This window comes from Anas platyrhynchos, chromosome 11, assembly GCF_047663525.1.
Source record: "Anas platyrhynchos isolate ZD024472 breed Pekin duck chromosome 11, IASCAAS_PekinDuck_T2T, whole genome shotgun sequence".
Lineage (NCBI taxonomy): Eukaryota > Metazoa > Chordata > Aves > Anseriformes > Anatidae > Anas > Anas platyrhynchos.
Window position 1 is genome coordinate 11,960,367 of NC_092597.1, and position 281,389 is coordinate 12,241,755.

General features: G+C 43.2%; 4 protein-coding genes and 4 long non-coding RNA genes across 28 annotated transcripts in view; 5 read left to right on the forward strand and 3 right to left on the reverse strand.

Moving 5' to 3' along the window:
• Positions 1–8,886, reverse strand: part of TSPAN3 (tetraspanin 3) — a 22,602-nt gene extending 13,716 nt beyond the window's left edge. Inside the window, exon 1 of the mRNA XM_027465609.1 lies at positions 8,727–8,886. Within this exon, the coding sequence (XP_027321410.1) occupies positions 8,727–8,789 (63 nt within the window). The 5' untranslated portion in view covers positions 8,790–8,886. The remainder of the gene's footprint in view (positions 1–8,726) is intronic.
• An 11,544-nt stretch (positions 8,887–20,430) lies between these two features.
• On the reverse strand, positions 20,431–24,325 carry LOC106018814 (uncharacterized). Of its 3 annotated transcripts, XR_001193197.5 has the most exons (4): positions 23,614–23,729; positions 22,657–23,329; positions 21,213–21,333; positions 20,431–21,030 (listed from the first exon to the last, which is right to left on the reverse strand). It is a non-coding gene; the product is annotated as an uncharacterized lncRNA (long non-coding RNA). The 3 variants fall into 3 exon arrangements; XR_001193196.5 differs by lacking the exons at positions 20,431–21,030; positions 21,213–21,333 and having other exon boundaries at positions 21,539–23,329; positions 23,717–24,325; XR_011812010.1 differs by lacking the exons at positions 20,431–21,030; positions 21,213–21,333 and having other exon boundaries at positions 21,539–23,329.
• A 9,115-nt stretch (positions 24,326–33,440) lies between these two features.
• PEAK1 (pseudopodium enriched atypical kinase 1) lies at positions 33,441–151,743 on the reverse strand. 6 transcript variants are annotated; one of them, XM_027466105.3, is made up of 8 exons: positions 151,531–151,743; positions 129,825–130,057; positions 123,230–123,299; positions 67,431–70,694; positions 60,784–60,900; positions 58,664–58,860; positions 49,645–50,393; positions 33,441–40,864 (listed from the first exon to the last, which is right to left on the reverse strand). In XM_027466105.3, exons 4-8 carry the CDS (start codon positions 70,580–70,582, stop codon positions 39,704–39,706), a joined length of 5,376 nt encoding a protein of 1,791 aa, XP_027321906.2. In that variant the 5' UTR covers positions 70,583–70,694; positions 123,230–123,299; positions 129,825–130,057; positions 151,531–151,743; the 3' UTR covers positions 33,441–39,703. The 6 variants fall into 6 exon arrangements, with proteins under 6 accessions (XP_027321906.2, XP_071899420.1, XP_027321904.2 ...); XM_072043319.1 differs by lacking the exon at positions 123,230–123,299 and adding an exon at positions 146,784–146,874; XM_027466103.3 differs by lacking the exon at positions 123,230–123,299.
• LOC140003392 (uncharacterized) lies at positions 52,585–113,063 on the forward strand. Its single transcript, XR_011811921.1, has 3 exons — positions 52,585–52,797; positions 109,462–109,554; positions 111,813–113,063. It is a non-coding gene; the product is annotated as an uncharacterized lncRNA (long non-coding RNA).
• Positions 124,450–131,733, forward strand: LOC140003391 (uncharacterized). Its single transcript, XR_011811920.1, has 3 exons — positions 124,450–124,576; positions 128,944–128,981; positions 130,497–131,733. It is a non-coding gene; the product is annotated as an uncharacterized lncRNA (long non-coding RNA).
• Positions 151,744–151,892: 149 nt separating the features above from the next.
• On the forward strand, positions 151,893–223,432 carry HMG20A (high mobility group 20A). 12 transcript variants are annotated; one of them, XR_011811914.1, is made up of 17 exons: positions 152,103–152,238; positions 153,414–153,523; positions 156,944–157,079; positions 168,953–169,045; positions 171,045–171,192; positions 172,523–172,738; positions 175,172–175,304; positions 175,647–175,678; positions 178,750–178,825; positions 179,658–179,873; positions 180,502–180,645; positions 202,548–202,710; positions 208,407–208,511; positions 214,710–215,261; positions 215,789–215,937; positions 217,179–217,272; positions 221,268–223,432. XR_011811914.1 is itself a non-coding variant. In XM_072043321.1 (12 exons), the coding sequence occupies exons 3-11, from the start codon at positions 157,051–157,053 to the stop codon at positions 180,636–180,638; spliced, it is 1,080 nt and encodes a 359-aa protein (XP_071899422.1). In that variant the 5' UTR covers positions 152,103–152,238; positions 153,414–153,523; positions 156,944–157,050; the 3' UTR covers positions 180,639–180,645; positions 183,046–187,279. The 12 variants fall into 12 exon arrangements, 4 of the variants coding, with proteins under 4 accessions (XP_038040920.1, XP_038040921.1, XP_071899422.1 ...); XR_011811913.1 differs by having other exon boundaries at positions 217,179–223,432; XR_011811912.1 differs by lacking the exon at positions 217,179–217,272.
• A 3,978-nt stretch (positions 223,433–227,410) lies between these two features.
• LOC140003390 (maestro heat-like repeat-containing protein family member 7) lies at positions 227,411–238,597 on the forward strand. The gene is made up of 19 exons (XM_072043320.1): positions 227,411–229,064; positions 229,672–229,745; positions 229,888–230,016; positions 230,158–230,237; positions 230,397–230,520; positions 230,802–230,891; positions 230,978–231,082; positions 231,304–231,481; positions 232,208–232,314; positions 232,674–232,823; positions 233,045–233,199; positions 233,561–233,699; positions 233,974–234,111; positions 234,290–234,466; positions 234,823–234,978; positions 235,248–235,349; positions 235,559–235,661; positions 235,855–235,914; positions 236,571–238,597. The coding sequence occupies exons 1-19, from the start codon at positions 228,758–228,760 to the stop codon at positions 236,696–236,698; spliced, it is 2,502 nt and encodes an 833-aa protein (XP_071899421.1). The 5' UTR covers positions 227,411–228,757; the 3' UTR covers positions 236,699–238,597.
• Positions 238,598–247,056: 8,459 nt separating this feature from the next.
• On the forward strand, positions 247,057–277,485 carry LOC119718092 (uncharacterized). 3 transcript variants are annotated; one of them, XR_011812024.1, is made up of 4 exons: positions 247,057–247,141; positions 247,646–247,808; positions 266,651–266,743; positions 267,480–272,098. It is a non-coding gene; the product is annotated as an uncharacterized lncRNA (long non-coding RNA). The 3 variants fall into 3 exon arrangements; XR_005268725.2 differs by having other exon boundaries at positions 247,064–247,290; XR_005268726.2 differs by lacking the exons at positions 266,651–266,743; positions 267,480–272,098 and adding an exon at positions 275,835–277,485 and having other exon boundaries at positions 247,064–247,290.
• Positions 277,486–281,389: the final 3,904 nt, after the last annotated feature.

Sequence of the window (281,389 nt, forward strand, 5' to 3'; positions counted from 1 at the left end):
AAGGAGGCTGCAGTGAGGTGGGGGTTGGTCTATTCTCCCATATGCCTGGTGACAGCACAAGGGGGGAACAGGCTAAAGTTGCACCAGGGGTGTTTTCGGTTGGATGTTAGGAAGAACTTTAGCGAAAGGGTTGTGAGGCATCAGAATGAGCTGCCCAGGGAAGTGGTTGAGTCACTATCCCTGGAGGTCTTTAAAAAGACATTTAGATGTTGAACTTAGTGATATGGTTTAGTGGAGGAGGACTGGTTAGTGTTAGGTCAGAGGTTGGACTCTATGATATTGAGGTCTCTTCCAACCTAGACAATTCTGTGATTCTGTGAAAACGCAGACATGCAATTTCTGTAGACAAAGCAAAGATTCAAAGTAGTGTCACTGAGCAATGGCATTGCATTAACTGTAGCCTAGCAACAAAGCATGTGAATGACAAGCCAGTGAGGTAATCTGTCACTTCGAAGAATTAAAATGCTTCTTAGAAATATGGTATTTTGTAAGGTGGAAGAGAAACAGCTGCAGCTGGCACGAGCCATAGAAAATATACCACAAAAGTGTAATCAGACCCACTTGTGAGCCCCTTTGTCTTTCTCCACAGGAGGATGTTTAAGCAGCTCCCCTCTTTTCTAAGAAAAATCTGGATCATAAAGGAAGACTTAAGATTCCTGATAACTGGATGTGCAAGTACATTAAAAAAATATATTTGAAAGAAAAAAATTAAACATTAAGAAGCCGTCTACACGTTAACTTTCCATCCCTGCTTTGAGATGCATACATTTTTGAGAAACTTTTTCCTTTCCAGTATTATGCTTAAGATGAGTCTAGCTAATACAGTCTAAGATACTAACAAGCATCAAGTGCATTTTTTTCTTAAAGAAATTATTATTTTATAAGAGCTGGCAATGCATGTTCCTCTTTAGACTCCTCATCTTATATGAACGTGGTCTGAAGATATCACTAAAACCTTTTCACACGTGGAACTAGAGTGACTGACCAACCATGACAGCATTTGTCCTTCGGTTTTGCTTCTGAAGGCTGTACAACTGGCCTTTCTGTAGATAAAGCTGCAGAATTTTGGAAGCAGCAGGGTGGATTCATCTGTCTGAAAACTGTGTGCTAGAGTCATGAAGCAGAAAGTAAAGACATGGCCTCTTTGCTTGAAGCGGCCACCTAGTCAATGAAGTCAGAATTGTAACTACCCCTTCCTCACTTCAACAAATAATCTTCTAGAGAAAAAAGGCACCTGAAAACAAAGCCTGCCAGAGTTTTCATACTCAGATCAGTTTTAAAAGCTATGAAGATTCAAATTCTTTTCCTCCATGTATTACAGTTGAGCACTATTACTGAACAGGTAAAGTGGCCTGGTCTCTTGCAGTACTATGAAAAAAATGCAGTGCTGCCCTTCTCATTCACAGGAAAAAAGTTTCAAAGCCTTCCCTTCTCATTCCATGTCAGATATGTGATGCTTAGTGCTTTTCTGAGCATGCCCTAGATCAACAAGGGAGGGTAAGGAGAGGTACCTGTATCAGCATTTTGGCTAGAATTAGGAGAGTCCTTTTGGAGCAATCCTTTTCTCATCTTCTGACAATTTTCATTAACTATCTTTTAGCCAGCATCATTAAATGGGCTTGCCATGTACAACAGGACCCCATTTAAATGAAACTAAGCCAGAAGATTAGTGCTTCTACTGTGCTACTAACTACTAGGGGATGTTGAATTACTGTGACCAGTGGTGATTCCTTCCACTACTCAGTAGTTTCAAAATCTGGTCCTTAGCACAAAAGGTTTTGCTCCATTTCTATAGTATAGCACTGTGTTGTACGTTCAGATAAATAAAGCATAAATAGTGTGATAGGCAAAGAGCTAGGTTTACCTATAGCAAGTATATATTCTACATTGGTCAGTGCTGTACCAGTTGAGCTGCACATTTCCCTCTTGAAGTCCAAGAATGGTAAAGTTGAACCTATGCTTACTGTTTGCAGCTTCTATCTAATCTGAAGCTGATCTGAGCTTGTCATTTGCTTCTCAAAAAGGGAATAATGCAGAGAAACTAAGATCTCTATCACAAGGATAATTAAAAAACATAAACCAATCCAATTCTCAATGCTTATTATTCTGAAGAATAAAAGGTAAATCCACAGAATACTAAGCATGCTCAAATTAAACAAAGATGTGAATAAAAAGCCACCATATATTTACAATCATGCATTTCTCCTATCATTAAATACATGAACAGCATACAATTCAAGTAAGTCTTTGATAAGCAAGACCTGAAAGAAGAATTCTCTAATAAACTGCTCAAGGCTCTGAATAGAGATGGCAACAGCTCCTGAATCTGCGCCAGGTCACATGCATGCTCCAGGGAGCCGGCTGGTTATTCAGCATTCACACATCCCTTCCGAGCTGTCTGCAGCTAACTTCAGTACTGAACCTGACATGGCATATGCTTATTTTAGGATGAATTAACCTTTAAAAAGACTGCTGAGGCAAGTACAGTCAATGAAAACAGTTTGCTGCAAAAGGCTAGAACACGTAGATACCCCTTTCATAAAATTTACCGGTAGACCTCAGAGATCAGAAAAGCTTTGTATAGTTGCTTTGGCATGGGCCTCTAAGGAACTACTGAAAACATCATAAGCATGCAAGTAACTGGAGGGAAAACTGGTAGATCTCATGTGCAATGCATACAACAACAAAAAGAGAAGTATTATAGGTAAGAATATTTAGAATCTGGGAGTTCTCCCTGTCTTTGGGCTGGTGCAATAACATCCTCCAAAACCCATGTCTGTTTTCCAGAAGTCAGCTTTCACCTTTCACATGCACTGAGTTGTACAAGCCTACTCATTGTCTAGACAAACCCTGAATCATTTTAAGTAGGCTGCAAATTAAGAACTGCCTTCATACTTCCAGTAATCCTCATGCATAGCAGCAGATTGAAAGCTGAAGTTTTTGCTGCTTAGGAAGATGCCTGGAAAATAACAGATCCAGACTACTGGTTCTGCTGATCATTTGTTTATCAACAGGAAACGCAGCTCCATTTACATACTAATGCTTTCCTATACTACCCCACTCATGTTCTTCCCCAACAAATCTGGAGGGAACTCAAAAGACTTATCTCTACAAAGCACTGTCCTTCATGTTACTTTTGCTATTGGACACTCCGGGGACACAGTAAAACCCAAACAGACTTTTTTTTTTGTACTCTTTCATTTACCTGGGCTAAAGAACACTCGTCTCTCTGGAATCCTCATTTTATTCACTGTTTTTCTTAAAACAGTCTCTGAACAAGCAAATGAAGGTAGCAGCAAAGTATCATATGCTAGGAGAAACCATTTTCACCTGATATCTGATTAGGTAAGAAGGTATTTCACCCTTTTTGATAAGGACACTGAGACCTGAAAGACAATAATAAGTGCTTAGAACTGCCAACCCTGCCATCACTGATGGGTAAGTTTCGGTGGTTATACAGATACCACTCAGCCCAAAGACTTGTCATTCCACTCCCAAAGTATCTGTCAAGACTGTGATTGTAAAACATACCTATGGTGTACTCTGACATGCTATGTTCCCAACCTATTGCTTTATGTTCAGGCTTCAGTGAATCTTTTAATTCTCACTGCCCTGCTAGTATGTTGGGAATGTGCATTTTTAAGAAAATGCCATGCACTCAAGACTTTAGGGGTCTACAGTTGTATCTGTTTCATTCTTCTCAACACCTCCTTTTCTCCATGCACGCCAATGACAACATTTTCTGCCTGCACATATATACGGGCATTGACATCATGGGTTACTATCCAGTTTTCAGACTTCTTGCAACAGCACACTACAAATTGTTTCTTTTTCACACTACTTTTTTCTCCATTTGACTTCTACTGTATTTCTCCATCATTTTCTGACCTGTTCAACACACTAGGATATTCACAGCCTGATTACTTTCAGATACAAAACATTTTCCTTATGTTTAATTTTTTTTCACCTTTCTCTCCTTCAAAGTTGAGTTTCTCAGTTTTAACCTCAAAGACCCTAAAGAATAAGGCCCTCTACTGTTTATTTCTCTTTAGGTTCCTCTCAGCACTTTGCTACTCTTTATCTCCCTCTCCAGTTCCTTCTGAAACAAATACACACTCACTTGACATTCTTTTCTCTACTTGCTTAAATTGGTATCCATCCACCATAAAACCCAATGGCTTCCAGACCACTCCTCTACTTCTTTCTCATCAATAATTGTTTACAGAGAAAACTGGGCTATGGCTCCGTCTCAAAACCCTTTGGGAGAAGAAAATTAGCAATTCCATCTAATCTTTCCAAGAAGGGCAAGTTTGAACTGATGCTCCCTATCGCTGCATTTATGAAGTACCTTTAGGCTTAAGTATTCTTTGCCAAGTTATGCAAAATTCAAATGAACGTTTCATAAGATCTACATCATACTATTCTTGATGACTACCACTTTTTTTTTTTAAAGTCAGCTGCATGTCCACAGCAGATATCCAACTTTCTATATGATAAACTATGTCCTGCTGTGAGAAGGCAGTTTCTTCAGCTCATTTAAAAAAACAGGCCACAAAATAGTTTTCATAAGACTATATAGAAACAAGATTTTTTTTAATGATGTCAACTAGAAAACTTAATAAATATCAGAACAGGACTTCACAGAATGTGTAGAACCACTAGCAAATTCAGGGGAGTTTGGGTTATTAAAGTTAGAAGTCACAGACTATGAATGTGTACAGCTATGACCCAGTAGCATGCTGCCTTTTTCAGAAGCCTTGAAAGACAAACATGGAGCAGCCGTAAAATTATTAGAAATGACAACCTATTTGACTCCAATACTGAAAAACAAGAGAACCTTATTCTTAATGATTTATGAAGGTTTGTGGGTATAACTGAAAGCACTTCTCTTTATGCCTGCTGCCACAAACAGGGACAGCTTGTCTTGGCAGAAGTCTTTGGCAGTACCATTTAAGCTAGCTTGCTTCTCCCCGCAACAATTTGTAGCAGCAAAAAGAACTTGCTATTGCCAACATGCTTTTCTGTATTAATTTTACAGAAACAGCCTTGTCAACTGCAGGATTTGTTAATATGAAATCATACCTGCACAAACAAAACTTCATGTTTTTTCTTGTTGCCAGTATTTCTAAACCCTAGACATTACCAAACGGTACCATCTGAGAACTTCTGAATTAAAAGAAATGATGTGAGCTACTGCAATACATACTCAGAAGCCCGAGGTAAACATCTCAGAGCACACTGCAATAGATTCATACTGAATAGGAATAGTATTGTGGCTTCACACAAGCAGAAGTTCCATCAACAAAACAGTAGAACAAACCAACAATCTTTAGATATAAGAAAGCATCACAATTTAAGCTGCTTCTTCTGTTCTTAAACACTTCTTCAAAACTGAGGTGTTTTTTGACACTGCTGTCATACCGATCTAACAGATCTAGCTGTTGCTTAGATGTGTGGTTCCACAGTGCTGTGCTCCTAAGCTTTCTCTTGTTTCTTGCCCTTACCTTATATCACTGTGTTCATTTGATAGCTGTTCAACCAGGATCATCGAATTAAATACACTTAAGTTCATGCCCAGCTTTTCCAAGGATTAGTTTTCTCCTGGAAACAGGACTAAAGCAGTTAATCGCAAAGTTAAATGAACACTGAGGCCTGCCCAAGTAAGCAGCAGTAACACAGGCCTTTCTGGTAACAGCCATAGCACTTCATACCCCACAACTACAAATTACCTTATGGATGGCAGAGATCAACTGATAATAGCATCAAAAATACTTGAAGACTTACGGTAGATATCTTAGATTTTCTCATCTATATATCATTAGGTTCACAGTATCCAAACAACAGCTGATACTAAGCAATTTCCCAACTCTCTTCTAGACTAACAGCCCATCAAGTTAAACATAACATAGAAAATAGAACTAAAGGAAAAAAAGGACCAACATGTTTAGTAGTCATGAACTCAGAATGCATATCATCATTATTATTTTTAACAAGCTGCATTCTAGACTACAGAGCATAACAAGAGAAGTCTCTGCTTTTTCTTCAGGCAGCAGAAGTGGTAATTTTCTGAGCATCTCACATTCATAAGACTCAACTATAAAAGCATTCTGAACATTCACACCCTCCCACAAATTTCAGACTCATGGTAAGGGAGAAGAAGTTACAATCATATAATGATAAAATATCCTGAGTTGAAAGGGACACACAAGAATCAAGTCCAACTTCTGGCTCCACACAGGATCACTCCCAAAAAAGGATCAAACCGTATTTCTAAAAGCATTATCCAAACACTCCTTGAATCCTGATTTGCCTGGCTAGTCTAACAGATCTTTCAATGACTTCATCAAAATAATCTTAAATTTAAATGCAGAAGCAACTTGATATATCTACAGACCATGAAGATGACGATGATCATGGTGATGAGATTTATATATGAAACTCTAAAGAGACATATTAAGTTTATAAAGGAAATTAAATGAGGTTTCGGAGTTACTTGACAAATTATAGGCTATTGATTATTGTCATAAGTCTCACTGCAAATCTTAATGATCTAATTACCAGAACTGGAACTATGTATAAATGACAATCAAAAGATTTCTGTAACAGCACAGAAGCAATTAATGTTTAGTGACCATCTAGTTGACAATGCAACATAGACATTCAGCTCAAACACCAAATGAAACATGCTAGATCAAGAATTCAAATGCTTCCTTTCTCTTCTGCTATTTAAAATGAAGATGTGCTACTTTTGCTCAAAGTATGCAAGAAAGACAAATGAATTCTTTTCCTATTTTTAGCATGTAGCTTGGCTAAAGAGGCAAAATACGGATTTTGTGATTTTCACTTTTTAGGAAACATGCTTTTATCATTCTACATGCAACTTAGCAGTATGGCTGTTCCAGCTGCTTGCCTGTCAGAAAACTATCCGCATAAGCTGACTTGTCACTTATGGTTTGCAGAATACATCAATGGCATTTTAATTTGACATGACGTACTTTGTATCTAAATACAATCTGTCCCAAATCAAGTTTGTCTCAAAACTAAAGCCATTAAAAATGGAAAAGCACTCCATTCAGCATTACACAAAATAACTTCTGCACTTATCTCTGTTTAAGCTGGATAACTGCACTTGCAATTAAATTATTAAACCCAGCAAATAGCAAGCAATACTTTTCAAATTTATAAAACATGAAAACTCACTAAAGTTTGGGGGGGTGGATGAGAAATTGCATGCAGAACGCATTCATTTATTAGACACAATCTAATATAAACCAGCAACCAAGGTGAAAAAAACACCACTTCAAGATGCAACTTCGACTACCTACATTTCCTGTGAAAAACTAAGTATTCTGTAGCAGCCACCAAATTACCTTTTTTTAATGCCATTTGCACATAACAAAAAGCCACACCCTTCAGAGCAGATTCCAAACAAATGGCTGTGCTAAAAGATTGATGCAGCTACATGATACTTCAAAGGTAAATAACGGAGCTAATACACCTTAGTGAAAACGAGCTATTCCTAACATGCTCCACTTAAAGTCAAATATGCCTCACACTTACTGTTCATGTCTCTGAACAGCTGTATACACAGATGTCAGTGAGACTGCACAGGCATGCATTTTGCCTGACCATGATTCGTGTTTAGGCACCCAAGAGAGACATTCCTTTGTAAAAATTTAGACAAGAACATTTATCCTCTAACATTTGTTAGCTTTCATATGGCTTTCACTATTAGCTATTCTGCTAAATATAGCTACTTTTTTATGTTCTAATATCTTGTTACCCACTATCCCTTTTTCAAAGCTGAAATCTTTGAGCAGCTGGGACAACAAATCTTCTGTTCCTGGAGCTGGGATTACAGGATGAGAAACACAGGATCTAAAACCAGAAAAGGAATTCTTAAAATACACAGACAGCCTTAAATGTGGTTTCATTTATGCACGTTGTTCTGAGAGGGCACTTGTGACAGTGAGTAAGATGTCAAATTACAGCTTGTCATGTTAAGTTCATCCTCAGAAAGGGGTTTACAGCAGCCTACTGTTGCACCAAGCCAGCACAGCCAGCTTACAGGGTTGTCTTGCTGGCTGTAGTTGCGGCAGGTTTAAGCAATGTGTAAATAGCACGATGCAGCTGTGCTCACTGGAAGAAACAAACCACAAGACTCGCTGTTAGACTATTAAGTTACATGTGTATCACAGAGCTGTCCTAAACCGCTGGGGAAACAAAAAAAAAAAGCAACATACTACATAGTTACCACTAAGTACTTAGAACAGTCGTGTTAGGTAGAAGGCCAAAAGCTAGGTGGCTGTAACAGCTCTTTAAAGTCTAAGCCGGCAGTCCTGAAAGCCTCAATAACGCGGCTCAAGGTGCATTCAGTTACACAAGCGTCTCTCGTGTTCTTTACACCCTCGCTGCCAGGCTGCCGAGGCTCCCTCCACCTCTCAACTTCGGAGGCGAGGGCGGCTCGGCAGGGACGGGCTGCGCACAGCGCTCCGGCACAGGTCCCCAAGGAGAGGGCACGAAGCGCCTGCCACACGGCCTTGACCCAACCACGGCACGGGCACAGCGGCACGGGGCCGCTCCCAGCCGCCCCTTACCGAGGCCGGGACGGCGCCCAAGAGACGCGGCCCCCTCAGGGCCCCCGGCCCGCGGCGCCCCGGCCCAGGCCCAAGGCCTCCCCCCTCCCCGCAGCAGCTCCCCCCGGCCCCGGAGGCGCCCAGACTCACCCAGAAGATGAGGTTGAGGAAGACCAGGACGGTTTTGGAGGAGGTGATGCCGCACTGCCCCATGGCGCCGCCGCCGCCGCCCCTCAGCCCCCGGCCCCGCTCCGCGCCCCTCGGCTCCGCTCCGCCGCCGGCCCCGCCCCCACGTGACCCGGGCAAGCCGAGGCAGTGGCTTGCGGAGCCTAAGATGGCGGCCGGCTGCGTCACGTGGCGGGAGGGGGGCGGGGGAACCTAAGATGGCGACCGCTCCCCCTTAAAGGAGCCTGCGGCCTGCAGCCGCGAGGTGCCTGACGCGAGAGCTCTGGTCAGCTTTCGCCGTCCCTTTGGAAAAGGGACGCGCTTTGTCAGCCCCATTAGCAGCTTAGGCTGAAGTGGCCCTTGGAAATCCCCCGTGCAAATAATGACTTCTTTCAGTGGATGTTTAGATTGTGAGGAAAAAAGAAAAAAAAAAGCGCTCAAAGATTGCCCCAGTCAGAGGTATGGACAGTTTCAGGGACTACCTACAAATCTCAGTTGAGCTAAAAGTAAACGTTTCAGGAATTACAGCTGCGCCCTGAGTGCTGCTTAACCTCTCAGAACAGTGCTGAGAGCGCTGGGACACAAAAGCTAAGCTCTGTCCCAACAGGAGAAGCAGCCTGAGACATCTCTTCCTAAATGACCGCTGTCAGGATCTCCCTGGCTGGGTTGCCTTGCTAACTATCCTGCTATCAACAGTGTGTGTAAAGGTGAAGCTTGACGTGTTTTCCCATGAGGAACCTTCCAAGCGCTTTCCAAGGATGCTGCAGGTTGCCAGGCCCGGTTCCCCAGCTGGCAGGCATTCTCTGCTGCCAGGCTTTTAGGAGACTTTTGCTGTCAGCCTTTTTCCCAGTCGGGCCAGGTCACCTTTGGTGCTGCTCCCATCCCCACCACTCTCCCATTCCCATGATGACTTCTTGTCCCCAAGTCTCACTTGGGGACCCGCCTCCCACAGCCATTCCCCGTCAACAGCCGACATCCCCAAACCACTTTGTGGTGCGGACAGCAGGAGAGGGCTGCGTTCAGCCTCCCGCTGACCTATGCAGGAAGAAGTGCAGGCAGAGGCTTTGTAGGGTGGAAAAGTCCTAATTTAATAGGTGGGTAATTGTGGCTGCCACCCCCAGCCAACCCCCAGCTGAGGTCCTTTCAGATCCAGGAATGGGCCCGGCAGCCCGCGTGGTCGCCAGATCCCGGATCCTCTTCTTGGACCCGACGCAGCCAGGAGACGTCATTGAGGTCGTCGTACCAGACGTCCTCGTTCAGTCTGTGCCCAGAGTGCCTTCGGACCATCCCCTGTTCTTCAAAGGGGCTTGCCGGGGCGAGGCACTGCGGGAGCAGTAGTTGGGGCTCCTCTACCACTGCTGCTGTCACGTCATCCCCATGTTGCGCTCCAGTCTTTGGCGGGTTGAGGCGTCGCGTTGGGCGCGTGGCTCCAAGCGCTCGATGGCCTCAATACGCCCATGGCACATTGGGCAGGTGAACCTCTGAGTGGCCCAGGGCTGGATGCACTGCCGGCAGAAGCAGTGCCCGCAGGGGTGCATCCGAGACGCGTCGGACAGCTGGCCCAGACAGATGGCGCATGTCTCGTCCCCAGGGGCCTCCTCGTCTGGCTGCTCCCGCTGTTGCTGGTTCATTGTCCTTGCAGCTGCCCCGGCGTCAAGATGGTCTTGTGTGGGAAGGTGCCCCGGTGCCGGGTGGTTGTCAGCAGACTCCGGTCTTCAGCACCTCCCCTGCGGGTCGCCGGCACGATCTCGACGCTTCACGACTCCCTGGCTGGACCTCAGCACCTCGCATGCCACGAGCAGGACTACTACAGAAAGAAGCAGGAAGAAAACATTCTAGCAGCAAATCCACATTAGCTTTCTAGGTTCAGCCAAGTTGTCTAGAGTACTAGAGCAGTAAATGTTCTTCGTATGGACTACAACCAATGCTATTAATAACGGCAGCTCTGCTTCTGATAGAAGAATGGCTTCGTGTGTGCTTCACGCAACACCTATGCCTCTCGTCTTCCAGCAATGGCACCTCGAGCTATACAGCCACAAGCTGTACTGGCCGCAGGCATGCCACTCAGGGCTTTTATAGCCAGCCACCTTTTGGAGGCCGTAGGGTGACGGTGACTCTGTAGTTACATCACAAGGGTCTCGGGGTGCCCCTGATGGCAGCACTGACAGACGTCACCTGACGGTTGTGGGACAAGGCTGAGGTGAGATGGCTGCTCCACGCTGACAGGAGCCATGTCTGCCAGGCTGGGGTCCTGGCCAGGAGGTCGGTCTGCGGCCTGGGAACTGTCCCTGGGAGCCGGGGATGTCCTTGACGTGCAGCTGGACACCCGAGCATTGGAGGCATCCTGAAAAGACCATGGAAACAACGAGTATAAAACACAAAATATGAAACAAAAACCTGAAGGGATGTCTGAAACGGCTCTAGCGTTGAGCTCACTTGCCTGGTGATAAAATGAGTGGGAATGGACTAAAGTTGCACAAGGGGAGGTTTAGGGTGGATGTTAGGAAGAATTTCTTTTCAGAAAGTGTTGTGAGGCATTGGAATGGGCTTCCCAGGGAAGTGTTTGAGTCACCATCCCTGGAGGTCTTTAAAAGACGTTTAGATGTAGAGCTTAGGGATATGGTTTAGTGGAGGAGGACTGGTTAGTGTTGGGTCAGAGGTTGGACTAGATGATCTTGGAGGTCTCTTCCAACCTAGATGATTCTGTGATTCTGTTTATACATTACAATTCTGTGTCATATGGTATTTTAAAAGTACATAAAGGATATATTATCAAAAATGCCATGAAGAGTTGGTGGAAAAAAAAGCCTAAGACTAGTCTGACAGAAGAAAAATGCACAGGATTCATGATGATATTTAAAAACTCAAAGATTTTAGTACAACAACGCTGTTATGAAGTTTCAATGGTGAAAGTTAAATGTAACAGCCTGATGATCTGATTTAATTTTCTCTACAGTGCATATTTTGTGACAGATTAATAGGACTTGCTGTTCAGCAAACACATTTCAGTTACTTTTTTTTTTTTTTTTTTTTTTTTTTTTTTTTTGTGGCCAGTTTGGAGAACTGGTAAAAAGGATGTAAGGAAGGACTGGGACTTTGTGCATTCTGGGGACTGGGGAGAAGTGCTGATACGTGAGGCCCTGATGGGGCTGTCATTTTACATATGTGAGGAACAAAAGGGGCATGTGGGTAGGATGGAGAAGAGCGGGAATGGAGAGACTGGTTAGTTTTTGAGGGATTGTGTGACCTGGACTCACATTACCTGGGATGGCAACATCAAACACCAAGACAAAAATAAGCGTCAAGTGTACCTCTAAGCATGTCACCTATAGAAAAGTAAGTATAATGGTGCCTGGCATTCTTCTTTGCAGTACTGTCCCTCTGCTCATGTGCATAGAAAGATAGCTGATTGGACGGAAAAGATGAGCTATGTCCCCACAGGAGAAGCAGCCTGAGACATCTCTTCCTAAATGACCACTGTCAGGATCTCCCTGGCTGGGTTGCCTTGCTAACTATCCCACTATCAACAGTCTGTGTAAAGGTGAAGCATGAAGTGTTTTCCTGTGAGGAACTCTCTGTGCGCATTGATGGATTTTAAGATGAACTTGAACCTCTGCTACTGGCTCTCAATGGCTATGTTATTTGTGCACTAAGGCATGGCAGGCCTAGAGGAGATCAAATGTATAAATGAAGAGTGCCAAGCATTTTACAAACAGGACGTTTGTCTAACAGGAAGAAGTAAAGCTTCCAGTGAAGCAAGAGAATATGACTTTTTGTCCCACAAGTGAACAAACAGTGAGGAAGGTGCAAACCTGGGTGATTTTTAGAACATTTTTGAGAGTGGGTTTTCCCTGTGAAGAATGAAGGAAACATTAAGAAATGATGAGAAAACATGCACATTTTCCACAAGATGCACGTCTCTGAGATGGCACCAGCACTGAGGGAGCTAGGGCAAGGTAACATCTACCTAATATTTGCTGCTTATAACTTTAGCACAATCAAGATAGAACTGCTCATTATCAAGGCCTTGTTTGGTATCTCACTAGTCAACCCAAACACCTTCTCCCCCATTTCTTTTGGAATCATGATATTTTCTCAATCTTTCTTTTATTCCATTTCTCCTCTTTGTAACCCTCCACTTGTCACGGAAATACCTGTCATCCCTCAACTGTTCTCCCCAGGCTTGGTGAGCTCATTGAATAGCTTCACCTTGTTCCTTTTGTAGCAGATTTGCTTCACCGCTGGAAAAGAAATTACCCATGTTACTGAGGGCCTTAACATTTTAGGGAGCAGTTTTGTAAATGGAGACAAGTAATAACCAGTTACGTTGCACTGTTCAGTTCCCATGGTAGCAAAGTTAGTTTTTTTCCTCATACAATTATGGGAAGTTATATCCAGAACCTTTTTCTTGATACCATGGAGATAGGAAGTCTTTTTTCAGGCTTCTTTTAAAGTCCGTATATGCTCTTGAATGAAACTTGCCAATCTTTTAAGCCTTATCAGAGCATTTTCTGTCTCTACAAATGAATTCATGTACACAGAAGGTTTGCTCAAAATTGGTTGCACTACTAATATAGTTTTGCAATGAATTTCTGTCAATTACAGTGTGTTTATGTCTTGTAATTTTTTTTTTGTTTGTTTGTTTTTTTTTTGTGTGCCATTCGAGCTCTCGAGTACCACCATTTTGGGTAGAAAAGGAGTCTTTTTCTCTCAAAAGAGACAGAAGAGGGCATAGAACACCATCTCCTTTGAGCAGCCGAAAGACACTGCTGATTTCTGTGTTTCACCTGAGACAGGCGATAGACCCCAATGCTTCCTAGTCTCTGAGAACAGCACCTTTCCCAGAGCAATTCGTCCTCAGACAGCCCATTGCTCTTGTAGTTCCTTGCTTTTGCCCTTGGTGGTGGTATCCTGAGGAAATCTCTGGTTTTGAGGTACCCTCAGGCTGCCCTTGCAGGAGGCCAGCAGCGCCTTCCAAGGATGCTGCAGGTTGCCAGGCCCGGTTCCCCAGCTGGCAGGCATTCTGTGCTGCCAGGCTTTTAGGAGACTTTTGCTGTCAGCCTTTTTCCCAGTCGGGCCAGGTCACCTTTGGTGCTGCTCCCATCCCCACCACTCTCCCGTTCCCATGATGACTTCTCGTCCCCAAGTCTCACTTGGGGACCCGCCACCCGCAGCCATTCCCCGTCAACAGCCGACATCCCCAAACCACTTTGTGGTGCGGACAGCAGGAGAGGGCTGCGTTCAGCCTCCCGCTGACCTACGCCGGAAGAAGTGCAGGCAGAGGCTTTGTAGGGTGGAAAAGTCCTAATTTAATAGGGGAGTAATTGTGGCTGCCACCCCCAGCCAACCCCCAGCTGAGGTCATTTCAGATCCAGGAATGGGCCTAGCGGCCTACACATGGTCGCCGGACCCCGGATCCTCTTCTTGGACCCGACGCAGCCAGGAGATATCGTCGAGGTCGACGTACCAGACGTCCTCATTCAGTCTGTGCCCGGAGCGCCTTCGGGCCATCCCCCGTTCTTGAAAGGGGCTGCGCTCCCTGCGCCGGGGCGAGGCACTGCGGGAGCGGTAGTTGGGGCTCCTCTGCCGCCGCCGCTGCTGCTGCCGCTGCTGCCGCCGCCCCATCCCCGCGTTGCGCTCCAGTCCTCGGCGGGGATGGGGGGGTGAGGCCTCGCGTCGGGGGGGTGAGGCGTCGCGTTGGGCGGGTGCCTCCAACCGTTCGATGGCCACAATACGCCTACGGCACATTGGGCACGTGAACCTCTGAGTGGCCCAGGGCTGGATGCACTGCCGGCAGAAGCAGTGCCCGCAGGGGTGCATCCGAGACGCGTCGGACAGCTGGCCCAGACAGATGGGGCAGGTCTGGTCCCCAGGGGCCTCCTCATCTGGCTGCTCCCGCTGTTGCTGGTTCATTGTTCCTGCAGCTGCCCCGGCGTCGAGATGGTCTTCTGTGGGAAGGTGCCCCGGTGCCGGGTGGTTGTCAGCAGACTCCGGTCTTCAGCACCTCCCCTGCGGGTCGCCGGCACGATCTCGACGCTTCACGTCTCCCTGGCTGGACCTCAGCGCCTTGCTTGCCACCAGCAGGACCACTAGAGAGAGAAGCAGGAAGAAAACATTCTAGAAGCAAATCCGCATTAGCTTTCTAGGTTCAGCCAAGTTGTCTAGAGTACTAGAGCAGTAAATGTTCTTCGTATGGACTACAACCAATGCTATTATAACGGCAGCTCTGCTTCTGAGAGGTTATACTTCGAAGGCAAGACTATACTTAGGATAGGTGAGGACCATGTAGGTATAGATGTTTGATAACATTACCGAAGGACCTTGATGGCTGGCGTGCAAGAAGAATGGCTTCGAGTGTGCTTCGCACAACACCTCCGCCTCCTGTCTTCCAGCAGTGGGACCTCGAGCAATTGAGTGCCACGAGCTGGACTGGCCGCAGGCGCACCGCTCAGGGCTTTTATAGCCAGCCACCTTTTGTGAGGTCGTAGGGTGACAGTGACTCTGTGGTTCCATCACAAGGGTCTCGGGGTGCCCCTGATGGCAGCACTGACAGACGTCACCTGACGGTTGTGGGACAAGGCTGAGGTGAGATGGCTGCTCCACGCTGACAGGAGCCATGTCTGCCAGGCTGGGGTCCTGGCCAGGAGGTCGGTCTGCGGCCTGGGAACTGTCCCTGGGAGCCGGGGATGTCCTTGATGTGCAGCTGGACACCCGAGCATTGGAGGCATCCTGAAAAGGCCATGGAAACAACGAGTATAAATGTTCAAGTGTTGTATCAGATTTGCGTCATGAGAAGATTCGGCTCTATTCACAAAATCCAGGGTGAAGGTGGGATTGTTCAGCCTGGAGAAGAGGAGGCTCATGGGCTACCTTATCTCAGCTTCCTTAAAGGAGGCTGTAGTGAGGTGGGGGTTGGTCTATTCTCCCACGTGCCTGTTGACAGGACGAGGAGGAATGGGCTAAAGTTGTGCCAGGGGAGTTTTACGGTGGATGTTAGGAAGAACTTCTTTTCTGAAAGGGTTGTGAGGCACTGGAACGGGCTGCCCAGGGAAGTGGTTGAGTCACCATCCCTGGAGGTCTTTAAAAGACGTTTAGATGTAGAGCTTAGGGATATGGTTTAGTGGAGGAGGACTGGTTAGTGTTGGGTCAGAGGTTGGACTAGATGATCTTGGAGGTCTCTTCCAACCTAGATGATTCTGTGATTCTGTTTATACATTACAATTCTGTGTCATATGGTATTTTAAAAGCACATACAGGATGTATCATCAAAAATGCCATAAAGAGTTGGTGGAAAATAAAGCCTAAGACTATTCTGACAGAAGAAAAATGCACAGGATTAATGATGATATTTAAAAACTCAAAGATTTTAGTACAACAACGCTGTTATGAAGTTTCAATGGTGAAAGTTAAATGTAACAGCCTGATGATCTGATTTAATTTTCTCTACAGTGCATATTTTGTGACAGATTAATAGGACTTGCTGTTCAGCAAACACATTTCAGTTACTTTTTTTTTGTGGCTAGTTTGGAGAACTGATAAAAAGGATGTAAGGAAGGACTGGGACTTTGTGCGTTCTGGGGACTGGGGAGAAGTGCTGATACGTGAGGCCCTGATAGGGCTGTCATTTTACATATGTGAGGAACAAAAGGGGCATGTGGGTAGGATGGAGAAGAGCGGGAATGGAGAGACTGGTTAGTTTTCGAGGGATTGTGTGAGCTGGACTCACATTACCTGGGATGGCAACATCAAACATCAAGACAAAAATAAGCGTCAAGTGTACCTCTAAGCATGTCACCTATAGAAAAGTAAGTATAATGGTGCCTGGCATTCTTCTTTGCAGTACTGTCCCACTGCTCATGTGTATATAAGGATTGCTGATCGTGACTGCCAGTGTTGGGGTTTGCCACGGCTTTTGTCAAACTCATATGCAGTGAAATCCTCCTGGTTCTTTGGAGAATCCATTCAAATCTTATGTGTCTCACTGTTCTCTGTAACTTCAAATCCAAAGACTGTCTTTGGTATGTTCCTGTGCTGCATCTCATACTAAGCAGGGCATGCCAATCAAGTGACATATTGGGAAAGATAGGACCAGTAGTAGGATGCCATTAGAAATTTGCCCTCCTCCCTACACAGGAATGTAGTCAGGACATAGTAGCTCTTTGTCTGTACAGATAGAGGAGGAGAGACAGCTTGCTGAACTGAGCATAGACATTGCAGTTCCCAGGAGGGCAGGGAGCAAGGCGTGTTTGAGACTGGTTGTGAGAAGTGATTTAAAAACAGGCTGTAATTTCAAGAGTTAGCTTGACTGAATTGGACTGAACTGTCTCCAGCACAGCCCTGATACTTAGATCCCCACCTTTCTTGTTGTGGACAGGTAGCTTGACTGCTGAGGTGTGCTTTTATTTTTAATACAGTTTACGTCTCTCTGAAATTCTTCAAAGACTGTTTACTGAGCATTTCACAACATTTGGCTTGTAACTATCATCACAACAATATTTTCAGAAATGTGTACATGGATAGAAGGATATCCTGCACTTCCACTTCTTTTGAGAGAATGAGAGGATCAAAGACTAAGGGCAAGAGTGGCTCACAGTTCTCAATTGCAGAAAGCAAGTATACTAGCAAGGCGTTTACCACACAGTTTGTGAAACTCACAGACACCCAGTCTGACTGAGCTCTGGCATTTAATGAGACCCCATTGCAGCAGCAAAGACTGCACAGGTTGGCTGCGTGGCTGGTTAAGGTAAGTGCCATGAGAAGTTGTTTTGCAGACCAGCAGCAGACTTGAAATTGCAGACAAATGTGCAGGCATGTATAACTATGATCTAGTTTGCCCTTAAGTATTATTATGCCTGATTCAACTCTTCACTTTTTATATAAGCACTGGGAGTCAAATTCTGCGGGTATGGTGCACTTTGCATTTATGCAATTAAGTCTAGACTGTTACAGATCACTGAGCTAGACAAGTCTGCATACAATACCACAGCAGTGATTAATTTGCAGGCATGCATTAGAAAAGTAAAATGTTTTTCTTTCTTTTGGGACAAACAATATAGTAAACGTAATAGAAATAGAAATAAGTTAACTCAGTTTGAATGATTTAGGTGATATGGAAGAATTTCATTATTTTTATCAGCTTATGAGGAGATAATTAGAAGCTTCTTCAATACTTTGAAGAGTGTAAGAACATGGAAAGATCCATGAAAATTGAAAGATGCATAGTAACAATGCCTGATTATCTGACAAACATTTCCCTGATGTGTATTTTTAGTTGTTATTTGGAATTACAGTTACCTAAAGAGAACATCCATTGGTCACAGTATTGTAAATCATTGATGGGGGAGCTGGGACTGTCAGTGTTAAGTAGAGAGGACAGCAATACTGAAATTCAATCTTTCATGTGTTATGGAACAGAAGAGATCTCTTACCTATCTGATTTCATAGATACCAGGAACGCCAGTCACAACTTACAATCCATTAATTGCCCTTCACTGGTAGGAAATGATCTCACTGGAGTCATTCCATGCATTTTGTCACTTTTGGATAGACTTGCACGTTGTGAGCTTTCAGGCCATGATCAACTGTTGGAGGAAAGGTACATTTTATTGCCCCAGAAGACTGTAGAAGGAATCATCTCTCATGGTTCACTCATCATTCATGACTAAGGGGAAAAAAAAAAAAGTTGAGATTAATTTATTATCTATTTTTAATATGATCTCTGTCATCTGAATGAACCTACATAAAATACAGTTTTCAGTAATGCAGGCATGTATATACACACACACATAGAGTGCATTTGAATACATTTTTCATTAACTAATTATGTAATAATATGCTCTTGTTCAAATACACTGAATGGCATGAAAAATGTTTATGTGCTGTAATTTGATTTGTTCTAAGACACATTTTTTGCCAGTCATTGTGGTGTCATGTTAAGTGTTGGCATGATGAAAGGAGGCTTTTTGTATTTGAGCAGCAGGAAATCAGTATGTGAAGATAAAAGCCTGACACTAGACAGAATCCAAAACAATTCTGCATATGGATCCAAAAACCTGATACAATAGTTCAGCAAGATACAAAAAAAAAAAAAATAATAATCCGTTGACAAACATGTCACTGCTATTGGCGTCCTACCCAGGTGCATGAACATTGATTTTATTAAGAAGTGTGGGTTGGCCTCAAAATGCACCCAGGTGCTGGAGAGCAACTGACTATGTGTAGTTGACCCATTCCATGCTATGAAAAAAGGGAGAAGTCCTGGCACTGCCCATTCTGCTCTTTGGAGTCGTTAACACTGAACTGCAGATAGCTCCTTCTCACTCCCCCACCCTTACATTTTCTGTGCGAGCTCTGTGCCAGCTCCAATCAGTTCACTTTTCAGGATCTACATCCTGGAAAATGGCTTCAGTGTAACATTACTTTGCCTTTGGCAGCGGAGGCTGTTACCACAGCTCTTCTGTCTCTGCACCTGCAGGAATATGCCACCTCCCAGTGCTGCCCTCCTCCCTTTCCAGCTGGGCCAATGCAACTACTTTGAAGAGAGGCTGGTGCTTTTTTACTCACAAACAGCTCTGCACTGCTGAAGAAGTGACTGGGGGATGGGAATTTCTTAAATCAAGGAGAGGTTTGTGAAATCTCAGACCATAGTTTGATGAGATTTCCCTTTCTGCAGTAGTGCTGGCTTTAGCAGCCTTCTGTTGGTTTCTCCCTTTTCTTTAACTCTTCTTCACATAGCAGTAACAAATGTACCAGCATAAATATTTATGTAACCATGGAGACCAAGAGACAGGAACAGATTATGGTAAAAAAATAACTCGTGAAGAAAAATTGTATTTTTAACCTGGATTGTCTGTTCAGTGGATGTACCAACCCAGGTGCGAGGGCTGCGCACACACAGAAATGACCAGCAGGCAAGTGTGGGGTGCGTAACTGCTTTTACCACCAACGCTACTGAGACTTCACTCTCCAAGAACTTGAGACTTCTGGAACATGTTTCACCTTACCTAATATTCTCCAGATTCTGCCTCATCTGGGCTGGAAATATAAGCTACCTCCCCAGGTTGCTGCTGTAACCAATAGAAAGTGAAAAAGGATGGCTCATCCTATCCTGAGACGAAATGGATCACATCCTGGAGGGACCTCTCTCCGTCGATGCCTTTTCCCTTCTGCGGTATCCAGTTCAAGCCAATTCACAAGTCACCCTAGCTATTTAAGTTAGTGTTTTACCCACTAAGACAGCGTTTCACAAAGAAAACAGGAGATTTTAAGGCCAATGTAAAGATAAGACAGTAAGTCAGTGACAGGCAGAAAGACCAATCAAATAAATAGGCTTCCTTCACACTTTGGCCTGCATAAGCACTGCCTGGGCACATCAACCAACAGGCACGGCCCTGTTTCCCCATAAGGGGATGGGTAAGCCTTCATCCTGGGTGTGTGGTGGCATGCCTTGGGTGACACGCAGCCCTTAGGTGCCTCCATAAGGTGCTGTGGGGCCTCACTCTCTAAGACACTGAGCACCATTGCTGGAATTCATTACAAAATCTGCAGCTGAAGTGGTTTTGCAGAAAATACCATTAAAATATTGCATCCTTTTAACTGCTGTTGCTCTATCTTATTGTTTGGAAAATTGACTAATCTTGGGGGGGGGGGGGGGGAGAGGGGAGGGGGAGGAGGGGGGGAGCAACAAAAAACCCTCCCTAAAAACAAGCTACAATTCCAAACCAGTTTGCTGGGCTGCTTTTGCAACACAGCCCTACCAAACTGTTCTGTTGGTGCCATCTGTAGCTGAGAAGAGCTGCTCCAAGATTTAGCATCTGAGTTTGTACACTCACCTTTTAACAAAGATCCTTGCAGTTTATTAATGGGTAACCCTATTGTACCGAGAAGAATGAGAATGTTGCATTTAAAAGAAAACTTCATGGGTGGAAAACTGTACCTGAATTTACTTTGCAGTGCTAGAGAATTTATGTAACCTCTCTTTGTGATTTTCTCTCAATTTTTGGAGGTTGTTGGTTTGCCTCATAAGTGTATTACAAGTCTTGAGTTGATATCTATGAGGCCTGGAGCTTCTGGAAGGAAGAGCTACTACTGTAACTGTTGGACTGCCTCCCATGGGTATTCTGCCTACCCTGCTATGAACAGTGAGGATGTTATCATCATGGTTGTCATTGGGTGGCTTGGAGCAGGCGCTCAGCGTAATCCTGCCAGGTGTTAAGTGCTGTGACATAGCTCTAGAGGGGTGTTTGAACATATCCATACATTCAGCTGCGGTTCCAGTAGAGCGAAAGATCTGGAAAAAAAAACACACACTTGGTACATTCCAAAAGGGCAGGGTAATTAGAGGGACAGTAACTTGTAAACATCGGTTACAAAAACAATGTTTACTTCTGCACTCTGTAAATGCCTCTTTTCCCTTCTAAGCTTAGTCCTCCTCAGCTGTTTAAAGCATGGTCAATGACACATTTTCCTTACCAGTTGCAGTTTGCTGAGTCACACTCCAAAATCAGCCCTCTGTGTAGTTCTAGCAAGCCAGCTGTGGCACAGTATCCAGAAGGAGCAACAAAACAAACTGGTATCGAATAGGTGAATTCAGCTAGGAAAAAAATAATAATAATAAAAAAGTTGAGCTTTGTGTAGTACTGTAGGCCAGTTTTTTCAGGGAAATAATTGATGTCATCCAATATTATGTGTATCTTAGCACTCACTTAACGATGACCTAATATTTCAAACAAAATACAACTTCTGTAATGAGATACCTCGTTTCTGCCAGGATGTTATTAAGATACCTGCTACCATGATCTAATGAGATTGACCTTCATTTCATAACAAATTGCTCTTCTCCAGAAACTATTTTTAATGGTCTTCATGATTTATGCAAAAGGACCTATAGCGATAGCCTTAATTTGGGGGAATAAATGATTCAAATAATTATAAATTTTATGAAAATGACAAGTTACTTTAAAGTGCTACTAAATTTTTACTGTGTTATGCACCAGTTGAGGACAAAATTGTGAAAATCTCATACGGCTTTGTTCTCTCTGCAAAGAGCAAAATAAATGAGTTTAGCTCATAACGGGTAGAAGAGAAAAACCACCTAATTGCTAACACTGACTGTTTTAGCAGCTCGCAGGCTTTCACCTTCAGGCTATTGTACTCCCTGGAGTGCCATTTGCTGCCATCTACTGGTTATTTCTCAACATCTCAAGGAGACGGTCAAATCTGTGCTCTAATGTATTTCGGTTCTCCCGATAGTCAGAGCTGCAGTGCATGTGACTTCTGATACCCGTTGTAATGAGAGCAACCGTGCTCTAAAGGGTGATGAAGGGGAAAAAGGGGAATCTGTATTCTGAATATTTGTGCTGATTGTCTTAAAATTATTGATTAGTTGAAGCAGGATGGTTAAAGCATTTCAGAGGGAAGATGCTTAGGAGATGGATACAGTTGGCGTTTTATTAATAATAGATAAGAATGCTTTGCTCTTCTGTAGTTATTTTAATCCCAAAAGCCTAAGTACCGTACTAGCATTATTTAATCCTCACCACATCCTTGGAAGGTTTCTTTTATTACATGGTAGCAATTTTATGGACTATGTCTTTTACCCACTGTGAGGCAGATTTTCAGGCTTCATTTTTCACAGGTATGGCTGCAACTATCATGCTTGTAAATACCCCTTCAAAAATGCCAATACCAAGACTGTTCTGAATAAACAGCACTACCCAAAACGTAATTGGAGGTGAAAAGACTAAGATACAAATTAAACTTGAAAGGAAAGGCTTCACAAAAGTAAAAAGAACAAAATATTTCCTCAAAGGCCGTATATGTTCCCATGTAAAGACAAAGAACTTTGAAGTCTGTACGTATGGCATCATTTGGTGACTTCTGCACCAGCAGGATCCCAAAGGAGGGGTTTATGTACCTTGCACATTGTGAGTCAGTCAATATTCCCCAGCAGACTTTCTCCTTACATTCTCATTGCCAGGCACAACCTCCTCACCAACACAGAGATACACCACCATTCCTCTTTCCAGACTTTGGCTTCTGTCATTGTTATTTGTGAAGATGAACCAGAGGATTTGCTCATGCTTGTGGCCTCTTTCTCATGTCTTAACAGTATGGGCATGCTTTCCTCTTAGCGTCTGACAAAGGCTCCACAGGCAGAGCTCCATATTCACTGTTCCAACCTTGACAGTCACAAGACAAGCATGTAGATTGTTATCTGGCACCCAGCTTTTCTTGGCTGTCCCTGCTTTCTTCCTGCCTGGCTGAGACAGCAGTTCAGTCTGCGCCTTTCAGTGTTGCTGCCCACTTCTGTTCCATTCAGTCATCTACTTTATTTTGCAGCCGTCCTCTGTAAAGCCACATTCACTTTGCTGCAGAACAAATACAGGGGACATCTGGTTAGTTTTGCAGATGGCCACTTTGCTGTAGGGTGCGGGTGCTGTAGGGTGCAGTTGTTAGTGTTTACATCCACAACACCAATGAATTGGGTGATCCATTTGTAAGCATCCTCCAGTGCCTTAACTGTGGATACATGAATTCTGAGCAGTCTTGTCACAGAAGCTGTTAAGCTACAAGAGGTTTTCATTTTCCTGCAAACAAAGAACAAGTAAAAAGCTATGGAGCTTAACTCTCCAGTGTGTTACACAGTCGTACCATTGATTCCAGTAAAGTTCTATTTCATCTTAAACCCAATGTAATCGACTGGTACATCGGGTTTTTAACTCAGAAATCCTCTATATCCCACACATCTCAGGCAATCACCGCAGCTGCTATGGATCTCTATCACATAGATATTTCCATACCACAAAATAAAATACATTTCTGTTGCTTCAGCCAGAAAGTACTTTTTCTGTAGAACAGCCTATGGACTTACAGAAAACATTGCACATCTATGTCTAGTTACAGCATACGAGGTTCTTCCTCTAGCAGTAATCACACATGCTGCAGGAATGAAATCCTCTTACTAAGTCTCCTACCTTTTTCTTTTCCTTTTTCTCTCTTCATGGAGCAGCTGTCTTAATTCATTAGAGAACAGTTTCTTATAATTTGTCACAGTGTAATGAGCTAGTTACAAAATCAATCAATATTCCAGGTGAGAAATAGTAGGGTAACAGCAGTTTATCTGATGACCTGTTCTGATAAAGCAGACAGGTGTATATATTTTAGCAGAACATGAGGGATGAGGTTAGAGATCACACATTTGCTGATGATACTGTATTGTATAAAATCTCCCTCCTACAGTGTCCAAATCCCTTTGCTTTCTGATGAAACAATGCAGTATGGCATACATGTCAAATTTTGGGGCTGTGAAGTCTGTGAGGCTATTTTTGGAAAGGTAGAGAACTTGCTGAATGTTAAAGTATAGCTTTGTACTGAGATTTTATTCAATAAAGGGTGAACACAATTGTAAATACAGAAGCCAGTAGCTCTGTAAGCCACTGAGGAAATCTGTATTTCGGCATTTGAAAACCCATATTTTCATCTTTTGTTGTTTTAATCCCTTTGGGAACCTCTCTGTAGTGAATAACATGGCGTATATTAATGTAGGCTTTTAAAATATATTTATATATAAGCAATAGGGAGAATGTGCTATACAACTGTTATTACTGATTTTTGGTTAAAAAGAAAAAAAAAAGTAACAATAAAACCCAGTGAAAAACAGAGGCAAAAAACTGGGTTAGGAAATTCCTAACAGGGCCCCTTTGAAATGTACTTAGAAGGAAAGTCCTGCCTGTGCTGGATGTGTCCAGTAAACCTTCCTTCTCTTTTATTTTTTTGGCATTTGGACTACTAATGCTGCCAATAACTTGAGTGGTACAAAGGGACAGGAATCCTGTTACTCTTTTCTCAAGGGTAACAAGTCTTTCCTTTTACCCACACCTACGGAAAGTGACAGGTCAGTGTGAGGAGAGACACATTTTACTTACCCTGTAGGAAAAGCAGTGCCAGGCTGGTCAGGTTGTTTCTCACTCTTTCCAATTCTGAACAACCAGAACATGGAGAGAAGGCAGTATTGATACAGCACATCTGAAGCTTTCTGTTCACAGCAATCACCTTGCTCACTGCCGAACCTTTGGTGCGAGGGAGCCCTTTTCTCATCACAGTTTGGACAGCTTTGCCAGGGATCTGCAGCCTTTTATTACAATCTCCTAATTGCTGAGGTTTTATAGTTAAGTAATTTAACTGTCTAGGGGTTCCTAGGCTCATTACCCTCCTGTTTTACCATCTGACACATTCACCACATATCTAAGAATATGTTACAGCTCTCCTTTCATGTCTTTCATCTGATTTCTGTTAATGGGACTCAGAGATGTTTTAAATTGGCACAGCTTTGTGACCTTCAATGGAACTATCTTAACCAATATTCAGAACACACCCCAAGAAAAAAAGATGCGCCTTTGTAAAACACAGGTCTTCACCCAAAATGCAGCTGCCTATTTGCATGTGAACTCCTGCAAAAGCAGAGTTCTGCCACGTACCTGATAGGATGATTCTCAGAGCCTGGAGTCCAGCGAGTTGCACACTGAACTTGAATATATTTCCTGACAGTAATTGCAATTGATTTTTCAAATCAACAGGGTAAAGTCATTCTGTCTTTGATGTAAAACACAGCCGCATTTTCCACAAGAAAGGCCTTTTCCAGAGATGTGAAGCATCCTAGAGCCTAGTTATTGCTGCTTGGGTAAGCTCTGTGGCAATTCTGTCTTTCAGAGGGTTATGTGCAGTTACTGCCTTTATTCTTTACGTGACCTATCTGAGCAGAAAGAAGTGTTTGGAATAAGGGCAGCTATTTTGAACTTACGATGTGTTGGAGATGAGGGGAAACAGAGTGAGGGATAGAATTAGGTCACAACTTCAAGATGCCAACATTTTCCTCTTGATTTGCTTATTGCTTTTGTAAGGCAGGCTCTCACATTTACCACAGTGGAAGGAATAATATTTTCTCTGCACTCATTGGATCAAAGTACAAAGCAAATCCAGTGAAGTCATCAAAAATTTAATTTTCTGCATTTCTAGGAGAAAGTCTGGCCAAGAAGACAAACCAATCTTCTCAGCTATGTAATTAAGCATTTACTGTCAGGAGATAATAAACAATCAATCGAGGTTGGTTAAAGCATTTCTCAAGAGCAGTTTAGAACCTCACTGAAATGACAAACACAGTGCAACACAAGCATTTCTGTGATGAAGTCAGACCCAGGGCAGGAACAGCAATGGGATTGTTAACGATTAGTAGGAGAAGAAGTAGGATCACAAAGGCCACTTTTAAGGCTGAAGAACTCAATTCAGTTCAGGCAATGTCCTGAGCCCACTGATTGCTCCCTTTAGAGAGCAAGTTTGCAATCTTCATTCCCTGTGCTCTTCAGAACTAGTAAGTGCATCCAAATAAGCCACTAGTAAAGTGTTATCACAAAATACCCTTCATTAAAACACTTTGGGAATTGTGGGAAAATAATATTATTGAAAAGCAATCTTAATAACTGTAAAACTATATTCAATTTGCTTGCAACCTTACAGTTTTGCCTTCAGAGGCTATGTGCAGCCACGTCTCCTGTTCTCTACCACAGCAATCATGTGCACATGTGGATGTTGGATGTGGGCAGGCATGGGTGAGCAAATAGTGCTTCGGAAATGCAGCCCACGTTGGGCAAAATAAGAAATTAGCAATGACCTTGTGGCTAATACTGATAGGATCTTTTCTATTATATTTTATCCCCTTTCAAAATTGCCATGGATTGTGAGCATTTATCTAACTGTAATGAGGATAAGGCCCACTTCCCAGATGCAGTTAAAACAAACTGTTCTTTCTACCTTTAGAGGGGATAACAAATTCACAACCACACCACTGTCTTCTCTTAAATTCTGAAGGCAATTAGAAGATGTAGGAAACCTTGCCATCAGATGTTTCTAATTTAATTCAATCCCATGTTATATTGAGCTCTACTTCAGTCTCAGCCTCAGGACCTAAATCGTTTGTATTAAAAATAACATAATAGCCACCCTTTTGTTTAATCAATGTTGACTGCTTTAGGCAGGCATTAGCAGATAATCTGACTACCAAATACACAGTGAGTTGGCATTTAGTTAATAACTGATGAGGAAAATTTGGAAAAGAATCAAGGGAGAAAAGGAAAGGAGAAAAAAAATAGAAAAAGAAAGCCTTACAAAGACTTACAACATTAGAGGAAATACTATGGAAAATTTATTTTTGCCAGTGACTGGTATTGGCACAGGCCTCAAAGATGCACAGCCAGTGGTCTCAGCCATGGGTGACAGGCTCAGCCCACAAGGGAGAGCACTGACAGGACTCCAAGCCGAATGAGGTCTATGGTAAAGCTAACATCATTTCCTCTTAGACTTATTTAAACTTACTAATGGGATTTATAGGTTAGACGCTTAGTGCTATAAGCTGGCATAACTCCACTGAGCTCTGACTGCATCGTCTCCACCCTTCTCTTTCTGTAAATGGAGGTGGACACCGTTTACCTGTGCACTAGCCCTTTTATGGGAAAATGACGCTTCTTGTCCAGTGTTTTTCTGGGGCTTGTGTGCTCCCAGATTTTTGCCTTGATGTGTGGAGCTGTTTCTTCATTCAGATGGTTCAGCTGGTAAGAGAACCAAAGCACGTGGTGTTGTTCTCGGGGTGTTCCATGCACTCGCTACATCTGTGATTCAGCTTCGTGAAGTTCCCCTCTGTGCCTGGGGAACGTCCTGTTTGGGGACATGGATGGGCAGTGGCAGACTGCCTTGGGACAGGAGGCAGGTTCTGTCAAGGAGGAGCTGATGCCTGGTACCTCAGAAAAGCCAGGCTTTCTGGCAGCCCTGGCACAGAGCAGGAGCCAGGGCTGGCAAGAAAAGCTCTGGTGTGTAACTTAATGCAAGCCATGCACTGAGCAGCGTGGAGCAGCTCTGCTATCACATCATACCAGCTTATGGGTAAGTCACCGGTCAGGCTCCCCGGCCAGTTCTCTGATCATCCTGGCCTGATTTATCTCACAAGGCCCCAGTTCTCTGGAGCCTGAGAGCTGCCAGCTCTGATAGCACTTAACAGAGGCTGACAGGGACTTACTTTGAGGGGACTGTGCTGCATCCCTCTTTTTTCTTAAAACACTGTCCTGGAAACACGTCTGAGGTAGGTAGCTTATTGCCCACTATCCTTTTCTCTGTAAATCCGCAATACTGTTGTAACAACAGCCCTTCTGGTCAGCCTGCAGCTCCAGAGGAGACGTGGACTGGTTATTTTCCACCCGCGTCCCCTGTGTCTGCTCCTGATGCCTGAGTGATCGTGCAGAATGGAGCCCAGGGCTGCTGCTCAGCAGATGGCACCTTTCCAGCGCATCAGTACTGGAATGATAGCCAGCGCAGTATGAGGCAACCCAAGCTGTTAGAGCCTGCCTTTCAACTAAAGCAGGAGAGCAAGCCGTGGCAGTTCGCTGTTCTGCAAGTTACCCAGTAGCAAAGCGATGGTTTACACAGTGTCCTGACGTGTTCTACTATGCCCTTACTCTCTGCCCAAGCTCCCAGGGCTCTCACTGAAGCTCCACTCAGCGGATTTCACACCGATTTGGTAATGAGAGGTGCCACACACCATCTCAGAAGGGACCACACTGCGCTATTCTTGGGAATAACATGAACTGTACGTGCTAATCACACAAGGGCTTTGAAGCTTGCAGTAGAGACGGCTTAAAGTCATCAGCATAATAATAGAGCAGATTTGGGACTTAAAGAGAAGAGGATGGTGAAGTGGCAGAGGGCACAAAGTTCTAGTCTCAGTCTGGATGACTGTTTGGGCTGAAATGGATGTCAAAGCAGCTTGATCTGCCACTTCAGTGCTATAGCTGAGAATTCCTTTCTTTTCAGAAGCTATGCAATCTTGTCACTTTCTTGTTCGTTTTGTGACAGATTTAAATTGATTGAGGCTCCCAAATCTTAGCGGACAGTTGTGAATCAATGGTGAATAGCGTGTGAGTAGAAATACTGTGGGAGATGGTTTAGCTGAATGGGCACTGAACCCTGGATCAAGATTTTTCCATCCTTTTCACATTCAGCGCAAAACTCACTTTGTATTCTTAGTGAGTGGGACAAAAGAAAACCTTTTTAATCATAGGTAGGGAACAAAACTTCCATAACAAGTACAAATTCTTCAGAGAAGACAGACAACTTTGTCCAAGAACTAGTTGTAGTACAACATTTCCAATTGCTGGTTTGCAGGAAGAAGTGATTAATCAAAAAGTGAAATCTTTTCAAGACTAGCATAAATTGCAGGAGATTGTAAAAGACTCCAGACGGATTTGAAAATTTTGAAAAAGCAGACGAAAACAGCAAAACAAATTTGAGTTGAATAAACATGGTCTAATCCCTATTACCAAAAAATAAACCATGTGTTCTGGTGTGAGCATCCACCAGGATTTTCAGAACACAAAGCTGTAGGCCTAGAAATGTCTGCCCAGGACAAGCAAATAGGGTGCTGATCTGCTAGAGATAAAAACGTTCTGACATTTCTACAGAATGCCCATATCTTTACTCCCGTTCCCTCAGTTTGGGCCATATCAGCTCAGAGACAGACCAAAAAGGTCTCTCAGCAGTGCAGGCAGGGAGCAGGACTGTATGCTGAGGTTTCTATGGACAGAGACATTCAGAGAAGTCTTCAAGATGATACACAGAGGGAAATGCTTCATGCCACGGGGAAATGACTTGAGTGCTTCATTTCTGCAAACACGTCAGGAATGATCAAACTGCGGGTTTTATGAAGCAGGGATGGCATTGTAACATTTATAACTAATGCAATAAACAAATCGTCATGCGGTACCCCACAGCATCATCTGATATCCTGGTGCTCCTGCTTGTCTGAAGCCTAGTCAAACCCCATGTCTTGTGATGGCAGCTTCAACAATAACGTCCATACAAACCCAAATACATGAGCTGGATTAATATTGCAGAGCATAAACCACCTTTTCGGTAATAAAATGGAGAAAGTTTAGGTGGAGACAGGCTCCCCTGGACAGCAGAAGCTGCATGACTGGCTCCCCAGTCATGGGGTGTCCCTTTTCTTTTGGTGGTTGAGGTAGTGGCTGTTAACACAGGCAGACTACTGGCCCATCTCCAACAGTAACTTGATATAAATTTAGTGCCTATGTAGGAACTAGGATAATTTTACCATCTTGATTTAATTTTCCATTTTCTTTAGAAGAACATTTATGTCCTTTTGCATTTTGGATAGGTGCAAAGTAAGTAGTTGCTTCTCACATATAAACTGCAGGGATTTCCTGTTATTTTTCAAAGTTAACCTGCTGTTCATTGCAGTTAATCTAGGCCACTAAGAGTCCCGTGAAATCAGGAAAAACCCAGGATCTGACATTAGACCTGTAACTGCCCCCTGCCCTTGGGACCTTTCTGTCTCTAAATGGCAGCATGCAGGGGAGCGGGGGCTCTCCTGACCCCAGGGTGCAAAGTCAGGTGCCTTAGAATAGACCAGAGCAGCACAGAATAGAATAGAATAGTTCAGTTGGACCTACAATGATCATCGAATCCAACTGCCTGCCCTCTTCATGGCTAACCAAAAGTGACAGCATATTAGTGAGGGCATTGTCCAAAGGCCTTGTGAACATCACAGCCATGGGCCATCAACCACTTTGCTAGGAAGCTTGTTCCAGTGTTTCACCACCCTCATGGTAAAGATTTTTTCCTGATATTTACTCTGAACTTCGCCTGGCACAGCTCTGAGCTGTTCCCATGAGTCCTTTTGTTGGTTCCCAGGGAGCAGAGACCGGCATTGCCCCCTCTTCTTCCCCTCCTCAGGAAGCTGCAAGAGAGCACCAAGGTTACCTCTTAGTTTCATTTCCTTTCCTCCAGACTAGACAAACCACGCGTCCTCAGCCTCTCCTCACAGGACATGCCTTCTAACCCTTTTGCCAGTGTTGTTGCCACCCCCTGGATGCCATCAAGCACCTTTGCATCCTCTTTACATTACGGAGCCTGGAACTGCACACAATATTCAGGGGAAGGCCTCACCAGCACTAAACACAGTGGGAGAATCCCCTCGTGTGACCGGCTGGCTACGCTGTGTTTAATGCACCCCCAAAAATTGGTTTGCCCTCTTGGTGGCCAGGGCTCACTGCTGGCTCATGCGGAGCCTGCTGTCAACCAGCACCCCCAGATCCCTCTCTGCAGGGCTGCTCTCCGGTCACTCACCTCCCTGTCCGTACCTGTGTCTGGCATTACTCTGTCCTGGGGCAGAACACAGCATTTACCTTTGCTGAATGTCACGCTGCTGCTGTCCGTCTAGACCCCTCTGCCTGGGGTGACAGCAGGGGCACGGCACATCCCAGTACCTGTAAAACAGCAGGCGGCAGCTTGAGGCAGCAGCTTCGTACGGGTCTGTTGAACACAGACTACAGTTAAGACTGGCTGGTACTGAAAAAAACAGAGTGGTAAATAACTTGGCAATAAGCTTCTCCATTCCCATTTCTCACCTTTTTGGAGTCTAAGATGTAGCAGAGGATTTTGTGGCTTCACCTTAAATGATTGTGTTACTTCCAGCATCTGCTTTTGTATGTCTTGACTCTGCCAGCTGCAGTGTGACAAAATAACACCTCAATGACAGCAAAACAAAGAGGTCTCATTGGGGTGTGTGTGGTGTAAGAACAGGATATGCTGACAGAAAATGTTCACTAGCCGTAGTTTTTTGTTCTCTGGTTTAATACTCATAAATCTGCTTTGCACTCCTCCAGCTGCTCTCCCAGGGCTCCCTCAGTGCCTTGTTTTCCAGACAATAGATGCTGCTACTCACTTGACTTCTGTTCTCATCTAAAAGAGATGAGCTGATAGCAAGAATCCTGCCTCCATCTTCCGAGTGGCTGGGCTAAGCACTAGGCTGTGGCATTGCCTGCTGAGATAGCAGCAGCACTACTAAGTGAAGTGCAGCAGATTTGAAGGCCAAACAGGTTGTTTTAATGCATGCCTTTCTCCACAGAGCTAGGAGTCTTAGCTCAGAATTAAACTGAGATGAGACTTTCCCTGCAGGATGGATTGCACAAAATGTTTAACTTGTGCCTTGTGAGCTGGCTGCTCCGATGTAATTCTGGTTGAGGCCACTGCTGGGTAAGGAGGACGGCGTGATTCATGTATGGCAGCACAGATGCTTACTAACTTGGCAAAACAGGCAGCCTGCATAGCATGAAGATTTTCTAGAAAATAAAGGTTTGCCATTTATAGGAACAAAGCTTCTTAGGGCCTGTTTACAATTAAGGTGAACTTCTGGGCAGGTGAAAAACCTGAAAATTCTTGCATCAGCCTGAACTAGGCATCTGCTGGCTTCACTTATATTCACGTCTGCCACAAGCTGCAATGAGCCAGACTGTGACCACTTAAGGACACCCACCAGAGAGTCTGCACTGATATAACAAAATTCATTTCAAACAGATTTTAGTAAAGCTAGTAAAACTATCGTGTCTTGTCAAGGTTGCAGTCTATTTTTCAGTATCTTTTCCCTCTGGCATGGTGATTGCCACTGACAAACGGCATAATCTGTTTAGCTGAGTCCTTGGCACTTTGTTGAAGTGAGGAGGGATTGCTCTGGCAGAGCCGAAATATTTATCAGGCTGTTAAATGTCTTGCATATTTACTGGTATCTCTGGAGTCAGTTAGCTTTGTATTTTTACAAAGGATGAGGACACCAGCTTTAGCTGGTTTTGAAAGGCTTTGAAACTGTGTCTGAGGAATAAACGTGAAAGAAAAGACGTGTAGTAGTTACACTAGACTAATTGTGATCCCACTGCAATTGATGACATTACCTGTGCAAAGCCATTGGAACCGTGGGAAGAATCGAGCCCTCAGGATGTTGGCTCTTTTAAAAGAGTAGTTACAAGCAGCACAATTGTCATGCAGAACCACAGCATTGCTCCAACGTATGCGGTGTCATCTGTTCTATGCTAATAAATTAGCATCTGCAGCTAGCATTGCTGCCTATCAACTCTGGGAACAAAATTGAGCTGTTTGATCTCGCTACCACTGAAGTGTGTCTGCACGATCACGGAAGATGCATATTATCCCATCTGTTTCTCACAGACCCTCCATCAGGCTGTATGCTTCAAGGTAACGGATCAGACAAAATGAATTCCACTGCAGATGACTGCCTTGGAGGCATCCGACTTTGTCACAGCATATAAAAATTTCCCTCAGAGCCATTTTATTCCTTCACATCAGGCCATTTAAGCCCCGTCCACACTGGGGAAATGGCTAACTTTGGCTCAGCTCCTTTAGTGATAACAGTTGCCCCAGCGCGGACACGTGGCTGTCTTCATTTTCATTAATGTGTCAAGTCACCTCTCTCTAAGAAGGCTTTACCAGACAGTTGTTCAGTCAGCAGCAGTTGCTGGTGGAGTTTATTTTTGGGCTGCCGCTGCTGCTTGTCAGCATGGAGCTGAACCAGAGCCAGCCATGGTGAGACTTCTGGGGAAACACCATCAGAGGTGGCAGGCAGCTCTGCGTCCTGAGCCCTGGGCAGCGGGGGTGCTTGGCCAGAGGTGCCAAGTGTCACTTGTCAACCAAAGCTCCTATCTGTTGCACTCACACACTAGCTGCTGCTGCAAACCAGCCCACTTTTCTTGGAGGAAAACCTTTTTTTCTGGACTTGCCACGTGTGTTTTCCTCAGAAGGACAGATTTTAGGCTAATTTCCTATGAAGAAAAACACAAACAAAAGTTTGAGTGTAATAAAACTAGTTTATTTACACAGTAACATGAATGCCACAGAGTACACAGCAAAGTACCACAGCAAACCAGAGTGTAACTGCCCCTGATCACAAAGGAAGGCTTGAAGTTTATATACTTACTTATATAAAAATGTGTAAATGTCAATATGAAGCACCAGATAAAGCAATGCAACCAGGAATTGCAAATACAAATTACCCACAAGAATGGAGTTGAAATTAAAGAAAAATAAATCCCTTATTCAAGGTCTTTTAAAGAAATCCCGTTTATAAAAGATCATCAATTTTGGAATCCCTAATTAAAAATAACTTCCCCCCCCTTCTATTAAAAACAAGAACATATTCTTAAATGCTCAGCATAATTAAGTTTTAAAAGAAAAAAACCCAAGGATTTCAACTGCAAAACCTGCTATTACCAACAAGCCAAATGATAAAGAAACAGAGGTTAGTCAATTTTGAAAGTGTTCTTTATGAAATGACTAGATTCAAACTGACACAGCCCTAAATATATATTATATATACAATATATAATATATATATTTGCAAATGGGAAGGGGCAAAGAATATTTTTAGGATACAAAATTTCATATACATACATACATATATGAATGTGCCCACACACACTCATATATTCATGTATATATGTGAACATATATTTCTTCCACATAAAAAAAAATTCCATCCTTTTCTAAATCCCTGAAATTTTCCCCTTGGGTGTATGCAAAAAGTAATTTTTGCAATCTGAAGTTCAGTCCAAATTCTTAAATTCTGTAGAATGGTAAAATGCTAATGTACAGGTAAGCTGAGTATTTCATTTCTGACTGGCAACTCTGCTTGATCTGAAAGCATTCTGTGGTTTCCAACTAAATGCTGAGTGGAGCACCAACGCAAGGAGGCTTATAGGAAATTATTTAAATTACATTCTACGTCTGTTCAAAACCACCATCCTTCTAATACTGCATCCAGGTGAATAGTAAAATCTATACAAATATCTATCAGAAATTCACTGCAACTCAGCAGCAGCAAAGACTCGTTCCTCCTTTTGGAGTTGAGGCTCCCCTAAAGAAACGTCTCCTTAGTATTTCTTCTGAAAAGTATTTTTTGTGTGTTAGGAATCCAGATGATTGTTTACAGAGTATTTCCACAGGCCTGTTATTAAAGAGGTATTTAAAATTCTATTCTGCGCTTCTTTGATGTTATCTTACTGCATAACTAAATCATCATCACATCTCTCTACACATGGACTGAAGGGCTCTGATCGTGCTCGAAGTTTTATAGGTGTTTTAGCAGAACCAACACTACCTTTGCAAAATCAGAGCTAAATAGATGGCCCAGTCACGCACCAAGTAACAGTTTAACAGTCATAGGCTGTTTCTACAGAGAAACAGACATTTTAATTCTTGTTTGGGGTAAAGGGGAAATGAAAGTGCATTAAAAGGTCTGATTCAGTTTCCATTGTATCCCTCACTAAAGTTGCAACTGATTTAAATAATAACAGGATTATTTAATTTATATTTACATATGAATTTGTTATTACAAACAAAAAATATATTAATTTAGGTGGGGCTTCTCAGCACAAGAATTGAGAAACATACATTTCATTCAGCAGCAAATACTATTTTTACATACTAAAGTTAGGGCCCTACAGTGGGAAGCTGCTGAATGAATTCTCCAAGCAGCTGATTGCTAGCACACATCTGATTTATTTAAATAATACATTTTTCTCTCTAGTACGTTGGAATTCCCCTGTGTTAAAATGCCAAGATGATCCATTCATACCTTGTGGGTGCTGCTGGGATGTGTGGAGCATACAAGATTTAAGGTGGGGTATTTTTGTAAATGATATGTGCATTCTTGTCTGCAGGCCAGCAGCACAGTATCCTAGTTTGAGTTGTTGATTTAATCAGGTCTGAATATTGAAAAGAGACCAGGCCTCTTTACTGGACAGTCTTGAGGCTCCAGAACAAAATTCTGGATTCCCTCATTCCTGAAACTTTCTAGCTAAGGTTTTACTAATTGATTCTCTTTATCTCAGCTGGTTCTGCTTCTGCGTACTGACTGGAGCAGATCTGAGGCCTGAAAGCTAATTAGTGAATAAGTAATTCCAATTTAAGAAATACAGAACAAACCCATTTTCCATAACACCTCAGGAATATTTTTTTCAGAACTCCTCTTTTACTAGAGATTTGCATTTCACACCACAGTGCGGTGTGCAGCACATCCACTACTTACATCAGGAGCAGCACACCTTACCTCCTTCTGATTCCTCCTCTCCTAGAAGCCGAGCGCGTGCAGTAGATTGTCAAAGCATTAGACTTGTTTTGATGCAGGAGTCAGTCTGGACCAATTAACTTGGTATATTATTCTCCCTGTGCAGATTACGTTCCAAACTTGAAAGCCCACAATTTCGGTGGTTATTCAGGTTTCTGCTGTACTACAAGCAATTTAAAGGAACCTGTTCAAATAACTGAAACTCCAGAAAAAGATTTTATTGAAAAGGTCAGCTCAGTATTGTATGAAGTACAGCTTTTAATTTTTTCAAGTCTTTTGCATCTTAACATAGGCAGTATTATTTATAGGGCTATTATGGGAAGAATAAGATTTCTACCAACTGACCAGCTTCATTTTAATTTTTTTTGACAAGGCACTAAATGTTGTGAATCCAATCACTGTGCTCTCTCTGTAACATTAGAGAGGTTTTTAATGGCTCTAATAGGATCAGAAACCACTCAACATAGTTCAAGCAAGCATTTGATTTTCCAGAAATTAGTTTCCACTGGAAAAAACTTTAGAGTTCATGTTAAAAATATGTGAACGACAGCTTTTATTAATAGAAAAATATATATTTACAGTCAATACTGTTATCTGAGATTTGCAGCTCTTCCTATTTCTTGAGATCAACTGAAAGTGCGACACTGCTAAAAAAAATTCAAGATCTGTGCACATAGTCATGGAAGTTAAAGCATGCACAGCCAGGGGTTTTGTTCCTGTCCTACACAGGATCCCAACTACAGAGCGGGTTTTTTTCCTTTTGCTTAGCAATTATGCTGTAGCATTCTTAGGATTTGTTTACAATCAGTTTAATGCATACATTCTCAGATATTTATGTGGCATAATCTGTTGCTAGGATGGAGGACTACCACAAACAGTTACAATCATCAGTTATGGGCACATCTGCAAAGTCAGCCGCTAGCTCCCCTGAGGAATACCTCAGGCCAGATTGTGTTTGACTTCTTTGATCATTCTTTCTTTTTTAAAGAAAACACACACAACATTACAAATTACTAAAGTTTACCCAGTGCTGCACAAGAAAGAGATTGGTAGTGAACATCTATCCATGCTTGATTATACTGCAGAGTTAAAATGAGTATTGGTTCATCACAAAAAACACTAACTGAAATTAGATAGCTAGAGATACGAAGGCTTTGGACCAGCTGCATTAAATACGTATGGTTGTAAAACATTCAAAATTCAACTTTGCATGTGCGTGTTGACATGAAAGTGAGACTGAGAACACATGTCCGTAAACACGGAAACCTACCAGCCTCAGGGAACGAGCCCACTACAACGGCAAGTGGTCCAAGAACTGCTCATACAGCCTATATGAGCTAGGTGAGAAGTTGTGTGCACACAGGCACTACGAAACGAACACAAAACCAGACTACAGAGAACAAGAAGCCCTACTCTTAGCTCAACACATTGTGACTAGTAGCTAGCAGATAGTACGCGTGTGACTTGTCATGCTCAGTGTACTTAAGCTGTGAGGGTATTGCCCTCCTGTCTCCAGAGAAAGCAAAGCTGCACTGAACACATGCGTGATTCTTTTAAAGGTTCTACAAGCTGCTCAGCAGTAGTATAGAAACTTTCTTTCCTGATGTAGTGAAGTACCTCAACTACACACATTGCACTTGGGCTTTTAAAGCACTGTCCTCTTCCTCCCTTCCCTCCCCCCCCAGTCAATGCTGCCATCCTGACCTTCTTGCCAAAAAGAGAAAGAAAAAAATATATATCACATGAAAATATATTATCCTTATCCTTGCCTGATCCTTCACTGATACAGGTGAATCAAACACAAGAATAATCATCAGAAGTTTCAAAAAGTCTTTAGAAAGGTCACAGAGACTGTCTACATACTATGGCACAATCGATGTAGGCTTCTACACGCTATTCCGCTTAGCTCTGATAGATGCCAGAGAAGATTAATACGGAAATTTCAACCCCTCCGAGTGAATGGTGTGGATCCAGAGCTAGTTTCGCTGACCTTAAGCCTGCAGGACTGTTTGTTCAGTTTCCATGCATCTGGTCCAAACATGCATATGCTGTATAAAGTGGCTATTTGTTTCAAGGCTGAAGTGAATTGATTCCTCACAGTTTTAACAATTAAAATGAAATATCAATCCATAAAAAGAACACATGGATATCTGTGCATTTATGTGCCGGGAAAGTAAAAGGAAGGGGCTGCAGATCTAGCATCAGGTAAAGGCTGGTGTGTAAAGTGAACACTGTAATGTACAGCTTTAAAAAATACATACAAGAATTGCACATAGATCCATAGAAGAGAAGCACAGGCTCATAACTAGGGCTGTCTGCTTTCCATCCCCTGGGTCAGAATATTCAGTATCGCTTTTTCTTCTGCATCCAAATGAATTCTTCAGAGTGATTCAGGAAACAATTCAGAGCCTAGCAATACTGAGCAAAAATAATGTCTGTACAACTGCAGCGGTTCTGTAGGAAACATCCATTAGGCCAGGGAAGAAAGTCAGCAGCTGCCTCTAAAAGTGAAAAGCTCCTTCAGGTTGATTTTTTTTTTTTTAATTTTGTCTCTTTAATACTCAATTATTCCTGCTCTAGTCCAAAACCTGTCTGCAATGCTCTTTGAGCTATTTTGACAACATGCCATTTTTAGGGTGTTGTCTGTAGCAACATGAGAAAACACTAGTTACAGCAGACAGGAGACAGGCAGCCAAACACCACTGTGGGAAAAATGGATCACGATACTGTTATAGTTGTGGCTGCCAAACTTAACAGCTCCCTCAATAATTAAACAACAGTGTTTTTGCCCCCTTGTTTTTACCCTTCAGAGAACTGTGTCTGCAGTAAAAGTGTTTCCATGTGGCCTGTGAGCTACACACAGACAAGCTCTAAGCATTTCTAACTCCTGCCAACATACCAGCAGAGCCAATTTCAGTCCCATTTTGCAATATGGCACAAGTGACAAGAGCAAAACAAAATAAAACAGAAAAGGTGGTTGTTATTTTCAACCCCAGTTCACAGCAGTGATTGTCAGAGAAGGTTATGTACATCTTATCCATTTCAAGTCAGGCGTTAGTGCCGTTTGCGATGGAAGGGGAATTTCAATTGCCCACTGTGTGTTGCATTTTTCTGGTATAAACAGAATTATAGCTACAGTACATCAACTGTCCAGACTGGCAAGTGTCACGTAGGGGAAATGGGAAAGACCAAGCGTGCATATTCTGCTTCTTAATGCAGAGGTCTTAAGCTAAGGATAATGGTCCAATTAAGGCAGCATGGTTGAAATCAAGGATCTGTGATTAGAAAGGATATGGGTAGGCAGCAAGTCAGGGACAGAGGAGGGAAGAGGACAGAACACAGATGCTTACTGTCCGCCAACATTGCTGCAATCAGCAGGATAACCATATCTGCAAGGAAAAAAGAAGGCATAAAACGTAACAGAAAGATCAGAAACCATTTGGTTGAGACCAAAGGGAAGAGGAGTCCAGCCCCACGGTAAGGGGTCTAAGGTGAGAGAAAATTTTGCCTGGGATGGGGATTGAAGGCAGTGGAGTGTTTTGTGGCACGGGGCAACGTGGGTCATTTATCTCCCATGTACAACTCCCATCTCTGCTAATGGTCACTGCTACTCACTACCAATGCTACATACAGAAATGACAGAAACTACCCAGAAGAGGAGGGCGATTTGTTTACTGCAGTGATAGAAATAGTGGTATCAAAGTTTGCTCTCCTTTTCATCCAGATATTAATCTAGTTACAAAGTGTCTGATACAAATGCAGTCGAGTGTATAAAATTAATCCCTAAGAGGCCTGGCAAAAAAGTAAAGTTTCTGCCACATTGGGTACGGGATGCAATTTCTCCAATCAGAACTTATTTGCTCAGAGTTGCTGGCTTTGATATCTAGGCCTTTGTTGAAACACTTGTTCAAAGTGTGAGCCCTAGCGCAGGTTAGAGTGTGGGCTGGGGTGGAGGTGCTTCACGAAAAGCAACAGGTTCTACAAACTAGTGCTGCTGCATGATTCTCACAATGCGATGAAGTGAGTCTATAGTGGCAAAAGCCAGATATTGACAACAAAGCCAGTCTTCCAGAATAACTCCACAGTCCCTGTCAAAGGACTTCTCTGCAAACTTGATCATCAGCAGCGTCCTTTTGATGTCCAGCCAGTTCTGAAGGACAGCATCTCTCCGAGCTGGGTTGGAAGATGTTCTCAGAGCATGAAATAAGTCCTCACGTGGACCCCAAAGCAAACACTGAAGGATTCCCTTGGCTTCTGATATCAGGATCCTCTCTGAAGGGTTGGGATTTAGCAGGCAGCTGGCAAGTTGTTGAAGCCCTTGAGAGTAGAGAGAACGGCAAGGGATCTTGGGGAGATCAGCACGAGTGTATTCCTTCTCCTTCAGCTCTGGATTCTCATCAAAGGGATTGGGTAAGTGCAGCATTTCGTAGATAAGGATGCCAGTCTGGAATTCATCACACTTTTTGTACTGTGTGGCAGTGATGATTTCTGGAGCCAGGCGGGACTGATCCCTTAGGACCTCAGGATCCACCATATGACTCTTCTGCTTGGCCTGCGAGAAGTTGCTCACTATTAACCTGGCGGGGCAAGCCGTGTTGGGACCGGGCTCCATGGACTCAGAGCCCAGGGGGCTGCCTCCTGGCCTGGAATGAACCAGCAGCAGGTTCTCTAGCCGCAGATCACAGTGTGTGATATGATAAGGCTTCAGGTGTTCCAGCCCCAAACACAGCTGTAAAAGGAGGAGACAGACCTGCCTCTCATACAAATCTGGGCTTTTTGCATGGCGGGGTGCAGACTCTCGCACGAAGTCAGCCACAGTTAAGTACGGAACCTCCCGCGTGATGACTACGACACGGCTGCGAGGCTTGCTGATGGTCCCCTGATTACTTGAGCTGTCCTTCTGTGAAGCCTCTGTATTGGAAGAAGCATCTCTGTTCTTTTGCTCAGGTTCTTTCTCTTCTTCTTCTTGATCTTCTTCTTCTTCAACCTCTGGTGCATCAGGATCCTCCCATGGAAGGAGGCGAACTGGGACTTCAGCAAGGAAATGGCCACAGTCCTGCTGGATGTTAAAGTTGATAGCCAGACTCTGCCGGATAGACAGGCTGTGATAATACTGCTGGGACTCCTTAGCTTTGCTCTTACAAATCTGGGGAAAGAAAATAAACAGAACAGACATAACTCTTAATATGCAAGTTCTATATCCTGTTTTATTCCATGTACCCATAGTCCAAATACAAGGACCGAAACATTTTTTACTGAACTGACCTTGGCATGTGAACAGTTTTGCACTGGATTGGAACTGCAACTGCAGATCAATACTTGCAAGCAGCTCTCCTGTGCATCTATTGGTCTACAGAAAATACTGCTCAGGCAGGTTCTGCTTTCAGTCAGAGGAGCAGTGACACAAGGTAACTTCACAAGGAAGCTTACTGCACAGTTACTTGTTTATCTGTATCATTTTATTTCCTGAACTTCTCTCAGATTTGTGTGAAGCTTGAAGAAAATAAGAATTATCAAGAGCAATAGGATATATAAAGAAATAAGCGTAGAATATCGGAGGATATGATCAGATGATTGCACACGAGTGAACCAGCATGGCATAACCAGTTACCAGCTGTCAGCTGAGCTAAATGACTGGATGCATGCTCCTTGCCCACTGTAATTGGAAACTGAAATCTATTAGCTGAAGCAGTGTGGACCTAACACACATCATATCTTCAGTGAGGTACAGACAGGGGAATGTGCTGTGGCTCAGGTGATGAATGGAAACTCGTTAGAACATGGTACCTTAATTGCTTTCAATCATTTGTCAACATCCTAAGTATGGGATATTTTGTCCTATCTACCTATATTTCATTGCTGTCCAGAAATACCTTGCTATGTACATTATCACCATAATTACTATCCTCATTAATTGCCTGCACTGTCATAACAACTGGCAGCTCTGACCGCCTTATGACAGCCATGGGACAATCTCTACTAGGGCTTCTGTTCTACGGCATTTACCAATTAAATTTGCAGCCCTACAAAGACTGAGCTGTGTTGACCGTTGCGCATTAACCTTACTTCTGCTGACTTCACTGAGATTGTTCAGAGCCTGTAAGGTTAAGTGCATGTTTTAATCTTTACAAGGTTAGAGCCTAACTATTCAGTTGGTGTAAAGCACCAACAGGTTTTTACTGCAAAGCTCAAAGGAAGAGAAGATAGGAAGGTATCTCATTCCAGATGAAGTTACAGCCTCCCTTAGCTCCTTTCTGAAAACAAAGGAAAGGCTGATCTCTAAGAATGAGGTTAGAAAAGTCAGCACTAGTTCTGCACAGTCACAGCAATTAAGGAGCCCAAATCTCAGACTAGCCCTAGATGGAAGCAAAAGGTGGCTTTTCTCCTGGTTTTTCCTTTTTTGCCTTCTCAGGAACTCATGTAGGGCTAGTTGTGAACTCATCTTCCACTAAACAAACACACAAACTGTACATTTAGTCTTCTATGCTTGTTGAGAAGTGCGTTGTCAGACAGTCATATGAAGTAGATACATGAGGTGACGATGCACATTTCTATATGAAATGACAATGACAGTCCCCCCCATCTCTCAAGGGTTACAAGTTTAAACTAAAAGTAAAAATACAGCATGAATCCTTGAATTATGTATGTCAGCTGATCGTCTTGGAGACTGAAGTCCCTGGGTTTATCAAATACTTAATACTGCACAAAAGACAGAGGTAGAAAAGTGTTGTATAGACTACCCTTGCTACATGTATCAAATCTGACTGGGAGAACGATTAATGAAAATTAAAATAATTTTGCTTTCCATGCCCTTCAAGTCCCTGGCCTTTTTCTTGAACAGCCAGCCATGGAGACCATCAATTCCAGCTGTAGAAAATTCTGTAAGTTGCAAGCCAGCTTTTCTTGTTTTGTTATTACTTAAAGGACCTAATCCGAAATATTAACTAATCACAGAATTGTAGGGGTCGGAAGGGACCTCTGGAGATCATCAATACCAACCTCCCTGCTAAAAACAGGTTCCCTACAGTAGGTTTAGCAGGAAAGCGTCCAGGTGGATACTCTTACAATATATATATATAAAATTAAGCGCTCTTTAATGTCAAGAAAAGCATTAAAAAAAGGCAGTTGCCCTTAGCAACCACACTGTACCTCATGTTACCCCCAGAGGAGTTCTAATGCCACCTGCCAGATAAAAATGATAGTCTATCAGGAAAAGAAAATCTGCAGAGTATTTGCTCTTAAAGCAATCAACACTTTCCAGTTTGGTGAATAGCATTTTGGTGAAAGGCATTTTTTCAAAAGTTCATGAGAATTACTTCTCCTTGCCTATAAAAACGGAAAAGAAAAGGAATCAAAACTGATTTCTAGTTCTTAATGATAGTCCTAGGCAGCCCCATTTTCCTACTTACTTCAAAAAAGCACTCTCAAATGTATTACTGAAATTTCAGTTAAAATAACAGAATACTAGTACTTTGCATGTCTCAAACATCAGCCTCAGTTCACTCATTTTTAGAAAATATCCCCAGTCCTAGAATTGTACTAGTACAAAAGCACAACTTCAGTAGGTCTCTCTGTGGATGTGGCAATGCTCCCTTGGAATTTAGGAACGACCGGTCATGCAAGATATCTGCACCAAAAGGCATGTGGCTGTTAGGGCACAGTACGCTGCCTCTGCCCTTTTCTTCTGATTTAGCAGAACAGGCCTGCAAGGCAATTGTATCTGTATGTTGCCAGCTGGATCATCCTTAAGAAGTGCCTTCCCAGCCTGTTAAAAAACACCCTGAAAGGGAGTTGTCCTTCTCCATCGTCTCCCTTTTTCCTACCATTTAATCTTATTTCACTCTTTTCTTCATTCCTAACCCTCTGATTCTTGTTACTCTTTTCTGGTTTCTTGCATATTTATTACATCTTTCTGAAGAATGGTACCCTATAATGAATACAATATTCCAGTTAAGACCTCTTCAGCATCAAGCAGAACAGAAACATATATATAATCATCCAAGGGTGAAAAAATCACTGATTCCACTATTCCTGTTGTTTATGAAAACCTTCAAGTCACTGTCAACTCTACAGTCTGAATCCACAGCAGAGCCAAAGGTTTCCAAACATCACCTCTCAAACATGAGATTTTGTTTCAGACGCCTCTCAAACAAGAATGGAGATGCTAATTCCATGCTTGCTACAGTGACTTCAGAGGTTATCTTTGTATCAACGAAACAGACATTGAAGACTAAATGGTATTTTGATTACCATCAATACTAATGTGATTGCACTCATCAGAACAGATTTTCCATCCTTATTCTGTTGTTGAAGAAGATAAACAAAAAAAAAAATCTAATCTCTTAAATGCCCAACAATGATGGCTACCAGACACTTTTCTTACTTCTGTTCAATACATGCAAGTGTATGGATACACCAACATGCATGCAGTAGCTTCCAGAACAAGACAGCTGAAATCTGATTAGGGATGTATTTTCTGCTTCTTGCTTTTTGTTTACAAACAACATGATGTGAGAAGTAGAAGAGGCAGCTGCCTTATTTAAACTTGGTTAAATTGGTGACTATACAAGCACTAAAATTTGTACACTAGATATTCTGTAACTGACAAAGGGGAATGGAAAGCTAGGCTGTCTAGGAACAGCATCCAAAGGCTGAAGTATGAGTCAGACACCCGTCTGAATTAATAAAACTGTTTCTAAAAGGAAGACCTGCAGTAATCCGATGGTCCTTTAAGCGTTTGATTACTCTTCAGACTTCTGCTGTGAAATACAGCTGCATGAGCCCAGGTAAGTACTGGGCTTTGAGACTGTAGAGTTCAGATTCCCATTGTACTAGTATCTTATTAGAACGGGGAAAATGTACTGCAAGCAGTAGAGACAAACTACAGTTTCTTATTGATCTGTTCTGAGACAGTTCATAGAATGAAATTTCATTTACTGACTTACACTGGATTACCTGGAATCAGAAAAAATACGGGCCAAGAATCTTTGTGCTATTTTATCATTTTCTGTGCTGTACTTTCTATTAGGAACTGTATTTTATATTGAAGTTTTGCAAGAGTAGTGAATGCTACTCTTTAATACCATTAATGGGTAATAATGCTTACCTTTGCATTTTGTATTGGCATAACCCCACTATCACCTAAACTATAACCTGAATGACCAAGATTTAAAATTTTTAAGATGGGTTGAGTTCTGGTAAGTTAAGCAAAGTCTATCTTTACCTTTAAAAACATTTAGGGGACAGGTTGTGAAATTTGATGCCCTCATTGACAGTTAGCAGTTATGGGCTGCTTGTGATAAAGTGCAAAAGAAACTGATATAGAGCTTCTTTTCTGTCAGTGACAGTTAATGCTATCTAAAAACTGTGAGCAAATATACAACCCAATTTTCTTTGCATGATATTTAAAGCTTTTGTCTGTTCCAGTCATCAACTCTAAAAAAAAAAAAATAAATACAGAAATCCTGTGGCCTTTTCTGAGAGCTATGATGAAAGGAGTTGGTTGATCTGGGTTTGGCAAGCCTGATTTCTAGTGCTGATAACAGGATGGTTGTTCAAAAGATGAAGCAACAACAGTAAAAAGTCCTTCCATATGATGCAAGAAAGCAATGCGAAGAGAGATTTGAGTATGAAGGAATAGAAATTTTCCACCTTCTTTTCACTGGCATGCATTGTCATCCTGTGACTTTCCTTTAGTGCATCCATAGGACAAGGTTCTCTATATCCTGCCATTTCAAAATCTTTTTTTTTTCCTCCCCCATTCACAAAGAAGCAAGATTTTAATGTTTCAGGGCTTCTAAAAACTTCTACATTAGCTTCTGTTTTTCCATTATGTGTCCAGTAGCCTACTGTGCCATCAGCTGACTTCCATTTTACCAGCAGGGAATCTCATTTCCACTCTGTCCTATGCATTTTACGGGACATCGGTGAACTTAAAGATGAATGTAGTGGGAAATGAATTTACAAGTGCTGAAAATGAGAAACACAGAAGATCACAGAGACTGCACCATCTGTGCTACTTTGTTGTATTACACACAGGGACAACTGCAAATGAAATTCTGTGTAGAATGAAAGCTTGCTAATCCCAAATTGATAGCTTGTTCTTGGCACGATTTTTTTTTTTTTTCTCCAAGAAGGCCAGTTTGATCTCAGATTGACCTCATTTTCTTGATCTGGCCTTGGAACAGAGTGACTGACTTTTTAACAATGTGCCAAAACACAGAATTCTGTGCTGCTATGACTGAACTTGGAACGGGCTAAAAGTTTAACGTATATAGCTTTATTTTGATCATGACATTCAGGGATGACTTCTGAGAACAGTTCTGCCAGGCGCCACTAGGGAACTGTATTAATCAAAAAAAACCAACAAATATTAACACAATAAGTCACAATCTAAACAAAACCAGGAAATAGTTTCCTAGTTGCAGCTGACAATGATCAGCTATATTCAGCCCAATACTATTTAATTCTGCATTGCTCTATTTTATACTTGGATTGGGAACCCTAGCAAAAATCTTAAGGTTTTAATGCATGAAGAATTTCTGCTATCAAAGCAATACATTTTTTTAACTGCTCCTTTTGAGCTGTTTGTACCTTTGCAAGTCCCACTAACCTACCTAAATTACACTGCAGCATGTGCCTGTGTCCAGAAATCACATGGTACAGGTACCTCAGCACATTGTTTTCTTTACGTCTGCGTTGTTCTGTATGGACTCTGAACCATGACTTCTGTGTCATATATCTATGACATCATGCAGTAACTTCCTTGAGAGTTTGATACTGAAAGTAGAAGTAGTTTCCTCCCCTTGACTGACACAGTAATTAATCTTGCCTAACCATTACTCATCCAGAGTAATCACATTCTTCCTCTTTCTTTTTTTTTTCTCTGAAGATCCCCATCATATTGCTGCCATATTAAGTCTCCTTAGGGATACTAAGAAGTGGATGTGTCCAGTCCACTCTGTACAAAAAATTGGTAGTCACTTCTGCTTTTACTGTAGTATAACCTTTTCCCTACATATTTGGAATGACTGATCTACCGGCTACTTAGAAGATGATAGTTGTACTGAGTGAAGGAAAAATACCTCAAAGACTGGAATTTTATGAAAACCTTTCTTGTAAGGGAACATCTATTTTTGCTATTTGGAAAAGTAGTTCTCTAATGGTGATTTGTTTTTATTTGCAATGTTTCAATCAAAATAATTTCCACATGGCTTCCTGCAACACTTTGGCACAGGTTGTTTACTAACAGATTAGGTGAAAGAGAAGAAGCACAATACAATGCTTTGAAACTACACACTCCTATAAACCATGTTTCCTCTAATATCCACACCAAATGGAAAAAGCTGCACTTGTTCTGCACCAAATTTATCAGATCATCTTCAGTGATAGCACCAGATTTTGAAGGGTGCATGGGCATATTCACCTGCACAAAAGGTTCGTTCTTCTAAATTTAACTCAGCAGTAGTCAAACGGTTAAAGCTTACATTTTAACAGTGCTTTTATAATTATACTTTTGGAGATAAGAAATTAACATTACTTTTTTTTGGCTTGTGCATTAAGATCCATAATCCCTTCTGGGGGCAAATCTCTTGTTTCCTACAAATTGAGAAATAATAATAATAAAACACATTATTACAATGTTTCTCAAATCTAACGTGAAAACTGGAGAACTTAAAAAGCATCTGAATTGTTAGGCAGTGTTGCTTGGCTTTTGCTACTTTCCCACGATCAAAAGTAATAGGAAGGCTATAGTTTGGATTCACTATGCACACCATTAATTTTCATCTCGCTGTTCTTGCCATCCTGTTTTGGGGATGAGGGGGTTAAAATGACAGAAATACATAGCGTATTTGTTGGAGGTAGATGATTATGTAATTTGGCTTATATAAGAATTACCCATGGTAGTAAATCTGGTACATTTGTTGAAGCTAAATGCACAAAATCTCCATGTAATCTAAGAGCAATCTGTTGTTAGGAGATATTGTAAAAATTGTTCCGGATCAATGACCTACAAGTCAAAGTTCAACTTAGCAGCAAATGTTAAGACAAAACCAGTGTTAGTACATTTCAACTTCAAGGGGAAAATCCGATAAATCCAGTTTAAAGATGGCTATATAAATCAGTACATTGGTGTAGGGAATACAACAATAAAATCAAGCACTAGAGAAACAAGGAACTAAAGAGAACCCAACTTAACTGGATGTGAAAATGAATGTGAAATAGTTTAGGTATGTGAAAAAGAAAATGAAAACAAAACAGTAATCCTATATGCTGATCCTGCCTGGTTTGTACAGAAGTCAGAGTACACCTGTAGAGAGAGTATCTTCCAATATCACATTAACTGGAAGAGAGCGTATTTCCAAGAATAACTTTTTCTTTTAACACGACAGCACAACAGTTCACTGTGACCTCCCACTCAATGATATTTTTATGGATACTTCACTCACACTTGAGACTATCACACCTATTATACTGTAATAAATTTTCTTAGTCTGAGAACTACTTAAGACAATATCTGAAGTGTAACAGAAAATAACATGGCACATATTTTTGACGATGCTACGTTGCTGTGCTCTCTTCTTACTAGCTTTGTACAAGAGCTCTATTCTCCTAAATATCTTGTAGAAAACAAAAGCATCAGTCCTGCCTGTGCAGACAGGAATCATAGTAGTGGTAACCCAAACCTGTACATATAAAAAATACTACCTGGGATCCCAGAAGCCATGATTTTGGCATCACTGTATTAAAAACAAAACAAAAAGAACCCGAGTCAGACCAGACTTGATTCTGCAACTAGACTAGATTAGCAGATAGATTCGTGATCTGTTTCTCAGCTGTTTAGTACCACTGGTCATGGCATCCATATTTCATTTCAAATCTTTTCAAAAAGAGAGCCTTGGTAAACTGAAGAAATATAAGTGACTATTGCCCACAAATCTGCCTTAAAAAGATGCCGCTTCAGGAGAAAATATCAGTTGAAACAAGCTTACCCTTCATTTATTTATTTTTATATCTTTCTTGTAAGCAATAATGCAGGAGCAATAGTGACATTTTATTCCTGTAAAACTCCACCTTTCTGAGAACACCAACAGGCTCTATTTGGAATAATGGATTACACCTCACACCTGCGCTGGGTAATAGCTGTTGTATCTCAGTTTCCACAGGGAGGAGTCAGAAGTTCAGTGATTTGCTCAAGGTCACACAGGAAGTCTGACAGGGCTATGACTCTCAGCTGTCTTTCTTCCTATCATCCTACCAGAAAACCCTTGAGAACTGCAGAGATGCAGCGCTCAGAAAAAATTACCTATATAAACCTCATCAAGTTACAACACCTAGCGAGATAGCTGCCAACTATTCATTAATATATTAGCAGTAAGTCTAGTAAATCTTACTTCTTTTATGCTCTAGCTGAACAATAACCTAGACACAAATCAATTGTTTCTTTAGTAAAAGGCAACAAAACCAACACTGATAAATTCCACTTTTTTAGTATAGCTTATAAAGCAGCGCCGATGGCTAGAAGGGAGATTTTGAAAGGCTGGTAATGAATGCTGGTGACAATGTAAGGCTTTGTATGGGAACATAAAGACACACTACTCTAGAGGTTACGTTTAAAATTACAAAGCTCTGAAAATGTAAAACTTGAAAAATATTATGTCATTAAGAGCGATGATTTAGTATCATCTGATTAAGTATTTGAACATAGGTTCTTCTGCATGCAGATGAACTTTTAGTATTGCAAACGTGGTTCTTTATAGAAGGAAATGCCTGTATGTTGGGGATTCTTACATTTCACACAGCGCTACAAGCAGCACTGACTTTTATTTGTAGGACCAACCACAAGTGGGAGTGTTGCTGATTACGGTTATTGTCATTACATTCTGTCCCTGATATCTAGGGTTCCCATTATTCAACCCCTCTTACCTTGACTGCATAATTGTTGAGAGGATCTTTTGCGTAAGAAGCTGGGTAGTAAACTGCATCGCCTGCCTCACAACACGGCTTGTCACTGGTTAGCCTGAAATCTGACCAGCTGTCAACTCCAAACCGCAGCTGGTCTTTTTGTCCGGCCATGAACAAGTCTTCACATTTAAGTGCCAGCTTCTTCAGTGAATCGGTGTGAAGGCTTCGGATTTTACCTACCACTTCTTCTCGGTTTTCAATTCCTCGATAAAGTGCTTGCCTTTGCGGCTTCTGGACACCCTTGCCCTGCTTAGTCTGCGAGATGCGTCTCCCCGTCAGAGACTCCATGCTATTGGAACACCGGTCCCTAATACTGATAGTGGTTAGGCTGGAAACACTGTTAGTTGCTGAGGTGGTCGTCCTTAACTTTTCTGTAGGCCTGTCCAAGGAATCTCCCGACTCGTTGTCCAGCACCTTGAGCTCCAAGCTGACTGAAGAGCAGGCACTGCTTGCTTCCCAGTGGGTGTCGATGTCGTAGGTGGGGTTGGCCACAATGCACAGATTGTTCTCAAGAGCCTGCTTCTGGAGATCTCTGGGACTTGGCTCTGTGTTAGCTCTCAAAATTGTTTTTTTCGGCAGTGGAGGTGGTGTTGGCTGTAAGCTGTTTGTTGTCTCCTGATCTACTAGTCCTCCAAAGGCAATGGCATCATCCAATGCTCCCTTCGGTTGCCTTGGCTGTTTTGGAGGTATCATGGCTGCTCTGGATTGTCCTGTGTAATGAGAAAGCAATTGGATCAGAAGATTTAAGTACTTTGCTGCTCATATCTGCACTTTTCAACAAAATTTATGAAGGCAAAAGAAAAAAACTGAGTAGGACACCCCCACACCCCAATATTGCAAAAACCTAAATACATACCTGAAATGGTGAACTAATCAGAAAGCAAAATGACTAATCAGCATCATGCAGGGATTACTACATACAGCCTGCCTTTATTTGACCTTGGCCTATAGATTAAAATCAGTTTCAGTGCTGACAATGCTGGCATTTTATATCACATGGCATTAATGACAAAAAAGTGCAAGCAAAAACGAAAAGTCAGTTTTGGCACTCGGTCCAAATTTCTGTTTCAGTAACGATGCTCAGCTTCCCTTAATTCTGCCTGCAGTCAATCAAGTATAGTGGTGTTCTTTACTTTCTATTTAAATGCGCTGAACTATGGGTGGATACTGTTAAGTGGCTTTGTGAGCTATTTCTCTGAGAGATGCACTTCTCTGGCAGGTGAGATGATCTTTTTTATATATCCTCATAATCGTCTGTAAAGCTCTTGATCACTTTGATTTGAAATGTGCTAAAGAGGCTGAAAGCATTGTTCCTGAAGTTTTCTGGTTTAAATTCTGATACAAATAACATAATTCAGATACTTCAGCAGTCACATCAGAAAGGCAAGATTGCCCTTGCAGATTCCTTAGCTGAAAACAAGGAAGTTACACCTACTTCACTGAAGCTGACAAGTGCATTGCCACTGGCTTCAGTGAGAGTAGGATTATATTTTGAGATTACCCAATAATTTAAAAGAGTCACCCAACCACAACTATCTAATAAATTTCCCTTACTCATTTGCCACAGGCACCTTTGCTGACAGTGCTGAGTTCATAGATAACGTGATGGAGATTAAGTCAAGATTCCAAACAGTGGGTCATGTGTACAAAAACATGGGATTTCCTCTGAGAGGGTGGTTACATTTGAGTGTGTGTGCTTCTAGGCAAGATAAACATCCCATCCTGTGTTTTGGATGAATTTTAGAGAGGGCTATTATGTTTTGTAACTGCCAGAGTTCTCGGAAATAAAGAATAAATAAATGACAGCAATATAAGAGAGAATTGAAAACAAACAAACAATAAACAGACAATACAAGTGATCAACTGGCTGCTGTTTGGGACAATTAAGCAGTTATTACTCATAATAATATGAGACTTTTCCACTCTTAATAATCAACTGTCATTTTCAGAGAAGTTATTTTATATATTTTCTACTATTCCTGTTTTTGCAGCTATAGCACAGCAGACATGAAATGGATGCTCTGCATAATTGCAGTTGAGCATCTTTACCAAAAAGGATAAGCCAGCAGAAAGATGCCACAAATGTTTGACTATTCTAGTAAGATACATTTGGAATCCCTGTAAAGAGAGGACTACATCCACACACAGAATAACCTCGAGCCTTGAATTCCTAACGATTGTTCTCTTCTCAACCATTCCAAGGAGAAAACATCACAAGTGGAAGTTGTATCTCTATCTTTTGTTTAAGCTCAAGAAACACTCAGAAAAGCCTTATGGATTTTGTGGTAAGCCTGGATATTCCGATGTTTAAAAACTGAATTTTGAGCAGGAAATTCTATTACCTTTGTCTGTGCACTGACAGTGGATCTTTAGAACCTGATCATTGGGGAAAACTGCAGAGGGCTACTCCCCTGTGTCATCACTTCTTAGCTCGCACAAAAATGCTCGAAGGCTAGAAATACTGCAGAATTCCTGTGTGTCTCTTTCAAACCATTGTAAAGGTCGCTTAAAAAAATACAGCACTCTGTACCCTCTACTGCTCCTTTCTGATACCAGTTCTGCAGCGAACGTGCTCTACAGAGGCTGCTCTTCCTGTCAGCTTTTGATGTGCTGCAACACTTATGTGGTGTTGGTGCCAGTTGAGCATTACAGAAACTGTATTAGAAATGTACTTTTTGCAGACACGAAGAGTGGCATGATTCATAGTCAAAAGCAGAATTGATATCTGCATGCCAGAATCACACACCCAAATGCCACAGTCTTTTGCACAACCTCGAGACCAGTTCATTTCTGCTTGCCCGTTTTTCTGACTCATCCAAACACATGTCATCTTCCATACTAATTCCTTACTCTTACAAAATCCGTGACCTATGTACTTCTCCTCCTGGCAACATTCTGTGTTACAGATCACTCGTCTGTTCTATAATTCTTCCCCTCTTCCCCACTATGCTAAAATAGACTAAGTGTTGGGGCTTGGAGAAAGGCTCCGATTTCAGTAGGCAGTTTCCTAATACGCCTTGTCTGTGTGATTTTCTAATCTTGTAACAGCAAGAAAACGCGTTAGAGCAAGATGCACATTTCAAGCAGTAGCAGGCAAAACCCTCTCCAAGAAAGGTAAGATTTGTATGTTTCTTGTTGATTCTCTTTTCTGTCTGCTTTAATGGCCCTGTTCCAAAAGCCATTCATACCGGGGGATTGTTGCGACTGCAACCAGTGACTTTCACTAGTTGTGGCTTTTGCATAACTTTTGGAACTGACATCAAGACATAATTGGAGAAGCTCTTCATAACCAGAAATTGTCTTTGCAGATGTCTGGTGGAGGTGGCAAGATCCAGAGAACTGCATTCATTGGCAGTGTTTATGTAGTTTCTTTTTCAAGTATTCTCAACTGAGGAAAGTGAGTTTATAAAATGTGTCATGTTACAGTGTAGTTTATCCCCACAAGAACTAGGTTTTCCATACTGAAATCTATCCACCTGGATTACGTGTTTGAAAAACTTCATATCTGAACTGTTTTTATGCTGACTTCTTAACCTTGTACACTTCTTTCATGCCCATACGACCAGGCCTTCCAACTCAGCCTTTCCCAAGCATGGTATGGCTACTGCATGCCTTTTTTTTTTTTAATCAATGCCTAGGATAAAAAGTTTGTCTTAAATTTTGAAGACACGAGAACATTCTTTTGCACCCAAGCAGTACCAAAGCATTTTATTTTTCTTGCCTGACACTTCCTTCTCTCCTTGCACACTTGAAAAACTCCATTTCCTTACCTACTGTACAGACTTTCTGATATTACAACATTACAAGGTGAAAAGGAGAAATGGGCACAATATTAAGCAACTGCTTACAAAGATCTTTGAGGCAGCTTCTAGGCTGTTCAAGAAAGAAAAAAATTAACTCCTTATAGAGAACCTTAAGCAATTCTACAGTATATCATCTTGCACGGTAGAATACTGCTGCACTATTTTTATATTAATACTCCAGACACCACACAGAGGTATGAAACTCTAAATCAGACCTAAAAAAATATAAATCACTTTATTTCTCTAGGTAACTCACTTATCATCAGAGCTTGGCATTGCAACCTGTTTATATTAGCTCATTAAACTATCAAATCTGACACACTGTGCTCAGATTTAACTCAATTTTGTATCTCAGAGGCATGTTTTTCATATAGTAACAATGTTCAGATTTCTTGCTACCACCATGTATCTATATTTTTTGGCTTAGATCAGATCAGCAGCATGCATTGTTGAGAAATTTCAAAACTGTGAAGGAAAATGCTTCTTTAATTGGAAAAACAACTCTTGGTCAATCAGGCAAGCCAAGTAGGTGACGTGCTGCGTGCTTCCATTCTTCCTTGAATAGAACTGCTCCTGAGACACATATCGTTCTACAATACATGATGTATGTAAGTTCAGTACTACAACTTCAACAGGCCGCTTCTGTGCATTCTCCAAACTCTTCTTGCTCTTGACGTTGTAACCTGTCCTACATTTTCCTTTATTCTTGAAAGCAATCTTTTCTGATTTTATGACATTGCCATCTCTGATCCAAGGATAACTTCCCTTGTGGGAACATATGAATTAGAAAATGCCTGAAAACAATATTCTAGTATTCACTATAGTGACTACACTATCACCATGGTTTTTAACTGTGTTCTCAGTTTTAGTGACCACTCTGGTGCTCTTTAATCTCTAGCTCCCCAGAGGAGGGACTTAGATGAATGAACAGGACCCACAGGGCTAAAATGACTCACACCTCTGCTGCTGTCCAACTTACCACACCAGCTTGACAAAGATTTCACATTTTGCATTGCCAAGGAAAACAAAAATGAACAATCATCCACATGCAACATGGGTAACCAACCTTCCAAGACCAAGTCTATCAAAACCCCAACAGAATAAAGTCAAAACTGTGGACTCTGTACACTGCAGACCATTGAGGAAGAGGAATTTTCGAATGGCTTCTTACATGTCTGCAGGAAACTCCCTGTAAGACAGGGCTGGGCCAACCACACGGCCGGATCTTGGAGTGGTCCAACAGTGTTAGCTCTGGCAACCTCAGCTTACTTGTTTCCATAGCCAGGAATGGAGTCAGATGTCCTAGTAATTTCCATGTCAGTATATCCCCATTTCATATTACAAAACACAGCCATAAAGGCTGATTAGAGTATTCATTAAGTAAAATCCTTGAGCGCTACAGGTTGGCCATCTCCAATGTACACATTATCCCTTCTCTGGCCTTGTTTCTTTGCGCTTAGATATTGATCATCCTTTACAATCTACATGTTCATTATAGAATAGATGTGATTGGAAAAGTAGAAAGTTTGTATAAGTAGATCAGTTATACTGATCTTTCAAACTAGTAAAAATACATCACTCCTTAATGAACTCTCACCCTAATACAGATAACCAAATCATGAAAAAAAACACACAGATGCATAAAAGCATCTTCCAGCCACTGCAAAAGCATCCAACAATTCTGGTAAGTGCAGTACATGTGCACTATTCTATAAAATTATTCAATACACAGATTTACATGGATGTAATAGTTAATAGTAATAGTTTGATATTCAGTTGTTTACAGTTAATTTGATAAACATCTTACTAGAATGACAATTTACTGAACAGAAAGAAAAAATGACATTTGTTAACTAACATTCATGGTGTAACTTCAGTTTCTCGTCAACACTTTGAGATTGCTCAGTACTACTCTATCCTGAGATGGGAGGTGGGTACTAAATAAATAAAAGCTCCAGCTCATCTGCCTTGGTGACTTCTCAGCTCCTGCTGCTCCCCGCCCTTACACCATGTTAAAGGTACTACCTGTACTAATACACGTTACATAAAATGCATCACATGGATTCTGTAATGACCGTTTGTCACTGAACCATCCAGTTTTAGTCAACAATGACTTCATCACCTTGTTTATAGCCTTGCTGAAGTACACTGCCCTGCTTGGACTTACTGACTGCGGCAATACTCCACGTACATGCTGTGATTTGTTATTTTTTCCAGTGTCAGCAAACATAAAACTGAGAAACTTAGCCTCTTTTTTCCCCTTTTCTTTAGATGCAACGAGTAAAATAGTTGATAATGAGACCACTTATTCTTTTTTAAAGGATAGAAATGCTACTCGGAATTTATTTAGAATATTTTAACCTATCTACAGTGATGCAAATTCAATCAAGTCAATTTCCGTAATGAATTTTAAACAAGAAAAACTTAAAGATTTGTCAACGAAAGGATTTTAATCATCTAGTTCATTGCCTCCCTTATCATAAACCACAGGGCTTACCTGAATTTACTTCTGTTACAATTATGGGCACACCTTAAAACAGAAACATCCAGGTCCCACCTTACAGGTTTGAACATTTGTGTGTTTCTACTTTGAGATTCAACTGGCTGCTCTGGATTTTATTTAGTCTATTGTTTGTTGATACCAAAGGTATCCCTCATAAAATAAGATATGGGTATGTATTAAAGTAGTATTTAAAAAGTCAATCTTGTGCATTATGCTGCAAATTGCTATGTTCACGATATATTCTCCAAAGTACTACACAAACTGTAGTATGTAACCATAAAAAGGTAACTGTAGATACAACTGCAGCTGAAGCAAAAGGCAAATGTAATCCAACTTGGTTATCTTACATTTTTTCTTACTATCCTTTCTTTCAGTTAAACACATCGGTTTTTGTTAACTGTACAAAGTGTATGATTTTGTTGCTTGGGTGATGTACGATGTGAGAACAAGTAAGAGTTACTCAGTGTCCCTACCTAGTTGTTTCTTGATAGCTATCTGAATTAGAAAGTGAGCTTGCTCGAATAAACCAGAAAAAAGTTTGAACAGCAGCCAGAGAACTCAGTGCCATTTAGGGTAGCATTGCTTTTAACAACTAGCAGCAAGCTTGCCAAGCCAGACCAAAAAGAGACTAAAAGTTCATTTAACTCTTTCATATCTAAAACTTACTCTGGTGACAGTGAGTCTGAAAAAGACCCAAAGACGAGGGTAAGATTTTGAATAAAACGCAAAGGGTTCAGAGTTTTGTATGGTTTTACAAAGGAACATTCACACAGAGGAATAATGCTGACAGAAGTGATCACAGAATCACAAAAACTCTTAGGCTGAAAGGAACATCTTGAGGTGCTCGAGTGCCCCCACGCACAGCTCAGGCAGGCAGGGTCAGCTGGAGCAGACTGTCCATGATCGTGGCCGGTTGGGTTTTGTGCATCTCTACTAACAGACACTCCACAACTTCTCTGGGCAACCTGTTCCAGTGTTTAATGATGTGTTATTACATTTCCCATGAGTTTACTACTCCCACTTTCTGAGATACTGTGGGAGGTCTACAAATGGAAGCGCATTAGCTGTGTTGAAGCAGCTGCCATCAGGGTAATATCTTGCAGGAGAAAAGCGAGCTAAACTGAGTAAAGATTTAAATAAAACATTCACAATGTCATTGCTTTGGGTATGAAATGCAAGTAATCCCTTCACCACAGGAACACTACGGCTACAAAACAGCAATCTCACCACAAGAAATAAGTGGTATTTCACACATTAAATTATATAGTAGAAGCCATAAAAACTTCATCCTTTTATGTATCAGTCTAATTAGGAACATGGACTAATCAGGTTTTAAATAGATTTGGTGTAGCTAGATCTACTGTCTGGACTGTATCTGTAATGTAGGTATGTCATAAATACAGAAAATATATAGATACACACATATACATATATCACAATGAACAGAAAATAATTCATTAGGTCTTTTAATTCATTAAAGACCTGATTTAAATTCATTAATTCATTAGGTCTAAATTCCACCATAAAGGTCTAAATTTTAGTTCTTCTTGAGTTACAATTTCTTGGTAGATGTTCCTATAATTCTTGGGCAGGATATTTTCCTCTTTATTCTATCCAAACAATAAATTTAAACCTAATTCATGCTTTATTAGCAGAACACACTACATGTCAACCACTAACTCACATTTAAACAAAAAAAAATCAACAATATTGCTAAATGTCTAAGGAACGTATGCACATGAGGGTTTAAAAACATGGACCTCAATCCCTCAAACATGTGTGGATATACCAAACTTATACTTGTGAGCCATCTCAATGCAGTCAGTTTGTTCTCGTCCAAATGCTTAATGTGCCAGTATGCTTGGAGCCTTACTGAAAAACTTGTATTTACACATTCTTGAAAATAAATAAATGAGGGATTTTTGCCCTTCTAGAAGACCTGGCTATAGACACTCCTAAATTCACAGTACTCCACATCAAAATGCTTCAGAACAGGAGGCTCACAATATTGGGAGATGCTTATTTGTCTTGTTCACTTGTATTCCAGAGAAGGGCTGCATACATGCACCTTTTTCATATGATTCTGGAATTCAGTGATAGTTGAATAGATTGTGCAGTACCTTTGGGATATTCCTATTTTAAACTTTCCTGAAAGAGCAAAAGTAAATTCTGAAACTAGGACAAGAAAGATTTTAGTCAACAAAAGAGGACTGCAAGTATTTTAACAGTTACTGATGAAATAAAATAAAAAGTCCTATCTTACGCTGCTTGGAAAACTACTGAAATCCAATTATAATTCTAAAAGCATTAGATAATTTAGTCTGTATTTTAAAGCTGCTTTTTGATAAAAAAATCCTCCAAATAGATGAAACAATGTGTCTCTGAAAAGCATCTCTGAGATATTTATCACTAAGGGCAATTAAAAGACTGCCTGGACATAGTTTTAAAATCATAGAAGAGAAAACCTTTGTGTTTGTTGAATCTTCACTTTCTTGGTTGTATCTCTCAGAATGAGTCAAGAGAATTTAATTTTCTATAGATACTAAAGAAGTGTGTCCAAAAACTAACTTTGTGAAAGTATATTGAGAAGTTACAAAGACAAGGTACTTCACAGCCTAGAAAGATACCCAAATTTTGATCTAACTTACATTTTTCTCTATGAGTATACACTTACCTAAGTTGCTGTATGTAGCACTGCAAGGATTTAAGTCGGGAGATTGTGAAGCTTCTTCCTTGTCTTCCTCCCCCAGTGGGACACGGACAGTCGATACAGGTATGACCGAGGCGCTGCCGCCATTGTCCTGCTTCACAAACACGGCTCTAGGAACACGAGGGGACAAATCCTCCAGTGTCGTGTCATCGGGCACTTGGCTGAAACAAACAAAACAAAATCACCTGGAGATCAAAGCTATGTACACTAGATCCTAATGGCAAAACACTGGATTTTCCATTATGTATCTTTAGTAGAGGGAATGAAATAAAAAAATAACCTTTTTGCCCCCCTAAAGCCCCTTTTAAGAATAACTTTCTAAAATATTTATTCTTCTTAATAAGAAGAAACAACTTTTGACTCAAACAGTAGCAATAGTTCATACCTTTCATTAAAAAAAGGATAATAAAATCTTTTCCGTCTGGCTACAATCAGCATACGTACGCAGGAATGATTCTGCATAAAACATGCGTAGAACTCATAGAACATCAGCAGGGATTAAGGTGCTTTTTACCAATGAAAACAAATTTAGCTTAATCAAAAGTACCAGGGTATAGCCAGGGGACTGTAAATCTTAAAAAATGCGTATCATTTTAATGATACATTTTCATATACTGGTAGGATTTGGGGAACTGACACTTTGGGAAACAGATCAGCAGCCCATTTAACCTAGTAATCTGTTTCCCATATAAAATTCTCCAAGATTAAAACCCATCTGCTAATGTATTAGGGCAGCCACAGAAAGCCATGAAGACATTCCTCTGTATTTGCTCTTAGCTATGGTGTTTTAATCGAACTATGATTACTTATAGCGCAGAACTGTGAACATCATGGATTCAATCAGCTTCCTGTGTATATTTACAGCAGTATGATTTAAAAATTTTGCATAATATATTAAAAAATACTCTGTTCAGGCTTTAAAAAGTCCTGTTGAAAACACAGCAGCAATTATCAATAATTTGCCAGATAAAACATTCAGAGAGACCAAAAATATTTCCATGCCTTTATGCTCTCTCATTGACAGAAACAAATACTGATTATAGCCAAATCTCAAGAGCATATGTCCTATTCACTAGTTCTCATTATTCCAGTCTGCTCTAATAGAATGGCAACATTTTTAAGTATTTGTGACTTCCAGAAGGGATAGGGGTGAGGCACTTCCTCCAAAAAGATGGTCGCCACAGGTGATATCTGTACAGGTGTTTAATTTTCATGGTACAGATTTAAAACAAGACAACTTCTGATAAACAGAAACAAAAATTGTGCTTTTTTAAACAGGCAGAGCAGCTGAGTTTCCATGATAGAAATCCTTATAGGTGGGAAGAGAGATAATATCCCCAAAGAGTTAACATACATTATAGGCACAGGTCTTTCTATTCTAATCTAAAACCAAACTACTGAAAATCCTGGTACACAGTCTTCTTGCAATCCCAAACAGACTTCAAAGATTACAACATGCCAATAGTTTGCATAACACAAGACCCCGTGTACGGTGCAGCACACACATGCTGTTTCTACTCTCAGACTCATGAATTTTAACTGCAGGCTGATACAAACAAAACTCATTAGAACTTGTTAGTAAAGGAGAAAAAATGGCATGACTTCAAATAGCTGTAGTCTTTAATCAGCATTAACAATCTTGTTCATTTTTAGTACCATGCATAGCAATGGTGTGAAGAACATTCCAAGTACCCTAAATATATCCACATTAAAGAGTTAACCTAAGACAACTTCAGAGTAAGGCATACATAAATATAAGCAGTGAAAAGGCTCTTAAGTTGATGAGAAATTAAACTAAAAACCCGTAGTTGCTGTGAATCATACATTTACCTGCATTCCTCAATAAGAACATTTTCTTTCAGAAAAAAATAGTTTCTATTAGCTTTATGGTTCTGTCATGGCCACATACCAGAATAATCACATTTCAAAGTAATTTTTTAGTATCGATTGGTGAGGTACAGAACAGACCCATTCTCCATACGAGACACATGCAAGCACATACACTAAACCTAAGCTCAAAAGCATTTTGCCAAACAACGTAAACCAACAGCTACAAAGGAAGAAAGAAAAAAAAAACAACTCACCCACTATACTCACTCACACAATTCCCCATTAAAGGAAATTCTTTCAGGGCCTTCTTGAGTCTTTTAATCATGTCTTGAAACTCTGGCGAGCCATTGATTCCACAGTGTTCTGATGTGCTACAAGTTGTGCAAGCTGTAAGCAACAGGCTGAACTCTGCACAGAGTGATACACCTACTGCACCTTAATGTTTACCTTAGGGGGTTGGTCCAGGGGCTTGCCAAAGCGCCCCGGGACACCAGTTGGTTACAGCCCTGCCCTCTTAACTCTTCCACTGCCTTCGTGGATGAAAAACAGGTCACACACTGCTACATCACTGTTTTGGTATGACAACTATGGTCTTAGTCATGGTAATTAGCTACGGAAAAGGAGGTTCAAATTTCCAGAGAGGTTTGAAGCACTTAGACTAGCCTGCTGTTAAAAGTAAGGGGACATCTTGAACCTGGATCCAACCCATTTTAGTGTCTGAAATAAATACATATTAAGCTACAACGAAAAGATGTCAGGCCATGAAATCGGTGAGGAAATGCTTCCATGTAGCTTAACAGTGAACTGGGAGAGATCCTGAGACCAAGCACACACACAGGGTGTACTGACTCAACAAGCAACAAAAAGCCAACCTGTAATCATCTCTGACATAACACAGAGAGAACAAAAGGGGAAAACCTCCTCACTCATTAAGCTACAAGGACCAAATGAACAACTGCTTTTGTTCATGCAGTAGTCTAAACAGTTAAAAAATATATTAGCGTCTGAGAAAAGCAGACAGAGCAGCTGATAAACAAGCCCTTCTTTGAGATTAGAACCATTTAAGCCCCATTTTGTATAAATGTATATCTCCTTGTTGACTGCAAATGATACTGAAGCTATCCCCTTATTTGGGATATTTATAGCTATTTTGCCAGGGTGGATTCCTTGATGCCGTGCGTAAGAGCACATATTTAGCTTCTGTCATCGTGGGCACAGTCTGCTCTGTCCAAGCCCTTTTCTTTTTTCCCTTTCTTATTTCGGAAAGAAACTTCAGAGGAAATGAATTAATTACCTTTGAGAACTCTGCTCCTCAAGCACATGTGGCTGAAACTAAACAACGTCCAGGTAACAGACAGAGAAGCCCTCCATGCACGGAGAGCACATTTGCTTTCCGAAGGAGCTGAATTATGCATAGCAAAAAGCCTGCATTAAAAAGGACTGTCCTTCAGATAACATGCCCCTGGATTCATATGCTTGTGATTCACATGTGTACAAGCTCAAAATCATTTTAAAAGCAGTCTTCTACAGGGCCAAATGCCTCTACTTCTTCCCTCAGGTTATCCTCCTCCAGTTTTTGGAAGATGATGTGGTCTAAAACTTTACTTAATTTTTTGGAATAGTAAGAATCCGGAAAGCAGACTGTGCAGTGTGTTATTTTTTATAAGGACAGTGGAATTACAGCTATCGTGTGACCTATATTCTCTTCTGTTCAGTGCACACCTTCTCAATCAGAGTGATTACTAAACAGCAATGAATATTAGGGCGATAAAGAGGTGAAATACTTGAAAAGAGTGATTCTGAAACGGTGTTCCTGCAGTAGGGTCAGATCTCAAGGCCAAGCTGAGGCAGTACAGTTCTGGTAAGGCAGCACTTAAGCCCAAGTGGCAGAAATTTGTGACGGAAACTTAGAAAAGAGCTGACATGGCCTCAGAGCCTGCTCAGACTCTGATCTGCTCTGATGTCTACTCCACCAAGTGGACATCAACAAAGCAATAACCAATGGTAGTCATACAGCTTGAGATGAGAGAGCCTGATAAGGAAAAATATTTTTCTTTTATACAAGACATCTGTGGAACCTGTAGACATATTTAGTTTCAAAGAGATCCCTTTGAGACTCCCTCAGGCCCTACCTGTTTTAAGCTAATAAAGCTAAAAATAAAGCATAAATTTATTGAATAATGCTTGAGGAAAAATGCAGAGAGGTTAATGGCTTGGGAGGTGGTAAAAGGCCACCTTACAGAGGAACTTTCATTCAGAACCCAGACCCCTGCGTTTTTGCAAAACACTGAGCAGGGATGATCAGTGCTCAGGGTTAAATCATAACACACTACGGGCACGGAAAACCCTTTCCAGTGGCTCACACAGTTCAGTTTCTCCACCCTTATTAGCCACACACAGTCAAGAGGAAAGTGAAAGAAACTTCACCAACTGGCAGTTCGCAATAACTAAGCCATAAAGTTTATTCCTAATTCCTATTATATAGAAGTTGGCTTATTCCTGAAGCATGAGAATTGATATTCCATTATTATTATTTTTAAAATCTTTTATCATGCAATGTTGGCATGGATAATGGGAATACATTTCATAATCCAGGAAAGACATCCTGCTAAGCTCTTTAGTGTCAGTGAAAAAAAACGGCAACAAGTTCTGCAGATTAACTGCAAATTATAAAAATTGTTTATCGATTTTATGTTTTCAGTCTTTCCATTTTACAGACTGTATTGGAGAAGTTAAGAACAATAATGCACGATTTACCATCTCCATCTAAATTTATGAAATAATGAACAATAAAATCGCTTCCACTTGGTTCTTTAACTGTTCTCAAGACTTACAAAAATCTTCTTCACATAAAACTTCATCTAACTTTTCACTTACTGAACGTACATAAATTCTGAATCTCTTAGCTTATAGTCGTTCTGGGGAAAGAGTCTTGTGGCAATTTTTCCCTGATGAAACAAGGTGAGGTAGGTGGCTAACACTTATAAAACATTGTTGGGCACTTGATTAAAGTAAATAAACCTTTCTGATACCTAGAAAAAGCAAATAAAGGTAGATTCAGAGGGAAGGGGGAGTTGATAGTTCTACCTGAGCTTTCTGGGTAGAAATTCCTTCCACTTCAGCATGCTTGCTTGTGAAAAAGCTTTATTTTCAGCAAAAACATCCTTGAATTCTCCCCACCAATTTATGCAAGCTACATTTAAAAGGTTTTGGATTCAGGTGAGAACCTTAGTTTAAAACCAGTACAAGGGGTCCTGCAAACTGGGAAGGAGGACTCTTTTTTAAAACATATCCTTACAGTGATATTAAATCTTAAAATTATTTGTATAACAAGAGTGGCACTAGGGTAAGATTTGAAGGATAATAAGACATTATCAAAAGCTTTGATATTGCTGCCCTCTGATATGTATAGAACCCATTAACGTGCCCAGTAAAACACCCATTGGCTATTTTCACAAATAATAGCCTTAAAAGAACCCAAATTGCTGATGTACAAATATACTTTTTAAGGAAAATGTTTAAAAACAAATCTTCAAAACATATACATCTGTAGACATAATAGATGTTTCACTCATTTTGGAAGATAAATCAGGATAGTGATCTTTTCTATCTATGGGTCAACAGAACTCATGCCTGTTGGCTGCCAGCTTAGTTTCAAGTCCTACTGACAAAGTTAACATCAGTTTAGGAATTAGATTCATGATCCCATGAGGTCAGTTTTAGCATTTGCCTGGCAAGACCTTCTGCATCATAAAAAATGAACCTTAAGAGTTCTGAGAACGCCTCATTTCCATTCCAATTACAATACGGCTGACATTATTGCTCATTTTTAGCAAAAACTAATCCATCTACAAATTTTTGGTACAGTTAATACATTAGTATTTGCTATCTCCTTTGGAACCACCTTATATGCAACCTGGCTCCAAACAGAAAGAAACTACTGCATGGATAAAACCACACCAAGTTCTTTGATACAGTTTTCAGCTTTCCAAACAACTGTGCCTTTTGCTGGTGCTGTTCAAAGGGATGAACTGACCTTTCTTGGTGATAACTTTAAATACCTTCAGACCTGTTTTGTGGTTATGTTATCAATCTCTAGCAGCTTTGTAATCCATTGCAAAGTAAAGAAATATTGTATATTAATTTAAATTACTTTCAAGATCCCCTAGTAATCTGACATTTTTAAAGCTTATCTTATTTTCCAGGTCATCAGTTTGTTTTTTTCAGTGAGCTTACTTGTGTTGGCATTCTCAGGCAAGTGTCACGTTCATTGATTGCTATCTTCATCTCTCCAGTTTTCCTCTATGCCTCTGCAAGCTTAACTGAAGATTTAAAAAGTATTTTCCAGGCACATACATGTATCTTAGCCTGAATTAACACTAAACTAACCTCTTAATAACATCTGATGAGTTAACACAAAACAAGTATAGCATCACCTGTTATGTCTCCTGCATGTGCAAAAATGTCAGTTGACAACCCTGATTCTCACCTACTGGAATATTAAAAAGAGAAGTCAAAACCCTTTAACTAAATTCCTTCATTTTCTGGCAGTCTAAGGTTTCTTTCTGTCTCTTCAACAGTATTTAAAATTAAGGAAAAAAACAAAACTACTTTAAGGCTTTAAATTGCACCAAGGTAATAAAAAATATAATCCACTGCCTAGTGTTCTAACAATGTATTTCTCAGTATTTCATTTTTTACTTTTATTTTTTAATTTGTAGAAATTTGCCATGGAACAATATTGTTAGGAAGAAGAAATTCCAGTTCTAGCATTCAGAGAATTCTGATTTGCACCAGGAAAAATGGTGAGATATGATTTTAGCCAATATCACCATGACTTGCAGAAAAATTAAAAGTAAAAATACTTTTTGGAATAAATGAGTCAGATGGGACATGACCAACTGCCTTCAATAGTAAGGGCCAAAGGGAGTCCAGTAACAGTGGAAAATACAAAACAGGATAACAGCACCATCTCTAGGGTAGTCTAAGAACAAGTGCCAACGATCAGTTTGTTACAGCTGTTTACCACTGAGATAAGCTGCTTCTCCTTTCTGTCTTCCCTTGTGAGATCAGAGAATTAATCTGGCTGAAAAATACCTCTGCAGTTACTTTTCCTTGGATCACTTCCCCAGTCTGTTCACCAGAGGTGACCACACAAACTGCACAAGAGTGTGAGCGAACCTGCTGATGGCAATATATTCAGTAAGGCTGCTGGAAAGATGTTGACACAAAGTCACTTTCTTCAGGTTTCCCTGGAGATAATGCAAAGAACGTGTTCCTCTGTAGGGACAACTGAGAGCACAAATTTTCCAGATTCTTTAACTTGTTCTCTAAAGCTGCCTACTTCTCCCCATTTAATTTAGAGTAAGTCTAAAGAGACTAGTCTCTTGTAAAGAGTTATTCCACCCCTAGGTACATTCTCCACAGTCTTCAGCCTTAAACTGTAATATGCACTGTATTTGGGGGCAATTAATTCAAATTGAAACCTACAGAAACCAGCTTTACATCATACTATGATAAACCCTATCACCAGCGTAACACCCCAAGGGGTTCCAGGTCTGACAAAGGGCAAACAATCTGAACGTAGTCCTGACCTCCATGAGAACGCTATACCACTCTTCCCAAGATGTGATATTAAGGGATTTAATTCCACTCCATGCAATGGTCATTTTTCATCAGTTTAAAACATTTAACTAAAAGTCACTGTGATTTTCTTTAACAGACAAGACAATAGAGAAAAAAAATATATTTTTTTCCACGATACATTTGTGAAATTCCCACATAGGTGATAAAGTTGAAAAAAATTGAATTTCCTACCAGTAGGTTATTGTTGCAATGAATCAAATAATGCAAATTTGAAGTTATTTTGGAATCAGTTTGTATAATAACCCTAGAAGACCTAGTCTCATACATCTACAGCTGTGGTCTATACTCAGTGAAATGCATACTATGCCCACGCCGTAGCCTGCAATGAATATCTCCAGCACCCCAGGTTATGCACTGTCATGCACTGTAGGAACTCTGTGGTGCATTGAAAACAACGTGTATCTGGAACAAGTGTATTTCTTTGTGTTTGGAGACATCCAAAAAAGCATGTGTATCCTTGAGAATGAAATAAACAGGCCTTTAAACCAAGACCTAAAACATTCAACTACCTGGAATTTATAGAGTAAGATAAATAATCTGACCAAATATTCCTAGAGAAAACAACACATGATTTTAGCAAATTATGATTTAAAAAATATTAAAAATGAAATCACTGAACAAAATTGTCAGGCAGAAATGGAGCAATGGGCTCTGCTGAATCCAGCACTGTTAGGGGGCAGAGTGTATTCATTGCTAAAGGCCTTGCAAAATGTAGATTTATTATTTTATAGATAATTTAATTCTACTATTACTTTTCACATGGCTTATTTTAGGAGTGCAGCAGTGATGTTGCAGTGTAGCATCAAGTTAATTAGCCTATCTTGTTTTCATGGGTATGTGAGATAAAGTTAGCACACCACCTTTTATGCGTCACAGATCTTTTAACTTCTATTCTTCTTTTAAATAGTAGCCTTCTATTTCCACAGAGGAATTATTTAGCTCTCGTATAACATAAGAAGTATTTCTTTAACTAGGAATTCAGGAAAATCTGATTCAATGGAACATGACTATCACAATGTATTAATGAACCTGCAAATACCAACTCCAAATAGCAGTTACTGTTCCCAGTAATTTTTTTTTTTATTCTTTCTGATATCCAATATAAAGCAAAGATTTTTAGAATATATTTTAAGATACCTAAAATAAATATATTTGGAAAAAAATTACACTTAATAAAACCCCTTGATTTCTTCCCTTTTTGGTAGTACATACAATACAGTTCACAGCAGAATGAATAAAAAGACAAGCGGATTACCTGGGGATTTTCTTCGGAATCAGAGGTGGTGATGAATGGCTCATTATTTTCTGTTCCAAGCTCTCCGGAGACTTTTCCTGTATTTCTCCTTTGTCTTTTGCTAGTGCATCAGCAATAGCAGACTCCACTCCGCTCTTGTATTGCTGGTCAACCTTTGGTTCAGTCTGTGCTGGATCACACCTATACATGAAAACAATTGATGGCTTCTCACTGGTCTCTGATTTTGCCTCGCTGAACCACTGATGACGCTGAACTGGAGGAGGAGGGAGCATATGTATTACAGTTCCATCAAGACCCACCAATTTTCCTTTTTCTCTTTCTTTCTCTTTGTCTTCCTCCTCATCAGTTTTTCTGCGGCGGAAGAAGCTCTTAAACGATATCCAGCGCTTGGGTTTTGCGTCAGCAGCTCGTCGACCTTCCGAATGAAGGATTGACTCAGCCTCCGTTGACCTGGTGGGACTATTTGGTTTGGTCCAGTTGCTGAAATGTCTTTGCAACAAGTTACTTGCGTGATAGGGTGAAGATGTGGACCGTGGAGGAGGAAATGGCGGTGCTTGCTCTGTTTTGGGACTTGTGGTATTTGGGGTGCCTCTCACTGGCTTTGGAGAATGGGTGGCGACCGGCTGTGATAGCGTATCTTTCTGCATTTTAACGGCTGTGTTTTCCGTTGTCTTGGATGGCTCTATTTCAGGCTGTGATGTAAAAAGAGATTTGGGTCGTACCAGGGTGTTTTTAGTAGCATCTGCATCAGGGGGTAAGGAATACAGTTCTTCTGCACTGCAAGACTTGGGTCCAGACTGAGGCGTTTCTGGCGGAGACTGCGGAGGCTGGATGGAAGCCACAATCTGTGAAAGCACCGTGCTTGCATTCTCTCTACTGCTGTTGCCAACAGAAGCCTCCGATGTCACATCTGCTGGCTCTTGGGTTGTCTTTTGAATTCTTGATGGGGAGCTGTGGTCAGAACTATGACTTCTCTGTGGTGATATCTGACTTTTACTGAGGCAGCTATTAAACTCTTGGACCTTCTGAGCCACAGAACCCAGCCTGCATTCGGTGTTACTAGTTACCCCCTTCGCTTGGGAAAATTCACTGGGTTTGCTCCCTATAGCTTCAGTCATTTTGCTTTCTGTTTCTATTTCTTCATATGTGTGGCTTATTACACTGGTAGTTTTATCTTTGATGGATAGCTCTCCGCTGGTCCCTAGAAAACTTTTATAGATAGCCAGGTTATCGTATGCATTTGGATTGATTACAATAGGAACCTTAATAGCATTTTTGGAACTCTTAGCATAAGTGGGCTCATCATGAATGATAATAGGAAAAGGCGGCATGCCAGCGTTATTGTAGCTGTTGAATTTTATCTCAGATAAATTTGGAGACTTAACTGGGATAGTTTTTGAGGAAAGGTTTGTAGCTGTAGGCGAAGTAGGAGCTGACTTGTAGCTTGTCTTCCTGGGAGGAACAGAAGGTCCTGAGCTGTTAGCAATTAACTCTACCTTAGGTATCTTCTGTCTTGGACTAGTACTAGAAGTCCACACTTCTTGATATCTGATTGCACTGGATTTTTTCAGATTAGCATTGACTCGTGCAGGTGATGCTGCAGAGGATGCAACAGGCGTGCCTGGAGTTACTGGTGAACTTGGGTTAGATGATGCATTTTTGGTTTCTGAGGTTTCAGTTGGACTCTCCTTACATTCATTGGTCATGGCAGCTGATACATCCACTACAGTATATGGCTTGCAAACTGGTTGTTCCATGTTCACCACCCTGTAAGGTTTAGCTTGCTCTTCCACAGGCACCAAGTTGATAGTTACAGCTTGACCAGTAACATCTGAAGAACTTTTATTCTCTTGCTTATCTGTCTGTACAGCAATTTTGCCATCTTTCTCTTCCAGTCGAAGAGCAAGGACTGCCTTGTGGGTTTCTAGGCTCTTTGGAATATTTCTGGAAGGTTTTGACGCATCCTTCACTTGCTGACTAACACAGAGACTTTCATATTCTGGTTCGATCAATTTGAGGTCCTGAGGAGTGCTAGGAGATAATCCTCCATTACAGAGTTTCTGTGAAGAACTGCTGGTTGTTCCAGAACGAGACTCTTCTGTCAGCGAAGAATCAGGAGATGTAGAATCAGAAGATACCATGCTCTGCATGCTCTCTTGCCCATAAAGAATCACAGTCTCTTCCCCATAACCATTTAAAATTTCATCATAACTATCATCGTAATCGACCGCACAGATCCGCTGAAGAGACTTGTTCCTAAGGGGCACAGTGTTCCATTTTTTGTCAACACAGAACTGAACAGGAGACAGGGTGTTAGCACGAAAATTAGCAAAGCGAGGTTGGCCCCTCATACGAATTTCCATTGCTAGCAACTCTTCATCACTTTCATCCCAGCTCTCATGCTCTTCCTGCATGCTGCCAAAAAACGTGTCATCCTCACTCTCATCTCCACTGGAGAATTCAGGGTAACAGAAACGTCCACCTTCATTACTTATTACTTCAGTGCTTCCACTCAGAATAACATGCTTACTGTGCGAATCCTTCATTCCACCCATCATGCAGCTTGGAGGGATCTTTCTTTCTAATGATCTTTTATAACAATTATTTATTCTTCCCAAGAAGGTTTCTCTCGAGTTCATTTTGTTTCCAGTTAGCTGAGGTGTGGTATCCAAACCTGCAATCTCCTTCAAAACTTCTGTCAGTCCATTATTATTATTATTTGGTATCTTACCTACACCATCGTTGTTGCCATAAGGCCTGTGAACATGGCTATAACCTTCGATTTCATCTTCATTATTATTGTTCAGTGGTTTTTTGTTCAAGACAGCTTTGTTTCGGTTCCAGCCTGGGGGCACCGATTTGTTCTCACAATGATCCGTCGCGCTGATTTCGCCACATACACCCTGCCCATCTACCACCATCATGGTGGGCTTCACAGCTATCGTGGGTTTCTTTGCCACAGGCGGTCGGAAGTTTCCTTTGTTTCCACCACGATGGCTGTTACTTTGGTTTGCGTTGGTTTTCAGATTGCCATGCGAGAGGGTTTTTTTCTCAGATACTGGGGGTAACTGATGCAAGCTTTTTGGCTTGAAGCAGTTCTTACATTCACCAGGTTTCCAGACGTGTTCAGTGAAAGTGTTGCAAGCAGACATTTTCCCAGAGCTTGGCGCTTGATGCTGTGCTGTTCAGTGCATGGTCACAATTTCATTCATGTGTTTCCTCTTTGTTCCCTTGGTATGGCTACTGTTTTGAGCAGTGATCATTCTGAAACACAAAAGAGAGAAGGAGGATAAGAATGGGGAAAAAACAGGATGATCTTTATACTTTTTTGAATACTGCTAACAACAACTCAGAAAAAACAAGTAGCCCTTTGCTGATGCCTTAAGCTCTTTTTACTTAAATTTACAAAACCACAGTCCCGGTTTCAGCTGGGATTGAGTTAATTTTCTTCCTAGTAGCTGGTATGGTGCCATGTTTTGTATTTAGGCTGAGAATAACACCAGTAACACACGGATGTTCTAGATGTTGCTGAGCTGTGCTTACACTGAGTCAAGGACTGTTCAGCTTCTCATACTGCCCTGCCAGCAAGGTACCTGGGGGTGCACAAGGAGCTGGGAAGGGACAAAACCAGGACAGCTGACCCCAACCGGCCAAAGAGATGTCCCATGCCATGTGCTGAGCAATAAAACCTGGGGGGATGATGCTCAGGGACAGGCTGGGCATTGGACAGCAGGTGGTAAGCAACTGCATTGTGCACCACTTGAGCTGCAAATTCTTTTATCATTGTTTTCCCTTCCTTGTCTGTCCTGTTAAACCATCTTATTCTCAACCCATGAGTTTTTACCTTTTTTTCCCCTCCAATTACCAATTCTTTCCCCTATCCCACTGAGAGGCAGAAGGAGAAGGGGCAGTGAGTGAGGGCTGTGCGGTGCTTAGCTGCCTGCCAGATTACACCACTGCGCTACTTAGATGAAATGCAAAAAAATGTGGCAAGTATTCTTCTCGGACATAAAGAATTAAAACTTTGTCAGTGAAGCCCTATATTACTCAGAGCAGAGAGAGAAAAATGGCAATGACTGAGAACATAGAATAATTCTCTTGACTAGTTCAGGACCATTGACCTTAATTTTTGCCCAATAAATCACATGCCAGGAAAAGGACATAAAAGCAAAGATTAGTGCATATTGTCTTCAAAATAACCATTTAAATGTGTGACAAGAAAGTAAAAGAATATACTTTACTCTATCAAATGCAATTTAGATCACTCGTTTCAGCTTCAAATGTTGAATGAGCTGAGCTTAAGTGGCAAAATATGTTCAACCAATTCCAAACTCTGCCATTTAAGCACTTTTTCAGCAGAGTCAAATTATAACTAGACAGATACTTTGTTTGACAAGACAGGCTGGACTTTATGCTGAAAAATCAGATAAAATGCTGGGGCAGCCTTTATAGAAAGTCAGTTTCTTCTTTAGCTTGCTATAGTGGCAATAAACCATTCTTATATCCTCAAAACAAAGCTATGGATGACTTTTAGTTCCTGATTTGTTTCACAAGTAGCTTTTCCACCTAACCCCGCCCCACGCCAAAACAATTGAAATATAATTGTAAATCTATTTCAAAATGAGTTGTCTTTTTTCCTGAAATGATCAACCTTGAGTAAAAATCAGGCATGAATCTGTTATACTTCACAGTCATTGGAGTATCCCAGATCAGTGTTTTATGAATTAATGCCTGAAGATTTTAAGCCTTCTAAGCCAAAACCACAGCTCTGGTCTCTTCATCATTGTTGCATAACTCAGAAACGATCTGACATTTTACCGAGGTGAAAGAAGCTCTCTGTTGCTGCTTCTGCTAATGCAGGCATTGATAGATAAGTAATTTTATATTTTTACAGGCTTTGGATAAAAACATACTTGCTGTTCACATAGGTACGTTGAAAGTGTAGTACCAAACCCACTCAGTTAAAGATGCAGCTTTCATTAAAGGCAGAGGTTAGTAACAGCAGGACACTTATGCTGGAATTCACCACGGGCACAACTGGTTTACATTAGTGGAGCAAACAATAGAAATCATTAGTAAAATTGACACTTGTCTGACTTTGTCAGTCTCCTCACGTACTGCTCTGTGTTTTGGCAAAGGGCTAGCCTACGCTGGAAAACTCTGAAATAGGAATTCTGTTCCAACACCAGATGGGGCTGAAGTCTAACTGTATTATAACAGAGTACATTCAGACACAGTCATGGTACCAGCACTATCATATTTCATACACTGACTGAATATGTTTCCAGACACAGCTTTTTGCCAAAAACTCAGTGCCAAAAGCTTTTTCTTTGTATGACCTAAGAGATAGAAAGTCTGCCAGATAGAGTTCTGCCCAAACTTCAGCCTCTGTTTTAAATATACACTCAGTAAAAAGGCCTTTGCATTGTTTTGATCTTTGCAAAGATTTGTTGGTTCAACACTTTGTCAGCCTGGGCATTGTAACCAGAAAAATCACATTAAGAAGTAATTCTCCTAAAATATGAGAGAGAAGGAAACAGAGAATACTAGAATTTTATACTGTGGTTAACTCTTTCTTTTCATGTTAACAACTAAAAGGAGAAAAGTTGCACTAAAAGTTGCACAGCCGAAATAAATCTTCTTTTGGAAAATATATTTCTCCATTACATAAAATCTCCAAGCAGACAATTTAAACAAAGAGATTACCGCACCTGCGTATGGTTTTTAGGATTTAACTGGGTGATATTATTTCTTAGAAATGGCACAAAGTGCACTTAAATCCTATCACAGAACAGACAGTTTTATGGCCTTCTAGGCTATGCATTTTCTGCTAATAAGGTTGGGATAAAATGAGAAAGCACTCTCTTGCTCACTGTCACATGAAAATATTTTAGTGTTTTACCACCAGCTGTACTTATTTGCATTTGCACAGACACACTGTTACGGATCAGTTTTCCTCTAACCCAGGTAAGTGCTACACAAAACGTGTGACTGCAGACTACAGGAGGCTTGCCAGACCTACAACCCAAGGCTCCAGTAACAGCCGAAGTATGGCAGGGTCACAGTTCTGTGCATACTTCATGTCCCAGGAGTACTAATGCAGTAACTGAATTTCAAATGCTACACACACAGACCTGCGTATGTAAATGCAGGCATGTATCAATACGCAGACAGAAAATACGTAAGATGCATACAGATATTTTAAATCTTTTGCATTTCAGCACCAAATGGAAATGGTTTAAACTCAACATGCTCTAAACATGACTTTTGACACAGTCTGTGAAACAGGCAAGAGTCACTGACTTCTCGCCTTTGTAAACTACAGACAGGTTTCCAATTGGATTTGGCACTTCCAGGATGAGCAGTGCCTGTAAAATGCTTTACACTGCCTGCAGCTGTAACGAAGAGGAAATATGCACCTTCACACAAGAGGAAATGTACATTAAGAAAAAAAAAAATCCAATGGTGAACTATTTTCATCCTTCAAAATCAAAAGCAATCTACTGTAACAGATTAAATTCAGTGACTTTTATATGTCTAAACAGGTATTTGCACTCTCCAAAAAAATCTAGCATTTTTTTAATGGTTGTATAACTAAAATTGATTTTTCTGATGCTTTCCTCTGCCTTTAAAGAAAACACATTTACTGTTTCAACCACATAATCACTCCTATGAGTGATAATAGCAGTAAAAGTGAATATGAGTGAAATGAATGTAATCTTTCAATACAAAAAAAATTCAAACATTCTTCACATGTTCAGGATATTGCTTCCATTGCTGTTAACGACAGCTGCAGCTGGATAGGGGGCAGCAGAGTCCATTGAAGGTAATGAAAACACACACAAATTTACAAAGAAAAAATCTTTGGCTCTGATATCCAGACAGTGTTCATTTCTAGACTCTTGCCCTACTCTTCAAAACTAAGGAGGGTCCAGGCAGTCACACATCAGATCGTTTGGGCTTAACGGTGCTCCTGGTATCTCTTCCTCTGTAGCCTCCCTGCAGCCAGTGACTGCCCATTTACCTGCTAGGGAACTGCTAACTCTGCAGAGCTGCTCCTTCCTCTGAAATGAGTAGTTTGGACAACAGAACTTATTTGAAGATACTCAATTAGGCTTCTAAAGTGTTAACAGTAAACACGTAATAACATGGTACATTTCACCCTGCACCTCAAAGCTTTTTATGCAAGTTGATAAACATACCTATTCACAATTTATACACAGAAACACTGCAGTGCAATGACATTAAGCAACTAAAATTCACCAAGCGAGTCAGTGACAGGAACAAGTACAGACAGACAAGTTCTGCTCCTAACGTGGTGCTGCAGCCAGCAGCTTGTGATACTTCATTCACTAGGTGGTTGAGTCAGCACAGTTAGTTTATCAGCTTTAAAGGCTAAATCACTCTTTGTATAAATGAGAAACAGTGCTCTTGTTTCAGCAGATACACAACTGCACACAGAAGGGCTCAGTCAGGCCCCGTTAAGATGATATTTCACTTTCCAGGTCAGAGTCAGGGGATGACGGGTTCAGAGTTGCAGTGCAGAGCTGAAGCAGTTATCAGCAGAGGCATCCTCATGTCAGGAAACTGCACAGAAATGCAGCAGTATTATTTGTTGACATCATCTCTGTTGAGTGCACCAAGATGGGAATAAACATGCATTTCAGGCATTTTCCCTTTGTTCTAAGTAATTTCAGGCTGGCGGGTCTCCCTTAGATGCATGCTGGCTGAATCACAATGAAGGCCTTTGCCAGTAATACTTTATACTAACATAATCCAATTAAAAGGAACTTAATTGGTGTGCAACATTCCCTACAATTTCAACATTTTAAAAATGAATAGTCTCAGTAAGTACCAGATGGTGACACGCACTAATTAATCAGGCCTGCTCAATGAATGAGCGTATTAAAATGAATGCACCTATTAGACATGTGTTTTCAATGCTGTATGCTGCAAAAACTCCCCTTAAATGAATGCCTACTATATTACTGAGCAATATGCACAAGTGTGCATTTCATCATTTGTAATTGTAATTCTATCACTCTTTGGTTTCTTCTTAGATCACTAGATACTTGGAACAGGAAAAGGCATTTAACTTCAGCATTGCTGTTCATGAAAATGGGCCTACGATTTTTATGCTGCAGAATAAATTGCATTGATTAGTCTTCTTAACAGACAACAGCCCATTAAATTGCTAGTGAACAACCCACGAACCTCTCACCATTGACAGGCATGTCCTCAGACTGAAAAATCAGCCATGGGAATCCAGCCTGGTTTCCTATATAGGAGCACCTAAACACCACAAAACCACTACGGCTTCGTGGTTTTGTCTGAAGTACTTATAGGCATCTGGACACTCACTGATTGTCACGAAGAACAGTGTAAGTCTAACATAACAAGACTAAAATCATGGTTATTTTTGTCGGTGTCTGGTCTTTTTTTTATTGTTATATATACATTTTTTTAATATAATCAAAAATATTTTAAGAAATTTTTTGAAAAAACAAAACCAACTCAAATATGAAATGCTCCGCCTTCATACATACTGTCCTGCTTGGGTGGCAATGGGCTGTGAAAACATCTCTCAGCATCAATGTGTACTGATACCAGGCCACCGATCTACGAATACATCTAGCACAGAAAACTGGGACTACAAATGCGATGTGCCAATTAGGTTTTGTCTTTCATGCCAAAAAAGAAAAGAAAACACATACACACACACACACACACAAAAAAAAAAAACTAAAAAGAAACAAACAACTTCTCAAATTTTACATCCTTTGTTCAACTTCAAAGGAGAACAAATCCCAAGTGAAGCTAACTGCACCATCTGTTAGGTACATGAAATGTAACACGGAGAGAGGAGTCTCACAGCCAGGGAAGTCAGGGTCCCAAGTTGCAGGCATGTTGAGAAACACACTTGTTGACATTCAGTGCCCAGAAGCACTGTGCTTTGAACAATCTTGCAGCAGTTATTAATGAAAGTCAAATCAAGCAAAAAATCTTATGAGATGATACAAAGTATTACAGCAGAGTTTGGAAATAAAACTTAATGTATCGATATTTAAAAATGTGAGAAGTGCACCCATCAATGTCACAGGACTTCACAAAGGTGGGCAAGTGTTTAACAATATAGATTTTGTTGCCTGAAACAGTGACTCAGAGTCTCACTTGACATCCTAATTTGGTGGAATATCAAGATTAGAACCCAAATTTCCTGCCTCTTAAGTGTGGCACCATGCTCAGTCACAGCACTTATTTCTCAAGAGGTGTGCCAGAAAAGAACATGAAATTAAGCAATGGCACTGTGGTCTACCACAGTTTTATTCCCAAAGTGGACTAATTGGACCAGTATTTAGCACGTATCTGATCATTGTAATAAGCCAGAACTGAGCTGTGGCAGGCAGCACAGATGGACATTTACAGAAGTGTTAAGCATCATTATAATTTTTGTTAAAAAATAAATTTTGTTTCAGGTATTTTTTTTTAGTCAGAACTTTGACTGCTGACACCAGTCCAGTGCCATAAAATGACAGTCCTACAGAAAATGTAATGAATCTTCCAGTGGATATCGAGGAGGCAATGACCTAAACTTCAGGTCCATATAATCTATAAAGTTACCAACTTACTTTAGAACCACTCTGCAGCATGATGTACTATGCTGCTGACATTAAGGGCATGCTTTGGATGGAGAAGACAACAGAATCACTGCTAAACACAGTTCTGTAAAAAAAAAAAAAAAGTTGCAAAATTGCTGCAAGACAGCATGAAACAATCAGGAAAACAACTTGGAACTATTCCTGTTTTTAAGCTCCCATGCTGTATTATCGCTCAGTTAAAGAGTGCTTAAATGACATGAATATTTCATAAAACCAAGTGAGTGAAGGAAACCCTTTAATATGTTTTTTCCACCTAAAACCTCTAAGAAAAAACATGATAGAAATAAGCAACGAACTGCAAAAGCAAAAACCTGCCTAAGGCTAGACAACCTGTAATGCTTCAGAATAAAACACGCATTGCTTTACAATTTACCTAACCCAAACAGATAATGCCATACAGCAAGGAAAAGGCAAGAAATATCCTCAGGATCTGTGCAAGTAACCTGATTAGATTCTGCATCATCACACTGACAATACACAAAACTATAACAAGGACAAGCTCTCACATTTAGTTTTGAGGCCCAGTAGACCAGCAAAGGCATGCATTTGAATATGAACTCTTCTGACTTCCAAAGAGAACAGATTCTTACCTTGAGAAAACTATTAAAAAATGTAATTCCTTTTGGAAAAATCATATTTTATCATTAATATACTTCAAGTCTCTAACAACCAGTTATCATTTAGACAATTCTGCAGAGTATATTCTTTTGGGATACTTTTTACTTGCACAAGAAATTAGATTCCCCCCCCTCTTTCTCCCCATGCACATCCCTCCAGTAAAAACTCTAAGACCTTTCAATCTGTAAAATACTTTGTTTACCTTGATTCCTAAAAATGGCTATGCACAACATTCCAAGATCTTTTAGCAAATTAAGGATAAGCACAGAAGTACATTAGCTGAGAGATACTAGCACGATAATGAAAAAAACATCCTCAGGTTTGAATTTGTCTCAACTCTGTTTAAGCCAAATTATGAGAATTAAGCCCTTCATAGCATTCTGAGAACGCATCAGTATGACAATACCTTCCATCATGTAATTACCTTTGAATTACTCTTCCTAGGCTCAATTCAAATCCTGCCCTTTTATCTTTTTGGTCAGTTGTTTAAGCACATGAACGTATCTAGAAGAATAAATACTACAAAACTGTTAAACCTGTACAGAATGTGAGTAGTCACAATATGTAACAATGAATTACCTGAAAAACATTACGCTGCTGCTGCAGCTACAAAACCTGGGAATGGTTGTGGTTAGCCTTCTGCTGAGCACAGCTTGAGAATGAAAACAGTGTGCATTATTACTATAGTATTGAAACCATCAATTCCACGACTACAACTTAAAACTCTCTGCCTTGCACTACTGCTACGTCCAGCTCCAAAGATCCCCACGCAGAACCCTGATGCAGCAAAACGCACCAGTGCCAAACAGGTATCACTTGGAGTTTAGCAATGTAACTATTGGATAGCAAAATACAGAATAGCATTCAAAAACCTATCAACATTATGATACTCGTGAAAAAAGTTGCCAAAGACAAACAGGATACTGCAGTATCAGAAGATAAATAACTTGTTATTAGTGGATTGCAGCCACAGTGCGTGAGGTCAGCTGTAATACAGAAGATAAAGCACACTACAGAGAAAGAAGCCAGATGATTACTCTCCATCAATCTCAATCCCCTCCCCAAGATCCTTTTAAGTTATTTAATAAAGACTCAAGAGCATTAAGTTAAAAAATAAAACACAATCAGCCATTATATATATATAAAAGATATTAAAAATAGTGGATAAATTAAGAGCAATAGCTCAGTGGGACTGGACTGGGTAAAGCCAACAACTGGGGAGAAAGTTGAAGTAGCTGAGCTGCACACAAAATGACGTGGTCGCTTATCAGAACCACGCAACGGTACAGCAATGAGCTAAGCACAGGATGAACAGGATATCATTTCTTTTTATGACTTCTGTGAAGAAAACTTGCTCACCTTCCTACCAGACAAGGAAGTAATGGGCAAAAGAGAAACATTATTTTATTTCTATTCTTTCAGAAGCTCTCACAAATCACTAACTGCAAGGCATGCAAATGGTGCAACAGAATATGCACAACAATCAGTAGATTACATGCTTTCAGTGCAAGAAAATCAGAGTAAATCCACATAAAGATATGTTAGGAGATGAGAAGCTTTACCTATTAAGTGAAACAGATAGACTGGGTGTTCCCGTTTAGCCTCTCATGAAACAAGAGCAACAAACCCAAGAGGCAGCATATTTAAACTTGTGAAAATAAAATAGTTCCATATAAAACGCTTTCTGAAACAAGATGGCTCTGAGATCAAGAGGTAGGCTGGATTCAGAAAAGGATTAGACACTTATACAGATGCTGAGACATTCGTTGTTAGGTGGGGTAAATTCAAACCTTCCCATCTCCAAAGGGATATGGTTTAGTGGGGACTGTTAGTGTTAGGTTAGAGGTTGGACTCGATGATCTTGAGGTCTCTTCCAACCTAGAAATTCTGTGATTCTGTGATCTCAGTGTTTAAATGAAGCAGGAACTATTTGGGTTAAGAAGAAAATCCTTGCAGTGGCAGACTGTTCCTTTATTGTCCATTTCAGAAATTTTGGCAGAAAAATGGACACAGCCACCACTGGAATCAGGGTGCCAGAGCACCGCCAGCACTGAGTCACTGCAGAGCGCTTTCCGTTTCTATGCTGCGTACGAGTTCTCTGTCTCATGAAATCATACATCAGCTGTCAGCCTTCCCACTCTCACAGATCCAGTTCTCCCACTCCCCAGCATCAGATCTGATGTGCAGAAGAGCTGCAGAATCCTAGACATCATCTGAAAGATTCCCACTCTTCTCATCCAATCTGCTCCACACACCGTTTCCACCTCTGTGTCACATCTCTTTTGTTTAGGATTTACCTCTTTAAGCCTTCCATTGGCAAGGCTCTTCTCAAAATTAACCTCTTGGGTAACAACATGATTTTGTCTTTCCCTTTTTATTAATTCTCACCATTTTGCTAGAGTTAACTACATGTTTTGAGAATACTAACATCCCATTATCTCTCAGTGGTAAGGCCTCTTCCTTCCCCCCTCATTGTTTTGTCACTCTTAAGTCAGGCTTATATCTCAGCCCTGGAAACGTTTTCTGTGTTCATTTCTATTTTTTATGACCAAGTTTTCATGTTTGATATGGGGCTACAAAGACCGCAGGCTATACTACTTGGGTCAAGTAACTGTATGTAACTCTATCATGTCTCTTGCAACGATCCATACAATCCATAGTAGTGCATAGATAAGATAGTGGTAATTACAAAGGTAAGGAAGCCAGCTGAAAGCCTTGTAAAAGATGAGTACTCTTTGAATGTTGTCATACTACAGGACAGAAAAATCAGTATAAGATGACAAATTGTATGAAAGGGATTTCTCTCTACAAGCAATTTGACTCTTGAAGAAATACACATTACTAGTTTCTGGTAGGAAAACACAGATGAAAATAAACCACCTACTAATATATCTCATTCACTACTTGGTGCAGCAGGTGGCTAGAAAGAGCTTGAATCTTTGTAAAAACTCTTTCAGCTTCTCATTCCCGAATAACCATCTCCTCCCACCTTGTGCAGTCATTTTGCCTTGTTCCTTGCATCTATGATCAAAGAAAAACACTAATTTGAGGACTTCTTTGATAATCTGGAGAAACTAGCTACAGGTAATTTTCTGGTCATCAAAGCTAGTTCAAGCAGCTCATTCTCACTCAGACCGTTCTTCTAATTAGTATGTCATTTAAGCATCCCAATAAACCATTTCACCAGACATGATGAATGCAGTAAATTTTAATCCCCAGTCATAAGACACAGCAGTGAAATGAGTGACGAGCTCCAAGTCAGAAGGTTAAACATTATTGTTTACTAATGCTGAAGTTAAAAAGAAAACAACGATACATTATAATAGATATTCCTAGGCACTCTTAGTTATTCTTATCCTTTGCCTAGAATCCATCTCCATAAAATCAGCAACTGCTGATGAGAATGCTATTAGGGATAAAAAGCACCATCACAGGTGACATTTTATTTAGAAAAGGAACCAGCAGATAGTAAAATTGTGTACTTCTTAGCATTCACAAAAAAACCAAACAAAAAAAAAAGAATTGATTTTTTAAAAAATATATGATTAAATGTTGTGTCTGACTGTGTTTTAGGATTTCTGATCCTTCCCAGCATTCCACAATAACAAAGACCAGGATTCTGTTCCCTGCAGTTTCTCTGTGCATTACATTGTATAAATTTCAACCACGCAATCCTGCTTGCAAAGCAGTATCAGGGGTACGAAAGATGCTGCTCCCCTACCTGTGTTTGCACAGGTTCTCACAGAGAACTCAGCTGTACATACAAAACTAGGCTTTTGCTAATATAGAGCCTTCTGCTTGTATTCACCGTTTGGTACCAAAATGGGTTTTACCATAGCGGTATCCAATACAACTACCTACGTTATAAATGATTCACCAGTTTAAAATCTTGTTACTCTTGTAACAGCAGTGTAGAGGCACAGGCCCAAAAGCCAAGCAAATCAATACCTTAATTCATGTAAAACATTGTGTTGTGGACCACTGTGAAGAACCCAGTCATTTTCATGCTCTTCAGTCTCACTATAGGGGTTAGCAAAGTCATCAGCCCCTGAAAAATGTTGAAGTCCACAATACCTGAGTTTTCCAGGCCTCTTCAGGGGGGCTCTGTGATGCAGCTGTATCCCCCCATGGTGAGGGAAAAGGCCTAACAGCGTGACCAAGGGCATCTAACAGTTGGCACTCATGTTTTTAGGCTACTGAAACAGACATGATACAGTGCAGGAAAAAACAAACCAAACCAAAACACCAAAACACAACAGTAATTTTAGTCCACAAAAAATCTGATTCCATACTTGAAAATAGTCCAGGCATAGAGGATCGATGCAGCGAAGGCATCACTAAATATAATCAAGAACAGAATCAGAAAGGCAATTTAACAGAAATTCTGTATTAGCCTTTTCTTTTGCATTCAAAGACTTTTTTGTAGCTAAGGAATTTGCTTAATGTACTCCATGAGAAGACAAACAGCCTTCATTTGCAAAGATGGAGGTGTAAACCTATCAAGTATGTAAACCACTATAATCTTTGCATCAACACTGTAAGAGGAGGAAAGGCAAAGAGGGATGTCATGCAGGCAAACATACCCTAAGAACCCGCCTGCTTGTGGGCAGCAGGAATAGGCAACCACAGCTGAATTCCGACACTCAAAAACCAGGGGAGGCTGTCACAGAGAGCAGCTGCAGCCCGAGTACAGCACAGTATCGTCCCCCCCGCCCCCTTCCCACTGCTCTGAGCGTTCCTGCAAGCCCAGGGTGCCCACTTTGCTGTTCCTTCCACCTATGAACAGAAATGCTATCAGAGCTCGCAGGTACTAATTAAGAGGCTGCTGATCACACTTGAAAATCACAAGCTGGAAAACTAGCCAGTGCTCACTCATTGGGTCAGGACACAGTATGGAGCAACAAAACCAAAGCACTGTAAACAACGCTTATCAAAGGAAGGAGAAAGAAAATCAACAGGAATGGTTGTTCTCAGAAATGGTACTCTGGATTTTTTTTATTTTTTTTTAATGACAAGTATTTCCTAAAAGAGCTGATTGACAAATATACATTTTGCTACTTGTGCTTGTCAGAGTTTTTAGAATTCAAAGCTTTTTCTATCCAGAAAAAAACACAATGTGAATTTTCTAGTCTTGTACTACTACGATGACTCAACACTAACCCACAGGGATTTGCAGATAAAAGCAGAATGACATTCATCTGCATCCTTTAACTTTTGAACAAGGTTTCATGACGGTATCTTTACTGCCATATAGGACCATGATGTGTCCACCATTGCACAGGGATGGGTTTCACAAAAAACACGTCAAGCCCAGGGCAATTAGAGTCTGCCACTACAAACCCCAATAAAATGCAAGGCTGCTATTACTGGCCCCCTTAGACTGTGTCAGGGGGCTTTTATTCCTGCTGCATGCAATACTATGCTATTTTGAACAAAATCGTTAACAACTAAGAACTAGTCTAACGTGGACTAAGAGAAACGGAGAGACTGAGACCTACTCCTTGTCCAGGGAAGAGGCACTAAGTTGTAAGGCAGTAGTAACACCTCTCCTGCTGCCCCCTTCTGAGGTCATGGGCTCCATCTCTACAGACAGCTCATGGGATGACATCAATACTCCATCTGATTAGGAAAATTGCTAAGGAATACAAGTCACACTGCCCAGTTAGTGCTTCATAACTGTTAGGCACAACAGAGTGATGTGTGCCAGGTCTCAAGAGCAGAGCCCGTGGAAGAGGCTACAGGCTCTCTGCAGTACTTCACCTTTCAATTTATACAGAAAAGTCTGTACTGTGGATTTTAAGGTTGTGGGCTCACATTTGTCTTAATAACACATGCTGGCAGCGGGAAATTAATTACGTAAACAGTACATGGGATTCCAACTGTTAGTCAAATGGTGAATTATGATGGTAATTGCAACAGCTATGCAACAGTGGTAAATCACTTCTTTTGCTCCTATACTTAGAAAGTGCTATTGGTTTCTACTTTGACTTTCAAAATTAAAAAAATGAGCAAATTGAGCACTTGAGTCCTCTCTTTAAAAAGTACTGTTCAAACCTTTAATCCCTAGTGACTTTTGTGAATTGTTATTAGCACCCTTTGACTGTTGCTCTCCAGAAGACAAGACAGCATTCCTGGAGTTTCCCACCGGTGACAACCACAATGGAAACAAACCCTTCCTACTCTGGAAATAGATTCCTCTGCACATGGAGTCAACGCAGTCCTTTTAAGTCCAGGCTGCTGTCCTATCCCGATGATAAACAGTCGCAACTTCCACAAGCTTTTGAGGATGCTTGCTTCTCTCAGTTAATCAGGCAGCCCTGCCTATACTGCTTATTCCCAGTTTACAGTTGTACACAGTAAATACTAATTATTTGTTCGAGCCCTTTTTCAATGTAATCAGTAGATCTCTCTGCTTTTAAATTAACTGCTCTCCTAACCTTTGTTAGCTGTAATTTTTTTTATTTCCTTTCAGACTAGTGATAAAAAACTTGCCCGATTTTAGGACAAAATCAATGCATGGCATCACATGCCAAGTTGGTAACAATCTCCTGCTTACAATCAGGTTCAGACCTATCACGTAGCCAGGCCTAATCCACATAATATACACAACACATATTTTAGTTTCTGAAAAACATAGCAAAATCTGAAATGTGAATCTAGCCTTCTGTGTACTTGTTAACAGACGATACACATTCATAGCTCAGTAAAATCAAACTCACTATCTAGAAAGAAGATGCAAAGAGATATGATGAAGAGAGGACTCCTGGTTTTGCCAAGACACTGAATTGGGGTTTTTATCTTTAAAGCCATTTAAAAAAGGCCAAACCTTTTGGTTTGCAACTTTACAGCCCTTTTACAATAATATCAGGCAGTTATTCAACAGAAAACAAACAGTCTGACTAATGTGCATAAAGATTCAAAGTTTTGTTTCTCAGGTTTCTACAGAGATTTGTGGAAGTATACATACATTTTTTTATTTTTTTGCACAACTGAAGAGTTAATCACTACGAAACTTCACTTTTGTCGGCTGCTTTGAGTACCCCCTACTCAAATCATCACTCAGATACCAGTCACTTGGAAAAGTGTCAGCTGTTTTAAAAAGCCTTTTGTTGAATCTGGGCATGTTAATAGTGCTTCCAAAGCCTCAATTTTGATAGGAATTGCAGTACGTCAAATTCAATAAAAGCACACGAACTTTGCTTTGATGCCAGAATGTGGTATGTGGAAAAAAACCCAAACCCAACAAATGATGAACATCCGTGATAGGGTATTTATGAACTGCTTACCACATCTGCATGCAGTTGTTGTAGGACTTGGCTGCTGCATGGCTTGATACAGGCATGCCGAGAAACCGAAGCTCTCACTGAAGTGCATTTGCTCTGCACTGTGCACATTTCCCGAATATATATTAATGCAAGTATTTTCACTACTTTTTTTTTTTTTTCTGTAAAGAGCAAAATAATTCTTTTACTTACATACAGTATTGCAGGGACCAGTAGATCAAGGAGAAAAATGGAAATAAGCAACATAAAAACTTACAGTATTTCTCAGAAAATACCAGTTATAAGGAGCAGCCTCTTGAACAACCCTCATTTATGTTCACCTCTAGTTCTACAAAAGCAAGATGCTACTTTATAAAGTACTGAAGCATTCAGCAGACACCACCCTAGCAGAGCCAACCCGCTCTGTTTTACCCCCCTCCTTTTCTTTCCTCTGTGGCAGGAGGCAGGTGCACAGCCAGTTACACTCGCACCATGTCAGTGGAGCTTCTGATTTGCTCCACTTGACTGTCATCCTGCTGCCAACCCCACTGCACGGTGCCAAATGCAGCGCAGTACCAACATACACCGCACTTCTGTTCCAGCAGAGAATTCCTCCAACTTTGATATAATTCAACATGATTAACAAAAGGACAGTTTCATAATGCTAATTAACATCGTGTAGTCAGAAGACAGACTGTAGGCCTGTATCTCTAATGTCCTATGTTAAGCTTGTTCTCTAGACATAAAAAGACTGGTACATTAACCATATCTTATTTTCACATTCTTCTTTTCAGAGAAGCCCAGATCAATCGTAATGCATGCAGATAGTCTGAAACACTCAGCAGATGATTTCGCTTAAATTTCAGTAAGACAAATTAGACGAGATCTTCAATCACTGCCTTGGGATGTGTGGGCGATGTATTATATTTTACAGGCAGCAGCAGCTGAAAATCCAGTTTTCACTCGTCAGCCAATGTACGCTTTTAATTACACGCTAAAACTTGAAGACCTAAGAACTGGAAAGGAAAAGAGCAGAAGAGAGACTTCACAGAGATAATGAGATGGCTGCTTACTGAAATTAGGGAACATCATTGTTAATGTCTGCAGTGTTAAGCTAAAGAAGGAAAAAAAAAGATTCCTTGTCTTGCCCAATGCATTTCCTGTTAGAAGCATAGTTCAGTAGTAACAAATTTTAAGACTTGAAGCCCTAGCAAGTTGACTATTTGAGTGAGGGGGTTTATTTTATAAGGCACAATGGAAGAGCTAGTTTGAGGCTAAGTAATAAATTCTGCCTCCTATTTCTATGAACCCTTAATATGCTGTGATCCATAGACAAATGGAAGTCTAAGGTCCCTGGAAACTTACTGCTTGATATGGCCATTCATTTCCTGGTGCCCACTTGATTTTTATGCCCCAAAAATAAAGCTCCAAAAGAGAAATTAGGAAAAAAATGTCAAACTTTTTTTCTAAGCCCAATTTCAATCTTCCTTATGAAGAATGTCATTCAAACACTTCATTATCAGTATGCTTACTCATAGTATTTTTTTTAAAGCTGTCTAGATGGATTTGATATGTTATCCCACAACAATTGGACAATTCCTCTGTTTTCTTGCATATGAAAATCTTGGATTGTTGCAGTTTCAGCATTACTACTTGTACACTCACTCAAACAGACCTCAGGTGAGCACATACTTTTCTCACACCTGTACACAAGTTATGCACTTAACATGTTCAAAGGTTATGCACATGTGGCTCAAGTGTTACTGGCTTAGAAGTCTTTCAAATAGAACTAAAGCACAACATCACGTTATTTTCCTTTAATCCTTTTATTGTAATATATGCGGATAACTGTAATATAGCAAGTATACAAGTTTAATTCAAAGATCAACTACTTGTTGACATTGTCTCTTTAGGTTTTCCTTCTTTAATCATGACAGGGATGCTAAAAACTGCTGTGCCCAAAACATTTAGGAAAGATTAGAATCAGTACGTGAAAATTAAGAATTTTCATAACTGATGACTTCTTTGAAAATACACATATATTATCTGCATATTCTGTATACTGTAGCAGCTGAGAAGGATATATTATAAATGCATACACATATATAAAAGGGAACAAATTTACTATTGTGAAGTACACTGGTATATTCCTGAGATCTTCATATATGAGACTATCTATGTAAAATGTATGTTTCACAGCCAGAAAGCTAAAAATGCATGACCAAATAAAAGTGGACTCAAAGATAAATTATAATAAAAAATGAAAAAAAAAAGTATTGGTAATGAATTTAAGGAAAAAATAATTTAGACAGACAGCTTATCCCAGTGAAAGATGCAAACCTACTGACTGTTTAAGACAAGTCTTTATAGAAGCTGGTCTGTCGGAATACAGCTCAGAACACAGCAAGCAATGATACACGAAAGCCCAGCTAGACATTCTGGATACCTATTGTAGCTGACTCCACGTGAGCTTATACAGCTTTGCTGACAGCAATGTTTTTATTAGGAATGATTCTCATGGTTGCCTTAGCTGTGGGTCTGCTGTACCTGTCTGTGTTAACACTGTGAACATTTTACTACCACACCGCTTGAACTGTTCAAAGCAGAATTTTAGCCAGTGGTGAATGTAAGCAGTGACGGCTGTCTGCTGTAGCACTTTGGCTGGTAAGGGTGGCTAAGGGGGTTCTTTTTTGTGTGGTATTTACCAAAATACATGCATTCATGTAGACCTCCATAATAGTTACAAAGTTCCAATAAATAACTTCAAACGCAGAAAATACAACATAGTTTTTAAATAAACACTCTAAACATTTAATGTAGTAAATTTGTGGACATGAGCACATGCTCATTACGGCAATCTATTTGATTTATTTTTAAAGAGGAAGAGGTTATAATAATGTTACGAGCAAGAAACTTCCAAGTACAGTTCTAAAATTATCTATCATCTTCAGCTTTGGTAAGCCAAAAAAAATGCATTTCCCCCTACCATAATCTCACAGAATTTCACAGAATTTCTAGGTTGGAAGAGACCTCAAGATCATCGAGTCCAACCTCTAACCTAACACTAACAGTCCCCACTAAACCATATCCCTAAGCTCTACATCTAAACGTCTTTTGAAGACTTCCAGGGATGGTGACTCCACCACCTCCCTGGGCAGCCCGTTCCAGTGCCTCACAACCCTTTCAGTAAAGAAATTCTTCCTAACATCTAACCTAAAACTCCCCTGGCGTAACTTTAGCCCATTTCCCCTCGTCCTGTCACCAGGCACATGGGAGAACAGGCCAACCCCCACCTCTCTACAGCCTCCTTTAATGTACTTATACAGAGCAATAAGGTCACCCCTGAGCCTCCTCTTCTCTAGGCTGAACAAGCCCAGCTCCTTCAGCCGCTCCTCATAGGACTTGCTCTCCAGGCCCCTCACCAGCTTCGTCGCCCTTCTTTGGACCCGCTCAAGCACCTCGATGTCCTTCTTGTAGCGAGGGGCCCAAAACTGAACACAGTACTCGAGGTGCGGCCTCACCAGAGCCGAGTACAGGGGGACGATCACCTCCCTAGCCCTGCTGGTCACAGTGTTTCTGATACAAGCCAGGATGCCGTTGGCCTTCTTGGCCACCTGAGCACACTGCTGGCTCATATTCAGCCGACTGTCCACCATCACTCCCAGGTCCTTCTCTGCCTGGCAGCTCTCCAACCATTCCTCTCCCAGCCTGTAGTTCTGCTTGGGGTTATTGCGCCCCAGGTGCAGGACCCGGCACTTGGCCTTGTTGAACTTCATGCAGTTGACCTCAGCCCATCGGTGCAGCCTATCCAGATCCTCCTGCAGAGCCTTCCTACCCTCGAGCAGATCGACACACGCACCTAGCTTGGTGTCATCTGCGAACTTACTGAGGGTGCACTCAATGCCGTCATCCAGATCATTGATGAAGATGTTAAAGAGGACCGGCCCCAGCACCGAGCCCTGGGGGAGAAATCTGCCTATTTCTGAAGCCTTTCTCCTCCACATTAAAACACTCAAGTGCTTAAACTGATTAATATTCTTTAGGATGTCAAGGGGATAAATACTGCTATTAACAGATACCAGTTTCCATTTGCTTTTTCAAAAGGGGTGAATTGCACTTTGAGGCCTCATATGCCCTATTCGTCATTCACAGGATGCAGTATTACTGAGAGTTAATACGCAGAGGAAGAAGTGGAGACTAAAACATTTTTTTTTTATTTTTTTGCATTAACAGGAGGATTCTCCAAGTGGTTTGCAGAGCGTGCTCCAGGGCCATTCAGTTTTTCTAGTGTATTTCAGGCAGATGTTCAGCTCTTTTTCTTCCAGAACCCAAGTATAAATGCAGTGAATCAGGTATTTATCCAATGGAGGTAACAGATTCTTAGATAGTAATTTTCTGCAACTTAAACGTAAATGTTGCATAAAAAATTTATTCTAACTAAATGTTAAATGCAAGTGTTTCAACAGAGAGAAGTAGGGAACATGGCACTGATCTCTGCATTCTGTCATCACCAACAACTGCGGCCCATCTGCCCCCAAGGAGCATACAGCTCCTATCAATCTGTGATCAAATTAAAAAAGAGCAAGTGTAGCTTCAAAGAAATGATGGGTACTTTATTATGTGCATTCAGAAAAAGACAGCCATGAAGCATCGCCCTGTTGAATGTTATAAAAGTTCCTATAAATATTCATGCACAGCATTTGTACTCTAAGCATTTAATAATTTCTTTACAAAAAAAAAAAAGTGAATGGGGGATGGGGAGAGAAGAAATTACTGTTTCCCTCTGTTCCAAGGAGTTCAAGGTAACAGAAAAGATGAACTCGTGCACAAGTGCTCTATAAACCAAAAAGCTCCAAAACAAGAAACATACAGATTAGAATTTTTTCAGGTATGTATTTTTTAAATCACTCACACTTGATCCACTGATGCACATCTGTTGTGAGCTGAAATAGCAGCATTTAAAATCCTACCATCACCCTTTGAAAGCATTGCATTTCTTACTACATTCTAGGACATGGAGTCTCTTGAGATTAAGCCTCTCTGACTTGAAGTTTATCAATACTACAATGAGTTAATATAGATTACTACAATAAAGCCTGTTTGCAAATGGTATGTGCACAAAAGAGGAAAGATAAAGCAAAAAAAAAAATCACAATAGAATTATAAACCTAAAATAAAGGTAAAAGATGCAGAGGAATAACACATGAATTCCTCAAGATGGAAACATGGAATTCCAAAGATGGAATTCCTGCAAGATGGAAATAAAAGGGCTTACTGCTATGGTACTTCAGGTTCCCTCCTGGGTCAGTTAAGTCAGATGCTATCAGATGTACCTGAGTCTGCTCTCAGGTGTGTCAGACAAATCTCTGTGGAGCTATTCCAGACATACATACACCAGTTTAGAAATACAAAGCAAAAGAGGAGGAAAAAAAGTGCACTGATGCCTTTTATATCCCTCAGGAAAACTGCCTCTTGCAAATGGTTTTTATCATTTCCATCATTTTCATTACACCTCGTTTGATTTGCTTTACCATCTTGACTGGAACAACAGCTAAGACGTGATAGAGAAACATTTTTCCACAGGCTGGTTCTAATTACATTAAATCTCAAGTGAGATAGGACATTTAAATAAGAAACAACAACTGCAGCAGAGCTAAGATAATAACATACCACGACAGTAGGCTTTTTTAGGGTAATGTTAAAATGATGCATTAAACATTAGAGTGCTCCAATCACATCTCAACACGAGAGCCGTTGCTCCAGCGGCACACCGCTGCAGAAGGGGGGTTAGCAGTTCCTGCAGTCAACATTCAGCTCGGAACAATTATGAGATGTTGTTGCTCATGCTGAAAGTGACACGGATTTTTGTAACATGAAGTGCAAGATGCATGCTTTAACTTCTCCGTGAGGGGAGGCAGTTGGGAAAGCAAGGGCATGGTGGGATTAGTGGCCTCATGAAATGGATGCAACACAAAACTCAGGAAGTTTTTAAGAGCTCCTGGATTTTGTTGAAAGTTGAACCTTTAACATTTTGTTATGATAACTGAATTCTCTTTTAACATGCTTGGAAAACACAAACCTTAGATTGCTGAAAACAGAGAAATATAAACATGCTCAACGGAGATTGAGGATAGGTGGTCCATAAACACAGTAGAAGCCGTCACAGTTCCCCAGTTTGTGTGTTTAGTGTTACGAGCCACTGCTCAGCTGTGCCTCTGGTACTGGTGGCAAACTCCCCTGCAGGGAACCAAAATGGGAGAAAGGAAATGCACGTCCTGTGTCTTCCTTCTCCCACCTTTTCTTTGGGGTAAGCCTAGCACAGGCTGAGGGAAGCAGAAGGGCTGGCCTGGGAGAAGGCAGGGAGGAGCACAGTTTATTGACTCCCTCTGACTGCAGTTAGTTACTAGGCTGACTGAACTAACATGAAACCACATGTAAACAATTCCAGTGTAGTTTACCAGTGTATGGCTAGAGCTGAAACAGGTAGGCATGTAGTTTTGCTTGTAAGTTACATGCCTGTTCAGCTACTTTTCCAAAGTCATCATAATAAAGTTTCAAGGAAACTATCTTGCCACTTGAGTATTAAGACTTATCTTCAGTCAATAAACAGAATCCATGATTATAAATTCTGTGCTTAAGAGAATACTAATTTTCACAGCAGTTCAGTAAATAAAATATTCTTGTCTAAATAGCAGAATGTATATTTATGCTCTATTAAAAAGGTAATCAAGGACACAAGAGAAAGTTGAAAAAGTTAATTTCCATGCACAAAATAATTTTTTGTGTGCATACATTATGCACTTCTGACTTGCTGCACTAAGTGTACTTATGCACTAATTACCCATGTTAGTCTAGTGAATAGCATCAAGGCACCGAGGAATGATTACATGCAGAAAGTTGAACAATAACAATTATGTGACCACACTGCAAAAACATATTCTAAATGCTGCTCAGAGGTATCTGTGCAGCCACTGCTGACGATGCCTGTCTGAATTAAACCTGAAAATAAAATACATATAGATAAGAAAGTAATCAGTAGAAGATGTGCAACTATAAAAATATTTTGCATTTAATAAGCAAAGAAGGAATTTAACTTGTACATCTTTATCAATGCTTGTTTTTGTTTAGAAATAAGTTCTTTTAGGCTCTTATGCTCTTAAGACTTTTGTAAACTAAAATTAGTTGGAGATGCTAACCTTCATGTTCCCTCATTGCTGCTCTTCTCCTGACCACCTCTCAACCAACTCAACTTTCAAACAGCAGCAAAGTAACCTGTGAATGGAGAGGGGGGAAGAAGAGTTTTCTGCCAGGTTAGCAAATTGAACGGGCACATGAAGATTAGCAGTAAGCACCAAACATTCAGCCACAGAAGGATGACACTGCATGGATCGAGCAGCCATGAAGAAGCTGTTGTACCTCTATCATCCTCTGCATCCCAGAAGCAATGGTCAGTAGAGATTTCAGCAGGTAAACAGTAGCACGTTTCATCTAGGCACCATGGCAGGACAGATGATACTTTTCTGAGGCTCCTGGCCTCACAAGGACTTATTCTAGTTGCACAAAAACTTTGAATTCTGTTCCAGCATCTCTTTGAGAAGCCTTCAGTTACTGACAATTATCGGAGCTGTCTGTCACAACCTCTGCTGCTAGGGCCACACTAGCACTGTTTTTTTTTTTTTTTTTTTGTTTGTTTTTTTGTTTTGTTTTGTTTTGTTTTGTTTGTTTGTTTTTCCTCCCTAGGGCCAAACTTTTTCCTCGAGAACCACAAGTAGCTAAGGTAAATCACAAAAGACATGACCATGTTTTACCTATTCTGAAGGTACAGACAGGCATACTTCACCTGGGGATATGGATTGGTATTACCTATTTACAGCTGGTCTTATAATAATTATGTTAATTGCCTTATTTTTTGGCACAGTTTCTGGCATATACCTTCCAAATTGGATATCAATGAATTATTAATGAGCAACTTTACACATAAATTAAACAAAGGCTACTTCTTTCCCCAAAGAGAGTAATAATTGGAAAACGTGCTAGTCTTGCTCATGAGCTGCAATAAAGGCTGGTAACAGCAGAGGCTGCACAGAGCACAGGCCATGATGACCTGAACACTGAAGGGAGAAAGCAAGCTGAGCAGTGTTTCCTGAAAGTAGGGCATCTATAAAAGCAAGTGCCAGTAATGCAATGCTAGTAATTCTGCAGCATACGGCCACAAAATCAGGGAGACTTATTTCAACAAATTGGATGTAATGGATTGCACTTGTAGGGTTTTATCCCATGGCTACTGAATTACTGAATCTTCATTGATGCTTTTTTAGGTCACATGCACTCCTGATCTGCTGTCCAAGTTTTTCCCTATGCAGGCTGGTGGTCTTTAAGACCAAGCTTTACAAATCACAGATTTCAGATTTTATGGAATACACTGGGCTTGCTGGAGATCCATACTTTCTTCTATTTGACTGAAATACCATTTTTTGTCTACAAGTCCTGTTCTTTTTGATACTTGCATTGTGCATTCCCCAGTCAGACCTCTAAGGATCTAATGGTAAGAGTCACCAGTACAGTGCATCTCTCACTGCTTGCCTCCCCTTCAGTTCTCTGCGATACAAGTACTTTTATGTTACAGGAAATGAGGACAACGGAAAGCTGTGGAACCCATGAATATACAAACTGTCTTGAAGGCATGGAACAATCCAGCCCTAATTACAGCCAGCTGGAGTCTGATCTCTTTGCAGCAATACTTAGATAATTAACCAAATACTGACTGGTGCAAGACTAAAGGATGTCACAACTATTCAGACACTTAAGGTTAATTTTTGTATCAATCACTGGAACCAAACTTAATGAATATTATCAGCCAGCCTTCAAAATTGATCAGTGACACACAGATGTATAATTTGGGAAAAATATTTCTTCTTGCTTTGGCACTATCATTTTTTAGCTGCAGAAAAAATGTCTTTTCCATTTAAAAGGCAAATTCATAAATTTTGATTAATTTCATGTCCCTTTAATAACATGAATTTTTAGACAGATTCAATCCCTTTGACTTCAGGTTACTTTCATAGAGCTAATTAGTCTTGCACTGATCAGAAGAAAACATTTTTGTCACTGCTTTTTACTGAGTGGTAGCTGCTGAAGCTTTTTTTTCCTAGTCAGTCATTCAAGAAATCTATTGAGAAAAATCTGAAACATTTTAGCTTGGCAAAATGACAACAACAAAAAAAATATCTGGAACAGAAGTGCAGAGAAACCTTTGGTATAGACACAGTGCAATGAGAAACACAACTGTTCAGTAACTGTTAGATCCTGGGTAGAGTTATACAGAAGAAAAACATCGTGCATCTCAGTAGCATACTTGGAGTGTTTTACAAAAGCTGGGTGGGGAGGTAAGAATGTAAAGAATTTAGAACAGGGACTCTTTTCATTTTTATTTTTCCCACACCTTCTTATCTAGTACTGAAAAATAAACAATTCCAATTATGTTTGCACACTGCCTAGCATAGTCCTTCAGTAGGAAGAGTCTGAATTTTGTTGAGTATCTTCAAAATGTCACCCTAACGCAAACCACAAAGCGTCACCACAGCAGTTCAATACTGTGTGCAGTTTCTCTCTGAAGAAAACAGAGTTTATTACCAAGAATGGAAAATAATGGAGTAAAAATAAAAAAGCTTTGAACAGACTCTCATATAAAGAGTAACACAAGACACTGCTGAAAAACAAAAACAAAAAACAAGCCAGGTATTTCTGGAATGATTCTGAAGTCAATTAAAGCCCCTACTTATTCTTCTATGAACCTTGTTTGCTTAGAATATATATATGTTAATGTTTGCATTTAAGATAGCGATGATTAGGCTGAAAGAATTCTAATTTGTAAGAACAAAGGAAGAAAGACTACGTATCATCAGCCATAATTGTTTCTGAAAGCATTTTCAGAAAGCTATGCTAAGAATTAAGGAAAATTCATGTTTGAAAGGAAAAGTTGCATTGTGGATAAATTGCTAGCAAAACCCTTTGAATCTGAGGAGCCTCCACTGTTTCTATTATTCTGTGTTAAAAGGCAAGAGAACAAAACCCAATTATACCTTCAGAGTAATTTTCTAGATGCGTGCAGCTGCTGCAGAGAGTCGGGGCACCCGAGTGAGCTTTAGGCACGGTCCCATGGCACTCAATTCCTGCTGCTGCTGAAACAACCCAGGGTGTGAAGGGGAGACTGCAGCATCCGGGGTCAAATCTGCCTCTGGCCACAAGCAGGAGACAGCGGGATGGGTGACCCGCATGGCACAAGGCGCTGACACTGCCACATGCACCTGGGGGGCTTCACGAACTGCAGGACACGCAGGCATCCCGTCCATGCCACATGCAGCACTGCTCTCTTACTGCCGCTTCTCAGGTATATTTTTAGATGCATCTGCTTTCTGTTCGCTCGTTCCCTCACTCTGCTCTTAATGGTAACAGACAAGCCAGAAGCATGGTATTTACATAATTGCATATATGCCATTTCCTAATTGGGATAATATGGAGCTAACGTAACGTCTTTGATTTATAAGTTGTAGCAAAAAATAGCACCGATACTACAGGCTACTCCTGGGTATCTGGATAGCATTCTTAAAAATATATCTTTTTATGGCAACTACGTAAGTAATCTTTTCCAACCCAATAAGAAAGTTATTCCTATTCATACATAATGATTTTTGTCTGCAGCAGGGATAAGTGTGGAGATCATCTTTTCCAGCCCTAGAAACTGATCATTTTGTTAGCAGAATCTGAAATATGTTCAGTGCTTTTTTTTCTTTTCCAAAAGAATGGGAATGCATTTCTTGCCAATGCAACCCAGCATGAAAAATAAAATCTAATAATCACCAACTCAACAGCTGATGAATCAAAATGACAAAAAGTATGCTATTTTCAAACGAAAGAAACTAAGGGAGGGTGAATCTGTTAACAAATATTGGTCAAATGAAGATTGGAGACCTCAGCATAAACAAAAGGCTTCTAATCTCCCAGTCACCGGAAATTTACTGCTCCCACAACAAGCATTCCCATCAGAAAAAGAGCGAAAAGATCCAATATCCAGAAGCATAGAAGTTTTGATATAAAGAAAACAGGAATCTGTTCAAAATTAGGAGCTGTAGTGGTTTGGAGCTTTACAACGTTTGTAAGATGATTCTTCCGCTTTGCCAGTCCTGCTTAGCTGAAGTTTCCAGGGACAGCCATCACACCACCAGGAATTCAACACATTCAAGCATCAATCTTCTTTTATCAGATGAACCAGCAGGAAGATAATTTTAACGTACCTGTGATGGGACTGATTGCACAGATAAGCGTTAGTGAGACTAATGGAGACTAAAGCAAGCTAGTGAAAAATCAGAACTGCCTTTCGGAAAGAATTGTGTCCAGGGACATTTAATAAGTGTATTTTTATGTTATTGTTGCTTCCTCTGTCAATGTTTCCATTTTGAATCATCATCTTTGGCCAATTAAACTTCAACTGAAAAAGCATGGTTGGACCTGAGAAAACAGCACGCCACGTCTCAGGGGAAGAGCAGACTTGTCTTAACCCCCCAAGCCAAGCACATCCTCAATTTCCTACCTCCAGCTACTCCTGAGATGGAGCTAAGAGCCTTAGCTGCGAGTCTTGGTTTCGTTTACACCCAGCTGAAGTTACAAGGTTCCGGTATCCTTTCCTGGCGAAGCGATGCAGTTCTGCAGTTCCTCACACAACGGTGGGGAAGGCAGCCCAGCAGCCTGCTGGGGCCAGGAAGTACGTGGGGCGCAGCCTCCCTGCTCCAAATGGTTTTTTGCAAGTATGGAGCAGCTGATACAGCTGCTCAACTTTGGCAAATTGTTCAGGAACACACAAAGGAAACACGCTATGCAAATGTAAAACCACTAAAGGAGTCTTTTCACAGTTATCATGTAATGTTACCATGTAATGTTATCATTTTTAAGAACTACATTTAAGCCCATAGCCCCACCTCCTCTTATGCAGGTACTTGGCTATATCTATAGTGTTCACCAGCACACCGGACTGCTTCGGTGCCAGTATTTTATGTTTCTTCCTTGTTCGTACATGCCAAATCAAAGAGAAGAAACAAAAGCTGGTGTTGTTTCTGTGAAGAAATGGGTTCTGTATCAATGAGCAGGCAGTTCCTTTTCATGCACACATCGGCCCTCATGCTATGTAAAGAGGTAGCCTGTGGAAACCCTTGTAGCCTAATATCTTCTCAACAGAAAGCATCCCTACAGAGGTGCCTGTGGGCATGGGACATGAGAGAGGCGGCTCCTGGCACTTTCAGGAAATCTTGCTGATGCTAAATCACTGCATGGCTGGAGAGAGGGGCAGGCTGTCGAGCAGAGGTGTGCTCAGCTGCTTACAGCCGCGCATTGTCACTGAGGTGGTGGTCATTTCCTCTTCACTGAATCTTTCCCCTTGTTTTGCTCTTCCTTCCTGATGATAAATGCACCTTTTATTATTCTAACCAATTCAACATTAATTTTAGAAATTTTATCACTCATTGAGATTTCAGTCAGTGAGTCAAGCGGAAAAAATGTGTTCTGGAGCCGAGAGAGAACCCTCCCATCTGAATTCCCCGAGCCAAGAGCACCTCCCAGGCAGCGTCCTCCGGCTGCTCCCAGAGACAGAAAGTGCCCAGCCACGTGGCACCCGTGGTGCCTCCGTCAGGGAAAGGAGACGGGCCCAAAGCCCGACCCCAGCTCTGCCCCAGCCTCCTCTCACACGGCCCATCCAGCGTGTCCTTGTGCTGCGCACACCTCCCAGTGCTCAGCCCACGAGGTCTGCCCCTGCCAACAGAGAAACGTCTTGCGCAGCATTGCTGCTCCTGTTCCAGCACTGCTGAACGTCACTTTCATCAGCGAAATAATAGTAATTTGAATACAGGAACAATTATGGGAGACTACTGCCCCGGCTGGAGCCTTTAGCCCTGACAGATTTACAGTTACTGCTGTTTTGGCAAAGGCTGGTTGCAGAAAGAAAAGGTTGCTCTGCTCAGCAGCGCTGTACAAGGCAGCAAGCAAAACACGACCTTTCAGCCCCCTAAAAAGAAGACGTTTGTAAGCTACCTGCATCTCCATCCTACTGACTAGGATGTTCCATGGTGGTACTTTTTCCTTAGTAAGGATGAGTAGGAGCTTGCAATTAGTATTGCTTTTTAATTTGCCCTGCCAATATTTCTGGGCTGTTAAGCATCTTCTAGAAATTCAAAAGCACACTGAAGAGCCCCAGTTCCACAGCTTTTGCAAAATGCAGATGTGAGAACCCAAACCTCTGTTCCTCTTGTTCATTAGGCACGTCAATAAACTGCAGGCCTACGAGCAATGCATGTGCATGCATTCAAAGAAGAAGGACCACAGAGGTAGGGAGAGGAACAAAGAAAGAACATTAAAAAGAGCCTGGTAAGTTTGAAAACTTGAAAGAACACTTTTTTTCTTACCGTTCTTTGGGCTTCATTTGTTGCCGTAAGAAATTAGTATTCATAAAAAGCTGAGACACACATAATAGTAAGAAGATACCCCGTGCCTTTAAGTACAGGCAAAGTATTTGAACATACAAATCTCTATAATTTTCATATAATAAATAAAAGCATAAAGAAGCTAGCATATTCCTGCTCCAACTTTTAAAAGGCATGGCATTTTTTGTATTCCTGACTAGTACACTGACAAGGTGAAGACAATAGTATAGTCTTCATATAGAATTTAAATGTATTTTAGATGTTTCATGCCCAATGATAAATAAATGAAGGGCAGAGAATGTGTTTAAGTGAGAACAGCAAAGAGAAAATGAAGGAAAAGGGTGACTTTTAAGGAAACATTCATCATTAACAGAAATAAGCAACCCTCACAGCGTACTATATACATGTGGCTTTTAGTATGCTTTGTAAGTTACAGAAATTACTTGCCAGATACATGAAAATAGCTACAGAGATGTTTCTACAACTTGTTCTGAACTGCACTTTTATGAGGCATTTGGTAGAAAGAGTCAGTAACGCAGCAAAAGCGAAATCTACTGCTGCTTTTCAGCCATGAAGAGAGGCTGAAATTTCTCTAATTCACCAAGCAAGCCAGTAATCCAACTTCTCGACGATAAATTAACCTCACAACTACAAAACTCAGCATTAGACTCTGTTGAATTGCTCAGTCTCAATCCTGCCAGTAATAAAGCAATACGCTCTACACCCCATGTACGTTATCTTACACGGCTGCGTTAGGGAAATAAGTGGCCATCCGGAGGATCAATTACTGCCCAGGACTGGGGCGCTTTGTTCACGGCAAGGCTTCGTGCAGCCACCTGCAGCGGATCCCATGGGACCCTGCCTTCCAGGGCACCAGCGCGTGCAACACGCTCATGCAGGAATGGCCTTGTGTGCTGCTAGGCCTGCTGGCACACACATGTGCCACTTCCCTATGTGGGGCCGTACTCGCACGCCCACGTGGCCAGCAGCACACGTGCATGTTGCTACCTCCTACTGAACAAGCCTCACGCGGCAAGCTTCAAAACATGCGCAATGCAGCTCCTCCAAAGTGAACAGAAGAACTGGAGAACTATCATGTGTACTGTACATAATGCACGTCACAGAGAGCTGAAAATAATCTGCCTCTTACACACTCAGAAATTATGGCATTTTGAAGTGGCATTACCTCACTGTTGATCAGGGAGTGAGAGAAGCTTTCAGAGGGCAATATTTATTTCACTCCGGAATTAGCTCCTCGGGTGAAGGAATACTGTAGCCACACTACACCTTGTTTTAAAGGAAAGGAACAAATCAGTGCAGGGAACGTGCCTTCCTTTCTGGATATATTTATGCTGTTAACACACACGTTTATATACTGGAATATAGACTCAAAACTAGAGTTTAAAAGTCAAAACTTTTTTTGCTTTTAAAGATATGAAGTATAGAATAAATACAGTATTTAAAATAGAACTGATTCATGGAGAGAAGGGAAGTACTTAATGACTTGCTCATACTAAAGGACTCTTAAAAACAAGTATCTGTTACTCATGCATTTGAAGGATTTGCTCCTCCCGAGCTACTGATTTGAAAAGCTTTTGACACTGCAAGATGAAGACTCATCCCAAAGGGCTGCTGTGTGTAGGCTGAATGAACGTCTGTGTGCTCTCAGAACACTTTCTTCCTTTCATTGAAGAAAAGGAAAGATTAGAGAGGACAGTGTGTGTGTGTCTGCCCATGTATGCACACGTGTTAATCGCTTTGGCTCTGAAAGTGAGGTCAAACTAAAGTTGTCTGCCCAGAGAAAGAGCAAGCCATCCTTCTTGCAGTCTGATCATTCAGGTACATGTTAAGACCAAGCTCCAAATATCCATCTACCTATAATTCTGTGACTGCCTCTGGCTGACCCTTTCAATGACCCAAAACAATCGTATACCCATAGGAACAATCCTAAAGGCTGGAAAAAATAATTATAATAAAAAATACTATCTAAATCTCAAAACACACAAATTGCACAAGTGACACCACTGTGGGTATATTCATTGAGATCGTATTTTCTTTTACCACATAAAATAGTTTGCCATGGGCTACGAAGATAAAAATCCAAGACCAGATATTAAACATGGCATACCTGAATTCAAATGGCTAAAACCAAAACCTGTCCTCTCACCAGGAAACCTCAATGCTTCGTGTCTTGAAGAACTACTGATCAGACACTGACACCACAAGGGACTACCCAGGCCCTAAGCCCTCAGGGTTAAAGCTACAACTTCTTGCAATTTTTATTCATTAATTTTTGACTTAATATTACACACCTAATATGTAACAAGGGTACAAAGGCAGCTGAAAGTGGAAAGAAGGCAATACTAGTCATCCATCCTTATGAATGAACTATGTGGTACAAACTCTTACAGCTTACGGAAATACGTGGTTTATTAAAGCTTGGAAGAGAGTTTCAAAATCATCCTAAAGGAGCTTACTACGGTCACAGCCAGCTGCACCTTTGTGCATGGCAGGCGGGAACAGGAGCAGCACCTGCCAGCACAGCAACACAAGTCTACTGCATCTTTTTTACTGTTTTTTTCCTACAAGAACAAGCAAAATCTCTTATGTGAATGGTTAGTGAAAGTCTCAGCTGTCAGTGCTATTTCCCACTGACAAAACCTTCCTACATATCTGAACGCAGCCTTACAGGGGATGACTCTTGTCAGAGCGATGGAAGCCTCAGGTAGCAATATGGACATGGGGATACAGGGAGATGGAGAACCCAGCGGTACTGTAGCAACAGGGAAAACTGAAAGCAACGGTGAAACAACTCACCCAACCCCAAACCCTAAAATGGCCATTTATGCAACTTTCTTTCACAAACTAACCCCCAAACTTGCACTGGAACTATGATTTGAATTTCACTCCACTCCCCACCCACCACCATACTCCTCTGCTGTTTGCAGAGTTTTATTAGAACCATCTGTGCAATCCTCCCCTTCCCCCTTCCTTATGTCTGTTAATCCAGCAGCTGTACTTCATCATCCATTTAAAAACCTTTGTTTCAAAGTTCTAAGGACAGAAGAAAAATTATCTCCAAAATCAACAAAGCAAGCACATCATATACTGTATTTTACAGATTAAAGAGGAAGAATGGGAGTTGGAGAATACATGTATTTTAATGGGAAAATAAGTGAAGGTTTTAGGGACCTTTTTTTTTTTTTTAAAAAATGAACCAATACAATTGCAATAATTCTGACAAAGCCAGGACTTACTGAAGTACTGCAAGCTGTTGCTGCAGAATTATTTCAAGATCACCGCTGTCACATACAGACAGAAGCAAAAGAAATGCAGATGAGTATTTCCTTACAGTAACATTTGCTAACAAGAGATACTAAGAGAAGGAGGTGCTACTGTTTATTAACTATAGTAATAGAGAGACTGCCTTTATACAAGATAGAATCATTCTAAGTTTTTAAATACAGAAGTCATGGACTTCAGGCTTTCTTCCTCTTTTATTTAGAATGTCTGAAAGTAATTGTCACCGCAATAATCTGTACTCGTCCAGCCCTGAGTCCCTAACAGCATGCCTTTATATACACACGAAATTGTCTCTCTGGACATTTAAAAAGTGGGTTAATGTAGAAAAACTGTTTGTATACGTACCAGATATCCCAGGCAAGACCCACCCACCAGTAAGAAAAGAGTACAACATGCTCGGTAATGCTACCTTTGGTTTTACTGGTCAGTTATTCCACATAACCCTCCCAAACCATATTTGTAGGTTTATATGAACACATACACATACTACCATCATTCATGTCAACATGGGACAGAGCTTCTACCTGGAGAATACGGCAGGGCACATCACTGACAAAAAGTGAAAACGCTGGTGTCTCTGATTTGTTCTGATATGTTCTCCTCCAAGCTGTTTCTGTGGAAGTATTTCACTACCTGCATCAGATCATCTCAGATTTAATTTTATTTTTTTAACAAAGAAAATGCACTTTAAATATGAACACAAAATACTCTGAGTTTTAAGTATCCGAAGAACACTCACCCTGCTTTCTGATGTATAACGCTACGATAATTTCCGTTCTTTTCCCCTTTGAAAATAAATACTTTCATCTTTCTACTTGCTGGCTATTTAAAAGCAAACACAGACAATATTAAATTACATATATGCAAACATTACTTGATGATAAATTTGAAGGAACTGACAAATATTTTTTTTCACTGAACTTTAAAAACTTTTCCCCAGTTACATCAATACTGGAAATAAGTTTGCCTACTTACACAAAAAAAATGAATGGCATTTATTTCTACAAGACACATTTAAGACATGTGCCTTGTGGTCATGCCTCAAGACCTTTCTGATTCTGCTTTATTGAGCTGAAGAGCCCATGCCTTGCTTGGCCCAGTTCTTAATTCCTTGTTTAAACAGACATCATCATTTAAAGCTTCTCAAGGACTCAGAATTTGACTAGACCACTGCAGACTAAACACAAGGGAATTTTCCCTTGTCTTCCCAACCTTCCCTTTCCATCACAATAGAATCTTTTTATTTTGAAATAAGCGTATGGTTGTAACCAAGTTGTAACAAACAACTACAAGTTCACTTATCTGCTCCCTTGAACTTTACCATAAGGTAGTAGACAGCTTTAAAAATGTTTTCCTTGCACAGTCTCTACAAAAAGATGCAAATGTAATCCTTTCCGAGCTAACAGAGCACACACAGCAGACTTTGAAGTATGGTTATAACCTGTAACTTTATAATTTTATAAGGAAAACTTACAAATTAAAGTAGACCCGGAAAGATTTACATTAAAAGAAAATCCTCGTATTTTTTTTTCCAATAACAGCATAAAACCAGAAGAACTGCTCCTGAAAAGTATTCTGAAGTCTCTCAGGAGGATTAATGAAATATCCACACACTGTGTGCATGTGTGGATCAGCTAGGAGGAGAGAGATTTCTATTATAATATTCAACATCACTTCTCTTAGCACCTACTTTGCTGGCTTATTAGAATATTTGGTGAAAGTAAGAACACTGAAGAAAACAAAGTTTAGGAGAACAAACTGACAACTTTTCTTCCCATTCCTCATCTTTTGTATTTGAGAAAACATTGTTGGGATGAAAACTCACTTAGAAAACCTTTTCACGCCACCTTTGATCTTTGCAGAATACGTACATTTATAAAAGCTAGAAACAGCAGCGAAAACAGCAAAAGCAATTTAAAATACTTCTGTGCATAGCCCTCTTTCAGGGCACCTTTAAGCAAATACACAAAGGAAAGAATGTTTGGGATCATACAAATGAAATTACGTCCTGCAGCAAATGTCGTTTTCTTGCCCTTGAACACAGTGCTGATTCCTGGGCGCCAGTTCACCAAAGAAACTCTGGTGATCCTGTGCATCCCTTGAACCAGAGCATGGGCAACCGAGTACTTCACCAGTGTTTAGGACATGACGAAATGTGAGGAGAGGAAGCTGGTATACAGTTTGACCGACCCCTAGCACAGGTGTTATCAGAGCATTCACTAGTTCATTATAATATCCCTACAAAAATTCTGATAGATGGTGATCCAAATATCAGTAACAATTCATACGGAGAGGAAAAAACTAAAAGCAAAAAAGCCAACAGAAACCTTTCTTTGATACTGGACTGCATATAGCACATAATTTGCTGCTACACCAGGAAATGGAGGGGGGAAAAAAAAGGAACAATGCACTTTTAGGAATCGTCTTGATGGCTCTGTCAGAACAGATTCCTGGTGTTCAAGTCTTACCTGCTCATAAACAAAAACCTGAGATGGATATGAAAGCGGGGATATCAAGCAGAAGTGCTTAAGCCATTCAGAAGCAGCTGCATTGCCACCTTCATTCTGAAGAAATGAAACCTTCAACAAAAAGAACGGGAAAGCTGCAGAGCTGCTGCACTGAAGTCTTTAAGGATCATCACAAAGGAACCTCTGACACCCTGTTCTCCTTTTCATTAAAACAGAAAACAGCATATAAGGATTTCAAGAAATTAAGGGAGATTACTGACAATTTCCTGATGGAAGGTGGCTGAGACTCCACTGCAGAGAGATGCTATGATGCCCCGTCGAGCCATTTCCCTGGCCTCCCAAAGGCACCCAGGTCACTTGCTCTAAAGGACCCTCCTCGGTGTGGGCTGCCACAGGAGCCCAGAAGACTGACCCAGCTTTAACACGGACATAGCTGGGGCCTGGAAGGGCTGCACGCCCGGCAGCAGGCTGGTGGTGGCTCGAGGAGCGCTGGCAACAGCGGGGACACTGCTGGAAAATTCCAGCGTGGTCTGCACCGAGCGCTGCCCACAGCCACGGCCAGACAAAGGAAACGCGCGCCAGCAGGAAGCGACAAAAACAGCTTAGCCCCATTCTCAAATCGGAGTCAGCAATGCAATCTTTACTTAAATGTTAAGCCACATACACGGGCCATTAGTCAAATTCCTTTTCTTTTTAATAGCTTTACCAGCTCTGACATTTCGTAACATTATTATTTTAACTCTGATCTGTTCCAGAATTCACAGTGATCTTTAGAAAAATTGTTTTGGAAATGCCATGCTAAAGCATCTTCTGTATTTTACCGTAATTTGTCAAAGTTTTACTTAAAAGCAGGTAGCAAGATAAATGAAAGCGACCGAAAAAATGGAGTACTTACAAGAAAATGATGCCTAAACTCTGACAACAGCCGATCCGCACCTTTTGACTTCTCAGAGAAATATCACCCGACCTTACAGTGAGAAAGGCAATAACGTCCTATGTAAATCTCAAGCAACATAGTTATTGGTCAGAAGAGGCAGAACACACATTGTTCTGAAATACTACATTGAAATGCATTCTAGGTATTTAGTTTCTCAGTAGCTTTGGTAATTTTTCTGTTGATGCTTAATATCTGTGATGGTCACTTTCACCTTGGACAACTTCTTCAGCTAATTGCGCCGTGCCGCTTTGCCCCTGTGGCCTGCACTGGCCCGTCCAGGCGCTCCTGCCCAGCAGCAATTCTTACCATTCATCCAGCATTCCTCCCTCCTTGCTTTTACCATTTTCTCCTTTCAGTGTATTCCCAAATGAACTCTTTCTTCGGCATGGGTTTGCAGCTATGCGTGATATCAAGCAATTCCCTTCTCATACAAGTTGCTGTATCAACACACATGTGCAACTCTTAGATTAAGCTTGATACCGAGCTTGGATACGTTTGTTTTCAGATAAAATGCACTGTACCACATAGGAGCATGACGTGATGCTGCAGCTGAACTGTATTGTTAGTCTAATGACAAGCTAGAACAAGAGCGTTGCTTGCTGTGCATTGTCTGCTGGCCTTGGCAGTTTCCGTATTGCACAGTACGACTTGTTTCCAGCTTGCAGCTGGTTTGTACAGCTCCAGCTGTGTGGTTGCCAAAAACACTTAAAGCCCAACCTGTGTCTAGTGAGAGAGAGTTTAAGAGATGATTTTCCTTTTGTGCCTTTTTTTTTTTTTTTCTTTTTTGAAAGATGGAGATGCTGCAGAGCATAATCCCGTATTTTCCTTTTGTATTCAATTGGTATGCTGTGGGGTATTTATTAAACTGTTGCTTTAAACCACTGCAGTACTGCGTTGTGCAAGGTGAAGTAATGAGAAGACAGGACATGTCTCAAGCAAGACAATTTCAGATAACTTTGGGGAAACAAACGTGGAATACTTCCTGAGATTTTATTGTCATTTAAATGCTCCTCTAGAAAATGGTTTTATTAAATGTTAATTCAGAATAAAACTCCAAAACAAAAATTCAGGCAGAGAGTAGATGATTGTCATGGAAAAGTGATCCATCTGTGCATGATAAATTATTAACTTAGAGTATTAACTGAATGCAGTAGACCTCATCTAAAAAGGAATGATGCAATTTAGCTGATGAGATTTAAAATAACAGAGGCAACAACTGCAAATTAAGCAAAGCTGCCAACGATCAGAAGGATCATAAATACCACAAGGAAAGCAGTAGAGAGGACAAAATGGTTTAAAACATGACAGTAGCAATGGAAGATCAGACCAAATGTCCAGCTCGTCCATTATGCTGCTCCTGGCAGCAGCCCAGCGTGTAAGGGCACATCCAGCAACACTTTCTCCAAACCCTCAACTCCAAGCAATATGCAAACTGGAAACTTCCTGAATATTCCTGAATACAGACTGTGTGTTTGAACTTGATAGTCTTACATGGAATTTTCCTTCATACATTTACCCAATTACCTTTTGAACTCATTTAAAATTTAGTATCCACAACATCCCGTGGAAGGACATTCCACAGCCTAACAGCTTTGTCTGAAGTACCTCATTGTGTGTGCTTTGAGCTGCCAACTTCTTGCTGCAGAAAAAAAATAAACCAAACAACAACAACAACACAACAGATAAAAACTCAACTCTTTTCTATCAGCTCTATTTACTTTTTCCTAAGCCATTATGATTTTTGATTTCTCTCACACGCCCCCCTCAACCTATCCTGTAGTTAGAAGTGTCCTGATTTCTGTAATCATCCTCCAAGAGAGTGCCTGCTCCCAAACCTTCACCGATCTGCTCCACATTCCTCTTTGGCTTTCTTTTCAAGTTAGATTACACAGATATTCAGATGCTTGTGCAAAGAGGGTGAAAGAATTTTAGAGCAGGGAGAACAGAGTGATGTTTAAAGGTGGAGAAAATTTTCAGAGGGGAAAAACATACAGAAAATAGATGAAGGTTCATTTACTACATTTTTGCAAGCAGCAGAACTGTTTGAGGAAGTACTCCTAAAAAAAAAAAAAGAAAAAGATTTATAATAAGAAAGAACCCCTTAAGATCTGTAGTAGAAACCCATTTATTTTTCTCTGCCTTCATAATGTTTTACAGAGCTCAGATAATTTATTGGGTGCTGTTCCTCCTTCCAATAAGCATTTCACTGCATTTTGTAACCTTCTACTCTATCTATAAATAGAGAACCACGCTAGAGGCTGTACACTAATGAGACACTTTGTACTATGATTGTATTTATATTTGGGAAGGAAAGAAAAGAAATAATGGCAATAAATAGAATGGCAAACAAATGGACAGTGGGTGGTAGCAAAGGAGGATGAAGAATGATTGCCAGTGGTCTTTCAGTTAAAAGTTGCAAGTGTAATACTTGAACTTTTTTTTTTTTTCCAGTCTTGAGAAGCAGCTGGGATTTTTATCATCCACTTCCAAAAGCACAAACCATTTGCAAAGCATCTGAGAACACGCTTTCCTCTCACACTGGCCAGCCTCCCAAAGGCTCCCCACGGATAGGGGCTGCCCTCTGGTTGCTGATGCCTGCACAGGAACAGGAGGCAGAGACCTGTAGCAGGCAATGCTGCTGGTCTCAGCTTAGCACCACCTGACGGTACACCAGTGGGACAGGAGGAAACTGCTTGTTGCAGGTGCTCTTTACTAATACAGCATTTAAATGAACTGCAGCTGAGGTCAGAGAAGGTCAAGACAAGTACAATCCACTCGGGGTAAACGTCTTATAGCGAAAACACTTCAAAATATACCCCATGGCAGGCTCTGTGTGCACACACTCAGAATTTTCCTCTTTTGTAAGTTTCTACACAAGGTCAAGTTTAAGTGCAAGAGCCTTGGTATTTCTAGAGACTGATATTGCTCATCTGCTGCTACAAACTGTCTTCTATTACGTTTTTAGAGAAACTACTCGCTTCTAACCTCCAGCATCTCAACACCAGAGAGTCTATGAAAAAACGAGGAAAAAGCCACAGGACACACACATACACACACGCTGTATACCATGATTCCCTCGATAGCAGCTGTGGGCTATGGGAGGCCACACACAACTTTTAGGGTATATTTCTTCAGATCCAAAATGTGATAATCAATTCTTTAAGTTGAACAAAAAGAGGTTGGCTTGCATTATTACCTACCTACCTGCAGGTGTCATTCATTAGAATATTGAAATTCCTGTAGCCTGCCAAGCATCTACATTACCATCTCTTACATTTGCTTTCTTGCACTGTTGTCCATATGCAGTTATTCAACCTTAACTTCTCCAAGCCATCCCAACTTTTTTTTTTTTTCCTTTTAAGTTGCAGCAAATGTATTTCAGGTTTTCCCAAGAGTAAGAGAGAGGAAATAAAAGAAAAGATTTTCCAGAGCTACCATATCACAGCTGAGGTTTCCTGCTTAGGAATTCAATTTATAATTGAATTTTGGTGGCTGTACAATTTTTGATGTTTTGATAAAAAAAAAAAAAAAAATCCCTTCTGAATGGCAAAATTACAAAGTTTTGAAAATCTCCATTTCTGCATTCTTATTAGACTACATGAGGTGATGATAAAATCTACTATTTACCAAACATATTTCAGGACTCTTGGAACTAGACAAGAAGTACTTGCCCTATGATGAAGCAGAGCAGAACCAGAGGAAACGCTTGTTTTTTCACATTACTGTATCTAAAAATATGCACATAAGTAAGAGAAAACACACCGATATTCACATACTATGTAATACACTTCTGATATATATATGTATGCATGTATAAAAGTTTTAAACATGTGACTTCACAAATGTAATACTGCCATAAACAGCTACAGTACATTAGCAGTCAGTGGAAATAAAATGAGTGTATTATGCTGGTGCTCTGCAAAGTTTGCAGTGGGAAATTCTTCCCATCTCTCTGCTGCCCGCTCTGCATAAATGCATCAAAATCTGAGCTGCTGCTCTGCCATGATCTCACTGTTATCTTCTGGCTATTATTCTCTCAAATCCCACCTGCAGGTCATTTTTACATGAATTGAACTGGTTAAAATCCTCTCTCATTTTTTCTTTTAACCTACGGTAAATTCAGACAGTCCAGGTCTAACTGATGGGAATTTATTTTTACCATTTAAAATATCAATGTTATTGTTTGGCTGCAGCTTAACAGCTCTGACTGATTTCATGCAGACTCATTTCACTTCAGCTTTTTCAGATAAATGCACTAGTTTGCTGAATGCTGAGAAGTGTGGCTGAAAGAGTAATTTCCATTATCTTCTTCTAGGCTCAGACCCATTTCCACATAGAATTTGGAGCATTGTACAGAATTTACAGAGAGGAAAGAAAGCAGATACCATTGTGAAAATAACTACTACAGGTTTGTTTATCTTTACTTGTTTACTAAGGTAATCATAAACCCTGTCTCTCTTTGTAACTTAACAAATTTGGATGTGATTTTTGTTATGTAAAGGAAGCAAACTGATTATTCCTCTGCCTTTGAGGAAGACAGTATGCAGAGTTAAAATCTGCATATGCACAAACTGAAGTTCTTTTTTCTCTGTATATGCAAGAAAACCCTGAATAAAAGCATCATACTTGTCAGCATTTTCCTCCACACCAGAGGGCTGAAAGGGAGCTTGACCTGGATAGGATAGTTTCCTACATTTTTTGTTTTGAAAATGATGACAGACCACTTAGTTTTGTGCAAACTGCCGCATATACTCAAACTTAGCATTCAAAAAAAAAGTTGTTTAATGCATTTTTGCTGACTACAGTTTGAGAATCTCTCTTGTTGGAAACCAACAGACTAAAAAACAATGGAAAATTTGTTGGCCGTAACAGAGCTTGCAAATAATAAAGTTTAATATGGCTTGGATCTCTGTTTACAGAAGAAAGGCAGAACACAGTACTATGAAAGCTAATGCTACCACAACAGGCTCCCCCAGAAAAATACAGCTCTCAGGAGCAGAGTGACAAAGCTACCTAACCAAAGGTGCTGTACTTGTCTTCATTGCCAATTGTGAATTCTTACTATGATCACGTTTGATAAGCCTGAACTAATGGCTTATGCTTCACTGTAAAAATCAATTCCAAAAAGCATCAAGAACACCAATTAGGGTCCTTCTCTCTTTTAGCCAAAAGTCCTTGAACTGTCGTTTTCTACACCACTAATGCATGGAGGCCACTCCTGCAGCACATAATAGTCAAAGATGTAAATACAACAGAAAGACATAATGAATATTTGTGGCCTTTGTTTGTTCAGATGGGGTTTTTAAACCTGAATCAATTTGCAGGCCTGGTTTACCATGTGTCCTGGCTACCACCTGCTGCCCAGCAGTTTGGGCACAGGCAATTTCAGCCACCAGTGCCCTGGAAGACCCAAGTGCCAAACAGCCCTGCCACATGAGTGGAGGGGGCACGGTCCCCAGCTGCTCTGGAGCTGTCATGGTTTCCTCTCACAGCAGTAGACAGCTCCCATGAGGAAAATCCTTTCTCCCTCATGCTAACAAAGCTTACTGAACAGTGGATTGTGTTATTGGGCATGCAGAATACAGGCAAAAGAAATCCTGTAAAAACCACTGCTGCTACTTCTATCCTGTTACTGAACAGGAAAAAAAATCAAACTGAGCATTCTTGTTTTGGGTTTCACTGGTTATCTGGAACTTGAGGAGTCCTCTGACATAAAAATATGTATCTTACCCTGCCTTCTAGCTTCAGAAAAGAAGACTGCAACCTTAACGGGGTTCTTCCTTAGCACAGTGTATGAATACCTTTCTCCTAATTCTTACCATTAGTTATGATACCAAAATCACCTAATGACAGTAACTTTTGGACCACTAATGGAGTCTTAGCTTTGATCCAGTGTTACAGGTGGCATAATACAGAAGTCAGCCTTTGCAACAAAAGATGTGTGGTTAGATAGCTTACACATACACAGTGCTAATGGTACAAGCAGTACACCTTACCTGTGTTGCCTGTATTGAGCGTGAAGTTGCACAGCACAGTTACAGATGCAAGACTGGGGATTCACTCATTTCCCCACATTTGCCATCAGCCTTGTAGTTCTGCATCCTCTTCCGTGCTCAGCAGCTCGCTCACGCAGCAGACAGCTCTCCACTTTTGCCAGGTTCATTTTCTGCCTAGTTAGTGAGTTAAATCAGCTGACAAAGCTCCGAGGTGCTAGCACCAACATGGGTGGGGAGGAAGGGAAAGGGCAGAGTGCTCAGGAACTTCCTTAGCAGCAGCAAGCTGCTAGGCTGGATTAAGTCCTTGCAGATAACTTCACTTTGAAAATACTTCTGAAGTTGGCACATCTTATCATAACCTATCACTATTATCTGCAAGCCATACAGTTGTTAACTGTGGGGTTGCAACTTTGTCACTGGCATTAGAGAAAACTGAAACATAACTGGAAAAAAAAAAAAGGAAAAGAGAATATTTGAAGTATAAAGAATCCTCCTCCTCTTCCTCACTTGCCCTAACAGACTCAAAGCTGAGGCATTGAGCAATATGCTCAAGAACATGACCACTAAAAACCTGGTGGTGGGGTTCAGCTGGCTGGCCACAGTACGCAGGGACTGCCCAATGTTCAGCTGCTTACTGACGCACCAATACTTCAAGTGTTGCCTTCTGCAGGGCTTCTGAGAAAGGCTGCAGCCTGCTACTCTACTGGCTTTCAGGAATTGCATCGGAAAACCTCATTTCAGTGAAGTAAACTTCAGCTATCGAGAAGTTTGCCTAAGCCTCATCAGCATCGCCAGTACGGGTATGCTTTGTTTACTCAAGAATACTTTATTGCTTTAATTTAACTAAGTAAGGAACTGACCTGGGCTAAATCAACACAAGGATTTCAAATAAACTCAAGAAGATGCACTAAGAAGTGTCAATCATTTTTAATTAAACCTGCACATGCACTTCTTTGTTGGATTTATGTAACTCTTATTTTTAGGCAAAACATTAGTTTCTGGGCTGCGCCTCCGTTATTATTTGTTCAGCAGAAGAACAAACTTAAGCAACTCCCACCTTTTCTTCCCCACAGGAACTCATTGCTCCCGCGCCAGCCTAGCCACCAAGACAGCGGTGCTTCAGGCTGGCTGTTGGTCATTTTTAGCAGGGTTTTCCTTCTCCAGCTGAATCACTTCCCTGACTTGGTTTATCACATGGCTGCACAGATACATGTGCTGGCACAACGCAGGTGGCAGTGCAGAAGTGGAAACGAACAATTGGCAAGGAAGGGAAGTGGGGCTTCCCTTCTTTTTTTACCCAGCTGCATATATGCGATCCTAGCTGGAATTTGCTTTGTTCTCACACAAGATAAACTAAAGAAACATTAAAAGATGGGAAAGTGATGAAAAATTAATAATGAGGAAGGGGTATGACAATCAGGACTAGGAAGCAGACTCAGACTGAGGGTATTGAACCAACTAAATAGTGAGGTGATTGCTTTTAAGCACCCCACAACTCACAGAAGTTCTAAATTCCAGAGAAAGGTTGAATGCATTTCACTTCATAAATGCAAACATACTCTCTGATATCAAATTCTCCAGAACGGTGCCATTTATAGTCACCCAAACTAATGACTTACCACTCACAGCGGCTTTTCTATCATGTTAAATTCCAAGTTTGGCCACATTAATCTCTCAAATGCACAAAGAGAAAACTCCCTTTTGTGAATAATGCCATTGCTGAACCTCTGAAGAAATATCAACAAAGTGAAATACAAGAGTTTAAGAAAATGCCTTAATTTAAAACTACAAGTGTTTTTGGAAGAGGGAGATGGGCTGAATTCCATATTTCATTTCTGCTTTGGTGTTTCTGAGTATATTCTCAAGGATGCCAAAGTGTCTGCTTGATTAGTTACAGAAGAGCTAAGCAGCATCCTGGCAGCTGCTGCAGCAAGCAACAAACTTGTCACTTGATGCCATTACACACCAGTGGGTGTCAAGTTCTGCGAATGGAAGGGTCTTCCAAGTTTCCAGCCACTGCCACAGTCCACTGGGCAGGATGATGGCAAGAGTTAGATGCCTGCAAGCCAAGCTGTAAGAAAACCCTTCTTAATCCTCGAAAGCAAATTCTGAATGTCATGTTGGCTCGGAAGGCTAAAATTTTCATTTCCGTTCCTCCTTCTGAGGAGCTCTATATGGCTAGGTGCCACAGAGATTTGCATGCTGATAGATAACAGATCAATCTGGTTTTGGAGGCTTACCTAATGGTCTAGCAAGCAAACTAGGCACAAGTCCTTTACAGTCTCATCTGAAGCTCATCAAAGTTAAAACTACTCCAATGAGACATGTTGACATCATCAAAATCTTATAGAAACTTTGCATAAAAGTTACAATGTCTGAAATTCCCAATGATAAATACGACTGACAAGGAAAACCAGAGAACGGCCTATGAAACAGCCCCACAGCTTTTAGGTACCTACTGCCACTTTGCAGCCATTAAGGAGCATTTGTTTTCCTAGGATTCCATCATTAAATGTCAAAGAGGTAAAAATGAGGAATAGCTAAACTAAAGACTGGTGTCCATTTCACAGTAAGCATTACTGTGCTATGATAACAGAGAATTCCTGTTTCAAACTGGAATAAGAAGGTTGGAATATACTCTTACATTCAGTCAAAAGAAGTTAGAGTTATAACTGATTCCACAGTTGTTTTTTTTTTGTTTGTTTTGATTTTTTTTGTGTGTTTTTTTGATTTTTTTTTTTTTGATTACACAGTCACAGTTACACCTTCTGAATTTCGGTGGCTTCTGAACAGAACATTTATACTTAATTTTTGTCCCTGTCAGTTCCCTCTAGCCAGTGTAGGTAGACTGCAAGTCTTGTGTCCCAGCCAACGTCCTATTATAATTATTCCAGTGTTTCACTTGGCATTTAATAAAAATGCCTTTATATATTGTATGCTTGTCATCTCTTTCTTCTATCCATCATTACACTGTTGATTTCCAAAGTAATATGTGCTTAGCATGCCACAGATGTTATGAGTAGTGAATAGCAACATTTAAAAATAACAAACATTTAATACAAACATTAGTTGAGCACAACTTCTAAACTGTGTTGTTAGACAGACTGTTTATGAACTACAGAATTTTATATTAACACTAGGCTTTGATGACTAAACGGGTTCTTTTATCCCAGCAAACAGAAAATACAATGAACACAGGAGCTGATTACACACTAGGAACTACAGTTATTCTTTTACCTAATCCACAGGATTTCAGCAGTTATAAGCCTACAGTGGCTGAAGCTCCATTTATGACTCACACTACAGTTTTTCCTCTCTCCTATTGTTTTGCAAATTCTCCACTTAATTTAAAGTACATTTCAACTCAAAACTTCCAGCCTCAGTGGAAACTTGACAATAACATACTCCAAATAAGTGATGTTTCATGGGTGTGTCTCCACATCTTCAGTCAATTTAGATCTGGGCTGGTATGGCCCTACCCTCGTCGCTGCTTCTGATTTTGTGCCCCCATCTGTGTGTGCAGCCAGATGTTGGCACCAGTCCCCCAGGAGGCAGCTCAGGGTGCTGAGCGGGCTGGAGACCAAGCAAGGGCTGATGCAAGGAGACAGAGGGAGAGAGCGTGTAGCGGTGGGGCAGGAGCAATACAGGACATGGCACACAACAGAACTCTAGCAATCCAGATTTAGATGGGTTTAAATGGAGATACACTGTCAGGAGTCGCTAATTGTCCTGCATGAGCCACACCCGAAAGGGAATTGGCATTCTGAGGCATGGGTTGTAAGGCACTGATTTATTATCATAAAGCATATTTTAAATCTGTATATAAGTAGATAAGTTGTCTTACATATACTAGTGATATGAGTACATTACGAAGACCTATTTCAACAAAATTTCATTAAGTGCCAATTTAAACTTCTGGGATTATGAGTTCAGTCAGAATAATGCCTGTGTTCTCTGCCTTATGGCTAGCAATTATGCTTTTGAAATGCATTTGGATAATACCTGGGATGCTACAGCAGCCATACTGAAACCTGGAACTCTTTTGCTTCGTTGCTTTGCTTTGCTTAACAGCCAGTTTTTTATGGTAAATCAGTGATAGGAACGACAATTTATGGATGAAGATATGCTAAATAAAACTGTACTGCCTGTAGAGGAGCATGCTTTGGCACACACCAGAGTTATAATCAAAATCTCACGTCTGTAAGAACAGCATGAAGGCAGCAAGACAAGATTCAAACTACTTTCCGTTGATAACTTTTCCTGCAGGGTACTCCAGGGCAGAGCCCATTAAACAAACATCTCCCCAAATAAATGCACAAAATGGCAAAACCTTTAACATCATCACACTCCCATGCAAACTATTTCTATCAGCCTACCATTCTCTTCCAGACGGGGAAATTCCCACTCAGTCAGCAATAAAAAATGCATTCAGTTATCAGTTTACCTACTAATGAGTAGCTTTTAGCATATAGTGCCAATTCAGAGTCAGGTCTGGAACATGAGAGAATACTCCTTAATAATTTAGAAGACTCATTAATCTTATCGCAGAAGATAAGCAAACAGCATTTGGTATCTACTCATATTTCCAAACCAAATCAAGGTACAGCATTTCAGAAGCCTTTAGGATTTATCAGGTGATAAATATTTGCAAAATGTTCTTCTGTGGAATAACTTCTTAGCAGAAAAATTATTCATCTTAGAAAGTCCATATTATTAGAGACTAAACATCAGGAACCTTAGGAAACTTGCACTCTTGAGAATTATAACACAAGGCTTGAAAATTATTCAGTGGAGCAGATGCTAAAAGTCTTTACAACTTGGTATGTTAAATAGACAATATGTAGGTCTATTCTGGCTGTGCACAGTACAAAATATAAGCATTCCACACAGGTTACGTATGCCCAGAGACAGAACTCACATTTGCTATGAAATACTTGATTTGATATCACAATGCAGAGAAGCAGGCAAGAGGAAAAGGCAGCATATAGACTTGTGCTGGGAACAGACACACAAGTGAAAAAACAGGCTGCCTCAAATTCTGTACTTGGCCACAAGGATGATCGTTGTTCCCACCAGATATTAGTTACAACTGGCAATGCAGTAATTGGCATGAATTTTTTTGCAAAAGGAAGTTATACAACAACTTGGTATAAGTCCTTGTCACTACCCCATCCCCAATTATGGCCAGAACCACAGCATTTATCTAAAAACAAACACCACCACGAAAGGAGAACCCAAACATAATTTGCTTTGTTTTCTTGGTGTTTCTTGCTATGAACTACCTTAACGCTCTAGAATCACAGCATCACAAAATGCTTGGGGCTGGAAGGGACCTTTAAAGATGATCTAGTGCAGCCTAGAATTGCTTTTACCTCTGTGCAAACCACCACCAGTAATGAGGACTAGCCTACTGAGAGAATTACCTGCTTAGATCTCCACTCGTATGTGATCCCTTACTTGTTTGTAGAACAATGATATTCTCCTTCTGTTTTGAAGTCCTCCTAAATGAGATAATTTCCATGCAGAAGTAGCCGGATGGAGCACCCACTAGAACTCTGGGGAAGAAGGGAGGTTCCATGTGCTCCTGCTGCCTTCGTCAGGCAGGGCTGGGAACAGCAGCAAGGGAGCTGTAGGTGCTCCACCGCATTCACTGCATTTCTTGCTCCATTTAGATTAATTATGTGCTCCAAGTTCCCATGGATCTTAGAAAGCTATTTTTTTTTCCATGTGCTGTATATAGAATCACAGAATATCCTGAGTTGGAAAGGACCCACAAAGATCATCGAGTACAGCTCCTGTCTCCACAGGACCACCCAAAAAATCAAACCACGTGTCCAAGAGCATTGTCTAAACCCTTCTTGAACTCCAGCAGGCTTGGTGCTGTGACCATGTCCCAGTGGAGCCTGTCCCAGTGCCCAACCATCCTCTGGGTGCAGAACCTTTCTCTAACCCCCAGCCTGACCCTCCCCTGTCCCAGCTCCACGCCATCCCCCCTTGGGTCCTGTTGCTGTCCCCAGAGAGCAGAGCTCAGCGCCTGCCCCTCCGCTCCCCTCGTGAGGGAGCTGCAGGCCGCCATGAGGCCTCCCCTCGGCCTGCTCTGGGCTGAGCAAACCAAGGGACCTCACTCAGCTGCTACTCACAAATCTTGCCCCTTTGGCATCCTTGTAGCCCTCCTTTGGATGCTCTCTAACAGTTTATATAAAGGACTAAACCAACTGTACTTTCTCTTCGCTATCTACAAAACTAGTAACATCTCCCTTCAACAACTAAATCAATGGGCAGAATTACTTTACTATGTAGGATAAAAATACTTAAGCAGATGTGCTTTAGAGCCTGTGCCTGTTATATTCCTACAGAAAAGGAGGACACAGAACACCATTTTAGTGTAGATCGTTCTGAAATGGCAGTAATTAAAGAACATGCAATTTCCTTAATTACAAGTCCCTTCTTTATAAAATGCCCCCTTTAAACAAATCAGTTTATATTATAAGCAGTGAAACATAGCACAATGGTGCCTTTTCAAAGATAAATGTATCTGACACTTGTTCTTTCCTGAAGTTACCACACTAATATTTACCTTCCACATCAGGCCTATAAACAGCTTGTCATAACACAACCAGGATTTGACTGATCAGGCTATTCGAAAACATTTTGGGGCCACAAGTATGTGTAGGGGAATGTTGCTTAAAGATTACAGAACAGAATAAATGTGAAATAAAACAAGGAAAGGACAATTATGAATTACTTAAAAATAGTTCATACTTTCTATTCCTGTATCAGCTTATCAGAAGAATACTGATAGTGGGGGTTTTGTGTGTGTGTTTGGTTTGCTTGTATTTGCTTGGTCTTTTTTGATTTTATTTTTTAAGAGGGCTTTCCAAAGTCATTACTCAATTTCTAAACCAGCTTTTTAAAACTTCCACCAATCAAAACATTTGTCAGCATAATGGTGGAACAAAACCCGGGGGACCCAGTCAGCTTCCTTTTCTCTCTTACAAGACAGCACGCTAACAGAAGCGAGGAAGAGCTTGTATAGACTTAGTGCAGCTTTCCAGAAAGGTGTGGGCTTAAAGCAAGGTAATTCAATTATCTGTACAACCTACCAAACTGCACCTCTCCTATCTCCACTTATGCTCTTTTCAAACTCTTAGAAGAAAAGGATTGGAATTGCTACATGACTTTTTTAAGCACATACCTGAATACTGTAACATCTATGGAAAGCAGCATAGCCAAGAAATAACAGCTCTGTAACATTGCTACTCCTTAACGCAGCAGAAAAATCAAATGCTGAAGTGTCAAAATACATTGCAGCATGTATGTGTGTAAATGTCTTAATCTTTACACGCAGTGTATCAAAATAAAACAACATTTTCCCAAGAAATTGAAAATATAAAAACAGCATCTTTACATTATACTAACAGTATATGGAACCCCTCCTGTAACCAGCTGGTTTTGTTTGCTTGTTTGTGCTTTTAACCAACTTGTGCACTGCATGTTCTGTTCAAACAGGACAAGAGGATTAATGAGTATGCAGTGTTGTCTCAAATCTTCTTTTCCAACTACAGTGTATTCACTTAAACCTAACTAATGGAGTCTTTGTCAGGGAGTGTAGAGACACAAGAAGGGGTAATGGTTTTAAACTAAAAAGGTAGATTTAGATAAGATATAAGGAAGAAATTCTTTACTGTGAGGGTGGTGAGGTACCGGAACAGGCTGCACAGGGAAGCTATGGATGCTCCTTCCCTGGAAGTGTTTAAGGCCAGGCTAGATGGGGCTTTGGAAAGCCGGGTATGGTGGGAGGTGTCCTTGCCCATGGCAAGGGGCTGGAATTAGATGGGCTTTGAGGTCCCTTCCAACTCAAACCATTCTGTGAGTCTAAATTCAGACTAACTAATTGCAAACAACTGAGCTGTTTCCCACAGCATTCTCCTCAAGTAACTGGCTGCTCATGGCTTGGGCTGGTGTACCCGCTTCATTGGGTTAAAAACTGGCTGGATAGCCAGGCCCAAAGAGTCATGGTGAATGGAGTTAAATCCAGTTGGAGACCAGTCACTAGTGGAGCCCCCCAGGGCTCAGTACTGGGGTCAGACCTCTTTAATACTTTTATTGCTAATCTGGATCTGACGTTTAGGTGTGGAGCTTAGTGATATGGTTTAGTGGAGGACTGGTTAGTTACGTCAGAGGTTGGACTAGGTGATCTTGGAGGGCTCTTCCAACCTAGGTGATTCTGTAAGAGTCAAGATTTTGCTAGGTCGCATTCTCTGGGGTCTAATACAAATCTGTATCACATAATAGTACCTTTTTCCTATTAATTCCATTCTGTGAGGAGACATTTCCATATCATACAAAAATAAACCAATAAAAAATTGTGGGAACACACAAAAGGTCAACGATAAGAATAGTAACTAATATAGTTATAGTTACAAAGTATAGAGATGTTCATTTCCTGTAACTCAATATATACTGAATCAAGAATGTAGAGATACCAACTTTGGAAATAAGAAGAAATAAGAAGAGAAAGATTGCAGTGTAAAATGTTTTATTCCTACTACCCTAAACCAGGCAACTATAAAAGGTGATAATCCAATAGGAAGCAACAGGCCAGTATATCCCAAATAACCAAACTCCTCAAAACATGAAACACAAGCTTTCATGCAGCAACTACAAAACTATATTCTATTGATATTTATAATACAGCCTAACTCAAGAGACAAAGCTGGCAACTAAGACATCTGCTCCTTCAATAAACCCTGGATCAACTCCTCAGATATTTTAGCAAAAACCTGATTTAAACTTGCTAAGAAAACACAAACATCATTGGGTTTTCCAGAAAGGACGGCATGATTTTCCTCAGTTCCTGCATTCAGTTCTGCTCAGTTATAGCCCTTGTCTCTCCTGAAATAGTAGAAAGCTGAAAGTAATAATCAAATGTGGAAAACAGATCTCTTCATAGGAACTTCAGAAATCAAATGCTGATAATTATCAAGATTCTATATGATTTTTGTTTACTGCTGTCTTAAAACACTTTGTTGTGTCTACAAGAAACCAAGGCATTTCCTAACCTTGCTTTCAGGGATTTCTTTTCCCAATGAGCATCTAGCCTTCTGATGTCAGTTGCTTCTGCAAACTATTAAGCAGTGGTTCCTTCCAGAGATGGCATTAAATTAACCGCTCTATGAAAAACTCTTGCAAGGCTGCTCTGCAGTTGCTCTGAGCCACAACATCACAGCCCTGCCAGCTGGCACCCCTGACCAGAGGGGCATTTTCCCCTGGGTGCACACTCCCTGCTTCCCACTGGGTCCTTTCATTCTCACGGCAGGATTAGACCAGTGAAACAGGCTAAGGGGCAGACCTGGGCCAGCAAAATCCATTTTTCTATTGAGTTTACAATACGTGGCAGTGGAGCAAGTCTGCTGAAAGCTAGCTTGCATCCCCCTACAGCTCTTCATTTCATATGGTTTGAAAGCTTGCTCATACTGAAGGAACCATTCGGATACCCAGTGCTAAGGAACAGTAACTGCAGGCCTCCCTTCCAGGGAAGCTATGTCTCCCCATGACAGGAACACAAAGCGAGTCCTTGTTTCATTTAAAGTAGAGTCATAAAAATGAAGAACAAATACAAATTTTCCTCTAAAAGCAAACAGACCTTTGGCTAGTTCTTAAACCTTCTGACTTTTCAATGTCGTTTTGATTAGGATTGTTTTAAATTTATTTTGATTGAAATACAGCCCAGTTGGCAGTGGTAGAGATGCTTTTCTTTGACAGTCCACAGCTATTTCATTAAGAGTGCTGGATATCCTGCACAGAGTTCAGGAAGGAAGAGCATCAGGCCAGTTCAACATGAAATTCTGTTCATTTAGGTTTTATTTTTCCCTAAGATTGACAGCACAGCTCTTCTTCATACTATTATAAGTTAAAAAATGAAGGCACCACTGGTAACTTTATTGGAAATTGCTTTGCTGAATACAGACTTGCATGTAAACCATTTCAAGGAAGATTTTCACATGCAACTCCTGGCATGCCAAAGAAATGTTCATGTACAGCTGAGTTTGGACCATAGTGGTGTTTTTCCCCCTTTCTTTCAGCAGCTGCACTTAGGTATCTCCTTTATGAAAGGCCACATCCACACAACTGCCTACGTGAAATAAAAACTCTCATATATAAGCTGGATGTTCTGGAACAGTTTTAGCCAGTATAAACATGAGCACAGACACAGGGGATGCAAGTCTCAGCAGTCTCTCCAGGAATGGATATGCCTCCATGTTTAGTACATTGGCTTAAAACAGTTAAGAAACGCAGCTTGTCAGAAAGGTGATTAAAAGGGACCTTAAAGATTTATCTGGATATATTCAGCTCACACAATACTTTCATCTCAACATGCAACCATTTTTTGCCATACAAAAATTCTTTTTCTACTATTCCTAAGTACCAGAATTTTTGAAAACTGTTGTCTCCAGGGAGAGCATTATGATCAGCTTTCCTGTTCAAAACAGAAATTCCTATCTTCTCTAGCAGCTCCAAAGTAACTAAACCATCCTGAGCTTTCTAGTGTACCTACCTGCCAAAAGAAACACACACACTTCTAAAGAAGGAACAGTAAAAAACCAAGAAGTATTATTTAATGGCAATGAAGTTTGAGTGGGTGAAAAACATTCTTGCTTTTCTTGGAATGACAATTCTCAAAATGCTTTTTTTAATTAGGCTACTCAGACAAGCTGCATTTACCCATTTATTTTCTTTCACAGATTGTTACCTTTAAAGATCTGTCATCTAGATTCTAGCAAGTTAGAGATGATCTTTGTTAACACTTCAAAGATTTGTATTTGAGCAAGTCATAATTACATCATAAGTATGCTATCCCAAATTTTCCAGATCAGTATTTCCTGAAGTTTTATTTACGTCCAAGTCTCAGTCCACAGTAACTTATTTTTGCACATCCCCATCACAAAACTTCTCATTTAAAATCTTACAGACAACACTGACCTAGGCACTTCCTACCACACAATAATGGTTCATATATGCCAGCTCTTTTGTGCTATATATAATTAGCAAATACATATACCATATATACTTACATGGAAGAGTGCACAAGTATGTACCAGAGAGTCTAACATTTCACCTTCCTGGCTTGCATATGTCACAAGGGATTTGTGCAGTTATGAACCTCATTTTTCAAATATAGCACTCTCCTCATCTCAGACACTAAAAGTTTTGGAACAACTTTCCTATTCATAATGGCTCAGAACATTTTGACTATAGACTATGCCTGCAATGCACAGTGTCACAGGTCAGATACTTCAAAGGCTACTAACAGGCTGCTGTGTAACTTACAAAGGTCACAGTGCTTTCAGCTGTCCTCTGGGAACTGCCAGGTTAAGAATGCCAGAAAGCCACACTTCCAATCAAACTGTAGTAGAAAATAGGGTTCAACATGCACATTTATTGTCCTTGAAAGTTACAACACAGAAGTTAACGTGCAAAGCGTATGCAGAACACAGCAAATGAATCATCCCCAAATGGAAGACTTCGATGCTTTCTTATAGAAAGGTGAGAAAGTTTATGTACAAGATAATTTTTTCAATGGGCTTTCAGGCCAGCATTTAAATGCTATATTTCAATAGATATTTCCTTCATTAAATTACTGACAATCTCTATTTTCATTTCCTTCTCTTTTTTTTTTTTTTTCTTGAAATAGGGGAAGGCTTTGGGAACTTCCCATGGTTCTCAAGTAATCTATAGCAATGAAGCGACTTATCTCTGGTTTATAACTCATTCCTCCAGAGTTATTTTTCCTCGCAACGAAAACCTATCTTAGCGTCAAAATTCTCTTAGCACCAAAATTCTAATTCTACACTTCTTCCAGCAAAAAGAGAAAATGATGTGTAAGATACCGGATCTTTTCTACTGGAATTTTGTATGGTACTTTGGAACATAGTTTATGGTACAAAACCTTACAAAACCTTGATGTTTTCTACTTTCTCATCTGATGTGCAGCTACTGTATGCAGCAATGAAGGCATTAGTATATACCATCTTTGTGTTACGTTCTGCATTTAAAACAATGTATAGTGTAAGCTACTGCACATACCGGCGGCTATCTGTAGGCACACGCATGTTCATCTTTGCACCGCTACTCCCATCCTCTCTCGAAGAATGCACTGAAATCAGATAGGAAATGCTCTGAGGCTCAATTGTTGAGGACAGTTACAGTACCATCGCTTAATCACTCAATCTTTCTGTTTTGTTAATCATGTAGCTGAAGAAAAATGATCTGATAGTAATTGTGCATCCCTTTTAATTAGTCCCTGGAAAGAAATGCCAGGAGCCAAGAATGTCCAAATCTTCTGAATAAGTGGAAAAAAATGCACAAAGAATATAAACATTGTCAGTTTATATACACCAACACTTTCTTTTTGATCATGAATCCCTGTTCTGTTCCCCAAGAAAAAAATAATGAAGTTTTACAGAAAGTTGCTCACATGAATATGAATATCAGTGCCTGAGCTAACAAAATCCTCCTAGCCCAGCTTCCCCTTCCAAGCTTTAGCATATTAATCTCTTTTCCTTTTAGCTGCTCCAGGTCTTGCATAACAATGCCACTTCCTGAATTCAAATCTCTACCAATAAACCTTAAGGCTGATTAATACTTTATTAAGCTCTGTGAATATTCCCTTAAGCAGGGCATTCCTTTAAAACCGGGGTGTGCTGTCACAATTCAGCATCATTTTCTTAGCACTTTCAGAGTAAGGAGCAGAAGCATTACTGCAATCAACAACCAAATATCTTCCTGAAACATGGAACCACTACCATTTCAACAGGAGACTTAACAAGCTACCAATGTTCTGTTGAAATTCTCAGCGCTCCATACAGCAACCATCTATTTCTCTGTTAAGTATTTGGGCAGGCTCGTAGGGGAATCCTCTACAGGTACCCGGAAAGATAAACAGCACACTTACCATCCTCTGCCTTTCTGTACAGCATGAAACCACAGGCCTTTCGTAAGACTGTTTTTTGAATCATCAGTGATTAAACCTTGATGCAAGTGGTTATTCTAGTAAAATATGAAAATAAAAAAGGCATGTGATCTATGAAAGATGCTCAGTTTTGATGTGCATGCTAGGTAGTTCCTTTTGTTACTGGTATTTCTAGTGAGTGTGAGGCTAAAAATAAATGTATAATTACCACGTTTGAGCTCCTGCTTGAGTTTGAGACTCCTACAGAATTTGGAATATCTATGTGTTAGATATTATCTACTATGTGCTACGTGACGTGTGACTTGCAGGACGGGGAGGACAGCAGCTGATGGCAATGAAAAATGCAGATCGACACAGTCCACAAGAGAACTTTTGACTAAGAGTATATCACAAGGAAGAAAAAAATAAATCGTCTTGAAGGGCAACTACTACAGTGGGGAAAATGTATTGGACTTCAGAAGGTAAAATTTACTTCACAATGAGGTTCATTAAAACATACTATTTGCTGCTAAAATTTTATCATCCACTCAAGATCCATAAAATACCTTTTCTCAAAGGGGCTGGAGAAGAAAAACTGCGTTAATAAGAAAAGATGAACTACAGGTTGCACATTTAACATTTTTGATGCATCTTCATATTAATCCCCAGTGAAAAACACCTACTGACATTGAAGAGGACAAGACAGGGTTCTGCACACTCCAACTGTAAAAAGTTCATTGCACAAGGAGCAGTAAATAAGGACTTGAACAAGAAACAAAAGGATACAGCCTTTTAATGTCCCTTGTCTATCATGACGCTTTTTACAAGCCACACAGAGCAAAATATGTATTACTCTAACCCCAAATGTACTAGTTAGTTGATGGAGCAAGAGCTCAGTACACGAATAATCCCAGTTGTTTCTCACAGCAAGGGAATGCTGAGGCCTGAGTAGTCCGTGGCAAGATGAAATGCCAACAGCGGAAACAGCAGAGCTGGATCCACACCATCCCGATCCAGCCTAATCAGCACTTTCATGAGCAATGAGGGACAAAACCCAAAGTGAGCTTTAAAAATTGGTCTAAAAAGTCATGCGAATGAGGAAACAGCTCTTGGAGCAGTGCAACTTATACTCCGGATCTTGTTACCTCCTGTCTCATGCCCTCCTTAAGATACCTCAGCACCTGCTTCACAACTGGGATACAACACCTGCTGCTTGGGTATGGGTGGGAAAAAGGAGAGAATTAGTGGCACCCTTCGTGTCCTCATCTTCAGTATCTTTCCCCTCACTAGAAGACTGCAGACACTGAGGACCCAGGCCTTTAAAATGAACCTCCAAAACTGAACGAAACACAAGTGAAGAACCTAGAATGACCAGTTAGATCCTAAGGTACAGGTATCTAACTAAAACAAAATGGAAGCTTGAACACATTACATAAAATTGCCATTTTTCAGTTCTCTGGGTTACACCATCTGTATTTCCTCATGTCTTAGGATTTTTGACATCTGTTTCAGAATTTTAATCTGACATTAGGTGAACTGTATGTATGTAGTATTAATACACCAATGTACAAAAACCATTAAGGACTACAGAGTTTTAGTAGTCTGCAAGGTTACAAAATGTCTTCGCAGATTTTTTTGCTCTGAAACATCCAAAATTTTTCAGCAACAAGCTTACCTTCAAATAATATATTACTGCATATTCAAACCCATGTAAAGCAACATGCTTCTGGACCTTTGCTTTTCTCTTTAAACAATATACAAACGGGTGAGCCTTCATTGACACAACAACAAAACATTTCTTAAGATGAAGATTTAAAGGGGGTGGTGGTAGTGGGAACAGACCAGAATTGGGAGCTGAAGGATAAAAAGAGCGAGTCTATTGGAAATCAAGCTTCCTTCTACTCGCAGAGCTGGGTTTAAAAAATAATAATAATAATAATTACAGTTTCCCAAGAGCTTGTTTCTTGTTCCAAACTGAGATGAATAAAAAAAGTTCTTTTTCAATTAAATTAGATATTCTACAACATTTCTCCATTTTGTGCTTATGTCAAGCAATATCACCACACTGAGCACTTCAAAGTTAGAAATTGCATTAAAATACATTTCACCTCTTTTGGGAAAAAGTAGCTCAGGAAGATTCATGCATTTTTTGAATCATTTTGGTCATGGAACTAACTGCAAAAGCTTCTGGCCACTTTTTCCAAACATGAACAGATTGACTTGTATTTCCACCCAATTCTTATCTTTCTAGCCCAACATTAAAAATTTTCCAGTGACCTCAAGCACTTCCATTTCCTTGTAAATCCCTAAAGAACAATTAACTTCATAAAAGTTCCATCTGAGTAGATACCAGATCCATTACTATGCAATCTACTGGATAACCGATCCATTATAATAAAAGACTTATTTCATTTGCTTTGTGGATATCAAACAACCAAGTTTATTACACAGTTTGTTTTTAAGTATGCATTATTTGCAAAAATTACCCCAAGCTTGTGCCAGAAGTTAGGGTATGTTTTGAGCCATCCTAGTTTATTTAGCATATAGCCAATCTGTAAATCTGTTTGTAAATCAAACAAGAATAATTGATTTACAGATCACACATGCAATAAATTCTCACAGAATTACCACATTTATTCTACCTACCACCACCACACATAGAGTAAATGTCCCGAGAAAAAAAAAAAAGCTCATATTTTTCTAACTCAGTCACTTCATTTTTTTTTAATTTCAATCTGAATACAAAAAGAATTTTTTTCTTACCCTGGCAACAGCTTCTCTCTCATCTACACGTAAACCAGTTGGCTTCCATTTTTGAAGATGGGATCTGAGTAGTTCTCTCTCACAACAAAATCCCAAAATCAGCAGGTAGTACCTAAATAAACTGTTTTCTTTCTGGGAGAAGTTTACTCCTAAGTGTACTCCTAATCTGTTTAATTATAATTTGCTTAACTAATCTCAGTTTGCAATGAGTCATGGGGAAAACAAATTCACCAAGTCCATCTCTGTTCAGCTGAACTTGGGGGAAAATGGAAAATGTCATTTAAAGTTATCAGTATATGGACATGGGACTATAGGGACAAACCCATTTTACACATACGTAACAACCCAGGAAGGAAACAAGAAAAACACACCAAAACACAACTATTGCAATGCATTACGTCTACAGGTATTTATAATCATAGCCTACTTTAATCTGTTAATACATTGCGAATATATTTGGCACATCAAAATGAACTTACTAAATGAAATTACTAAAAAATCCTGCCTAAATGCTTTGCAGATAAAACTCCTTGTGACAACCTAACAGTAAGTGGACAGACTTGTATTCCGATTCTAATTATTAATGCAAACCCAGCAAGACCAGCCAACCAACCATCAACTCCAACTATTTGAAATACTAAAAAGACGATCGAAATTATCTAAAGGACAGCATAGCTGGAGACAGGGAGACAGCACGTGAAGACAGAGAATACAGTCAGTTTATCTAACAACTTTTGCTTTTGTTTCTTATACACAGTAGATAAGTACAAATGTGAAGGTACTCTAACAAGCAGTTTCCTTAGCTCATAAAACCACACATTTCTTCATACTCCTATTGTGTGAAGATAAAGCTCCTGAAATTGTGAAAAGTAGCATTATTCTAACCCACCCAAAGCCTAAACAAAAATGAGTTTTCCAGAACTGGAACACCACCTGCAAGATACTTGGAAAACAAATTCTGCTCGCATTTTCCAGCATTAAAAAGCAGTTGTTTTTTCTTGCATTAACACCACTTGGTTATGAAACGATAAATTTAGCCTCTGTGCAAAGAAAGGAGTGAACATAATGGCTCCCTTAAGGCACAACATTGAGGTAGGAGGGATGTTAGCTCAATTTCATTTTCAAATGCTGTAGAGAAGGATGACAGAAAGAAACAGCTTCCAGTTGTCATGCTTCTCATCTGCCTGGTCTATAGATGGCTTCCCTCCAGATTTCTCTAATAAGCTCTATTACAGCACAACCCTTCACTGTCTTTCTAATATGCATGCTGCAGCCTGTGTGGTCTAGTTAGACTAGTTCACGGGAAGCATTTGGGGTTTTGAATTATTTTTTTTAAAACCTGGGATAGCAAAAGAAGGTCATTTCATTTAATGAACCCACAGGAATCTCATAATATTTCAAATATTTGTATTTGTGTGTGAAGACAGACATTTGTGCGGGATGTGGTAGGGAAATTTTGGTTTTGTATATTAGTTTATTTTGGGCAAAGGAAGATTGCTAGTTTCCTACTAGTGTTTTTGCTAGATTATTTTGCAAAACTGCCTATAGGATTGATTGCCTGTTAAAATTCAAAATTTAACTTGGGGAATTCATGAAACAGAAATAAGACAACACTGTAAGTAGTCAACAGTAAAAATTAACGAAAGGGGAAATAAATCTGCATTGTTTAGGGATAGGAAAGTCACAAATAAACCCCACTGGTATATTTCAATAGAAGAGCGACCTTTAGAGAAACAGACTGCATTCAAATATACAGGGAAGGAGGAGGAAAAACAGGAAGCGGCATAAATAAAGGGCAGAGGAATGAACAGAATGAGGATTGATTGGGTAACACAGCTAATGCAAAGTGGACCATCTTGGGAAGATCTGATCTTGCATGCTACAAATTCTTCAGCAGAGGACAGATAAAAACAGTCCGAAACTTGAAATTCAAAGCATGCTGTTTCACTAGGCAGAAAGATTGAAAGTAACTTAGTTTTAAACACATCCTAGATTTCAACACAAATGCCACGTTTAGCGTACAAATGTTTTATTTTTAAGCAATAAATTACTGGCCTAAGGTCTCCAACTTTTTCTCTTAATACAGATAAAAGCTTCAGAGATGTGCATCACCGGACAGTACAGGTAAATATTATTTTCTCCTGTGGCAGACTCAACCTAGAACATTTTCATCTTCCCCCCAGCCCTCCCAAACCCTGCTGCTGCCGCTCCACGGATTTGCTGTTCCTTCGGCCCGCTGACACAAGCGATTGTGAGGTGAAGTTGTAAAATGGGCTGTTTAAACACCTTTGAACTTATTCTGTCCCCACTCCAACGCTCCCCATCCCAGGTATTAAACTCACGACTTTTCAATGACCTGTTCTCCACTGTAGCCCTATTAATTTACTTCAGCACAAACGAGTAGGGTAACAAATTGCAATTCGCTGATAGGAATGACAAAGTGGTTTAGGAAACTAAAACAACATATCCCTAACTCATTCTCACCATCACTCGGCCGCCTTTGTGGTGCTGACCACCTCCTGTAGGGCTACAGTTTTAACTGATTTGGGTAAACAGTAACTGAGCAAAAAAAAAAAAAAAAAGCACCACACCCCTTGTCCCTAGCTTTTCTCAGATCCATTTCTTGACAGCTATACCAACAGGCATGCTAGCATGGAGTAAAACCAAGAGACTAGGGGCAGGAGCGTGGGGCAGCTGCTTAAGATGGCTTAGGCAATGCCTCTGCCAAAGCACTAACTGGAGACTGACGGTGCGGATTCAGGTTACAATTAAAGGATTACACAGCGAGCTATGGCCAAAAAGGATGGTGCCATTTCCTTCTCACCTGGCCCTGAAGCAAGTTCTCACATCTTCTCACATGCTTCACTCCTAGTACTCATCTGACTAGCATGAGATCTTTCAGAGAGCAAAAGAAATGTAAACTATTAAAGAAAAATCCATCGAAGTTGAGCAGAATCAGCAGCTTACCTTTACTGACAGGGATGCTGCACAGTTCTCTGCCCCCACCACGTTCATGGCGCCCAGGTCTGATTCCTTCCTTTGTGCTGGTTCCAGTGCTTACGAGCAGGACTCCTCACTGAGTTGCCAACTTACTGCTAAAACCTTTGCTTCTTCACTGGATGAACTTTCTGTTCCTTTAGCAAGTCGAATTGAGTTCAGTGGAGTGCCCACAGGTGACGGTGAGAAGCAGAAGCATACAGCTGGGGAGAGGAGGGAAGATGGAAGGAAGAATTAATTTCTGGATTAATTTAGGCACTGTTTCATGCTACAGTTGAAACAGGAAAGGAAATAAAATCTATAAAGAGAAAAGTACTGCTGCAGGGTAATTAAGACCTAGGAGTAAACATGCCAAATGGTGTTTGCCACATGACAACAAACAAATGTGAATCAGAATGTGAATCAGTACTTGAGCAGAGGAAGGAATGTTTTCTCTGCCATTCAGGAAGCACTTCAATTGTTTCAAAAAGGTGTGAGTCATTAACTCCCGCATGTATAAGTGAGACATCCAAAGCTATAAATACCTGACATACTTCAAGGGCTCTCTGGAACGGAACAATGGAAATCTATATGTACTTTTTCAAAATTACAGAAGCATGAAAGCCATGCATCATTTCACAGATTTTGATTTGTTGTCTTTAGGCTCTTCTGAATTGGATTACCCAAGCATGAAGAGCTATAACCTTCAAAGGACCTGTTTCCTTCCTTCTGACACTAAGGATAGCTAAGCAGCTATCCAAACGTGAGAGGCGCACAGAACTTGATCGTATGCTAATTCCATGCAACATTTTTGTATGTCTGAATTCACAGCTTATCACAGCCATTAAGTGAAGGTACCTTTCCAAGAGCATCCATGAATCTCACTGGCAACAGCTAGCATCATAAAAACAATCCTCCTCCTCATTCTCTTTGATTTCACGTCTGCTTATTGCAGCTCAGCACCAAGGCAGTATGTGAGTTTTACTTACCTGCACCATTGATTTTTATGACAACTGGAAGATTCTCTGGGCTATAACACACTCACACTCTTTTTGATCTGTTTCTACCTCCTAACAGATTTTATTCCTTTTAAATACAGCTTAAAAGGCTGGTCTGACATCAGCATAGGGAGTTTTCATTCTCATGTTAAAACCACTACCATATCACAGCATATCAGTGCATTAGGGTCATCGAGACCTGGCAAAGGGCATGGTTCTAAATCTAGGTGCAGCTAGCCTGAAGCCAAATATTGCTGTAATAAAGTATAAACCCTATTCTTTCAGATACGCAGCTTTAATGTTTTCCCCTATGAAAGTCACCTAGTTGGGATGCCATTTGATTCCTCTACAACCCTTTTAGAGAAAAGTATGTTTTCTCCACATACTGTGTTTTTCAAAATAATTGTTGCAACACCTTCTACCTTTGCTAAAAGAGACTCCAAAGGATGCTGGTGGACTACCCAATATCTTGCTACAGGTATCTTGCAGAAGAGGATACATAAGATACCTTCAGTGTTCAGGTTAACCCAGGTGTACATTACTCTGATGAGACCGTCAAACTCCTAGGAAAAGTGATTGCAGAACAGGAAGAGGGGGGAAAAAGGGGGCTTAAGAGCTTGGACAGGCATTGGGACTCCTGCATCTACCCCAACCTCAGCTCTCAGAATACAAATGCACAAAAGCAACACAAAAACTATGCATGGCTATGTGTAAGCATATGGAAATTTTGATTTTTATCAGACAATTAATTATACTTTTATTAAGTATTGATGTATTAATCAGTGATATCCTTTCTTAATTCAGACTTCTCTAAAAGTTCTTATTTATAAAATTCCTTAAAACTATATTTATTTTCCTTAATAAATAGACTTACGCAATAAATACTTTATGAAAAACCTTCCCCCTCTACGTCTATTTATTTTGTCTTCAGAGATTGATTAGATATCATTGTAAGCTAGAACTATATGAATTGATTTGTACAGTCTGTGCTTTTGATGGAAGAGGTTTTCAAATGTAAAAGCCTGACTGTCCAGACTAACATTGCATTTAAAGCACTGTAGTCATCACACACAGGAACATAGCAGAGTATAAGGAAATTCCCCTTCCTTTGCTAACAAATGGCACTAAGATCTCACTCAGTGCAGGCTGCAGTCTTCTCAGAAAGTGAGAGACTTTCCACATGCTTGGTAAAAAAAAAAAAGAAAAAAAGTCAGTTTTAAAAACCTAGCAAGCTGAAAAATAAATATTCAAACTTACTGCTTCAGAGCCAGTAACTCAAGCAACATTGCCAAGTTCATCACCGAAAGTTTCTGCAGCTAGAGCTGCCCAAACTGCAATGCAATAACACAAAGAACCTTGCAACTACAGCTGGGTTATCTATCCCAGTGATGTATTTGTACAGAGCCACCAGGATAATGCTAACAATTTGTTCAAGTACAAAATGTTTAGAGAACATTCAACTAGCCTCTACTTTGCCATTTATGAATCTTACCTTGCCTACCAGCTCTGGAAGCTGAACTAACTGGTGCTGTACTGAGACCTGATGTAGATTCCTTTGCAAAAGTGTCTGAAGGACAGTAAGGCTGCTGCGTGAAGCCAAGAGCTAAATTTGCTGCACGTTTCATACAGCAGTTCTCTAATGTGGCACCAATAAGAAAAAAGTTAGTTTGCCTCACTTTCAAGAATCTCAGGTAATGATAGGGCTTTCCACACTGGAATCACAAATCACTTAACGCTGTGCAATTTAGAAAGAATCCAGAGGATGCAGGTTTTCCACAGCAGTGCCCCAGCAGGCTGCAGAGCCAGCTAGCAATCTCCTACCATCTCCTCAAATGCACATCTTGGACTAAAATGTACGAAATGGAAAAATTAAACAAGCAATAAACCACTCATACACGTAGAAGCTCATCTAAATGTCTAAAAACCTCTTAAGAAGCCTTGTTGAAATAATGTCAACACACTGAAGCAATTCTCGGAACAAACACCTCCCAAACCTGTTACCGCGCTGTGCCGTCCCTCCTGCCTCCCTCCGGTGAGGCTGCATTTATCATCTTGGGCTCACTTTCACACACACGGGAGAATCTGTTTACCAACTAATAACCGCAAATTAGACACACATCAAATTGAAGTGACCTCACCCAGGTGAATGCTACAAATCCCCCTGCCTTCACCAGTACTTTCTTAAGAGCTAGCTTCACATTTTCTTACCATTAAGAACTGGCCTACTTTATTCCAACAACCATCTGAACCGGACACAGCTTGCAGCCCTATCATTACATCTGCTTCCACCCTTTCAAATGGAATGCTTAATGGGTGAGGTTTTTCTAAAAGATGATTTTTGAGTCATGGATGGAGCAGGAACTGCCTCACTGTCCATACAGGGCTTGCCCACAACAAAACAGCTTGCTCCCAGAGACCAAAGAAATGTCAGCTGGATGTAAACCAACCCCAGAGAGCAACTGCAGAGAGAGCCAGCCTTCTCCTTCCTATTATTTTCATATTTCTCCTGCAGAGAATTTGTGATTTTTGCTTTAAGAAAGGACGATTAGTGTTCTCTTAAAGGGTACGTCTTGATCAGCTGGGGAAGCATGGGCCTTACCTGCCTTTCCACCACAAAACCCAGCAACTTTTAAAGTGCTACTGTACAAACCATACTCAGAACTGAGCTATTTCTAGCAAGCTATTGCCCAGTCAACTTCATTTTCCAAATTTATTTTTGATTATGTTTAATAGCATACAAAACCCCTGATTTTACAAGGAAATTACTCGACTTGAGTGTAACTATAACCACGCAACCGGGATAAGTACTTCTATGAGTCAGACCTCCACAAATTTTCCTGTTTTTCAGTTTTTTGAAAGATCGCTTTAGAACCAAAAGTGTAATACTTATGCAGTACACAGTTGTTAGTCCAATCTGTTCCATTACAAAGAAAATACTAAAATTTGAGTCTTTGAAACTCACTTAACAAATCATCCAAACCAGTATTTTGTTGAAATTGCAAACCTTAAAGAAACAGAAAAACAAACAACAGAAAAAAAAGCTGATTAAAAGTAAGTTAAAACATGTTAAGCGATAAACAGAACACCAGAAAACTCATGTGCCAAATCTCACAATGGATAAGCATTCCAGTGAAGTGGAGAGACAGAAGTGAAATTAATTTTGCATTTATGTACTTGATTTTGCCACCAACAGTATTTTAGCAACTGGCTTCTGTTTGGGCTTTGCCCACCTTGCTCAGGGCCTCATCCAGTCATGTTCTGAGCATCTCCACAGATAGGAGTGCCACTACTTTCCTCCAGGGAACCCCGTTCCAACATCCAAGCATCCTCACAATGAAGCCTTTTCCCCTTGTATTGCAGCAAGCTAATTTCTCCCTTGTTTACGCTCTATGTTTGTTACTTCTTGTGCTCTCAATTCCTGAACAGCTTGACTTCATCTTCTCTGCAACCTCCCACGAAGGAGCTGTGGACAGCGGCAAGATCCCGCTTCCACCTTCTCCTTGGCAGGTTGAGACAGAGTCTGGCAGCTTCCATCCTGCAAAGCAGAGCCCGGATGCAGGTGCGACACGATCCAGGCCTGGTCTGAGTGCCAAAACGGGAGGCCAAATGGATTTCTTGGGCTCCCGGCTCCCTGCTGCTACCAGAGATTAACTGGGAATGCTGTCTCCTTGAGCATAACACTGCTGAAGACAGTTATTTATTATATAATATTATTTTACTATTAAATCATAACTCACTCTCCAAAGTTTTATGAGCACACAATTAGGGCTAGTTAGAAACTACCCTTGCCTTTCAAACTTAACTTTAGCCCCCAGGCTCGTTGGGTATGTATTACAGGCATTACAAGGGTCTGGTACATCTATAGCACAGCCCAAACACACCACTGTTGCAGTCTCCGTACAAACAAATCCAGACACCATACTATAGGTTTGGCTATGCTTTATGTACTCCCAGTTTTGCAGCCATTTGCACAACACTGGTCTTGTCAGCATTCAGAAAACGTGCAAGGATTACTTGCAGAAGCTAGCCACAATTTTGTCTGAAAGAGGCAGGGGTGAACCTAAGACATGTCGTACCTGAGAGCTATTAAGCTGCCTGGGCAGAAAGAAAGGCACGACAGCATTCTTCCTGTGGGAACATACATGAATTTGACGTGCATTGATGGCAGTGCAAAAAAAAGGCTTTTTGTCCATGGGGACAGCCCCAAACAAGAGGCAGTATCACCTGGTAGCTCAGTGTATGCAGGACGAGCATAGCATCAAACAGCAGCAGCGCACCATTTGCTGTTCACACAGTCCAATAACTCCTTTCTTCAAGAAGCGAGTTTGTAGATTTCCCTGCTGCACCTGCAAATTGCGTTCCCACATTCCCAGTCACCTGAAGGGTGAAACTTACACATCACTTAGGAACAGGCTGAAGGCAGCAGGCAAGAAGCAAAGACTTGCTCTTGTCAGATCAGTGATGTATCAAGCTACTGCCTCTCAGCAAGAAGACGGTGAATGACTCTACAAGCTCGTTGCAGTGCAAAGTAAAGCCAGTTAGGTTTACAGTGTTTAAATCACTAACAGTGATGTCGACTCATCTGCTTCATTCCATACTCACAGTGACTAAGAGATACTGCAGCTCATCTCTGCATCCAAATAGGAGTTGGACTTGAAGATCCTATGTGTCCCTTCCAACTTGGGACATTCTATGATCTAAAACACAGGGGCATCAACCTGCGGATGATATTCCCCTTCCTGTGCTCCAGAAGGGCCTACGAAGTTCGCCTGTCTGCACCCACAGACAGCAGAACCAAACTGAAAGTGGCTGGAAAGAGTAAGAGCTTCATAAAAATCCAAACCAAAAATCAAAGTCCACATCTATTACATATTATGAAAAAAAAAGAAAAAAAAAAAAAAACAAACAAAACTTTCTTGGCCACCCTTTATTTTCAGGTAGGAAATGGCCTCGTTTTTAGAAATAGCAGGGATAATGAGACACACACAATGGTCAGCAAGAGCCACCACAGACAAGTAAGATTTTTGGGAACACATCATTGCCTCAGGCTCTCAGCTTTACCCCATTCCGTTTTCTCTTTGATCTCAGCAAATTATTCATCTTATTAGTTCAAGCTTTTATCTTTTGATCAAGCTTTTGTAATCTGTAATTTGGAAATGAGTTTCTTAGAGGGACAAGTGCTGTCAGATGGTAACCCATATCAGATCAACCCCAACAAAGCAGTATCAGCTTAGGACAAGTTATAGCCAAAGTCGGAGCTTCAGAGTGTACGTGCAAAGTATTATTTTCTAAAAACCACAGTGTTGACATTACAAGGGAAGAAAAGCAAGGAAAGATCATATCTTCTGAGCCCTTGATCAAATTACTTCATATTTCACCCACTAAACCTAGCTCCTGGTCCCATAAGAGACAGCGATCTGAGACAGAACAAGCTTGTGGATTTTAGAGCATTAAGGGAGAAAAGGGAAGTAACTACAAGACTGCAACTAAATCTCCAGAGGATATAGAAGCATTCAAAGATGTTTTAAATAACTTTATGATATTACTGTAAGTAACTTAATGGAAATTTCCAGATATAAAATAGGCATCAATATGAAATTATCTATGATCCAAGTAGGACAGACAAACTGGAGCACAGAACTACATAGTGCCTGCAACTTCCTGAGGTTTCACTCCAACTTTTTTCAAAGTAACTGTTAAAGATATTAGATGCCAGTATTTCTAAGATGTTATCTGATAATTCTTAATTTACCCTAGCTTCTTGTCTTTGAAGCAATTCAGTTTCAGTCTCAGTGTCTAATTTCCATTTTACACATCTTATAATTGTGTTTGTCCTTTTGTCCTTTAATGCTGACTTCTAAAAGATTCCCATCATTAACACATCTACAAAGAGCAAGCAAACTTGCTTCTTTTCTAGGTCCTTTAGTTGAGATAAAATTTTTAATTATTTTTCTTACATGCTCTGAAAAGTTGGAAATTGCTTTAAATGGTTCTTTTACCACAAGTTGTGGGCTTGGACTCGTCTGTGTTCTGGAAGGGATGTATGCTCTGCAGAAGCTTCAGACCCTTAACCTGTTAACTAACTGGATGCACGACCTCCTGCTCACTTCATCTTCTGGCAGGTCGTGGCTATTTTTGGCCTTACTTTAATTGTTCAAACTTCCCTTGGCATATTTGGAAACCATTCCTCTCAGCGCAAAAATCTTACATGGGGATTCTAGAATTCCTTACTAAGATCTCTAAACAATTTACTTCAGCCCGTTTACTTTTTCCCCCACTTCTTAAATTTATTTTTCCTTTCTTACTTTCTTAATATGCAATACATGGTCCTTTCTATCTTACAAAATGGAAACTAACACTTTTTAACCCGCAGAACTAAAATCCTAAGATAAAAAAAAAGAAAAATATAACTCAACATGAACTGAGCTGTGCCTATTTCATGATGCAGACTCTTTTCTGCATATGAAAGTATAAATAGTATCCACAGCTGTGAAATTTATCCTTGGTCATTAAATGTCTGCACAATCTTACAATTTCTAAAAGCGTCTGCATTGCCTACCAATGTGCTGCATTAATATAAACAGCACATGAACAGCAAGAGAGGGTTTAAAACAGAAGCCCTAAGCAGCAGTTAACTAAACTTGAAAGAGTCACCTTCAGATTCAAAAAGAACCATGAGCTTGCAACTGCTTTGCAGTTGATAATTTTGCCAAGAACACTTTCTAATGTTTTCATCCCACAATCCCGAATTCCTGGTTTATACGTTGTGAGAATAACAAGAGCTTGTTTGAAAAGCATGGAGCCAAACCACCTCCTGTGTGCTCTGACTCTTCAGGGTGCTTCTCTACTGGAAATACTCGGCGTCCTGTAGAAAGTTCGAGAATTGTCTCCTTTGCTCAAAGCACCCACCACCCTCCTGGTGGAAGGGATGAGGGAACAATAACCTGGAAAGCCTGCCAGATCCCAGCACAGCATCAGCCTAACATCTGGGCACAGCAGCACAACTGACCAAGTTTGGCATTTATGCTGGATTACCAAAACCAACCCAAAACACACAACGTGCTTGCAGCACTGCCGAGGAACAAGCAGAACGGAAGCAAGCTGTGTATTGTATCTTATCTCCATTTTAAGAATCGGCAAATTTGTTAACCTCTTTGTCTCTCAGTTTCCAAGGTTACAAGAGAGGCACGACAAAGGCAGGAAGAAAACCTAGATATCTTCTGGCTTCCAAGTTTTTTTTCTTTTGCTGTTCAGCCATCTTATCTTCCCAAATTGCAGGCTTTACTCTTAAGAGTAATTGATATGCTTAAATAACTGTGCAGTCTGTTTTGCTTTTTTGTCTTTTTTGTTGTTGTTTTCTTTTTCCTTTTTTTTTTTTTTTTTTTGAGGGGGGCGTGTGATTCTAATCAGCTTTCCTTCTCACAAATTTGGAGGATTGTTTGGTGATTAAATCTGATCACTTTTTGTTTAAATCTACTTGGAAATAATCAAGGAAACAATACCCCCACCAGTTCTAGCTGAGGAAAGGACATGTACCTATAAAACAAAGTTAAACCAAACTATTTTCAAAGCTATTTAAGCGATGGGAGACAAGACAGGAAACCACATTTGAAGTGTAAATCAAACCTATTGTTTCGTTACATTGCTGAAAAAAATCTTTCAAAAATTCCCTCCCCCCCACCCGAATTTCTTTGTTCACAAGAGGAAGCATGCAGGAACATGAAAATAAAGTGATGTCCCTCCTCTGCAGAGGAGTAATGAAGTCTCCACCCCCTTCCAAAGGGGATCACAGTTTGCCAGCTCTTTGGCAGCCACTGCAGTATTTAAAATAGAAATGAATCCCAAAATGTGATTTGGCAAACAGCTGCTGAAATACTCACTAAGTCTGTTTTCCATCTTTTCCATTTCCTTTCAACCCTCTTAGTGTCACCTAGAAAAGCTTTCAGACCCCTCATAGAGGAGCCACACGCACAGCTGGACAAAGAGCCCCAAGCACGTGAACTTTCACACAAATGCAACAGATGAATCAGACAGACCTGGCTTTGTGCGGCCACTGCCCAGACGCGGCGACAGCTCCTACAGCTGCTCTTAGGCTGACGCGCGGTTTGAGTTTTGAGGCAGACACCCCTTGTGCTTTCCCAGACCCCAAAGAGTCGGCTGGTTTCTCCCCGTCCATTTGTCACCAGTAAAGAGCAGACTTTACTGCTGGCTCCATCAGTTTCCTGGCACACACAGGCAGTGCTAAGGTTTCCACAACACTATACATCTGCAGTTGCACTAAGGTGAATTTTATGATTGAGGGCACCCCGTATTTTGAAGATATTTTACAGAGAGCATACACTGCTGCATTGACAGAAAATACAAGGGCAAGGGACAGCCGATGAATCAAAGACGTGAACCCTGCACAGGGACATCCAAGTGCACTGCCAGACCCAGGCACGCTAGCTGGAGCCAGTTGGCAACAAACTCCTCCCCAAACTATTGTTTTTGAAAATATTATTTAATACAAAACACGACTTGGCGCAGGGTGGGAGCAACGAGCCAGCTGTCACAGATGTTTGAAGCAACAACAGAAAGCACATTTTGTGAATGTAGGTAGGAAACCAGTGGCAAGGAAAAGCCTCCAGTTGAGCTGTTAGCAGAGGAACAGATCGTGTGACAGCTATAACCTCTGCTTCAGTGGACTTAAATCGTTGAAACCCCTGACTTCTCACCAGGAAACACTGTCTACAAGTTAAGCCATCTTAAGCATTCACCAAATAAAAGCAGTTAGGTGTTTCTGAATCATTGGAATATAAGCTCCAACATTCAACCAGCACGCTGCTGCTTCTTCTACTGGCTCCAATTTCTAATACTGGTAAAATATCTTCAATATGTTTATGCAAAATCATCAAGCTGCCAGAACAATATCCTGTTCAATATCCTGCAACACACCTCAAGAAAATTTCTGGATCAGTATTTTTCCCTCATTCAAAGAGTAGAGGAACTTCTCAAGCGGTGGTTTAACAGCGGTTAAAGAACACACAGAACCACAGTTCTGTACGTTTTCAGTTTTAGAAGTTTTATAACCCAGTACAAGACCCAGCAGTGATTTCTGCCTCGCCACCAATCCAACAGTTCAACAGCAGCATCCGGAAGACCTCGCGACTGATTTCACAGCTCACTGGGCCGTGCGGTGTTTGTAAGCCGCTGACCCCAAACCGTGGGGAAGTGCAAGGGCCTCCTCAGTGGAAGGGAGACTTACAGATTGCTGGACAATTGAAACTGATTTGAAAACCGAGGCTGGCCTGCCAGCTTTTTCTAAAAGACCTTTAAAACCCTCAGTGAGTCATATTAGCCCACACAAGCAAACCAGCACATTGTTCCCATTTCCCCTCCCTCGAAACTCATCGCGCGCTCTCAGTACAATACTACTGTACAAGTAATTAAGCACTTGCCAAAAGCTACCACCAAGCCCTAATCACAGCAGGACAGCTCTGCATATTTTCAAATCAAACAAAAACTAAACCAGGCTGCTATAAAACAGCCAGTACTGCAAAATCTCTGGTGCAGATTAAGAAATAAATCTGCGATAAAGCATGAGCCAGATTAGAGTGCTGCAGAAAGAGTCTCATTTCCTTGCTGCAAGACAGGACTGACTGTTCGTGGCACACATACAGCTGCTATGCACAAGAAGTTACAAAAAGCATCGACTCATTTCACCAAATTCTTTTCACGAAGACCACTCAATGCTGCAGACACCTTAATGGTACTTTCCACTCTTGCCCTTTTCACTGCTATTCCCAACTCATCCAGCTCCACAAGTGAGAGTGTTTGCATTGTCCAAGCATTTGTCACAGTCAGCATTCTGTTTAGAGTAAGAACATTGTGCCCTATTTTATATTTTCAGTACATTTTACAGAATTCAGAAATCATATGTTTTCAGACTGACAGGTTTCTGTCAGTCATTCTCATCTTATCTTTAGTCACGATCTGACAATACCAGAAGACTAGAAGACTTGAGTGCATTTTATTGTCTTGCAGAGTCTGCCTCACGAATCTTGAGGTCACTGATGAAACTTTGGAAACATTTCCTTACTTGAGAAGTACTTACTCAGACAGTGACTTGGAGATTTTCTGATCAGGTCTGAAAAGCAAGCAACAAACTAAGCATCGTCCCAGCTCCCAACTTTTTCCTGCTGTTGAACAATACAGAAATTAATTCCAAAGATTACTCCTAGCTCACGTGCTAGCATTCAGGCATGAGAAAAGTAAATACTAATCAGCAGGTCTGACTGCAAGCTTCTGATATGCAGGGTAGCTCTTCCAGCTCATACTTAACTAGCAAAACCTATTGTTGCTCTGAACAGAGCACACCCCGTGATGCAGCACACTTTTAGACAGCAAGTAAAGCAAGAAAGATGATAATATGAGTCACAAACAGCCAAACACAACAGTGCCGGGATATGCCTCTAGAAATAATTTTTGTGATATAAACCCATAAATCTTACCATTTGAGCTAAAGGCTTAAACCTCTCACAAAAGAAGCAGGAGCAGCCTAGCTGCTAGGATTAAAATACATATCCATACTGTGTTATGGCAACCAGAAAAATATTTAGTGTAGCTTGCTGTTTCCAAAGGGCTGGGCAGAGAAGTGAGTAAGACCCTGAGAGCGTTCTGGGTCCTCTTTTGAACTTTGGAATAATTGACTTTAGGCAAGCTTTTCATTTTCTTACTTGTTAAATTAGTGAATGATGGAGCTGTTGCTTATTGCAGAGGGCTTTTCTTGAGATGATTTCTAAAGCTATTTCCTCCAGTTGTCTACCTGCTTCCAGTGCATGGACACAGAGGGGATGCTCACAAACTGCTTCCTAAGCCAGGAAAACATCTTCAGGTAAACCCAAACAAACTTCTGCTCAGAGATGGGAACTTCAGTCACACTCCCCAGTGAAACAGTAGGCCAACATGCTGCTATGAGGAGTTTTTAAATCACTGTTTTCTTCTACTGTAGTACTCTGCAGAGAAAAGCAGACTTATCCTGAAATAGGAATCGAACTGGAGATTTAACTCTACTCCCTAAAACAGCATTAACAGCTGGATTAACAAAAGCACGTTTATGTAAGATATAGATATGTGTGTCAAAGCTGAGCTCAGATACACAATTCTCAGTATGAAAAAGAAACATCTCCTCCTTGAATCAAAGTTGCCGAAGATTGTATTTTCTTTCTAACAACGCTAACAAGTTGATCTTCAACAAGTTGGATTTTTTTTTTCTTAACCTGCGGGTTACAGAACAACATAGCTTAGAATGATCATATCTGTCCCAAACCTTTCTCCTTCACGGCCAAAGGTATTTACAATCCGACAGTCCTCTTCAAATACCAACAGAAATTATATACCTTAACTTTCACAAATACTCAAGTGGATATTAATAACTGTTTTCTGTAACAATACGTAAGACACAACTTTGCAGAAGTTTGTACATGAAAGTGCCAAAGCCAACAAGCTCATGTAGCCCTGGTTTACTAAAACAAAACAAGCCATATTTTCTGAAATTGTTTCTTCAGTTCAAGAACAATTTTCCCCAAAAATGCACAGGCTCTGAAGTTGTTGCCTTTTTCCACATTCCAAAGAAGTCCCTGCAGCCCCATGCCTTTCTTCCTAGGAAGAGGAGGAAGAAATAAAGCAGAGAGAGTAATTTAAACAGAAGTTCCAAAAACTAACAACTTCCACAGTGGATGCCAACATTTTCTCAGGAAGTTATAACTTTACACAGAGAAAATTCCAATGATCTTCAAATCTGGAAGTACTACAGAAGACATTTTCTACTCAGAAGACTCCTCATTTAAGCCTCCCATATAAGCTGTGGTGGACTATGGGTCTTAAAGGAGCTCAAAGAGAGGAAAATCTCTCAGGTTTTACAGGGCTACAAGCAGCAAATACTTTACTAAAACCAAAATAAAAACTGAGGTCATGCTTAGAACTTTAAAAACAAAGATTGTGAAATAAAGAGCACAACGCTCAAGAGAGTTGTTCATCTGAAAAATATGCAAAAAAAATGGGAAAAAAAAAGATTTGTTCCAGCACATCTTAAAGAGGCAAAAGAGATTATGTTCCCTCTCTTTTCATGTTGTGAACAGCTTTTCCAAGAGGAACTGTTTCTCACAGGTCCTAGCACCCCCTGTAAAGCAGAACAGAGCCACTGCTGTGTTTAGAAGGTAGTTATCTTTATAATGGGAAGTCTTCACCTCCGTCTCTCACAGAAACCCCAAGGGAGATGTATCTCAGTATATAAACGCTAGATTTTTGATATTTGGGGTACCACTCTGTTTCAAGAATCCCTTTTGCTCTGTGAATATTTCTCTGTTGTTAAATGATACTGCCATGCACACCCACGGATACTGAGAGGCAATGTTATGTATGTACTGTGTACGTTCTCTACCAGCCTGAGAAAGGCACCTTGTGAAGATAGGATTGTCCATTTTCCTTACACTTTCTAAGCTCTCAGAATAGGAATTGAGGTTTAGTTAATCTCACAAATGCCTGGACACAGTTTCTTTTTTGTGGTGTGACAGCCCTCTATTCTATACCAGCTCATAAAACAACTGCCAAGAAAAAGAAAAACACACAAGCATTTTGAAGAAAAACTGTTAAGAGGTGTTAGGTAAAAACTTGTTGGACTGATGACTGCAAACAAGCTTCTGAGATGAGGTCCATACTACTCCGTGCTAGCAGGATACAGGACTTGCTGAAGCTTTCAATTCTCCACCAGAAGTCATTTCCAGAATTCTTACGCACATTGTGCAGGCAGGGCAACTCATGCTGTGCATCATCCAATGAATACAAATATAGCTAACACACGTTTCATCTTCTCTGCAGAACCATTACCCTGAAATTGCTGGGAGAGCTCATGGAAAAACAGTGATGGAAAAGAAACCTTGAACCACTGAGCAAAATCATCCAAGCTAAAAGCAGCTATTTTACATCTGGAGATCCCAGCTCAATTACAGACATTTCATAAAGTAGCAGGAGAAAGCGAACCAAAAATTACATCAAATCCACTATTGCTTCACGCTCACCAAAAGAAATTACGTTTTTAAACAGTAATCAAAACTACTCCTGTATCACTTGAAATGCAAGTTTAAATGGATAAGCATCTCCCTCATGAAAGGCACCAGCAGAGACAATCCAAGAAGCCACATTGTTCTGCTGTCAAGAGACCTCCTTCGATGCGAGACTGTCCTGACAAATGTTCTTCTCTAATATATTCACTAAAAACATAACAGTGACTTTTTGGAAAAGCACAGCATACACTTGCTTATAAGGCCACCCTTATTTTTCATTATTTCAACCTTTCAATAATTGTTTCATCCACAATTCAGCTGTCTGCATCCAGTGCAACTATGAACCAGTATTGGCTTCTCATTTTTCCAACGTATTTTCCACCTTTGCTTTGTGTTTATAATTAGACAAAGAAGTACAGCAAGTCCCCTAAGCAGCACAATCTCAAGCATTACCCACATAACACAATGTGAGGGACTATCGGCTGAAATTACCACTCCGCCCCCCCCCAGTTAAGTACTGCCCACCGCTGGAGGTGGCATTATTCTTTATACAAATTCACATTTCTTCTGCGTTCTACAGATTTCATTTTGCTTGGATGTTTACAACTTTCATATGAAGGCATCCAAAGTCAGCTTTTCATGTAGATCATGATTACCTGCAATTGTCTGTGTATTAAGTCAACTGTAGAAAAAAAGATAGCAACAAATTAAGTCATGTTTGAAAGCTTAAGAAATCTAATTCCCACTTACATTTAAATGCTGTTGCTTTAGTGTTTCACCTGCTTACTGTGATTTCACAGATGAATTTAGCATATACATGTGCCTTCCATCAAGTGCCCTGGCAGCTGCACTGGAACATTTCAGACCACGCTGTTACACCGCCTTTTCCGTAATCGCATCTGCAGGGGGTTGAGTAGAACCCCGTCTGATAACCCATGCTGGTTATCTTTTCCAACATGTTTCTATACAACACTGCTTCTCAGCCTGCAAATTTGGCTTCAAAAGGTCTGTCAGTTGCTATCTCCATTGTTCTGTTGATTTACATTGAAAAACAAAGATAATGTACAACCATAAGCAATGAAGTCAATCTGCAAAGGACAGAGAAGGAAAAAAGCCTGCAATGTTATCACCATCGTGTACTACAAAGAAAAATTACAAAAAGGGTGAGAAGTGGGTTATTTGCTTTTAATGCAGCACTTCTTGCTATTCACAATATTATGCAATGTGCTATGACTTGCAATGCTGCATTTAATGAATGTATTTACTGAATACCATACTGATGCTGAGTGTTAATACCAATCGGAAAAGGAACCTGATTCAGCTGCTGTCTGTGAAAGCAACTGCACAAACAAACAAAATAATCAAACACTTTGCACATTCCAACAAGCAGAAAAAGAGAGATAATTATACAGAACACGGGAGAACTCACCATGACTAAAGCTCCAGTACCGCTGAGGAATCTGTCTTACCGCTCCGCAATTCCACCTTGCATCTGCAAAGCTGTCGCAGGAGGATTTTCATGGCAACTGTTACTAACAGTATCTCTCTATCTCCTGCTAAAAACAGGTACTTTACATAGGGGAGTGCAAGATGCCTTCTGATGTGCCCCTTTCTGAGCAGCTCCCCCAAAGAGCCACCTTTGGAAGAGCTTTGCTCCCACTGGCCCAAGTTAAGTGGGTTTGCTCGCAAGGAACCATGAGCCAGCACGCTGCATGCCAACAGGTTCATGGAGCAAGATGACATCTGCGGTACAGCAGTACAGACCAATGCAGATTGCAGGGCAGATCAAACATGCTTTAAACTCTGCTTGGCCTGGCATTTTCTCTAACAGGAATTCTGCCCTTGCTGCACAAGAAATTCTTACTAGGCAAAATTCATAGGCACTGGAGCATGCCAGGCTTCAGCAAGCTTTGTCCTAACATGCCTCTGCTTTCCGCACTTCCCAGGCAATCTTTTCAAGCCCGAGATAGTGACCTTTAAACATGAGCCTGCCTGATTTTCAGAAGGCCTGCCCTGATGTTTTAAAAAGTTGTTACGATCTAAAGACGCATTATTGAGAGCTTCATTAGCATCCCAGTAAGTCTGAGACTTTCTTGCAGATAATCTGATATTGCATCCCTTTAGACATTCAAATCGTGAGGAAAAAACAATCACAGCATGAAAACACGATTTTACAGATGTCATGTTCTAAAATAGTCAACACGCATGCCTTGGATGCACACTGAACACCAAGCTCAGCGAGTTGCTCCCCTGCTTATAACCAACCGCACTGCTCTGCACGACCAAAGCGCGTGTAACTGGCCAAAATGAGAGGCTCTGTGTCCCCCCCGTTCTCTGCACCTTCCCTTCAGCTGAGCCATCGCCCTGCTTCCAAGGGCTGAGAACGTCCAGAGTTTACAGTACAAAAGTCATTAAATAAACTGCCTTTTCCCAGGATCATTCCAAACACCACAAGTCATACTCTTTAACCATATAGTTACAAACCCAAAGTCTGACACCAAAGAACATTGTGCAACCTGTTTTTAAGCAAAATACCCCATCCAGAAGAGGAAGGCAAAGACAATTAGGAAGGCAAATGGAAAACCAATTACACAATAGGGCTTATTCCTCCATGGAAAACTCCTATACTAATATTTATTCTCTCTGAGCTTGTATGCATTTGCATTAAACTTCAAAGTTTATTAAAGCAAAACTGATGTAATTCTGAGCCTTCTCAGAGAGAATCAGTGATTTTAATGGAGTTCCAAACAAGCTCAAAGGTTACTCTGCAGAAGATGATTAGGGACTAATACAAGGTGGAAAAAAAGAACGAACTTGCCTCTGGGGAAAGAAAAAAGGCTAAAAGACTAATAGCTGCACAAGGACACTTTCAACTCAAGAGCTGTAAGATGTTTAAGTGTTTCCATTACCTTCAGACATGATCATTTCTGAATTTACTGGCCAATGGGAGGTGGGGAGGTAGAATTATATTTTTCCTTTTTAAAACTGTTCTCTCTCTTGCTGCAATTAGAAAAAACAACATAGAGAGGACATTAATAGATAAAGAAGCAATACAGTAATATAAAAAAGGCTACTTAGCGTCTAAGACAACAGCAAGAGCATCTGCAATTTGTACAGATATCTCTATTAGGAGGCAATATAGACAAAGTCAATCTAGAAGGATGTCTAAATTTGATCGTGTTTATAGCGTACACTAAATGTCTTTTAAATGTGTACGAAGGCTTTTCTAACAGTAAGAGCCTTAGGGGTGGAAGACTGCATATAAATAAATATACATATGCAGTATTTACAGCATTTGTATTATGGATCATCTTCCCCTTTTGATGGGCTTTGTACAGAGGCCTGTAGAAATACAGGCAGCCATCCCAGAAGGAACGTTTTAAGATTCAGATACTTATTTAATGGATTTATAAAAACATCTAAAGTTCAGCTGTGAATTTACCACTAAATACTCTCCTATAGAACCTCTATCAAGTAACATAATAATCCAAATCTGCTTAAGCACCAGTGAGGTTGCATTTATCTGGCAAATTTTTTGCTAGTCACAGTACTTCTAAAATAGTACTGGCTTCACGAAGTAAGGATCTTACTCTTTAGCACCACGCTGAACTGTTATCTCAGACAAGATGTTACTAAAACAAGTATCGCTAGAAGCCTACAATGTTTAGCCTGGCACGATTTTTATCCATTTATTTACTGTGATTTCAAAAACTTCGCTAAGAGTGTCTCCTGAAATCAACAGTGACTGCATTAACACAGTTGAGCATTTTTCAGCAATTACGTTTAAATGCACGTAAGGTGTTTTTTTTTTTTTTTAAACTGAAATACTACTCTCAAGTACAACGTGGGGCACAGCCTGCCAAGGGAAGGATTTAAAAACGTCTTGTCCAGGTAACATTTTGTATTACACCATTTGTTATTGCTACTTTATTCACGCAAAAGCATCTCGGTTAAGGCCAGTCCTGTACCTGACAGGCACGAGTGGATCTATGAGGTGGAGATTTTTGGAACAATCCGGGTAAAATTCTACCTCTCTCTGCACATTGCACTGGAATCTGCCACCCAACTACTCAAAATGGGAAACCAGTCAGGACGAGTTTTCCCCCTCAAAAAAAAAAACCAGATTTTTCAAGCAGAAAAATGAATTAAAGACTGATTACAAAACACTTCCCCAAGTGGTGCAGCTTTACATTGACTCTGCATTCATCGCGCTCAGCAATACGTGATTACAGGGCAGAAAGAAATGGTGAGCTAGGCTGCAGAGGGTTTCCACAATCCTGGTCTTCTTGGCCTGATCTGAGCAAACCCAGAACCTGTTGGGGTAAAGTTGTTCTATAATGCAGAGAGTTAGTGCAGCGACTTCTGTAACAGCCCGTGCAATACCCATAAGAAAATCAATTTAAAGAAAGTGACCTCAAAGCTAAACCGCTGCGTAGTTTGACTCTATCCACATTTTTTTCCCAACAATCAGGCAATCTCACATCAACTCAGTCCACTTAAAGAGATATGGGGGAATAAATTGCTTTAGTGACTCAGCCACTTATCTCAGGCAAAAGGAAGACTGAGATTTTCTCGCACGGTCGATAATTTCTGCTTATGGTTTGGAAAAACCAAAAGGAAACATGCAGGGTACAAAACTAAACCACGATTTATTGAAACTGCAGCTTAAAATATTGGACAGCTAATTAGAGCTGTTACCAAGTAAAAACAAGTAATTTATCCTTGTCACTAACACTTCAGAAATACTAAGGCTCTCCTATTTTTTTCAGTGCATACTGTTTACTTCTTCCACTTCACCCCGCTTTAAAATCGTGAAAGCCAACTAGCCAAGTGTAATCCCAGTTTCCAGCCTATATTTTTTCCCCCCTCAAATTCAAAAGCATACTGCAGTGGCCATTCTACGTTATTGTGTTGATACATGTGGAACAATGCAACAACCTCAGCTTTAGGTCAATGTAAATGCCAGGGTACCCTTAAACAGTGGCCATGTGTGGGGGAACACTAAAAAACCCTGCAGAGGAGGTCTCGGTACCCCCCTGCCACAGGTACCACCACCACGGGCAGAGGCATCATGCTTTGCCAACCCCTTCTAGCAAGAGTCTGGAGCCTCTTTCCCTTGGCTGTGACCTGGGGCCAGGCATCTCTTCCTCCTGTGTTATTCCATGCACACGTACAGTGGATTTTGCCACTCTGGTGATTTTTGGCTGCTGCTCACAGCGAAGAAACACTACTCGTGGCCTGCAAACAACTTGACATTATTTCTTCGAACTTTGCTTCAACTAATAAACCAAACCGTGCTTTACAGCTTCCCATTTTTGTGTCCCAAGTAGGCTAAAAACATCTGGAGTTATCATATATTAATAGCAGAAAGATAAGGAAGTTTTATTTTCACTTTCCCATGCCAAGCACTCTCGTCACCATCTCTCTTCATGTCACATGGCCGTATAATGTTCAATCACCCGGAGCTTCTCACAAATGCAGCACTATCTCCTCACCGTACCCGTCATCTGCATCTTGCTATTCTGCCCCTACCCGACTGTCAGCTCTGACACACCGACTGCACGGGAGGGAGCAGCCCAGCAGGATTCTTCAGGAGCTGCAGCAGCGCAGCAAGTGGGAACAACGGGGAAGCTGGCAGGAGAAGGCCCTCGTCTCGGATCCATACGTGGAAAACCCCAGGTTAGACCTCTCTGGCCATCAAGAGCTGGGGAAAAGAGGGTTTAACAGGCATCCACAGAAAAAAAAAGACTATGGAGCTAACACCACCTGAAAGCTGGTCGTGTCAGAAAGCAGTGAGAACAGGAAAGGCAACGACAATGAGGAGAGAAACCGGGGATCCCTTCTGAGAAAAGGGAAAAGCAAACAGGCAACTCGTGGGGATGGGAGGGTCTAATTCTTAACTGGGATGACGGGCAGCTCTAGGGAAAAGGGAAATCTAACAGCGGAGACTACATAGGAAAAAGGAAAAGGAAAGGAGAGACCCAGGAGTGTTAATCCACTAACAAGGCAGGGAAAAGAAAGCATGTCTCAACTTGTTAACTTGATAGCAATCTTTTCACAGACATATTTTTCCTAGCACAGTACAGAAGCTTAACAGCAATTACCCATGTCTGTGACCCTAAACACTAATTTACAATAGTTATCTTAGTATTTGACTACCCTCATTAGGCAAGAAACCACTTAGGAGCTGTTTGGCCAAACAGCACTGCCCCTCTTGTTTGTCTTTAAGCAATCAATTCCAACAAATTATATATATATATATATATATATACATACACACATTTTTTTGCAAACATAAACAAAAGAATAAGTATTTCAGTAAATATGTTTATAAATAGACTTTTTAAAGAGCTGCAAAGTCAGGAACACAAATTAGCTAAGAATCTGGAATGGCATTTTGTCTCTTGGCTCTTCCTTTCTTTGAAGCAACCTTAAGATTTGCCAATAAATAGGGAATGCCGTTCTTTTGAAATCAATGCATTCATTTGCATGGCTGCTGCGTGTTTCTGAAACAATGAAAGCCAAACCTCGTGCCCAGGAGTGCAGCTCCCTCCGCTATCAATTGCTCACTTCCAGGAGTGTGCAGCTGGGTGGAAGCGCCTGCTGGCAGCAGGGCCGGGCAGGAAGGCGATGCTGGCTGGATGCTGGCTCCCCAGGAACCGCACCGCCACCGCCACTCAGGTGCGGAGGAACAAACAGAACAACCCAAGAAAGTCATTTCGGAAGTCTGTGAATTGCGTTATCTACGGGAGATAGGCGAACAATAAGGTAAATACATCAGGAGAAGAATGTGTAAGCTTCATCATGGAAAGTTCCTCATGGAAAGCTGGGTAACTCGCTTCTCGCCTACTGCTACAGCTTAGGGGACAAAACGAGGCTCTCCTGAAAACGCAGCACAGCAGCAGCTGTGCCAGAAAGATGCTTCATCTGGATAAATCATCTCGGCTACTTTACAGACAAAACCTTTTAAGCCAGAATGGAATTAGATTAAGAGCTGTAACTAGTCAAAGTGACCAAATAAAACATCCACAACTATTTCCTGCGCTGCAGAGCTGCTGGGAGCAAACCGCCTGAGCGAGGCTGCAAGTCAAGCAGGAGCCCGACAGAATTAAACACGTTTAATCCGTAACAAAGGCAATTGTCCAGCCGGCCACTTTACCCAAGTTTCAGTACACACCTCGGGTCCCGCACGAAGCCACCCGGGAGGAACAAACAAAAGCCCCGGGGGCTGCGCGGGGAGCCCCCCCCAGCACCGGGCCGTGCCCTGAGCCCCCCCGTTCCCCCCGGGGAGCAGCCGGGGGGGCTCAGCCCGGCCTCCCCCGGCCCCGCAGCCCGGCGGGCTGTCAGCAGCACGGCGCCGGGCGGCTCCGCACCGAGCCCCGGGGGGGGCAGCGCTCACCTGGAGCCCGCGGCAGCTCCCGGGGGAGGGCGGCGGAGCCCCGGCCATGGGCTGAGCCCTCAGGGGCTCCCTGCGGGGCTCTGGGGGTGCCGCCGGGGAACCGGGGCACGGAGCCTGCGGGCGGGGCGGGCACCGGGGGACCCCTCAGAGCCCCCCCGGCCCCTTCACAACCCGCCGGGACCCCTCGCGGCCCCCTCCCGGTGCCCCCCGTCCCGTCCCGCCCCCCGCCGCCCTGCACAGCCCGGCCCGTCCCTCACCTGGCGGCGGCCCCCCCAGCCCTGCGGCGCCTCCCGGGGGCGGCGAGCGGGGGAGGAGGAGGAGGAGAAGGAGGCGAGGGAGCTCCGTGAGGGCCGGCGGCCGCCGGGCCCCGGCGAGGATCCGGCTCCGGGACGGGGCTGCAGCCGCCGCGCCCGCGCGCACCACCCGACTCCGGCCGCCGCCGGCCGCGGCACGGCCCCGCCCACCGCGGCCCGGGGGGGCGGAGCCTCTCCGCACAGGGCGGGCGCCGATTGGCTGCGGAGGGGCGAGGGGGCGGGGCGCCGCCGCGAGGTACCCCCGGCCCGCCGGCGGAGGCCCCCGGGGAGGACTACAAGTCCCAGCGTGCCCCGCGCTCGGCGCGCCGCACGAGCCTTTAAAATCGCACGGCGAGGATGCGCGCGCAGTGAAGCTGTGTGCTTCCGCCTGCGTGAGAAAAGTAGTCCCGGCGCGGTGGGGGAGGTTCGGCCCCGAGCTGGGGGCGAAGGGAAGGGCCGCGGCGGGAGGACGAGGTGCGGGCAGCGGGAGCGCTCCTGGGCCGGCTGCGGCTCTTTTAGGGGTGGCTTTGGGGAATGGGCCGCTCTGAGGTGAGGTGCGGAGGGATCCGAGCGCGCTCGGGCCGCGGTGATGCGGTCCTGTGAGGGAGCTGGCGGCGGCCGAGGGGGCTGAGGGCTCGCGGCGCGGCCGGCCCGGGGCGCTGCCGCCGGCAGGTCAGTAGGGAGGGCAGCGGCCTTCCTCTCCTCCTCCTCCTCCTCCTCGCCCTGCCCGCCGCCGGAGGGGCTCAGCTGGGCAGCAGCGGCACGGGCAGCCCCGGGACCGGCCTCCCCCGGCGGGCCTCGTCCCCGCGCTGCCCGTGTGTGTGTGGGGCCGGCTGGGGGCTGCGCCGGAGCGGCCCTCGGGAGAGCTGGGGGTGGAGAATAAAAAACAAACAACCGAAAAATCCCTCCCCTTACAGCCGCAGCCACGTGCTTCGGGAGGCAGCGCTCAGTGAAGCCCTCTGAAATGCCCGCACTGAGGGCAGGGGGCCTGGGGGGAAGGCAGGAGGGGGGAACCTCAGAGGGGCTGTGGGGAGAGCTGGGTGGCGGAGGCCCAGCAGGGGAGGCTTTGCCTGCTGGAGCAGTGGTGTCCCCACTGCCTTGGGTCCATGTAAATAAAACCCCCAGAAGTTGACCAGCCTCCCCCCCTCCCAATATGTTTTTTCCCCTGTTTTTATTTGTATAACTGTATTGTTGTACTGATAAGCATATTATAACGCATTTACACAAATACAAATGAAGAAAGGATGAGATAAAGACAAAACAAGCACCACTTAATAAGTACAATTAAACTATTTTTAATTGGAAAAAAAGGTTTTTCTGAAAATACCCAGTATTTTTAGAAATGTTCTGGCCGTAGATGCTGGCAAGTACTGTAATTTTAGAGTCCAGGGAGGTCAAAAAAGTGCGTGGGTGTTTTTTGTCCTTAGAAGCCTGGAATGTCCCAAAGCAGTCAATGCTGTGGATTCTAAGGAGATCTAGATTTGGAAAAGCTGGCTAAAGCAGTGTATTCAGATTGAATTTCTTAAGCTAAATTCTGTAAGGAGTACTAGCAAATTTCAAAATAGGAAAACAAGCGTGTGAGATTTAACTCCACTGCTCTGAGTGGAATTTTTTTTTGGTTTCTTGCAGTGAGATGCATAGAGAGTAACCTCACAGGTGGCCCTCTTACGGCTGACAAGAGGTAGAAGAGAATCCTGTTTCTACAGGAATGCTTCTTTAGCACCTGAGAATAGGATTCGATTCTTCTATGTGTATCTTACCGTTAGGTGACTAACAAATTCTCGTCCTTTGTAATGAATAAACTGAGAGCAGAGTTTCTTACTGTCTTCTACCTTCTTTTCTCACAGGACATCTTCCTTTGGCAAGGCCACCTGTGTCTGATGGCAAGGAGCTGCTCAGCGAACTGAGAACTTGGAGAACGTAGAAGACGCGTGACTTCTGAATGAAAGCAGTAACTGTAAGACGAGTTGTTGCTCTGTATCCATATCACAACCTCATTCTTAGTACTAGAGCATAGGAGTTGAGACAGTTGTAAGTTAGTATGTTCAAGTTAACTTTGTAAGCTTTGTTAGTTTACCTGTTCACAATGTATTTAAAGAAAGATGTATTTAACTTGGTATCATGGTGTGCCCAAATAGCCAGGTAACTCCTCTGCCAAACTAAGTTCAGCCTTCCCTTTGGAATGCTTCTTTGATTAAGCAGGGCTGCTTTAGGGCCTTGATTTGGATGATTTAGTTTTCAGGCTTGCCACTGACTTGGCTAAAGGTTGCAGACAAATGTGGAGCATGTTTCATTAAAACAGGTGGATACAGGTGTTTGAATTCTTGCTGTACCTCCTGACCTCTGCAGGCAGTGGTTGATAAACTTAATTACCCCCACTTGCTGTTACTGAAGTGTGCACAGACTGTACTGATTTTCGGAGTCTTGGGGTGTGTGCTATGAGAAACTGATAGCACAGGTGGAGAGGCTGCACTTCTAACAAAGGGGACACTCTTCTGCTCATCCTCTGTTAGAAGGGTAACTCAGGGGAACACAGCTGTACTGGTTTGAGGAGACTAAGGGGAGATTTTTTATTTTTTTTTTGCTAGTTCACGTACCTCAATAAAAAGCCCTTTATATCTGTAACTCGATTGGCTTTGGAGAGTTTCCCAAACTATTTTTTTCTGCATTCCTTTAAGATTTCTGTTTTTACTTCCATGAGTTTCCCAAGGAAGAGGGAGGAGTATTTCATGTGTTTATGGGAACTGTTGAACTTGATTTCTTTTCAAGAAACGAATAGAGGTAGATAAAAACACTTTGGCATTAAATGTTTACTAGGTGTGAATTTACTAAGAACAATTATTTTCCGAAATGACTGTTTCTGTTTTCCTAACCATTTATTGAAAGCATCTAAGGCTAGTTGGTATCTGTACAGTGCAAGTAGCAACTAAAAGTTTTGTTAGTAATGTAGAGTTCACTTAGCAGTTTGTTCTGTCATATCTCTTAATGCAGATATTTCATGTGAGATTAACTAGTGGTCTTGTGAATTTTTGTTTGTTGTTTAGGCAACATTTAAGTAACATTTATTCTTTTCATTTTTTTTTTGTCTGTGCTTTCAAAGCCTTGGATGCAAGATGACGTGATGATTTTTAAGCTTGGAGTACTGTTTGCTGAAAGCAGGTCATTGACACGCCATCAGTAATTCAAGTGAACCTTTTCTGGAAGAATAAACTGTTTTTTCCATTAGTGTAAGAATAGGCTAAGTAATAATCTCAGGCTTGTGACTCTGAGGCCATAATTACTTGTTGGTCAAAGGCTGAGTTTCTGATGTAGTGGAATCTAGCATCCTGTGCTAGGGTTCAAAATATGTGGGGCCTGGCATGATACAGAAAGGAAAGCGTCAGTCTCTAGTTGGAAGAGCAGTGGAGAGAGCTGTGACAAAGCAATTTCTGGTAGTAGTATGGAAGTTTACAACAGAGAAAACAGATCAGCATCAAGAAAAGTATCAGAAACAGTAAACTGTGAATTTTTGCTCACACTTCTAAATGTGGAGTTTACTAACATTGCAGTTCTGCCAAGAAGATGGGGAGGGGGGAAGTGTTCCCAGCACAGAACAAATGGTGCACCAAGGTAGGAGGAGAAAGTTTGTGTACTAAGCATGTTTCATTTTTTTAATGATATTCCAGACCTTTTTCTTTGGTAAAATGTTCCACTTCTCCACAGCCTACCTTTCTTTAAGAATATGCATCTTCCTCCTTGTGTTTATTTTCACAAATTGAGGGCATTGACCTAGACATCTTCTGATACTTAAAGGGTAAAAAAATCAGGATTTAAGACTTAATCTAGAAAGAGGTTCCGTTTAAAGCTACCACTGCATCAAATAGACTGGCGTCTTGTTGGAATATCTCATTAATCACAACTTGTGTAGAATTTCTAGAGTGACTGAGTGTATCTTTGGAATCTCTGGAAGTACGGAACTGTATGGGCATTACTGAGTGTTCTTAAGTCTTCTTATAGGGAGTATTTCTTAATGAGCAAGTTCTGTACTAGCTCTTGCTTCTTGGCTCTGAATGTCTGTGATAGTCTCCATAAAGGGGGGCTCTCAAACAGGATCTGGAGGTTTGGGATTCAAAACAGTGCTAGATAACCTGGAGAATATCTGGAGAACTCTGTGGAGGCAGTGGAGCACTAGGTGACATCACATGCTTGCTGTTTCTGTTGAAATTTAAACTTTGCCAGTGCAAGATCAGCTAATAGCTACAGGACTGAAGATGTTTGCGTGCACTTGGCTAGCAGTGTAGCTATCTAAAAACATGACAGAGCAGGTTCTTTTCAGTCCTGATATCTAGTCTGTTACTGGCACAGGTAACCACACCAGAATCTTCTTGTGGAGCAGATTTCTGGCTCAGGCTGAATTTACTGCAATGGGCTTTAGCTGGTGTTGCATGTGACTCCTTCTGCTGATGGAAGGAAATTGAGATAACTGATATTTGATTAAATCCTCACGGTTTCAATATGTGGAAGGGTGACAAAATGCATTTCAACTGCTCTTCTGTTCAGTTTAATTAAGATAAAGTATGTTTTCTGCAATTCAGATAAGATATGAAGAGCGACGGTAATAACTATCCCTTGTTAGAAAAAATGAATCAGAATTTGTGGAATTAGTTCTCTATTTCCAGAGTCATGAGAAAGAATCATCTTTCATTAGTAGAATAAATGTTTAGCTTTCGATTGGAAAGAAGAAAACTGAAAATGTCAAGACAGCTTATGAGATGATTCTCATTTTTTTTTCTGATGTTTCCTCCCGCTTCTAACTATTTTAGCGCCCTCGGTTACTGGAATCATTTCAAATGTTCTTTGTTCCTGACACCACATGAATTTTAGGGGGAGGGAAACCAAATCTCAGGCTGTAGAGTTATAGAAATGTAAGTCACTAACTCTGGGCTGTGCTATTTGCACCCTTCTTCCTTGTGCCAGCAGTGTCTGTCAGATCCTTTGCTGAGCCATTTTACCTGGCATAAACTCATATGATAAATCAAGTAAAAGCTATTCTGTTTGCTTAGCACATAAATTGTCTAATAAACAGAACTGCCAGTCCAAAGATGATGTGTTTGAAGTAGCTAGTAGTTCAAGAGGCTCAGGCTACCCCTGAACTATAGCCTTTGGCAATGGAGAGCTGTTGTTTGTTCCTTCTAGTGCTTGGCTTATTTTCATGTGGGCAGATAACAGCTGCTCTTGATGTGATCTGAAACTCTCCACAACCAGCTGCTAACAGATTGAGTTCAGCCAGCAATAATCTTTGGTGGCTGGGGGTGCCTCCTTTAACTTAATGGGACTCTTCACCACTGGTAGAAGTGGGGGGTTCTGTAGGCATTCATTTTATTTTATTTTTTAACAGCTCTGGTGTTTGAGCCTTCTGAGTCCTTTCAGCTGTGTTACTGAGAAGGGAAGACTGCTTCCCTGCAGTGCTCCTGAAGGGAAGAGCTGTGGGGTAGGAGAAGCTCTATGAGGAGTTCAGAGATTGCCATAACCAGGTGAGAAAGGAGCAAGGCCTTCTGTTCCCAGCAGCAGCAAGCTACTGCTCTGGCTCAGTAGTCTTGTAGCCTATCCCTACATCTGATTTATTGCCAAATATGCAGAGGTTCAGAAATGATAACTGAAAATTGTGTTAGTCAGATGTTCAACTCACACCACCATTTTATATGGCCAGATTCCCTTTCTACTTCATCAGTTCCACAGAATATATACTTTGTTCTGTGTCACTATTAGGACTGTGAAAGTCTCCACTAACACTAAACGCTTCCACAAAGTGTGGCAGCAGAAGTCATGTTTCTTAAGCTCTGAGTACATGAAAAAGGAAGGCAGAAAAAAGCTTGTGAATCATATTAGTTTGTGTTCCATGGCTTTTTAAATGTCAGTTTGAAGTTGCAAATAGAGCCTGATTCATTCTGCTTTCTGAATGTTGATGTCTTTGAACAAAATGGCATGGATTTGAAACTTGTTGGCTTCTTAGAATGCAGTGACAACGTATCTGGCTTTGGCACAGAAAGCATCTTCAAATCCTTGTACAGTGGAGATGCCACTTCTTTTCAGATTTAAGCTCCTATTGTCATACAGATAATCCTCTTGTGAGGCTAGAAATGCAAACTTATCTCCTGCTTATATGCAGTGAAGAACTTGTTCTTCACAGAGAGAGTGGTTGCACACTGGAACAGGCTCCCCAGGGAAGTGGTCACTGCACCGAGCCTGACTGAATTTAGGAAGAGATTGGACTGTGCACTTAGTCACATGGTCTGAACTTGGGTAGACCTGTGCGGTGTCAAGAGTTGGACTTGATGATCCTTAAGGGTCCCTTCCAACTCAGGATATTCTATGATTCTATGATTCTATGAACTTGATGGTGTTATAGTATCTTGTTCTTGGTCCCTCACTTCTCTGTGTCATATTGTTGCAGAATTGTGAGCACTTCATTATGCTGTGTCCTCCACTTGAAGGACAGAACATACTAAACAGGTGGGCTAATTAGTGGAGTGGCAAGCACAGCAGCCCTGAGTTTTTCATTTGAAGGAAAAAAAAAATCCTTAAAACTGCTCCTGACTTAAACCTACTTAAAATCTCTGAAAGTTGGATTTTGTGTAGTCAGCCTAACATGGAACTCCTTTATGAAATGGCAGTTCGCCATTGTTTTTTCACAATTTGTTGGAATGGTTTAAATTAAGTACTACTTGTACTCAGAGCTGAGAATAAATCTGAGCTTAATACAGAGCACGAGGCAGTCTTCAGAGGGGCAGTGTAATATTGAAAGTCCAGCTCTAGAATCAGTAATTGGAGAGAAGATCTTAGAATCCTTATGAAGATGCCCTCTGTGGATTTTTCTTGTTAATTGATGAATCAAATGAGAATTTTCCATACTTGCAAGCTTTCTGTCTCTAGTCTGTTAATAGAAGAATTATTTTTTCATTCTTCTGTCCCTCAAGCTTTGTCAGGACTGGGGGAGGTGTTGCCTGATACTCTTTATTCTTGTGGCCACTGTAAGATATTTTTTCAACTGCTTTTACATGCGGTTTTACATTCATTGCTATCTGTCAGAGAACAAAGAGCTTATTTCTCCAACTGTTTGTAGCCTTCCAAACAAAAAAAACAATGAGGATGAACTAGGGGGGTTGGACTTGATGTCAGAGGTCACTTCCAACCCCTAGCATTTGGTCATTTGGTGATTGTAGACATATGCTGTGCACATTAATGCTTTACTGGGGGGGATCTTAGTTGGCAAAACTGGTTGGAATCTTTAGAATTTTTTTCTAGGATAAGGAGGTATACATTTATTTATAAAATATGCGATGATCAGGTGAAGTTATTAACTGTTACTGAGAAGCATTTTAAATGGGACCACAGACAAGTCAATAGTGATTGAAACATGGATACTCGAACAGGAGAAAATGTCAGTGGATAGTAGATGAGAGCTGCTGCTTCTTGCTAATTAACCATTAGCTGTAAGTGAAACATTTCAACTATCAAAAAAAAAATTTACAGGCAGACATTTTGGAAAGCCTTCCCTAATTTGATTACTTGGTATAGTTGTGGACTAAACCTGCAGGATTCTTCTTAGCAAGCTTACCATGGATCACTGGAATGTGTAAGCATATTTTTTCTCTAGCTATACATAGACGACCCTTTCTAGAGGTCAGGAAGCAGTTTCAGGGTGGGAATTAGCTGCTCTGGGGAACTGCTAGAGACCAGGGCAGCCAAATTTCCATTACAGCGACAATTGTTTAATCCCAGGAAGTCTAAGCTCAAATGTAATTGTTAGTTTTCATAGAAATTTAATGTTTTCTGCTTTAAAAAAGTAGAGTTTAAAATGCAATGTCATGCTTTTTTTCTTCTTTGTTTGGGAGATGTAGGGAGGAGCAAAATACAGCTATGAAAGCTTTTTGAGAGTAGCTCCTTTTAAATGAAAAGGGGAGTGACTAGAAAGACAGCTCTCTAACTGAAAAGCCTCTGAGCTAATGCTTAGGATTAAATGTGATAATGGATCTTCAGGTAATCTTTGTATGTACTTCTACCAGGCTGCAAAAGGTAACCAAGAGAAATAAGTTTCCTGAAATTGTTGTACTGTGCCTGCACTTGTGTTGGAAAATACTTAGGTTTCACAAATCCAAAAAGACAGAGTATTGCCCAATCTCTTGTTTTTCACCAGTTTGCCTTGTCTCAGTTTCTAATCAAGGCAAAGAACTTGTTTATTAGGTTATACTGAGGTGACATCATATGTTATATCCCTTGTGAAAATACAAATATTTTTCCATTTTCCCACTCTTTAATGTTGTATAAACCGGAGTGTTATTGACCTTTTGTCAAGGATCTTCTCAGTAGGCTTCAGTTCTCATTTTTTCTTGCAGTAAGAACTGCACAATGTGTCTTCCAGTCACACCATCACAGCTGACTCTCTCTGAAACTGAGTTAGGACTAACAGTATAGGAAGTGATATATTAAGCATCTTTGGAGATTTCATCAATAAAAGGGTTAAGGTTAGTAGCGTCTTAGACTGCTTTTGAAATTTGGTTGTGTTCTTAGCTCTTAAAGATTTCCTATGTGACCTCTAAACCAGCTGTTCCTCTTTAGCCATATATAGGGATATTTGGCTAGCATTTGTTTTAACTCAGAGGAACTATATTTACTTAAACATATATAGAAATGAAATCATCAAAAGGAAATGTAAAAGCAGTATAAATCTTTGCTGTTTGTTAAATACAGTAAATACTCGGAGTTGAATGCCAAATATCTTTCAGAACATTTATAACTAAACATGTATTAGAAATCTTTTCAAGCACAAGTGCTTGAGACTTTGGCTGTGATATATGAGAGCTCCACCCTCTTGTCTGCTCAGTCTTCAGCCTGTTTGAAAAGATCACTGTTCTCTTTTAGAACTAGATCTATTGTGTATGTAGATCAACTCTACTTTTTCAGAGCTTGTGCATGTTTTGTGCCTGCAGTTCCTTGTTTCTAGCACCTGAAAAGCAGCAGTGGAAGAGGAAAGTTGAAAGAGCAGTTTAAACTTACAGGTCTTACATTTGTCTCAGGTTCTTGTTTACTCTTTGGCTTCAGGCTCTGGGTGGTGATGCCATGTTCTTAGTCACTACTTTCCCCTGGCTTGTTTTGTCTTCCTGCATGTGATAGAAAATGATGGGCACAAACAAAAGATTGCAGCATCAGTAAGACATGTAAGACAGTGAGACAGTGTTAGCAACTGTTGTCAGAGCAATTTGTCCAGGCCGCAATTGGAAATGGCTTGGGGATCCAATAAAGTATTGAAAATTGAAGCATCCTTCTACTCTCCTGAAACCAGACAAGGTTCTGTAAGTGTTGTCTGCTGTTTTCTTGATAGCTGCTTGAATCTCATGTCTGTTCTGTGCTTGTCCTTAGTCCTTTTTCCATCCTAGCCTGTTTCTGAAATCTGTGCAATTTGAATCCTATGATGCTAATGTGTGGGAAACCATCCCAAATTGTCTCTGTTAGAAGAGCCTTGGCTGAAGAGATTTTGGTGCATTTAATGCAGTCTATACCCGAACTTCCATTTCTGATGCATGTTTATCCATTACTGGAGAGCTTTAAGAACCCAGATAATATCTTTAATATCCCAGATATTCACTATTCTTACTACTAGGATTTGCTAGTATCCATTTGGTTAATCTTTTAAAGGGAAAGAAATAGCAGATAAGAGTGTGAAAATATATCTGCTTTGCACATCTAAGGCCATTTAAAATTTGATTTATTTTAAATATTACAGGTTTTTGTTTGCTCAGCCTCATTCCTTATATGTTGGAATAATGGAATGCAATGACAAGAATAAGAAAAATGAGAGCAAAAGGAAGCTGATAGGTCATTTTTCTCTAAAGATGAGTCCTGTCTGAAAACAAGCAGAATCAGTTGTCTGTTTTGTGTGAGAATCACTTACTCTTCCCACACTTCATTTCCTCTAACCTTTGTCCCTGTACCCATATCAGTGCGTTTAAAATATCCAGTTCCATGCTGTCGTTGTTGCTCTTGAGGTCAGAGTAGATGCCTTTGTGTTGGGTCACGAAGCCTGTGGTGAGTCATTCTTTCAAGTATATACTCAATCCCTTATTCAGTATATTCTCACATCCAAAGTATTCAACCCCATATTGTGTAAAATGGTCAGTAATTACTTGTTTTGTTGGGTATGTGCATGGGAAATTCCAATCCGTATTCCTCTGTGGCAGTAGCTAGTTTCCACTCTCAGAATTTAAGTGGGCTAGGAGTATATGCTGTACGTGCCTGACAACTTCTGTGGTAAAGCTGAGAGAGGGCAGAAATGGTAAAATTGCTTTAAAACAACTTTTCAATCTCAGCAGGTGTTTTCGCTCTTGAATTATTTTATTTTCAAGTATCTAACTTATCACTTCACTGGTCAGTCACAATCAGGATTCTCTGACATTCAGAGTTATTTCTAGTTCGTAAGGGTTTGGTATTTTAAATCATAATGGTATTCCAGCGTGAAGTTATATTGCTTCTTCACTTGTGTGATGCTGGTAAAGGTTAGAGCTGAGCAAACGCCATGAAAACCTTTGGAGTCTGTTCATTTACATTTTTTAATAAACTGCTTTGCTCACGGCACTTCCATATTTGCATTCTCCAAACAGTGAAATAATTGAGTCTTACTGACATAAATGGAATGCAACTTTGATTTTGAAGAAAAGTAACTGTTCACTTGCTGGATGGGAAAGCTAACAATATCTGGTCAAGTCTTGGATGATCTTATAATCGCTGTGGTTTCAGAGAAATGTCTGTGCGCAAGGCATGGTTTATGCCCATTGCATTGTTGTGTTACTTTGTTAAAGTAACACTGCTAACACTGCAAAACATCTGTTTTGCCTTGTTAATGCAAAAGTAGTGATTGGAAAACTTGATGTCCAGTGGAAAGTGATCCTCAGATCCCAGAGATTTCCAAGGAACCGGTGAGGCGGTAGGCTGCCTCCAGCAGCTGGGGGAGCTCAGAGGTTTTTACGGACCAACCTCAGTCATCCCTGGTAGTGAGGTACTGGACTTGCCATAGGTACAGCAATGAATTAAATGAAAGAAATCTCAAGTTTTAGTCCAATACTTATTTTTTGTGATCTGATTGGGATTTTTCTGGATCTATAGCATGAGGATTAAATTAGTTATGCAGATGTGTATGTACAGTGGCATTACTTTAAATGGCAGCTAATGCTGTCACTAAGAAAGTTAATTCAGAAACGTGAGCTACCCTCATCTTCACACACTGAATGCCTGCATCAAAGGGCTGGATGGAAAAGCCTCTCCACTGGTAACCTAGTCTGCAGTTACTCATTTAGCTGTGCAGGGGTGGGCAGAATGACTACTTGTACAGTCTTCTCCATATGGAGTTGCTTTCCCTCAGGTGATCTAAAAAGCTTGGGTATTGCCAGTGCAGAATTTTTTCGTGTGTTTGAAGGGAGAGAATTCAGCCTGGATCTGTATTCGCTTTTTGTCTGTAGAGTTGGGCATACATCTCTTGTCTGTGAATATAAATTCCAGAAAATAGAATGTGGTGGATATGAGATGACTTAAATATGCCCTATCATAATGCAATTTGTAAATAAAGGTAGAATATAGAACTAAACACCCGTGCTTTTTAAAAAGAAAACTTTGCAGATGTTTGACAGCTGATATTAAAGCTTTAGTATTAATAGCTTTGTTAATGCTTGCCACAAAGAGCCAAGTAAACTAAGTGTAAAACTAAGCTCTACATCTTCCCTTCCTTTCCTTAAACTGCTTGGAAATGAAATGGAGCTCTGGAATCTTTTCCTGCAAGTCTTTATTTTGGTCTTTGGTGGTTTTTATTTTTACTGGCAAGAAGTAAAAATAAAAGCAATTGGCTGTCCTCTTGTGTATATACTTTCTGGTCTGACAGAGAAACCTTCGTTGCATTGGGTTTGACATGTGATTTTCCTGAAGTCAAAGACCTTTTTCTAATGAGTTGCCTATAGGGGAAAAAGTCAAATCTGTCTTTTGCGGTTAAGGATGTTGGATAATATGCTTCTGCTCCAATTTGATGAAAGAAAATGCTGCTGTCAGGAGAGAATGTGAACTTTCTCTGACAGATCAAAAATCATTGTGTTTTTAATTGAAGATGTACTTGCTTCCGTTTTCTTTCTCATATTCTGACTACATGTGGACAGACAGAAAGTGATGATCCTATGGATTTATCTCTCAATAAATCTTCTGGGTTTAAATTATTTACATTATGGAGTGCTTGGATTCTGATGCTTAGCTAAGGAGTACTGTGGTTCCGCTGTGATGTAGCAGAAGATATTTATCTGCTGTCCTCTGAAAGGTAAATTTTGGAGCTACTTGTTCTGGCAAAGAGACACGAGAGGTTAGGAACAGGAAGTATGGGAGGAAAAGCCTCCTCAGCAGTCATGTTTCTAAAACAGCGCTGTCAATGAGGTAATCCAAACTCGTGCGATGCTTTGTACAGGCCGAGCGTTGGCTTCTGATGCTGACTTTGTATTTAAATATGCTTAACTGTAATAAATGTGTATTTATAACCTTACCTTTTAATTGGGTGACTAATTTGGTAATTCCCGACTCTTTTGCTTAAGAATCTGATATGCTGTAGTCATTGTAAAGGCAACATTGCTTGGGATTATTTTAACCATTTTTTTCAAGTGTTCAGGGCAATCCTGGGACCCCTCCCACGTGGCCTCAGGCTGAATAGGAAGTCAGTCTGCATCTGACAGTGACTGCATGGCCAGACATGTGCAGGCGCTGTGGAGCCCAGCCTCACTTCACATATGTTGTGCATCGCTTGACACCAGCAAAGCAAGTTACACTTTGTTGAAGTAATGAATGCATTTTGGAGAGTGTACAGTAATTGCTTTGTTTTGGGTCTGGAACAGGCTGTTTCTTCATTTGGGCTGTGCCAAGGGCCAGCAGCGCCCAGTGTTCAAGAAGGGCTGTTTGTAGTTCACATAGCTGTAACAGTCTGGCTGTGAACATGTTCAGCTCTGGCTCCGATCTCCTTTGAAAAACAAAAATGCGAGTGTGCTACATCAAGATGGTCTGCTGCTTGAGTGGAATGGCCTGATTCTCTGAAGGGAAAGTTCTGTGTGACAAATATTACCCTTCGTTGCATGTGTAGAAGGCTTAAAAAAAAAGTTTGTGTGGGGTGATGCAGAATCTAGAAGCTTCATGTGGATGTGTGCTGCCCTGTAACAGCACTGTGAACACTGCAACCATACAAATGATGTTGCAGATGTGTCAGTCATTTTGTCTAGCCCATCTTAGGGATTTGTTCTAACAGGTGATTTAACAATTACCTTCTTTTAACTTCTCCTTCCTATTACATGGATGTTCCTAGAGATGAGGTTGTGTGGTAGCTTTATCTACTCAAAATACAACAGACAGCCACTTCCTCTTTTTCTATTAGAAGAACATTGCTATTACATGACATGGCCTACAAAAGTTAGCATGAAAAGAGATCAAGCAAACTTCTGTTTTTTCAGCTATTTGATTCCCTGCTGTGTATAGTAACACTTCAGTCTTTATGCTGTGCAAGTTCTGTTTTCATTTCTCTAGGAATGCTTGTCAAACCGTGTTTGTGCACTGTAGTATTGAGTATGAAGTGAAGTGTCCATCCAGGCAGGAAACTTAAATTGGAAGTTGAAGTGCTGTTGTAGAGTTTCTGGACCACAAAGCCTTTGTTTTTCCTGAGAGATAAGAGAAGGAAGGTGTAGAAAAAGGTAAAACGCAGCTGGTTTTGGTGGATTAGGATAATGTAGAACCTTTTTTAGGCTCATTGGGGTCTAATGTTAGCATAAGTGACTGACAGATCTTTGGAAATCTTAGCAATGTTTAAACGTTGGGAGCATGGAATGGGCCCGATTAGGATTTTTCTTGGTGTCCCATCTGGGATTTTGCACACACAATATGGAGCTTCAGTTTGTACTTGATTTCTTTGCTTTTGTGTTTTATCCTTTTAAAATATGGGTTGGTAATACGCCCCAAACCAGGCATCCAAAAAGCTTTTTCCAGCCTTCTGGCCAGGTTATTGTTATTGTTCTGCAGCTGATCACTGTTATGCTTTGATCACACTTACGCTGGGTGTAGGAAATAGAAGAGGGAAAAAAAACACTAAATCTTATGTTCCTATGGAGCCTGCATTTGGAGGAAAGTCAGTGCAAATGAGAGCCTGGAGTGTCTGGACCTCAGGCAAAGTCAGGAAAATGTATTCCTGACTCTTGTCCATAGCAGAGCAGGAGGTTCGTGCTTGCTGCTGGCATTCCAGGAGCATTGTTGCTGGCTGAAAAATACCCTGTTTAAAATGGGAGCACAACTGCTGTAGAAACTCCAAGCGGTGCTAAGACGGAGCATTGCAGTCTTGATTTGGGTGTCCCACCCTACGTAAGTTGTAAAGAAACACAATTGAGTACACACCAGACCTTCCAGGTTGATCTATCCCAGAATAAATCACTGTTCTGCAAGCACTTCATCCAAGGCAGCTGTAAATAAATTTGATTTCTCGTAGTCCTACTTAGCTGCTTGCTTCCTTGAGCCATCACAAGTAGCAGTGTAGCAATGCAGTAAGCTCAGAGCTGCTCTGGTTTGAATCTGGTTTTGTTTGGAGATGGTGCTTGCTTGCATTGAATCGGAATGCTTGTAGGGATTTAGAATTTATCAGTTTCACAGTTTTATGTCTGCATTCAGAACAACTCTAGTTTGGACTTGGCAGCTGTCCTTTTCAAGTCCTGTGAATTCTGCAGAAGCTCAAGTTGAAGAAGCAGGAATTCCTTTCTTTTCCTCAGGCTGTTGTTTTGCCCATTTTGTTACATCCCTGAAATGAACATTTAGCTCTACAGGAGCATTGAAAATAGCTGATAGTGTCTTTGGAGCAAAGGCCTGGAATGCTGCAAGTACAAGGAATGACTGAGAGACTTGTGGAGACTGCCATCAGTTCTCAGTCAGCTTTTGGGGAGCTGTCTTGTTTTCTTGCTTGCTGGAACAGATCAGAAGCCATTATAAATTCACTGCTGTTCAGATTCCTTTAGGACTTGGCTCAGAATTAACTTTAAGAGTTTGTAGCTAAAGCGTATGGGTTAAATAATAAATAAAGAAATTAAAGAATGAAGCGTGTGTTCTCCCAGCTTCCTGTGTTTGTGTTCTGTTTATATGTTGTTAAGGTTGATGTCCGGGTGCCTCCCCGCAGTTAGAAAGCAAGCTGAGATTGCTGCTGACTAGGTCCAGATGTGCACAGACGTGGGGACCTGATGGGAGGGTCACAGTGGGCATCAGGGACAGGAGCGCTTGGTAAGGAACAGTGTGCTCGGAATCAGAGCATCTCTGCTCTTCCAGACAATGTGGGAGTGCTGAGTACCACCAGATAGGTTTATTGAGGTTGAGAAGAGTCCTTGGCTGCTGGAGGTGTCAGAACAACAAAGAAAGCTGTTTTTCAGACACACATAAAGGTTTTGATAAACATTTTATAACACATTATCAAGGCTTTACTCTTATTGCTTAAGCTTTTTTTTTTTTTTGTAAAAGATGAATTTAGAACTTCTGGCTGCCAAAACTAGAAGAGATTGTGTAACACAAAGCAAAAGTTGATTGCTCTCTTGATAACTGCATGAAGTGACTTACATTGTGTATTTAGTAGCTGTGCCTGAACTGCTTTTGGGCATCAGAACAGTTCATTCTTCAAATCATTTGAATTACCATTTTTTTCTTGTAATACCTAAGGCCCCAACCCTCAGTTAGATTCTTTTCTCCATGTGAGGTATTGTTTGCTTGTCCTTCTTTAATAACGAAAATCCTGCGTCTTCAACCAGTGTGTGTAACCCCCCTTTCCTGAAAGCTTTGTATTTGAGAGCTTTCAGTCAGCTTTCCTGCTTTTTATGTCAGAGATGCTACTGTTTGCAAGGAAGTTTAGAGTTGCAGTTCAGAAAACTGCAGATGTATCCTAGTGGGGACGTCTGGAGGTCATCCTAGTTCAGCCTCCCACTCAGGCAGGACTATTTGCAACACTAGTCGGAGTCAGCTGCAGCTTCGTGTAACAAGCGTGTAAACTCTGCAGGGATGCAGTACTCTGCTACCACTCCTCTGATAACCTGCTCAGGTGCTGGGCTACTCTCATGGTGATTTTTTCTGGTGTCCAGTCTGAACTTGCAAAGCCGCTGCCCATCCTGAGGGCTTGGCTTTATTATCTTCAGTGCTTTCTTGAACTTTGCTCCTTCATGTATTGGATGGGTAGTCTTGTTTGGAAACTGAAATGTGCTTTCTGGTGGAAATTAGACACAATTCCATTTTTACAGAGACCTTCGATTGATCTCCTACTGTGAGCATTAACTGAGCATTTGCTTAACTGAGCAAATTGGAGGTTTACCAGAGATTTGTTTATCAGCTAATATCTGTAGTAGCTTATGCAGGTGTAGAGCTGCTGCTAAAGGCAGCAGCCTGTTTTCACTGAGGCAGGAAATGAATAGAGCAGAGCTCATAGTCTCAGGAAAAAAAAATAAAAGGACACTTATTATTGCTCAAGGAAATTGTTTTCTCAGCAATTTAAATGGTCTGATTTTGCTGGAGACTGGTTGTTTTGTTGGTACTCAAGGTCAGTATTACACTCCACTTCCCTGATAACAAACTGTGTATTGTCACATTTGAAGTTATCTTTATTTCCAAACCCTCATCTGGGATGAGGTGAGCTTACAAGGTATGTCTTGATCCTAGAATTCCCCCAGCAGACAACTAAGCAGCTGGGTACCACATCTCTTGCGGGTTGTAGGACTGCAGTGTAGGCTTTGCTTGGGTTCAGGCACCCACACAGCGAAGCCATGCCCATGGTGCTGTAACCCCAGAACTGGTGCTGTTTAGCGTTACACAAAGTTGAGCTGTCCTTGGGCCTTTGGTGGAAGGACCAATGTATGATTATGCTCTTCGTTCCTGAGAAAAGCCTTCTGAGTCCTTTGGCTAATTTTGACCAAATGTAGGAGAAGAATAATTGTGTAGTGAGGTTACATTGTCTTAGGTTCAACTAGAAGCTGGATCTGAAGAGTGGGATCTATGTACTTGTGTGCTGAGTACAATGAATTAAAATTTACCTTAAGGGGTAATACAGTGCCACAGTGGGATTTCTGGTGGCGCTGTGACACTGGCACAGGGCTCGCTAACAGGCAAGTTCTGAATGAAGCATCGTTTACAATCTTTCCTCTGTTCTTAAGCATGGCTGCTGGTAGGATCTGCCTTGAGGTCAATTAGTTATAACTGGTCAATTTTTCTAGGGGGTAAAAAGGTCTGTGGTACGTTGTGACATTTAAACAGAAGTGTTGCTGAAGGGAAACAATGAGAACTTAACATGTTTTTTTTGTTTCTTTTTGTTTGTTTTTTTTTTAACCAGAGGTATGGAGAACTTGGTGGCTGGCTCCACCCTTCCTCCACTTTTTGCAGATGAAGATGTATCTAAGGAAGGTAGTGATATTACTGTGACTGGGTAAGTGACTCCTTTTTTTTTAACATTCAGCTGTCTCTAGATTCACCAAGGAAGCTGTTTCAGTGGGAAGAAGGTATCCCAAGTCATTTAAAAAAATAAAATAAAATCCTGAAACACTCCTTTGGCCTTCTCATGTCTCCATGTGTAGTAGAAACCAGAACTCCTCTGCACTGATGGAAACAATCACAATGTTTTCTTTAACATCCCTTTTGACTTGAAAAGTTTACTTCCCTACGATTTTATTTTTGAGAGATTTATGAGGCCTGTTGGAGGGTGGGGAAGGGCTGTGATTTCTCGTAATGATATTCATCAGTTATTCATCACTGATCTCTGGCACTCACTGAGAAAGTGATGTCCTTGCCTTTCCAGACTAACTCTGCTTTTACAGACTGAAACAACAGCCTCTCTTAAAATCACAATTACAAGAGTAGTAGTCCTCTAGGAATACATGGGATTCTTGTTCTGTGTCGATATGTGAAGCTTAGATTTTGTAAAGCACCAGGCAATGAAATTCAGGCTTTGCAGACAGGTAAAGCCCTGTAAAAATAGATATGGAGACACTTGCTTCAAATTTGGTTTAATTTATTTGGGACTTCAGACCTGCTGGTGCCAAATGAAGTTACATGTTCAAAGTAGGTTTGTGTTTAAGAGGTATTAGTGTGTTGAATTAGCTTTCATGTTTCATTGAAACTGGCTACACATCTGTTGAAGTTCCTTATACATGTGGTTGGAAAAACTTCCCTGCTAAGGAGTGACTGGAAAGCTGAAACATTCTTCAGATCATAACAGTGATTCTGTGGAACTCTATTGTTCCATTTTCTCCTTGACACCTACTGAATGTTATTATAGGAGTGTGAGTTAGTTCTTATTACTAACAATTTGAAAGCAAAAAGGGGGAAAAAAACAAAAACAAACCAATCTGATATCTGAATGTCAGGCATGAATCTCTCCAGTCCTTGTTTCTTCACTGGTAATTATGTCCTGATTGCTGATAATAGTAATGAAAATACAGTGTTCTCTAGTTAAAAGTAAATTTTCCTGGAGGCATTCAGCTAATAATTTGTTTTAAATATCTCAATTTTCAAGAGCTGTATGCTACATTTTATTGCAGGAACGCATTTTTTAGTATTTAATGTTGGCATGTATGTGAGCAGCTGTAGAGTTGAATAAATGGACAAAGTAGACCTGAGATATATGCTACTGTTACGGTAATTTTTAGGAATGTAACAAGGCAAGGTCAGATAACCTCCAGCCTGGCTTAATAAAGAATTAGAACCTGAGAGGAGTCCCAGAGTTTTACATGAACTTGCCCACTGAGCACAGTGGTAAGAATAACTCTGGGGTTGATGCCCCCCAAATATGTGCTCATCTTTAGGTACCTGTCTTCATAACCTACTTCTTATTTGTTGTTGTTCTTGTTTTTCTGGCCTTCCAGGCAGCTTGTCCTTTCTTAGAGTATGGTCAACTGATACAGTTCTTCCAGCAGAATTAACAGTGGCCATTCAGGAACCTCTTGGGATCTAGGCATGTTTGTGCTTTCAATATCTACATGTATCAACAGGAGATTGTTGAATGAAATTTAATCTCTAAAGTGTGTTTGTGGGGAAAATACACTAAATGCAATGAGAAAGGTGTATATATTGTTGAAGTTGAAATGTTTTATTTCAAATATATTTTACTTTTTAATGAGCAGATTCATGCTTTCTGATTTCTGATTCAAATGGATTTGATTGACAGTTTGTATAATCAAAAGCTTCACTAAAAATGAGACTAACACTAAAAATCAAGCTGGCTTTCATAGTAACTGTGGTAGCTATAGCAGTTGCTTGGATGGAACACCCAGTTCTTCTGAAGTGAGTTTTTTGAAATCTTTTTTTTTCTTGATAGTGTCAGAACTGAATATATTTGCAGTGTTTTTTCATGTTTTAGAAGTTTAGGGAGGAAGTGATTTAGCAATATGATGATTAATTTTTTCTTTTGCTATCATGTGCTTTTTCAGAGTAGCTCATTCTGAGAGTTCATTCACTGGTGGAGCTTCACAGTCTGTGAATAACCCAGATTTGGTGGAGGATTTGTCACAGGTTCAGCAGCTGCAAAATGAATCTTCTAATACTGCTGAAAACACAGAGCAGAAGCCTGAGGAGGAGGTGAGCTAAATTAATGGTGATTTTTCAATGAAGCAAAAGCATGGAGTTTGGTCATTACAGTTTCTTAACAACCCAGATTGTTTTGGATAGGATCACAACTTTTCATCCATATGCCATTTTTCATCTTTTGATTCTCCCTAGTTACTTTTCCAGTGTTGCACAACTGTTTGCCATGGCATGCTGTGCAGAGAAGATCTCATGTCTCTAGCTTAGCTAGTAGGGTCCCCAGACTGATACTGCCTCTACTTTTTTTGAGGACTGTTCCATGGCCACAACTTATTTTCTCTCCTGTGAGGTGGGAAAGCAAGACCACTGCACTGTTCTGAGAGTAAACGATGTCTTTGAAAGTGTTATGCTTACTCTAGGCTGCAGCTTGTGTACTGTCTCGCACTGATTTTTGGTGACTAAATCATGAAGGATCTGAAGCCTGACATTAAAGTGGTTTAGGTATTTTGACAGATGCATTTGATTTTCCTCTTTGTAGTTTGTCTTCAGCTCTGAGCTCCTTGTTTAAGGAAGCAGTAACGTTCTAGAAAGGGAACTAAAACTAACATGATTTCAGGAACATGTTGATTTGGGGAGAGATTAGAAATACCAGAATAGTTGTGTGTACACACTATGAGAAAATAGCATTGTCCAGAGATTACTGTACTAATATGAAACCAGGAGGATGAGTGATAGTTACGTGATTCTTTTGAGCTCTGTGCCACAAGCAAATCATACAATGTTCCCTCTGAAGTTTGTTCATCTCTTTATTAGAGATGATTTGTGGAAAAGAAAGCCTATAGAATAAGCTAGAATACATTAGCATGTTTGCTATTCTGTCACCCACATTTTGGTCATGCAATGCGCAAAGGCAAAGGATTTGGAAGGTGCAAAATAGGTAGTTAAAAATTGCTAGCTCATTCGCAAACTCTCCAAGTATGATATAGAAGCAAATGCATTGGGAAAGCAGGGGGGGGAGGGAGTTGTGAGCTAGAATAAAAAAAAAAATTACTTGCACTTGTTCTAGTCAGGGTGATAGTTGCGTGAGCTATTGCTCCTCATGGCTTTACAGTCTGAAATTGATGCAGATGTTTACTGTATTGCCCCAGTGGAGTGATAACTGCAAACAACTTTTTACGATGAGACTTCTCGTCAGGCTTTGCTTGCAAGAAAGTCAGAATTGCTCTAAGGTAAGGTTTGAAGCTTACTGAAGAACGTCCATGGCAAGGGTGTATCACAGCAATATAGTCCTGATGAAAATGTTTGAGAAATTAATATTTATTCCTTTCAGTGGTAGTAATTTTTTTACCTTCAGTCTGAATTTTCTTCCATTTTCCTTTTGCAGCAGCAAAGAACTAAACGAGGAGGCTGGGCCAAAGGGAGAAAGAGGAAGAAACCTCTTAGGGACAGCAATGCCCCCAAATCCCCCCTCACAGGGTATGTGAGATTCATGAATGAGCGTAGGGAGCAGCTGCGAGCGAAGAGGCCTGAAGTCCCTTTCCCAGAGATCACCAGGATGCTGGGCAATGAATGGAGTAAACTGCCTCCTGAGGAGAAACGGGTACTATTAAATTCCCTTTTCCTTGTTGGAATATGCTTATTGTTAAATGGGAATACTGCTGTTTAGTAAGGAAGTCTGCTATTTAATGAGGAAGTCATTGGCTTTTGATTAAAGTTGTGTTTAGGAATATGCTTCAAAATAAGGGGTGTGTGTGCCCTCCAGAGTTCAAATAGTGAACCCTGGTAGGGCCATAGTGTCTCATCCATGTTTGGTGATTTGAGGAGAACTGTGTCCTTGAGACAGCAGAAGAATATATTCAGTACAGTGGTGAGTACTCTGAGACATTCCATAGCTTATGCAATCCATCCCAATGAACTTTTGTTGTAGCTAACTCAGGTACAGCTGAGGCCTACCAGCTTCCAAGGCCAAAGCCATCAAAAATCTGGGGCAGGCATTTATTCACTGTGGCTGAGGAGAATTTGGCAGGATTTTCAGAGCTGCTAGAAGGAGAAGGATCTCGCAGTTCTGCTAATCTTAAATGTATCAATGTAGATGAACATCCGATGTCTTAGAGTCAGCCAAAGAGACCTGAAAGGACAGTCTACTGAAAGAGATGGTCTAAAAGCTTATTCATTTTAGCTGAGTTTTAAAGTGCTGGTAGTCTTAGAAAAAATAATGGTAGGAGTTGCATGTTTTAGCTTCTATATGCATTAACTCAGGCAAATACTTTTTTTCCACCTTTCAGTCAAAATATGGTGGTCTTCTGCACCATTTGATGTGTGAATGAAGACCAACCTAATATTGGGTCTGGTCATATAACTGATTCTAGAGTGCACCCTATTTCTGCTTATGAGTATTTTACCATCTACACATTGTTTCCAGTTGGAGATATGGATCAACCCCAAATTCCTGTTGAAGCTGAGTGAGCTTGTTTTTGGTTAGCTAATAACTATGAAGTCATTCTCCTAAAGTGAGCAGCAGTGTTCATAGTATACCACTGCTGTACAGGTTAGTGTCTAATAATCCACAGGAAGAGCCTGCGTGATATTCTTCTCCTGTGTCTGGTTGCCAGCGGTTAGCAAACTAGTTGTCTGATATGTGAAAACTGGAGAGAAGGTCTCACTTTTTTGTGTTCAGTCGCGGTCATCATGCTACTAGCCTTTTTGTTTGTCTAGCATAAGGATTAAGATGATAGGACTGAACTAACCAAATAGTAAAACTCTTTAAAAACAAAAACATCCCTCCCATTACATTATAGTTGTAAAGCAAGCACCCTAGTAATCAGTTCTTTTGTTACCGTCTTCTCTGAGGAAATATGTAGTGAGATATGTAGATCTGCACTAGAAAACCCATGATATCTATTTGCAGGTATTACAACAGAATTTACTGACCCAAACCAATCCATTCAAAAGATAAGTGAGAGGGAAAACTTCTGAACTTAGTTACTGTGCTCTTTCATCAGCACGTTGCTGGAGATGGAAGAGAGGAATTAATGTTGTATGGAAGAATGCAATGTCCAAAAGCAATGGTAGCCCAGCATCAGCAAATGTACACCCCTAACCAGGACATCAACAGTGACCTCAGCAGGGTCAAGATGATATTCCAAATGCATGGGATATGTAGTTGCTAACTATATTACCCTGATGATTTCATGGAAGTACAAGCCATACTAGATGACTGAGTTTGACTCTGATTGAATAATTCCATTGAATTTTAAACTCCTATGGGTTTGGAGGATGGAACTGGGAAACAGCTTTTTCTTGGAAAGACCACAGTAACAGACATTGTGACCACTCCTTAAATGGTGTCCTGTTCATTAAGGTACCCTAAATAATTCTTCAGTTAAGCTCCTTCTGTTGTGCAGATGTTTAATATCTGCAGGATAGAAAAGAAATAATCTTTTAACATGAATGCAGGTAGCTTAAATTGATAGATCCTTCTAGGTTCTTCTGGCCTTTAAGCTGTACTTTGCTGATAGCCATAGTGTTTTGTTCTCTACTCAGATGATGGTAGAAATGTGAGGTTGTGGAAAGGTAGTGCTTTTTGTCTGGGGGGAGTGAAAACAAGAGTGTACTGGAACCTCAGTGTTACACATCTGAACCTTAAATCATGGTCTATTAATAAGACATTCTTGTTTGGTAGCATTTAGGCCTGGCCACAGAAAAGCAATTCTTAAACATTTGGTCTATAATATTGATGTCTGTAATTCAGTTGAATCAAGTAGCCTAATAGAAGATTGTCCCTAGGTTTAACAAAAAAGTTAATAGAATAGTGATCTGGATTTAAAAAAAGCAAACAAAAAAAAAAGCACCAGAGTACATTAATTTTATCCAGAAATTTTAGCTCTTTGCATCCCACACACATTCTCATTGTTTCCTCACTCCTTTCCTGTTTGCATAGGTGAAATGGATCAGCACTTCATCTGATGAGTTTTTCTTCCCTTCCTCTGGAAGGAAGGGAACTCCCTGAAACTCTTGGACTTTTTTGTTTCAGCGATACCTTGATGAAGCAGATAGAGATAAGGAGCGTTATATGCGGGAACTGGAGCAGTATCAGAAGACTGAAGCCTACAAAGTCTTTAGCAGGAAAGCACAGGACAGACAAAAAGGCAAATCACACCGACAAGGTATTGAACAAGACATTAATGCCTTCCTAGCTAGAAGAGAAGATTTCCAGCTAGACATGTAACCAGACATTCACTTAAAAAAACTGTTTAAAAAGTAAATGTGTTTTTTCTGTGGTATCAGCTGTATCTGAAGTGATGAGATTGACATGGATTTAACTGTATCTAGATTGTATTGGAGGACTTGCATCCAAATTAGACATGAGTTCTATGTGACTTGTAAGGAAAGGTGCACAAGTTTCCTGTCTATAACTGTTTGTTTGTTCTGTAACTGCTTTAATTTTTTGGTTCTTGTTTTCTCAAATCTTGTGTATTCTTGGCGATTTCCTGTTTTTTCTTTTTCAGATGGAGCAAGACAGCCAGTCCATGATCATGAGGTAAACCTCCTTATCCTGTACATTAGTGTCTGGTGTGTTACAGGCTGAACTTCCAAAATTTTTACTACAGGATTTTTCAAAGGCACTGACTATCCCTACATTTTTAAATTATTTGATATTAAACTCTGAGGTAAAACTTACAAATAGCGTGAGATCTAGATAAAGCTTCCTAGATAACACCTATAGGTGGTGGTTTTGAGGTACTGATTTTCTGCAACGATGTGGCTTCCTTGAGGAGAAAATAGATGAAGTAGCCAAATCATTGCGGCATCTCTGGCTTAAACTTTCTTTCCACTTTGCATATGTAAATACTGGAAGAGTAACAAATGTCTGGAGGAAGAGGTGCCTACGCTTTAGTTGATGAGAACTATCACAAACCTTGTACATCCTGCCTGACTATTGTTTTTCTCCTCCTGAAGTGCTTAAAATTTCTCTCTTTAGTTCTGTTACCTGGGGCCTCAGAAGTTCCTCCATGGTTATCAATAAATTACAAATGATGCCAATGAAGAATCCTGTTTATGCACAGCCTCTTCACTTGTGCAACTGGCTGTTCTGAAAGATCTGTTCCTTCGTGAGTTTTTTTGCCTTGGGAAAGCAATCAAGTTTCTCTTTAATGTTTTTAAGATAGTGACACAGGTGCACATTGCTGAGAGGTCTTGTCTAGTTCCAGGAAAATAAGTTTCACTTCCAGGAAAATGCCTTTGTAGCATGTTTTTCCTGTGCCTTTTATTAACCCATAAAGGCAGCACTTACAGTTTAATATCTAGATGTGCAGGGTCCTCAGATTTTCTGATTGTATAGTGCTTGAATCAAAGTTCATCTCGAATTGTACAAAGATAGCTGAAAGCTTCAGGCTCTGGTTTTGTGTAATGCTACGTAACCTGTAAATTATACAGGTGACGAACTACAAAATCATGAAGTCTTACCTATCTTCCTAAATTCAAGCTATCGTGGCTTGAAGTTTTACACTTGATAAATGAAGTTAAAAAGGAGATCCTAAATACCCTGTGGAGCTCTTAAGCTTTATCAGGTAGTTATTAGATAGTTGAGCTGGGAACACATGAGGCAGACATCCTCTTATGAAAGCCTGCTTCTTTGATTGCTCAGCTTTTTTCACCTTTGATACAATTCCACATGCTTATCACCTGATGTGCTTTCCCATCTTTTTTGCAAGGTAAGTATTACAGTCCTCCACAGGCAAGGAACAAGGAAAAAGTTTAGATTGCTTTTAGAAGTATGTACTCAAGTCATTACTGGAAGCAAAACTAAAGCATCTTGTCTTACTGCTTTCTTATCTGCATTGACTATTATCGTTGTTTCTGATTAATAGATACAATGTGATGAAATAAATTTTTACTCTCTCAAGAAATAAAAGTTAAGGAAACCTTTCCTCCTCCCCTTGCTCCACTCGTGTTCATGGTCTGGTTTCTGTGAATCACTGTTGAACTTGTAAATACTGTATACAGAGATGACTTCCAGAAAGAATTGCAATGAACAATTCAAATAAGTAATATTAATTACAATAAAAGCAACAAAAGGGTGAGGCTTGGAAAGGCAAGAGGAAGCTTAATAGGCAGATATAGCTATGAAAAAAATGGAGAGGCTGTCTCAATGAGCTCATCTGTTGGCATGAAATAGAACATAGTCTTCCTCTAAACCCTAGATTGATAAATATTACATATAGCAATATGTAATAGAAATATTAATTGTGATCATCAGTGACTGAACCATTGTGACTGTTCTCCACTGTTAACAATATTGCTTCTTTTCTGAAGCTGTTTGGTTCAGTGTATGTAGGCCTAACTTCATGCAGTCAGACAACATCTTAGTGGTAAGATTTCAAAGGCTTATAGGCACATGTCAGGGTGATTAGGCGTTGCCTGGTTGTACCTACAGACTTTGAAGATAGTCAAATGGTTGTCATAGTCTAAGCACACAAAAAGAAAACGTTACTAAAAACATTTATTGACATTTAAACATCTAAGAGCATTTATTGCATGGTAGTGTATTTAGGATATTTATACCTTGCATTGACTGCACCTAACCACAGAAGGAAGGATGGGTTTAACATGCCCCAAATCTCAGCTTTTTCTTTACCATACTTAACAATGTCTCTAAATACTTCACCTCATTTATTCTGGAACGTTTGAAGATCAACATCAGTTCTAATGCTCAGATGAGGACGGCATTACTGGTTGATGCTCTTATTTCAGGCAAAAGACAGAAACAGTTTTGATTCTCTCTTTAATTTGAGGGGTGACAAAATGATATGCAGCCTGAACAGATTGTGCTATTTTAATATGAGGTAATCAAAACTTTTATTTTAATTGAGTGAACCTCGGAGTGGCTTAAGCACTTCAGAGCTCTCGAGAGGATCTTTTATGTGCTATATAATATATTCTGTAATGGAAGAGTGCTGATGGTTTTCTTTCTCACTCTTCTGTTCAGTAGAATGTCTGAACGGTTTAATTACTTTATTTTTTTTTACCTGAAGAGCCCGTATCATGGAGGGCTGTTGACAGAATACCCTCTCTTCTTCATACTACCCTCTCTTTCTGCTTCTGTTCTCCAGGAGCCAATGCTGAGCCAAGTCAGTGTATCTTTGCACATGAGTTGCAATAGTAATGATGAATAATCTAAAATGGATGTCTTATAAGTGTTTTTACTAAGTTTCAGAACTGTCAATTTTTCTTAGTGGACGTTAATTCATTATTTCTAGAATGTCTGTTGTTTTGATGGGAAAAAGAGGAAAACAAATGAATTCCTAGTTTTAAAACTGAACATTTGTGATGTATAATGCCATTAGAGCAAAAAAGTATGTTTTAGTCTATTAGATGATATTTCTTGACCATGATATTTGTCCTTTACTAAGCCTTTTTTTTTTTTTTATTAAAAAATTGATCTACCCTTTGACATTCCTTGATAGGAGCTGGAAGTGTTTTCCATCTACCCAGTTCTTTATCTGCCTCTGTATTTGGTCTCCCTTTTCTTTCTCTTTTCTTGATGAAAAGTGTTTCACAAAATCCTGAAAACTAACAGTATTCAGAAATGTATTACTCTCTTCTTTGTAGAAAGAAGCAGACACAAAAGAGAGATCTGTTTTTGATATTCCAATATTCACAGAAGAGTTTCTAAATCATAGTAAAGGTACGTTAAACATTTGCAGGGGCCCTTTGTTTACTTTCCTAAAGTTTTTGTGAGGTGCTGTCCAGGTGAAGAGTCCTTACACTCTTAGCTCAAGTAATAACTTGGATGTGATTGGTTAACGTTTCTGATATTACTTAGCCTCTGTATAAACACAATGGGTACAACATCGCTTTGTCTTTCAAAACTGTCCTATCTGGAGAATGGTGCTGATGTTTGAGCTCCACATGTTATTCCAAGCTGGAGCTGCTGTTCTGTATGATTAAGACACCTGAGACACAGCATGATGATGATTCAGGCTAGTTAGCAGTATTGTGTTCTCCTAGCTATGTGGAATATTCCACTGACGTTTTCTGCTACTCTATCTTGTTTTGGCAGTTGCGTGTCATGATAGTTGTAGGAATTTTTGCCAGATTTCCTGGAGATTTTCTTGACTGAACAGTCTTCAACTTCACATACTGTTCGTCATGATCAATAGCAGTATGTTTTTGTAACTGCTATCTTGTCCATAGGCCTCTTAATATTGTTGCGAAGATATATTATACTGAATGGATTTGAAATGATTCTTGTAGTCATCCTTTCTAATCAGTTCCCCTATTCACTTGCGCTCAGATGCTTTGAATGTCTTTTAATTTCTAGAGACAAATTGGGTGCTATTTAAGTACTTCTGTAGGCACTGTCAGCACTTTTGTGTTGTTGTTTTTCTGTCCTAAACCTAAAACTGCACTGCCTTTAATCATCAGTTGAGCACCCCAGAACATTCTACTTCATTACCTACCAATTGCAGATATGTTTTTTTAGCTTTGACTACATGGGAATGGGTTGATATTCACAGCACGTGAGGCTGAGCTGCGACAGCTGCGTAAATCCAACATGGAGTTTGAGGAGAGGAATGCTGCTCTGCAGAAACATGTTGAGAGTATGCGTACTGCAGTGGAGAAGCTGGAGGTGGATGTGATACAAGAGCGTAGCCGCAATACAGTGCTGCAACAGCATCTTGAGACCCTACGGCAGGCACTCACAACCAGCTTTGCTGGAGTCCCACTGCCAGGTAAGACTTCTTCTTAGGACTTTCTGTCCAGCCTTATATTTAATTTCTTATAAGTTTCTGTGAATTTACAACAAGCTGTTTTAAGTCTACGATATTGGCTATTTCTGAGCTTTTGTTATATTAGATTCTGGAATCCTAATGCACCGAGGGGAAGGTTTAATATTGGTGCTTAATTTCATCATGGTATTTATTCTTATTGTAGTTACTCTTTTTGTTCCTAATAGAGTGAGACATTCAGTCCTTGCTCTCTTTCATAGGCTTGTGAAAATGTTACAAAATAGAAAGGACAGGACCCACCAATTCCTTGATTGAGAGAGATGCTGCATCTGTCTTGTCAGATGCCAGGGAATCTGCTTAGATACTCTGAATGCCCAGCTGGAAGAGTTTGTTATAATCAACTCTGAGACACAAATCAAAGAAAAACAGGATTCATTAGTCCTGTTCTCCTTGGAACCACTTGCTTTGTGGAGCTAGGACATTATTGAATCTGTCACAAGAGGTGGTGTGTGGCAAAAGGAGTTCCTGATGCTGTTTTCTTGTTGCTGTGTGCTGACCCTTTTTTTATTTTTTTGGGAATTGCTGCAGTCATCTAAATATTCTGTGGCTCATTTTACTATGTTGTCTGTAGGTAGCGGAGAAACACCTACAATGGAAACTATTGATTCCTACATGAATAGGTTGCATGGTATTATTATGGCTAACCCGCAGGAGAATGAGAACCTCATAGCCACGGTCCGAGATGTGGTGAACCGACTTGAACGCTAGTGATTGGGTAAGTGCTTCCTCTTAGCCTGCTTTTGCTTGGCATCCTCTCTGTACCTCTGGCACTTGTTCTGACATTGTACAATACAGTACGATCAGCACAAGAATCAATCAAAAAGGTCTTTTTCCTCAAACCTGCAGGAGCAGGTTAACTTAATGAAAGTCACATGGAGTTGAAACTATTAAGCAGTGGGGTTCTTAAAGGGTTCTTAAATTCTCCTTAGAATTCTGCAAGACCTTAATATAACAACATAATTAGCTCTTTTGTCCCGTTACTCAGTGCATCTCTGTAAGGTAAGAACACTGACAGAATGCTGCAAGAAGGGATTATTTATGTTCTAGAGATAGGGTGGCTAATTTAGAAAAAGGTGGGCTTCTTGAGTGAAGTGAATTTGAAGAATTCTGCATTAATTGTAGAATCAGATCTGCTGGTCATAGACAAATCTTATTTGCTTCAGAGGTTACAGGAGGACTGATCTCCATTACAGATTGAAAATGCTCTGCAAATACCAAGTGGGAAATAGCTGCAGTCAAACTCTTCCGGTTAGGAAGGTTTACATCTCAGAACCACTAATGTGTGGCTCAGGCTAGATATAGCATTTGCTGAGGCGCTAATGATCATATGGCTTATGCAGAGATTATTACTGAGCTCATGAACAGTTTTGTTCAGCAGCTTTGAAAATTGTAATAAGGAACTGAGTAGAAAAACAAATCAACAAAGAATAATCAGTCATTCTAAATTGCTGTGTTCCCTGCATTTCCCACAACATTTGCTCCTCCCCCTCCTGCAGTGCACAGCACTGAGCAGCCATTAGAAATTAGCCTATTTATATTTTACCTGTGTACATACCTGGATTCTTTGTTGAGATCCACTGCACATCTTGAATGGTGTTTAGAAATGCAAATAAATCAGGGTTGTGCCATCTGCAAATGTGAAGACAGGGCTTTTCATCCTTTCTGATTCTGACCTTTTGTGATACTATGTAGAACAGTTAATTACACGTTCCCCATTATAGTGTGGCTTAAGCTAAAAGATCATTGTCCTTCCAAAGGGTAGCCAGATGGAACGGACTATAGTTCCAAGAGATGACTGAGCTCCCAGCAGAATAAAGAAGTGGCTTTACTGCTGTTATTTATGAAGGGGAACAGCTTGTCGATCCAGGTCTGGGATTTTTTGGTAGCTCATCAACCTCCTCATTTTTGTATACCATTTTCAATTAGCGCTCTGAAGCTCAGAAAAAGAACTGGGGAGATTTTACAGAGTGTATAAAAAGGAAAGCAGTTTCTCATCAATGAGTTATTAGAAGGGCATGTCAGGCCCTGAAACAAATGTTTGTCTTTCAAGCACCTTGCCAGAAAATACGTATCTCAAGGATACTGAAATACAGACTTTTGTTCTCATGTCGTGGGGATTCTGTCTTCCTAAATAATGGGACTTAAATAATCCTAAGTAATTGGTGTTTTCTGGGTTCCTAAAAATGCAAGTATTTTCCTCTCAGTTAAACTGGGTTTAGCTATAACTGGTTTGAGGAAAAAATACTGCCTTAGAATTCTTCCCACTTGATAGTTACAAAACTCCATTCCCCTCTCTCCCTCTCCCCCCAATACTTTCCTTTCAGCAGCAAAACAGCATGAGGTGATTAAAAACGTGATTAATAATTTGCTATTTTCATTATACAAATATGTACATATGGATATGATGATCTAGTAATTCATAGGGCTCTTAGCGATGTTCACTTGGCAATTGTTTTGTGACAAAATATGAGGAGGGAAGAAGGTTGGGCTTTGTAGGTGTAAACATAAAAAAAAAAAATATATATATATATATATAGGGCATCCATTTAAGAAGGAGAAGCTTTAGTTAGAACGATTCAGCTGGCATCTGATAAAATCGAATCAGCAGACAGTGATTGTTTTCCCACTGCATATGAATTATATTCTCCTAAATGTGATCTCTATCAACCAAATGGTCTGTTTGAGGTTGAGACACATTACAAATGAATTTCATGAAAATTTATTCGTTAAGATACTCTTGAGTACACTGTATTTCACAGAACTGATGTGGTGTTTTCTGGTGGCTCAGGTGCTTTGTATTTACTGACAATTTGACTATACTGGTCAATGTTTTTTTTTTCCTGAACTGCATGGTAAAGAGGATTTATTTGCGCAGTCATTGTATTGTTAAAAAAAATTTTTTTTTTATTCAGCATGCTGTTCTTTGACTGGAAGTAGAAATCCAGTTGTAAAATCAAGGGTTGTTATTTTGAGATTGTTCTGTGTCTATAGGTTTCTGTGATATTCTTCCTAATATTGTGCTTTCTGATAAATCTTTCACAAAAAAGGCATGATGTCCTACTTAATCCTGACAGCTTGTACTCCTCTAACGTTTATCTTTCTGTTTCGTATGCAGGTCTCGTGACCCAGGGATGGTTTACAAAATTTCTTTGGCCAGTGTGGAATAAGAAGCCATGAGAGAAAAAGACTAGGGGTGGGAGGCAGAACTGCAGGTTTATGCTGATTCCTGCCTTTGTGGTTTGTCAGTGGGACAAAGAGATCAAATGTTTAGCCACAGATACCACCCACTAAACATTTTGGAACTGCCCTCTGTGTAAACCGTTAAAAGCATGTGAATTCTGTGCAATCTTCATTTTTTTTTTTTATTTTGCTGGGTGTGTGCGTGGCTACCTTCTGTGGACTTGCTGACTATGGAGATGAAATCTGTGAAATTAAGTTAGCTTGTGTATTGTAGTCATGACTTTGTGTTACATTGCTTGATGTCTTCTAGTGTTTTATAGTTTGTTTTCATGTTTATCTTGTAGCTTAACCTTCCTCGATTTTAGTTTTTTTGATCTTTTTGTATGATACTTGCAGTACTGGATAGCAGCGCTTGTGTTCTTTGCTATAATAGGCAGTCTTCCTTGGTGCACTGTCTCGTCCTATCCTGCCTGCCATGTTTATGTAAAGTATTCTTCATCAGAATCCTTTTTTTTTTTTTTCCTGTTAGCCTGCAGCTTCTACAATGTGAGATTGCTCCTTGCTTGTGACTGGCTATGGTTGGTTCTTTGTGACTCAATTTCCCTCTGAACTTCTTCCCTTTCCCTCTCTTCAAGCACCTCTCTTGCACACAGCAACCTGCTCTTCTATGCAGATCCACTGTTCTCTCTTGAAAGTGTTTGGTGGAATGTTTTACTACCACCCAGGTCATTGATAATCGAGGTAGAAAGTGAAGGGTTAGCTCTTCTCAGTTGGACGGAATTCTCCATTTAAGACTAAAACAAAACAAAATTTGTCTTTGTTATGTTGCTCACTCTAATTGTCTGCTTACTTTCTGAGAGAATGATCTCATGGTGAGAGCAGTATTCTATTAAAAAAGAATGGGTGGGGGAAATTGCTTTTTTTCCTGCCCTTCTGAAATCAGTGCTGGGAAGCAATGTGCCTGGAAGCAGCACATGTGTATTTGCATGAATTATTATATCAGAGAAGGATGTTAGCAGCTAGGCCCACGTTGCAGCCCAGAGATTTCTACATTACAGTGCATGATTTTCAACTTCTGTACAGCTGAAGTACAGCCTGTGGAGCCTTACAGCATTCAGCCTGTTATGTTCCAGTGTGACCTAAATGTCCTTTCACTTGCATCACGTACAACCTCACATGCTAGAGACTGTAATATTACTGAGTTACGGCTGCAGCTCTTGTCAAAGATGGCACCTACTGTCTGCACTAACTTATGCAAATCATTTGCTGCCCTTTGGTTCCTGTCAAATTGCTAATTCAGACTGTGGTTGAGCACCTGTTGGACATCTATGGGCTTTATGGTAATGACGGAAACATGCTTTCTTCCACATGACAATCTCCTTGTTCCTCCTTCAGAAATCTTTAAGGATTTCCCTGTTATGAATTGGAGATTGCTTTCATTACTTGAATTCATTGCAGTCAGGATTGCTTTTGTGCATCTGTAATGTGAGTATTTGAAGATTAAACAGCAGTTTCTTCTTTCCCACGCTATATACATGGACTTCATGCTTGCCTGAAGCCATCTCCAGGTATGACCTTGTATGTCAGGTCTCTGCTTACTTCTGGGCTCATTGCTGTAGCCAGGCAGCAAGGATTTCCATGTATATTCAAGTCTTCCTTCAGGGAGGAAACTCCTTTCTCTTGTCTTCAGGCTCATTTTCAAGACTTCACAAAAAGAAACCTCGATTTGCTGAGTTGGATCACCATTATTTTCTGTAGCATGGACAACACCAACTGAAGTTGACACGAACTGTTTTAGTGGATTCTATAACAAACACGTGGGGGAAAAAATCTTCCGGATTGATGTCTCCAGAAGAAGCACCCATACCTTTAATCTGTGTGTGTTTTGCTTTGCAGCATCAGTGACAGTTTATTTTCATTTAAATGAGGCCAAAACAGACTGCATAGGCAAAAGTTTGGAAATGAAATTCTAAAGCTGTCTGTGACATCTTATCCAAAACCTAGAGTTTCATCCCATAAAGATTGCAGAAATTGGTATGTAGTGTGATAGTAGGATGCAAGTCCAAGCTGTTGCATATACATTCCATAAATAAGGTATGGGTGGCTGCAGGCTGCCTTTGCTTATATAAATTCAATACGGCTATCAGCTTGTGGCATACTGCTAATACATCATTCTGTTGAGTAGCATGTAAGTGTTCTTGGACAGGAGATTTAATAACATTAGTTGGGAGCTTGAGAGATCTTTTGCTTTTTCCCCACAAGGAAGGAGGGATGGTGGTATACCCGTCTGTGGAAAGAGTAATTTCTTGGTCACCACTGATACAACGGATGTTTTGTCTCATTGAGATGCTTCTTATTTACACTGTTAAACCTTACAGGAATGTTTTTTGTCTTTCCAGTGTTTTCTGAGTGTCTTTTCAGTTTACATTTTTCAGTGTTGGCTGATTTGGAGAAGAAATAAAAAAAACAATGTTGGTGTCAAGGAGAGGAACAGGATAAAGTACTTTCATCACTTAAAGAAATGTTAAGAGAAATACATGAAAAAATAATGCATTTCTTGGATAAATGTGTTTGGAATTATTGAGATGCCAAGTTTTCTGTAAAATGTTTTTGTAATTAAACTTTTGGAGTCCTTTTGTTCTTAAGAAGTTGATGTGCTGGTTGGACACTTGCTTCATTAAAATTGTTCAACATTGAATCCATTCTGATTCAATTTTAAGTGCATTTTCATGAAAACTATTAATAGTATTGCTTTCTTGCCTGATAGACTGTCAACTCCATGTTAATCTTTGAAAAGTAATATTAGATATGCTCCTTCCCCTTCTCCATCCCAAGTGCATCTCCCTCTGAAACAGCTAAAGCAGGTAGTTATTTGTAGTGATGAAAGCTTTGGAGATTGTTTATAAATAATTATCAGGCTCCTTCCTTTCATCATCTGTTCCCAACTTGAGTAAATTTCCTAGGATGTCAGGAACCTCTCAGTCTTTGACATCTTTGTCCTCCTCTGAACTCCCTGATTTCTCACCACCATGTTTGTTTTCCCTTCCTTTAAGGACCACCTATATCATGTGTGCTGCTCACCAACTAATTTTGTTTTCCCAATTGATTTCTGCCGTGCATCTTTCCTTCTGCTTGCTGAGCATGGAGCCAAACTGTAAACTTATGAAAATTGTACTTTGAGTGTTTGTCCTCTACGGTGGAGGAGTTTGAATGATTTCTGCCTGCACTGGTGCACCTTCTGAGTTTGCAGTGCTGTAAGCAACCATGTTTTTGTGTTACTTTTCTGGTCACATCTCACTTTGATTGCCAAATTAATGCCTGGTATTTCTGTATACTAAGATGATTCAGTTGCATCTTCTGCAGCCTGGGACGAACTGCTTATTTAGGTGTATTATGCTTTGGACATGTTGCAGAACACTAATTATGAAATGATAAACATACCAAAAATAGGAATATAACGAAGTCCCCAGTATGAGTATGGCCACTGTGACACTATAGCTATACCAGAGCTAGAGACGGTGGTAGCAAAATTGGGGCATACCTGTGGGGGAAAAAAAAAAGGCAAGTTCAATATAAGACAGAGGTCTGCCTCCTTTCTAACCTCTAGTGCTGTATGTGGCATTGTGAGCAGGTGGTGGTCAATGACGCTCAATTTAAGATGTAGTCTTTATGTAGTCTTAAGACAATTCCAGTTTACTCTGCTGCCACTCAATTAACTGATAGCTAATAATCATTTAAGGGAAGTGAAGGGCATTTAAGTTTTTGGATACTTTTAAGACGAAAAAGTAACTTCCTTATTCTGCGGGCAGATTAATATATTTGGAGCTTGAAATGAGAGCCTGTTTTGTGTCAACTGCTTCAATTCAGTTGGATCCTTCAGAGTTAGTAGTGTACTTAGGCTCATCATTTACTTCTCCCACAGAATTTTCTGCTTGTGAACAATGAATAGTTTTGCTGCTTCCTTCTTCCTCATTGCTCATACTTCTGAGTTTTATAGGTTTTAGAACATCTTGATTATATTCAAGATTTGTCATCTTAATTGCAAGGTCTGTGGACTCCATACTGTACCATTTTGGTATGTGGAAAGTATCCACATCCATTATGTAATCCAAGGACCAACATTTATGAAATCTGATTTACGGGTTCCATTAATAAACTTGCCATTCTTATTTCGTTGGCTGGTTTTTATCATTTGTTGAATAGACACTGATGGTTTGTGTATCTGAAGATGTGGGAAATTGGAGTTTGGGAGCTTTTGACAAGTGAAGCTTTGAAGCTTACATCTAGCCAAGTAGCTGGTCTGTCTTATTGCTACAAACTGACATGTGGAGACCTGTACAATGTTAGTTTTTTAATATACATACCAGAGTTCAGAATATTTGTATCAAAGTAATGGCAAGCAGATGCAGCTAGGATATTGTGATACACAATTTTGGAAGGAAGAAAGGAGAAGGTGACTTTACAAATCAGACTAGATATAAAAATATGGGGCTTCTTACTCTGATGTTTTATAAGCTACAGCTGAGTGAAACAAAAGTTTGCTGATGGCAGTTGTTGCTGAACTATGGTTAGTTTGTGGTCTCCGTTTTCAAGTTGTGTTGGGAGGGAGATGGGCTGGATAGTATTCTCTCATTTTCCATCTTTGGCTTATGTTTCACCCCAGTATAAGGACAAATGCAACACATATTTTTCATGTTTGCATCTTATTTGTAGTTACAAAGCAGTGTTCAGACAATTCTAGCTTTTTTTAAAAAAAAAAAAAAATCAGTGTTCACTTTATGCTATGTCAATTATATTTGCCTGTGTACTCTACTAAACAGAACTTAGTGCTGAAATGTGATTCGTTCTGTCAATTATTTAATGAAGTGTTGAAGTAGTGTTTGAAAAGATCTGCCCGGAGGTGGAGGAGCAGAGAAAGAATGGAGGAGAAGGGACTGCTTGTCCAGATGAGAAGGATTTTAAGTCCTGATCCTGAAGTGCTTAGGCAGGCGGTCAGCATTCTGTTTGTGAATGGGTCCACTGAGTTGACTGGTCTTTCATGAAATCAACTTTCAACTTTCCAAATTGCTACATTATTGTTATAGACTGGAACAAAAAGAGAAATGAAAACACCCCAAAACCCCGTAATTATTTATTCAATGAGAATATGTTTAAGAAAGTACCAAAACCAGTAACTCATTAATAGGATTTGAAGCCCTTGTGTATGTTGCTAATTAGATATGTTGCTCTATTTAGAATCATTTTCCTTCATCTCCATCTGGTATCTAGGTTTGTGTCTTCAGAGAGTAAGCCCCTATCCTCCTCTGTAAGTGTAAATAAATAATTCACTGATACCAGAAACTGTTCTACACAGCAAAATTGCCCTAGCTTGCATAGGGAAAAAGATTTTCTGGGGAAAGAGTGTAATAGTACAATGGGACTATGAATGGCCAGTTGGAGGCTCTGGTGGCTTGAGTAGTGATGTGAGACGTGTCATTTTTGTAATACCAGAAGAGAAACTGTTTTACATTAGAGATGAAAATACAGCTTTTGCTGAGGAATTGTCCATTTTTCTAACTTGCGTGGCAGGTTGCTGCCTAATGAATCAATCAGCTCTTGGATATTTTTTTTAACCCATCTGGAAAGCAAAGTTTTGATTAAAGAATAGAGCAACTCTCTGGTCATAATAAACAGTAAACCTTAATTCTCCTGCTGTTACGTGGAAAAGATTCCAGCTGAACACAAGCACAACTTTTGTAGGAAATGGAAGTGAAAGGAATCATGAAAGATGTGTGATACTCTTCCAGGCTTACTAGCAAGCATACATTTAATTTGAATATCATAAGTACAAATATTTAAGCAATTTATTAGAATTCATTCTTGATGTGCATGTTTACTTAGGCCTGGCAAAAGGATTCTGGTGCTTATTTTTTATTTTAAATATTTATATATAGAGTTCTGCCTGTCCAAATTCTTGGTTGATATATATTGGTCTGTCTTCTTGAACTGAGTAGAATTATATCAGCTGAATAGCTGGCTGTCTGGGAATTGGGAAGAGGTATATTTTTCAGTTGAAGTTGTAGTACCATGGGATTTCCCTCTCATATGGGCAGTTTTAATTTTATTAAATCTGTTCTAGTGTTAGTCAAGGAAGAATTCCCTCATCTAATTTACTTCAAATAATATTGCTTAAGCCCAGGACACTTGCAGAGAAATCTCAAGCTGAAAATTTAAGCTATAAACATACCATTTCAACCCCTCACCTTTTCAAACAAATGTTAACAACTGCATTAGTATTGTAATTCTCCTCAGAGGAGATTTCTTTTTTTTTTTTCCTGTATGGTACTTCAAGTTCCTGCCTCGGTTGTTTTTGTTTTTTTCATGTTGGAAGAGAGGTAAACTACTCGAGCAGGGGCAAGAGATGCACAAGTGCATTAGAAGTGCAAGCCAGTAGGGAAAGTGAGCCCAGGAGAGTGAAAAGCTCTGGAAAACTCTTGACACCTTTCTCAGAAAGGACTGTGTTTTGTTTTGTTTTGTTTTTTAGCACTGAGGCTGTATGTGCTCTGAGACATGCTGTCTTCCTTGTCTGTAAGTATGGATTATGGAGGATTGACATAGAACTAAAATCTTCAGAAGACGGTTACAGCACTTCTACAGAAGAAGTGCCTCTCTTCTTATAGAGGAAACGTAGCTGTATGCAAGCATGTCTTTCAGACACGTGCTATAGACCTGATAAGTAGAAGGGAAGGTTGTCATTTTTCTTTTGCATGCTGGCATTAATAATGGGTGGCCTTGGCATATGTAAATGCAGAGTCAAGTTCTTTTTACAAGATGTGAGTAAGAATTCTCTTCCACCTCACCCCCTTAAAAATCTGTTTCTGTTAAAGGAGATTTTGTAGGATAAGGGCAGCAGGAATAAGAGGATAAAGGAATAGAACTTGCATTTATTCTTGAAGTTTGTGTTTACCTACTGCAGTACAGAAACGGCTGAGTTCTTAGCCTCAGTAAGTTTGGATTCGGACCTGACAGTTTCAGACATTCTTGAAGCGCTTTTGAGCAGAAAAAGTAGCAAATGTGAAAATGGAATTCTAGCTGCACCCTAGTTTCAGGATTTCACAGCTATGTGGTAAATGTACATTTCCAGATGTCTGAAATAACTATCCATGTGAGAAAAAGAGGCCATTTTGTGCTGGGGGAAACAGTGCCTCCTAATGGTAGTTCTTGGTATCTCAGGATGAAAATAAAAAGACACTAATGGAAGCCAGAGAGCTTCTAAGTATGTGAAAACTGAAGTCAGTTCTGTGGTTTTGTTATAGGCAAATGGTAGTTTCTTCAATTGTTTTGTTCGTTTCATGCTGTTACATGGTCCTTTTCCTATTGTGCTTTGAGGGCTGGTCAGGGTAGAAGCAGTGCAGCAAACATTCCTGTGTTACAAGGCCATTTTGTTAGGGCAAATAAAACACAAACTCAGTTTACAAGTCTTTGAAGTTGTCATTCTGACAGCAAGGAATGACTGATAAAGGCTAGCAGTTGGCTAAAGCTGATACTGTGTGTTGGCTGATCTGTAAAATCAGCACAGCTGGCTTCTCTAGCTTCCTAGCTAGCAGGAGCTGTGAAAATGTAATTCTATGTAATGGAAGCTTTGGAGTTGTTGGTATTTACATAGTTTTGGGTCTCTGCAGAGTTGGTTTTCATTGTGGGAGCCTGCTATAGCCTCATACTTAGCAGTGCCAGAACTGTGGAGCTAGAGCATATGCAGCATGGTGTAGCTGCTTCCTGAAGATCTTACTGCAGCCAAGAACATCCCTGCCTATTTGTGAGCTTTGCTAACTTGTCAAAATAGTAGAAAACTACCCAGACTTTTCATTGCTGAATGTTTTCTGTTATTTTATGAATTGGGTGAGCTTATGAGATCTGACAAGCACTGGAGTTTAAAAAAGATCAGAGGAGAGAAGGGGGATCAGGAACTCCTTTCTGGCAGGTACCTTGTTTTTATTTTGGTTCATTGCATTTCATGAAACTGTACGCTGAAATAATATGGGAGCACCAACCGTAGAAAACCATCCACTTCTCAGCATCTAAAGTAGCCAGTAAGTATATGACAATCTAAACCTGACTTCTGTGCTGGTCCCCTTAGCTGTATGATTTCTCTTCTTTGTGTTAAACTGATGCAGCTTAGAGGCCGCTAAAATTCAGTGTCCCTGCCAACACAGTTTTCTTGTGGAGAGAAAATGTTTTTTCAGTGAATTTCATTGAAGAACCAAATGAATATGGAAGGGCCCCACAATTACTGCAGTATAGGAAGTTTTTAGAAAATATAAAACTATGGAAATACTTCAAATTATTTATTCTGTGTGAATTGGGGGCAACAGACAAACCCAGAAATAATGTGATACTCCCTAGTACCGATTTTGAAACCAGGCTAAGATACTAACAAAATGAACTGAAGGCATAAAATCAAGATGGGGGACACACACAACAAGATCACGTTACTGATAAATAAATTCCTTATTTTCTCCCTTTGGGTATGTGTTCAAATATGAAAAGTGTTTATGTCAGAATGTTATGTTTATCAAATTTTAAAGAATGCATTCTTTTTTACCTTGTAGGAATTCCTAATGGAATTCATTTCTAAACATCTCAGTTTTTTAAAACTCTAAGTCAGTAGAACTGATGTATTTTATCCGTACAGCTTTTACAGGGATAGCTTAATCTGGGCACGTCCATACCTTGAATTGAAAGGCTGTTGTATATAATAGGGTGATAACTAAGTTTATTCTCTGGGATTTGTGCAGTGATTTCCTTTCCTGCAAAAGGAGCAATATGAACCCTAACAACACTAACCCTAATTATGACTCAAACTCAACACCTACGCTTCCACTTTCTCCCATCAAAAAGTGCTCACAAGTGAAGCCTTTTAGTAGACCTGAACTCCTTTGAGGAGCCTTTACACAACCCCACACACAACAGCACTCTGCGCTCTCGCTTTCCAAACAACCCTAACCATAACCCTAATCCTAATTATGACCCTAAAAAGCATGTATGTTGCCGGTTTCTCCCATCAAGAAGTGCTCCCAACAGAAGCCTTTTTCAAGAAACAAAGTTGTGTTGTTACAATAGAAGGTGTTTACACAGTGTAAAATTCCACTAATCTTGCCTATTCAAAAGTGGTGGTACAGGCATGAGAGTAGCACAGAAGTGAGGAGTATGTTAGGAAGATAAGGAAAAGGTCCCATTGTCCCAAAATAGGGAGGATAGATGAGAAAAACAGGACAAGCAGTGTGAAATCAGTAAAAACAGAAATTACATAGTAGAAGGAAATAAGAAAAAAGAGAAATTAACAGTTGATCAAATAAAATTGTATGTATATGATATAGAAGGGAGTCAAGTGGATCATGAACTTGTAGTACTCAGCCAATGAGGAAACAAGAGAAACTCTGTGTCAGGTAATAGGGAATATGAGGTTATGGTAAACGTTCACTGTGTGCTCCTGCTTGCAGGATGCCTGCCGTTGGAACCGCGAATAAAATAGCTTCACAGAAGATCCGGTCTGAAGAAAATTGCCGAGACTTTTTCTCACAATCAAGGGACTTGTCTGGGATCTTGTTGACTATCAGAGAGTTCTTGCCACCATGGACAGGAAGGTGCACCCCACAGATGTCAGGGGTCCCGTCGGAGGTGGTATGTTGTCTTGGTATGGCTGACGAAGGACCAAGGCAGACAGACTCTGCGAAGCACTTGGGAGGAGGGAGGCCACTACAGACACACCACAGGCACGGGGATAACTGCTGATAACCCCGACCAGGAATTCTCTGCACGGACCAAGGAAAGACAAACTTTACTGTATTGCCTCGGGGTGGGTTCGGGGACACTCTTGAGGGGAGTGTGAATGAGACACTTTCAGTGTGAAGCAAGAATGGAGTCCCAATCTGCAGTGCTGTAGTCATGCGAGGGGTGCAGCCGAAGACGGACAAAGTGAAATATAGATGAGTGAAAGAGGGTCTTAGGCGTTTCTGCTTGCTGAGACACTGCTTTTTCTCTCTCCAAACACCAACAACTGTAAATCTAATTATGACTCCAAGAAAACATGTAAGTCACCACACTGTCGCATCAAAAGGTGCTCACAACAGAAGCCTTTAGGTATGCCTGCGTTCCCTTTGGGAGCCTTTACGCAGCCTCGCATACAACAGGGCTCTGTGCTTTCTCTCCTTCCAACCAACCCTAAATGTCACTCTAAACAGTAAGCCTAACTCTAAACAGTAAGCCTAACCCTAAAGAGGACCCTAAAAAGCACGTATGGCACCACTTTCTCCCATCAAAAAGTGCTTCTAATGGAAGCCTTTGGGTACACCTGAACTCCCCAGGGGAGCCTTTACATAACCCCACATGCAACTGCACTTTCTTTCTTTCCAAACAACTCTAAATGTAATCCTAAACCTAACCCTAAATACGACCCTAAAAAACATGTATGTCACCACTTTCTTCCACCAAAAAATGCTCCCAACTTCCAGTACACCTGAACTCTTTCGGGGAGCCTTTATGCAACCCCACACACAAAACAACTCTGTGCTTTCTCTCTTTCCAAATCCCAACAACTGTAACCCTAACCCCTTTACTTCCTTTGTGAGTACTTTTATCCTGGTATATAGAGAGATGGCACCAGTTCGTTTTTTTTTTTGATATTTCTTTGATGAGTTTCTTTGATATTTCTTTGATTAGTTTGATGATATAAAACTAATGCAGAGCAGATGAAATTCCTTAGTTGATTAGGTCACTTTTTGCTTTTTAATTTCTTCATCCATCCAAATGGATAATGTTTGCTCATTTCATTTACGTACAGCTGCCCGTTAAAAGTGGCTGCCTCTTATCCAATGCACCAGCGTTGTCTAGGAAAAATTGCTGTGTTCCAAATAAGCATCTATAGGCATTATTCTGTTTAAGCATCTACATCTAATGGTTGTTTTGGGTATTTGTTAGAACATTAGGGTTTAATAATAGTATTTACTTTTTAGTCTTTTTATTGTTTGTGAAGATAGGTTTGTGATATCTTTTTTTTTTTCCTGTTTGAACTGTTCTCCCTAATATTGTTCAATACTTTAATTGTCTTATTTTCATTAGTAATGGCATCCGTGTGAGGAAGTGGTGGCAGAGGTCTTGTGAAGTCTTCTGAAAATGGTGCTTTTCTGTTTGTATGTTATAGCAGTCAAAACATATCAGGAGGTATAGTGAATAAAAATTAAAGATAACTGAATTGCAAAAGCCAGGAATAATATTTTGACGGGGCTTGTTCACTTAGCTAGGAATTACAATCCATGTGAAAGTTTTAATCATTTTGAGGCAGAAAAGTAGTGTCTGGACATATATTTATTGCCTAAATACTTGACTTTGGTGTGGATGCACTGTTGAAAAGAAGTTATGAAATATAAACACTTATGGCCACACAGTCACTTGTATGATTTATCAGTTTAGAAAGTGATTTTTAGCATATTATTGAGCACTGTCTTGTCTCATCCTTTCCAGAGGCTGCATAGTAAATACCATACAGAGAAGTTTTCAGGATCGTAAATCCACCCGTTTCCACAATCTATATCTTCTGTCCATTGGGCTACATAATTTATTCTGAATTTCAGTCTTGCTGCTCCTCACTTGGCTCGGTGTAAAGTGCATTTCCACTTCTTTTTTGTTGATGTAGCAGCACATCATTTGTTCTAAACAGGGTTTAACTAAGGGAACATGGTTACTCAGTGCTGTTTCAGCTTGGGAAAGAGTGGTTCTGCTAGGAAACTTGTGTTGCAATTAGTAGCTGGTCATCATCCTGGGATGACAGAGCTGTGTACAAAAGAAAACCAGACAGTCTAAATGACCTTTTCCCACCTTTTGCCTTCTGCACAAGGGGGAGTTCACAGGTGAGAACTTGTTTTATTAACTCAGTATGAAGCTGGAAGAAGAGGAGAGAAGAGGATAAAGCAGATCAGATTTAGGTCACCGGTAGATAGAGAGATGGTTCAGTTGCTGCCCGTGAAGGAAAGATTGCCATCAGCTCCAGGTTTCCCAAGAGACATTGTTTGCTGAGCTTCTATGATGAGACAGTTTGGAGCTAGTGTCAGTCTGGATGCTTCATTAGTTTAAATGTCTGGTTTTGGGAGGCATGTTCTCAAGCAAAGGCTTCTAAATATAAAATAGTCTTGTGAAGTTTTTATCTTATGAATATTCACTTATTGAATTTACATTTTGTTTTTCATCTCTAAGCTTCCAGAACAGAGCCTTACACAGAGGACAGCCCTCCCGTCTGTCTGAATAAACTCTGGAAAATATTTTTGTGGAAGTGGTACCTTGTTGTTTTACGTTTCCATACTCTTTAGTTAATTTCTTTCAGAACACTTTGAAGATCCAGCTGTTGTCACAGGCAAGCTCTAATAACCTAGGACTCAAGCAGAATTTTGCTCTTGTGTTCACCCTTGAATGTGCCAGTGGTGGACATGCAGGTGGAACTGATAATGCAATTTGACTTTGAGAGCCTGAGATTATTAGGGTAGCTCTTTTCTGTATAGCAAGTTCTTGATAAATTTGGGAGAAAGCAAATGCATCTGATGCATGCTTGTCAGACATCAGGAGTGGATGGTCTGGAACTGCAGGGAGGACCATCTCTTAGTATGGAGAGCTATCACTAAAACTAGCAAAGATACCTACCTTCTCTATTTCAACCATGGTTGTCACCATGCTTCATGACCTCTTCTGAGAACAATAGCTATTGCAGTTGGTCCTGTGCATACACTGAAATGATTCTTAAAAGACTAGAGGACATAAATAAGGGCATGCATTCTTCACAGCCTCCCTCTCCCTAAAACCCTTGTATGCTTGATTGCTTCTAGACAGAAGATTTTGTTATTCTTTTCTCATTTTTGTTTCCAGTTATGTATGGAATTATTTCCTAATATGGATTAATATGGTGGCTAGTGGAACTCAATTGATGCAGTGGCTCCAAAAAAAGACTTTTAGCCAGTAGATTCTAATTAAAGCAACTTTTTTTTTTTTTCCAGAAGAGAGAAAAAAAATCCTTCAAAGAGCTCACTTGCTTTGTATCAGATGAATATATATGCAATAATTTGCCAGCCTGATAGAGACAGAAGTTGATATATGCTTGGAGCAGTTATATTCAACCATATGTAAGCACTGGCACTACCCGGAGCTTATTTCTCCCACAAGGTGATATTCCCACCATGTAATTTTGCTGCTTCCTGCCGTAGGCAGTATTAGGGAGAATGTGTCTGAAAATTTGTCAAAATGGCTTTCTGTCAGAAGATTGCATTTTAGTCGTGCCCATGGGGAAAAATGCATGGATTTATTTGAAAATTCACAATTCTCGGGTTTGACCAGCTTAAGTTTTCAGGGCAAGTCCATATGCCCAATTGCAGAAGCACTTGCATTTACAAATCCTACCCTCAGGTTCTCTAGGGAGGATGTTTCTTTGATCTTCCAATTTTATTCGTGTGTCTAGTTTCTCAAGCAGAGGGGGAGGAGAGGAGCTTTTCCTGGTACAACTCTCTTTTGCGGAGGGAAAAACAAACAAAAGAGGTTGAATATTATGAGAAATTTCTTCTCAGAGTGGTTAGACATTGGAACAGGTTGCCCAGGGAAGTGGTGAAGTCACTGTCGCTGGAGGTGTTTAATGAAAAGGTAGATGTGGTACTTAGGGACGTGGCTTAGTGGGCAATATTGGTGGTAGGTGTACAGTTGGACTAGATGATCTTGGAGGTCTTTTCCAACCTTTGATTCTATGAAAAGAACCTCAACCCACTACAAACATTGTTTTATTAAATCTAACTACCAAAATGTCACATGTATGGTAGTGACCAAAGTTGGGTGCAACCGTGAAGACAGTGGGAGGGGGTCTAGGCTGAAATAAAGGAGCTGAACTGCCATGATGTGACATGGACCAGACTGTTCATTTTACACCCTGCGTTTAATTGGGGGTGGGGGAATTACCTTGTCTCTAAACATCTTCCATCCAAATCTGCCTCGTGATGTCAGACTGGGAAATCACTGCTTAGGAGAACAAAGAGACATTGCAAATGCAGCTTCCGTTCCAGGTGCCAAGAGCATTTTGGAAAGAAAATTTCTTCTGTGTGAGTAAATCTGTTTAAGAAGCCTGACCAATTTAACTCATTGCCTGACCCACAGCCATCCTCAGCAGGAGAGGGAGATGGAATGGATGAATTGCAGCTAACACCTAGTACCCTCAAAACTTGATAGAAAAATGTGCTAGGAAAGTATACAGGAGTCTCAGTAATACAGGAGTATACAGGAATCTCTGTTTTTTTGTTGTTTTTTTTTTGTTTGTTTGTTTTCCCCTCTATAACTGCCCCAGAACAGCCCTCCATAATTCCTTACTCTTACTGTCCTAAATACTAAAGATACTAAATACTCATCTCAAACCTCGAGTTCTCTGTGTTGTATTTTCTCCCCCCCTTCTCAGGAGAGGGGGAGTGAGAGAGCGGTTGTGGTGGAGCTTGGCTGCCCACCTGAGTAAAACCACCACAGCCTGTTAGTCCCAGTTTGGAGCATTTGGGCTCTCTGTTCAAGGGAATTGTACACTGTCACTCCCTACAGAGCACGATGAGTTATACTGCTGAAAATGCTTCCTTTCCAACATCCCCTGGTTGTTTAAAACAAACAAAAACCAGCAATACCCTTTCCCTGTTTCTCTCTGCTCCCTTGCACCTAGGCTGGCTGTATCTGTGAAGCCCCAAACCTGTAAGTGATGCTGTTTGCCTGTCTGTCAGGGAAGCTTTTTAAATCTGAGTGTAAAATGAGACTCCTACAGCAGTAAACAGAGCGATCATATACCTCCTTTGAAGTTACCATTTAAATAACCTCCAGGGCTTCACTAATGCAGGAAGCAAGCAAGAGGAAATAATTCCTTCCTTCTCCTCCTCCTCTTCAGCTCCCCTCTCTGAAGCAGGAAAATGAAAATGAATTCTCTGGCAGAGGAGGGACACTGGATTTCATGGTATTGCAGAAGAGATGAATGGCTCTCACTTGCAGCTTAGTTAATGAGTCAGCACGTTCATTCAGGGACACAATTTATTAACCCATAAACACTGCAGATGATGGTGTTATCACTGTGATAAAGAATTTTTAATTTGCTGTATAATTTATAAGGTAGTTGCTACATCAGAGGGGAGCCTGTGTCTGTTCATGTGTCCAGGTCCTGGGCTGGTCCTAGGAAAGGAAGTGAGGACCTAAGAAATAAAAAGGGAGGAGTCCCAGCAGAATTATAGGAACAGAGCTGGCTGCAGACGACCTTTTGCTGTTTCTCTGTCCCTGTGGGTTTTGCTGGTGCTGCTGATTCCTGAAAGAGGATGGATGTCTGTGTCCAGGCCTCCCTTTCTGCACATCAATTGATGCTTGGACTTTCCTGAAGATACCTACACATAGCAAGGGTGTAAACGAGCATGCACAACATCTGACAGCACCACGGGTATTCAGTGCTGTGCTGCAAAGGAGGTCCTGAATGGGATGCTGCTGTTGTGGTGTGGATGGCGGCATTACGTGTTCCTGATACTATAGCACGGTCTTCTCTTGGGCTGATGCCTTACACCTACCAAACAGGAGCACAGCTTTCTGCATCCTTTGCAGTTAGCATGTGCAGCAATGCTGCAATGGGACAGCATTCCAGAGGGACAGCAGATTTACACAGTGCTGGAGGGATTGAGACTAAGATAGCGAGGACCCTGGAGCAGTAGCACTCTTAATTGCCTGGGTGTTACATGTTTGCCAGGTGGTTTAAGTAGTCAATAGGTAAATGAGTTCACTTCTTTGTTAAGTGATTTTTTAAATAGTAAGATTTGTTCAAATAATTAAGTAGTGTAGCCTATTAACTGGAGAATGCCCTAAAGACATCTCCCGAGTAAGTCTGAATCTTACCAAGCTGCCTGAGGTCAATTTCTCCTGGGATCAAAGGATGCAGTACTCACAGTTCCTGTGTTTTCAGTCTGTTCTTAATCACCTGTTTGGGGCTTATCTTTCGTAAGGAAAAATATGTTCGTGCCTGAACATGTTACTACCTGGTCTTTGGCCTGACTGAAAGCATTGGAAGTTTCCAAGGCAATTATACCTATGCTAATCATAATTTTCTGCTTAGTCTAGGGGTATCTGTCCTTACGTCTGTGTTGATGTTGAGTTGCTGAACAATTTGATTAGGTGCTTTGAATAAGCTGTGTAATTATGCCACAGATATTCCTGATGCATACATTATTTTCATTATCTGAGTTATCACCACCCATTGTTACTGTTGTAGTGCAGTAATGTTTAAAGGCTGCTATTAGAACTGGAGCTCCATTGTGCCAGGTATTGCACAGACATTTACTAAGCTGCAATCTCTGTCCTGGAAAGATTACAGCTTTATTGTACTGATGTACAACAGCCCATTATATGAATTATTTCACGTAACGTCACTGAGGTTGAAAAGCTCTGCTAGTAAGGGATCAGCAGACTCCGTATGCCCAGAGAGGAAACCACCATGGTGCTACCAGCATAGAGCACCTGACTGCTGCTGTGTTGTTTTTTATTTTGTTTTGTTTTTTAATTGTGGGGCTCTGTTGCCTTACTCTGACAACTTGGACCAGATGATCTTGGAGGTCTTCTCCAGCCTTATTGATTCTATGATTTTCTTAGTCTAATGCAAGAGTGATTCTGCCTTACTGGGGCATCTCTTGGCTCTCCAGGGCTTTGTTGGATGGCAGTTGTAATTTATCTACCAGGTCTGAGCCAGCCATAATCTTAGTTTTTGTTGTTGTTCTACTTTTATTTTATTTATTTTATTAGAGAAGCCATCCCTTCAGCTAAGGAGATGTTTTTGTGCCAGCAGAAGGCAGCATCAGATCTCAAAGTAGCACCAGCTTCATTGGTGCCAGTTTCTGGTGAGTCTCCTGCTGCCTATCTCTCAGCCACTTGATTTACTTTCCTCCCAGCAAATCTACCATAAGTTCCCTCTGATCCCTTCCAGAGGTTCTCTCTTGTCACCTGCCTGTTTTAGTTCAGCAGTGATACTCACACCTGGATTTTTGTAGTCTCCCCATTCAAATGAGGCCTTATAGCTTGAGGTGCACAGTCCAGGGAAAGAGCAGGAGGTTGATCTTCGCCCTGGTCTTCTCCCATGGTCTTTTTCCAGCTAGCTCCTGAACAGTCTGCACAGTTCTCAGACACTGAATGTAAGACAAGTGTCAGGCATTGTCAGTATTGTAGCCCTTCTTGATATATGGTTTTAAGTGTTGCATGGAGTAAAAATACATATAGTAAAAGAGTTTTTGGTAAAGGCAAGACATTTCCCACTTAAATTCACTGTTTCCACAAAAAAAGAACTGCAACAACAACAAAAATAGGGTGCTCAAAATAGTTCTGTGGGTTCCATAGTGGAAATGGCCTAGCAGATCCTTTAACCCATGAAGACAGCAGTGATCCTGAGTCCACCTGTGTCCTTATTCTTTGAGCGTTGCCAGTTCTGAGGCTTGTTGGACAGCATCTAGGAAGCAGTGCTTTGAAGTGTGCTTGGAATTGGCTGCCTCTGCTTTTTCAGCGAGTCCTCCTGAGGGTGGAAGATTAGAGCCAGGCCATCCTTTCATATCTGCAGCATTGGTTTCTTTTTTATCAAATGCATTTTACTGCAAGGTGAATTCTTTCCCAGCTTTTTGTACTTCACCAGATTCCCTTGACCTTGAGCCAGTCAATGATGAATCGTATGAGTCCCCACTGAAAACACTGTAGAAGCCAGAGGAATGCCAGCCTCACTGTGTAGCACATAAAGTCAAAATATTTTAAGCCCAAGACTGATGGGTATGATTCTTCCATTTCAATCTGCACCTTCAGATTAAAAAGCTGTTAAAAGCTTCGATTTGTCTTGATGCATCTGCTGCTTCATGCCCAATGAATGACATGTCCAGGACTGGAGGGTATGGGTAGGAAGAGGATGTTTTCTGATAAATGTTTCTGATGGTATTTTATGTTCAAGTAAAAAAATAAAAAATAAATAAAAGCCTGTTATAGAAAATGATTCATCTGTTAGAGAGACTGCTGGAACAGCATCTAGTACTCTGGCTGAGGGACAAGTAATGTCTAAAAAGACCATGGCCCACTAACACATGCAAAGTTACCTTTTCCTTCTGCCTCTTAGTTGCATTTCCCTCTGCTGGGCTAAGACTATGTTAGATTGCAACTGCAAAATACCACCTCGTAATATGTTATGTATTAGACCTCTTATTAATTCTGTAATTCTTTTGTACAGTTTTGTAGCTATGTGACTAAATATGCAAAGCGTTCATATGAAGAACTATAAAGTTATTGGTATTTTTCTGTGTTAAAGGTTCAATGAGTCAAATTCTGTGCTGAGGGGAATCAATGATTTGATACAAATTTACTGGTATTAGAATGAAGATTTCTGGAGTAAACTGGGAGGCTATAAACATATCCAAAGACATAGCTGGTAGAGCAAGTCTGTAAAACCTTTGAAATGATACAAATTCATAAATATTAGGCTTCTTCCTTTCAGACTACTGTGATCTGTGGTGGCACCAGCGTTAGGAGGAGGAGAGGTGCAAAGGCTACAAAAGGCAAATATTATTTCTGGAAATGGCTGGTGGGATTTGGATCTGCTTTTAGCAAGCATGAAATTTTGGGAGTGAGGCCAAGTGCTATTTCCAGAGTTTGAGGATGACCCATGACTTGGGTTAAGGGCTTGAATTTGATTTAGTTTAAATCTGAGGCTGAACTTGGTTGTCATCTTCTGGTTGGGATTCTAGGAAATCAAACCCTCACTGAAGCTTTGTTGACTGAAGTAAAATTCTGTTTTCAAATACTGGTAGGAAATCAAATGCTTTTGAACCGTCTTCCAACAAGAAAAAGAAAGAACCCAAACTGGTGACATTTAGATCTGACTTCAGTACCCTAATTTCTCCTGCATTTTGGACCTGGGGAGGGAGGAAGGAGAAGAGAAGGAGAGCTTTGGCAAATAGAAAATCAATTGGTTTAATATACAGACTATTTTGCTGCAGTCTAACTGGAGCCTCTTATTAAGAATCTGATGGTATTTCTAAACAGGGAAAGCTACTCCCTAGGTGGGGGCAATCTCCAATCATACACTAACATTGCTTTTGACATATTTATGACTCCAATAAAATCTCCCATCTGGTATATTTTAAAATAAAATTGAAAATTTATCACTTTCCTTTAGCTGGTTTGTCGTTCTCCCCGAGAGAAGATAGCCAGGCTGAGATTATTGCATCGGCAGTCTGTCAGCTGAAGTTAGGCTGAGGTGTGATTTAAATTTCAATACTTTCCACATTACAGCTGTCTGGGGTGGGGAAATTACAAGGAGGAAAGCAAAGAATCTGTTATTTGTATACATTAGTCTCCCCTGATTTGTTTCTTTTTTTTCTTTTTTTTTTTTTTTCTTTTTCCTAGCTGGGGCACCTGGGCATTACTCCCCATTTTTCTGGATTTTCACAACCTTGGCTTGGTCAGAGATGCTTGCAAGAGGATGAAGCAGAACCTGAGTGTCATCTCTCCTGTTGCCCCACTGTTAGGCCAGGTTACGACAGCCTGAAGAGATCTTTCTCCATATGAGGTACACGGCAAGTTTATGGCATTTATACAGCTTACAGAGCTGGTCTTAAAGAGACTGTGATCTCTGGGAGAGCAGAGCTAAGCCATGTCGTTTCCCTGACAAAGGACCAAGGGAGAGAGGTGGGTGGCATTTTGTGTATGTAAGCAAGTCTAGTCGTCTTGGCAAAGCAGTAGATATCTCTGGAGGCAGGAGGAAACATGCTTTGGATGTGCTTGCATGTTTCTAAGCCTTTAAATGTTTAAATGTTTCTAAGTCTTTAAATGGCATGCGACAGGTAAATGAATCACCTGCCACAGGATTTCTCTGAGTGTCTCTAGCTGAAATAGGTCAGGCACTTGAAGCAGCTGAAGCTGAGTCCAGGCCAGAAATCTGGCCCCTAGTGCATCACTGGGATTTCACGTGCAGCCTGTGTTGGATGGAACCTGTGGAACAGAGATGACACATGAATAAGGTGCTTCCTAGCAAAATTGTTTGCAAATCTTTCTGAAGTGGAAGGCTGTCTCTTCACGTTTTGGGGCCCGGGGGTGTTCTGCCTCATCCTTTTGACTGATAATAGAGTTGTGCCCACCTGGCTGGTGGCATTGCCCACATCTGATTAGATGCATTTGTTCCTGTCGCATCAGCTGAGTGTTCAGTTATCCAAGATCTTGTCCCCCTTTATTCCCTTCAATTGCTTCATTGCTTACACTGTGAGTGGAGCTGCAGTGAACTTGTGACCAGTGTCCTTCACTGCAGTCACAGCAGTAAGGCTGGAGGGCAGTGGTGATCGCAGCCTTCACAGGGGCATCTCAGTAACTTCCCCCTGCTGTAAACTCTGAGCCCAGGTTCCCCCACTGAGGGGAGAAATGACGAACCTTCAAAGGGTCTCTTGGCTGGTGCAGTGGTGTGACAGTCCTGTGACAGTCCTGACACAGCAGCCTGGGTAGTTGGAGGTCTGTAGCTGGCTCTGGGGAATTAAACCCAGCAGTGTTTGTGCTCACTTTGGGAGAGAATTAAATGCTATTAGTGGTTTACGAACTGTAGGTGTTGAACCTATGTGGGGCCCATTGGGACCTCAAACCCACTGTTCTAGGTACTGTGGTGTGCCCCACAGGGAAAGTGCAAACCAGTGCATTAGGGTTATTAAATGAAACCTACACTTAAGATGCATGAATTTTCTGCAGAGTGCATATAAACCTCTTGTGCACGAGCTGTGGATTTGTGCAGCGTGGTTTGGTTTTCTGAAGTGTGCACTTTGAGCTCATGTGCAGTGGGCTTTTATGTGTATTTCTGCAGGTGAACATATGCTTAAGGGTCTGCCCCTGTGCATTAAGTATGCAGTTAATGTATGGATAATTGTTTTGTAAGCACTGTATTTACGGCACTGCTTTCTCCAGCATACACGTTGTGTGCGTACAACCCATAAGTGTCACGTCATTTGACTGTTCTATTTTCCTGTCTTCTGGACTGAACAATTGAGGGTGTTTTTGGAGTGCATCGGATGTATTATTTCCTTTCACAGCAATTGTACATTTGCTAATGTCAAATTTATTCTGAATTGTAAACTGACACAGTTCTCGACTGGATAGACCAAGATCTTTGTTGCACAGAATGGACGGATGTTTTATTTGCATGCTCAGTGTATGTGTATTCCGAAAGCACACACGCTTTTGTTGTCTGCAGAAATAGCAGGTGCTTCGCACTGAAAATAACCTGTGTTGTAAATGTTTGTGAAGGTGGGGGTTATAGCATTTATGCTCAGAGCCCGCAACAAAAGTGTATTTTATCTCTAAAAATCAGCGTGCTCTGTGTTATGGTTGTGCAGCGTAAGCACATATTTTCCTGCATTTGCTGGCACAGTTACAGAAGTGTTGAGTCTTCATATTGTTAAAATAACAGAAGAGTTGTCCACATATTTTCTAATTTTTTAAAATATCCTCCAGCTTCTGTGGTTTAAATTTCTAAGCGTCTGTCCAAGAGATATATGTCAAAACATCAGGAAGGATATTTAGGCAGTTATGTCAGCGGAATGGAGCAAGGTTGTGAGTTAATGCTTTTCTGATGCAATAGAAAAGGGAAAATGGTGAAAAAGAGCCACAAATAAAATATAAAATGAACAAGATCAACCAAGGTAAAGTTGAGGTTTGTTCTTAAATTGGAGGCACCTACAACAAAAGAATTCAGATGACTATATTCCTGTTTTATGCCATCCTGTGATCACGTCGTCCTGTCCCAGACCTCACAGCCTCTCGGGTCAGTCCCCAGGAATCAGGAAGGATGATGTAGTGCTTCCAGCCTTGGTCCTTCCTCTTTGGCTGTCCTGCCCGGTAGTCAGGTGCCTTGAAAAGGAGTTAAGGCCTTCATTATCCCACCATTTCTTTTCAATGACATTTTAAAGAGCTGACACAGAGGAGGCATGATTGAAGCACCTGCTGCTTTTCTCTGTAATTACCCAGTTTCCTTGTTGGGGCTGAAATTATTGCCCTGCAAGAGTGCAACGTCCCTATTATCACGTAAGAGCCAAACACAAACCTGTCTGGCTGCAGCTGGCACCATTCCACGTAAAGACAAAAATGATTTTCCTTGGCTGCTGGGCTATACCGCAGGGTACCCAAGCCCAGATTAAAGTGGTAGAGCTGGAGGGGAGGTGATGTGTGGCTTGAGATGCTTCTCAGACTGTAATTAGTCCTCTAACAGCCTTTGATGTGGATTAGCTGACTGGAGGCCTTGCCTGTAGCCAGGGGTAGGAGTGGGAGAGCACAGCCAGGATCTAAAAGGGGCAAACCTGAGAAAAATTAAGAACGGGTTCAAGTCACAGTAATCAAGTGATGGTTGAGGAAAAGTCCTGCTTGTTGGACACATTCTGCAGCATTGGCTTCTTAGAAGGTGTCTGAAGAGGGTCTGCAGCCATTGCCAAGGGAACTGCGTCTGGAGATATGGGAAAACATGAAAGCAGGAACAGTTAACATTTCTTGGCCTTTTTTGCAAAAGGCAGGAGCATGCCAGGGACTGTGTGAGACCCCAGAGGGAGCTGGCGGGGATTCTTGTAGTATTTGTTGCCCAGCTGCTATTTTGACTTCAAATCCATAAGAATCAACAAATAACAAGGCCTGGAGCTTGAGTACTGTCCCCTGAGCTGAGTTCTCTGTCTCTACCTGATTCTAAATTGAGCTCCAAGACAGATGCAGGAGCGTTAGCCAGTGGATGTGCAGAGTGAGAGAAGGAAGGAAAGAACAGGAGGATTAGGCTGGAGGATCACTGCAGTAAATGACTTCCATGCTCAGAGAGCTCGAAAGCCCTTTGTAATAAAGGAGAAGGCAAAACCAAATTCCGTGTAGCCTCTGAGCCGTGTGGATAAACCTTAGCTCAGCCCAGTGGGTTTTTGTGGAGCTCAGCTCTCACCCAGCCGTCTGCCCCTCGCTTCCCATTCCCCTTAGCAACACGGGCTGCCTCTCCCCTGCCTCCTCTCCCTCCAGCATCTTGTGACAGGCATGGAAACCCTGGGATCCCTGATGCTGGAATGGCATTTGGGCCTAGCTGGAATTGTTTATAAGCACAGAGCTTTGATGCTGTCTCCAAAGCCTCTGGAGAGCTGAGCAGGGCTATTTTTCATGTGATGCTTTTGGAGAATGTTATGGGAAAAGGTCAAGGGACATAGTGGGAATGGGTAGGTCACATACTCATTGGTTTAGGGCACCGCGACAACATTGCTTCTTTAAGATCTCAGAGCCTGCTTTGTAAAAATAAGCACCTCTCACTGAGCTGCCTGGGAAAGAAGAGGGGCATGTCTCCTGCAGGCGGATGTTCACAGCCTTCTCTGGGTTCGTTCTCTTGCCTTGGCAGTTGCTGCGTCTGAGTGTCCCTGTGAACCAGACAGATCCCTCAGACTGTGCAGCATTTTAAAAAGCTTCCTTGCTTACCACTTTGACCTTTGTAAGGCAAGGAGAAATTCTGTACAAGCAGGGGCTGCCTTCTGCCCCTGGCACTCTTTGTGGCTGTCCTTCAGCGGGATCTGGGCACAGCGCTGCAGGGTTCATTGGTCCATCCTTGTGTCCTCCATGCTGGGTCTGTGGGCAAAAAGAGCTCCAGGATGGAGCTATTTGACACCCCCCCCCTTTTTGATTTTACGTGCTGTCTTTGCTTGTTTAAATCTGGGATGAGGAGCAGTCTAGCAAGGATTGTCCTCCCTTTCTTCCTCCCTGATGCACGCTGCCACACTGCAGATAACAGGCTGGGTGCGGGGCCTGTGTGAAGGAGCAGGAAGCAGAGGGGTGAGGTACAAGTCATGTACATTGGAAGCAGAAGCTGAATGTGCATTTCCTTACTCTTGCCATCAATCATTCAAATTTCCTGTACACTGTGGAACAGAGTGGTAGAGTTTGCTCATTCCCCATTTCCCCCAGGAATGGAAGCACTCATTTGTTTCACTGTCTAGAAGTGCTGATCACTCATATTTGTTTTTTTCCGACGCGTGCCGTTCAGAAGCTGACCTTTTCAGCTTCTTCCTTCTTGGCCTTCGGAAATATCTTCAGATCTCCGGCAGACCTGGAGAATCTCACTGGTGCTCTGTCTCTGTTAAGGGACGGAAAGACGCTGCTGCAGTAAAGCCCACAGCCTTTAGAACAGGTGCTTTATTGCAGAGCACTGGCAAATACCCCGTGTTCTCCACAAAGCTCGTTGTTTTAACTTGTTCCTGTGATCTTGCATCCAATACAGCATAGTGAGGGCCAAGCCCTGCTTGTCATCGGAAACCATTGCATGACTATTCTGTGGGACTAACAAATCTGTTGAGAGAGAGTTACAGACAATTATGTGGAAGAGAGAGACCAGCATGTGTTCACTTTACTTACAGTGTATCTCTGCTGGAAGGCACGGGGACAGTAGCAGAAACATAGAGCATGGGGCTGGGAAAAAATTAGAGGGAGAAAAAAAGGAGAAACAGAAGCAGAAGAAAGAGTAGGACAAACAGGAAACTGAATTAAAAGTTGTCTGACTCTTTTCATAGCAAGTAGCATAAATGCAATAAGCATGGAAGACAGCCCTTAAGAAATGACCCCTGTGTGTGTGTTTATGATAATGCGTGGCATACATCTGTGGGTTTTAGATGGTGTCTGGTCTCTGATTAAGAAGAAATGCCTTCCTATTATTTAACAATCTCTAATTAGCCATATTCTCATTCCACATAGGAGTTGACAATTCCTTTGTGGGTGCACTCAGGCAATGGCCAGTTCTGGAGACACGGCAAACCAAAGGGATGGGGTGCTATAAAGCTCTTGTGTGACTTTGGTGTCTCTTGGCATCCCTGGGAAGCTTGGTTATGGCATGGTATCTCTGCAGCTTCCCTGGCATGGCTGGGAGAGGTGTATTGGTAGGGTTCAGTTCAATTACTGTGACAAAGGAGCTGATGAAGCTCTGTGTCCTTGGAACACAGTCGTGGCCTGGAAATTTTTATGAGCTGTGCGGGGCTGAAACCCCATTCCCTTGGGTTGTGAGCTCAGCAGCTTTTGAGCTCAGCCATTGTGGGTCTGGGCAGAACCCGCAGGGGAGTCCTGTCAGGGAAAACCCAAGGGCTGGAAGGAAATGTTGCTGATGACTCAATAGGCAGAGCTCTTCCCTCTGTTGATGTTGGAGCTGAGCCACACAGACACATCCCTCCATAATTACCTACTGGTTGCCTGAAGTTCATGCTTTTTAACCACTGGCATTCTCGTTTGCAGTCCACACACCCAGACGTGTGATGCTGGAATCCACACACGAGCCTGGGTATTGCATCGATGCTTGCAGGCTCTGAGAAGAAAGGATGTGTTTGCCTCCGGGAAGAGGTGTGTTTGCCCATGCATGCACGTGTTATTGAGCCTCTACAGATGCTCTGACTGCAGGAGGTGATGTCAGGTGGCAGTGGTTTGGTGTTTGGGGGTGGGTGTGGGGCAGTTAGGTAGCGTGGATGGGGGAAGGGATGGATTGGGATGACAAAACATCATGACAGAGGGAGAAAAATCTCAGTTGTGTCCCACATTAAGCAACAGAGACCCTTAGTGGTCACCCGGTGTAAAACACAGTGCTGTGTGATGGATTGCTTTTTTTTTTTTTTTTTTGCATTTGCTCATTTCAGACATGAATTCATGTAATAACTTGAACTTCAGAAACAAAAAGATGTTCAATTTCAATTGTTTTAACTGCTGTGAATAATTTCACTTCTGTTTTTTTCTGGGTTCTTAATGGTCTATTTTGAAACAAGGAGGTGTTTTGTGAAACTGACACATTTTCAATCCCTATTGATCACCATATGATATTGCTGTATTTCAAGCAGCATCACAATAACCGTGTTCTAAGAACACTTCAGATATTTTAGGGAATTTACTTCACCTGGTTTTGTGCATCCAGGCACACTGACTACCTCGCCTCTTCTTCCCTGCTTCTACCAGCCTGGTGTCAGAGTGAAACTGAATTTGGTGAATTAGCTGGCTGGATCTGCAACACCCTCATGCACCCTGCTAGCAAATGCACAGATAATCTGACAAATATTGCTGTTCCTAGAGGAGTTATTTCGATGTGATTAGCCTCTTTGCTGCGAGTGGCAGGGGGGTCAGCCTACCCACGCGCTGCCTTCCTGTCCCGAGAGGCCTACTGGCGTGTGGGCCTCTGATGGCTCTCAGTCTCTCTGGAACAACTTAGGAAATAACCAGCATCAGGAAAATCATCCCAACTCCGAGGCTTTTTATGGGGTTTGCTCACTGTCATCTCGGTGGTCAGAGACTGCTGCCCTTCAGGTGACCTCTTGTCAGGCTGGCAATCAGGCAGGATGGGCTGCACATCTCTGGGGGGTGGCTCATTTGGGGTAAACCACATGGGGATGTGGAAAACAAGGATAATGGTCTGACTTACCTTTGCAAAGAGCTTAGAGAGCTGGGCTGACAAGTGTTTTGAAAGAGCTATACCCTGTTACAGCGACACTGCCTTTGCCTGCCCCCACCGCCAAGCTTCAGCACAGGCAGACTTTAAGGGCTCCCTGAGGACTCTGCCAGCAGGATTTCTTATTTTCCTTATTTTACTCTCTTCCAGTGATGTTCAGCCACAATGTATATTACAAAACGATTATGGCCATGATTAGGGTGCTGTGTTATCATCACCCAGTGAATAGCCATTCCCTGGATCCCACTGGAATCCACTTCCATTCCTTGAAGTGACAGGCCAAAATTAAAATGGTCCTGCAAAAAAAAAAAAAAAAAAGAATCCAGAAAGCTGAGATTTCTTCTCAGCCCAAATTCCCTTCAGCATTGGTGTTATTAGCATTTATTATTATCTGTCAATGCTCTAAGTAGTAAATTTTCTGAGGTCATGAGTTATTGCTTCATCAAGAGAAGCTGCAAATGAGGCTGCATGCAAACAGGTGAATGGATGGGCTTAGAGCCTCCTGAGCCTGAACAACCCCCCTGTAGCTGGAGAAAAGGTTCCAAGAGATCAGGCCTTAAGGTTGGTGTCTTGAGCATCACTGTGAGACCTCTTCACAGAGCTTTCAACTCTTGGTCAAGTGTCAGTAGAGTCCATCTGAGTAAATTGTCCTCCACTGAGCAGTCTTCTCTGCTCTCGTCCCAGGAGCCTCCCCTGGAAATCTGCCATATGCTCAAGCCCAGCCTCAGCACTGACAGCTCTGGTTTACGTACTGGTTGGCAGACAGTCTGCATCTGTAGCAGATAACGTATGTGAAACAAGTGGTGATTGTTTCTTTAAGGCCCCCCTCCTCTCTCTTCCCCTCTCTACTATTTCTCTCTTGATAATCCTGCTGATGCAGAATTTTTCTCTTGCTCAATTTCATTGCACCTGCTCATCTAAACCAGGCTGCGTGGAGTTTGCTCAAACTGAGCTTCATCTGACAGCAGAAGCAGCACCCAAAAGCACATTCATACGCAGAGAAGAGTCATTACTATGAAGAGTGAAGCCTGGCTTAGGCAGCTTAGATACCTGGCTTAGGTGGCCCATAGCAGCTAGCCACTAAGTGAGGGTGTGCCTTCAGTTAAAGGTCAAATCAGCTGTCATGGAAAACTGCAGGGATATTTCAGAGAGGCGGTAGTAAAACAGGAGGCTTTCCTATCATCCTATCTGATCTAGATATTCAGCCTGCCTCTGCGTCTTCATTATTGCTTTCTGTGCTCGGTGTGAACCTGCCTGTCCACCTACATGTGCTAAAGGCATAGCACTCAGCTTGTCTTTTGTGATACTGAACCTGACTTGAAATTGGAATTACCATATTGTGCTGTACTTGTGCCTCCAGGACAGGCTTGTACTCTCAAGCACCTAACATGTAAGCTGATTTGTCTTCATTCCTACTTTACCCTGAGTTAACTAACTTGAGTTAGCCAGCCTGCACTCAGAACACATCTTTGCTGTTTTCTTCACCGTTCTGTGTAAGCAGAAGGGCTCGGAGATGGATCGGAAGGCCTCTGTGGCCAAGTTTCGGAAGGCTGGACATGTGGGGAGTGGTTGGTGGAAGCTGCCGAATGGACTGAGAAGCCTGAGGACATCGGGGCAGCAAAGGGTGGTGAAGATATCTCAGAGTTTGATACAACAGAATAGATTTTAGGAGAGTGATGGTGACCAGAGGCTGTGATTTAACCATAATATTGGCTTAGTATTATTGCACTTAAGCAAGCAGGGCTATGAGGCCAGGGTTGGGCCAACACAGTGGTTCAAGGAAAAGCTCAAGTGTTCCCCAGGCCTTGTCAGCTGACAAAATAACTGTGGTAAGGTTCAAAGATTTATTGCAGGGAAAACAGGACTCCTTGGAGTCAGGGTGGGGGTTAATCAATGTACATTCATTGTTAATTTATGCATGTAAGCGGGTTCTGGAGTACAGTTGCCATGCTGGTTTTGATAATGCTAACTGCATCCACCCTGCCAGCTGCTGCAGTGTCGTGGTAGTCTGTGTTGCTGCGTGCAGAATTATGGTGTTTTTGTGGGAATATTATGTTCCCTGAATAGAGCCCCACAGAGCAATTTGCTTCATCCTTACAAACCCATCCAAATAACTGGCAGTGCCTTACAAATACAAAACAATTGAGCAAATAAATGTATTATACTGTACATCTGTGACAAAACAATGCTTTCATGTGCAAAGAGAAATGTGTTTGTTTAACTTATGGTCTCCCATTTGGAAATAAATGCATCCATTTAAATCAAAATGGGACGTTCTTCACTATTACAGTATTTTGCATGCCAGCTGTAGGAAATATGCTGCTTGAAGAGCAGACTCAAAACTTGGAGTGGTATTACCAGACGCATGCTTGTGCTGGCTTATCCTAGACACCACCTCTCTTTTTATAGGGGGTCCTCTACATTTGAGTATGAATTTCCTGGCTTTGCATGGCTGGGACAGTTTCTACAAAAATTTGGGAGTGTGCTTCTCCCTTGTGTGGTAGTCTTGTCTCTTTTGTGCACACTGGAATGCCTGCCTTTCACCTGATCTGTATTTAGAAGAGAGTGCTAACTGATGGGCATGCCTCAGAACTTTGCATTACCATGACCATGAGGCACACTGATTTTCTGCAAGAGTTGTGGCAGTCCAAATTTTTGATTGTTTCCTCTTTTTGATTGTTTCCTATTTTTGTGTTAAAGAAATGTTAGTTTCATTTATATGCTGCAGTGAAAGTGATAGATGGGAAGAAAAACAATAAAATACAGATTGAATGTTCCAATATTTGTTTTTTAAAATGTACCACATTAAAAGTGCCTTATAAATGGTTGAGTTCTTGTAATGAAAGTCTGCTGCATTTCGGTTTACACATAAGCTTAACATCATCAAGCCAAGTTTGTTCTGGGTGTTAACATTTGCATTTTTGAAAGCAGCAGCCTAATCCAGAGCAAAACCAGATGAGAATGTACTTTAATACAGCACATTACCAGCTGTGTGCCGGGAGGTGTGAGCATTCTCAAAAAGGCACTGAAATTTGATTTGGGTAGTTTTCCGAGAGTCTGTGAACTTAATGGAACAAAACTGAAGATCGCTGCTACCAGTAGCAGGAGTTATAAACTGGAATTCCACAGTGACATGATTACTAGAAGGGAAAATAACCAAGAAATAATCAATACCCCTGATTTTTTCTAATGTGAATTTCAAATATTAATATTAAGACCATTTCCTAGGCTCATGATTCTTCCTTAATATAAATAATTATTCTGATTACGGGTGAGAAGGATACAGTTGAGAGTTTTAGCTCCTCTGCCCATATTGTCTGACCTGCACTGTCCCATAGTAGTAATTTCAGGTGTACTATAAGGTCTGTGCAAGCAATGTGATTGTAATGTCCTTTAGTGGCTGAAGGGCCACAAGTGATGAGAATCACAGCTCAGCAAGCCTCGCATTAGTAAATGCTCTGTAGTTCAATTTGGAAACGTCATAGTCTTCATCTACCCCATTTGGACCGCAGCTATCGTATTGTTATATCCATCCATCCAGGGAGCGTGGCATGTTAGAGCCAGCAGGAAATGCGGTGTGTTTCTGAAAGCCAGCACCTGTATTGATTGATAGCCTGAGAGGGCTGTGCAGCAAAGGTGGTTTGGCCTAGCTCTGTTTTTCCTCTGGATTGATTAATCAAATACTTCAAATAATTGCTGCGGTTGTGATTAATGTTGACTGCATAGCTAATTACCCAGAAGATTAAAATAACTTTTTTTTTATAAAAAACTGTAAATGAGTGTATTTACTCTGCTCACCCTTCTAACCTTGTTATGCTTGTAAATGAATAGAAATATTGATCCCAGGTGCTACCCATCTTGCATCTGTTTAATTAGGGCATTAATTGTAACCCTGCTCACTCACTCCTTCCGACCACCCATGCTTTCTGCTATCTTTGTGTAGATGTCTTGAGGGTGGGGCTGGGAGGGATCATTAGGATATATCTGACCTCCAGGACTTACAGGATTTCCCTGTGCCAGCCCCATTACTAACTACTCTACCTAAGCTTCTTCTGGCTCCTTGCAACAGTGCCTTCTTGACCATATCTCTTGGTAGCAGACTCCACCACCCAGTGGCTGTTGCTGTTAAAACAATTTTCTGTTTCCTCAGCGAGGTGTTTCCTTCTCTTTGCTTCAAGCCACATCTTGTTCTTCCATCTTGTCAGTCTGAGAACGTTTTTCTCTGTCTGTGCACACATACAAACTACGTTTTAATTATGTGCTTAGTTGTAGGAATGTGTTTCTTGACCATGGCAGAGCATGTCAGAAGGCTAGAGGTTTGCCAGTAGAGATGTCTGCTGTATTTACCACCAGGGGACACACCTGAATGTCTCCCAGACTGGCTGTTTTGGCTAGGGGTTGTGTGCCCCATCACTTTTCCACTCCCAAAGCAGAGCTTCACAAACAAGTTCCTAACAAAATGTGGGCCTCCTTGTCAAACTGGCAAAAAGCGTGTCAATTTTAGGAGCAATATAAAGGGTGTACCACTTACTGAAGGGACAGCAACCCAGAGAGCTCCTCTGCTCTTACATTTGTGGAGATATAAATGAAAGAAGCTTTAAGATCAGCCTCTTAAAGCTCATGTCAGCTCTCTTCAGTCAGTGCCCTGTGCTTCCATTTCCTTGCAATTTGGTTTCCAGAAAAAGATTGGGTGTCCCAGCATATTCTTAAAGCATTGCTTTAGACATTGCCAAGCCCAGGTCTTTCTCCAGTGCTAAGACTCCCTCTCATGCATGGCCATCTGGATGCTGTGGTGGAGCTGTCTCCCTCTTGCTGAAAGACATTCACATCTCTTCCACAGCTCTGCTAGAAATTGCTGCCATTTTGTGTTTGCTTCTCTACAGCCTGAGTAGCAGAGATGGCCACTGCGCTGCCTCTGTTGGGAAGACTTTGTGTAGCACACTGGTCTGGCTCTTATATTTTGCCTTTTTTTTTTTTTTCCTCAATCCAGAGCGTATGCACTGTTCATACTAAGCTGTAGAGACCACATTTGTCCTGGGGAGCTCTCAGGTGGCTCATGGAGAGCTGAAAAGGTGGCTATCGCATTTCCTTCTTTTCCCTTTTCCCAGGTTTCCTAAAACTCTGACATTGCTCTTTATGAAGAGAAAACATGACAATTTGGCCAACTATCTGTGCATCGTGGGACTTGTCTCAACTCTTTTTGTCTTACGCAAGTTGATGGGCTTGAGCAGGCTGGACAGTGACTGTCAGAAATAGTCTTTCAGAAATGCAGTACCAGCCCTCAAATCCTAAACCATCTGTCATGGTCAAATTAATGTAACCTTCTCCCTGCTGTCAGTGAGAGCTGGGGAAGTACAATAGCAGCCAGGGCTTGGTCCGGTAGGACTGGTGTGTTCACGTGGTTTTCTCATATACTTGGGTCTGTTCCACTGGCTGCCTCGTGGCGGGCTCAATTCTCAGTCCAGAGCAGAAATGGTCCACATTTCTGCTGAGATATCCAAATTTTCCTGTTGTTTCTTTTTCAGCAGGAGGCTTAGTTACGGCAACCTCAGGGCTATATGGCCTTGGTACAGGCATGGCTGGTGCTAGTGTAGCCTACAAAGATCCAACACAGGAAGCACGCCTGCTGCTGGCCTTGGTGCCTTGTAAGTGACTGTAAGGTACGTGCTGAGTGCCAGGCTGGTGCTGGCTAAGCTTGAGATGCCGACGAACATGACGGGTACCAGGGCAAGGCCTGACACTGGAAAGGGAAATGCTGGTGCTCCATGCTCTGATGACACGGTTCTGATACAGTCAGTGCCAGATGCTATCATGGGAAACTGGCTGCAGCTCAGCTGCTTGAAAGCTGATAGGTTTTCTTGTAGCTTCTGAATGTGGTTGTGTTTTCTGGCAGCTGGTGAAAATGGCTTTGAAAAATAATAGCAGCTTTAAGTCAAATTGATGTCAACATTCACTCCAGGCTCTTTGAAGCTAATCAGTTTAAGTTCCTACTTGGCAAATGAAATTCCCATCTTGCTGGCCTCCCTCTCTTTAGCCCAATTCTCATAACTGCTACTTGTTTTTTCACTGTCTCTTTCTAATGTGTCTAGTCAAATAGAAGTTTTGTTGCTGAGATGTTGGTTCTGGTATGTTTCTGAAGGTACCCACACTGTGTGTGTGAACTTGGGCTTCTCTTTTTTCCTTACAGGATCCCTCTAGTTAGGAGCAGAGGAGAAAAAAGGCAAAAGCTGGTGAAGCTTTAGCACCTGCCTCAAGCATAGTTCAGCTGATGAGAAACACCAGTCAGTGCTCTCAGCAAGGGACCTGATTCCAACCATCACGCTTGGACTGAGACAGGTGGGTAGTGAGGATCCATGGGGGAGCCATTACAGACTATTCCAGGTGAGCGAAAAAGGAAAGAAGCAAAGCAGCTTCTGAATAGAGAGAATCAGGAGAGCAAGAGGTAGATGGGCTGATGAAATAATGCTGTCTTTAACTGTGAATAAATAACAGCGCCACAGGAGGCATTCAGGGCAACAATTTTGGGGAGTTAAAATGGAGGTTAAAGATTACATTTAGGATTAGGAATATCAGGACCCCTGAGGCATGCTCAGTGAATGCTAAAGGCATAGATAAAATCAGGTGTGTCTGGAGTAATGTCTGCTAATTAGATATGTAAGATGTGGGTACGTATGATGCTCTTTGTTTTTTCTGTTAACAGCACATATATATGGTAACTCTCTCTATAAGGTACACTTAATACATGTTATTAGCAGATTTGATGGTAAAATATATGCAGGCTAACTTGGATTTATGGAAGGAAGTGTTAGAAGTTGCTGAGCCATGAAAAAGGCTTCCTCTGGCACCTCTGTTCAGCAGCTCTTTACTTCAGCTCCCGTCTGGCAGCAGCTTATGCTCCAGGTTCTCCCGTTGCACTGAGTGATTAGCTGTGAATGCACCCTTTGCCGAGACGGCAGGTTTGATTGGAGCCCTCCTGCTTTCCCCCGAACGTTCACAGATAGTGCTGGCTGCGTTAGCATGCAATTCAGATGCTGGTGTGAATGAATAAAGGGGAAAAGGAAGAGAGCAAGCTTGGCTTTGTCATCATTTCTGAAAAGCAGAGGAAGGCATTAGCAACCTCCAGAGGGAGTTCCTCTTCTCAGCTGATCTCTAGGCATGGGGAACTGATGCCTCTGGGAATCTCTTGACATATGAGCCTATTTTCCTTGGTTCTGTCATGATCCTCTGGAGAACATTTGTTTCCTGTTTGGTTTGAAAAGATCAGGCATACTGTATGCTAATTTTATATGAGGACTTCAAACAGCACAGAGCTAGTGCAGTGCACCAGAACAAGCTCAGTTCTGGCTCTGCCAGGAGTATGTACAGCACCTTGAATCCCGAAGGGCTCTGCGATGTGGGGCTCAAGAGATGAACCTCCCCGTTGGGTTTGAGACTGATCAGCTGGGACTACAGAGTCGTTTGTGGTATGGTGACCAAACAACACCATCATTCCTTCCCATTTCTAGAGCCGCATCAGTCTGTTATATGAAGGTTGACTGAGTTGTTTTGTAAATCTCAGCAATAAAATGTGTCCACAGCCTCCTAAATAACAAAAGAAAGAGAAGAAGGCATGAAATGATTGTGCTGGTGGAAGAAATGAAGACTAGTGGAGTCTAAAAGAGATGTGGGCAGGTGAGCAATGGACCTTGTGAAGCAGAACAAAATGCATTATTTTTTATGGAAATGCAAAAAAGGGATTGTGGATCTTCTGGACAGAGAATGAGTAGAGAAAATACTAATTATATTTCATAAAGTTGATGGGAGCGAAGTTGGCTTTGTTCCACTGCTCAGGCAAATGAATGTGGCAGCTGGAAAGGACTAGCTGGCAAGGGATGGGAGGAACCTCACCTGGGGATTGTGCTTCTCACCTGCCAGTTTGTGTTCCCATTTGTGCCACAGAAGTCTGTTGTGTTGCTATGAAGCTCTGGGTTCCACGCAGAGGAAAGATGTTTCAGAAATTTCAGTGAGATGCTAATGCCAGGCTTCGTGCTGGCCCTCTGGCTTGAGTCTCAAACCTCTTCTAAATTGCAGTGGCCAAAGCTATGCTTAGCTTCATGTTCATGAGTGAGTTTCAGGGAGGGACCTCTGGTTCTGATGCTGCTACCAGGGAGCAGATGTCCTGAGACATTCACAGACAGAGGTCCTCTCCTCCTTTCTTCTAGGTTGGGTGCCTAAAGCTCAGTTGGCAAAAGTGACAATCTGGCTAGGATGTATGGCAGTGGTGTCCTGTAGTGCTCAGCATTCCTTACAAAAACAGTCCCCGTCTCCTATTCCAGAGGCTGCTAGAGAGTGTGGCACAGACAAAATAAAGCAGTCAGAGTCCATGGGGAAAGCATTCCCAAGAAAAGCATTTACTGTGCTTTGAGCAGAGTCAGAAGTAATTAAACATCCTAGTGAAGCACTAGGAGTGGGCACACTTTGCAGAAGAGGTTAATGTCCTGGGCAGGAACGCTGTTTTTGGGGTGCAAATGGCCATGTAGAGGGGTGGCCTGGCCTACCTTGTACACTGACTGCCCCATTGTGAACGGGAGCGTGCTGGGATGTGCTGCAGCAACGCCCCACGACTAGCACAGGCTGATTTAATTCCTCTTGGATTTGCAGAGAGGAAAGCAAATAGGCTGAGTGTGGGGTCCTCGAGGCAGTGAGTTATTTAGATGATCAGCAAAAAATGAGTAAAGGAGTCATGGCTCACAAAAGCTCAAGACTGTCAGAAAAATACTAGACATCATCTGGAAAGAGGGTGGTATGGGCAGGATAGAGCTGCCCCAGCCTTGGGACGTGTCCCCAGTTTGAACAGTGGATGGCTAAAGGAAGGTCAGTGCCACGGAAGGGGACGGGGTGGAGGGAAGGAGATTTTGTGTCTATGGTCAGGGACTGGTGCAGAAATGCAGAGCTCGGCTGTGGCTGTGGGGTATAAGCCCAGAAGAATCAAGAGCTTCGACAGGGGGGCTGAAGGCAGAGGTTTAGAGCCTTAGAAGGAACATGGCTGGAGCGAGCCTGCAATTCTATGTCAGATCCGTGATAAAATAGAGCTCGTAGGTGGGATCCTGTTCAGTTTCAGAAGCTAATGGGTGACTGAGCATGTGAGTGAGTACAAATAAAGGTTTGAAAGAAAAATCTAACCCCAATGTGCTTTTGTGCTGCAGTTTTTCTCTGATCAGATACTTGTTTACAAGGAAGGGGGCATGCCTTTCTCTTGTCTTTGTGAAGGCCCTGGCAATGTGGAGTTGGAAAGTGAGATCTTGAAGTGTGAATTCCATATAATAGAAAAGCACAGATTCCCCAGGGGCTGGCACAGCACTTCCCCAAGGCATCATCTGAGGTTGGTGGTTGACTAAGTGGGTGATGGTAATGGTCTGTGATGGTGTTTAATAGTGGTGGGGCTGTTATTTCTGGGGGATTTAACTCTCCCAGATGCATGACCTCGCACAGCATAAGCTTTCCTAGCATGAAGTTATGCGATGTGTTGTGGAGGTGCTGAGGACTTCTGAATCATTGCCTAACTCCTCTGGCACAGCTGCCCATGAGCCAGATGGTGCGGGTGCAGGGTGGGACCACTCACACCTGGTGAGAAACACGTAACAAACGATGAATCCCAAGGCATGCCCATGTGCTTGTGCCAAGCTCTCTTTGCCTGAGACGTCCCCGTGCCAGGATGGGTTGGGCAGTCTGTCAGGCCACGTATTCTGCTTCTGGCTCAGACACATTTTCCCAATTCATGCCTGTGCAGTACAGATACTGGGCATTCAGCGTGACCTTCGTCTGGCATTTCAAGGGACAGGCTGAACAGTGCCAGGGCCTTCAGGAGAGAAGTGCTGTGTGTCCTGGTGCAGAGAGAGGAGCATTTGCTTTTCATGGGAGGCTCTGGGTGGATCTTGAGATGAGAGAAATGCGTCTGCTTCCCCTACAGTCCACCAACATTAAGCATTTAGTGTGTAATAGCCACTGCCCAAGGCCTGATTTCTATGCAGGGTCTGTAGGGAAGGAAGTGAGAACAAAAAGAGGAGGTTTTAGGATTTGCTTTCTCCATGGCAGTGCGTGTTGATCCTTTGTGCGTGTGCTTGCGGAGCGCAGGAGCGGGGGGAGGATGCCACCGCTTCATTCAGCGCTGCCTGCGACTAATGGACCTTGACAACTGCAGCACAACATGGAAACTATTAAAAAGGGAGGACTGATTAAAGCCCAAACCATCCCAGCATCCCTCTGGGCTCTTAACCCCGTGTTGGAGCCGAGCAGCCTAGCAATGCCTCCTCCCTGGCTGCACAATTAACATCTCTTGTCACTAATTGATTCCTGTGGTGCTCGCAGGACAATTAGAATTTAAATTGCCTTTTACAAAGGTCATGAAAACATGATAAAAGACGAATCTATTAGGAAGGATCACTCAGGAGTCTCTCTCCTTTTCCACAACACTGGCTGCTGGTTATCACAGGGACATGAGTGAGGGGAGCTGGGAGGGTGGCCCAGGCCTTTGCCTCATTTCTTGCTGATTGTAGTTCATGGCAGAGCCTCAGCTCATTGTCACTTGTGCATATTCTTGCACTGAAAGTAGCACTTAGTTTTTTGCTATTTCTTTTAGGAGTGTTGGTATATGCTGTCCCTTATCCGCCTTTTTTTGATAAACTTTGAGATAGCTGGTTTTCTGCTTGACTCCTGAATTCACTGCAGGAGGGAAGGAACCCGTTTGTGATGGAAGGTGAAGGGTTTGCCTTCGCAGAGCAAAGGTGTCCTAGTGTCAGCCCGTCTTTACTTCCAGAGAGCTCGTGTCATCGCGTCTGAGCTGGGATCAAATCCTCCATTCAGGTGCCTGTGGCATCATGGCTTGTCAAACCCAGTTCTGAGTTTTGCCACCACAGCACAATGTGACAGTTTGTAGTTGGGTGGGGAGCTGGTATTTTGCTTGCAAATGGGAATATCCAGAGTCCTTACAGGCATGATAACGCTCCCCTCCATCAACCTCAAGCCTCAACAGTGGAAAGAGATTTAAAGCCTCCCATGTCATGTTTAAGGCAAAGGTTTGTAATTGCAGTAAATCGGGCTGAAATGGATCTTGGAAGAAGATCCAAATCTGGGTGCAACGAAAAGTCTTGTGATTTGGTGGTTTCTCTTCTGATTATTATATCCCGAGCATGTGGGTTGACAGGGAAGACCAAGTTTGAGACACGTTACTGTGATCCTGAACCAGCCTCACGTAGCTACAGCAATATTTCACGCTGAGAGAAAAAAGCCAGGCAGCATATCCAATTGCCCATCCCATCCTATCCCAGTGGCATCCCCCTAATAGAAGAGGCTGGCTGGCTATTTGAGAAACTCGTGTCCTTTCCAAGTTCTGCCTTTGACTTCTTGCTATTCTGGTTATTGAAATTGATTTTGCACTCCAGGCACGGGATTTTCCATTGCCAAGTTTAATGTCGGAGATAATAGAAATTATGTTTCCACTCGTACATAAATCTCAGGGCTGTTTGTGCTCAGATGACTGGATAGTAAGTACAGGTGAAATTGCTCCTGTGATTGTTTCAGTAAAAATGTAATATTGTTGTAAGGTTTTATAAAGTGTGTTTAACTGGTTTACACATTTCTAGCAGTGACTATATAGGGTTTTTTTGTTGTTTTGTTTTTGTCATTAGAATAATGTGCCAGGGAGGGGAGATATCATAACTTGTGGAAACAGACAGCTTTCCATCCGCTAGCCTTCTGTGACTCTGTACTGCAATTCCGTTCAACTGGTTACTCCTTTATTATCCAAACTCTCCTGCAACTCCTGATACTGCTAACTTGTCACAGATAGCACAATCACACGAAGGTTGAAACGTCTGCCTGCAGACATGAAAGGCTGACAGAATGGAGCATCTGTCCAGGGGAACCTTGAGAAACTGCAGGATTTTGCCTACAGAAACCTCGTGACATTTACAAGAAGAAAAGCCTCATCCTGCACCAGAGGAAGAGGAACCCCACACATCAGGGCAGACTGGGACCCTGCTGAGTGAGCAGTGCCCAGGAGGAGGAGGGCCTGGGCACCACGAGGGATGCCATACGAGCTCACCAGGAGCTCACCAGGAACCAGGCCAACTTCCTACAGAGCTGCCTTATGAGGAGCATGGCCACCAAGAAAATGTAAGTTACCATGCTCGGCTCCGATCTGATGAGACACCACACAGCCAGCAGGGAAAGAGGTGCAGGTCTGTGAATCTCTTGGACACCTTGGTGTGGAGAGGAGCAAGCACACTGGAAAGGCTGAAAGTCCCAACAGGCCTGAGGTCTGTGTGTCAGTGGCTAGGGCTGTTGTCTCTGACAGCGAGGCCTATGAGGAGGCAGCTTCTTGTTAAAGCACCAGGGTCTCATTGCCTCCTCGCCAGCCATGAACCAGGCAGGAGTCGTACCCTTCTCCTGCACTGGGCCATGGACATTCCCATCTCCTACTGCCCAGGAAGAGCCCTGAGCTCCTGTGTGAAGGGAAAGGATCTCCCTTCCCAGGAGCCTGGGGTCAAAGCCTGTTTTTCAATACATCAGTGTCACCTTCACATTTGTCTACCTGTCCTCACTGCCTCCAGTGTTCTGCTCTAATGAGCTCCAAGGGAGGCTGTGTCAGTGCCAGCAGAGTCCCCCCTCAGGGGGACACTGCAGGAAACTTGCATTTGCCTTGGATTTCTTGAGAGATTTCTTCAACTCACTCTCAGTGCCTGAGGTTCATGGGCTCATCGCCAAAGCCCCCAGAGGGCTGATTCCAATGCTTCTGCTGCTGATCTGGGCTGGGCTCCTGGGACAGGGAGAGCTCCTGGCAAGAGGGCCCTGGTGCAGAGAGACAGCTCTGCCCAGGAGCAGCTCCTCTGCACAGCGCAGAAGGGCTGGGGGCTCTGACCCCCATGGGGAGAGGAGAGGAGAGGAGAGAGGGGTTGGAGGCAGTTGGTAGTGGGAGGGTGCTGAGAGCTGCCTGCAGGAGAAATCTGCACAGCCCTTGACAAGGTAAGTCTCTGGCTGCAGGGCCATGCAGCTGCAGCTCCTGGAAGGGTCTCCTGCTGGGTCTTGTTTCTGGGAGGGCGGTGGGCAATGCAGTAGGCTGTGAGAGTCCTGCTGGATTGCACTGCGAGGTGAGGAAGTCTGGCAGAAGCCCCTTGGAGTGGCCTTAGCCAAGTGCCCCTGACACCCTAGAAGCCTCGAACACCCTGCTGGTGATGCAGGGCTCTCTGTCAGCTGCCCCATAGCTCCTGCTGCATGGAGGTGCCCCTTGGCAGGGCCCTGTTGGTGGCAGGGTGCTGCAGGGCAGTGCTGAGCACAGCCGCATGGGATGGGGTCTGTGAGCACAGGCAGGGGAAAGAAGAGTTTGGCCAAGATCAGCAGGAACAGAGTGGCCAAGAATCCTCTAGGTACAGCATGTTGTGTGACTGGGATACTGGAATACCCCAGCGTGTGGATATTCACCTGTCTGTGGGGTGTTTTCCTGGGCTTCAGGCTGCTCTCCAGCAGGATGCAGCTCTCTCGTGGCATCCTTGTGGCATCCAGGCGTCCCAAGGAGAAGACACCTCCTTGCTAAGGCCATGTCCGTGCTGCTGGATGTCTGTCTGTGGGCAGCTGGAGTGAGGCCTCGGCAGCCCTGGCTAGGGGGGAAGAGCTGAGATCCTGCTCAGGCCCCCAGGGCCAAGGTAAGGATTCTGTCCAGCCTCACTTGGACTGGGGCTTCTCTGCTCTCAGCTGTCTCCGTTTTTTTCTCAGCGTAACACAAGTATGATCGGTGTCCTAAGCATTACAGGGGTAATTATAAGAAAATACAGCAAATAAAATCTCTCTTGCTCTACAGTGTGGTCGGATGAGTTGTTTGCAAAAAGACTGCATGGCTCATTGATCTGACAAGTGGACTGCACTTGAGTTTCCCCCATGGTCCTGCTTCCCTCCTGCTGCACAGCAGGAAGGACTCCTCTGGAGCCCACAGCAGCCCCTGCTCCCAGTGTCACACGCAGCCAGCACCACTCAGAGCTGAAGCAAGAGAGCTGCAGAAAGGTTCTCATGCAAAGAGAGAGGCTTATCTGCGGGCTTTCCAGGAGATGAAATAGGTTTTCCTCATTGAAGTCTGTTCTATTTTTTTTTTCTCCTCTTCAAAGATACCTGTGTCCAAAGTCAGCAAATGCCCAACAGCAGCTCTGTGAGCGAGTTCCTCCTGCTGGCATTCGCAGACACACGGGAGCTGCGGCTCCTGCACTTTGGGATCTTCCTGGGCATCTCCCTGGCTGCCCTCCTGGGCAACGGCCTGATCCTCACCGCCGTAGCCTGCGACCACCGCCTCCACACCCCCATGTACTTCTTCCTCCTCAACCTCGCCCTTCTCGACCTGGGCTGCATCTCCACCACTCTGCCCAAAGGCATGGCCAATGCCCTCTGGGACACCAGGGCCATCTCTTATCACGGGTGTGCTGCACAGGTCTTCTTTTTTGTCTTCTTGGTTGGAGCAGAGTATTCCCTTCTCACCGTCATGGCCTACGACCGCTACGTTGCCATCTGCAAGCCCCTGCACTACGGGAGCCTCCTGGGCAGCAGAGCTTGTGTCCAGATGGCAGCAGCTGCCTGGGGCAGTGGCTTTCTCAATGCTGTCCTGCACACTGCCAATACATTTTCCCTGTCCCTCTGCCTTGGAAATGCAGTGGCCCAGTTCTTCTGTGAGATCCCCCAGATCCTCAAGCTCTCCTGCTCAGATGCCTACCTCAGGGAAGTTGCTGTACTCTTATTTACTCTTTCTTTAATCTTTGCTTGTTTTGTTTTCATTATGTTGTCCTATATACAGATTTTCAGGGCTGTGCTGAGGATTCCCTCTGAGAAGGACCAGCACAAAGCCTTTTCCACGTGCCTCCCTCATCTGGTTGTGGTCTCTCTGTCAGCACTGGCATGTTTGCCTACCTGAAGCCCCCCTCCATCTCCTCTCCATCCCTGGACCTGTTGGTGGCTGTTCTATTCTCGGTGGTGGCTCCAGCAGTGAACCCCTTCATCTACAGCATGAGGAACAAGGACCTCAAGAATGCCTTGTGGAAACTGATGACTTGATTTGCTTCGGAAGCAATAATTTCACAGTCTGTTTCTGCAGATTACTCAGAATATCACTTACACAGAACAACCTATATTCCCTTTTTTGTTGTTTTTTTTTTTTTTTTTTTTTTGTGTGTGAGTGTGTATTTTTAGTACTGGTATTACTTAGTTTTGTGTTTTGTTTTGTTTGTTTTGTTTTTTTCAGGTTAGGTTGCCCAATAAAATGTCATTTTTGTCCCACTCCCAATTCTGTATGTGTGTTTAGTGTATGTACTGAGTCTCTGTCCATGTGGAATTATGGTCTCTGTGAACTTTTAACGAAATAAAACAGCCTACACTGCCTTCTTTGTCTGATGTCCTTCCTCTGAGACCTGGTCTGGCTCTGCTGGGGCAGTGCCCATTTGCAGAGGAAAAGAGTCCCATTCCAGCAGCACAGCCAGGGAGCACCAGCGCTTGGGGCATGCCAAGCTGCTCTCTTGCCTCTGCCGCCCTCTCCTGCTGGTGGGGCCAGGCCCGGCTGCTCCTGGAGCTTGGTGCCAGTGCTGTTGTGGGGCTGTGCTGGGACTGCTGGCAGGTTAATGTTTCTTGCAGAGGGAATTAGCATCTGCCAGCAGAGTCCAGGGTGTTGGCCGGAGCAGCATGAGCCCATAAAACAGGTGGAGCCCGCAGAGCATGAGCCTGTCCAAGGTGAATTTAGCAGAGCTCAAGTGCTCAATCTGCTGCCAACAGGCAGAGGAGAGCTCTGCAGCCCCAGGACACGCAGTAGCCCCAGCAAAGGAGGCTGGTGACTGATTCCTTGCAGCCTTGGGCAATGACAGTGACCCCATGAGCTGGGTCTGCCTCCCAGCCTGCCCAGCATGGCCCTGCAGAGTGTCCCCATGCCCTGGGCACCACAGCCCCCTTGCTCTGCAGAGCAGCACCGCCAGCTCGGGCTGGGGCAGGGGCTGGGAGGGTGCTTCCCAGAGTGTCTTCTAGGCCAGCTTCAGGCACACAACATCTGGATGTCAGAGTGATCTTTGCTGTGTGCAAGGAGCTGAGAGACCAACAACAGTCATGGGGCTGGAACATTGCCTGCAAGGTCCCACCTGCCCTAGCACCTCGCAGAACTGGCACGGAACTAGTTCACATGCATCAGAGGGTCTGGGAGCCCAGCAGCAGTGCCATGGGCTTGAAGGATCACAATCAGATCACTTCTACCTGGGCAGGTCCTAGGCCAAAAAGGGGGTGTTTTGTAGGTATGATATTATGAGGCGGTGGTGCCTCAGAAATTCTAAGTCCAGCAGGAAGTGAATGGCTGTTAAATGGCCTTTGAGGTGGCTTCTTGGAGAAATAGCTGGCAGCTCATCCCTTGACTCCTGGCTGGGATCTATGCCATTAGGCTCGTATCTGCAGAAGTACCTGAAAGGCAAGCAGAAGGCACTTGCTGTGCCTGTAGTTTGTGAGATCCGCTCTTTCCGAGTACGTGGTAGGCCCCATAAAGGAAGAGGTCTTGGATAGGGGTTGTCATGTCAGAGGTGTCAGCTTTTGCCTGAAGTCATCCTTCAGGACTGCTTTCAGTTTTCAACACAGAGGGGGCCACTGCCTCCAAGATGCCTGGGGTAAACTGAACCATGCATGAGGGCCTGGAAAAAGTTACCCTGGCTGCATAGGAGCCATTCTATATCCAAAAGTTGGAGGCAGGAAACAAATTTTTAGGGTGGTACGGAGCTGCAGGGCACATTGTGCAGGGTGTTCCTGCAGCCTTTATGTTCTTCTCCATCCTGGCTTCGGTGCTGCATCTGTCTTAAGAAAGGAGTAGCCAACAGAGGTAAGACAGATACTCTGAGATCATGAAAGCCATCAGAAAACTACCCCTAAGAAGATGACTGATATGGGGAGGTCAGAAGAAGCCTGGCCAGGAGAAATGTGAGATTTGGGAGAGAGAAGAGGCCAGCAGAAATCAATGATTTCTGGGAGGCTAGAAGGTTCAGGCAATGTTGATTCTGCTGTAGCACTGACTTAAAAGAGTCATGTAAAGACCTTGCCCTATTTTAACCAGCAACATTAATCCTTAAACCTAAATGCTACTGTACACACTGTCAGGAATCCACTACTCTAATGCCTGACCTCAACGCATCCCTAGAAGCCAAAATTCATCACATAGCCCCTTCCCCTTGTTTTTACTCTCTTAATCACTCTGATCCCTGACCTTAACACTAGCATTAAAATGCTCTTTTTAACCCTAGGAAACTGCTTGAGAGACCTAAACAAAACCCTAAACCACAAAGCTTGTCCATACCCTAAACACAGACCTGATACCCACATAAGAATACCAAAACATTCCCATTCAAACTTTGCTTAATCTTTAACCCAGTAAGGTGGGCCCTAGTGCCTAATCATATACATGAACACCTAACACCCAAAACCCCTGTTCCTGTGCATTAACCTCCTCACCTTCAGCCCCTCTACTAAGCCTTAACTTTAGGCCCGTCATCCCTTGGGACAGGGCAGGAACCATGAGGTTGCTCTGCAGTCATGGCACTCAAAGCTGAATGTGAGGGGCCATGGATCTCATCAGATTGTGGGCCACAAGGAGGAGACAGGGGAGAATGCTCTGATGAGCTCAGCTCTGCCTCAGGAACTCCTGCACCAGCAGGAGCAATGTGACTGTGGCAGTGACTGTAAGGTCACTTCTGTCCCTGCAGAAGATAGGGCAGCAGCAGGAACATGTCACAGAAAGGGACTGAGAGGTCACTTCTGTCTGTAGGTGGCAGGTCACCCTTGACTTAGAGCTGGGATCGGTACTTTTCGGCTGACATCTGCCAGTGGCCCTGGTAGGCCAGCAAAAGGCACCTGGCTGGCATGCTGACTGTGGGATCCCCTCTGCCTACACACCCAGGAGGACCCATGCAGAAAGAAGGCCCACATATGGGTTGTCCTGTCCCTTCTGCTTGAGTCCATGACTGGACAGCAGCAGGCCCATGGCTTGGAAGATGCTGGTGCGGTGACTTCTGTCTGGTTGGCTGACAGGCCGCAAGGAGCCTGATGGATTGGGATGCCTACTTTAGGAGGGGGTTCCACCCTGATGGAGCTTTCTTTTGTAGTAGAAAAGAGTAGGAGAGAAAAAACTGCCACAAAGTGCACTTTGGAATGTTGGTGCTGGCCACGAGGAGGAAGAACTGTCCCTCAGAGTGTTGTGCTGCGTTGCCAGAGGTCACCCAAAGAGTGTCTGTGATCAGACCATGGCTTTGTGTGAGAAGGAACAGCTGGTGAGGGTTGATGAGACACTGGTGAAATGATGGAAATGCTGGGATGAGAGCAAGGTGGTGAACAGAGACGGGTGCCTACAGTCCTCAAAGAAACAGGTGAAAGTCATCAAAGTCAACAAAGTGCTCTGCCGGGCACTGCCCAGCCCAGCCCGGCCCCTGCCCACCTCTCCCCACCACCCTGCCCTCTCTCCAGCCCAGCCCAGCCCAGCAGCCCAGGCTGGGCTGGCCCCAGGGCAATGCCCTCCACAGGCTGCTGCAGGGCTCTGGGCACGGCCACCACAGCCCCAGCCCCTCGCAAGGCACCGCAGCTGCTGGGACAAAGTGTGGTGGTTTTACTCAGGTGGGCAGCCGAGCTCCACCACAACCGCTCTCTCACTCCCCCTCTCCTCAAAGAGGAAGGGGGAGAAAATACAACACAGAGAACTCAAGGTTTGAGATGAGAAAGGTTTAATTAAATGGAAAGGGAATGGGGAGGAAAAAAAAAAAAAGAAACAAAAGAAACAATCAGTCCGCGCGGGAGCACAGAACGAGGGAAAAAAAAAATGATTCTCTACTTCCCATCAACGAGCGGTGTTCAACCACGTCCTGGGAAGCAGGGCCTGAGGGTCCGAGCCACGGCTGCGCTCTTATAAGGCGGAGCCCTGGGGTGTCACCAAGTGACGTCACAATGGGTGCCCACCCAGCCCAGGCGCGTGTCACAGTGGCACCCATTGTGACGTCACTTGGTGACACCCCAGGGCTCCGCCTTATAAGAGCGCAGCCGTGGCTCGGACCCTCAGTGTCGGTGCACGGCAGTGACGGACAGGGCAGGAGCACAGGGCCTTCGAGGAGTCCCCGAGCATAGCCCACGTCCCACAATGCCGCAACCGCCCGCGAAGAGGAGCCGCCGTTTTCTATTTAGGAACTTTCCCACTCCAGAGGCTGCTTCTGAAGAGGATGAGGAGGGAGGCATGCCCCCCAGGCAGCCCAGGCTGGCCTGGCAGGAGATCTGGTCTTCTAGGGGCAGCAACCGGCCAGCACAGGACAGCTTGCTGGCAGTGGAAAGAACCCCAGTCGAGGCCTTTTTGCCGGCAGAGGACAGCAGCCCGGCAGAGGCCATTGCTCAGGCAGCGGGCAGCAGCCAGGCAGAGGAGAGCAAGGACAAGTCACAGCTGCCGGATCGCAGTGAGTCTTAGGGATGCGGTGGGGAGGGCTGGGGACACAGAGACCCCTGCCTGACTCCAGGACTCCTTCCCTGGGTAAAGCGGCGCTTGGGCTGACGGGGCCAAGCTTCCTCCGCAGCACCACAGAATCCCAGGACGCTTTGGGCTGGGGGGGACCTCAGTGATCACGATGCTTCCCCCCAGCCCAGGCTGCCCAAAGCCCACCCAGCCTGGCCGTGGGCAGTGCCAGGGAGGGGACACCGCAGCCTGCTCCACGGCCTCACTGCCCTGGGCGTGAAGGAGAGAAATCCCTGCCTGTCCAAAAGAAACCTGCCCTCTTTGAGGTTAAAGCTGTCACCCCTTGTCCTGTCGCTGCAGTCCATGATGAAGATCCCCCCCCAGCTTTCCTGGAGGCCCCTTTGGGCACAGGGAGGCCGCAGCGAGGTCCCCCCGCAGCCTTCTCCAGGCTCCACAAGCCCAGCTCCCTCAGCCTCTCTTCCCAGCGGAGCTGCTGCAGCCTCTGGGCATCCCCACGGCCTCCCCACGTCCTTCTGGGGCTGGGGCCCTTCCTCTCCTCACCCCTGCATTCAGCCCCTCTCTGCAGCACTCTTTGCTTTCCTCCTTTCCAGATAAGGCACGGAACCTGCGCAGAAGAGACAAAGCCGTGAAATTCATCAGGGCGTATGTCAGAGGCAAAGAAAAGGTAATGGCAGCCGCTTGCATCACAGCTGTGCTCCCGGCGCTGCCCTTCAGGGGTCCCACACAGCCCCAGACCCCTCAAGGCTTTGGTCCTGCTGGCCGTGGGTGTCCCCCTAATGCTCTGTTGGTGTCTTTGTGGCTGCCAGGACGACGAGGAGCAGAAGATGCTGTTCCTCAGCAAAATCTGTGATCTGTGCAGATGTGTCACAGAGAAGGGTGTGCCGATGAATTTGCATGGCTTCTGCAGCAAACATAAGCTGGTGGAGAACATCATGGTGAGAGGATGCGCAGCGGGTTGGGGAAGGGGCAAGGCCCCCCGGCACCAGCCCCCTGGGAGGCGAGGGCTGGGGCAGCGCTGGCTCTGCTGCTGCTGGGTGCCGGCGGCTCCAAGGTCTCATCCTGCTTATGCTCTGCAGGTGCTGCTGGAAAAGGAGCCCATGGACAGCTTGCGCACAGAATTCCGGCAGAAGGCCATGGAGACTGTCACCGTCCTCAGGTGCGTGCCCAGCCCCTGGTGGCAATGTCCCGGTGGCCCTGAAGCTGGCAGGGAGGCTGCCCGTCCCTCCCAGGGATGCCTGGCCAAGGGAGGTCCGTGTCCTCCTTCATAAGCCTCGAGGCACTGCGTCCAACAGGCTTGTCTCTCTCTTTCCTTCAGCAACACCGTGCCGACAGCACTGCATGGCAAAAAGGAGAGTCTCCTGAACGTGTGCTGCAAGAGCGTCTTCTTTCTGCCTCCCGAGTCGGACATGCCAGAGACAGAAAGAGTGCTCTACACCAAGGTATGTGCTGGGTGAGGTACCGGCACCCCCAGTCCTGCTGAGCTGCTGCCTTGCTTCCCCGTGCTGATACAACCAGAGACCAGTGCAGGGCCGGGGCCCAGATTTGCTTTCCCAGCCTCACCCTTTCCCCTTCCCGGGCATGATCCCATGCCGCAGGAGGTCTGCACGCAGCGGCTTTTTAGCCCCAAAGCCACCCCTGAACTCCCGAGGGGCTCAGAGCCAGCTCCTGGGGGTGAGGAGGGCCACAGAAATAATTTGATGCTCTTCTGTCCTCCCTGCAGACTATGAAAGCCATGGACACCATGCTGGAGGACTTCGTATTCAACTATCCCATCGCCAGTTTCAACACAGAGATGCAGAATATGTTGAAGGTTTGGCATTTGCAAAGAATTTCCAAAGAATCCTCTCAGGTCACATTTGCAGACCACTGTCAACCCAGCAACTTCTCTCCTCGCAGGTGATGCTGGACTTTGCTGGCTCCAAAAACCCAGCTGTGCGTGAGAGAGCTGTGAAGGTGATTGGGAGGCTGATTACTTTCATCCGCTGGTATTTGGTGATCAAGGTAAGGCACAAGGGATTTTCCACCCTTTCCTGCATCCCAGAGCATCCTGCCATGCAAGGGTGCCTGCGAGGCAAGCCTCAACGCACGTGAGGGCCTCAGCACCGCGAAGCGAGGGTCTTCGTCCCTCCTTTGCCCCTGCTCTTCCCTCCCCAGGCCGTGCTCTCTCAGGGGCTGGCTCTGCCTCCACTAAGCCCTTTGTCTCTCCTCCCTTCCTCAAACAGATCTTAGGGAACTTTGAAAACTATGGCAACGATGAGCCCACGGATTTCAACCTGTGCATCCCCATCCTGGGCAAGCTGCTGGGCCACCTCTTGCTTTTCAGCAGTGGCGATGATTCCATGAGACACTCAGCTTTGGAAAGTCTTCATCTCATGTACACAATCGTCAGAGAAGGAAGAGGTAAGAAGGTGTGGTGGGCAATGTCCATCTGCACACAGACATCTGCTGGTTTGTCTGCCTGTTCTCCCTGAGTATTGTGAAGGATTGTTTTTGTGCTTGGTGGAGGCTGCCCACGAAATTCTGCCAGGTTCCCTGGCCTCCCCTGCTCCTCACAGCAGCTTCCCGCAGCATTCTGGCTATCGTTTTCTGCAGAAGCTAGACGCACACCTGATGTCCAGGAGCAGTTCTCTGCTGCTGTCCTTCCCAACCCTCCCCAGATCACCTACCACGCTGCTTTGTGGTCTCCCCCAGTCTAAGCCATCAATCGATGAGCACTTCCCAAACCGCATCTTCCCCGAGGAGTGAACAGCAGAGCCAGCCGTGCATCACCAGGGATGGTGACGCCCTCCAGAATGCTCCCTGACTGCTTGCTCCCTGCCGTCTTAAAGGCAGGTGTCAGGGGGCTTCCTGCACATCCTGACCCCGAGCAGAAGGGGGTCTGTGACACACTGCTACCCCCACGGCACCCAACGCCATTGCTTCTCCTCCTTCTGCATCATCCCTGAGGTCCCTCTTGCTCCCAGCACTCCTCACCTTGTGCTTTACATCCCTGCCCATCACTCTCCTCGCCGTGGGTCTGAGCCTCCCTCCTCAGCCATTCCTAGTGAAAGTGCTTTTCACCATTTGGCAAGCTTGTTGGCAAAGATGCTCTTCTCTACTGACTCTTCGCTGTTTCCCACTGTTTAGCATGCTCACTGAAACACAGAATGGAAATATATGTGCTGGGCCGCCTGATATGGAATGATACAAGATTTCCATTTTCTATAACATCAACTCCGTGTGAAATTGCCAAGGTAATGAGCTCTGGCCTTGCTGGGGATCTTGTCCGCAGCATCAGCAGGCATCTCGTGTGAGCAAAGGGGTCCAGAACCGGTGGGGCTGGCACGGCCTCACTCGCCCTGGTGAGAGGGTTCCTCTTGTCCCCAGGCTGGGGCTATGCGAAGGCTGCTCCCCTGTGTCCCGGCAGCAGCTCCAGCCCTCCTGGCCACCAGCAAGCCCTGGTTACCTGCAGGGCCAGCACTCTGGCCTCATATGCCCCATCCTCACCCCTTCCCCCGAGGGCCCTCTCTCCAGAGCTGCCCTTGCTGCTCAGCTAAGCAGCACCCTTGGGACACTCAGTGAGGCATGTCTTCGCTCCTCCTTCTTCCCACAGGGGTTTGGAATATACCTCTTCTCCGCTGAGAGGCTGGACATCATCCTCACGGCCCTTGAAGCTTTACAAGACTCCAGCATCCATAACAAGCAGGGGGCCTGCAGCGTGCTGGACGCAGCCTTGGAGGTCCCTGACTACTGGCTGACAGATGTAAGTGGCCTGTGGCCATGGCCCTGCCCTTGAGCTCTTCCAGGCATTGTTCCTCTCTCCTTCCCTGCCTCCCTCCCTGCCTCCCTCGCACATCGGGGTCTCTTGGGCTCCAGAAGCCACCTGAAGCCAGCAGAGAGCAATGGAAGGGGCCAAAGTTTGAGTGGCAGCTGTGGCAATGGCTGCTGTCTGCTGGCAACACCATTCCCACTTTGTCCCCCAAGGTGCCAACGATCATGGAGTGCATCAGGAGAAACCTGGGCAGAATCCACACGGCATCGGCGCGGCAGTGCCTGGACTCCCTGCTTCTCCAGCTGACCACCATGATGTCCAGGAGAGAAGTCAAGAACCTGCTGCGGTTCTCTCCGCCACATGACAGGTCCTGGCCTTAACATCCTTGAGGGCTTGTTCCGCGTCGGGAGATGCACCTGGAGACTCTCTGCTTGCCACACCAATGGCAAAGAGCAGGACATCCCCAAGGAGCACAGCCCTCCTTCCCACCAATGTGTTCCAGCCCTACTGGGCCAGCCAGGGCTGCAGCAGCCCAGCTGTCCAAGGCAGCCCAGAGTCCCCCTGCCCCCAGGGAACACCAGCTCAGCCCCCTCCTGCCTGCCCAGGCTGGGCCCTCAGTGCTCCCCAAGTCACAGGGGCTGCAGGACAGCCTGGGTCCTCTGGGGCTGGCCCAGTTTGTGGCCCTGCGGCTGAGGCAGCCTCACTGACAGAGTATTCTGGGCTTGCAGCACTGACCTGGCCATGTGGGAGGTGATCCTGGCCATGCCGAGGACCTTGGAGAAGGTTTTAAACATCATGATGCGAGACTTGCCGCTGTGCGACTGGTGCACCGCAGTCACGGAAGACACCTGCATCCGTCGCTTGGCTGTGAGTTCCCAGATGAAACCTTGCTCCCAGCAGGGCTACGTGTGCCCCTTCAGGCACACAGGCACAGCCCTGTGCCCATCTACCCCCAAACTGCCAGCTCCCGCAGGACGTACGGACACATGGTCCCTGGGGCCGGCAAGCCCCCGTAGCTCCCCGCGCCTGGTGCCTCTTTGGTGCCAGCTGGCGCTACCCCATCCCTGCCCAAAGGTGGGAGAAGAAGAGGCTGCAGGGAGCCCTGCAGGCCCTGCCAGTCTCTCACTGCTCTTTCTTGCAGATGCTGGCCCAGAATCACATTTCTGAGGAGGACTTTGGTAACCCAGTGCACCTCCAGAGCTACCTGAGGCACCCAAGTCCAGAGATGCGCTTGGTGGTTCTGAAAGGGCTCTGCACCGTGTCAGAGAGCCCTGAGAAGGTGAGTGGGCCATCGTCAAGCAAAGCCATGTTGGCAGCCTGGGGCTGCGCTCTTCTGCCCTCCCGTCCCTCCCCGCTGCCAGGAAGCAAGGCAGGAGGCTGGTGCTTAGGAACCAGAGCCCTTTGCCCAGGGTGGTCTCTCACTGCCTCACGGAAGGGAAATGGTGTCTTTCCTACAGGCAAGGAAAATTCAGGTCTTGCTGCCAGACATCCTGGAGGCCCTGCAGGACACCAACACAGACGTGGTGCTGAAGGCCCTGCCTGTGCTGAGAAACGTGATGGCTCATGTGAAGAGGAGGAAGGCCAGTGGCCTGGCTCTGCAGCTGGCTGAGAAGCTCCTGCCACTCTTTGACCACGTAAGTGTGCTGCGGGAGCCCGAGCCCTCATCTGGGCCCCCTGTAACGAGGGCTGCCCTTCAGCCCGGCCCTGTGGGCAGCACTCAGGCAGGGCCTTCCCAGTCTCCTCGTCAGCCCAGGCGCTGGGGAGCTCTGCTTGGGCATGGCTGGTGCGGCTGGTGGCGAAAGTGGGGTGGCTGGCGGGCAGCCTGCGATGGCAACCGATTGCGTTGCCCTTCACGGGCACCAGGCCTTGCAGCTGCCCCTGAGCAGCTCCTCTGGGAAGGATCCAGCGCTGAAGCATCTCACAGTGCTGTGAGCTCCCTTCACATCAGCCACGCTAATGCTGAAATTCCTCCTGTCCTCCTCCCTGCCAGGCGTCCAGCCAGGTGCGGGAGCACTCCATCTGCCTCTTCCAAGCCGTGATGGAGGCTGTGCTGCGGCAAAGGAAGAATAAAATGAAGAGGCCAGTGCACAGGAGCCTTCTCCCACTCTACCTTCATATGGGAGACCAGAGTGAGAGCGTAGCAAAGGTACAGATCTCAGAGCTGAGCAGTTATGTGGGCAAGGGTGTGCTGATGCCACAGGGTTGCTCTGGGGGATCTCTGGCCGGCAGCATGAGCTGCCTCCGATGGTGGCTGTCCCGTGGCCTTGCCTTGGCCACTGAACCCAGTGCACGCTGCCCCCCACCACAGCCTCCCATAACGCGCTGGGAAAGGCTCGCAGCCCTGCCAAGAGGAGGGGACAGAGGGTCTCCTTCCCAAGGCTGTGCTGCTACCTCCCAACCTCTGCTGCTCCGCAGGCCTCTGGGGAAGCTCTCGCCGTGGCTGCAAAGTTTCTGCAACGCAAGGAGCTGAAGCGCTTGGCCCAGACAGAACAGACGTGGAGGATCGGGGAGTGCTTGGTAAGGCCCCAACTTGGTTTGCCCCAGCTGGGCAAACGCGCCCGGCCAGAGCCCGCTGCCTGCAGCCGCATCCTCGCTCCCTTCCTGCCAGCACAGAGCCCCAGGGGGCTCTTCTGCAGGCCCCTCTGCCCTCCCTGCCCCCAGGATGCTGGAGGAGACCCTGGAGAGGGTGTGCAAGCCCCGTGACCCTGCGTTCTCTCTCTCTCCAGCTGCAGCAGGACAGAGGCAGAGTAGAAGAATACCTGCAGCAGAGCCAGCCCTACCTGAAGGCCACTCAGACCAACTTGCGACTTGAGGCCGTCAGATTCATTGGTGAGCCCAGCCCCTGGGTCCCTCTTAGGGCAGCCTTTGGCAGCCCCAGGCACTGCCCTGTTGCCCCCAGAGCCCCCCGACTGGGCCCTTGCTCCAGGGTGCAGGAGGGGGCACAGCTTGGCTGGCCAGGCCAGGGGCTGCGCTGCTGGGAGCGTGCTGGGGAGCGGGGCTCTGATGGGATCTCTGTGTCTAGGTCTTGCTGCGCGCTACTGCGAGGACCAGAGCGAGGAGAAGCTGAATGAAATCCTCAGCGGTGAGTGAGGGCAGTGGGGGGTGTGCTAGGGCTGGGGGGACAGCGGCAGAGGCCCCCGTGCCTTGCCCTGCTCCAGGGAAATGCTTCAGGGCAGAGGAGCAATGCAGCCATAGGAACGAGGGAGAGGAGACGGGGTAGCCCGTGGTGTCAGGGAATGGCCTCCCAGCCTGGAGCTGGGCAGTGCCGCTGAAAGGGTTGAGTGTCCCTGAGGAAGAGTCAGGGGAAAGGGCAGTAAGGCTGACAGAAGGTGGGAGCCTGTTGTAGAGCACGCAACCAGGACGAAGAGGGAGATGAGACAGCCTACAAGCAGCTAGGAGCAGGGTCACGATTGCTAGCCCTTGCTCTCATGGGGAAGCACAATAGCGAGAGGAAAGAGTCCAGGAGATTCCTGGAGTGTGTGAATCCTCCCAAGGGATGGAGGCAGGTGGTGAGGGAACCAGCTTGTGAAGGTGCCCCACCTGACCTGTGGTACGCAGGTGGGGAAGGACTGGTGGCTGCATTTGGGACATTGCTGAGCAGCAGCTTTCAACAGATTCCTTTGTCCCTCCTGCTCCTCCTGGCCTGGGGAAGAGTCGAGTGGGGCTGGCATGGTCTGCAGGGGATGCCTGGGGATCTCTGCAAGGAGTGGGTTTTCATCTCTGCTCTTTCTTTTGCAGTCCTCCAGCCTTCAAAGGAAGACCCGGAACCCACGGTCTGTTCCCTGGCAGTTCAAACCACCCTGATCCTGGCGTCAAGGCATAACACAATGTCAGGACGGAGATTTCCACTGCTGTGTTGCCGCTAGCCCCGCAGCAGTCCTCAAAAGAGCAATATATATTTTAATAGAACTAGGTTGTTGTCTCGTTATTCCAGCAGCTCCTTCACAGTGACTCGGTGCCATGACGCTGAGCTAACTTGGAGGCCACCAAGGACGTCTTTCCCCTGGGCCTGGTGCCTGCATGGCGCCTACTCAACCAATGAAAGAGCCACAGAACCCTTGCGCTTGGAAAAGGGCCTTCAGCTCAAGTCCAAGCGTCAGCTAACACCACCAGGCCCACCACAAAACCACGGCCCTTAGCGCCAAGTCCACGCATTTCTTTAATAGCTCCAGGCCTGCGGACTCCAGCAGTGCCCTGGGCAGTCGGTTCCACCCTTTCCATGAAGAAATTCTTCCTGACATCCCATCCTGTGAGTCCACCTGTGGTAGGTGCGCCCAGGTAGAAGAACTGCTCAGCCTCCTGGCAGAGCTTCGGGAGGAGGTGGGCAGGCTGAGGAGCACCAGGGAGTCGGAGAAGGTTGAACTGTACTCTGCCAGCCCTGGGACAGATGCGTCAGGCAGACACGGCAGAGGAAATGGAGGATCCCCTACCCTCTGGCCATCAGGCAGAAGGAGTGCATCTCAGTGACGAAGGGATGGAAGTTTAGATCTGCTCGGGGCAGCAGGCGAACCCCTCCTTGCCTACCTCACCTTCCTTTCAGGTGCCCTGAAACAACAGACTCTGGAAGTAATGGACACACAAACGATGATGTGCATGAAGGTCCATCCAGGTTGGAGGGGTTTTCTAGGGCAAGTCAGCCTTCCCCAGTATCACGACCACCTCCATCAAGAAAAACAGAAGGGTTACTGTCATAAGTGACTCCCTTCTGAGCAGAACAGAGGGCCGCATATGCCGACCTGAACCAACCCATGGAGAAGTCTGCTGCCTCCCAAGAGATCAGGGTAAAAGATGTTTCTAGAAAGCTCACTCGCCCCGTAAGGCCCTCTGAGAATCACCCATTATTGTTCTGTCCTGACAGAATCTTCTAAGTGGCACACCAAAATGGGAGGGACTGTGCGCTAGCGAGATCCTTCGGCCTGCTCCATGCCACACTGGGTACACTGGAGCACATTTGGAATGTTTCTGCACCAATGCACCCAGCATGAGGGACAAGCAGGAGGAGCTGGAAGCTTCAGCTCCATCCCAGAACAAGCGAGACTTGGTGTGCTGTGATGGACGGGTATGGGCTCTTCAGGAAGGATAGGCAGGGCAGGCGAGGCAAGGGGCTGGCACAAGGACGCGGCTGAGAGCTTCTGGGTAAGGATTAAGGGAGAAACCAATCACTTGGATGTTGTAGTGGGAGTTTGCGATACCAATGAATTTTTCACTAAGGAACTAAGAGAGACCTCTCTTAGCTCAACTGCCCTTGTCCTGATGGGGGACTTCAACTTGCCAGACATTAACTGGGAAGACCACACAGCTGATACAAGCGGGTCCAGGAGATTCCTCACACACCTTGATGACAACTCCTTGGTACAGCTACTGAGGGAGACAACAAGGAAAGGTGCCATCCTAGACCTGTTGCTTGTGTTATAAATGGCTCAGTCTTCAAAATAGGATTATAATCAAAGTTTACAATTTATTAAAGGAATAGAGGTAAGCAAACAGCGCTGGGTGCGCCGGGAGTCTCTGCTCCACCAGGACGCACACCAGTTACATCAAGCAGCTGATTTTTATGCTCCTAGGCTGATACATATTCATTACTACTTCTAAAAAAAATGTGTTATTATAATTAGCTTCCGGGATCCAAACCCTCCTACTGGAGCATGCGCATCAGTCTCTGGTGGTCCCCCTGGGGGTCTCTGGGGGTCTTTCATGCTGAAGGCTCGTAGTCTTCCTCTCAGTTTTTTTTTCTTGTCCTTCCCCTTTGTACTCCTTGGCAGCACGTCAAAAGCTTACACAGCGTTCCCTGCAAGTTTTGTCTTCTAGCCATCCTTCAGCTTCTTTCTTCTCCTTAATCTCCTGGCCGCCTGGCCAGATATCAGGGGCTTGCATAGTGTCCCATTCAGAAGTCGTAACAGTTACTAGTTGTTAGCAGTTGTTCTGAAACCCCCAGACATCAGAGACTTCAAAGAAAGAACATACAAACACAAATAGCTCTCTATTGACACTTCACATTTAAAAATCTTTGGCGATTGGAGGAAAACTGCCAGTACGCCTGCTTTTGGCAGGGGGGTTGGACCCGATGATCTCTTGAGGTCCCTTCCAACCCCTCCAATTCTGTGAACTTTGGACACGGGGAGGGCAGAGTTCAGGCTGCTCAGGGAACTAGTTAGGAAGATCCCGAGAAGCTGTTTTGGAAGGTATCGGGGTCCATCTTTTTAAGCATGACCTCCTAAGAGCACAGGAGCAGGCGATTCCAAAATGTTGGAAGTCAAGGAGGCGGGGCAGGAGGCCAGCTTGGCTGAGCAGGGATCTTCTTCTAGAGCTTAAGTGGAAAAAGAAAGCATGTGGCCACTGGAAGCGAGGTCGTGTGACATGGCAGGGCTACAGAGGTGCTGTTTGCCTCTGTTGGGAGAAAATTCCCCCACACACCAGCCACAGGACTCATCCCACCAGGTTTTGCTTATGCTGATGATGTCGTAGCTGTGGGACAGGGCCAAGACTTCTAGCTCATCCATTTGATTCCTCATAGTGCCTGTGTTTGTGTAGAAGCACTTCAAACGCGCCTCCCTACACGCAGCGCCTTGTGGAGCTGACCGCAGGACCTCACTAGCACACCGTCCCTCTGATTCTAGCGCACCATCCCTCAGCTCATCAGCGGCATGCCTGGTTTTATCCCCTTCCTCCTTCGACTCTAGTTTAAAGCCCTATCAGCCCTGCCAAGTCCTGAGCAAAAATCCTTACCCCTCTCCGAGAGAGTGTGGTGGTTTTACTTGGGTGGGCAGCCAAGCTTCACCACGACTGCTCTCTCACTCCCCCTCCTCAAAGACGAACGGGGAGAAAATACGATGAAAAGGGCTCAGGGGTTGAGATAAGGACGAGGAGATCGCACAGTAATTATCGTGACGGACAAAACAGACTCAGCATAGGGAGATGGTAAGATTTATTGCTTATTACTAACAAGCTAGAGAAGTGAGAAACAAAGGAGAGAAGCCAAAAGCACCTTCTCCCCCGTCTACCCTCTTCCACCTCCTCCCCCCGAGCAGTGCAGGGGAACGAAGGAACGGGGGTTATGGTCAGTCTACAGTGCTTCTTCTCTGCCGCTCCTTCTCGGTCACTCTCATCCCCTGTGCTGTGGGGTCCCACCCACGGGATGCAGTCCTTCCTGAACTGATCCGGCGTGGGCTTCCCACAGGCAGCAGCTCTTCCAGAACTGCTCCAGATATGGGTCCGTACCACGGGGTCCATCCCTCAGGAGCAAACTGCTCCAACCTGGGTCCCCCACGGGCAGCAGCTCCTGCCAGGTCACCTGCTCCTGCGTGGTCTCCTCTCCACGGGCTACAGGTGTGGCCCGGAATCTGCTCCGGCAGGGGTCTTCCACAGGCCGCAGCCTCCATCGGTGCAGGGCCACCTGCTCCACCGTGGTCTCCTCCACGCGCTGCAGCGTGGAACCCTGCTCCACCGTGGTGCTCCATGAGGCTGCAGGGAGACAACCTGCTTCACCAGGGTCCTCACCACAGGCCGCAGGGGACTTCTGCTCCGGCACCTGGAGCACCTCTCCCCCTCCTTCTTCACTGACCTTGGCGCCTGCAAGGCCGTTCCTCACTCCTCTCACTCTCCCAGCTGCTGTGTGGCGCAGAGTTTTTTTTCCATGTCTTAAATATGCTTTCACAGAGGCGCAAATCGTGTGACCAGCAGGGCTAGGGAGGTGATCGTCCCCCTGTACTTGGCTCTGGTGAGGCCGCACCTCGAGTACTCTGTTCAATTTGGACCCGTCGCTACAAGAAGGATATGGAGGTGCTAGAGAGAGTCCAGAGAAGGGCAACAAAGCTGGTGAGGGGCCTGGAGAACAAGTTTTATGAGGAGTGGCTGAGGGAGCTGGGCTTGTTCAGCCTGGAGAAGAGGAGGCTCAGGGGCGCCCTTATTGCTCTCTACAGATACCTTAAAGGAGGCTATAGTGAGGTGGGGGTTGGCCTGTTCTCCCACGTGCCTGGTGACAGGACAAGGGGGAATGGGCTTAAGTTGCGCCAGGGGAGTTTTAGGTTGGATCTTAGGAAGAACTTCTTTACTGAAAAGGTTGTTAGACATTGGAACAGGCTGCCCAGGGAAGTGGTGGAGTCACCATCCCTGGAAGTCTTTAAAAGACGTTTAGATGTAGAGCTTAGGGATATGGTTTAGTGGGGACTGTTAGCGTTAGGTCAGAGGTTGGACTTGATGATCTGGAGGTCTCTTCCAACCTAGAAATTCTGTGATTCTGTGATTCTGTGACTTATTGGCTCAGCTCTGGTCAGCAGAGGGGCCCTTAGCAAACATGGGCAGCTTCCAGATCCTTCTCACAAAAGCCACTCCTGTGGCCCCGTGCTACCAAAACCTTGCCAGGTAAACCCACTACAGGGAGGCGCATCTCATCTGGTGGTAGCAGGCCAGTATCACATAGACCCTCCCATGATCAGCAAGCCCAAAGTTCTACCAGTTGCACCAGTCCCGAAGCTACGTGTTAATGTGGAGTCTGCTTGTCAGCATCGATCCCCCCTATCGGAAGGACAGAGGCAAACACAACCTGTGCCCCTGATCCTTTAAGTAGTCGCCCCAAAGCCCTAAAGCCCCTTTTTTTACTAGGCATTAGTAACAAAAACTTGAACAAGGTGGAGATAAATTAACTTGGCTACAGCATTAAAGATGAGCTTTGCGCAGTGGTCAATTGCTGGCTGGCTTGAGGCGCGTGGCTGAGGGTCTCTAATGAATTGTATGACTGATTCAGGTGCGTGGACAGCGCATATGGTTACGGGGAAAGTATATGTAGCAGAGAAAAATGGCAATAAAGGCCTTCTGCTCAAGAGCCATCGGGAGACCGTGTCTTTCATCCCTTCAGGTCTGCCCCCTTCCAACTCAGGATATTCTATGATTCCAAGTGTGGAACCCAGCATTTAGCTTCCCAACCTGGTACGCCCCTCTGATTATTATCCTCTTCTGATAGTCCAGGCGGGCAGTGACGACATTGAAGACAGAAGCCTGAAGGCAATCAAAAGAGACTTTAGGGGGCTGGGACGGTTAGTAGACGGAGCGGGAGTGCAGGTAGTGTTTTCGTCCATCCCTACGTTGACAGGGAGGGGTACGGAGAGGACAAGGAAAGCCCACCTGTTAAACACGTGGCTCCGGGGCTTGTGCCAACGCAGAAATCTTGGGTTTTTCGACCATGGGGCAGTTTACTCAGCACCTGGTCTGATGGCCGTAGACGGGTCCCTATCCTTTAGGGGAAAAAGGATCCTTGGCCAGGAGCTGGCGGGGCTCATTGATAGGGCTTTAAACTAGGTAAGAAGGGGGATGGGGCTGAAGCAAGGATTGTTGGGGCTGTGCCAGGGGGAGCAATGGCAAGGCTGGAGGATAAGGTAAAGGCCCAGCTGAAGTGCATCTACACCAATGCACGCAGCATGGGTAACAAACAGGAGGAGCTGGAAGCCATCGTGCAGCGGGCAGGCTACGACTTGGTTGCCATCACGGAAACGTGGTGGCACCAGTCTCATGACTGGAGTGCTGCGATGCCTGGCTATAGGCTCTTCAGAAGGGACAGGCAGCACAGAAGGGGTGGTGGTGTGGCTCTCTATATTAGAGAGTCTTTCGATGTTGTAGAACTCGAGGCTAGGAATGACAAGATTGAGTCCCTTTGGGTTAGGATAGGCAGGGACAACAAGGCTAGTGTCCTGGTCGGGGTCTGCTATAGACCGCCGAACCAGGATGAGGAGACGGATGAGGAGTTCTACAGGCAGCTGACAGAAGTCGCGAAATCTTCAGCGCTTGTACTCGTGGGGGACTTCAACTTCCCTGACATATCCTGGAAGCACAACACAGCCCAGAGAAAGCAGTCTAGGAGGTTTCTGGAGAGCGTGGAAGATAGCTTCCTGACGCAGCTGATTAGTGAACCAACCAGGGGTGATGCCCCGCTAGACCTTCTCTTCACAAACAGAGAAGGACTGGTGGAGGATGTGATTGTCGGGAGCTGTCTTGGGCAGAGTGACCACGAAATGGTGGAGTTCACTATTCTTGGCGAGGCCAGGAAGGGAACCAGTAAAACCACTGTATTGGACTTTCGGAGGGCTGACTTTGGGCTGCTCAGGACACTAGTTGGTGGAATCCCTTGGGAGGCGGTTCTGAAGGGCAGAGGGGTCCAGAAAGGCTGGGCGCTCTTCAAGAGGCAAATCCTAATGGCACAGGAGCAGTCTGTTCCCATGAGCCCAAAGATGAGCCAGCGGGGAAGAAGACCAGCCTGGCTCAACAGAGAACTGTGGCTTGAGCTTAGGAGAAAAAAGAGGGTTTCTAATCTTTGGAAAAGTGGGCAGGCCACTAGGGAGGACTATAAGGATGTAGTGAGGCTGTGTAGGGACAAAATTAGGAAGGCCAAAGCTCATCTGGAGCTCAATCTGGCTACTGCCGTTAAAGATAACAAAAAACGCTTTTATAAACACATCAACACAAAAAGGAGGACTAGGGAGAATCTCCATCCTTTACTGGATGCGGGGGGAAACTTAGTTACAAGAGATGAGGAAAAGGCGGAGGTGCTTAATGCCTTCTTTGCCTCAGTCTTTAGCGGCAATACCGGTTGTTCTCTGGATACTCAGTACCCTTAGCTGGTGGAAGGGGACGGGGAGCAGGATGTGGCCCTCACCATCCACGAAGAACTGGTTGGTGACCTGCTACGGCACTTGGATGTGCACAAGTCGATGGGGCTGGATGGGATCCACCCAAGGGTACTGAGAGAACTGGCAGAGGAGCTGGCCAAGCCCCTATCCATCATTTATCAGCAGTCCTGGCTATCGGGGGAGGTCCCAGCTGACTGGCGGCTAGCAAATGTGACGCCCATCTACAAGAAGGGCCGGAGGGCAGACCCGGGGAACTATAGGCCGGTCAGTTTGACCTCAGTACCAGGGAAGCTCATGGAGCAGATCCTCTTGGGAGTCATCATGCGGCACTTGAAGGGCAAGCAGGCGATCAGGCCCAGTCAGCATGGGTTTATGGAAGGCAGATCCTGCTTGACAAACCTGATCTCCTTCTATGACAAAGTGACGAGCTTGGTGGGTGAGGGAAAGGCTGTGGATGTGGTCTACCTTGACTTCAGCAAGGCTTTTGACACCGTCTCCCACAGCATTCTCCTCAAGAAACTGGCTGCTCTTGGCTTGGACTGCTACACGCTTCATTGGGTTAGAAACTGGCTGGACAGCCGGGCCCAAAGAGTCGTGGTAAATGGAGTCGAGTCCAGTTGGAGGCCAGTCACTAGTGGCGTTCCCCAGGGCTCGGTGCTGGGGCCGGTCCTCTTTAATATCTTCATCAATGATCTGGACGAGGGCATTGAGTGCACCCTCAGTAAGTTCGCAGATGACATCAAGCTAGGTGCGTGTGTCGATCTGCTCGAGGGTAGGAAGGCTCTGCAGGAGGATCTGGATAGGCTGCACCGATGGGCTGAGGTCAACTGCGTGAAGTTTAACAAGGCCAAGTGCCGGGTCCTGCACCTGGGGTGCAATAACCCCAAGCAGAGCTACAGGCTGGGAGAGGAATGGTTGGAGAGCTGCCAGGCAGAGAAGGACCTGGGAGTGATGGTGGACAGTCAGCTGAATATGAGCCAGCAGTGTGCTCAGGTGGCCAAGAAGGCCAACGGCATCCTGGCTTGTATCAGAAACAGTGTGACCAGCAGGGCTAGGGAGGTGATCGTCCCCCTGTACTCGGCTCTGGTGAGGCCGCACCTCGAGTACTGTGTTCAGTTTTGGGCCCCTCGCTACAAGAAGGACATCGAGGTGCTTGAGCGGGTCCAAAGAAGGGCGACGAAGCTGGTGAGGGGCCTGGAGAGCAAGTCCTATGAGGAGCGGCTGAAGGAGCTGGGCTTGTTCAGCCTGGAGAAGAGGAGGCTCAGGGGCGCCCTTATTGCTCTCTACAGATACCTTAAAGGAGGCTGTAGCGAGGTGGGGGTTGGCCTGTTCTCCCACATGCCTGGTGACAGGATGAGGGGGAATGGGCTAAAGTTGCGCCAGGGGAGTTTTAGGTTAGATGTTAGGAAGAATTTCTTTACTGAAAGGGTTGTTAGGCACTGGAACGGGCTGCCCAGGGAGGTGGTGGAGTCACCATCCCTGGAAGTCTTCAAAAGACGTTTAGATGTAGAGCTTAGGGATATGGTTTAGTGGGGACTGTTAGTGTTAGGTTAGAGGTTGGACTCGATGATCTTGAGGTCTCTTCCAACCTAGAGATTCTGTCATTCTGTGATTCTGTGATAAATATAAAGCTCTAAGCAAGGCATCTAATTCCTCTTCTCGACAGTGTGGTAAATCAGCTGGTTTTGGATGTAGGCCAAAGAGTGAGCAGCACGACCACCCGGGGGCTGTGCATTACCCCTCTGCTGTGCTTGCGCTGCAGGTTTGCACTCGGAGAGGCCAGCCAGTGCACAAGAACATCAAGGATCTCTCTGATTTTGCAACCTTCCTCACGTGGGGTAAGCACCAGGCTTTGAAGTGCCTGGGGCACAGTCTTGTTTCCACCAAGTCTTTCTATTGCTAGTCAGTACACACAGGGCCTGGCTTTGAAAAGATTGGGAAGGAATAAGCAAAGGTGAATCTCTTGAGCTTTAAGAGCAAAGCAGTCTGAGAAGGTTTCTCCAGCTCCCAAAAGCTAAAGGAGGTAAGTGGTAGTGTCAGGCCCACAAGGATCAGGCACTGGATTGTGGCCTGAAGGCTCTGCAGCCTTTAGGGACTCCGTGCCCTGACCTGTCAGTGTTGTCAGCTCCCAGGAGGAGGAATGGCTGCTGTAAGATAATCTTGCATGCTCTGCGAGGATAAAGGAGCAGGGAGGAAGGATGGCGGAGTGATGGAGGGACCAAGCCTGCACCCCCTTCAGCTACAGGCTTTGCTGGCTAGTTGTGAATCTGCTCAGCTCTGCAGCGCTCACCTGGGCGACGTTCCCATGATCTGAAGGCCTTGATTTGCTTCCCGAGCAGCTCTGTGTAACCCAGCCAGCTGGCTGCTGACCAGCCCTGCTGCCATCTGCTACCCTGCGCCTCTGTTGTGGCTGAGCCCTGGATGCCAAAGATGCTGCCGTAGCTCCTTCCTGAGGGAAGCCCAGTCCCTGACAGTTCAGGTGTTCTTCAGGCAATATCCTTCACGCAGTAACGTGCCAGCCTCCAACAGCCAGGGCGTGCTGGGTGGTGATTAGAGCACTGCAACGAGGAGAACACACACGGCATTTATGTGGCTCCCTACCTGCCCTGCCCCTGAGTTCTCGTATGCTGTGCACGTCTCGTGTCCTTGGCTCAAGGAACATCATTAGTGCGTGTCAGGCAGTGCCCAGAGTGGTGAAACCTCAGCTTGAGCTGGTGTTTTCGGCACTGTCAAGCAGTTGCATTGTTTCCCTGCTAGAGGTGCCTTCGCTTTGGGAGGAAAGGTGCTCGATTTATCTCCTCCTTACCTTGCAGGGGTTTGGTGAAGCTCAGCTAGCAAAAACTTGTAAATTGCTCGGAGATCATTAAAGGAAAAGTGCTGTAGCAGAGCAAAGTATTATTTATTAATGTGCCTCTGTCTTACAGGGCCATAAATATCAAGGTTTTAATTGCTCAAACTTGTAATCTGAGTAACTTCATGGATCTTTTTTTTTTTTTCTTTTTTTGCCTTGTTGAATAATTTCATGGAGCAGTTGCTGCATAAAGCAATACAGCAGAGGTGTTTAAAAGCCAGGTCTGTTGGGCAGAAAACAATGGGATGTCACAGAACCACTTTCAGCTTTTCTTTGATTGTTCTGATCTCTCCTGGCTCAGTACTAGCCTCTGCATCTAAACTTGCTTTTGACTTGTTTAAAATCCCACCTCTGCTTATGAGTGGAGGGCAAGAAATAGCACTGTGAAGATGATCGGAGATTTTGCATTGCGAGGGTCTCTGGATCACTTAATCAGCAATATGCTGCCATTAATAAACTCGAGCTATGCTTGAAAGTTTGCACTGTACGTCTTTGGGGGCAGGACACGAACAGTGCAACTGAAGGGCAGAGAAAGGAAAAAAATCCTCCCCTTTAATTTTCCAGCTTCAGCTGGCAGAGGAGGCGCGAGCTGGCGGTGGGACTGCACTCAGTGCCCTGCTCTGCAGACCACGCTGGCAGCTGCAGCCCGTTGAAGCCGTGGGGCTGGCATCAGCTGCGCGTAGTGACTGCAGCAGGAGTTTGGCCAGTCAAGATGCAGTTAAATATCTCCGTGCTTGCGAAAGTGCTGAAGCTGGGGGTTTTCTCTGCCTATGAGAGCTGTCTCCAGATGGGGATAGTCTCAGGGTCATCCCAGCAGGAAGGGGGATGGGATCTTTCAGGTGATTTTCTCTGAGCTTGAGGGAATGAGGCAGGGCTGGCATTGCAAGGCCGAGGCCTTCTGGGTGCCTGATCTGGTGGTGGCATGGTGGGATGCCAGCAAGCAATCCACAGAGGATGGCATTGAGTGCTGTGGTGTGTGGACTTGCAGGTGAGCCCTTTGTGCAGTATCACTAGCATACAATAAGGAAATTCCTTCTCTTTCTCACTCTGCCTATTTTTTGAGTTGCCTCAAAAGCATGGCAAGGCTCAGCCTGCTCCTTTTCTCCCAGGTGGATGGGCAGCCAGCTGCTTCCTCATGTGTTTCTAAGCTCTGGGATATGCTGTTCTAATACGTTGTTCATAGGCCTCTGAGATTACCCCATTTCATACAAAATGTAGCAGAAGCAGCACCAATTGTGTGTGTGTTGCCTTTACTCCCCAGCTCTGGCAGACCAGCTTTAAAACGTTTGCTTTGACTGTCAGTGAATTATGAAGCTGATCTGAAGGTTCTCCTTTCTTTTTAGGTATGAGGTGTGAATAGCACAGTTCTTTCTCCCCTTCGTGCTGGTCATACTCTGCTACCCCCTAATCTCGATGCAGGACTTTTATGATTCCCATACAACCATCTCATATCAAAGCCAAGTGGATAAAACCCCCTCTACATCAACATCCCAAGGAAACATTCAGGTAAGGTGACGGGCAGTCCTAAAATATTATACCTTAAGATATGGCAGCCTGACAATTTTGCTGTGGTCAATGCAAAGTCACAGAGGAGACACTATCCACTGTTGTGACCCTCACATTGGGACCCTTAGACTGTCACTGAAATCTGTAGTCTCTAAGGAATGGGTGTTTATTTGGCAGGAGAGCTTAAAGCTGCCGATGTCCCTCAGTCATCACTATCTGCTTGTTTTGCTGCCTCAGATGGTCTCACTTCCCATTCAATTATCAGCATTCCCCAAGGGACTCAATTATGCCACCTGAGACAGAAGGAGGAGAACAAATGGTCTGTGCTTCAAGGGAGAAAAAGGGAGTGTCAAGTCCTAATTCAAGAACAGTGGCAGATTGGCCCTTTCCTCGTGAGATAGCATGAGCACTTTTAAGAGTGGAAGCGACTAATATCCGCTGCAGCTAAACCAAGCGTGACATCCAGAGGCTCTGTAATTAAATGTGAATGCATATGCTGAGGGGCTTGAAATGTGGACCAGGGGAAGACCTCCAGTAATGATTGCCCATTACATGGGTGATATCAATCAGGGTCAGTCCTGGTCCCTTTAGCTGTGCCAACAATCCTCAGTGCCAGTGATTCGCACATCCTCTATTTTGTTTCAAATACGGGTCAATATTGAACAGATGCGTTTTAAGAATGTAAAGGGCTTTAAAGAGCTGTGCTTACGCTTAGAAAATTTTTATTTTGGGTGCGGCACTGGTGGCAACTGCTTGTGCAAGCAGACTTCAGAGTTGTTCACGGATTTTTTAAGGTAGTTGATTGAACCACATGAAGTCTACCAGGCCTGCTCACGTGCCCATCTCTGACCATAGTAGGTGCACAGAAGCCAAGAAGCAGTAATTTCATCTGGATTCTTGGTAATGATGCTGGCACCTATCTACACGTTGTTACGCTTGGCTATTACTGCTGTTGGCAAAGCAGTGCTGGCAGGAACGAGGGCAGAAGCCCTGTGGGCAGGCTGAGGAGCCTGGTGGCGAAGGAGTGCTGTGTGGGATAAGGGGTCTACCAGCATTCAGGTGGTGGCTGAACTCAGTTCCAGTCCCTTGAGTATGGTTCTACTTGGGAATCCCAGCCAGGTCAGTACTGCAAGCAAATGCGTATTTATTACTGGAATTAATTGCTTTAATGCCAGAGAGCAGATGGAACAGGGCAAGAGGGAGAAAGGGGGGGCTGCGTGCAGGTTTGGTTTGGGTTTGCTTACTGGTTATCTCAGCAGGAAGAGCTCTGCGAGCCTATGTGGCTGCTGCTGCTGTGTTCAGCTGCCTGCATGCAGCAGTGAAATGGTTAAGATGCACTGGCCAGACTGCTTGAGAAATCCAGTATGGGAATAATGGGGATTCTTCAGTTTGGCACTAAATTGTAAGGATAGGCTTATGTGAACAAAGCCGGTGGGGAGACTTGAATTTCACCATGCTCAGGAGTGGAAAAGAAATGAAAGCTGGCACATGATTCTGTTTCCACTTACGAAGCACCCATCTGCCTTTTTAAAATTCAATTTATGGGAATGGTGAGTAAGGCTGGGCCAGTTCGTAGCTATTAGATCCATGCCATTAACATCCCAGCCGCTTCATTTTATCAATAGCATGCACTGAGCGGGGAACATCTCTCATGCAGGATTGGCAGAAATTGATATTAATAAGTGGATCTAATATTCTTAAATTTGTATTCCTTCCCAAGACTCGCAGTGAACCCAAAGGGCAGAAGAAATAATAAGTAAAGGCCTAATTCATTATTTATAACCAGGCAAACCAGGGAAGTAACTCAAGGAGATTACCTGGATAATCCAGCATTAGCATCTTGTTTCAGAGATCTTTATTAGGACTCAGGAAAGGCTCCTGGGAGAGAGGAGGCAGTCTCGTAAATTCATGCACTAGCCTTTGACCCTGCCTAGTGCCCTGGCCTTATAATTTACTTTGGGGTGTGCGTGAGTTTAACACAAAGATAAACACTGTTGACTGAAGAGAGCAAAGGAAGCTGAAGAGGGGCAGTACCATTCTAAGGGGCTCAGAGTAGATGGCAATGCTGCACCACAGACTGTGTCCAGGTGCTGTCTCCTCTTTTTCCAAGTTCATGGGACCAGATGTGTTTTGGGAGACGCTCCTCAAACGCTTGGGCTCTCCTGTTCAGAGTGGAAATAATAGCGCCTCCCAGGGAGCTGGCTCATGAGGCGATGCTTTAAAGTCAAACTAGATTAGGTCTCGTAGGCCAGTGTCTTTCTCAGTGCGATGACAATCGAGGCCTTTTGAGAAATTTACTGTTCTGTCCATTGTTTCTTTTCTTTATGTGTATGGCTTTACAGTAGGAGGGAAGGTAGGGGAAAGTTTCATGACCAATTGCTGAGCCTCTTGCTGAGAAATATTGTCCTCATTGGTTTTTGTTTTCCTGAAGAAGTTTAGAATGGTCTCTGGTTGCAGAATTGAAACCAGCTAAAAGGTCAAAAATAAATTTTTGCAGGAAGGTACAGAAGAGTATTGTGGGACAGAGGCAGATGCTATTTCTGAGATTCCCAGTGCAGTTTTGCAGATGTAAAATATTTGAAAAAGTTACAGTCAAAGACCTTGATGCTTGTTTTATCCTGATAATGCCTTCAGTTCATGAGGCTTTGCCAAGCAGTCCTTTATTGCATAAGTAAGTTTGCTTGTGTGTATTCATGGCAACGAGGCAGGCAATATACTTCTTGGAAAATTCATGCAGATTCCCCTCTGGATAGCTTTTTGGTTGGGACTGTTATTCATCCTAGTTCTTTGCAAAGATAAGTAGCCTAGAGTCGGTGCAGATACAGGGGCAGCTGTTTCAAGCAGGAGCAGAGCAGGCTGTCAACAGTTAACATAGCAGCAGCGTGACCACTTCACGTTTGTGATGTACCCTCCTTCTGAGAATCTCAGAGATTTTCCAAATACTATCTAATCCCCTCTAGACACCTGCCAGGTTGGTACGGTCAGTAGTAAACCCTTTTCAGATGAGGAAGGCTGAGGTGGAGCTGTTGAACAATTCTGTAACAGATCAGTGGAAGTGCTGGGAATAAAGCCCCAGACTCCCAGGCGCCCAACCCTGGCTCCCATACATTCTTCCTTGCTTCTTTCTCATCTGAATGGATTCACCCATCCCTAATACAAAAGCAGATCAGCTCACCTACCATCTGCATACACAATTTTCCTTTAAACACTAGCTATCGGTGGGCTTTTTTGCGAGATTATGCACACAGAGGAAAGAGAATGCTACCATCTGGGATATCATATCAGCTCTTCTGGAGATATTTGGTACAGGATGTATCCAATTATAAATGAGCTAGAAGCCTACAGTCTTAACAAAAGCAGGTGGAATCTTATCAGCAGCAATGGACAGTTTAGGAAAGGAGAGTTAACAGGATTATTAACCCCCTTGAAATAGACTCTGCTTTCCAAAATGGAAAATAATAATGTCCATAACTGAAATAATTAACAGAAAAACAATTTGCAACACTTAATTAAATGGAAAAGAATATGCTAATGCAGAGTTAAGTCTGCACGAAGGCTTCTGCTCCAGTGCATGCTAAGTATGTGGTTTCCATACACTCATAACTTTGTTAAATCAAAGCCAAATGTCTTCCAGTTTAGGAAAGCACAGACTCCTCGTTGAGAGTCCTTGTGCCAAGTTTCAAGCACCAGCCGTGCTTTCTGGCTAGAAGGTTTCTTGTTTTGTTTCCCTCCCCTCTCCCCCCCCCCCTCCCCCCCCCCCCAAAAAAAAAAAAGTGTTTTTCATCTATAACTCACAAGCAGCTGAAGTGATTTTTCTGAAACAATTCAAAACACTCTATGGCTCTGGGAAAACATTAGCTTGGGAGGCAGTCTTTCAAAAATGTTTTGTGATGGACTGGGAATGAGGGTCTCCTGGCTGTACCTGCTGAGGGCGCTGGCAGCTCCGTGTGCAGTAAGTTTATCAGAAATGTGAATTGCATTACTGCTACAAATTGTGCCTGGAAGCAACGGGCGCTACGCTGCTGCCAGAGCAGTGCTGTGATTCCAGACGTACCTGTACCAAATGGTACCCAAATTGCTAGGTGTTGATATTGTTATGGTACCAGCTCCCTGCTGCTATCTCTGGCCCGCATGCTGCTGCGGCATTGTCATTTCAGCTAAGGGTTGGCAAGCATGGAAAGCCTATTCTTCCCCTGAAAGGGCTTGTGTGTGTGCTAAGAGTTGGGGGATGAAGCCTAGGACCTTATCTGGGGGCCTCAAAGTGCTGCATGCTCTGCGTACTGGTCTCTGCCCAGATGTACCAAGGAGTGCAAGCTGCAAGCAAGCTGGTTGTGCCCTGAAGCTGGTGAGTGGCTGTGTGGCATGGAGCCAGCTCTGTGACAGGAGAGTGGCAAATTAGGTCACTGTCTTGTAAGATGTCTATAGGTGGCCTAAAATATACGGTTTCTAAAATGGGGACCAAATGGAGGTAGGACTGAATTTGGAAGGTGACTCTAAGGTCGTGCATGAAAAGAGCAGGAAGAGGTGCTTCTCGCCCATCAGGTTGGAATCCTTTCTGCACCAAAAGCTGACAGAAGGAAAAAACAGGAGAAATTTTTAAAGCTGTTTTTGGTATCTTCTGGGCTTTGTTTCCTACCACCATAGGTATGCTTCTGAATGTGCTGGTAGTGGATTGGCTGGGTGTGGTTTCGGTATCAGCCTACAAACGTCTCCCAGTGACACATAAAATGTCCTACTCTTTATTCGTCACTCTCCATTTTTTAAGGACTTGTCTTGGGATGAATACTCTTTGGGGTTTAGACTGACTTGCTCAGTGGTGAGGAGATGCCATTCACCACAGAAGAATTTCTCAACAACTAGGATCTCTCGTAGAAGCGAGCTGGGTTAATAATAGTTCAAGCTGAATATACCTCCTTGTGTTTGTAGTGGATGCAGTGTGCAGGAGCTGACAAGCACATATGATAGGAACAATGTTTTCCTTGAAAATATTATTAAATGCAGCCTAGACAACCGTGTTCTGGACACATCAATATCTGATCTGGGAGATGGTTCGGGTCTTTTAAAGTGATTCCTGATGTTGCAGACCCCTCTGCTGAGAGTCTTAGCGGCATTGCTTACATCTGCTACTCTTTCTTGCCTGGAGTCAGCTGCTGAACAACTGGTTTTAGGGTTGGGATGTGGGAAGAGGGGGATTTGGTTAGGAGAATGGATTGGACTGAAGAGATGTCAGACGTGAAAAGCTGGGGGACTTTCCAGGATGAACACACGTGACTGCTTTTCCTCCTCAGCTGTTCACAACACCCATGCTAATTTCAGTAGGTGGGGACTGGAAGGAGAATCCCAGGAGGATGGAAAGAGGAGTGTGGGGTTCTTATGATTTCTTTGAGATCTGTGCTTACTACTTACTCCTTATGAGAAAGCTGGGAGAGAAATTCCTTCTGTGGTCCCAGATACAGGACTTTTAAAGAGTGCAGCAACAAGAGAGGAGAACACATGAGAATGAGGGATTTTTTTTTTTTTTTAACAGCTCATTTGAGTCAATGTGACCCAAAACAGAAAGCTCTGGCTCTAATACAAAATGACTTATTCCCATGCTGCCAAAATGCACGTTTTTGCTGATGCTATGTACTGCTTCATGACTCTTTTAAGGCTGGAATGATAGTGAATTCTTTCCCATAGTATCTGATTGCTAGGGTTGCAGGCTGTTGGGTAGGTCTAACACACCATAAGCACAGGTGCTTAGGTAAATATTGCCTCTTCCTTCTCTGAATCAGTACCCATGCTGATCACTTTGTAAATTGGTGTGCTTTGATGAGAGAAGAGGGTGCAGTTTGCTATTTCGCAGTCATTCTGGAATATCTTTTCTTTCTGATTGTTTTGCTTTTATGGGATTCTGGCCCGTATTCTGCAAATAACCCTGCAATTTTAAATAGTTAAATATAGTTGGCCAAATTCTTCCCTTGGAGATACCCATGTAGTTCCCATGGCATTGCTGAGAACCCAGAACACATTTCTGAGGACAAGCTTAAGCCCGACAGAGCCATTTCACTCCAGGCATAACACTGTTCAAAGTCAATGGAAGCGTGATGTGAGCACATTGTCTTTATATTTTTACAAGTGCTTTTCTATATTCCTTTACTTCCAGGCTAGAGTCCAACAATACAAACGCCAGCCAGCAAGCTGCTGTTTTCTTATTAACACTTGTTATCAGCGGGCTGAGCATGCTTGGGGAGCAGAGCACAGTGACAGTGCCTTGTCACACTGGCAAGACAGGATCATGTTCAGGACTGCGTAAGGTGAAGAGCACACAAGGAAAACTGGCTTGGATTTTTAGAGATGTTAAGGCTGCCTTAGTTTGCTCTTCTGAAGGCTGGCTTATACTGTTCACTTCCACTATACTAGAAGGAAGCCCGAGTGGAGTGTCTTGTAAACATCTCCCTGCTCCCCACACAGCGGACTTTTTCTAACCAGCTAAAATTAGTTTCTTCCTAGGTAAGCTGGTGGCCCCATTCACTTGGCCTAAAGCAATGTTTTTCACAATGTTTAACACACGATTAGCAAGATTAACCTGGCAGAGGTTAAAAATTCCTCTCAGGAGACACACAGGATGGTGCTTTTCTGTTGTAGTTGGCCTGGGAGGCAGCTAGGCTGGGCCAAGCTGTCAGTGGTAACAGCTTGTGCCCTCCAAGTTCCACCTGCATTGCTGAATCCTCACTGGTTTCTCCTGCCTGATTGTGCTCAAGGCTTTTTGCATGGCTCTTTGTGCTGAGATGTGAGAGCTTTTTGTGGCCAATTGTAGGACAATTTGTGTTTCTCTCAGGACAAACTATGAAAAGCCTTTGGAAGGCTACCAGGATGGGAGCAATTTGGACTGCTGAGAGGAAGCAGTGGATAGCATCTAAGCTTTACTCACACCCGTGATAAAAATATGTCCGGACTTGGGTGTAGAGCTGTCTGTGTAGATGATGGGGACATCTCACGCTAAATCCTGGGTCAGAAGGAGTCCAGGCTGTGTGCATGCTTTCATTGCACAGCCTTCTTCACTCTACTTAGGCTGGGGCCTATCTTGGGCTGTTAGAGCAGTGTGAGATGAGTGAACCCAAGATAGGTCAGTGCAGTTGGGTATGTACAAAGTGTCTGGGCATGGGCAGCAAATCCTGTTCTTGGACATTAGAAAGTACTCTTGGCATATTCAGCTGTCTCCCCAGCTACTGGCAAGGTGACAGGAAAATTGGCTGGGCACATTTCCAACTGGCTTGGTGGCAACATTTACTTAAGACGAATATTCCCTGTCAGACTTATGTAGAAGCTAGAAATATCTATTTCCTGGTCTCTCCTTATATGCTCCTCATTGTTTTGCTGCCCACCTCTCACCAGCCCATTTTTTGTCCAATTAAGGCAACTGTTGGCTAAGGCGACTGCAACCCACGGTTACACAAGACACGTGAAGGCACCTTGCTCAGCATTCACATAGCAAAGGCATGTGCCTCATGTCCCGGCTTCCCTGTCCCACTGGGCTTGCTCTGGGTGGCTGAAGACTTACTGCCCTTCTTGGTGTGCGATTTGGGGTGGGGGAACCTTGGTCTTCCTGGGAGGCTGCTGTAGGAAGGGCTTTGGTCGCTGCGTTCTGGTAGTGTTGGACGTGGGATTAGGGGAAGGCAGTGAGGGTGGGCTCAGCAAAAAGGCCGTGGTGCTGCTGAGGATGACGCTCTCGAGCACTGCATCCTTGGAGTGCCTGTGCCCTGGTAGTGCTGCTGGTACGTGCTCTGTGCCACCCTCAGCTCCATGCCAAGAGCTGTTTTCTCCAGCAGAAGGAGCACCTGGGGTCACAGAAACACCCCTGGGTGCCAGCATGTGCCACAGGCAGCCTGCGGGGCTGCTCTGGAGGGAACCCAACGTGTCCTGCCACAGTTAATCCCCACAGCCCTTAATCTATTGGGGGTCACCCTTGGCTTTTCCTTCATATCGCTACTGTCCCCGAAGGAGGAGCTGGCCCCTTTGCTTTTGGGCATCTGGAGAAACATAAGGCAGTTGTGAATTCCGGGCTTGATGTTGCAGCACTGTCCTTGGAGAGCTCAGAAGGGCTGTCACTTAGGTCTGTGTTTGTGCTGGACCTTTTGTGTGGGCGTTTGCTTGGGAGAGCATGAGGAGCTGGGCGTGCTTGGATGCTAACAAGGAAAAAACAGTAAGCTGAATCTTACAGAACAGCTCAGCTTTTGAAGGTGCAGCTTTGCAATAGCCAAATCTTGCTTTACATGGCCCCATGGGTGTGTAGGTCACACTGCCTATCCAGAAAACACTGGAAAGAGAGCTAAAAGCCTGTGCTAATTATGGGGTTGATGCTGCAGGAGGATGCACTGAGGCTCCCTTCCTCCTGAGTCTTCAACTTTTTGATTTACCCACCTTGAGAGGGTTCTTAGTAAGGTGCAGATTCCTGCAGGATGACTGTCAGTCTTCTGGCAGTGGGTCTGCTAATCCTGTTCAGGATTAGTCCCTGGGCTCCAGGGACATGAGGATTATGGGCTGAACCCTCCTCCTGTAGCTGTTACGGAGGGAGGCAGGGTCCTGCTGAAGCAGTGGAGCTGTTATGCTTGTTCCATGCAATTTTCTTATTATTCAGCCTAAAGGCCTTCAGGAAAATGTCAGAGACATTCCAGTGACCTCCTTGCAGTACATCCCAGAGCTCTGCAATCTGATATTAATTACATCGAGTCTCCATATTAAAGCAGAGATTTGCCAAGTTACCATAGGGGTTTCAATGCTTGATTCACATTAATTTAAAGAGGAACTGGATATTCCCTCAAGCGGTGTTGGAAGTTTTAACCTCATAAAAGCAGAAAGATAGGAATTTTGCTGAATATGCCCTGCCTGGCCAGGGAACTATCTAGCGGTCACCAGCGTGAACCACAAAGAAGGGCAGTCCATGGTGCTTGTTTGTTTAGTCCTTTTTCTCTATTGCCCTCCCCACATTTGGGCTCAGCTCAGCTGCCTTTCTACAGAGACTGAAATTTTTGGCACCTCCATACCCAGGACCTGATTCTCTCACCTGGCTTAGGCCAGTGCCTCGTGCTGCTGTCTTACAACAATCCTCTTTTGCTGCCTCGATGTCCTGCTGGCTTGGTGAGCACATGCCATGTGGTTTGCCCATCAGCAGGCAAGAGTGTCCTGGAGGGCTGTGGCCATTGCCTTTATTCCCAAGCAGCACAGTGTTGGTGGCAATCCCAAGCAGTGCTAAACTCCATTTCACTTATATCTACAAAAGCTGATGCGGTCAAAAAAAACTGTTCTGACAGCAGCATTTAATAACCTTGCTGTCTGCAAAACCCCGGGTCCCCATACTTGCTGACAACAGATGTTTTTTTTAGAAAGCTGATTATTTTTTTTTCTGTCTTAGAACTAGATTTGCAACCTAACCATCTACTGAGTACCTGTATACACAGACGTCTACAAAAGACAGTGAGGGAGAGACCGAAGGGGAGGGGTGGTGTGTGCTCAAACAGCCCAACAGTAAAAGGCAGCAGCTTTTGTGCGTCTCAGCCTACTGAAGTCTGTGTGTGCTTAACTCCTCCACCCTGCATGTAAGGAAGAAGGCAGTGAAGGGAGGCCAAGCCAGACATCTCTCCTCCATCAGCAACTCTATTTTCTGTGCTGTGGGAGGGAGATGTGACTGAGGATGTGCTACAGGTTGCGGTGTGAGGAGCTGTGCCTTGTGCCAAGTCCAACAGGCTATTCATCTTCCCTGTGCCTTGCTCTGTCCTTACAATATTCCCAACCCCTGCCATGCTTATGCCAGTGAGGAGAGTGCAAATAGTCAGCAGTGAGGGTGGTTTCAGGATGGGATGTGAGCTCTGAGGTCTCTTTAGCCCTTGGGGTCACTCACGAGGATCACTGTGCATCAGGGCCAGTTGCCTGGCTGATAATGAGATCTGAATCTGGTTCTTCCCCTCTGATTTTAGGGAACTTAGGGCAGGGAGGAATTTTGGCTCTCCCTGTCTTGTTTTACTTCTCTTTTCTGTTTAGGCTGAATATAGCCATCCTCATTCCTGCCTGAACAGATTAGGTGCTGTCACTGCACAGTTGCATCCCACCCTGGAGGTGGCTGCGTTTTGGTGATTCATACTAGCCCAGAGGACTGCCTGCTTCTTCTTCCATCAATCTGATAGAAAGAGGCAGCTGAACTTGTTGTTCATACAATTACTAGGATGCCTGTCACAGCCTGCATGGCAGAAAGCTGTATTTGTAATTAATATCTGTACCTATGGCCCAGCACTTAGTCATCTTTCATTATTGTATGGGGATTCTCTCTTCCCCAGCGTTGATGGCGGGGCCTTTCCTTGGTCTTGTGGCTATCACTGTCCTTATAGCTTATAGGCTCGGGCAGCAGTGTTTTGGGTGTGCTGTACTGCAAGGAAGGCATGGTGGTGGTCCTCCTGAGCTGATTGTCGGGTAGAGGCAGGCACGGTGTGGGTTGGTACAGGGCCACTTTTCAGCTCAGTCGTGGTTCTCCTGTGTGTGACCGCTGCCCAGGGCTCACGAGGTTCTTGCCATCATATCAGGGAGCTCTGTCCTTGGGGTCAGGAGGGGATAGACTCTCCTCAGCTGAGTTGGTTGTTGGTTTAGGCCTGGTGAGCAGTGTGTCATCACTTTCCCATTCAGCACACGTCTCTGTGTTGCTTTGCCTCTTTTCCCATTTTTTTCTGTGGTCGCCGCAGAAATTGTTTGCTCCTTGTGCCAGGCTTTGGCTTGGGCTGAGGGAAGCGCTTTCTGTGGGCTTACAAATAGTGTTTAGGTCATGCATTATTCACTGCCCTGGGATTTCAGGGGAGCTCAGCACTGTGGAGACAAGCAGGAGTGAAGCTCTTAAACCAGAGCTGGGCAAGTCCCTGGTCAGGGCAGTGGTGGAGGGGACGTGAGACCTTTGGAGCAAATCTTCCATGGATTACCTCGATGTGGTGGTTTTACCGTACTGGGCAGCTAAACCCCACAACCGCTCTCTCACTCCCCCTCCTTTAGATGAGGAGGGGGAGAAGTAAAGCAAAGAACAACTCACGGGTTGAGATAAGGATAGTTTAATTAAAGGGAAATAATTATAATAATTAAATAAAGACTACCATGAACTAACAATTTAACTAAGGGGAAAATAAAAAGGGAAAGGGGAAAGGGAGGGGAAAAAAGGAAAATAAAAAGAAGGGAAGAAAACAAACAAACAAAATAAATGAAGGCTATATGGAAGTGCAGAGGAAAGAAATTACTCTCTACTTCCCACAAATGAGCGATGATTGACCACGTCCTTGAAGCAAAGCCTCAACGCACGCAGCCGGTGTTCGAGAGGAGGACCGACGTCTTCCAAACGAGAGCCCACCCCTCCCCTCTTCTTCCTGTTTCCACCTTTTATTGCTGAGTGTGACATCACATGGTATGGAATATCCCTTTGGTTGGTTTAGGCCAGCTGCCCTAGTGATGTTTCTCTCCTCACCTTTTGCCCACCCCCTAAGAGGGTTAGAGAAAGGCCTAATACTGTGCCACTGCTGCTCAGCAGCAGACACAACACTGGTGTGATAACACTGCTGTTCCAGCTACAACTGCAGAGTACGGCACTGTATGGGCTGCTGCTGGGAAAGTTAACATTCCAGCCAGACCCAATACACTCGAGTAAAGCATTTGTGGGTTAGTCCAGTCAGAATCACTCCAAAGCTAAAGACTCCTGGCAATAAGCGGGGGACGGCATTTACATCACCTGGGGACTAGAGAGAGGAGAAAAAGGAAGGAGAGCCCAACTTTCTGCATGGCAGGGTGGCAGGTTTACAGCAGGCCTGCAAGAAGCCACTTCTGGCAGGTCTCTGACGTGCCACTGTTCTCACCCGATCCCCGTGTGCTTGTTTTCCCATCTCCCTCTCCTCTCCACTTAAGACTGCCGGCCCAAAGCACTCAGTCTGTCTTCCTGGGTGTTTTGAAAACACTTAATACGTACTTGGTGCTGAGTAAATTGCTGCTGCTGCTGTTGTTATTATTGCATTAATTAGCTCAGGGCCCTTTTGCATGCACAAGACCGGATCATTATAACAATTTGTTTATAGCACAGCAGCACAATAATCCGGGGCTCTCCAGCAAAGCTGGAGGTGACCGACAGGGACAGGGCTGGCTGCAGCAAGCGCTCCTTCCCCCTCAGCTGGTGTGGGGTGGCCGATGGTGGGAGCTCCCAGTCTGCTCCTGCATGTGATAATCCCTTCTGCCTCATCCACCCCCAGAGCTGGGCATCCTCCATCTGCCCGGGCATCCAGCTGTCATGGTACAGGGTCTTGTTTCTGCTGCCTCCTGCGGTGCCATGGTGGCAGTGATGCTGCAGCCCCAGGTGTCTCCTTGCTGCAGCTTCCAGTTCAGCCGAGGTGGTGAGGGCCTAATCGTGCTTTTCTGCAGTCAGACAGCAATGACATTGATAACTGCTTTGTTTGGAATTCTTGGAGGACTCCTGGTTGGATCTGGCAGTTTTTTTCCACTTTTGTTGCAGATGGCAGTGGTGAAGTAGACCAAAGCAAAGCCAGCAGTGACCTCAGGTCCTTTGGTGGAACTTCCCACTGGCAATATTCTTTGGTGTTGGCTGGTGGTGTGTTGTCTATTCCTTCTCCCCACCACCTCCTTCCACAGCTGGCTAAGCAGACAGGATGTGTTGAGGGAATGCACAGTTTGTTCTGAAGGGCTGATACAACTTGCCTGAGATGACACATTAGAGTCAGGAGTAAAACCAGACTTCTGCTGCCCAGTCGTGTGTTTTAACCGCTCAGTCTTGCTCCCCAGGATGCTTGGATCCTGTAGGAAGCAAGGCAGATGGAGCCAGGCGGCGGGTCCAGCTCCAGCTGGCTGCCAGGGAAAGGGCGAAGCAGCAGCACCACTGACCTTGCTGATTTATTCATTAGACAGTGCTTAGAAGAAGGGGAGGATTGATTTGTCTGTCAAATGCAACACCAAGCCATGCGGCCTGCAAGAGGAGGACTAATTGTGCCGCTGACACAGAGGCCAGTACCGACTCGCACAGTCAAGCACCTTTTTATTATGTTTTCCTGCTCGTCAGCCCTTCTTCTTTTCATCTATCCTATTATCCTGGGCAACGTATTGATGTGAAACTAAATTGAAGTGGTTATTTTGCCTGTGAAAAAGAGGAAAAAAGCCTATACTGAGTGGGGTGAGACGTTGGATCAGTGTCTGTTACTGCTGTTGGGGGCCAGTTTGAGGCCACCTGCCCATACAAGCCATGGCAGCACCGCGAGGGTAGCAAAATGCCTTCAAGAGGCTGAGTCCCTTGTTCAAAAGCATTTTGCAAACCCTTAGGAAAAGTGTCCCAAAGCACTCAGGATGATGTAGGTTCACGATTCTTAATACAAAGGATTCCTGAAAGCACCAAACTGCCTGCATGCCTTTGAAATCACTGCCAGAGCAGCTATTTTATTCTATGAGAAAGGAGACTTTCTGTAAGTGTGGTGCGATCGCTCTGAGGCTGCAATTCCTGAAGACAAGCAAGGGATGAATTTAAATTGGCCGCTTCACGTGTAGGTAGTGGTGCTGCTGGGGTGGCTCTGCAGGCAGCACAGTGGGCTCTGCATGGTTTCTGAGCTGCGCAGGCACTGTCAAATCCAAATAGCAGGGTGGTGAGCACACACATGCCTGGCTGGACTGCAGCACGGAGCAGACGTGAGCTCATGGCCCGTGATCCATCATGCAGATATGCTCCAAGTTCATGTCCTCGGTGTGAAATGCTCGGTGTTCTCCCAGGGCTTTGTCTGCAGCCCCTGCCAGTTGGCAGGAGGAGCTGTTGGTGCTCCCACCAGACCCTCAGGATGTCAGTGCAGTGCTGTTGTCTCAACAGTCTGGTGGTGCTGGTCTGTGCTGAGTGTCCCCACTCTATGGGGCCAAATACCTGCCTCTGCTCCCCTGGACTAAATGCAGAGCGAGCTGCTCTTGGTCCTCAGCTTTTCAAGGGTGCTCTCATGGCGTGCCTCAAACTTTTATTTGTCTTCTCTGGCAGCTTCACCTACCCTCTAGCAGAAGACTGTGGTCTGTTCCCCATGGAGCTGATGAGGTTTCAGTTCACGTGGGATACCTTGGGAGAGCTCAGACTTTGTCTCGTCCTGGGTGGCTCCTGCTAAAGGCTCTTAATCTGGGCCTGGCTGGCAATCTTTAGGGGTCACTACAGTCACTTGAAAGATTTCCAATGCCTGCAATGGGTGCTGAGTCAAGCCCGCACCGAGGACACGGAGAAGAATTCCTTGTCCTTACTAATTTGGTTCCTGCATTCTCCCCCACTGTTCTGCTAAATGGACCTCAACCCTGATCTTGAAGCGAGCACTTTGCAGAAATTCACACCCCTACGGGATGAGAATAGCTCCTCCATTTACTTGCAGTGTCTCCTTTCTTTGCAATTTCTGCTGCTCCCCCGTAGTTTTTGGAGGCCGTTTATCCTGTAGTTGCAGAGTGTGCCTCCCCTGCTGTAGCTCCTTGCTGTCATCGGGCTGTTAAACATGATTCCATCTTGTGTTGCAAAAATAACCAGCTTTTAATTATGTAGAGGAAAGGTGTTTGTAAAAGCCCTTCAAAGCCCACTGTCTCTGAGTCCTGTTGCAAAGCAAAGGCGGTGTGAGCCTGGCAGTGTGCGTGCTCACAGTGAGCTGTTCCTTTAAGCCATGTATTACACCCTCCACCAGCATTTAGTCATGAACGAAAATGCCAGCTGAGAGATTCCTGGGCTGTTCTGAAAGCAAAGAGGGATTAATTTGAGCAAGAACTGAATGCCTTCCTCCCGGCTCCTTTCATCCCCACGGAGATAAATTAGGGATACTCTCAGCATGAAGGCTCCACAGTTGGAAAGCCAACTGTTCTGCAGAGATTTTGGAAAACGTGGCTTTGGCAGAGAGGGCATCAGTGGAAGTAGCCAACAGCCTCCCAAAGGGTAAACCCCACCCTGGGTCAGAGAGAGACTGCTTGCAGTTTGACTCAGTGTTTTCTGTCTTGCTGCGGTGCTTTTAGGATATTACAGGGACTAATGAATCAAGGGACTCCACCTACCCATTCTTAAGACTTCCTTTTTGCTATGATACCCCTGTGAAACAATAAGAGCAAAGGCCTGTGAGAGATCCCTTAATGCCTCCTTGATATTACCTTCAATTTACAGAGTCACTAAATAGGATGCCTGCTAACAGATGCTTTTTTCTTGTGCCTTTTATTTTCAGCTGTGCCCTGCTTCCTTCTCCTTTATAGTTCTTTATAGTTCCTACCCAAAGCATCTCTAAGAGATTGCTCTGCATTTGTCTAACACCTGCCAGTCCCCTGGGGCTTTGGGAGAGGCAGTGTACTCTGCCGTGGGACCCTGTCCCTATCCTGTGTCCCAGAATGTATGTTCCACTGGGCTGAGATACTGAATTATTGTACTTTTTTTTTAGTTCTCCTAAATATTCTGCCTCTCCCTGGGGGCCTCAGATAGGACCCCTGTGGGTGTGCTGTAATGTGAATAACAGATGAATGTTTAAGAGCAATTACTGCCTGTTTCTTATAGATGAGAGACCCTTGTGACCCAAGCTCGTCAGATAACATGGGGCAGGTATAGCGGCAGATGCAGGCTCTCCAGTTGCTATGTTGCATGCATTAGGCTATATCACACTTTCTTTTGGGGTGGTTGGGGGGGTGGGGGCACTCCTAGGCTTGGTTACTTGCCTGGATTTCTGGGGGGGGGACACCTGCTCTAATGGGAAATCATGCAAGATTCTGTGTTTTCCTAATTCTCTGTGCCTGCGCTGTGATGAATTTGGAAAAGCTACAGAAATAAATCTTTCTTACTAACACCTTGGTGAGGCTGGAGTGAGAGAGCCTGGGAGTGGGTAAACCTCGGTAACAGGCCTGGCAAAGAACAAGTGGATGAGCTTTTGGCCAGAAGGGTCAGGGGAAAGGCCAAATGGAGGTAGGATGGCGAGGGACAGAGAAAGGAATGTGCAGATTTCCCTCCCAGCTCTGCTCCTGCCTCGAAAAGCAAACGTTGGTAAGTGTTTGCAACCTGCCTTGCCTCAGGGTCCTGTTGGTGAGATAAGAGGAGTGGTCCTGAGCTACCGCATGGATGCATTTGTGCAGGAAGGAACAGGTACCTGCGTGGTGGTGTGGTCTGCTGGGTGAAAGAAGGGCAAAGCCCTCTGTGGGCATGGACTGTACCAGCCAGCAACCTGCTGTGTTCAGCTCTGCAAGTCTTCCTGCCTCAAGAGAGGCCCATTATGAAACCCTTGTCTACCACCCTGAGGACAAGAGGGCCCCGGAGGTGAGACAGCGGAGCTGTGCTGTAGGTCTGTGCTGGCAGTCCCTGTGCTGGCAGTCCCTGTGCTAGCAGTGCATTTACATACTGTGCGCTGCCGCCGGCCTTCCTGCGAGCCTGGGGATCAGGCAGAGCAGCGAGGCGTTCAGCTGCTGCGCCGGGACTCGAATCCTTTACAAGTCAGTTCATCTCTTGATCTTGAAAAGACAAAAGTAATGAACCTCTTGAAAGCAGGTTGCTGTTTGTCCTGCTGTACTACCGCATTGTTTGGACATCAGTTAGAGGAGGCTGGAGTCAAAGCAGAAACCTGTTGAATGAATAAATCGGCTTAGAGGGCTTTGTAGCGATTTATTCTGCTCTTTGGTCCTTTGGGCTTGTGTGCAGCTCATAAACGAGCTTATTATTCTATCATGATTCATAGCTTTGTAGCAGGAGCAGAGGGTATATGCGCCGCCTGGGAAGACAGAGGCTGGAGACGGAGTATGTGAAGTGGAGATCAGGCAGAGGGCACGCAGGAACATGGAAGATGAGGGAGAAGCAGAGGCAGCTCCTGCAGTCAGCAAGGAAGCAGCAGGGCTGGTGGATCGCTGCGTGCACGATGCAGGAGATGACCCCTTGAGATCAAGGCTTAATAGTGTCGCTACTCCTTGGCATTCATCTTAGAGCTTAGAGATCTCCCCGTGTCAGGAGGGTGCTTTAGAGATCTCTTCCTGATAGAAAGCTTTGTGGTGTGCTCCACACAGGCCACCTTGAGGGAGACTTCAGCTCTCCCTTCCCAATCCTGGGGCTTCTCTATTCTACTTCCCACTTTGTATCCCCCATCCCAGCTGCCTTCCCCGTTGGTGGCAGGGTTTTGGGGTGTATTGCCTTAGCAAAACACCAAGGCAACTTACAAGCCCCTCCTGTTTCCCTTGGTGACGTGTTGTCCTACTTGCAGTGTCGCACAGCTGGTTTGTGCGTGGTGGGGGCTCTCTGTCACTGGAGATTAATGCTGCAAGCAGCAGGCGGCTGGAGATGGGGCTTCAGGATGTCCTAGCCCATCCTCCGTGTGCCTGATCAAATCTGTCAGTCAGTTTCCCTGGCAAGGGAGCGACAGCCCAAGCCAGGCTGCTTGGCCAGATGCTGTGGTATGTTTGGTGTTTCAGAGCTGTCAAGGACAAAAGGAGAAGCTCCAGCCTTCAGCACCTCCCTTCACTCTCCCTGCGTGAGGCTGAGTCGCACCTGAAGGGGATGGTGTGTGGCTCCGGGTGCAGGGAAGGAGCGGGTGTGCATTGTCTTCCGTAACCAGTCAGTATGTGTTGCCCATAGGTACACCCTGTGCTCTGTCATACCCTGTATTTTCCCAGAGACTCCCTCAAAAAGGGCTTCTTGGCAGAGCCTGACAGCTGCTGGTGCAGGGCTTGGGAGGCCTCCTTCTGCACATCTTTCTGGCATTGCAGTGGGACTCTATTCCTTTCTTTTGGTTGAATACAGGAATTTTTGTGCTGAAGTGATGCATCCACAGTGACAGAGGGCACAGGGAAGTGATGGAACAGTCATTCCCATAGTGCTCCCAGAGGTGCTGTCCTGTAATCCCTCCATACATTTTGCGTGCAAGATTTAGACTCTGGAGGTGTGATTTTGTTCTCTGCCTGTGTACGTCACTGAAGTTTGGGTTGATCCCATCCAAGCTAAGGAATGCAAATAAACCTTGAGCACAGTTGTGTGCAGCAGTGATGGGGTCGCAGCTGGGCGGCACGCAGTCAGCACACTGGGGGAGAGCAAGAACTCAGCCTGCCGTAGGTCACCCACCTTCTGGCCATGCCTTCTCCTTCTGGTTGTAAAACGAGCTTGGGATGACTGTTCTCCTGTTCTCTTGGGTGTTTAAGGTAATGGAGGTAAATGTAGAACTCCAAGCCTAGATGGGAACCCTTTTTGAAACGTACGAGGAGGCAAATTGAACAATTTGTGAGCCCGTGGCTCTTTGTGCAGTGTGATGGCTGGCAGGCACAGCGGAAAGACCTGGGAGGGTTGTGCAGGTAGTGTAGAGATGCGGGTGAATTTATGCTTCGTTTGCCTTAGCTGTAGAAGAGCAACCATGCTATGTGAGATCCACTGCCCATCGGGTCAGGATTTCTTTCTCCTGCAGTGGCAAATGGTGAATCCCTGAGGAAGAATGTTAGAGGCAGGGTGAGCATGTTGTGGCACCTCCTTCATGTGTTCTCTCTGCCTCCAGAGATTTTTTACTTCTTTAACCAGACAGAATTTCGTTGTATTTCTCAGCTCTAGATGGAGTTTCCTTCCTTGCCTTCTTCAGCTTATGAGAACTGATAGCATCCAGCACCCTGCAGCAAGGAGTTCCACCACTCACATCTTGTTGGTGTCTAAAACACACGGCTGCCTGTTGGCTTCATTCGTACGATAAGCCTAGTAAATCGAGGAGCTGGAGGTCCCTGGGCAGATATTACTGATGCCTCTGAAAAGTGGGTTTTGGTGGAAGTGTGAGTCAGCACAATGTTGCCTGTAGCTTTGAAATGTCTTCACGACTCTTGTCACAAACATTTCTTTTTACAAGGCTCTGGTTTGCATCTGCCTGTGCTCCAGGACGCTGGGAGTTTGTTGAGGATGGATCTGCACATGGGCATCTCTGCAAATTGCCTGGGAAACGGTAAGGCTAGGAAAGAGAACTGGTTTCTTTTTCTCATTCATGTAGGGTCACAGTTGCATGCAACTGTGTGTTTGACAGGCTCCCTTCACCAGGTACTGAGGATAGTTTGCTCTATTTTGCTGGAAAGAAATGTAAATAAAGGTTCTGCTGATACCAGAGGAGCGCTCAGCAGGCTCATCACTCCCTACAGCACTAACATCCAAGCTGAAAAGACTGCGTTTATGTTCAAAGAGGTAGGAGAAATATGGGATGAGGCAGCTTATACGTGTAGTGATTCTAGGAGTATGTTCAGCGAGAACTGACTTGGTTTCTCCTCACATGTGCAAGCCATGAGACAGCTTTCAGAAAGAGTTGGGAGCAAGAGGCCTCCATCAGAGGGATGAGCCCAATCCGGGGTGCACACAGCTTGATGTCACTTTGTCAGAGCTGCACCTGCTTGTGCCAGCTCTGAGGGTGGCCGAGGGCCAGGCAGCGCTTTGTTAATCAGATGGGAGATATGGAAGTGAGTTTGATTAAAGCTGAGAGCCAACATGTGGGGGAACAGTGGGAGGAACCACTCTGAGCCAGTGAAGGAGAAATCTGCTGGAAAAAAAAATGATGGGAAAGGATTTCTGCTGTTTGGATGGATGAAAGTAATAGGAAAAGAAAAGCTCAGAGAAGGCTGTGGGTCTTTGGGAGATGTGATGGGTAGCGACAGCAGTGGGCAAACAGCCAAATTCTCGTCATCACATTTCAGATCTACTATGGGGAAACGCTGCAGCAACTTTTGAGAAGAATGGCAACGCTAAAACCCAAAGACTTTTCCTAGCAGTGTGCCCCTCTGCTTAGCAGGACATGCAGCATAAATGAGGGGTCTGATTCTGGGACTTGCAGGCTGTGTTCTCTTGTATGCCAGAGATCCTCCTGACCTAAGAGTGGAGGATTTGGCCCTGTGCTGTGCAGTGCTCTCTGAAAGGCTTGTATGTTTGTAGGATGTTTGAGCAGCGCCTGGTGGGCTTTGCTGTACTCCATCACCAGTTTTCTCTTGGCTTCACTGTAGTTTTCTAAAAGGAAAACATCTTTTTAAGAGATTCTTGGCTGTGGCGTTGACCCCCAAAACTAATATGTTCCCTCTGGTTGCTGAGATTGCTGTAAGCTGGTAGATGAACAGTGGGTAAGGGAGGAAGCTCTGAATGGACTGAGAACAGTCACCTAACCCTCCCGTCCTCAGGATGTGACTCATTAAAGCCATGAGGCTTGGGTAAGAGAAAATTCAGGGATGGGGATGGGGAAAATGCAAACTGCATCAGAGGCTTGAGCAAACCATTTGAGACCTGGTATGATTGAGTCACACTGCAGGGAGGTAAGAGTCTGTCACACGTGCCCACTGTAGAGAGTATGCACAAACCGCAACAGCTGGCTGCAGCATATGGAGCATCCAGAAGGGAACAAAGCTGAAATAATTCCCTTTCCTCTGCTCTCTGCTTATTCCAGCCCTGACTCAGGAGAGCACTGGGGGGACAGTTCTCATCTTTTGGCCTGTACTTCAGGTCCCACCGATTTCCACGATATATCGAGTTTTGATTTCACTATTGACTTAACGAGTTTTCTGTACAGGCACTTGTGCCTGAGTGCTTTTAGGGTACCGCATCCCTTAATCACAGACCCCAGGAAGGCTCTGTCTCCACAGCAACTGGTACTGTCTCCTCGGTGGAGCTCAGAAAGGGTCCAGCATGCAGGCATCCACCCTTGGTCCTGGACAGGAGAGGGTCTGTAGATGTGTCTTCATGAAGCAGGCAGTGAAGAAACACAGGATGAAGATGTCTTGTCACGGTTGGCTAATGGGCCACTTCTCGGGTGAAGGCATTTTTACTTTCCTTTGGAATTGATCCAGTTTTTGGTTTTAAAATCAAATGTCTTCCCTCATCTGCATGCTACACATGTGGGAATAGCTGCCCAGGAAATGGAGGCGATAGGCTTCTTGAGCCTTCAGAGAATCAGAGCTTTTCTGTTCTTAAATGCTTTTCCCCCATCTCCATCAGGAGATGCAGGGGCTGAAGGGCACAAGTGGATAATTGCATCCCACAGCAGTGCAGTGACAGCAGAAAGGAGTTGTGGTGTAAGCAACTGATACATACGTGTGTGTGTGTAAAAATGAGAACGCAGCATAAGCGATCTCACCTATCCCTTCTGGCTTTAATACCCGAGAGGGTGATTATCAGCTGCTCTTACACAGCAATGCAATGGTGGGATTGGGCTGTGCCTGTTAGCAACCTGTAACAGAAGAGGAATTCACAGGAAAGCTGCTTGCTTTTTGTTTAAAATCATTCTCTGTGTGTGCACCTAAGTGTGTGTATGGGTTGTGCACTTGCCTCAGCATTTTTGGGTGGGCTGTGAAGCAAATTTCCCAAGCAGTCTGCACCTCCTGCTATGCAAAAGCTGGCCAGAACATTTGTTAGGTTAGTAAAATGCATCTTTTGGTACCCTTTAAGTAACTGCCTCATCTTACATAAAAAGGTCTGTTTGTGATTTGTAAGACTCTGTCAATCTGTTGGCTCCTCTGATATCCTAAGCCTATTAGTTCTCCACCCATCCACAAAATTTTCCAGGAGAAAACAGGAGACAAAAACTGAATCTCTAATAGAAGAGACAAAAGAAACCAACAAGCAGGAACCAAAATAATCAACTAAAAAATAAATAAATAAAAAGAAAAAACACTAAAACAAAACCTAGCCCAAAGGTTCTGGGCTCTGTTTTGGATGCAACAAGACAGGCTACAAAAATACAGCAGTGCTTCCCCTGCACCTCCCTTTTAAACAGAGCACACCTAATCTCTATCAAGCTCCCCTGAGGATGGACGGGGATTGTACCCTGTAAGCAGCTTGTGAGCCCACAGGCAGCCCTCCCTGGAGAAGCAGCCTGAAATGAGTTGGAGCAGCCGTACTGCATGGTCATTTAGAGCTGGTGAGTGCTGCTGTTTGGGCTCCTGTGACCGTAGCCCCTAGCTCTCTCTGTGCTGTTGTTGAGCAAAGGCCAAAAGATGCAAGAAGAAACAGAAGCAGAGACAGGAAGGAATTTTTCAGCAGACCTCATCACTGGCGTTACATCTTTCTCAGCTCACAGGCAAAAGCATAGCCTTGCTATTACCTGCTGTTCTCAGAGGTGCATTTTGGTCTTGTTCAAATAGTCATTCTGCAGCATTTTTTAATATGGTCTTCATAAGTCTTTAATGCTAACATAAAAAAGATAATGAAAACAGGCAAACAGACAAATCACATTGCCTAGTGCTCTGCTTCATCACTGATAAAGCAGCCCCCCTCCCCAACCCCTGCAAGATTTTGACTTTGCACACTGCTGGTCACTTGAAGTTTAATTTATGAAAAGGAGAAAAAATAAGTTGCTATCACAGCACCCAAGCGTAGAAAGAAAGGAAAAGCCTCTGTGCATTCTGCATGGGGCTGTGCAAGCAGGTCATAATGTGATTTCTTTCGTTACAGCCCTAAACCTGCCTTCCAGTTTGATTGCAGAGCTCAGAAATATTTTTGCATTTGATAATGTCTCTGTTTGGCTCAGCCACAACTTCCTGCTTTGTGCCGCTTTCCTTCTGCGGTGTTTTTGGGGCTGGGTAGTGGAACTCTGTCCCTGTCAATGCTGTTTGCATTGTCCCTGTTGATAATTACCTGTATCACAGTAGTTATTAGAGGCCCCAACTGTTAGGGACTCGGTGCGTGTACGAGGCAATCTCTGCCTGAGGAGCTTAAGGTCTAAATAGGCAAGGCAGATAGAGGAAGTGTTATCAGTCTTATTTTTACAGAGAGCTTAAATGACCTGCCGAAGGTCACCCAGGGAGTCTGCGGTGAAATCATGACTGGAATACAGATCTTCCATGTTTTATTCAAGCATCTAACCCAGGTTCCTGGCTGAGGCACTGGTTTGCGAGGATGCTCTGTGTGTGTATGTCAGGGAGCAATTCTGGGTCGTGCAGTGGATTTGCATGTGCCCTACTGCTCCTGGCACATCCCTGAGGAGCTTTGGGTGCTGTAGCAAATGTATGGGTAGCAAGCAGCAGCTGCACACACACGAGATGCGTGCTCACCTGGAATGCACATCTCAGCGTAGTTCAAGGACAGAGCCCTCAACAAGGTGGCAGGAGTTATTCGCCTTCTTACTGAAGCTTTCACTGTTTCTGACTATGCTACGAGAACGTCAGTGCTTGAGAAATGTAAGGGAGGGTGGTTGAGCTAAACACAGCAAAAACCTTTCTGGTTTTGGGGCTGATGAGTGCAGTCCTGTGGCTGCTGTGCCTAGTTGGATGGGTCTCAATCTTCAGAAGCCACTAAGAACCTTGAACTGCACGAAAGCCAGCACTTCAAAATGTTGTCACAAAATACACACTTAAAATAAAAAAGGTTGTGAGGTAGCATCCACCAAGAAAAGCAACTGCCCTGCGGAGCTTCCTTCTGCTAGAATCATTGGTGAAGGACTGGAGAAAAATGGTAATCCTTCCTCTAATTCCCTTTTGTAAGGTGAGGAAGTTCCCTGGGCTGCCCCCTGCTATACCCAAGGGTGAGGAAATGGCTTCTCCTGTGCTGGTTGATCAGTGCCACGCAGAGGTCTTCTGTCTTTGTGTTTGGCTGTAGGAATGCCTTACAATAGTTTTGATTGTAATTTCCTGGAAACTAGGTACAGGTGGAAGTAATTTTATTTTATATTTTTTACAGAATTAGAGCAACCACCTTTCTTAGCTGATTGTTTTAGAGGACATTTTAAACTATTGTTTTCCTTAGCATTTCTAGTCTACATTTCCATTGCCCTCAAGTACAAAATTCAATTTTCTTAAGAGTCAATTTTTATCTAAAATATAATACTTATTAGCAGTTTCAATGCATTTCAATGTGTCTTTGTTTTGTAAAATTATTTCATAAAACTCTTTACATGTATAATTGAAATTGACTTTAATTTGAAACTCAGCCTTAACAGAGTCAATATTTCTGCAGTGTGTCTCAGCTTGTTTCTCAAGGAAAATATTAGTCCTTTTTTGCCTGTAAAAGGAAGGAAGGGACGTGAGGTATTCCATGAGTTAGGAGGATGAAGACCTAAAATTTAAATAAGTTTGGCCAGGTTTGACTATAAGGCTGTTGAAGCCTGCATTCAACACGCACATTATCAAGTCTCTCATTATATGCTGTTGTCAGGGTACCGTTCAACGAAGCTTGTTGAGAAATTTTAGCCTTTGAGTAATGATCATGGCTTCCTGAGAAGTCAACAGTTTTGTGGTGAGTTGTTTTCTCAGTGGCTGAATTGGATTAAGGCAGTTTAGTTAATTGTAATGTGAAGCCAGATATTTGAGAGCTAATGCATTTTGCTGAATGCAATTCCCCCCCACCTTTTTTTTTTCCTGAACACTGTTCCTAGATTAAAGTTGCATTTATAGCCAAATGATTTCGTCTTCAACTCTTTTGTAACTTTTCAAATAATGTGTTTTGCTATTATTTTAATTTTAAAACTTCATCCCCCCCAAAAAAAAAGCTTACTGTGGAAGGACCATAAGTGGCTTGGAGTTCTGAAAGTGCCTCCCAGTGTTGGTTTGCCTGAAAGAGCTTAAAAATTGCTGCCGAACAATCCAATCCTCCTCCCCTACACTGAAGTCTCTTCGAGTAGTCTAGGAGTATTTCAAAAAAAGAAGCCTTTTCAAATGTAGTCTGTGGAAATGCCCCGTGGGAATGCTGAGAGATAAGGCAAAAAGATTTCCAACTTTGGAATGCAGCCGTCTTGATCAAAGGACGGTATATCCAGAAATATACTTGCTCTATGAGATATTCTTGTATTCCATTAGCCATGGGAAACAAAACTCCACATACAAATGCATATAGACATTACCAATTGCAAGTGGGGATGCTTTGCCAATATTTAAATAATTTCATTACAGTAAATCTTTAACTTTTGACAGTGTTCCAAATAAAATTTTCAGTGCTGCTTTCAAAGTAATCAAGACAACAATGGGTTGTTTCCTTTTTCAGCTTTGTAGTTACAAATGATTATTGGAAATATTTTGATGTTTCCAAAGTTTGTAGCATCCGAGACAGCAAATAAAATTGTCCTTCTCCAGAATGTCTTTATTTCCTGTACTGAAGAAGAAGGTAATATGTTTTTGTCAATAAGCTAAGATTTTTGCCTTATGAAGATGCAGTGTTTTAGCTATGGGTTAATCTCGTAGAAACAAGGTTATTTAATTTGTTGCTGCATTCAAGAGATCCATGCAAACAACTCTGAGTAGCGCTGTTGTGTGCCTTTGTGGTTTCACAGAAGCTACTTTGCTCCTTTCTGCATTTCCAGCCAATAACCCTTTTCAGGTATGTTGTTCTTCAAAGCTGTTCTGCAGTAACCTTATGATGTTTTGTTCTCATGCTGTCTTGCTCATGGTGGACTGTCAGATGCAACTGAGAAACGTTTTCTGCAAAACCTGTTGTGAGTCTTCTGGCAATTATAGCTACCTTCAATGATTCACGCGAAATCACTTACACTCGTTTTAGAAAACACTAAATCTCCAGGAGATATCTTGAGCTATTGCTAAAAAACCTGCCGCTGCCTTCAAGGTTGTTACCTGACTAGGAAAACAAAAATAAGTAAAATCTTTGACTCATTTTTGATTACAGATCTCATTCTAGTTAGTGGGCCCACAACCCGCAGATGCTGGGATTTACAGGGACAGAAATTAGGCCATGATAAATGTAGGGGGGAGAATCATTATTAGAAATTGACAGGCTCAGAAAATACAATATTCTAGGTGAACTTTTCTTTTAAAAGTAGCTGTAGGCAGCCCACTTGCCTTTGGATCCTAGTGGTGGTTGAGGCCCTGCCTATATAACATTTCTAAAAACAGTTAGGGCACACTGGTCCTGAAGATGCTGTATAAATGTGAACTACTGCTGCTTGAGACCACTTACCCAACACTCGATCTCAAATAACAAGACAGTCTGGGGAAATGAAGCAGCCTTTCCAAGACAGGCTGAGTCACCCCGGACTGCCTCTGAAGGAGTGAGTATGTGAAGTACCTTTCTCAGTCAGCTCCAGCCCTTCAACTCTTACTCATTGATTTTCTCCATTCTCAAGCTGCTGCCTCACTGCAGAATCAGAGTGAAAGGCCTTGCTTGCTTTTAAGAAAGTCTTCCTCCACCTCTTTTGTCCCCTGAACTCTTGTCCTTTTCTCATCTTAAATTGTAAGGGGGCTCTTTTTTTCTGCTGTGCTGCTGGCAGCTCTCCTCTTGCAGCCCCTCGGCTGCTGGGGTATCCTACACTCAGAAAATCAAGGGCTCTACTGGCAAGGCCTGCCACCGCATTTCAAGCTCCTATTTTGCATCTGGTAGCATTGCATAGGTGTAATGAAGTGAAATAATACCCTCATTCTGCAGGTGTTTGCTTTTCATATCACCGTAGCGAACTCCCGCCGAGCTGTTCTTCATTGCCTTTCTTGATATGAACTGGGTTGCAAAAATACCACCCAGCTCTGGGGTAAAATCAAGCAGAGCTACCCTCACCCCCTCATTTCTGGCCTGCAACCTGTTGCAAGCTTGGTACAATATTTAACAAAAAATTGTCTATGCATTTCCAATGAGAAGAAGAGAAAACTTGAAAAGTCTAGGCTTGTTCAGGTTGAACACTTGACTGAAACAATTTTTTTTCTGGTATTTTATTTGAATCAATCTTTTACTTCGTGTAGTTAAAAGTGAATAAAAAAGGATGTCGTCTAACAGCAAGGATCGAGGGCTACCCTTTGCTTCGGGGTTAGCTGGAAGGAGTGAGAACGTGCCCAGTGGTGTCTGTGTGCTTCTACAGTATTGGAAAAATGGATTAAATGTGCACCAGAGCTGATTTCCAAGTTTTTTTGTAATCCAGGCAACATATCTGTATGTCCAAATGTGTCACAATTTAAAAAAAAAAAAACAAAAACAAAAACCAAAAACCAACTAGGTAAAGAAGTTAGCCTTTGGAAATCTCCTGAGGGAAATAGTTTAAATCCTGTTGTTTGTTTTTTTTTTTTGAATCTAGAGTGAACTGGTAAGACTGCTGGTAAAATTCAGAATTGGGTGCCATTCAGTCACGTAAAGTTCAAATGATTTTCTGAGAGAATCAGTCACTCGGGCACACCTGAGTAAGAAATACTGCTCAGGTACACACCAATCCTTCAACTCTGTGTCACAAGGCAGGCTCCTGGGGGCTTTTGCTCATTTGTGCCGTGGAAGTGCTGGAAACCTGCGGCTTCCCCTGGATTCTGCAGGTCTGGAATGAGGTCCCCAGCGAGCAGACAAAAGAGGACAAGGGTAGTGGAAACCTTTTCCATCCTGGCCTTGCCTGAGGCACTTTTTCTGGTGCGTGCAGGTGTCAGTCACATTTCTGTGTTGGTGGTGCTTAAAATGGAGGCCCAGGCCCAGAGCAGCTGCTGCTTCTGCACGTCAGAAGGCAGCCCAAGTGCCTGCCTCGGGTCCCTCACCCTCACAAGGACTGCGAGTTTACCAAACTCATCTCACAACAGAAGGATGATGAACAGCCGCAGCCTGCCCTGACTGCTGGGCTACGTGCAATGAAAAGCAGAGACGCGACCTCCTCCCAGAGCAGGGGCTGCCCCTGGGCACCCGCTGCAATGCTGAGAGGGAACAAGAGGATGACTTTCTTGCTGATGAAATGCAGCTTTGCTCAAGGGACCATATTATTGCTGTTATTTATTATTTATGCACTGCTGAAGGTGTGTATGATGCTTTATAGTGCAATAAAAGAAATGACCGGTGTCCAGTCCCTCCGGATGCTGCGCCACTGCCGAAGTGTTGCAAGGGGGCAACTGATGGAGCCGGTTCTCCCTCTGCCACGATGCCGAGGTTCATTAGCGGTTCATTAGTGTTGCAGGATGTCCTCCTCAGACCACGAAGCAGGCTTGGCTGGGGGTGTTAGAGGAGCTTTGTCACTGTTTTGCACAATTGTGTAGCGGTAGTGTTCACAAGGGCATGTGCCCTGTTTGATATGCATTCAGAGTCTGGCAGCAGTGGGAATGAGTGAACAATAAAAGTGCTGCTGTCACAGACCCAGTTTTTTTTTATTTTTTTTTTTATTTTTACAGATTCTCAGCCATCTGGTGCCTCACCAGCTGCTCTCAGTGCAGCATGAAACTTATCTCAATTCAGGAACCCAGCCCCTGAGGAGGGTCAGGGTGGTGGAGGTGAAGGAGCGTAACTGACCTCGTGTGCGCGATCTGTAGGACAGACCCAGACCAGATGCCAAACTCCAGAGAGGCAGCAAGTACAGAGAGAGAACAGGTGAAAGAACTGGAGATCAAACACATGGCCAGCCTCTTGTTAACCATCTTAGGAAATGCTGGCTGTGGAGGTATGCTGGCTGGGGGCAGTGGGGCCTGGGTAGACCCCAGGAGATGGCCATGCCAGAGATCTGACACCTCCTTTAGCTAATAGTAGGTTGACAGAAGCAAAGGAAAGGCGTTCCCCCCAAGGACAAGGGAGACTTTGTGAGGTTGGAGCTCCCTTGCTGATGTGCTGCAGCCAGCCCCATTTGCTGCGAGGCCAGTTTTGATGGGCAAAGGAATGGAGCCTGGTGGCAATGTAACTCTGGGTGATGGGGAGAGAGAAGCAAGTCCTGCCTTGGGGAAGCTCAGCAGCTACCAGCAGGCAGGGGAGCAGAGAAAGGCAACTGTTGGAAATCTGCAGGGCTAGGGAGTCCAAGAAGCCTGAGTGACGAGAAGGGGGCATGTATTACTCACTGTCTTCGAGGCATCTAGTTGAGCATTTCCTAATTTCACTAAATCTGATTTTTATAATCCCCTTGGGATCCAGGCAGCTGACCTGGATGCTCTTCAAGCCTACCCCTTGATCTCTCCCATGCCTGCTCTACAGAAATGGGTGATGCTGGATCAGGTGAGGGAGGAAAGGGCAGGTTGGCCACGTGAGCTGAGGGGGAGTGATCGGGTCCCCTCTGCTGTGTGTGCGCCACTTCAGACCACTCAGAGCACCCTCCTCCTGCTTTTATGCATTTTCCAATTAAATTTTCTCCACGAGGAGGAGAGAGGCACTCGGAATCCATTAGCATTTGTAATTATGCAAACGCTTCGGGGAGTTGACTGCCCATCCTTACATATAATTAATGTTTCTGGTTGTGAATGGAGGGTTTGCTATTTTTTCCCCTCTTTTTGTGCTGAAACAGGGCGGGGTAGAGGTGCAGAGGGGTGACGTTCTGTATTGAATTTGCATAATCAGGAGGCCTGATTGGGTATGCATGAGGATAGGGGCCGAGGGGCACCTTCTCCAGTGCACACTCTGTTAAGCTGGTGGGAAATCTCGGGAGGGAGATGCAGAATGCAAAGCGAGGGCGAGTGCAGCACAGTGACTGCAGGCAGTGAGAGACTCGGGTTTAGGAAGCAGGACCTGGGGAAAGGAGGAGGCTTGGGCTGACACAGATGTGTGCAGGTGTCCTATGCCTGGCCATGCTTAGCCCATCCTTTTATTTTGCTTGCTTGCTAGAAATGACATAGGGAGTCTGTAAATGGGTTACATCCCTGGCTTTCATCTCAGGGGCCACAACTGCAGGCTCCAAGGTGCGTGTCAAGCAGGTAACACCACAGATACTGGATACCCTAAGCATGGCTTTGGCAGGTGGTCCAGATACTCCAGACTCGTTTCTCCTTAGTCTCCATCTCAAATTTACCTGGAATCTTTTTCCCATGCCCCTGGATGTAGGCAGCCCATCACTGGCCTCCAGCCTTCCTTGAGAACTATTGCGCTCTGCTACTCCTCCACAGGAGGAGGCTTATACCTCTTGGCTTTGACTGATCCAGGATGTATGGAAACATACCTAGTGAAGAGGGATCTACAGGAGTGGGCAAAAGATCCTAGAGAAAAATAAAATGGAAAAGTGGAATGGGTTTCTTGTGACGTCTCTCATTTTGGTCACCACGGGCAGGGCATGAGTTTTCTTTCCTCAGTGGTGTAGCTGAGAAGGACGCGGACAAACCCTGATTGTCCTGCAGCAGCTCAGCAAAGGCTTCCAGAGTACACAGGGAGAAAATTGGCTTTGTTTCCCAGCCTGTTATCCCCAGAGCTTGTAGAAATGTGTCAGATTTTCAACACATTCCAGTAACCCTTGAAAGAGGTGAGGAGGAGGGCACACACACACACAATAAAGAAACAAAACAAAACCCCTGAGTTTCTATGAGTTTGTTGGTGTGTGTTTGTGTATGTTTAAAGAAGAAAAGTAGGGAAAACCCAAAATTAATGAAACATGTTTCAAAAAAGTAATAAACCAGCCTCTTGATAGCGGACAGTATGAGAGGACACCAGTTTATTCTGAAGATTGTTTTTCAGTACAAGGAACCTGAGGCACAACTGGATTCTGTGCTTGCTGAGTAGTTGTTCTCTGACTGGAAGCTGCGTTGGAGATTTGTAGCTCTGAGGTTCACGTTGCTCAGTGTTTTGTAAAGCACTTACACATTTGGTCCACTGCTCAAGAAAACCCCTGGGGCAGACTTTCACTAAGTAGAAGCACCTGTAAAACCTACCATGTACATAAAGCCAAAAGATCTGATGTGCTTAGACCACAAACTTTTCTGAAGGCTGAGAAAGGTCCCAGTACTGATTGGGCAGGCGATCTCTGAAGGGTTGGATAAAATCCCAGAGGGCACTCACTAGAAGGAGAGTGGCAGTTTTGGGGAATTTGTTGAAGGACTATGGTAAAACCATAGCAGCACATGATTGTGCTGCTTTATGTGGTAGGGTGGAAGCTTCCCAGCTGCGAAATGGGAAGATGTCAATAGCTCTGCTCTGTCATCCTGCAGCAAAACGTGCCACTGGGGCACCAGGACAGCAGTGAGAGGCAGCCTTACTGGCGAGAAGAAAGAGGAGTTGTCTGGAAGAATAGTTCCCCATGGGAAGCAAGGTCAGCTCAGCCTCTCAGGGTGGTCCCCAGGCCCAAGCCTGGGTTTCTGTTCCCTGAGATCAAAGCTGCTTACAGCGTGGTACCAGACAGAGCTGTGCTCTGCCCTCAGAGCAGAGGAGATAAAGTAAAGACCTCGCTGGTCCCCAGAGCCAATGCTGAGGGCAGGAGGGCTAAAAGAAAGGAAGAGGGAAACTATCATCAAAGCAGAAAGAGAGAGACTGTGCTGAGGACAGGGACAGCCTAGAGTCAAACAGAGGGAAGGAAGAGGAGGGGAGGAATAAGGCTGCTAAGCACGCTGTGTCTGAGCACCCAGGGAAGCGAACGTACACTGTGCCCATCGTCCAGCAGGACCACGAACTGCAGGAACTGTTTCCAATGTGCTTCTGCCCTTCTAAAGGGTGCCAGTCTCCTGTAACAGACTGCTCTGTATTCACTGAAGTTAGCAGCTGATGGGAGGGTTTGAAGATGTCCCTGAACGATTCTGTGGGAAAAAGCAAAGACCAAGGTCCCCTCTTAACTGTGCTCGACAGCAGCTCCACAAGGTTCACATCGCTGCTTTGTGTAGTCGTGGCATTTTCTTTCCCTTTTCTTTTTTTTTTTTTTTTTTTTTTTGGTAGTGTTGGGGGAGGATTGGGGTGTGTACGTGCAGCAATGAACACAGAAACACACCCATGGATACATGCAGGCACGCTGCGCATGCATGCACCAGCGCTTGAGATCGCTGAAGGCATAAGTTAAATCCCACATCAAAGCGGAGAGCTATTGGAGCAGCGCTGTTCAAAGGCACCAGCTTCCTTCCTGGGAAAGACAGATTGTCACTTTGATTAAGAGATTTTAACTAGAGAGGAAAAAAGAAAAGGAGTGAAAGAAGGGAGGAGAGAAAAGAGACTTTTCATTTATACTTTTTTTTTTTCCCCCCTTTGGCCATCCAAATAAGGTTTTGGTTTGATGAAAAAAAGACCCCAATTTGAAATAAGTTTAATGTAACAATGAATTATTTAAGGGAGAAGAAAATACAAGCTGCTGCCTACAAAAAAATAGAAAAAGCTATTATTGAAATGTCAGAACAAATACCCAGCTTGATCTGCATTAATATGATAAATACTAATATATTCATTTCCCCTGGTGCTTCTGGGCTTGCAGAGGTACATCTGCAGTGCGTTGCTTATGGTAATCAGGTCACAGCTTCAAAGGGAGACATGCAAAGTGTTCTGGGAGATGTTGTGTGAGCTGTTAGAGACCTCATGGATCATGGTGTGGAGGTGAGGAGAGCTGATCGGGGTCTGCTGGAAGATCTCTGGTTGCTGGAGGAAATTGAAAATCTTGGCACATGCGCTGGTGGACCAACAAGTCTTGGGACGACACAGGGATCTGGTTGCTGTCTTCGGAGCTGACGTTTTGCTGTAGACACCTTAGAGAGAAAGGAAGAATGAGATGGAGAAAGCAAATGAGCTTCTAACCCTCTGTCTCCACAGTCTAATTCCTGCTGTCTCTCTGTGGCTGGGAATAAATGCCATGGGTGAGCCGTAGAGCACAGCTGCAAACCCACCACCATCTCAGTTTCCACCTCCGGCGTCTCACAATTAAGTTTTCAGGAATGTGAAAGTGAAGCTGATAGTTTGAAGCATTAAACCTTGTGGTTTTGGAGTCTTAACAGCCAGGGAACTGCAAGAGAGTGTTTTTAGTAGCGACCAGTGTTACTTTCTGCAAGGCATCGTCTCCGCCTGCCCTATCCTTCTCAGCTGTTGGGCGAGAAGTTCTGCTGTAAGGTGCATCGGATTTACTAGAGTCAGCACGACACATGCCTTCGAAAGAGAACCCTGGAGATCAGACCTGGTATGGATTGCATTTCTCGCCAAGGACTGGATTCAGACAATGGTGATGCTACAGGATGTCGGCAGGCCCCAACCGCTGAGAATTAAGAGAGCTTATTTGGGAATGATGTGTTGCAGACGGGCTTGAGCTGCTGTTTCCTGATGTTACGGCTGACAGGTGATTGGCAGATTGGTAGTACCATTTAAAATTGGGATGCAAATGAATCGAGCTAGACTTCTGGTGGGTAGAATGAGTAGAACAGTGTAAAGGACATGGTGAGGGCTAGAGGACATGGTGAGGGTTAGTGTTAGATGAGGAAATTGAAGCAGAGAGAAGCTCAGAGGCAGGGAGTGGAAGAGAGACATGGGAAATGTGCTTGGTGGGAGGTTTAATAATACAGATACCATAAGCATGGCTTTGTCAGGTGGTCAAATGCCCACCTCAAGGAAGGATTTATTGCACCCAGGGGAATTCAGTTGATTGTGGTGCCTGGAGCTTCCAGGTCGACAAACGCTGTGTTCAGAGCCTAGATAAAGCTAGGAAGGGACCTGCAGGAGCTGTACCTGGGAGTCTGTTGGGATAATCTGGACCCATTTGAGAAGCTCCTCTTTTGTGCATGTGTTCTCAGTGAAATGCTCCAGTTTCCAAGGAGCACTAATGTGCTTTTCCAGTAGATTTTACTCACAAATGCATAGAGTTTTAGTCCATCTGCTTCTGGCCCTCTTTCTCTCCATTGCCTGAATTCGAATGTTTAATACTGGCTTTTGGGCACAAGCATACTGCGCCCAAGCTACAGACCAGTTCCTCAATTAAAAGATGCATATGCTTTATTATTTATACATTTATTTTTTTTTCCTGGAGATGCTCCACAGGGTCTGTGGTTTGCTGGAAACCCTCAGTGACAGCCCCTGGCTTTGG

Excerpts from the sequence above, each read along its gene's own strand:
- PEAK1 (XM_027466103.3), bottom strand. The coding sequence starts at position 70,582 with ATGTCTGCTTGCAACACTTTCACTGAACACGTCTGGAAACCTGGTGAA. Across the intron at positions 60,901-67,430 it reads ATTCCGAAGAAAATCCCCAG|CACATCAGAACACTGTGGAA; the intron begins GTAATCCGCTTG and ends CACAACTTGTAG. Across the intron at positions 40,865-49,644 it reads TCAACAATTATGCAGTCAAG|ATTTGTAAGAGCAAAGCTAA; the intron begins GTAAGAGGGGTT and ends TTCTTTCCCCAG.
- HMG20A (XM_072043321.1), top strand. The coding sequence starts at position 157,051 with ATGAGGAGTTCAGAGATTGCCATAACCAG. Across the intron at positions 157,080-168,952 it reads TCAGAGATTGCCATAACCAG|AGGTATGGAGAACTTGGTGG; the intron begins GTGAGAAAGGAG and ends TTTTTTAACCAG. Across the intron at positions 179,874-180,501 it reads TGCTGGAGTCCCACTGCCAG|GTAGCGGAGAAACACCTACA; the intron begins GTAAGACTTCTT and ends TGTTGTCTGTAG.
- LOC140003390 (XM_072043320.1), top strand. The coding sequence starts at position 228,758 with ATGCCGCAACCGCCCGCGAAGAGGAGCCGCCGTTTTCTATTTAGGAAC. Across the intron at positions 233,200-233,560 it reads TTCTCTCCGCCACATGACAG|CACTGACCTGGCCATGTGGG; the intron begins GTCCTGGCCTTA and ends CTGGGCTTGCAG. Across the intron at positions 235,662-235,854 it reads TGAGGCCGTCAGATTCATTG|GTCTTGCTGCGCGCTACTGC; the intron begins GTGAGCCCAGCC and ends CTCTGTGTCTAG.